The sequence below is a fragment of the Lemur catta genome, chromosome 6 (genome assembly GCF_020740605.2).
Source record: "Lemur catta isolate mLemCat1 chromosome 6, mLemCat1.pri, whole genome shotgun sequence".
In the NCBI taxonomy this organism is placed as follows: Eukaryota; Metazoa; Chordata; class Mammalia; order Primates; family Lemuridae; genus Lemur; species Lemur catta.
This window is the reverse complement of record NC_059133.1, coordinates 48651167-48939524: the sequence shown is the minus strand read 5'-3', so window position 1 is coordinate 48939524 and position 288358 is coordinate 48651167. Positions and strand designations below refer to the sequence as shown.

The 288358-nt window shown below is 34.2% G+C and overlaps 2 protein-coding genes across 11 annotated transcripts; both read left to right on the top strand.

Moving 5' to 3' along the window:
* The first annotated feature begins 12603 nt into the window (after positions 1-12603).
* On the top strand, positions 12604-141340 carry USP15 (ubiquitin specific peptidase 15). 8 transcript variants are annotated; one of them, XM_045553458.1, is made up of 22 exons: positions 12604-12762; positions 37803-37930; positions 47591-47721; positions 59012-59138; positions 68915-69060; positions 72866-72927; positions 87874-87960; positions 94829-94973; positions 117423-117596; positions 119841-119999; positions 120079-120303; positions 124757-124840; positions 124931-125025; positions 125124-125315; positions 126666-126781; positions 127474-127746; positions 128136-128206; positions 128600-128715; positions 129409-129558; positions 131620-131723; positions 136251-136339; positions 140892-141340. In XM_045553458.1, the coding sequence occupies exons 1-22, from the start codon at positions 12674-12676 to the stop codon at positions 141072-141074; spliced, it is 2946 nt and encodes a 981-aa protein (XP_045409414.1). In that variant the 5' UTR covers positions 12604-12673; the 3' UTR covers positions 141075-141340. The 8 variants fall into 8 exon arrangements, 7 of the variants coding, with proteins under 7 accessions (XP_045409414.1, XP_045409415.1, XP_045409420.1 ...); XM_045553459.1 differs by lacking the exon at positions 87874-87960; XM_045553460.1 differs by lacking the exons at positions 12604-12762; positions 37803-37930; positions 47591-47721 and adding exons at positions 49113-50899; positions 52003-52159.
* A 34362-nt stretch (positions 141341-175702) lies between these two features.
* MON2 (MON2 homolog, regulator of endosome-to-Golgi trafficking) lies at positions 175703-283263 on the top strand. 3 transcript variants are annotated; one of them, XM_045553455.1, is made up of 35 exons: positions 175703-176226; positions 189130-189193; positions 197695-197822; positions 198815-198946; positions 202494-202623; positions 204832-204929; positions 205616-205741; positions 210429-210623; positions 218952-219076; positions 219498-219634; positions 220727-220880; positions 224791-225023; positions 226789-226870; positions 227403-227587; positions 228499-228611; positions 228945-229049; positions 229421-229501; positions 229579-229652; positions 229742-229832; positions 238048-238149; positions 239234-239344; positions 241093-241268; positions 243487-243649; positions 248095-248388; positions 250155-250353; positions 253436-254064; positions 258596-258739; positions 259382-259399; positions 259685-259813; positions 264024-264214; positions 270311-270371; positions 271882-272005; positions 275045-275252; positions 277494-277576; positions 282574-283263. In XM_045553455.1, the coding sequence occupies exons 1-35, from the start codon at positions 176116-176118 to the stop codon at positions 282735-282737; spliced, it is 5160 nt and encodes a 1719-aa protein (XP_045409411.1). In that variant the 5' UTR covers positions 175703-176115; the 3' UTR covers positions 282738-283263. The 3 variants fall into 3 exon arrangements, with proteins under 3 accessions (XP_045409411.1, XP_045409413.1, XP_045409412.1); XM_045553457.1 differs by lacking the exon at positions 198815-198946; XM_045553456.1 differs by lacking the exon at positions 259382-259399.
* Positions 283264-288358: the final 5095 nt, after the last annotated feature.

Below are 288358 nucleotides of genomic sequence, written 5' to 3'. Positions count from 1 at the left end.
AAACAAGCAGGGATATGTGCAATTGCCCATAACACTTATATTAACACTTCAGGAGAAGTGGAAACTCAGAAAAAAATCACTCAAAAGGCTAAACAGCTACAAGATGTTAGAAAGACCATTTACAAGATTTATTTGATTGGTTACCTTCAGAAATAGGAACAGATTTTAGATCTGAATTTCAAATTATTTTATTAATAATTGTCTTTATTTGCTTCATATGTTTAAACTTAAATGGATTATGCTTTGTATTTCTAGATGTCTGAAGTCAACAAAAAAAACTAAAATCATGATAGCTAAACACTTAGAAATAACACAAAATGCCACAGCTCCTTTGTAAGTAGATGGCCTGATGACTGAGAGCCCATTGCTCTGTCCCTCAATCAACTCAGCCTTGAGACCTCACTAACTTCTTAAGCCATAGTACCTCTCCTCTTTCCCTCTCACGTGGGACAAGACTAGGAATGAGCCTTCCCAGTGACATGAGACAAACCTGTACTTAAAATGTTGATCATCAATGCTTTCAGAAGAGAAAGATCTTGATCAAACGGGGGAAATAAGAAAGAAAAGTGACTTAGAGCAGTCTGAGGTATGTAAGGTATGCAAAATTTACCAGGCTCAGAACATGAGCATGAAACTTCAGTCATGTCTCCCACCGCAGGGGTAATTGTTTAAAGGAATTTTGTTTTTCCTTTTCTTCCCTGTAGTTTCAGACTAGCTGATAAATTACCTAAAATGTTACTACAAGTTGCATAATGTGACCCTCATCCATCCATGTTCCTGGAACTTGTGATACAAAGAGCAATGTGTAGCCAGTTGATAGCTTATGCTATTTTAATGGACCAATGTAAGTTTTGTTAAACAACTTAGGAATTGTCCCCTAACTTCTTATTTTTCCTTCAAAAATTCACTTGTCACTGCTGCAGATTGGAGCATATACTCAGGAGAACTTGAAACTACAGACTCCCAAGCTTTAATCCTCAACCTTGGCCCAAATAAACTCTCTACTTATATTAATTTTGTCTCAAGTTTCTTCCTTTAGGCTGATACATTCTACTTTCTCTATGAATTGGACTACACTAGGTACCTCATATAAATGGAATCATACAGTACAGTAATGTGTCACTTAATGACAGGGATGTGCTTTAAGAAATGTGTCATTAGGTGATTTTGTTGTGCAAACATTATAAACTGTACTTGGACAAACCTAGATGGTACAGACTATTAAACATCTAGGCTATGGTATAGCCTATTGCTCCTAGGCTTTAGCATGTTACTATACTGAATACTGTAAGCAATTGTAACACAATGGTAAGTATCTGTGTAGCTAAACATAGAAAAAGTACAGTAAAAAATATTATAATCTTATAGGTCCACCATAGTATACGCAGTCGGATCCATCTGTTGACAGATGGCATATACTATGCCATCCAAAGGATCACCAGGATGGCTAAACAGTAGAAAGAAGAGCTTATTGGTGATATTAGTTTGCAAACCAAAAAGACACCATCTCCGTCAAGTACCAGAGGCGCTCTCTCTGCAAAGAGGGAAAGGGCGTGTTGGTTTTTATGTCTCAAAGGATCTGTACTACACAATGGAATCATACATATTCAGCAGTTTTGGGGGAAAAGTTATATATATTTATGAAAGAGGTCAGGCATATACATCCCATGTTCACTTTGGGGTGGGGTTCTAGCATTAAAATGAGGTGGAATTTGGCTCTTTACATCAAAAGGTGAACTATAGTACACAATAAGAGTTTGTGTGCAGTCTCTATAAACTGGCTGAAACTGGTATGAGGGCTACAATTGCTTATTAGGAAAGAATGTTTTTGAGGCCGGTCCTCCATCCAGTCAGACTTGTAGTGTGATCTGGGTTGTAAATCAGAGTTAGGAAAGATCTGGCAATTTGCCTGATAGCTCCTCTTTTTACAGAGTTTAGCAAGAGTGTGGATTTTCTTGTAGTCATAGGAATTTGGGAAGTTGCCATGCCACCCAAGCTCTGAACCCTTGAGTTGTAGGTGACTTTTGTTGACAAGGGGGCATCTATTTTGGCCTCTCAGATCACAACTATTGCTGATGAAAAGTTTTCTATCTGATGTTTCTATCTAAGTTTTCTATCTAAATGGCATTTTTAAAATAAAGAACCATCTTTTCTCTTTATAATTAAGATTTTTTCTGAGTATCATATTTTTATGTTCATGAGAATAGGTCTAGATATTTATAGGTATGCATGCATATGTATGACTTGTTTTGGTTTTATTATTTTTATCAAACTCTTTGTAATTTCTTGTACATACAAGGGTATGTGGAGGTGTGTGTGTGTGTGTGTGTGTGTGTGTGTGTGTGTGTGTATTTTGTTCTCATCAAATTCATTGTAATTTCTGAATCTAAAAACTAGGGTTTTTTTTCATTCTGGAAAAAAATTGTAGGCATTATCTCTTTGGCTACTACTTGGTTATTTTTTATTCTGGAACTCCCATTATAATAAAACATATGTCAGGTTTTGTCCAGTCTCTCTGAGTCTTAACTGTTCTTTCATATTTTCATACTTTAGCTCTTCGGCAAAGTAGTAGATTAGAGGATATTCTAGCAAATTATCATTCCCCTTCCATTGCCCACAGGAGAAATATTCTTCCCTGATATTAATATTAGTCTTGCACAGTTGGGCTTGTCTTTTGATATGCTTTTTGCCATGAGAACATAACTCAGTTAGCTTCTGGTTTAAGGAGGATAAGAGATATGTGAAGCAGACCAGGATCCAAACTAAAGCTTGGAGACCAGCTGAGTCCTGCTAAGATTAGCCAGACTTCAGCTCACCCACAAATGCATGAGTAAGAAATGCATGTGTATTGCTGTATGTCACTAGGACTTAGGGTAGTTTGAAAGACAGAACATTTAACTGATACAGAATCTGGTATTTAAAATGGAGTGCCACCATAACAAAAACCTAAAATATGTGGCATTGGCCTTGTGAATGTGCAATAGGTAGTGATGTAATTGTTATAGGAGGCTGGAAAAACAGCAAGCAGTGTTATGTAGTGGCAAAACATTTAGTAAAATTGTTACCTGCAATAACAAGAATATGTATCTAATAAACTTGTGAAGTTGGGTGAGGTGATTTCAAAAAAGAACGTTAAAAAGCTAGCTGCTGCTAGCTGGATTTGAAAAAGCACAAGAAAGGGGTGAGCTCAAAAAGAACTGCCTGTATTACAAACAGAATTGAGAGGGAATATAGACTAGAAATTCTGAAATTTATAGGGTTAAAAATGAAACTGTTCCTCACCAAATCCCAATCTCAAAGAAAAAGCAAATCTAGGCCACTGTCAGTAAAACATAACCTTAGGGTAAAGGCCAAATCAAGGATGGAGCTGCAACACCCTTTGTACAAACCTTGAGAGAGATTAATGTGGTTGTACTATGCAGGTGTCAGTGTCCTGAGAGCAGACTCTAGATGAAAGGTAGCCTGGAAAAATGCTTTCAGGATAAACACTTGTGGAAGAAAGGAAGCAAAAAAGACTGAGCAGAGAAAGAGAGGTATTATATAAAAATAACTCAATAAATCTACTGAAGTTAGACTGCTCCTCAAAGTTGTTCCAAACTAAGGCAAATAGGGCCGGGTCTTTATAACTCTACATCAATTAGGCATTGCATACTGGCTGCCCCCAAAGGAGAGCATTACCTATGAATGATGGCTCTTATCAGCTGAGAGCAATTCCCAAAGACTGACAGTTGAGGCCAGTAGGAATCCCAGCAGCTGGAAAAATAAATTCTGTAGCCTTGAAGGAAGATGTTAATGGCACAGTACGTTATCCAATTCAATTCACCTCATATACCACTCAGGACTCCTTATTTGGATAATGTTTGGGAGCAGCTCTAAAACTTGGAAAGAAAGTTAGTGAGATAAACAGCTTCCAGCACAAAGCCCTCAAATAATACTCAACATATCCTTCCTGATCTACCCATTTTAGATTCTCCTTGCCTTGACTAGCTCCTCTGCTGGTCTTGGTGGCTTACCTGGTGGGATGACCCAGTTACTCATCCTTAAGAGTCATCATACCTTTTTTAGGTCATGAATACCTTACTAGTCCACTTACTGTCAAAAGTGGGCAAAAGTGTACCAAGAGATGACAAATACATTCCTCTCTGCCATCATTGTATAAAAGCAGCCCAACTTCCAGCTAGTATTTATAATAGGATGGTGACCCCTCTCCTTACCTGGTCCTTTGGCACTAGAAGCCAAATGCCACTATGGCTACTCCATTCTTGTGACCATTGTTCCAGCTCTGAGGACAGTGATGGTAAACATGGCCACTTCTACTTCCACCCCTTGATTCCCATACCCATAAATTCTACTTATAGGGAACACTGCAACATACATTGGTCATTGATTCAGAGTTTATATTTCATAACGTATCATCACTAAAGTGGTGCTTCAGCTGATCCTTCAATAGGCCATTCCATTGCTCTATTAGGCCAGTAGCTGTTTATAGTTGTGGCTGGTGTGATATGTGAAAGAACCAGTGAATCACATACATGGTCAGGTGCTTACTCACTACCACATCTCTTCTGCTGTAAAATGAATCCATTTGTTGATGTGTTGTATAAAGATCCTGTGACATGAGATCAAACCCTCTGTAAGTGCTTAGATGGTAGAAATGGTTGAGGCACTATTGGCAGGGGGAAAAAATCCATACTTGTAATATGTGTCAATTCCAATCAAGATGAATCATTGCACCTTTCAGAATAGAAGGGATTCAATGTAATTAACTTGTCATTTGGTTCTCCTCTAGGGATGATTCCATATCAGGGGCTCAACATTGTTCTCTGTTCTTGGTAGGTTGGACCTTGGCAGCAGCAATAGCTAAATCACCGTTGGTTAATGGGAACCCATGCTGTGGGGCTCTTGTATCAAACTGCCATACCCGCCACTATAGCTACTCAATTCTTGTGCCCCCTGTTCAAGCTCTGGGGATGGAGGATAGTTGATGTCAACTATCAAAGTCATTCAGTCTGTTTATTCAGTACCTCTTCTATGGTTTTTGTTTCATCATTGGTGTTCACATGTAATACAAAAATCTTAACACTTTGTGCCCACTCCCATAGGTCTATTCACATACTTTTTCCTCAGACTTCCTAGTCTTCAATCTTCCAATATTCCCCTTTCAGGCCCTTGACCAAACTTCTCTTTCTACACAAAGTAGATGAGCAGGTATATCATCCAAATCTCTGCCCATTGGGAAGATTTCTCCTGACTGTTGTCTTTCATGGCCACCCATAAATGGGTCTATAGTGCAGAAACTATCCTGTTTTGGTTTGTACCCACATACCAAGCTGAACCATTCATACATAAACCTTAGCTTTTTTCCTTTATTGTGAAATGGTCATAAGAGATCCACCATGAAGTCATAGCTATAAGTTTTTGGTAGAAAGTGTCTACCACAGGTGGTATCTACTAGATCATTTAATCTGGATAAAAGGAATATATGAAATATTAAGAACATAGACCAACAGAAGCTTAATGTACCCAAAGTATCAGTAATTCATATTATAAAGTGAGATAACTGTATCTAACTATATCAGTCAGGGTTTTTCAGAGAAACAGAACCAATAGGAGATAGTTTATTTATTATAGGAATAGGCTGATGTGATTATGGAGGCCTAGAGTTCCCACAATCTGCCATCTACAAACTGGAGACCAAGGAAAGCCAGTAGTATAATTCAGTCTGACTCCAAAGGCCTGAGAACTAGGGGAGCCAATGGTGTAAGTCTCAGAGCAAGTTCAAAGACCTGAGAATCAGGGAGCTGATGGTATAGGTCCCAATCTGAGTTTGCCTTGTCTGAATATTGGTACCTCCCCCAAATTCATATGTTGGAACTCAATACCCAAAATGATAGTATTAAGAGGTGGGGCCTTTTAGGAAATGCTTAAGTCATGAGGGCTCTGCCCTCATGAATGGGATTAGTACCCTTATAAAAAAGGTTGAAGGGAGCTTCCTTGCCCATTCCACCATGTGAGGACACAGTGGTCTACTCTTTGCCATATAAGGACACAGAAACAAGGTACCATCTATGGGGCAGAGAGCAAGGCTTTACCAGATACCAAATCTGCTCTTGTCTCAATCTTGGACTTCCCAGCCTCCATAAATGTGAGCAGTAATTTATGTTGTTCATATATTACCCAGTCTATTGTATTTTGTTGTAGCAGCCCAGACTAAACCAGGGCCCAGGAGTAGCAATATCCATGGGCAGGAGAATCAATGGAATGGCCTGTCTTCATAATCACTGAAGACTTAAGGTATGGCTATTACTTTCTGTATTGTGCTAGTTTTAGAGCTCATTGATAAAAATACCTTAGATAATTTTGTCAACTAGTAGTCCAGAAATTATATCTTATTGAGTCCAATTTCTTATCATTGTTATCCATGATATAACATATATCTGTGTGGGGCTGTACTAGATGGACACGATCAATTTTAGGTCCAAATGTATTTTGCTTTGTCTTAATTTCCTTAAGGTAGACTGTTCTACTATCTATCTGTATTAGTTTTCTATTGCTGTTAGAACAAATGACCATACACTTAGTGATTTGAGACAACAGAAGTGAATTATCCTACATTTCTATAGGTTAGAAGTCTTCGATAAATCTCATTGTGCTAAAATCAAGATGTTGGCAAGACTTTCCTTTCTGGAGGCTTTAGTAGAGTAGTCACATCACTCTCCAACCAGAGCCAGGGAAAGTTCCTCTACTTTTAGGGATTCATGTGATTAGATTGGAGCCAACTAGACAATCCAACTAGATAATCTCCCCACATCAAGGTCCTTAACCTTAATCACATCTGCAAAGTCCCTTTTGCCATGCAGGGTAACATATTTACAGGTTCTGGGATTAGGACATCAACATCTTTGGGAGCCACTATTCTGCCTTCCAAGCCTGTCAGTCCACAGGTAAGATGATTCTAAAACATGTTTTTGATCTGTTATGTTTATAATTAGAGAACATCCATAAATGTATAAAAATATTTTTGTATTATATTCTACTATCAGCTTCCCAGTACATTATTTTATCCCTAAGAATACCTTCACAGAAAAGACTTTGAATAAAGATCAACTTTTAATATTGCTTTTAGTATTACCTTCTCAACTCCTTTAGTAACTGCGTTTCTTTGACATGGGGCACTACTAATTTTAACATAACTGTTTATACTATTGCATAGCATCTTTGTGATCTTAATGAATTTGCTTAGAAATTAAAATTTAGTAGCTGACATGGTCTAAACTGGACAAATATTTTGTAAATAATAATTGCTACTGTATGTTGAGCTCCATTATGAGTTTTGCATTTATTATTTCATTCATTTTTGAATGAATCATATAAAATAAGTCTATCATCACCTTTTTACAGATGAGGAAACTAGTTTCCAGTATCACAGAACTAGTAGTAGCAGAATGAGGCATTCCAGATATAGGTCTTTCTGACTCTAAAATGTAAAATTTTGCTATTATATCCTAATAAATCTCCATTACCATTAAATAAATTATCTGTAAGTGTGTACTATTATTTCCTGCACACCTCATAAATCTCTCATGCTGTAGAAATCATGTCCAATGTTTATGTTGCAGCTCAGGCCATTAATAATTTTAGAAATGCATAATTGAAATAGTTCAAGAGGGCCTAGACAGAAGCACACTGGCTACCAACAATATTTTTATAAAATCTCTAAACTTGTTTTTTCTTCATTGTTGGTGTCTCCTAATTTTACCTAAACCGACTGTGTGGTCTGTAGTATCCTGTTGCTTAGAGATACCAGGAAGACAACATCACAAAGAATGCCAAATTTAATGTTTCTATCAGTTCTGGAACATAAGATCTGCTATTATATTGTTCTAAAAGTCTTTGTAAGCAGTTTAAATCTTTTTTTTCTGTCTCAGCCAAAATGAAGAGAGGGATTTCCCAAACAGAAAATCATAATAATTCAGTCCTCTCTTGGGAGAAAACAAAGTTAATTCCTATGAATCTCTATAGCTGCAGAATCACATTGCACAACTCTCTACTTCACTTTGGTTGTGCAGATTTTCAAGATCCATGGGCATAAAAGAAAACATTTTTTAAGCTTTTGGATGAAACTGATTTAAAATAAAAATTATCAAGTATAAAATGTTAAGATCAATATTTTATTTAAATTATCCATTTAAAAGAAAAGATCAGCATATTTGAAGTGATATTTAGCTTTCAAATTCCATCATTATGAGGCTTGTGAAAGGACTCAAAGGCTGCTTAAACATTTCATGTACTAGCTCTTTATCAACCTTGAAATCTGTAAATAAATGTAAATAACAAATAAAGGAAATGTAAAACAGGCAGATTTTTTCCTACTATTAACTTTGATCTATATCACTCTTGGTTGAATGAGACAAATCATCTCTATCTTGGAAGTTTCTTACCATATACATACATTTAATTTTTAAATATATAAGACCCATATAATTATGCCTATTAAGGATTTCTTTTGCTATAATTCTAGACCTATTAGACTACTTGATTTGTTTACTGATCCAAATCAATTTAGTTCTATCACCATTTAGTGAGAAGCTTCTATAGGACAGACTTATACAAACCTTCATGGTAGTGTCAGCTTTTATAGCATGTTGTATGTGCTTCTCAAAAAGAGGATACAAATAGGAACCCAGATTAATCAATTGGTAGACTTTATGCCCATACTAAAATTAAACTTTCCAGATCCTATGGGGCAGGATATGTAGCTTTTTTTTTTCCTAATTTTTAAAAATTTAAATGTTTACTTGAGGCAGATAGTTCAATAACATCCTCACAACTCCCTACTATCTTACAAAAGATTTGCTTCACCCATTCATGTTAGCTTTATCGAACCCCTGCAAGAATTTGAGTTTTGGCCCCTGAAGTCTAATCACCTTATTTTGTAATGAGAAAACGAATGTTCACAGAGATTAAATAACTTGGCCAAGGTTACCCAGCTAGTAGTGGCGCTGAGCCAGAGTCAAAATCCAAGTATACTGGCTCTTCGTAAGAGGCACTATATTCATTTCACTACTTTTTCATTCTCTTTATCAGAACCTAACATTTTTCTGAAATAAGGAGCCCCTGTGTTTTTTTTTAAGCTTTAAAAATTTCATCGTGGCACTTACAATTTTTATTCATATCCCAAGTTTCAAAATATCATTAACAGATTAAGCACTTTACTACATGCTATTTTGGTGTTTGCACTACTCCCCCGCCTTTCCACTGCCTTTTAGCTGTTCATAGAGCTGGTAAAGGGATAAGGGAATTATAAAATTACATAAGAGAAAAGAATGAAGGGTTTAGAGAGATGAGTAAGAATGAGGAAGCGGTGGGGTTATCAGAGGGAAAACTGCAGAGGAAGGGCAGGGGAGAAGGAAAAACTGAGACAGTGGTTCCTGAAGATTAAAGATAGGAAGAGGCAAGAAATAAAGACAGCCAGGTTATCAAACATTGTTCTTTTAGGGGATGTGCTGATTCTGTATATATACATGTGATTTGCAAAAATCCACTTAGACTTTAGGCAGATTTTCCCTTGGGCTCACTTAGCTCATGTAGGCAGCCCCATACAAAATTGTGAAGTAGGCAAAGCTTATCTTGGAATTCTCCTTTGTACTTTCCTCCGTTCACCTCTATTAAAAACTCAATGATTTTTCTTCTTTCTCTGGTTCACCCCAGGCTGAAAACTGGCCCTCTTTGATACCTTTTTTTAAAGCCTTACTCTCTCCTGGAGTATTTATACTTGAAGTCCCATCTTTTAATTGTTGAGTACAAGAACCTTAAAGGGATTGTTTAAACATCAGTGAGCAGAGGGGGGAATTACTAGAAGGTCAAGGAATCCTTCCTAGAGTATCTCTAATTTCAAAACCAATTCTAACTTTACATAAGGTCCACATTGCTCATATTGAGCCTAATTCCTAAAATACTCAGCGTGCTCTTTTTCCGTATTCCAATCTCTCTAAATTAAGTTTTAAATGGACAAGAAAGGTATAGAGGTTCTGAGAAGGTAATAATCACTAAGCAAATAGTACATTCACAAACAGTTAACTAAGGAAAACATTGGTGAAAACACTCATTCTAAATAAGCAGATGTAACCCCTGATTTATACTCAATTATCTGTGATTCAAGGTGAAATAGCTTCTTTCATCAATTTATTTACTTATTCTGTAGGCATGTGGACCCTAACCTATTTAGTATTTATGAATAATATTTTATTTCTCTTTATAAGTGAGAAAGCATCAGTAACATATGCATAATTTCCATAAATTGATAAACTGAGGTCACTAAAAAGTTGATTGCTATAAACAAAATCATAAAGATCAGTAAAAAATAGAAATTTACCCAAACCTTCTAGATTTTGCAGCCAGACTTCCTGGTTCCAAATTTTGGTTCTGCTACTTACTTGCCTCAATTCCTCTTCTATAGATTCAAATAAAATACTATAACAATTATTTCTTTTCTGACTCTGATGGCAACTAGTTAGGACCATAAAATGAACTCATAAATCTGATGTATAATTCAAATTGACATTGAATTTACACATCTATATCCAGTTAACTCACTGCCTTGAACATGGTACAGTGAAGAAAAGATTATTTTACTTTGCTGTATGGTTATAGACTTCAACACTTCAAAAATGCATTTTCTTTGAAGGGAAACTGGACAACAAACTATTAATGAAGTATTGAAGTATTGGTTATGTTATGTTTATAAAATGATAGAGGGCACAGTTTTGCCTTCAAAGACTCTAACACTTTTTTTCAACAGCTTTATTGAACTATAATTCACATACTGTGCAATTCACCCTATCATCAGTAAACAATATTAGTGTTTATTGATTGGCTATCATGTCCTAGGCAATAAACACCTACTGTTTCATTTAATCTTCATAAAACTTCTTTAAGGTAGATATTATTGTGCTCAATTTTATGACTAAACTAAAGGCTAAGTAAGTCCTTTGCAGCTAGAGGTTGAAGTGAGGATTGAATTCATGTTCTTATAGCTCCAGCATATTTTTTCCGTATCATGCTTGCCTCTCTTTGGAAAATTACTTTGTGCTCTTTCAGAGAGTGGGTGGAAAAGGGAAAAAATGTGAGCCCTTTGAGGGTACCCATGGTTTGAGAAACTCTAATCTTTTAACCTGTCAGGAAAAAAATCCAAGTATTACAAGAAATAGCAGCAACTGGAAATTGTTTTAAAACTGTCAAATCAAGGTTGATGTGATAATGCAAAATAGTATTATTACATAGAAACAAGCAATCATAATGCTGATATACACAAATCATAATGCCAATATACACTGCTTTTACTTGGAAGGATTCAGCACTTCCTATTAGCGTAACTACACCCATCTTAACTGCACTCCCACCAAATAAGTTAGGGTAGGCATTAAAAATGAGGAAATAAGAGAAATTATGTGGGGATTCTTATCCATCTTTTAGACTTTTTTACATCATTATATTATCTTACAGTCAAATCTCTGGACATCTTCATCCTTGGAAATACTTAAGCAATTGTGCTACAATTCATTCATTAAACAAATATTTAGGTGGCTTTTACTTGTCAGGCAGCACTGTGCTAGACGCCAGGTGTACAAGGGTTTAAAAAAAAAAAAAAGATGAATCCAGTTCCAGTTCTTATGGAGCTTACATTTTAGTTCAGGTTTTCCTAAGAAGGGGTGGTGAACGTGCTATAGTGTATATAGCACGTGGGCTTTTGAACCTGCCTCTCCACTTGCTGACTGCGTGACCTTGGCATCTGATTTTTAAGAGACTCGATTTTCTCATTTGTAATATAATTGTTGACTTCAAATAAAGGTGGTATTATCTAGTTTCATTTCAGGTGTACGGCACCATGGGAAGATGAGGCTAAGTCTCTTATAAAGAGGACAAGTGTTTCTCGCACGTTTTCTTCCCCTTCAGTATCCAGCATTATTCAACACTGTCCACATTTTACTCCCTGTTCATCGAGGAACCGGGACATGTTTTTCACTGCGGCTCAGCGGTCTGGGTGTGCCTGGGGAGGCGTCACAAAGAGACTGTAAAAGGTCCCCACCTACAGCAGAAGTATGAGCGCTGGACGGAACCCAGGAAGGGCACTGCGGCCAAGCGTTCGCTTTCGGATCGTTCTTTGTGCCAGCCGAGCTTGGGCTCTGCGACTCGCAACGAAAAGCCCAGAGTCGCTGAGCCGCTGAATTTTCTGCCATAGCTTAGCCGTCCCCACGCCCCCCGCCACACCCCACCCTCAAGCGTGAGTGAATGCGCAAATAAGGGTTTTCGGCGTCTGTGGGAAAAAGGGAGCGAAAGGCAAAGTTGAGGAAGAACGGACGGGGCGGTGGCATCGCTCAAGCGACAGAGCGCCCGAGCCCGTGGCGAGGAGAGTTAAAGCCTGACGGTCCCGGCCCGGAGGCGGCCACGGCGAGATGCTGGACGGGCGGGAACCGATGGGGGGCAGCAGACTACGGTCGCGCACCCAGTTCGCCCCCGGGGCCGCCTCTCGTCCCGAGACACCACCCCTGCAACTTACGTCTCTTTTGGTTTCGACCTGCCGACTGGGAGGGGCCGTGGGACGCCATTCCCACAATGCTCTGGGGCGTGCCGCCGCCGTCGCTGCCGCCTCCGCTACCGCTAGTGGAAGAAGATGGCGGAAGGCGGAGCGGCGGATCTGGACACCCAGCGGGCTGACATCGCAACGCTGCTCAAAACCTCGCTCCGGAAAGGAGACACCTGGTGAGGGAAGAGGGTTGAAGTGGCCGCGATTGCTAGAGGATGGTGGGGGACTGGGCGGGAACTGCGGGCTTGTGTCTTTTCCCTGGTGACAGGTGCGAGCAGGTCCGGCGGCGGCCGCCTGGGCGGCAGCATTTTGGCCGCTCCCTAAACGTTAGGGCAAAGGTTGGACCCGAGATGAGGGCCGGGGTTCGTGGCTTGCCGAGGCATGCTGAGAGGTATGCGGGGAGCGCCGGCGGCGGCTCTGACTCGTGCGATTCTCTTCGTCCGCCTTCCTCCCGTAGTGCCGCTCCCACCTCGGGCCTTCCTGAATGGTAGGCTGTAGTCGTTCGGCGTGAGTCTTAGACTGTTTTGACAGGTCCCTGTCCCGCAGCTTGTTACGATCTCACCGGCTTTACTTCAGTCATTTCCTTTCCCGGAATTGTCGGCATCCAAGTTCCGTATTTATTCAGATTCTTGTGGTCTTCCGGAAGGCAGGCTGTAGAATGTTTGCGGTCTGTACTACACAGGTGGCATGTGTCAGGGCTCCGCATGGGAGAAAGAAACCCCAGTTTCCAGTTCCTTGTCAAAAGGAGGGAGAGGAGTAGGGAATCTTAGGCTTATGAGAGATACCACGTGGTCTTGTGCTTTAGTGGTGACTTGATAGAAGCCAGCAGCATTTCTGTTAAAAGTGCAGCCCTTCCCTTCTGTTTGAAGGATAACGTAGGCCTGCAAAAAGTAGATAAGTCCGCTTGAGGCTTTAGTAACTTGCTAATATTCAAACTTGTAAAATACCAAAGGATATACGCCTAAAATACTGAAGGAAGTATGTGGATATTTTCATACTTGTCAGCCATATCAAGGGGCATCCAGAATAACTTAAATATGTGAATATATAACATAAAAAGAAAATGCTGTTTTTTGGGAAGAATAGCGTGTCTCTTTATTATTTTAAAAATTATTTTCACTTCCTACTGCTAGCATAACAGTGGTGTATAATTTACAGAGTTTTTTTTTAATGTACTCCAGTGTGACTTAGTGGAAGGAGTATATGCAGTATGATTTTGAAGAAAGTTAATTTAATTTAAATCATTGCACCTCAGTATCGTCATCTATAAAGTGGACAATAATAATTTTATTATAGGAGTTTTATCTTGATCCAATTAAATATTTTAAGGATGTTATATTTATAAGATATTACGTTTTTATGTACGATAAAAGATAAATGCAGATTTCCATAAAATAGAAATCCATAAGTTAAAATATGGATATTCTCTTTAACGTTGTCATGTTTTTGGTGTACTGAGTTTTGTTGACATTGCAGGGTGATAGGAGCAATGTGTGTATTATGGGCATTAAACTTTTTAAAGTTTGTTATTTTTCCAATGAGTTTATTTTTGCTTTTTAACAAAGTTACTGCAAATAATTTTATAGATATATTTTAAGCACCATATACAGGAGGTACATAAATTTGAGTCATTTCAATGCTTTCATTTTACTTTCTTATCCCCATCATTTACTCCTGACAAAATGCTGTGATATTGTGATCATTTTCAAGTAAGCTAATAGGTGGCAGACTTGGGATTTTATTTAAGTACCTTGATCTAAGTCTTAGCACTTTTTTCCTACTTTGTTAGGCTAAGTACTGTGTTTCTATGATAAAGATCCTTAAGGGTATAAATAAATATTTGTGGCTTTACAGTAAAAATGGGACCTTCACATTACTTAATAATCGTTGTTCATATTGGAATGTTCCTAAAATGTTTGTTACTGTGGGGAAATTGGACATTTCGTAGGACACCTATGTTTAACTTGGCCTGTAGATTTTTAAAGATGAAACCAAACCCTACTCCCTATTGTAAGTTAGAAAACATTTAAAAATTTTTAATTTACCTTCCTATTACCACCTCATAAAAAGATAAATTCAGATTTCTATAAAATAGAAATCCATAAGTTAAAGTGTGGATATTATTGTCTCTCTTTAATGTTGTCATGTTTTTGGTATAGTGAGTTTTGTTGACATTACAGGATGATAGGAATAATATGTGTATTATGGGCATTAAACTTTTTTTATGGTTTGGTATTTTTCAAGTGAATATATTTTTGCTTTTTACCAAAGTTACTCTAGATAATTTTATAGAGATGTTTTGAAGACCAAATACAGGAGGTTCATAAATTTGAGTCATTTGAATGCTTTCATTTTAAAGAAAAGGAAACTGAGGGCCAGATATTTAGATAACAACAGAATGTACAAGTTTTATCCCCACATGCATTGCTTCTTTTATTTAAAGGAAAAAACTTACAGGAACAATATGCTACTGAGATTTGCAGAAACCAGTCTGATTTACAAGTGAACCAGTTTATTTGCAAATTAGCAGGTTGAAACCTGTCAAAAAAGCAAAAAGAAATAGTGTAAAGCAAAAGTTTGGTTCAGAGTTTGAAGGAAAATAATTTGATAAGTATAAATTTGATGATGAACTTGTGAGTACAAAACTGATAGGAATACGTAATAATTTAGTTATTAGGCTTATGTTTTTGAAACTAACTAGAAAGTTTTCTTTTGTTAATATTACATCATTTTTAGGAAATGAAACCAAAAGGGAGAGCTTTCTTTAATGTTGGCAAATTGGCGAAAATAAGGACAGGAATAGTGACATTAATGTGTATTTTTTTACATTTTAGTTGCTTAAAAATCTAAAAAAGCAAGTTTTCTTAATTTAAGTGTTTTTTGTAAATTTTTCAATCACTTCTAAATTGTTGTTAGTTTTTAATCTTTGGGTTAGTCTCTTTGGGGTATTTGGGCAAATCCTGTCTGTTATTTTATAGCTGAAACCAGCCATACGCAAATGGAACATTGTCTTGGCATAAGTATGTAACCATCTCAGAAAGACTGATTGGGCTACTGAGAAAAAATGGTGGGTTTACCATAAGTTTGTATGAAAGTTTAATACAGATGTTTGAAGTTGTAGTGAAAATGCATTAAAATGAATAAATTTCACTAATTAGCTCTTGAGCACTTTGCAGGTAAAGACTGTCTCATAGTATTAATAACTCAGTTAGCTAACTCTAATACTTAGGCAAGTATAAAGATTTATTTTATTCTCTATGAATACTACAGTTATCCTCTGTAAGCACTGAATGATTTTTTTTCTCTACAAACTGGTTTTTCAGAGATGAGAAGAAGTTATACAAGTCTGAGATGAAGAGAAACATACTTTATGATACACTTGGTACTAGACTTTATGCTGAGAAGTAAAAGTTGATGCAAGAGAGTTAGTTGTACCTCTTAAAAAGGTGAGATAGGAAAGTAACATTGTTCTGAATAAGGAGTAAAGCAGTAGTCTCATAATGATACTTGTTGATCTTTGTTTCAATTCCAGTAAGATATTTAGAAAACCATGAACAAGAGTAAGTTAGAAGTTAGGAGCTATAGAAAATGGATAAATGAACTAGAATTGTTTAGCTTATGATGAATTAAAGACAACTTTTAGATATATGGTGGTTTCTTCTGATGAAACAAAAAGAAAATTTGCTCAAAATACATTACATGTATTTTAGGAACCTATTTAAGGAATGGTAGTTAAATGAATGAATTACAAAGAAAATTATGGGCTGTGGAATGTTCTCTTTGGGGATTTCTTTTAAAATAGACCTATTACAAGTAAATAAACAGATAACTAGAAATCATCCAAATCACTGCTTCATTTTCTCCATTTTTATTAACCACTTTTTATCTACCAGTCATTTTCAGTAGTTTTTATATATGATTATGTTTGGTAATAATATCCAGCTAATTTTACAATTTAGCAAAATAATGCATTTCATTTTTGTATAAACTCTAATAACTCTAGTGGGTTTAAGGTAACTTCAAGAGTAACTAGTTTGTGTTTAGAGTCATTTAAAATGTCTGTGATGACATTTTCATTTCACTAAGTTGCTGAAGAATCAGATCAATGAAGTTCTAGGCAAGAGACATTGGTTTCAGTTTTTAGAGCTTTCCTTCCATTTTTACTTTTACTTAGAAATCTTTGAGGTTTTATTTTGTTTGGTCCCTTATCTTTGTGCAACTTTGACACTAACAGTAAATAACCGTCTTATAATCACAAATCAGTTAATAATGTAAAGGGACACTATTAATCAACATGAATTCCAAATTGTTTAATACATACATACTAAAGAAAGTTTCACATTATTATTATTGTTAAAATTAATTTTAGTTGTGCCAGGGTGTTTACTACCAGAATAGGGTATATGTTACATCATTTATAGGAAATGAAACCAAAAGAGAAAGCTTTTTTAATGTTGGCAAATTGGTGACGAAAATGGTGACATGAAAGCATATTTTTTACATTTTAATTGCTTAAAAAGTAAGTTTTCTTAAGCCTTTTTTGTAAATTTTCAATCACTTCTAAATTGTTAATGAATCCAGGATTAACGTGCACCAAGAAGATCCAGAGCCAGTCAATGATTTCGTATATCTGTTTAGTGAAATTTAGGCTTTATTTTTTCTAAATTATACCATTTTTCCATTAGCACATACAAGGTGTTAAATAAATGATCCATCTGCAAAATGGTCTTGTGACAGTTATTAATTTTGCTTGCACATAGTATAATAAGAAAAAAGTTTGTCATGCCATGACCTATAATGTTACACTTGAAAACAGTATGTGCCAGGTACTGTTCTAAGTGCATATTGACTTACTTACTTATTCATCACCACAATTGAAGGTACTGGTGCTTATTATTCACATTTGACAAAATGGGAATCCTGGACTCAGGGAGGTGTTTACACAGTGGTGTTTCTGGAATTTGAACCCAAGTAGTCTGGGTTCTTTAGTTAATGCCCTTAAATCTTAGTACCATACTGCCTCTTATTTTAAAGATTCATTTTAAAAGATGGTTTCACTTTAAAAGGGAGGGGGAAGCTTTTTTTCTTTTTAAATGGAATCTATTTTATATTTAGTAGCAGAATTCTACCATTTTATCCCACACTTGTCTCTTGTGACTGTTCAGTTTAGATATGATATAATATGTAGACAACCTTAACATCTTGCTTCTGGAAATTAAAACATGTTTAAAGATTTATAGATGAATAATTGAATGCACAGAACAAATGTCATTTTGATCCAAGAGTACAATCAAGCATAAGAATCTGGGATCATTTACTATTGAGCTTTTGAATTGTAATTGTTTAATCATAAGCTTTTATTGGAGGCAGTATGGCCCCTTTTCAAATAGTTTTGCAGAAATAACACATCAAGCAGGTAGTAAGATCTTATAGGATATTTCTTTTTAGTGCTTTGTCCAATATTTTAAAAGTTCAGTATTGGTTTACGGTAAGCCACAAACACATAAAGCTCTCTTAAGCCATAGGAATAGTCCAGCATAGAAAACACAAATATGAATGTTTGCAATTTTATATTCTATGTTTACCAACTTATTTTTTTCAGAAATAACTCTTTTAATGAACTTTTGAAGTCAACGAACATTTAAATTAAGACAGTGGAAGGTACAGGCATAATCATCTTGATATCTCTGTAGCGTTTTCTTGAAAAGTGATAGTTCCTGTAGCAGCATCACTGCTAATAGAACAATCAATTTTGCTATCTTTGTTATTGACTATATCTATTTTATTATGTGATTTTAGAGTGATTCTTCTTTCTCTCGCTTTGAGAATCATTTCATTAATAAGCCATGATTATTGCTGCAAGTAAATTGAAACTGTTGGGTATGTTGACAGAGAGATAAGGGAAAGGTTGAGAACAACTGATAAAGGTTGACTACATACCCTATCAGATTTGATCCTCAAAATAAAGACAAAATATGTATATTTCTTTTTCATAGATGAAGAATCTGAGAGAAATTAATTGGTTTGCCCGTAGTCCACAGGTGATAGTACCATATCAGTGAACATTTACTGAATGCTTAATCAGTGGCAGCCACAATTTTAAATGCTTTACACTTACGTAGCCTTTAAAGTGCGTTATTATGTGATGCATGACTATGGTATTCCATTGTATAGATATAACACAATTTATCCACTTATCAATTAATGGACATTCGAGTTTCCAGTTTTTGACTATCATGAATAATCTTGCTATGAACATCCATGTGCAAGTTTTCATTTCTCTTAGGTCTGTACTTAAAAGTAGAATTGCTAGGTCTCTATGATTAACTTTTTGAGGAACTACTAGACTATTTTCCAAAGCTCTGACACCATTTTACATTGCCACCAGCAGCGTATAAGGGGCTCCATTTTTTTCCACATTCTTGTCAGAACTTGTTAATTGTGTTTTTCATTATAGCCATCTTATTGGATGTGAAGTGATATCATTGTAGTTTTGATTTGCATTTCCCTGATAGCTAATGGTTTTGAGCCTCTTTTTATCTGTTTATTGGCCATTTGTATGTCTTATGAATGTCCTGCACCTTTCTCTGTTTTTAAAATTTGGTTGCTTTTTATTATTGAGTTGGAAGAGTTGTTCATATATTCTAGATACAGGTCCCTGACCAAATAGGTGGTTTGCAAAATTTTCTCCCGTTCCATGGGTTTTCTTTTCACTTTCTTGGTGATGTCCATTAAAGCACAGTTTTTTATTTTAATAAATTCAGTGTATCTATTTTTTGTGTGTTGTTACTTTTGCTTTTGGTATTATGTCTAAGAAGGCTTTTGTGTAACTTGCACGTCATGAAGATTTACTTCTATATTTTCTTCTGTAAGTTTTATAGGTTTAACTATCTTATTTAGGTCTGTCATCCAAAGGAGTTAATTTTTTGTGTATTTGGTGTGAGGAACCAGTCCAGTTTCGTTCTTTTGCACATGGATATCCAGTTGTCACAGCACAATTTATCAAAAAGACTGTTCTTTCCCTGTGGGATTGTCTTGGCACCCTACTTGAAAATCAATTGACTGTAAAAGTGAGGTTTATTTCTAGACTCTCTTCCATTGATATAGATGTCTATCCTTATGCTAGTACCTCACTGTCTTAATTAATACAGATGTATAGTAAATTTTGAAATCTGGAAATTTTCTTCCAAGAACTTTTTCAAGTTTGTTTTGGCCCTCTTCTCTCATTTATTAGTTTATAATATTTTGAAATGTTGTTTTCTAAATATTCTTAAATATGTGTCCATATTCCATTAGTCCTCACAAATGATACACTCTTTTGAGCAGCATGTCTCATCTTCTCTCATTGGAAATCTCCCCTATCCCTGTATTTCTTAGAGGTATGTGGTATAGTAGTATTTACATAGTGAATGCTGTGTGTCAGGTAACCTACAGATCTCTCTCCCACTCCTATCTTCAGGCCCCTAAAGCACAGTGTACTATCTTAAGAACATAGGTAAGTGTGGTAATTATCACAAAGACATTTACAGTATCTATGGAAAAGGTAGAACAACAACCGGAAATGACATGGCATTCTAAAAGGGGGCTAAACCCTCATTAATCCTTCAAGTGAAAAAATAGTCACTTCATACTATTTAAATAATGTTTAAAAACATTCAAAATAATATATATTTTTTATGAAAATACATTTATGTAGGAAAGTATGGAAGCATTCATGGAATGATAAATGCTAAATTCGGGATAAGGGTATGCAAAGAAAGGGGTCTGGAGTAATACTACATTAGTATTTGTAATATTTTTTAGGTACATGGTTTGATGGTATGTACATAGATGCTTGTTGTTATTCTCAGGATTTTAATGTATGCCTGCATATGATACAGAATTTTTTTTAAAAATAAAGTTGGTTATGAGAACTTTTTGTTTTGTGGAAGTCCCAGTTTTTCTTAGTTTTTGATTTATTTTTATTATTTTAATGCCAAACCCAGTTCTTCCAATGTAGAAAAGTTATAAAAAGTTAGCTCAGGAAATTTATACAGTGAAAGTCAAACATTTTTAATTATTGTTTCCTTCTTGCTTCATATATGATTATCAAAATTTACATGTCAGATATGGTTGCAGGATATCTTTAGTATGGAGAGGCATACATATTTAAGATATTGATTATGTGCATGTATTCTGAATGAATAGTTTAAAAAACCATATTACTTGGCCTCGTTCTTGAGTTCCTTATTTGTCTTAGTTTAGATCTAAAAGAGGTCATAAAAATTAGTTCTTGCTAACTGATGGATTTAATGTGCAGAGCAGAAAATTAGGTTAGAAATGCTTGAAATCTAAAAATTAAGCCATAAAGAGAAGGTAAACCAGGCCATTGGTTTATTTGAAAGAACTTCATAGTTTTCTTTGGTTAAGTTTTACTGAAACAATGAAATTCTGAGTTTTAGTTTGTGATACTTAAAAAGTCAATGAAATACCTTGCTGATAATGGTTTAAAATAGTAGATACTGTCTGTATCTCCTTAGTGTTAAAAATACGTTTATACTATCATTACTCAAATGTAATTTAAACATTTAATTTATTAAGGGAGTTAATCATAAAAGTGCATTAGCATCCAGAATTGTTTATGGCATTTTTTTTTTATACAAGATAGTTGTAAATATTTTTCTGAGATAAAGTGTGCTACATTGGATTAGGCTAAGAATTTTGTATATTTTCTTACTCGTAAAATAATGAGTTTCTGTGCCTACTCTGCAGAGGAAGATAGGATTTTTAAAAAATAAACAAGATTATATTTATATCAATATTAGGCAATTAAGCAGGAACATTTATTTGAAAGTTGTCAGCATAAGCATGTATCAATCCAAAAAAAACCAAACAGAACTATGCATTTACTGCCTCTCTGGTTTCCTAAATCCTGCTATTGGGATTTTCCCATACTGCTTTTTAAACTCTGTTATATCTGGGACTATTTCTGAATCATTTACTTGTTCTTATATATCTTTCTTAGATTTGCTTCTAATGTGTATAAAAACATCAAACAACTATCAAAATTCTTATATTCCTCCTGCTCTCCTCAAAATCTGGCCTTTTTAGTTCTTACAGTAGCTTTGCTACATTGGAAAACTATCTTAATATTGACTAAAAAGCCCACAGCTTCTCCAGAGCCATTGAAAATTATTCTGTCCCAACCACAATACGGATGTCTTTCTTGATGCCTTCAGAATATTTAGCACCATATAATTTAGACCTTTTTGAAGTACTCATAGTAACATTATGTAAGTTTTTGATTTACTAAGCATTTCACATGTATTTGATCCTCCCACTAATGTTGTGAGATATTCCCAGCGGTCTTCATGAAATGTAAACCAAATCGTCTTTCCCTTTTAAAAATCTTTCAGTGATTTCCAATGCACTTAAGATAAAATCCTTATCATTGCCTTAAAGGCACTATTTGTCTACTAATACTAGATAAGACTGGAGTATGTCAGCCTTCCCTCCAGTCTTACCTAGCATTTCTCCTCTCCTTATCATAAACTCCAACTTCGTTTAGTCAATTCCTCCAACACACAGAATTCCCAAAGTCCTTCTGGCCTTGGCATATGCTGTTTTATCTGTTTAGATAGTTTTTCTTCTTACTCTTCTTGGAGTAACTCCTATTCAGAGTTACTTTTTCAGAAAGATTTTCCTTTATTCTAAATATGGCCACCATTATATGCTTTCATAGCTCCCACCACAATATTTTGCTGTCTGTCTTGATTACTTAGTTGTTCTTCTCCACTGGACTCTAAATTCCATGAACATAGGGACTTTTGGCTATTTTGCTAACCACGTTATTCATATGGAATAGTACATACATAGTAGACCTCCAGTATTTTTTGAATGAGTGAATTCCCATTTCTAAGATGAACAATCTAAGTGTTTTATTGCTGAGTAACTTTTCTAAGACTTCACAGCAAGTAATGTTGGAAATAGAATTTTAATGTAATACTTTTTCTGTAGTAAATTTAGAATTCATATCTACTCAAGTTTGATTTAGGAGATAAGAAAATATATAATGAAACATGGAAACAAGTTGAGATTGGGTGTGAAAAATTCATCCACAATTCAGTGTTTACCCGTACATACTGTAGAAAACTTCTTAAAAGAAAGGTGGTGTTTTTGTGTATGTGCGATCTTGATTGATGTGAAAATATGACTCAGATAGGCATAGTGTGGGCACTAAGGCTTTTTTTGTATTAAGTTCCTGATAGGCAAAGATTTAACATTTACCAAAGCTGTCCCACTTTGAAAATACTCATTTTCTTAATAAATAAAATGGATATAAATTGTTCAAATTTGTCTTTTAAATAAGTGTTTCAGTTCTTGTAGCTTAGTAATAACATTATCTTATCCTCTGCTACCTCACTTTTAAAAAGGAACCCTTACTATTTCATAAAGAGGGAATGTGGTATATGATTTTACTAAGCATCTGTTATATATTTAGTTCTTTGTTAAATAAATGGAATTTAAAATAAAGTTTAATGTAGTGAAAAGAAGACTGAACTTCAGCATTTGAAAGCTAGAGAGTCCTGGGCTCTGCATCGCCACTGAGTACTGTTGTGTGACCTTGTTAAGTCATATAACCTCTCAGAGTTTTGGTTTCCTCCCTTCAATTAAATACAAAAGGAAGAAAAATAAAGGATTGCTCTAACAATAAATTAATGTAAAAACACTTTGTACAAAAACCTGATGTAAATCTAAAGCAGTTATATTCTGTTATGCAGGTATTAAGATTTTAATGTACACAGGAGTGATATCATATTTGTGTTTCTAAAATGTCTGACAGCAGAATTGAGGTCAAATTGTAAGCAAGCAAAACGTAAAGCAGAGAGACAAGTCAGGCAGCTATTACAGTAACCTAATGCCACTAAGAATGGTGGAGACGGGGAGGTACAGAGAAATAAAGTACTTTTCTGAGAATGAAGAGGAGAGGGACAGACTTAAATATTCTTAAGATACTTGGTTACTTAATATTCTGGAGGGAGGAATATAAGATAATATTCTGGTTTCTGGCTTGGGAAATTAAATTACTGATGAAGTCATTTATTACAGGAATACTAGAGAATAAATAAATATAGAGGTGAAGATGATAAATGACTCAAGGTTGAGGTATCTATGAAAAATCCAAGAAGACGTTGACTAGTTGGAACTGGAAATATGATTCAAGAACTTGAGGACTGGCACTAGGACGCAGATTTTGGAATTATTTGTATGAATTATATAATTATAGGAGAATACAAACAGTGAAAGAAGAAATCAGAGACCAGTTCTGTGTAATACTAACATTTAAAAAGAGGATTGTAAAAAAAAAATTAGAGCGCTGCCTCCCGCCCCCCCCCCCCCCGAAAAAAAGTAGAATCACAGAGACTATATTTTTAAAGGATTAATAAGTACATAAAATTTTGGATCTATTGGATTTGTTAAGGTGGTCATTGGTGACTTTGTGAGGGCCCATTGGGGTAGGGAAGACCTGTTGCACTAGGTTGGAGAGTAAATGAGAGTTGAAGAAGTAGAAGCTTGACTGTAAGGTCAAGTCAGAAAAATGGGAATAGAGGAGGGGAGAAAAGGAGAGGGGGAAAAAGACTGGTCTCTGTTTATATGCTGAGTGGAAAAAGCCAGAAGAGAGAGAAACAAGGGGGTAGTAGCTGTCCAGGGGGACAGTATTCAAGGAGGCAGAAGGAAATTAATTAGATCCAAAATTACTGGCTTGGGATGTAAGGTGGGTTACTTCCTCCACTGATGTATAAGAGAATCAGGTAAGGTTAAGGTATGGTGCAATAGAGTTGGACAGAAAGTTGAGGCTTCTAACCTCCTTGTAAAATAAGTATCAAGGTTGTCTTTTGAACCTAATGGAGATGGTGCAATAGAGTTGAACAGAAAGTTGAGGCTTCTAACCTCCTTGTAAAGTAGGTAGCAAGGTTGTCTGTTCAACCTAATGGGTTTAGAAACTTGGTGAGACTGGAACAAAGTTTTGAAATAATTACTGGGAATCGAGAAAGCTATGTTATAGACATGCTGGAGGATTGCAGGTCATATTTGAAGGGTTTGAGAGATTGAATACCACAGATCTTTAATCTTCATGAGATTTTCTTTAGTAATTTTAACCCAAATAATATTAATATTATGATAAAAATATTTTCATATTGATGTACTAGTGTGTCAACATCATGGGTAATGACCAAGTATGAGACACCTTCATAAAATCCTTTATAACTCACTGAAATGGGGAAATGATAGTGATTAAGCCCCAGGCAGAAGCTTCAATCATAAAGTGATCTTCTAGATCATAAATCGGTACATTTACTTAATAACTTTTCATATAGGAACACAGTCATATGTCTCAGTATTCAGAACTTTGTACAAGAAATTTAAATTTGTTCATCATAAAGCAATTATTTACTACTCTGTTCATTGGACTATTCTAGATGTTTGCACATTAGTATTTAGATCAATTTTAGATGTTTGCAAGCCTATAGCTTAATGTAGTATTTGGCACTAAAGTTTGATCATCTTCAAATTAGTAATATGTCAATTTTAGGATTTTTTAATTGTTTTGCTTATATTATCTTCCAAAATATCAAGGGTAATAATCTGTACTTTATGTGCTTTTCTTTTTGTCTGTCATCCTATCATTTTAATTTTTCTGGCTTATTTACTGATTACTCTAGGTACGAGAGGAAATAATTTCTCAAGAATGAATACATACTGTATATCAGAATCATATTTTGGTAAATTTAGAAATGATCACAAATAAATTATGCTGCTCCAAAGAAATTCTTCAAAGCTTATGTAGATTTTTTATTAAAATCTAATGTAAGTTCATCTGTTTGGAAAAACTAGAAATACAAAAGATAATATAAAATAAATTTCTTTTAAAAGCAAATAGTAGTCAACTAAAACTGTATGCATCCTGTGCATTTTGTGTATATGTTTTTATCCCAGTTAAAAAAACTAAACTGTATTTATAATTATTTTGGTTGACTATCATTTTAACACTCAGTTTTGATCAGGCACTATGGCTCATGCCTGTAATTCTAGCACTCTGGGAGGCCGAAGTGGGAGGATAGCTGGAGGTCAGGAGTTCGGGACCAGCCTGAGCAAGAGTGAGACCTTGTCTCTACTAAAAATGGAAAAAATTAGCTGGGCAACTAAAAATAAAAACAAAAAATTAGCCGGGCATGGTGGTGAGCGCCTATAGTCCCAGCTACTCAGGAGGCTGAGGCAGGAGGATTGCTTGAGCCCAGAAGTTTGAGCTTGCTGTGAGCTAGGCTGATGCCACGGCACTCACTCTAGCCAAGGCAACAAAGCGAGACTGTCTCAAAAAAAAAAACCAAAACAAACACTCAGTTTTGCTAGCCTCCACATTACTCTTTGTCTATTCTTTTGACTGTACTTCATTCTATGTGCATATATATGAAGAAGATGTATATATACATGAACCTGTTATTTTATATTAACAGAAAACATATACTCATATTTAATGTAATATTTCAAGAAGACAGAAGAGTATAAGAAAAAATAAAACAAAGTTGTTATCTTCTATGATAACAGTGCCTTCTGGAATAACTCCTGAAGGACCTGCCTGAGGCACTTTTACAGTTAACTTTTTTTTTATGTAAGTATAAGGAGTGCACTCTAAAATAACAGTAAAAAGTATAGCAAATATATACATAGTCATTTATTACTATTATTATTAAGTATTGTATGTGCTGTGCTACTGGCAGCACAGTAGGTTTGTTCACACCAGCATCACCATAAACACGAGTACTGCCTTCTACAATGTTACAGTGTTACAATGGCTATGACTTCACTAGGCAATACGAATTTTTCAGCTCTGTTTTAATCTTACGGGACCACCATTATATATATAGCCTGTTGTTGACCAAAGTATTCTTATGTGGTGCAACTTACAGTGGGGTTGTTAAAAAAATAAAGCATTACAAACACAGTTGAATCTCCCTGTATGTTTTCCTAATGCCATCCTCTTCTCTCCCTTGCTTAGGCAGCCACTATTCTGAAATTGAACTTTATAATTCTTTTTATACTTTTACTACATATGCATGGATCTGTAAATAATATAAAGTATCTGTGGCATGTTTTAAAATTTTCTGTAGTTACACTGTGTGTGCATATTCATGTTATCTTAATATACTTGTATTATATTGCATGCATGCTTTTGCAGCTTCCTTTTTTCATTCAGTGTAGTTTTGAGATTTATCCATGTTGATACATTTATTTTTAATTTCAATTTTTGCGTAGTATTTCATTGTATGAATAATATAGGAGATCTTTTCAATTTTCGTTCTTCCAAATTATGCTGCAGTAAATATTCTTATAGTTTTATTCTTGTGAAAATGTGCAAGAGTTTATGTAGGTTAGAACTTAAGAATGCCAATACATGATTATATGGTTTGCACATCTTCATCTTTAATAGACATTGCCAAATTATTTGCCAAAGTAAGGATTCTTGTGTACCCTACCCCAACCCTTTTGAAGTATGAGAATTCCTGTTACTACACATCTCCACATTTAATATTGTTGACACATGTGCATGTGCTTGTGTGTCCACCAGTTTTATGGGAATGATATGATATCTCTTTGTGGTATTTATTTGCATTTTCCTTGTTGCTAATGAGGTTAAGCATCTCCTCATGTATAGAGGCTATTCTGATTTCCTGTTCTGTCACTTGCGTGTTATTCTTTTGTTTCTTTAATTTAAGGGAGTTTTTCATGTATTCTAGTCCTTTGTTGATTATATGCAGTATAAGTATCTTCCCTGGTCTGTATCTTCTCTCTTGGTAGTTTTTGTTGAACAGAAGCTTTTAATTTTAATCTTGGCAAGTTTATCAACCGATTTCTTTAAGATTTGTTGCTTTTTGTCTTAACTCTTCCTACATTTTAAGGTAACAAAGATTTTCTTATGTATCTTTTTAAAAATTTGTACTTTTGCTTTTCACGTTTACTTTTAAATTCATCTTTAATTTATTTTTCTATAGTTAGGTCTGCCGTAACACAGCATGTGTTCTTAAAAATCACCATGCTATGCAAAAATGGCACAGTAAAAACCACAGGGCATATGGGAAAAAATGGGATTGGGGTACAACACTCAACAACTTTTCCAGTGACACATTTTTTAAAAAGATACCCCAAAAAATGGTAGCATGGTTTTACATGTTTTAAATGGTTAAGAAATATATAAGTGCCACAATAAATACAACATTTTATCTTGAAAAAGATGAAGTTTGCTTATGGAAGTGGGATTCAGGAGGGTTGCAGCTTGTGAGTTATTGTGAAGTAGTACATGGAGATTATCTGAAATCTGCCAGGAAGTTTTAACAGCAGATGTGGAGGGTGTGGCTCATAACATACATGGTGAATTTCGGTAGATGTCTGAATTGTGTGTGTCGTGCATTCCTATGCTGGTCACTTAGGTGGGTAGTTTTCTATGTTCACCTAGCGTTTCTTTCAGAGTTGGAACTAGGTAGGGTAAGGCACCTGAGGCATAAAATTTAAGCAAACATTGACTTTCAGGGTCCCTAAACATCTCACTTGTCTCACCTAGTTGTGGCCCTACTTGTGGAAGAAATGGTGCTTAAATATACACTGTAATTTATGTTATATTCAAATTGTTTCCTAATACAGTCACTTGTCACTTAATGACAGTGATGTGATCTGAGAAATGCATCATTAGGCAATTTCATTGTGCAAGCATCATAGAGTGTATTTAAACCTAGATGGTAGAGCCTACTACACACCTAGGCTGCATGATCTAGCCTATTGCTCCTAGGCTGCAAACCTGTACAGGATATTACTGTATTGTATACTGTAGGTGATTGTACCACAGTGGTAATTGTGTATCTAAACATGTCTAAACAGAAAAGGTACACTAAAAATATGGTATAAAAGATAAGTAATGGTATACCTGTATGGGACACTTACTTACCATAAATGGAGCTTCCAGGACTGGAAGTTGCTCCAGGTGAGTCAGTGAGTGAGGGGTGAGTGAAGGTGAGGGCTTAGGACATTACTATACTCTAATATAGACTTTATAAATACTGTATACTTAGGCTACACTAATTTTATTAAAAAATATTTTTCTTTATAATAAATTAACCTTAGCTTACTATAATGTTTTTACATTAGAAACTTACTAATTTTTTAAAACTTTTTGACTCTTTTGTGGAAACACGTGGTTTAAAATACAAACACATTGTACAACTGTACAAAAATATTTTCTTTACATCCTTATTTTGTAAGCTTTTTTCTATTTTTAAAGTTATTTATTTATTTATTTTTTGCTTTTTAAACTTTCTTGGTAAAAACTAAGATACGAGCCCATATATTAGCCTAGGAATACACAGGGTTAGGATCATCAATATCACTGTCTCACACCTCCACATCTCTCACTGGAAGGTCTTCAAGGACAATAACATGCATGGAGCTGTCATCTTCCATGATAACAGTGCCTTCTGGAATACCTCCTAAAGGACCTGCCTGAGGCTCTTTTACAGTAAACTTTTTGATATATAAGTAGAAGGGGTACACTCTAAAATAATGATAAAAAGTATAGTATAGCAAATATATGCATAATCATTTATTAAGTATTATATATACTGTATGGAATTGTGTGTATGCTATTGGCAGCTTAGTAGGTTTTTTTACACCATACCATAAACAGATGAGTACTGTATTATGCTATAATGTTACAGTGGCTATGATGTCATTAGGCAATAAGAATTTTTCAGCTCTATTATAATCTTATGGGACCACCATTTTATATATATATTTATTGTTGACCAAAATATTGTTACATGGCGCAAGAAGGTATACAGAAGCTCCTCCACTTACAATGGGGTTACAGCCTGATAAATCCATCAAAAGTTGAAAATATCATAAATCAAAAATGCGTTTAATGCACCTAACCTACCAAACATCATAGCCTAGCCTAGCCTACCTTAAACATGCTCGGAACACTTAACATTAGTCTACAGTTGGGCAAAATCGTCTAACACAAAGCCTGTTATATAATAAAGTGTTGAATATCTCATGTAATTTATGAATACGGTGCTGAAAGTAAAAAACAGAATCAATGTATGGGTACTTGAAGTACAGTTTTACCTAATGTGTATCATTTTGACACCATCATAAAGTTCAAAAATCATAAACCACACCATCCTAAGTTGGGACTATCTGTATCAGTTTTTTTTATTGTAGTAAGAACACTTAACACATGATCTGCCCTCTTAAATTCTTAAGTGCACACTATAATATTGTTAACTATAGGCACAATGTTGTACAAAATATCTCTAGAACTTATTCATGTTGCGTTATAGAAACTTTATAATCCACTGAACATCAACTCGTTATTTCTCCCCAACCCACCCAAACCCTGGCAACCACAATTCTACTTTCTATGAGTATGATTATTTTCGGTAGCTCATATAAGTGAAATCATGCAGTATTTGTCTTTCTGTGACTGGTTTATTTCATTTAGCATAATGTCCTCCAGGTTCATCCATGTTGCTGTGTATGACAGGATTTCCTCCTTTTTTTTTCAGGCTGAATAGTATTTGTGTATGTATACCATATTTTTTTATCAGTTCATCTATCAATGTACATTTAGGTTGTTTCTCCATCTTGACTATTGTGAATATTGTTAAAGTGAACATGAGAGTGCATGTATCTCTTCAAGATCTTGATTTCAATTCTTTTGGACATATACTCAGAGGTGGGATTGCTGGATGATATGGTAGTTTTATTTTTAATTTTTTGAGGAACCTCCATACTGTTTTCCATAGCTGATGTATCATTTTACATTCCTACCCAATAGTGTTGAGTTCTAATACAAGGGTTCCAATTTCTCCACATCATCACCAACACTTGTTATCTTTTGCTTTTTTAGTAATAGCCATCCTAACAGGTGTGAAGTGATATCTCATTGTGGCTTTGATTTGCCTCATACATCAGTTGTGTTGTAACACACATTCAAGTTTTCAAAACAAGCATTAGAGCAGAACTGACTGCGTATGTGAGGTAGAGCTGTAATTAATTTTTTCCCACATTCTTGGTCAGTTGTCCCAGTACTTTTGTAGAATAATCCATTTTCCCCCACTAGTTTGTGATGATGCTGTTGAACACATACCATATCTCTACATATATGTGAGTCTGGTTCTTATTTCTTTTCTGTTGTCTTTGTTTCTTTTCTTCCCTTTCTTTCCTTTCTTCCTTTCTTTCTTTTTTTTTTTTTTTTTGAGATGACATCTTGCTATGTTGCCCAGGCTGATCTTAAACTCCTGGGCTCAAGTGAGCCTTCTGCCTCAGTCTCCGGAGTAGCTAGGATTATAGGCACATGCCATTATGCCTAGCTTCATTTTGGTTTTTTGTTTGTTTGGGAGTTTTCTTGTGCTATTTCTATGCCAGTATCACATTTTCTTAATCACAGCTTTGGCACTTTGTAACCTTGTGCAAGTTAATTTCTGTGTGCCTATGAAATTATGATAATAGTACCTAGTTCATTGGGTAGCTGAAGGAGTAAATGAGCCAACATATTAGTGTTTAGAGGTATGCACCTGGCTCAAGAGTAAAAAACCCAGTGTTAGTAGTTTTGTTATTAAAAGTAATTTCTATAACTTAATTAAGAGTCTTGGCATCTAGGAGATTTGAGATTGCCATCATGTTTTTCTTCTTCCAGACTGTCTGGGAAGTGCCAGGGAGGAAGTAGGGAGAGGTTTATGGAAGGATTCCCTGAGACAGTGACATTTTGGCTGATACATGAAAGTTTATAGAAGTTAACTGCATGTCTTAGTCCATTTGAGCTACTGTAACAAAGTACCAGTAAGTGACTTTAAAACAACAAAAATTTATTTATCATAGTTCTGGAGGCTGGGAAGTCCAAGATGGCTAAGCACTGGCAGATTCTGTGTCTGGTGAGGGCCTGCTTTCTGGTTCATAGATGGCACCTTCTAGCTATGTCTTCCTATGGCGGAAGGCATGAGGTGTCTCTCGGGGTTTCTATTGTAAAGGCACAAATCCCATTCATGAGGGCTGTACCCTAATGACCTCCCAAATACCATCGCCTGAGGGGTTAGGACTTTAATATATGAATTTTGGGATGTGGGGGCATAAACATTCAGAGAATCGGAGAATATTGTAGGCAGTAGGGCCCATGAGGCAAGAAAATGATGTGTCAAGGAACTGAAAGAAGGCTCGTGTAACTGGATCTGAACCTAAAGAAAAATGATACCAGCTGAGACTAGAGAGGTAGATGGGGCAGATCATGCAAAACCATTTAGACAATGTTAAGGATTTTAGATGTCATCCTGGAATTGTAGTTATAACTATTCGTAAAGATTAATATTTCATGACTTTTAATCTTAGAGGTCTAAGAATAAAAGCCATGAAATAGTACTCTTTATGAATAGTCACAACTATTCAAAAAAGAAACTCAAAAGCTACAATTGGGCCCATCTGGACCCTAATAGTATACCAAGCATTGAGTGCTGTTCGGAATGTATAAATTCAGGTCTTTGTTCACTTATTTGTAGTTTTTGTGTTCTATTGATTCTGTCCTAGGCTTTTATCAATTCAAATTGAGGAACATTGGGGGATTTGGGCAGATTTCGTAGATTTAGGACTAGAGTTTTTAAAGTACAGCAGATCTACATAAATGTCTTGAAATAAAATCTTTTCATTTATCCACGTCATCTAATCTTGTCTTTCTTAGACATACCTACAAGACTGTACATTATTTCTGGAATAGATGCTCCTATTTTTCTATTTCCCTGATGATTCATTACCACAAATTCTATAAATTAGATATAGATGGCATATAATAGAAATATAATGCCCTTTTTCAACTGAAGGTAGTGTTGAAAGCATTAAATATCATCAAATGGGAAAGTCCCCTGTCATAATAGTGTCATTATATAGAAAGAAGACACTTCAAGATCTAGGAAAGAGAGATCTAGAAACATGTGACAGCTGATGAATACTACCAAGCACAAATCTTCATTCAGTACAGTAGTCCCCCCTTAATGGTGGGGGATATGTTCCAAGAACCCCAGGGGATTCCTGAAACTACAGATAGTACCAAACCTTATATATACTGTTTTTCCTATACATACACACCTGTGATAAAGCTTAACTTGTAAATTAGGCACAGAAAGCAATAACTAATAATAAAATAGAACAGTTATAAGAACACACTATAATAAAAGTTATAAAAATGCAGTGTCAATATTTTATTGTGCTGTACTCACACTTCTTTTGGTAATGATATAAAATGATAAAATGCCTGTGTGCTGAGATGAAGTGAGGTAAATGATGTAGGCATTGTGATGTAAATGGAAGATTTCAGAAATAAACAATTCATCAGTATTAAATTACATACTGTTCTGAGTAGCGTAATGAAATTTTGTGCTGTCCCATCCAGATTGTCTTTAGTCACTTAGTAGGCATTTTGGTTATCAGATCAACTGTCAAGGTATCACAGTGCATAAGTTCTAGTAACCTTTATTTTACTTAATGAAACTTTTCAAAAGAAGATAGACTAATGGCCTACAAACATATGAAAAAATGCTCAACATCTCTAATCATCAGGGAAATGCAAATCAAAACCGCAATGAGATTATCACTTAACTCCAGTGAGAATGGCTTTTAGCAAAAAGTTCCAAAACAGTAAATGTTGGCGTGGATGTAGAGAGATAGGAACACTCATACACTGCTGGTGGGACTGCAAACTGGTACAACCTCTATGGAAAGTAATATGGAGAACCCTCAAGGAACTAAAAGTAGAACTACCATTTGATCCAGCAATCTCACTACTGGGTATTTACCCAAAGGAATAAAAGACATTCTATAATAAAGATATCTGCACTCAAATGTTTATGGCAGCACAATTTGCAATTGCAAAGATGTAGAAACAACCCAAGTGCCCATCAATATATGAGTGGATTAATAAAATGTGGTATATGTATATTATGGAGTAGTAGTACTACTCAGCCAAAAAAAAAGGTGAACTACCTCTTGTATTATCCTAGACAGAGCTGGAGCCCATTCTTCGAAGTGAAGTATCATAAGAATGGAAAAACAAACACTACACATACTCACCATTAAATTGGTACTAATCGATCAACACATATGCACATACAGAAATTACATTCATCAGTGTCAAGCAGGTGGAGCAGGGAGGAGGGGATGGGTAAATTCACACCTAATGAGTGTGGTGCATGCTTTCTGCAGGGTGGGCACACTTGTAGCTCTGACTCGGGCGGTGCAAGGTCAATTTATGTAACCAAAGTGTTTGTACCCCTGTAATATTCTGAAATAAAAAAATAATACAATATCCCCAAAGCATAAGAGTAGTGATATAATATTTTGGGGCCACAGTTGACCATGGGTAACTGAACCCACAGATGACTGAACCCATGGAGAGCAAAACCATGAATAAACCACGAATACAGGGGGATTACTGTATAACTGTAAAGGAATTATTAAGCACTTTGGAAGATAAAATTCTATGTTTTAAAAATATCTCTTAAAAAAATAAAAATAAAAATATCTCTTAAGTAAATAAAAATAGAATTTAGATACTATTCCATAAACAGTTTTTAATGTAAGTTTTACAAATGACATATGTAATTATAGTGTTAATTTAATCTCAAGTCCATATTTCTATTTTTAATGCATATACCATTACTACTTAAGAAAACTAATTGAGAATTCTGCATTTTCATTTTAAAGGCAAAAGCCAGTAACTAAGAAAATTAACTGGAAATGAAAATCTACTCTCCCAAGTGATATTAGACTCCACAATAGTTTTTTTTTGTTTTTTTGTTTTGTTTTTTTTTTTTTTTGAGACAGAGTCTCACTCTGTTCCCCGGGCTAGAGTGCCCTGGCATCAGCCTAGCTCACAGCAACCTTAAACTCCTGGGCTCGGGTGATCCTTCTACCTCAGCCTCCCGAGTAGCTGGGACTACAGGCATGCACCACCATGCCCGGCTAATTTTTTTTGCATATATTTTAGTTGTTTGGCTAATTTCTTTCTATTTTTATTAGAGACGGGGTCTCGCTGTTGCTCAGGCTGGTCTCGAACTCCTGAGCTCAAACGATCCGCCCGCCTCGGCCTCCCAGAGTGCTAGGATTACAGGTGTGAGCCACCGCGCCCGGCCCATAATAGTTTTTCATACAGGTATTACCAAATCATCAAGGAATAGATAATCCCTGTCCTTACAAACTACTTTCTTGGAAAGTAGTAGAAGAAAAACTACCCTAGTTTTGTTCAGCATAGTACTAGAGAAACGTTTTGTAAGTGCAGAAAATTTTTGTCACTGTCAACACTTAGTCTTGATAGTCTAAAGAAATGTTGAATGAAAGGGAACCTCTCTAATAAGCAGTATTTATCAAAAACCTATAGCAAATTCATAAACAGTATTTATCAAAATCTACCTAATGGTGGAACTTTAGCTATTCCCATTAAAATCAAGACAAAAATGTTTGCTAACTCTTTATCTACATCATTTTAGAAGTCCTAGCAAGTGATTAGACAAGAAAAATAGGAATAGAATTATAAAGGAAAAGATAAAACACATTATTTGCAGCAACAATATGATTTTTTACATAGAAAAATCCAAGGGAATCTACAACCGAATAGAACTATTAAGAATTCGGGGGGTGGGGGGGGCGCGGTGGCTCGCACCTGTAATCCTAGCACTCTGGGAGGCCGAGGCGGGTGGATCGCTCAAGGTCAGGAGTTCGAGACCAGCCTGAGCAAGAGCGAGACCCCCGTCTCTACCAAAAATAGAAAGAAATTAGCTGGCCAACTAAAATATATATATAAAAAATTAGCCGGGCATGGTGGCGCATGCCTGTAGTCCCAGCTACTCGGGAAGCTGAGGCAGTAGGATCGCTTAAGCCCAAGAGTTTGAGGTTGCTGTGAGCTAGGCTGACGCCACGGCACTCACTCTAGCCAGGGCAACAAAGTGACACTCTGTCTCAAAAAAAAAAAAAAAAAAATTCAGGGGGCTAGTGAACGTAAGATTAATCACTTTAAAAAATTAATCATTTCTATGCATCAACTACAAAGTTATAAAATGTAATTGATTGGAAAAGATACAAAATTTCACATAGAAAAACTATGAAATTCCTAGTAATGACTCTAGCAAAATAAGTTTGATGTTTATGACAAAAAATGATAAAATTTATTGAAAGACTTTAACTTGACTAATGGAGACATATGCCATGGCTGTGGATGAGAAGACTTAGTTTTGTAAAGATGGCTATTTTCCCCAAATTAATTTGTAAGTTTAATGCAATTCCAATCAAAATCTTAATAGGCTTTTTTTTGTGGAAGCTGATAAACTGTTTCTAAAATGTATATCAAAAAGCAAATGGCCAAGGGTAGCTAAGACAATTTGTAAGAACAACAAGCTGGAGGAACTTGCCCTAAAAATATCAAGAATAAGGTAATCAAAACACTGTGAAATTAGAACAATAATAGACACTTAGATGAATGAGAATAGGAGAACTATATCTTAGTATGACATTTGTTTGCAAAGAAAGCAGTCTATATTTATTTTAAAAAACAAGGTTTTCTTAAGACTTAGTCCCTCAATTCTTCTTTTCTCACAAATCTTTGAACTCCACAGTGTGGAGGCTTTAAGTTGCATAACCCTGACAGTGGGTTTGGTGTACTGGTACATAGATAATTCTGCATACCCATTTTTAGAGAATTAAACTGCTCATGAATATTCTTTAAGAATTATGAGGTTTTGTTAGGTTGGTGCCTTTCCTTTGCTATTTTCAGACATAACTATGGGTTTTTATTCTTATAATGCTATATGTGGTATGCCGAGAAACATTAGAATGATGATTTCCTAAGAAAAATTTGCTACCTGTATCATTACACACATGAGCATTAAAGATCTTATTAACCTTTACTTTTCATTTTGTTTGTGATCGAACCTGATTAAATGTGTAAGAAATGTTTCTGGAAAAGAATTTAAAATAATTATGAGCCAGTGGCAAAGCATTATTTCATAGTAGGTATATTATAGTCAGAATAAATTTGTAATGTTTTTTAGGTTTATTTTTTTAATGCTTTCTTTACTAGTGACACTTATTTTACGTTTTCTGTCACTAATGATCAGAAGCTAATTCTAGGTAGTTGAAAATGAGATGAATGTAGTTTCTGTAATGCTTATAGTGCTCAGTGTATCACACTTCTGAAATCATTCAAAAACCAACCCTGCTTGCCCCAGCAGATTTCACTACCGTATGAGGAACAGAGATGGTATTGTTATTAACTTCTGTTGGTAAAGAAGCTTAGTTATTTTTAAGGTTTTTTTTTTTCAGTTTGATTATAATTATTATAATTAACCTTGCAAACCATTAATAACCAACTTCTCTTCCCTCAAAAAAAAAAAAACACCACACAAGTTAAGTACATAAAATTAATATACTGTTTTGCAAGTTTCTTGAAAAAGATAATTTTTAAATTTTTTTCTATTTTACCACCTTGCATTTTAAAATTTGTTTTGATTGATCCTTACAATTATTTGAATTTTGTTCAATTGAAAAGTATTTCCTTGGCCAGGCACAGTGGCTCACACCTGTAATCCTAGCACTTGTGAGGCCAAGGTGGGAGGATTGCTTGAGGCCAGGAGTTCGTGACTAGCCTGAGCAAGAGCGAGACTTGTCTCTACAAAAAAAATAGAAAAATTAGCCAGGTGTGGTGGCTTGCACTTGTAGTCCCAGCTGCTTGGGAGGCTGAGCAGGAAGATTGCTTGAGCCCAGGAATTTAAGGTTGCTGTGTGCTATGGTGATGCCAGTGCACTCTAGCCAGGGCAACAGAGCGAAACCCTGTCTCAAAAAAAAAAAGTAAAGAAAAGTATTTTCTTGAAGACCCATCACCTGCATGTTTTTAAAAGTGTTGTTGTGGATTTTTTTTTTTTAAATTACGTCAGTACTTGTCCTCAAGTAGTAGATATTTATAGAACCATAGAAAGAATACTTTATACAAATGAAGTATTTTTCTTTGAAATACTAAATGGCATTATAGTTCTTCTCAATAATCCTTTGAAGTAGATACGTGCTTTAATATAAAATGAAATATCAAAAATAGATAGCTCTTCTGCTGTTCCTGTATTTCCAGGTATTTTAAGTGATTTCTTTTCTTTTCTAGGTACCTAGTTGATAGTCGATGGTTCAAACAGTGGAAAAAATATGTTGGCTTTGACAGTTGGGACAAATACCAGATGGGAGATCAAAATGTATATCCTGGACCCATTGATAACTCTGGACTTCTCAAAGGTCATTATTTTCTTCCTTCAGTCAAATTGTAAATGTGTTAAATTTCAATATGTAAATGTCAATGGATTGAATGTGGAAAATGTTAATGTAAATAAATTGATAAATTAGAAATGTCTTTGCATTATTAGATTTGACCTAATGAACTTAGGTTATCCTATTATAACTAGTTATTCTATATCATGACAAATTTTGTTTTTTATTTATAATGTAATAAAGGTTTATTAAACAAGGGTTATTAAACATTTAAATGAAGATTATAAATTAGAAAGCACTCTCTTATTATTTTGAGGAAATACTGTTATCACATTGTTTTTCCTAATGGACACATCCTTTTTTTAAAGTTGAGGAACACTGATGTATGTTTATGTTATTGGATTTTTGCATTAACCTTCTACAACTTTCACTACTTGCCAGTCCTTCTATACCTTTCACTACATTTAAAGGGAATAAAACATAAGTACCAGAAAGTCCATTTCTGGCCAAGATGGAGTAACAGGGACTGGATTTACCCTCCCATCTGAACTAAATAAAACCCTGACAAAATATATGAAATAGCAGTTCTCAAAACACTGAATATCAGGCAACAAAAAACAGTGATCCCTGAGAGATGGGAAACAAATGAGGTAAGCCCTCTGATTGCCTTCAGCTTACTACACTGAAAGAGTTTCCAAGATACAGCACAGGAAGGAGAAACTCGTGCAGATCCTTGCACTCTCCCTTAGTTGAGAAGAAAGGATTTGAAGTCCGGAGAGACCAAGGCTGATAGAGTTTTCAGAGAGGAGCAGGCAGCTCTGAGAGAGAGACTTAAAGACCTCCAGAGGGTCTGTCTTAAGTTTTCAGTTGACTGTTGCTTAGCACATTGTATGTGAAGAAGCTACCCAAAGCCAGGGAAAGAACCATCCAAAAAAATTATAGGAAATAATCATCAAGGCTGATATAAAACTGGGAATAATTTATCTTCCCAGCAGCTAGAGTGGAAAACCTCATAATTCACTGAGAACATTTTTATCTCCATAATAGTGTGAAATTAATTTGTGACCCACTAATCTGAAAACATAAAACCATTTCCAAGTAGCTTAACTGCATTTCAGAACAAAACTCAAGAGTATTTTTAAGAATATAAAAATATCCAGAATCTAGCAACATAAATTTATAACATTTTAGATCTGACCATATAATACCTGTCATGCAAAGAAGCAGGAAAATATGACCCACAATGAGAAGAAATACTAATCTTCAAAGAAAGGTAGCTCCCTGAAAAGAGTGGAAAAAAGTTAACAAAAAAATACGAGACAAATACAAAATAAATAATAAGATGGTAGATTTAAACGCAGCACTGAATAATCACATTAAATATAAACACCCCAATTAAAACTATAGATTGGGTAAAAAAAGTAAGACCCAACTATTAACTGTCTATAAGAAACTCATTTTAAATGTAAAGACACAGATAGATTAAAAGTAAGAGATGGAAAAAAGATAATACCATGCTGTGGTAAGCAAAATTCTAAGACTGACCCCCAGTGACTCTAACTCTTGTATAATCCTGTCCCCTTTGAGTATGGGTGGAACCTGTAAATAGGATGAGATATCACTCTGATGGTTATGTTACATGGTAAAAGGAGATTATCCTGGTGAGCTTAATCTAATCACACCTGCCCTTTAAAAGCAAAGAGTTTTCTCTGACTAGTGGCAGAAGAAGTCAGAAATTTCAAAGCATGGAAAGGATTCATTGCATCATTACTAGTTTGGAGTTGGAAGGGATCACATGAGACCTAAGGCAGGCAGCCTCTAGGAAGAGAGAGAGAGGCCTTAGGCTGACAACCAGTAAAGAAATAGGGCCCTCAGCCACAACCCATGAGTAACTGAATTCTGCTAATAACATGAATGGGTTTGGAAGCATTTTGTTCCCCAGAGCCTTCGGATAAGAGCCCAGCACAGTTGACATGTTGACTTCAGCCTTGTGAAATCCTAAGCATAGAATCCACTTGAGCCCACTTGAACTGCTGACCCACAGAACTGTGAGATAATAAATGGGTGGTGTTTTAAGCCACTATGGTACTGTGGCATGTAGCAGTAAAAAACTGATACACATGCTAACACTATCATAGGAAAGCTGGAGTGGCTATATTAATGACAGACATTAAGTTTCGAATAAAATACAGTACCAGGGATAGAAAGTCGCTTCATAATGATTCATGGGATGGGACAGTTCATCAAGAGAACATAATAATCCTAAATTACATACCCATCTAATGGCATAACTTAAAAATATGTTCTGGAGTGACATCAGCAAAATTACAGAACAGGAAGTCCCAGCCCTCGTTCCCCCACAGAAACTGACTTAACAATGATATGTGGATCACCATATCTTTATGAGAAGCCCAGGATCCAGTTAAGTCTCTACTCTAGATGAGTAAAAAACAGAATAACTACATTGAAATGAATAAGAACAATTTCATTTTGCCCATATCAGTCCCTCCTCCAAGCTTGCATAACTTAGCACTGAGAGAGATTATCACAGCTCGGAACCTCTCCGTTTGAGATTAAGAGAGGAGAGCGTGTGTCTAACTGCCCAGCCTTTTAGTGTGTTGTTCAAAGGGTTGGTTTCCGTTTTGCCTCAGTGGGATGCTGATGAAACCAGCATAGTTCTGATGCCTGAAGGCAGTTAACAAAGGTTGATTGCTATAGCTGGAAGGCTCTGTGAATTTGAAAGAAATCTGAGAACCCAAGGCTTCTTTCATAGAAGAAAAGGAGAGGAGTGAGATAACATGGCCTTTTAGTGTGTTGCTTGAGGAGCAGATTTCTGTCTTGCCTCACTATACCTAATGGAACTTGCATAGTTCAGTTAAATTGGGGAAGTTAAAAACAAAGGAAAAGAGATTGGTGGCTTGCCGAAGCTGCCATAGCTCTGCAGTATTGGGACAAGGCACAGAACCTGAGGCTTTTCTCCTAGGAAGGAGGAAGAGAAGTAGAGTCTGCCTTCGATGTCTCAGTCTTTAAGTGTACTGCTCAAAGGGCTGATTTCTGTCCTGCCTCACTCGGTGCTAATAGAACTGGCATAGTTTGGTGAGGACAGTTAAGAATAAAGGAAAAGGGGCTGGCGATTTGCTACATTCAGCACAGCTCTGCAAAATTGGGAGAAGGTGCAGAACTCAAGGTTTCTTTACAGGGAGGAGGGAGAGGAGTGAAGCATGCCTCCAGTGTTCTGGTCCATGGTATAACAGTAAGGTACCAGAGGGAGGAAGAAATTATGGACTCCTGAAAACAAACAAACAAAAAAACCCCACAGAAACCAATAAATCCCTCTAAGTACCTACATGCACAAGTACAGAAAAGACACACCTATAGAAAAAGTTTGAGAGGCTTCCAGAATCTCTAGCCAGCCTGATTTGTGAAGGTATTTCCCTGTCAAAGCCAGTTCATAAAGACTGGGATAGGTGGTTGTTTCTTTAGTTGCACAGGCACCAATCAATGCAAAGCTACAGAAGCTTGAAGAATCAGGGAAACCTGACACAAAGAAACAAAATAGATTTTAAGAAACACCCTAAAGAAATGGAGATGAATTGCCTGACAGAGAATTTGAAATAATTGTCTTTAAAAAGTAGTACACTGAGTTTCAAGAAAACATAGCTAAACAAAATCAGGAAAATGAAAATCAAAAAAATGAAAATATCAGCAAGGAAGTAGAAATTTTAAAGAAAAACCAAATACATTTTGGAGCTGATAAATACAATGACTGAAAAATTTCAACAGTAGAGTTGGTCAAGTATAATTGGCATACTCAAAGACAGGTCATTTGAAATTATCCAGTCAGAGGAATAAAAAGCATGAAAAAGTCTAAAGGAAGTCCAAGGAACTTAATGGGACACCATCAAATGAACCAATGTGCACATTATGGGAGTTCCAGAAGGAGGAAAGAAAGAGGGGCAGAAAGCTTATTTAAAGAAATAATGGCCAAAACTTTCCAATCTGGGATGGCATTGGACATACAGATTCATGAAACCCAAGAAAGATTTGAACAACACTGTTAATCAACTCGACCTAATTGATATTTATAGAACATTCCACTGAAAAACAGCAGAATAAAAATTCACTTCAAGTGTACACATAGAACATTTACCAAGGTAGACCATATTCTGGCCCATAAAGCCTGTCTCAATAAAGTTAAAAGGATTCAAATCATAGAAAATATGTTCTCTTACCACAGTGGAATAAATCAGTAGTTAATAGCACAAAGATAGCTGGAAAGTCTTCAAATATGTGGAAAATAAATAACACATTTCTGCATAACCTATGGGTCAATGAAGAATCCACAAAGGAAATTAGAAAGTAAGTGAAAATGAAGACAGAAACTTCAAAGTTTGTGGAAGGCAGCCAAATACTATGTGATAGGGATTTATAGTACTAAACACAAAAGGAAGGTCTCATATCAGTGACCTTGGTTGCCATTTTAAGTATAAAACTAAGAACAAATTAAAGCTACTTTAGCAAAAGTTACTTTAAAGGGCAGAGCGTGGTGGCTCACGCCTGTAATCCTAGCACTTGGGAGGCTGAGGCGGGTGGATCATTTGAACTCAGGAGTTCGAGACCAGCCTGAGCAAGAGCGAGACCCCGTCTCTACTAAAAATAGAAAGAAATTATCTGGCCAACATAAAAATATAGAAAAAATTAGCCAGGCATAGTGGCGCATGCCTGTAGTCCCAGCTACTCGGGAGGCTGAGGCATTAGGATTGCTTGAGCCCAGGAGTTTGAAGTTGCTGTGAGCTAGGCTGACACCAGGGCACTCACTCTACCCCAGGCAACAAAGCGAGACTCTGTCTCAAAAAAAAAAAAGGTTACTTTAAAGTTACTTTAAGCAGAAGAAACAAAATAATAAATATCAGAAATTAAATAGAAAACAGAAAGATTGATAAAATCAATGAAACCAAAGGCTGTGTGCTTTTGACGACCAATAAAAGTGGTAAATGTCTAGGTTAACTCATCACAAGAAAATCAGGAACACAAGAAGGTAACATCAATACAGAATCTACACATACTGAAAGGACAGTGAAGAAATATGAACTTGATGCCAATAAATTCAGAAAATTATTAATATATCAAAAAGATAAATTTTTTGATAGATACAATAAAAGCTCATTCCAAAAGAATAGATTACCTTTATAGCCCTATATCAGTTTTAAAAAATGAATTTGTAGTTTAAAACTTTCCACAAGGAAAACTCCATACTCAGATGGTACCACTGCTAAGTCCTATCAAACATTTAAGGGAGAAATAATACCAATTTTATAAAAACTCTTCAGAAAATTGAGAGGGATTCAACTCATACTGTGAAACCATTATTAATTTGATACCATAATCTGACAGAGACATTTCAAGAGAAGAAAACTACACCAATATCCCTCATGAAAATAAATGTAAGAAGTAACAGAATTTTAGCAAACCAAAATTCTGATTATCTTATATATAATATAGAAATATATATAAAAAGGATACTATATCAAGTAAGACAAAAGAGTAAAATAGAAGAAAACTTCCTAAAACAGTAATGGGCATCTATAAGAAACCTACAGGTGACATACTCAATGTTAAAAGACTGGATGCTGTGAACATTAGGAAAAAAATAAAGAATGTTGCTTTCAGCTCTTAGGTCAACATTGTACTTGAGGTTCTAGCCAGTGCAATAAGGCAAGAAGAGCAAAAGGCATACAGATTGTACAGGAAGAAATAATAAAACTGTCTATTTATAGACAACTATCTATGTATATGTAGAAAATTCAGTGGAGTCCAGAAAAGCCAAAAAGCTACCAGAAGCAAAATGAGTTTAGTTCACAGGATACAAGATCATAAATCAGGATACAAGATCATAAATCAAAAATCTATTGTATTATATACACTAAAAATGAGCTATCAAACTGAAATTTTAAAAATACATTGTATGATAGCATCAAAAATATACATAAGGATAAATCTGACAAAATCAGTACAAGATCAGTACACTGAAAACTACAAACATCACTGATAGAAATTAAAGCCTCAATAAAGAGAGAAATCATATTGGTGGATCAGAAGACTCAATATTGTTAAATTGCCCTTTTCTCCCTAATTAATCTGTAGATTCAACACAATTTTAATTCAGATTCCTAATAGTCTTTCTAAATGTTGAGATTGAATTCATATGCCATAAATTCATCCTCTTACATTGTACAACTCAGTGGTTTTTAGTATATTCACAAAGTTGTGCAACCATCATCTAATTCCACATTTTCATCACTGAAGAAAGAAACTTTATTTTCATTTGCAATCATACCTTATTTTCTTTCCCTCCCACCAACTCCAGCCCTAGACAACACTAATCTACTTTCTGTCTCTATGGGTTTGCTTATTCTGGACATTTCATATAAATGGAATCACACAATATGTGTTCTTTTATATTTGGCTTCTTCCACTTAAGACAGAACAATGTATTCAGATTTCATCCATGTTGTAGCATGAATGAGTACTTCATTTCTTTTTATGGATGAATGATTTTCTATTGAATGGATATAGTACATTTATCCACTCATCAGTTGATGGAGTTATTTTCACATTTTGGCTCTTATGAATATTGCTGCTGTGAACATTCATGTACAAGTTTTTGTGTGGATGTATATTTTCATTTCTCATGGGTATACACCTAGCTGTGGTTGTTGGATCATATAGTAACTCCATTGTTTAACTATTTGGGGATCTGTGAGATCGTTTTCCAAAGTAGTTGCATCATTTTACATTGTTGCTAGCAATGTTATGAGGGTTTCAATTTTTCCACATGCGTGCTATCACTTGTTATTATCTGTCCTTTTTATTATTCCCATCTTGGTGTGGAGTGATATCTCATTGTGATTGTAACTCTCATTTCTCTGGTGATTAATGGTAAATATCTTTTTGTGTGCTTATATATCTTTTTTGGAGAAATGTCTATTCAGATCCCGTACCCATTTTTTTAGTTGGGTTATTTGCCCTTTTATTGTTATGTTTTAAGAGTTCTGTATGTATTCTGGATACTGGACACTTATCAGATACATGATTTGTGAAAATTGTCTCCCACTCTGTGGGTTGTCTTTTTACTTTCTTGATGCTATCCTCTGAAACACTAAAAGTTTTCAATTTTGATGAAATCCAGTGTACCTATTTTTTTTCTCATGCTTTTGGTGTCAGAAAGCACTGCTGTGAAACCAAGGTCACAGAGATTTACACCTGTGTTTCCTTCTAAGAGTTTTACAGTTTTGGTTGTTATATTTATGTCTTTGATCAATTTTAAATTGATTTTTATATATGACATGTGGTAGCAGTCTAATTTCATTCTTTTGCATGTGGATGGATATTCAGTGGTCTGGTAGGTTTTTTTAATAGAAATTGACAAGCTGATTCAAAAATTCATGTGGAAATGCAAATGATATAGAAAGCCAAAACAACTTTGAATGTTTTAAAAAAAAATTATAGAACTATCTGATTTCATAACTTATTTTAAATCTATAATAATCGGTATAGTATTGGCATAAAGACAAATAGATCAATTGATCAGATAAGAGAGTGCAGAAATAGATCTCTATATATGTTAATTTGATTTTATACAAAGATACAATAGGAATTCGGTAGCAAAAGGATAAACAAATACTGCTTTAGCATTTGGGTATTTATTTGCAAAAAAACTGAACTTTAAGGCACCCTATACAGTGGATGGATTATAGACCTAATTATAAAAACTAAAACAGGAAAAAAATAGGAAAAAATCTTTGTGATACTGTATTAGGCAAAGATTTCTTGGATCTGATACAAAAAGCACAATTAATAAAAGGAAAAAATTGATAAATTGTATTTCTTTTTTTGTTTTGGGGTTTTTTTTTTTTTACCCTGGCAACTGCAGCCTGATGATTTTTATTTATTTATTTGGTTTTTTTTTGATAAATTGTATTTCATCAGTAATAAAAGCTTCTTCAAATGACACTGTTAAGAAAATGAAAAGACAATCCACAGTGTGGGAGAAAATATTTACAAATCACATAATTAATAAAAAAATTGTATGCAGTATACACAGCTCATAAAACTCATTTTGAGGAAAACATAAAACCCAATGGAAAAAATAGGCAAAAGATTTGAACAGATGCTTCACCAAAAAAGACAGTTTTCATAAAGCATATACAAAGATGCTCAACATCGTTAGTATTAGAGAAATGAAGATTATAAAACCACAATGAGGTACCCCTATACATGTATTACAATGGTTAAAATTTAAAAGACTGATCTATACCAAACTCTCATACAGTTTCTGCAAATGTAATATAGTACAACACTTCAGAAAATGGTCTGGCAGTTTCTTAAAAAGTTTAACATACATTTACTATCAGACCCACTCATTCCACACCTAGGTATTTACTCAAGAGAAATGAAAGCACTTATCCATGTGAAAAGTTGTACACGAATGTTCATATGCTGTTATTTGTAATAGAAAAAATTGTGAACAACCCATGTGCCCATCGACACCCAAATGGATAAACAAATTGTGATATATCCATATAATGAAATCCTGCTCTGCAATTAAAAGGAACTATTGATACGTAAAACCGTAGATGGATCTCAAAATAATTATGTGACACGAATGAAAACGAACAGAAAACAGGACATACTATTTTTATATAAGAGTCTAAAAATGCAAATTCGTCTATAGTAATAGAAACCAGGTACTATCTTCATATAAGATTCTAGAAAATGCAAAATGCGATAGTTACAAAACACAGAATAAGTGACATTCTTCAAGTGCTTTCCTGCTTCTTGATTTACGTTGTTAAATCTTAATAGGAATGGTATGTTCTCATTATTGAAATCTTACCAAAAATAATTTTGTTTCCCCTGTTAAAACTAACTCAGAACAAGAAAAATCTCCTGTAAGTTGAATATAACTCAGTGAGCTGTTAACTGTTTCTGCACTTTGGAAATTCAAATAGCCAGATAACAAATAAGTCTCAGATTAGGTTTAGGTATGAATCCAGAAATTTCTTCTAAATCTTTGGCCTTCCCTGCACTAAATTTTTTAGTTTAACCAGAAATTTGAAAGTCGATCATAGAATTAGAACCACATTTGAACAATTACTTTCATTTTAGATCTTGGGAGGAATCCAGATTATGGGCCTTCTGAAATAATGAGATGGTTCACAAGATTTCCTTTTATGATTTCCATCATGGTTTCCCAGCTTATGTGTCTTGGAGTCGTTGTAAAAGGTTATTGATTTTCTTCCGAATTTTCTATCTCAGCTGACACTAGAGTGACCACTGCTGTTACCATGTGAGGGATCTGTGATAATCAAAATATTTGTGAGACACTCTTCTGTCAGGTCTGTTGGGTAATGATTACCCGTTAGTATTTTTTTTAGAGCCTAATAAAGAAAAATTATGTTTTTAAGCACTGCTTTTTGACTAATGGTACCAATTAAGTTTTTAAAGCAACAGGTTATTTTGAGATATGTGGGGATTTGATCCTCTTCAGAGCTTTTTTCAAAACTCATCATTTTAAATACTTGAAGAAGTCTTCATGAGTTTAATTTGTAATGTATACAACCAAAGTGTTTATTGGTATATATTATTGTTTCTTGTTATGTATTGAGTTTATTTTTCCTTTTGCAGATGGTGATGCCCAGTCACTTAAGGAACATCTTATTGATGAATTGGATTATATACTATTGCCAACTGAGGGCTGGAATAAACTTGTCAGCTGGTACACATTGATGGAAGGTCAGGAACCAATAGCACGAAAGGTACATTTTAATAATAATATAAGTATATTTTTCTTGAATAGTTCACATTTCATTGTTAATTCAATAGATTGTGAAGACTTGTCATGTATCTTGGAGAAAAAGGCCAGCAAAATGTCACTTTATACTATATTATAATAATAATAACAGCTAACACACAAAGAGGGTTTACTTATGCTAGTCACTGTTCTAAGGATATTACATATTATTAGCTAGTTTAATCCCCTCTGTAGAGAGAAAACTCTCTAAAGTAAGTATATTTATCCCCATTTTACAGGTGAGGAAATGAGGACAAAAGGTGAGAGAAGATCAAGGTCTTCTAAAAGTCACATCAGGATACAGACTTAGGCAACCTAACCCTGTTTTCTGTGTTGCACAGGTTTTTTGATAAAACAGTTAGAAAATTATAAAGAAACTAAACGTTGATGAAATATTTTTTGCAACATAAAAATTTTTTAAACTTGAAAGTGTAGATTTTTTTTTATTCCTTATTTTAAAGTTTTAAAATTATAGTCTAGAGACATTAAAAAATAACCAATTTTCCCTACTTTGGGGGACTGAAAAGGAGTAAGTGAGGGTGTTACTATAGTAGAATACCAAATACTCAAGGTGAATCAGCCAACCTTACACAAATATTTGATTATTTATTCAGGGTGGGATTGGGGAGAGAGGATGGGGAGGGATCAAAATTTCTTGGCATAATTAGTTATCTGGTTTGAGGTTTTTTTCCTACACAGAAACAATTAAAAAGTTGACTTAGGTAACACAAGGGTAAAAACCTCTAGTAGACCAAACCATATTTGGAGTTATTTGGAACTGATACTATAGAGTTGCCATATTAACAATTTGTAGTTGTATATCCATGGTTTAGGTATATTAGAAGCTGACCTTGGATCTTATATTCTAAATAGCTCTTGAATGTACCTTTTATTTAATTTAGTTTAGTTTAGTTTTGTTCCTTAATTTCACTCAGCCATTTCAAAATTAGAATTCCTGTCTTGTAGGAATGCTAGCCTTATAATATATATTAAATTACCTAGTTGTTTTATCTATAGTTGCTGGAGAAGCATGTTGGCCAATTGAAGGATAGCCTGTTTAGCTGTAAAACTGTCTAGAAGGATTTCATTTCTCAGATAAAAGAAAATCTGTGTCCAGAATATCTTAAAATGTGTTAAACTGTATTACTTTAATCTTATCTGATATACTTTTTTCTTATAAATGTAGCACATTATATACTACAAATGTATAACGTATGACATTATACATTAATCTATATGCAAACAGATCAACCAATAATTTCATTGCCATTGTTACTCTTTGAAAGACTCTGTTGAGATTTTTAAAACCTGTGTCTGATAAACAAAGTGAAAAAGAAAAAGAATCATGAAAACGTCACACAAATAGAAAGAAAAAAGTTGGAGAAGTCTATTAAGAGACTACACACTTATTTTTAATGAGGTGTATAGAATTTATTCAGCTTGTAAAATAGTTTTCATACTTTAATATGCATAAAATTGCCTGGAGTCCTTATTAAAGATGCACCTTCTTCCGAAATTAAATGAACAGGTCTGGGAATTTGCATTTGCATTTGTGCTATACCCTACGAGACTGATTCAGGTGGAATTCAAAGAAGTAAAGTGATCGGCCTTACACGGTCTGAAGCCTAACTTTGAATTTTACCAATATCTGATTGCATTAAGTAATCTAAGATTGGTGATGCCCATAGTTATAATGCAGAAAGAAAGTTAAACATCTTCTTGGGCCTCAAGACATCTCTAAAATGTTTCATTTATAGTGTGAGTGTTTAACTTAAAAAACTAACAAAAAGAAAACAGGCATTTAAGCAGGAAATATAAGAGCACCAAAATCCAAGAGAAACAATAGACAACAGAAATAGACTCATAAGAAATCCAGATAATGGAGTTATTAGACTTAAAATACTGTGCTTATTATACTAAAAAAAAAATACAAAATTGAAAAGTAGGGCAAAGCTATTAAATAAGAATCAAATATAATTCTAAAACTTATGATAAGAAAAATTCATGGACTTAGTGTTTAGGAATAATATTAGACTAAACAGAATTGAAATGAGAATTTATAAACTAAATGATTTGTCAATAGAAAAATATAGCATAAGGCTTACACAAAAGAATGGAAAATACTAAAAAAATCAAAGGCATATATTGAATGCGGTGAATAAGTTTAAAATATATACATATTATTGGAATCTTAGAAGGAGAGGAACGAAATTATAGGATAGAATACTTGAGGCAGTGATAGCTGAGAATTTTCCAGAGCTGAGAACGATATCAAGATTCAAGAAATGCTGTGCATCCCAAGCTGAAAAATATAAACAAAGCCATACTGAATGAAAATATTGAAAAGCAAAGGCAAAAATATATTTCTAATACTAGCCAGAGAAAATGATATATTATCTTCAAAGTAAGGATAAGACAAAGAAATGATTTCTCAAGAGAAATGATGGAAGCCAGAAAAACAATGTGCTATCTTCAACATGCCAAAAGAAAACAACTGCCAATATAGAATTCTTTGACCAAGGAAAGAATCCTTCAGATATGAAGGTGAAAAAAGTCATTTTCAGACAAATAAAAACTATAGAATTTGATACCACCTGACCTGCACAAGGAAATACAAAATAGTCTTTGGAACGGAAGGGTAATTATTCCAGATGAAAGCTTGAGGACACAGGGAAAAATGCAGACAGACAAAATGTGAATATTATGAGTAAATTTTAATATAGACTATTTAAAACAATAATATAATTTCTTACGGAGCTGAAGATATGTATAAAATTAAACTACACAACAATATTAGCATATAAATTAAGATACTAGCCTCCAAGATGTCTTTCAATGATCCCCAACTCCTCATATCCACATTCTTCAGTTGTCTCCTTCCATGTTGTACCAAGGTTGGTCTATGTGGCCAGTAGCATATAGCAGAACTCATGGTACATCTCTTTCTAGATTAGGTTATAAAACACACAGAGGCTTACATCTTGGGTGCACACACACTCTAGCTCTCTCTCTTTCTCATTTCTCACTCGGGGGAATTCAACTGCACATGGCGAGGACATTCAGGCAGCCTATGGAGAGGCCCACATGGTGAGGAACTGAGATCTCTGGCCAATAGAGAGGAACGGAGGCCTGCCAACAACCATGTGAGTGACCTTGGAAGTGAATCCTTTAGTTCTAGTTTAGTTTTCAGATGATTGAAGCCCTAGCCCATGCCTTAACAGCAATGAGAGACTCTAAGCCAGATCAGTGCAGCTCAGCTGCTCCCAGATTCTTTACCCTCAGAAATGATGTGAAATAATGTTTCTGTGTTAATCTACTAAGTTGTAGGGTAATTTATCAGGTAGCTGTAGATAACTAATATTGATGTTGGTACTTGGAAGTAGGATGCTAACATAACAATAACTTGAAATGTGGTAGTGGCTTTGGAGCCAGGCAGTGTGTAGAAGCTGTAAGAACTTTTAAGAGTATTTATGAAAGTCTAAAGGGCCTTGAACAAACTGTTAGTAGAATAGTACACTTTGAGGAGGCTTCCAGTGAGGACTTAAAGGAAAGTGAGGAAAATGTTATTGGAAAGTGGTCTTTGTTATGTAGTAGCAGAAAATTTAGCAACATGCTGCCTGCAGTAAACTGAAAGGTAAAAAAAAATTAATCTAATGAAATTGGGATCTGTCAAAGTGTTGAAAGTACTGCCTAGTTTCTTCTTGTGCTGCTTTTAGTCAGATATGAGATAAGAGAAAACTAAAGAAAGGACTGTTAAATAAAACAGAGCCAAGATTAGCTAGTTTTGCAGATTTGAAGCCCTTCCAGATGCCAAACAGTGCTAAAACTAAGAAATGTTTCTGAGCAAAGATCAAACTCAGGACATTTTCAGAGAGGCATGACCTAAAGTTGAAGCCAAGGACGTAACTGTAAAATTATCTCAGAAAAATCAAAGTTGGTGCCTCAGAGTGCTTTTCAGACAAAAGGCCATTTAAAGAATATAAGGGTGTGCTTAAAGATTGTTCTCTCAATAATATTAAGGGTGTCTTCTCAATGTGTGACTTCTAAAGATAGTCAGGCTTCTAAGAAGCTTAAGGGTAGTCCCTCAGCCTTCTCAGTATAAAGCCAAGGTAGAGAGGACTTATTCTAGAAGACATTTGAGGGTATGACTTTTGTCTAATGGAATGAATTCCAGTAAGATTCAGTGGAGATCTACATTGTTTTTGAGAGAATTACATCACAAAACCCCTGTCATCTTTGACTACAGAGACAGTATAAAATGAAAGAAACCTTTGACCTCCCAGACGTCTATAAGCAAGAATCAGGCTGAAAACTTACTCAACTGTAAACATGTGCTAACTCGTGAAAAAAGGATGACTCAGAGAGCAGAACCAAATGTTATGAAAAGTCATCTTCAGGCAAAGGTAGAGCTGCGTCCTAGTCAAGGAACTCCTAGTATTTGCCCAGGTAGATTTCATAATTGCTATGTCCCATTGACTCCTTTGTTACCTTCTATTTTCTCCCCTTTTAAAACAGAAATATCTAAAAAATTATGTTCTGCATGCTTCACCATTTTATTTTGGATGTATGTGGGGCAGAAAACTTGTCTCTTAGTTCACAGGACTACAGATCAAGAGGAACTACAGTAGTCCCATCCCCCTGATCGTCAATTTTGCTTTCAGTGGTTTCAGTTACCTGCAGTCAACTACAGTCTGAAACTACTAAATGAGAAATTCTAGAAATAAACAATTTATAAGTTTTCAATTGTGTATCATTCTGAGTAGCATGATGAAATCTTGTGCCATCCCTCTCTGTTCCCCTGCCCCCAGGACGTGAATCATCCCTTTGTCTAGTGTATGCACACTATACCCTACCCAACCTTTGGTCACTTAGTAGCCATCTAGATCATTAGATCAACTGTCATAGTGCTTGTCTCAAAGGTCAGGAGTAGCCTAATGGTGCATCACAATGCCTACATCATTCACTTCAGTTTATCTCATCACATGAACATTTTATCATCTCATATCATTACAAGAAGAAGGGTGAGTACATGAGTACAGTACAGTAAGATACTTTGAGAGAGGAGAGACCACATTCAGGTAACATTTAGTATAGTATATTGTTATAATTGTTCTATTTTTTAATGTTCTTCAATCCTCTGAAAATTATTTTATTTTATTATTAGTTATTGTTATTAATCTTACTGTGCATAATTTATAAATTAAAATTTATCATATGTATGTATACATTTGTAGGAAAAACAGTGTGTGTTTAGGGTTTGGTGTTATCCAAGGTTTCAGGCATCCACTGCGGGTCTTGGAATGTATTTCCCTCGGATAAGGGGGGACTACTGTACAATAGAGATGCTTACAGAACTGTACCCAAGTTCATCTGCACCTGAATCAGATATAGATGACAAATTTCTGAACTCCGAGTTGATGCTAAATGGGTTGAGACTAGTGGGGACCTTTGAAGGAGATGAGTCTAATTTGTATGTTGGAGGAAAGAGCTGAATCATCAAGGGCCAAAGGGTAGACTGGGGTAACCAGCCTCAAAGATGCTCCCCAGTGAACACACCCCCCTAGTATTCACACTCTTGTGTAATTTTTTCCCACAATGCACCAGAATTGGTCTGTATGACCAGTAGAATATGGCAGAAATGATGGAATGTCACTTCTGAGATTAGTACATAAAAGATACTGGTACTTGTATATTAGGGTTCTCCCTCCCTCTCAGATCACTCACTCTGGGTGAAGCCATATAAATGCACTGCAGGTAGCCTATGGAGAGACTCACATGATGAAGAATGGAGGCCTGCCAACAACCACATGAGTGAGCTTATAATCAAAAGATTTGAACCTGATTAACCACTATGACCTAATTGACATGTGCATTGCACTTAGTTATTAGAAAATACAAATACCTTCTAAGGAGAAATTTTTAGCAAAATTGACCACATGCTGGGCCATCAAAATCTCAGTAAACTTCTAGTGATAGAAATTATTCAGTGTATTTTCTGTCTCTCGTGGGATTAAGCTTGGAATCAGTAACAAAAAGATACTTGATTATCCTTCCACTACATTGAAATGGAACAATATACTTCTAAGTAATCCTTGAATCAAAGAGAAATAAAAATGAAAATTAGACATATTTTAAATGGAATGATAATGGAACTATAACTTAAAAGAATGGCTGAAGTCATTATTAGAAGGAACTTTATAGCTTAAATGCAAATAGTGGAAAAGAAGAAAGTCTGAAAATCTGTTGTTTCAAAAAATTAAGAAAAAGAAATTAAACTTACTCAAGATGAAATACTATAAAGTAAACATTTATAAAAGTAAACCTACACTAAATGAACAAAGTTCATTTACTATACTATAAAGAACAGTGGAATTAGATCAGTAAAATAAAGATTTGAGTCCTGGCAAGATTGACCAAGAAGAAAAAGAGAGTAGGCATAAATAACCTGTATTAGGAATGAAAAAGGGGACATCATAGCAGAGCCTAAAGAATTGTTTAAAAGACTATTTTTTGAACAACTTTATGTAATAAATTGAAATTTTAGATAAAGTGGAAAATTGCTAGCAAAATGCAACTTTTAAAAATTGATGCAGTAAGGCTGAGTGCAGCGGTTAATAGCTGTAATCCTAGCAATTTGGGAGGTCAAACCAGGAGGATCGCATGAGGCCAGGAGTTTGAGAGTAGCCTGAGCAACATAGCAAAACCCTTTCTCTACAAAAAATACAAAAATTAGCTAGGTGTGCTGGCATGTGCCTGTAGTCTCAGCTACTTGGGAGGCTGAGGCAGGAGGATCGCTTGAGCCCAGGAGTTTGAGTTTGCAGTGAGCTATGATGATGCCACTGCACTCTCCCCCAGGCAATAGAGTGAGACCCTGTCTCAAAAAAAAAAAAAAAAAAACCTTAAAAAATTGATGCAGTAAGAAATCTGAATTGACCTATACGATTAAAGAAATTGAATCATTAATTGAAAACTTCCCCGCAAAGAAAGCTCTAGGCCCAGAAAGCTTCACCAGTATATTCTACCAAATATTTAAAGAAGAAATATACCACTGCTTTACTAACTCTTCCAGACAATAGAAGGAGGAATATTTCCCAACTTACTGTATACGGCTAGCATGAACATGACACAAAACCTGGAAGAATAGTATAAGAAAGAGAAATTACAGCCTAGTCTTATGTTTAATTCCTAAATACAATATTAGCAAGACAAATCCAGCAATATGTAAAAAGGACAAAAATGACCAAGTTGAGTTTTTTCAAAGAGTGTAATTTTGATTTAGATTAGAAAATCACTCATCATAATTTTGGTATTAGCGGAATGAAGAAGAAAAATCATACCAATAGATGTAGAAAGAACATTTGGTAAAGCTCAACATCCATGTATGATCTTTTTTAAAAAACTCTTAAAAATAGAAAACTAGGAATAGAAACTTACTGCAAACATTGGTAAAATATTCAAAGCTCTCCTTCCTAGATCACAGGGACAAGATAAGGATAACTATATTAGAGATCTTAGTGTGATAAGAAAATGAAAAGAACTACAAGAGTAAGGGTTGTAAAATAAAACTGTCAGTATTCTTGTAAGACATGATTCTATAGGTTTAAAATTCCAAAAATATGTCCTGATAATTAGAATTAATAAGTGTAGCAAAGTAGTCTGGTATAAGGTCAATATACAGAAACCAGTTATTTATCAGCAACAAATAAAGTTGAATCTTAAAATAATGTGTACAGTAGATCAGAATACTTACGAATAAATCTAACAAGAATGTGCTTTTCTACACTGAAAATTACAAAGCATTAACGAGCAAAATTAAAGAAGACCCAATGGATTGTGGATCTAGGCTGGGGGCAGAGCCTAGATCCATAGTCACCAAACTTTTTGGTCACTAGACTTTTTTATAAAGGATCAAATGCTAAATACTTTCAGCTTTATGAGCCATTTGGTCTCTTTTGAAATTACTTAATTCTGCTGTTTTAGACTTAAAAGTAGCCATAGATAATTAGTAAATGGTCATGAAAGCAGCCATAGATATAAATGAATGGACCTGGCTATGTTTACAAAAAAGCACTATATACAAAAATAGATGGTAGGTAGAATTTGGCCTGTGGGTCATAGTTTGCCCATCACTGATCTAAGCGTTGGTTTTAATGTCTGCCAACATCACAAAAAGGGAACCAACTGAATATTATTTATATCTTACTTAGAGTGAACATATATCAGTCACCATCTATGAAGTAGTCAATTAAGAATTGCAAGACAATGAAAGATAAATGGGAAATTTTTAGGTTAAAAGACACTGAAGAAAAATATCAGACTGTTGCAATATGTGGGCTTTATTTGGATCTTGATTCAAAATGATATAAATGAGACAGGAAAAATTTGAATATTGACTGGATATTTGATATTAATGGATTAGTTTTAGTTTTTTAGGTGTGATAATGGTATTGTGGTTATGTTTGTGTCCTTGTTTCTGAAGAAATATACCCTGACATATTTGTGGATGAAATGTCACATGTAGGATTTATTTCTTATACATAAAGAACTGTGGTTATAGTTATTTACCTGTCTTTACCATTAGCTGTTTTCACCCTGACTCCAGGAAGTAGGTCAGATTTTTCTGCACTAAATGTAGGTGCTCAGTAAGTGCTTCTAAAATGAATATAGCTAGCTCCTCCAAAATATTAACTCTGTATTAAATTGTTTAGTACCAAATTTCTTTAGAAATTACTTTTGTTTCTCTTTCCATTGCAGTGCGGGGAGGCACTTGGAATGAAGTAAATTTTCTGTGAAACTTCCACACACAGATGTAAAGAGTAGACTGTGTTAGGTTTATCAAATATATTTATGGCTTTGTAAAAAAATGCCTATAATCACAGCAAAAAATGAACAAATAGGAATTATATTTAATTCTGCATAAACTTGTATTTCCCTCACACACTTAGTAAAGAGACTTTGCCTTCATTGTGGCCATGAATTGATGAGAATATTTTTATATATCCATAAGTCTTAATATTTACATATCCATAATTCTTAAATTTTGGACAAGAAGCTAGATTTCATTGTGTGCTCACTCTTTATTTATGGTAATGTAACAACATTATAATTCACTTAGAATAAACATTATAACTGTCATCAATAATTCTGAAATATAACTATCATTTCTGAATATTCCCATTCTAATCTTATTTCAAATATATATTTTAATGGTTATAATAAGTAAATATACTTTGTACCTTGTTTTTCATAAGCTTGTTTCTTTGTGTTACAGTCTTCATAACCATCATTTCCAATGTTTATTTTCAGTGTAAACATTTTTAATGAATGTAGACTTTATGTGAACAAATATAGAGAAGACTATATAAACAATCTACATATGAACATAATAACACTGACTTATAAATGTTAATTATTTTTCTGTTATGGTGTTATTGTTTTCAAGCTCTAATAATAAATGTGTAGTCCCTTCAAATAAAAATAGTTTGGGAACAAACTCAAAATTTTTTAAAAAAAGAGCAACTTGTTAATATACTACTTTTGAAGGTAGTAAGATAAATATCTTACAAATATAGGAATATTCTGAGTAGTGATGATGATTTTAGCAATATAAGATGTTGTTGGAGAGAAGAAAAAAATGAGAAAAATTCTAAATCCCAATAGTGTGGATTTTGAAATAATCTTGATATTTTGTTTTCATAGGTCTTACAGTGACTTTCTGACACATCAGCAGTTTCTTTCCTAATACTATTAATATTAGGAAAATTGATTGTCATTTTTAAGACTATTTTATTTAGAAAATGTTTACTTCAATATAAATCATAATGAGGGATTTTCTTGTTTTTTTAATTTTTTTCCCCTGTGAAAATGAGGCCTACAGGTTACCTCAGTTTTAGCAAACCTACCAGTGATTAATAGCTACCTTAATATAGTATTGTTTTAGGATTTTACTCAGATAGAGTCCTAAAACAGAAATTTCTGATTGATAAGAATATTCGATTCCTTATGTTTCTGCTTAAATATAACTACAAGTTACAAGTTATAAAATTAAATATTGCTACATTCTTAACCTCAAAGTAAATCAGCATAAGAGGTTTAAAACAAACCTTTGAAGTTAAGAGTTATAATTTATACATTCATTTTATAAAATAAGTTTATTAGCAGAAGGAGAGGTGTAGGCTGTTACCTGTTTTAGAAATTTGTAGCAAGCATAATTAAGAAAATATATATGACAGAGTATCATAAAAATTCATGTTGGATTAGACGCCAAATACTAGATAAACTACATTAGAATTTTTCAAGCTGAAATAATTTTCTGTGCAAGTGAAAGACAAGCTTGTAAGTCTCTTACTGAATTGATAAAAACTTGTGAGTACATCCAGCAGTCATTTGGAGCCTCCCTTTTGCCATATTTGTCTAATGTATCACATATCAGGCCTATTACTATTTTCAGAAACAGTATTCATGACTGAAATCCTACAGTTAACCTTTAGAAGATCAAAAGGAAATATACTTACTTAAAAGGTGACCCTAATATATACATATTTTCTCTTTTTATGTTTTATGGCTTGCATGTTTAAGAGCTTTTTTTTTTCATTTGTTTCATAGGATTACTAAGTATGGATTTAAATGTCAAACAAAGTCATTTTGGGATGAAACTAACATATCGGTTACAAGGCCATAGCTGAATAGATTAGTGGCAGTAATTTGGAGTTTATCATTTTAAAAGATTTATTTTAACATATAGAGTGGTAATGTAGCCATTGTTAGATGAAATTGTATAAAACTTAACTCTTTAAAGGTTTTCTACTTGGGGTCACTACTAAAAACTAGAAGTATGTCTAGCTTTAACGAGAGCTGTATTTATATTAGTAATACATAGAAAGGGAGAAAGAAAAAACAGATATAGTCATTTTGGGTAAACTTTTTGATCATAAATATGGAATGTATTCATTATTTATAGTGTACTGAACTATCTTCATAGATCAAGAGAATGTTTTTCCAACCTGTCAGTTTAATGTTTTTAAATCATGATTATTCCTCTTTTAAATATTAAAATTTCTAAAAATGGTTCTTGGTTTTGAATTTTCTGCTATCCAATATCTTCTGTTTTATATTGGCAGGTTTTAATTGTTAGTTATTGTTTTTCATTGGAGATCTGCAGGTTTTTCATAAAGCCTCTGAGAAATATATTACTGCTAGAGAGAGTGAAATATATTGAGATAACTGACACTGCTTTATTTTGTTTCACTTTTTAGGTGGTTGAACAGGGTATGTTTGTAAAGCACTGCAAAGTAGAGGTATATCTCACAGAATTGAAGCTCTGTGAAAATGGAAACATGAACAATGTTGTAACTCGAAGATTTAGCAAAGCTGACACAATAGGTAATACAAGATCCTATCTCTTCTTTAAACCATAGGAATTAGATATTTAGTTATAATTCTCTTTGTTATATGCTACTAGGATGGTAACCATTTTAAAAATGTATACATAAACATTACAGATTCCCAGCCTTAATGCAGTATGTCTTGGAGTTAAATTACTTATTGTTTCTTACTGTTTTTTAATTTATTATGTGAGTTTAACATTTGGTCCATTTGGGTTTTTTTTAAATCAAATATTTACTGTTTTAATTTAGCATTTTAAAAATGTATGTCAGGTTGTAACATAATATAAGTTAAAGTAGAGCTTTAAATAAAAACTTAAATAAAACTAGGCAAGGTAGCACAGAAAATGACAATTGGTTATTTCCTTTTTTCTCTGTTTATTGTTGTATACTCTAAATAGTTAAGTAGCTAAGGCAACAGTCTTAGCATTGACACATTGACTTTTTTTTTGTAATGTGGTTAAGAAGCCATAGAACCAAATACAAGTGGACCTAATTCTCTCTGTATATTTATACACCTATAGATATTAAAATATATATGATCTTTTTCTTTTTATTTAAAAGCCATATTTTATGATCAATACTGTATTGAACAAAGTGTTTTTAAAATAAATGATTATGAACTTAGTAAAAATTACAGTATTTTTTGTTTCATAATACACAACTCAAAGTAATTACAAAAGATAGTTATATTTAATTTCAAATAAAGTTGTTGTAAAACAAGATAAATGGTAATAACATTGATCTCGTTGGAAAATGCAAATGGACATTGGAGGACACATGTAGAATTCAGCATGGATGAGAGATTTGCAAATTTATATATTAAGAAACTGTAAGATTTCCTTGTTGGAACCAGTAATTCACTATACTTCAATTAAAAAGTAAATAAAAGTATTTCATAAGTACATTTGGCTTTCACCACTTACCAATTCACAGCAAGAAAATAGTATTAACTCACATTTTTAATGGAATAGTTTTCTTCAAGTACTCAATGCTTAATTAATACTGATGTTTTCAACAAGTAAAATATATTCTCTCTTCTTTATTTAGATCATTTATAAGCTCGAGATTCAATTTTAGTAAATACAGTCATCTTTCTAAAACGAATACTTAAAATATAAAGATTTTCATATATAAATGTCATTTCAATATAATTATCATTATGGATACATTTTTTAACATTTGAATTTCCAGATTTGTGGAATATATTCAGGAAAATAAAACATTTCTACATACTAAAAACTGAAAGTTTTCAATATGTGAGAATTATGTTAATCATATGAATATGTACACAATAAGAATCTATGTCTAAGAAGTATAGTCCTACTTGGGCAGTGCAAAGGCCATATATGTAACCTAAACATTTGTACCCCTGCAATATTCTGAAATAAAAAAATGTATATATAAGAAGTGTAGTCTGTTAAAATTAATTCAGACTAATCTCAGAAATTTACAGCCAATTGGAATATAAATGAGAAGCTATCTCTTAAAATATTTGATACAGATTTTTTCTAGTTATTTTAAAAATTTGGTGTTTTCTTCTCTCCTTACCTCATTTTAATAGGAAAATTACATATAAATACAAGATCATCAACAGTATTATTTTAGAACATTATTTTACTGGATATTTTAAAACTCATGAAAATCAGCAACTTGGTTTAATTCAAAACAAGCATTATCCAGTTCTCATGATAAGTACTATGTAGGAATTTGTCAAGGAGATACCTAATTTATAAAGGATCTTTGCTTTAAAAAGTTTATGATCTTGCATAGATTTTAACCAACATGGTTTAAATATACTAATACTTTAAAATACTAGATACATTGGATATATACCTTAAAATTGTATATGAACTGAATTTTTATATAGCTGCAGTTTCCTGTTATATTAGATCGATGTTTTTCAAGCTGGATTGTTGATACTTTAGTTGTTCATTAAATAGTTTGGGGAGTAAAGAGAATTGAATAGCAAATATCAGAATACAAAATATCAACAGATATGTATGTGTCCTGGATCACAGTTTATTAATATAGGTCTTAGTTAAAAAGTTTGAAAGTCTGCATTAGTCTTCTTTTTAAGAATTAAGCCAGGAATTTTAGAGACTTCATGGTTATAGTTATATAAGGTAATAGTTATTGAACATTTACTGTGTTTTAGGCACTTTACAGGAATTTTCTTTCTTGTATCTCAACAACCCTTTATCTTTATCTTATAGATGATGAAGCTGAGGTTTAGAACCTACCTCAGTTCACCCTGGTATCAAGTGGTAGAGCCAATACTTTAACTTCATAACCAGGGCTCTTCTACCAGAGTCTTATCTCTTAATTCCTGCCTGCAAACCAAATTACCAAATTAATAAAATGTTCTATTTTCAGCTACTACTACTTATATTGATATATAAGTATTTTACTATATTGGTATATAGTAAAAATGATAGTAACCATAGGCAAGATCTAAATGATTTACCATGTCAGGACCAAAATACTTTGCCTTTGCATATATTTCTCTCTAAATTGATATATTTGGGCATTGAACATGTTCTAGTAAGATAGATAATTTTTATTTTCCTTTAAGGGTAACCACTAAAATCATATTTTTTTATTAAACTTATTGAAAAATGCTTTATGCTTATAAAATTATTAATAGAATTGGTTGAAATTCTTATTAAATATTCCCGCTAGAAATGTTTTTCACAAGTTTTATTTCTATTATATGTATTAATATTTTCCTACCTCTGTATGCTTTTCATTAAATGGTTAATACAGTTGTATTAATATGTGTTAAAATAAACACATGTTCTCAGTCCCTTGACATTCTTGACTCCAATGATCTTGACCTACACCCAGCCTCAGCCACCAGTTTCCATAGTTATACTTCAGACTGTTATTATCTATAACTACACTAGCCAAGTCTCAGTTTCAGCATTCTACTTTCTGGCCACCACTTTCTCTGCTACCATTTTCTCTTGAGCCCACTACATTAGACATTCAAACCTACCACTCCTTTGATACTGCTTCTATGATAGTATCTCATAACCTCCCCATTGCCAAATCCAGGGGTAATTTAGAAATTTCCCATTTTCTTAACTTGTCAGCAAAATTTAACACAGTAAACTACTTTTCCATCTAGAAACACTCTCTCTTCAAATGGCTTCCAGGGCACTGGTTCTCACTGGTTGCATCTTCTCAGAGTCCTTTGTAAGATCCTTTTCATATTCCTATTCTCAAAACATTAGTGTGTGTCCATGCTCATTCCTCTTTTCCTTTGTGGTTTCATCTAGTCTCCTGGCTTTAAATATTTTCTGCATGTTGTTATCTTTTAAATTTATATGTCTTGCCCAAAACTCTCCCATAATTCCAGTTTCAGCCATTCCATATCTTCACTTGTGTGTCTGATAAGCATTTCAAGATGATTATCATGTATAAAACTAAATTCCTTTCTTTCCCTTCAAAACCCTGTCATTTTTCCTCATGTCAGTAATTGCCACTTGTGTTCTTCTATTATAATAGCTCAGGGCAAAAACCTTGGTATCATTCTAATCCCTTTATTTTTCACCCTGCATGTAATCTAAAACATATCTTCTTAGCAGTTCCTTCAGAATTTATTCTCAGTCTGACCACTTAACACTACCACCTTCGTCTGGATTGCTGCAGTAGCCTAGTCTCCCACCCTGGACTCCCTACAGTCTGTTCTTCACTAGCAGCAAAATTAAACATTTAAAGTGTCAGTCAAGTCGTCCCACTTTTCTTCTTCAAACTCCTCAGTGGCTTCCCTTCTTACTCAGAATAAAATAGAAATACTTTCATAGCTCACAATATTCTATATAATCCTAGAGAAATGCATTTATGGTTTGATTTACATCTTGTTCATTCTACTTCAGCCACATTGGTGGCTATTCTAAAACATGCCAAAGATATTCACACCTCAGGTCCTTTGCATTACTCTTTCTTCTGCCTGTAATGCTCTTCCCCCATGCATAAGTAGATTGTAAAATTTAATGAAGAGGAAACTTGCATATATGCTATGCTTCCATATAATATGCCATAGGTTTGTATATAGCATATTATGTACATAAATATCTACATGTGTATTAATAGAAAAATGTTTGGAAGAAGAAATATCAAAAGTTAACAGTAGTTATCTCTAGGTAGACATTTTATTTATATTTGTCAGTATTTTCTATATTTTTGACATTAGGAAAAATTTATTCATTTTTATAGAAAAACTAACACAACTCCCTTTCTTGGCTTCTCCCTCTACTTTCCTTCCTAGGTAATGTTCTGTTTCTTGATCTTAGTGCTATTTACATGGGTGTGTCTACTTTGGAAATTTACCACAATATATGGATGATTAGTGCATTGTTCTGTACGCATGTTCTACTTTAATAAAAGAACAAAAAGAAAAAAAATACAATCCCACCAAAATAAAAGGCAATATGGACAGTATATTTATGTAATTATTTAAATATTCTGGGTAATTTGCTGTAAGTTTTGAGATATGCTGTAAGATTTGTTACTGATTTACTGCCCTAATCAAAATCTCATTGACTACAAGACTATTTATTACAGAACATTGGCTGCCAAGTAGATCATCAACACTATTATTGGCCAAACTTAATTATGTAGGATAGGTATACATTTTTCTATTTCTTCAGAGAACACATATCATTAAGTTTAATATTTTATAAATAATGCTTTTTCTAAGACTAAACAACTGTTCTGAAATTTAAAAGTATTCTATATTATATCATAAAGTATTTTAATTACAGTTTTCTTGAGGTAAGTTATTGATGAGAATTAGATAGATATAGCAGTATTATCTAAGATTTCCTTCTACTATTTGAGACTTTTAAAGACTTAACTATAGGCACTGAAACTAAATTACATCTGTACCCTCAAATGTGTAGATAATCCTGTGTCTTATTTTATACAGGTTAAGCTGCTGATGTTTGCAAAAAAAAAAAACCACCTACTCATTAAGATAATTGATTTAGAAAGGAGGAAAGTACATAGTTTTACCTTGAAAATACGAAATTTTGAGTAATACAGACATCTCTTCAAACAAGGCACTTTCCTTTTTATTGTATCTATATATTCTAGTTAGCTATTCAAACTGTAAATTATATTATTTGATATAAATTATTCTTAAGTCTGCTATGTTATAATTAAAAACATTTTCCATCTGTTAAATCACTTAATCATACTTTCATTTTAACTCCTATGTATCTTCAGAAAATATATTGAAATATAATGTGTCAAAGGTTAAAGTTCATCGTGTATAGCATAAATTATATTTTTGTGTTAATTGATTGAACTCTTTTACCTTTTGAGGTTTTTTTGTTTGTTTTTTTAAAATTCTTTTCTATATTCCTTTTCATTATTATGGGTACATAATAGTTGTATATAGGGTACACGCGGTGTTTTGATACAGGCATTCAGTGTGAATTAGTCAAATCAGAGTAACTGGGGTATCCATCACCTCAGGCATTTATCATTTCTTTCTGTTAGGAACATTCCAATTCCATTCTTCTAGTTATTTTAAAGTCTACCCTAATTTTTTGTTGATTATAATCACTTTATTTTGTTATCAAATATTGTTCATTCTAACTATATTTTTGCACCCATTAAGCATCCCTACTTGATCCACTCCCCATCCCTGCTACCCATCTCAGCCTCTGATAACCATCATTCTACTCTGTGTCTCCATAAGATCAGTTGTTTTTAATATTTAGCTCCTGCATATGAGTGAGAAAATGTGAGATTTGTCTTTCTGTGCTTGACTTATTTCATCTAACAAAATGTTCTCCAGTTTTATCTATGTTTTTGCCAGTGGCAGGATTTCATTCTTTTCTGTGACTATATAATATTCCATTGTGTATATGTACCACAATTTCTTTATCCATTCATCCATTGATAGACACTTAAGTTGATTCCAAATCTTGGCTATTATAAATAGTGCTGCAATAAACATGGGAATGCAGATATCTTTTCGGTATTTTAAATTCCTTTCTTTTGGAGATATATACCAGCAGTGGGATTGCTGGGTCACAGATTGTTCTATTTTCAGTTTTTTGAGGAACCTCCATACTGTTCTCCATAGTGGTTGCACTAATTTACATTCCCACCAACAATGTACAAGGGTTCCCCTTTCTCCACATGCTCACCAGTATTTGTTATTGCCTTTTTAATAAAAGCCACTTTGAGAAGTTAGATGATATCTCATTGTAGTTTTCAGTTGCATTTCTCTGATGACTAATGATGTTGAACATTATTTTCATACACCTGTTGGGCATTTGTATCTTATTTTGAGAAATGTCTATTCATATCCGTTGGCCATTTTTAAATCAGATTATTGGACTTTTTCCTGTTGAGTTCTTATATATTCTAGTTATTAATTCTTTGTCAGATGAGTAGTTTGCAAATATATTCTCCCATCCTGTGGGTTGTCTTTTCACTTTTTTGATTGTTTTCTTTGCTGCTCAGAAGCTTTCTAATTTGCTGTGATCCCATTTTTCCAATTTTGTTTTTTGGTTGCCTGTATTTTGGGGGTATTACTCTAGAAGTCCTTGCCCAGACCAATGTCCTGAAGTGTTTCCCTAGTGTTTTGCTTTAGTAGTTTCATAGTTTCAGGTCTTAGATTTAAGTCTTTAATCCATTTGATTTTAATTTTGCATATGGCAAGAGATAAGTGTCTATTTTCATTCTTACACATACGGATATCCAATTTTCCCATCACCATTTATTGAAGAGACTGTCCTTCCCACCCACCCTCCCCATATGTTCCTAGCACCTTTGTTGAAGATGAGTTCACTGTAGATATGTGGATTTATTTCTGGATTTTCTATTCTGTTGCATTGGTGTATGTGTCTGTTTTTATGCCAGTACCATGCTGTTTCGGTTACTACAGCTCTATAGTATAATTTGAAGTCAGATAATGTGATTCTTCCAGTTTTGTTCTTTTTGCTCTGGATGGTTTTGTCTATTCTGGGTCTTTCGTGGTGGTTCCATGTAAATTTTAGGATTATTTTTTCTATTTCTGTGAAGAATGTCATTGGCATTTTGATGGGGATTGTATTGAATCTGTAGATTGCCTTTGGCAATATGGACATTTTAACAATATTGATTCTTCTAATCCATGAGCATGGAATATCTTTCCTCTTTATGTTGTCCTCTTCAATTTCTTTCATCAATATTTTGTAGTTTCCATTATAGAAATCTTTCACTTCTTTGGTTAAGTTTATTCCTACATATCTTATTTTATTTATAGCTATTGAAAATGGGATTACTTTCTTGGTTTCTTTTTCAGATTGTTTACCGTTGGCATAATTTGACTTCTTCCTTTCCGATATGGATGCCATTTATTTCTTTCTCTTATCTGATTGCTCTAGCTAGAGCTTCCAGTACTGTGTTGAATAATAATGGTGAAAGTAGGCATCCTTGTCTTGTTCCAGATCTTAGAGGAAAGTCTTTCAGTTTTTCCCTATTCAGTATGATACTAGCCGTGGATCTGTCATACATGGCTTTTATCATGTTGAGGTAAGTTCCTTCCATACCCAGTTTTTTGAGAGTTCTTATCATGGAGGGATGTTGAATTTTATCAAATGCTTTTTTAGCATCAGTTGAAATGATCATGTGGTTTTTGTCCTTCATTCTGTTGATATGATGTAATACATCGATTGATTTGTGTATGTTGAACCATCCTTGCATCCCTAGGATGAATCTCACTTGATCACGATGAACAAATTTTTAATTTGTTGTGGTATTCGGTTTGCTAGAATTTTGTTGAGGATTTTTGCATCTGTGTTCATCAGAGATATTGGCCTACAGTTTTCTTTTTTGTTGTGTCTTTTATGTGGTTTTGGTATCAGGGTGATACAGGCCTCATAGAATGAGTTTGGAAGTATTCCTTCCTCTTCAAAGTTTTGGAATAATTTAAGTAGGATTGGTATTAGTTCTTCTTTGAATGCTTGGTAGAATTCAGCAGTGAAGCCATTGGGTCCTGGGCTTCACTTTGATGGGAAACTTTTTATTACTGCTTCTGGCAGGTTTTAAATTTCTTCCTGGCACAATCTTGGTACATAGTATGTGTCTAGGAATTTATCCATTTCTTCTAGGTTTTCTAATTTGTTGGCTTATAGTTGCTCATAGTAGTCTCTAATAATCCTTGGGATTTCTGCAGGACCAGTTATAATGTCCCCTTTTTCATATCTGATTTTATTTATTTGGGTCTTTTCTTTTTTTCTTAGTCTGGCTAAAGGTTTATCTTTTCAGAAAAACCAACTTTTTGTTTTGTTGATCTTTTGGATTTTTTTCCTTTCAATTTCACTTATTTCTGCTTTGATCTTTATTGTGTCTCTTCTATTTTGGGTTTGGTTTGCTCTTGTTTTTCTAGTTCTTTGAGGTGCATCATTAGGTTGTTCATTTGAAGCTTTTCTACTTTTTTGATGTAGGCACTTGCTGCTGTAAACTTTCCTCTTATTGTGCTTTTGCTATGTCTCATAGGTTTTAATATGTTGTGTCTTTATTTTTATTTGTTTCAAGAAATTTTTACATTTTCTTTCTAATCTCCTCATTGACCTACTGGCCATTCAGGAGCATATTGTTTAATTTCCATGTGTTTGTATATTTTCCAATGTTCCTCTTGTTATGGATTTCTAGTTTTACTCCATTGTGGTCAGAGAAAATGCTTGGTATGATTTCAGTTTTTTTGATTTTTTTGAAGACTTGTTTTGTGACCTAACATATGATCTATCCTTGATAATGATCCATGAGCTGAGGAGAAGAGCATGTATTCTGCAGTTGTTGGATGAAACATTCTGTAAATATTAATATCTATTTGTTTCATAGTGCAGATTAAGTCCAATGTTTCTTTGTTGATTTTCTGTCTGGATGATCTGTCCATTGCTGAAAGTGGAGTGTTGGGTCTCCAACAATTATTATGTTAGGGTCTGTCCCTCTCTCTCTTTCTCTTTCTCTCTTTCTCTCTCTCTCTCTCTCAACTTCTGATAATATTTGTTTTACATATCTGGGTGTTCCAGTGTTGAGTGCATGTATATTTAGAATTGTTATATCTTCTTGTTGAATTGACTCCTTTATCATTATATAATGATCTTGTTGGTCTCCTTTTACAGTTTTTGTCTTGAAATCTGTTTTATCTGCTAGAAGTATAGCTACTCCTGCCCTTTTTTGGTTTCCATTTGCATGGAATATCTTTTTCTATCCTTTATTTTCAGTTTGTGTGTGTCTTTGTAGGTGAAGTGTATCTCTTGGAGACAACATATGGTTGGCTCTTTTTTAAAAATCCATTTAGCCACTCTGTGTCTTTAATTGGAGAGTTTGGTCAGTTCACATTTAATGTTACCATTGATAGGTAAGGACTTACTACTGCAATGTTATTATTTGATTTCTGGTTGTTTTGTGTTCTTCTCTTTCTTTCTTCATTCCTGTCTCTCTTTGTTAAAAGTCATTTTCTCTGGTAGTATGTTTTATAATTTCTTGCTTTTTTTTTTTGGTATCTGTTGTAGGTTTTTTGATTTGAGGTTACCATGGGGTTTTAAATTCCACAAGTAATCATCTGTCAGAATTACAAATACCGTTTTTTTCCTTAAAACATACTTGGTCTTAAAAACCTTTTTCTTTTTTTTAGTATGTATTTTTTTTTACATATTCTAACAGTATTTTAAATTTAGAATTTTATGCTGATAAGCATTTAACTGTATGTGGCATATTTTAAAATATTTAGTATATTTCCTTATCTTTCCTCCTTAAATCTAGATACAATTGAAAAAGAAATAAGGAAAATCTTCAATATTCCAGATGAAAAGGAGACCAGATTGTGGAACAAATACATGAGTAATACGTTTGAACCACTGAATAAACCAGACAGCACCATTCAGGATGCTGGTTTATACCAAGGACAGGTATTATGTAGTAATAATGTTTATTTTAAATATACTGTACATGAAGCTTTTTAGAGTCTCAAACTTTAACTAATATCCTGACAATATGTAATGGATTCTACTGTCTCTGGCTGGTTTCTTGTAAATTCATCTCTTTTCTATCCCTGCTGGTCACTAACTATAACTTTGATTCCCTCCTTGAGCTTGGGAATAATCTACTTGTTAAAAAGAAATGATTTTCATTTTTTTTTTAAAAGCTAATATATAAGATGGGTCAGCAAACTATCTGTAAAAGGCCAAGTAGTAAATATTTTCATTTCTGCAGGCCATACTGTCGCTGTTGAAACTATTACTCTGCCATTGTAGTAGCACGAAAGCAGCCATAGGCAATACATAAACAAATGGGTATGGCTGTTTTCTAACGAAACTATTTATAAAAGTGGGCAGCAGGCTAAGTGGACCATAATTTGCCAACCTTTATTAGATGGTATCAGCTCCTAATTTGGTTTTTCTATATTGTATAATCCAAAGAAATTAATGTATTGAGAAATGAAAATGTTCAGTCACAATCAGCAAGTCCTACTTATTCTAAGCATTTCTTGATTAATCTTTCTATTCAATTTTCTCAGCCCTTATCGTTCATATTGTCTCAACAAATCCCTCTACCTCCAGGCTCTTATGTGTCCACTCAATGTTATTTGTGCTAGAATACTCATTATAAATGTAAACCTTACTATTTTCCTTTCATAAATCTTTCCTGGCTCCATAATGATTGTAAAGTCCAGGCACTTGAACCCAACACACAAGTCATGGTTTAACCTATTGCCTAGTCTTCTAGCATCTTTATGTTATCCTTGTTTTGTGGTTTATTCTCTAGGAATACCAAACTGAACTGCTTATAATTCTCTATACTATTCCATACTCTTAACTTTCCAATATGTTATTCCATCTGTGTGATGTGTGCTTCTTCCCCTCTCTATGTCTATCCAGCAAAAAGTCCTTTTAACCTTCTAGATATTCAAATTAACCATCCCATCCCATCATGTAGAGTAACCATATCAGAGTATTCATCCTTCATATTCCAACTCAAATGTCACATCCTCTCTTCAGCCTTCCCTATTTTTCTCTGTATCCATTGAGGTATAGGATGTTTCTACTTTGGAGAAAAAATTGTTCCCTTAACTTCCATGATTTATGTATATGTGTTTTGTATCATTTATTGTATTTGTATATTAAGCTTCCCAATTAGACTATGAGGTCCTTGCTTTGGTTTGTTTGTATCCTACTTATTTTTATTTTTAATATCTAACACAGTGCTTGGTGCTGCAATATTGGGAAAATTTTGATACTATTTTATTTAAAAATTCCTATTGACATCAATGATACCGAGTTGTGAAAAAAATTCAGAGAAACTAAGGCAAATTAATTTTTAGTAAATACCTACTATATGTCAAGTATTATATTAGGCTATAAAAATATAGTGATTTTCAAATTTATTTTAGCCATTATATGCATAAGTGAAATCTTACAAAATCCAGTGTATTACAATTTAAAGTTATCTGACTGAAGCTAAAGTCAAGACCTTGAACTCTACTGATTAGCTAATGCTCCCTCCCTAGCTAGCTGACTCCCTCTTTCTATCTTCCAGTAGACATACACCTCTGTCTTTGGTTACCATCCATCAGGCCTTGAAGTAGCTCCAGAAGTACAATTTGAAATATGTAGAATTATTTCTTTAAATCTTAACAATGATCCTATGAAATGTTATGGATGTTATTTTTTCCATCATACACATTGGAAAACTGAAGCTTAGAGAAGTTAAATAATTTGATGTTCTTGATAGGTATGCATTTATCATATTTCTGATAAGAGTATAAATTAGTTTAATAAGATTAAATGCCCTTAAGGACTTTTGATCTTTGGGAATAGGAATTTTTCAAAGAATATCTATTAAATATCTTTTCTTTTCTAACTGATGATAAATGAACCAAATACTATGTTGGACTTTTTTTTTTTTTCTTTTTCTTTTTTTTTTTTACTAAATTGAAAGTATCCTCATTAGAAAGTGAAACTAAGATGTGTTATGGAAGAGTAAGCCTTCCAGAATGGGTGTTCTTTTTCTCCCTTCTGTGTGTGTGTTTAATTAAATTTTTAAATCTTTCTAAAAACATTTTCATCCTGAGTTAATGTTTTAACTATAAGCAAAATTTTATTTAGAAAATTATGCATTAGCAAATTTTAACATTTCTGATGACCTTCAACATTGATATCTATGATTGTAAAAACATGGAATTTTAAGTATAAATACTATTAGGAATTAAGGTATTAGAGTTAAACAATGATATTAAATGCTATTTTGAATATTATATAGCTAAAATCTCTTATATTATAACTGATTTAAGTCTTTCAAATGATTATAAAGTTTATATATAAGTTTTTAATACATAGTTTATATGTGAGTGTTGCTGTAGTTATGAATTACCGTAAAGAAAAACATTCTTCAGAAGTTAAAAATCAGTCACTAAATTCTGCTTTCTAAATCTTTAAAAAATATAAAACTATATCAAATCATAATTAGAAAATTAAGATAATGATTGTCTCTATAAGTAGGGAGAGGAAAGTGATCAGGAAAGGATCAGGATGGTAGGTACATAGTGTACTTATTCTTCATGTGGTACACATACATCATATGAGTTTTTTAATATATGAAATATTATAAAGATAAATCTAATGTTTTAATTAGCATGCTCTTTAAACAAGGGTCCATAAAATTTTTAAATCAATATTTTATTATTTGATATATATTCTGAAACAAGCTTATATTTTATATGCTTAGGATCCAAGTGCCAATTTATAAATGTCCTAGAAACATACAGTCCATAAAAATACATTACCAAGAATATGTAAAATAGGTTACAAAATTGCAAATTTAAGGAAAAGAATTAATGAAACAATATATTGAATGTATTCAAATTTGTAATGTCTTGAATTTACTTCAAGTGATATTTTCTGTTATAGTTTTCCATGGAAATTTTGATTAACTTCTTATTGGTATTATCACATATTTCTTTTGCTAATTTAATTATTTTTGATAGGTTTTTCTTCTTTGCCACAGACTCATCACATAGAAAAAAATAGATGAAAGAATTCTTTTTTAGTCAAGAAACGTGAGGAAGGATTTAGGGATGTTTTAGAATAAAGTATAGCTCTGCCTAAGCCTGTTCTTTTCATTTATGAGAAGTGATTTTTGTTTACCTCAACCATGCTGCAACAGAGAACTTCAGGCTGATTCTCAGATCTGACTGTCATTTGTATATTATTATAAAAGATTCTATAATTTACATAGTGATAATATAAATATGTACTAATTTCAAAGCCCCAAATAAATTTTATAAAATCTGTAATTTAGAATTATCTGTGTCACCGTTCCTCAATATTTGCATAATTATAGTTAGCTAAGATCCTGTGTCAGTATGTTTAACAACTACAACCATTTACTGAGCATCTGTTATTTTCACAGTTCTATGTTACAAGCTACAAATACAAATAGAAAACATACTCCCTAAACTCAATGAATTTATTTAAACTTCCTCATAGTTTACTTTCTTTCCTTCACACACTCATTGCTGATTCCTTATACTGGAGATCTTTTTGTCTCCCTTGCCCAGCTTTGGAATCAAAATGCGAATACCACTTCACCTTGTCTGCTGTGTCCTTTAAATAATCACAGAGTTGCTTGGTTTCTCAGTGTATTCAGCTAATCTTCTAAAGCTTTTTTAACTTCAGAATTATGGAAAAACACTCTTTTATTGTGTCATATTTGCAGGTGTTAGTAATAGAACAGAAAAATGAAGACGGAACATGGCCAAGGGGTCCTTCTACTCCTAAGTAAGTGCTCCCACTTGTATGGCTTATTACATGATTTAAACGCTTTGATTTCAGATAATGAAATCCAGAATGATAGAAGAACTTAATTGCATATTACAAAAATCCATACCTTCTTTATATTTTAATATTTTATTCTTAGTATAGAAGTTATCTAAATTTGCACCTAATGTTACTATTTAAAAAGCTTCCAATTCAAATATCTTAAAATAAGGTACAGTGTATTTTATAAATAAGAATGTTGCATTATTTAATGCAGTCACATCACTAAACATTTGTTTAATTTTTTTGAAGCTTCTTTTGTGATTTTTTAAAAGTATCTATTAAGAAAATGATTCTTTATCAAAATGAATCTGATGTGAAAGTAATATTTTTATTTATTTAAATATGTACTTTATAATAAAAAAGAACAAGTGGAAATAGAGAGTACATGAGATGCCTTTGAGGGTAAATGGGAGAAGAATTAGGAATCTTTTTAATTGTGTTAGAATTATCAGATCTACGTAGACTCCATTATCAGAAACACTTAAGACTGGTTATGTTTCAACATTTAGACTTCAAATCTTGAAGAAGTAATATGGTGCATGTCCTACCAATTATAATATTTCTATAAAGTCCAAGGGGATACTCTATAATCAAACATGTTAATATTCCTTCAGCAAATATTCATACTAAGTGGGATAAATAGGGACAATAGTCTCAGTTCAGGGTTAGGTTGCTGCCAAATGAATTGTGAAAAAATTTTTAAGTTTTCAGAGCTTTGGAATTTCAGGTTTTCTAATATGGGATTGTGAACCTATAATTACATGGAGATGATTTTTATTCTTACCCTACTTAGATGTTATACATGGGTAGAACTTAGCATAAAAGTAGAACTTTTAATTAGAAAATATTAAAAGCATGTGAATTAAGTCATTTTTATTTCATAACTGATGAAGATTTGGATGTTAGGAATATTTTCTTTGTGAATATTCACTTTTAGTCTTTAGAGCAGAACTACTGTTTTTTTTTCTGATTTATGTTTACATTGTTATGTACTTATTAAATCTTTACATAATTTTTGAAATTACAAAATTGCTTATGGATTCATATAAAACTTCCGTGAGTTCCAAAGATTGAGAAATGTTTTCTACTTGAAATTACTGATTTTCACCTGAAAGATAAGACTAATTTATATTTTGTTTTATCTTATTCCCTATCTGCTAGCACAATATCATTTTTATTTACTCAAACAACTGTAGTACTTGGTTTGTGTGAAAGCAAACACAATTTCTTATATAATATCTTACACACTGTACACATGCAATAAAGATTGGTCAATGAAGGTACTATACTGGAGATGCACAGAAGTACAATTAAGAGTCCCAGTCTTCACTGAATCCACCAGTTTAATAGGGATGCCAAATATTAAGGCATAGAAAAGTATCCATTCACTAGAAAATGTAAGAAATACTATGCAGCAGTATGTCATAAATTAGCAAATTATAGTCTATCAGAATACAGAAAAATGTTTTTGGTGATATTTGTACCTGTATATGAAAAGATTCTCAGAAAACTAAGAATAAAAGAGAGTTCTCCTAATTTGATAAAGTCTGTATACCCACAGTCTGTAGCACAAGTCATATTTCACTGAGAAGTTTTGAGCACAATCCAAATAAGACTAGAAGATAAGAAAAAAGAGATACAATTCACTGTTTGTATATGATACAACCATCTACATAAAATCCAAAACGATCAGCAGACTGCTAGAACTGAGAAAATCCAGCAAGATTTTCTAAAACAAGATTAATTTATAAAAACCAGTAAGTTTTTTTCTATACCCAGTGGTCAGCAATCTTTTTTATACAGAACCAGATAAATATTTTCATTTTGGGGGGCCATGTGGTCTCTGTCACAACCATATCTCTACCAGTGTAGCACAAAAGTAGTCTTAGACATTGTGTTAACAAATGGGCATAGCTGTGTTCTGATAAAACTTTATAAGCAGGTGGCAAGCTTGGATTTGGCCTGTGAGCCATGCATTTCCAACCCCTGCTGTATACAATGAATAACCCACTTAGGAAATAGTATAACAACAATTAAACTAGTTAAGAATGAGTAAAACCTTCATGGGAAAAAATTCTAAATTTATTAGAAGACAAAGACTGTCACGTGCTATGTGGCTTAACCTAGTAATGCCTGTTTTCTATAAGTCTGTCATGTCAGTGCCTCCTATTCAAAATTCTTTTCTGCGTTTTGTTTTTTTTTTTTTTTTAAGAAACTTGACAACTCATTCTTAAATTAGCATGGAACAGTAGAGGTTCAGGATTAGCTAAGTCAATTTTGACAAGAGGAAAGAAGGAGCACTCGACCTACTAGATACTGAGAATTACTACACAGATTTGTTTTATTAATAATGAAAACAATATGATGCTACCAAAAGCAAGGCAAATATGCTGGAATAAACTAGTAAGCTCAGTAAGATTCATATATGTTTAAGAACTCCATATATGATGTGGCACAACTAGGCAATGAGATTGCTTAAAGCAGACGAATACTTAGATTTTATTTGAACTAGCTATTTTGGAAAAGAAAGTTAGATCCTTACTTGATACTTTATATACAAATGCTGACTCCAGAAGAATTAAAGACCCAAGTAAGAAATGTAAATCGTTAAAGCTAATAGAAGAAATTTTAAAGAATATCTATATCATAGGGATCACAGAACATAATGTGAAAAATTAATGGGTTTGATTACATTCAAATTCTATTAAAGGAGCCTTACACAGTTAAAAGTCAAATGTCAGCTTTGGAACATCTAAAACCTACAAGAAATACCTGTAATATATAAAGAACTGCTACAAATTAACAAAAAGGAAAATAGCTTTTAAAAAATAAACAAAAGATATGAACAGATAGTTTAAGGGAAAGCTCAAGTGCTGACAGGTAGATGAGATGATAGATAAACATTAGTAATCAGAAAAAATGAAAGTAATGCATGAGATACAACCTTTCACTCATCCGAATGACAGATAATTTAAAGGTGATGCAAAGTTTTGGGTAGAATGTAGAAGTCTTTATGTACTGATGATGGACTTGTAAACTGGTACTGCTATTCCATAAATCAGCCAGTATTTAATTAAATCAGTAGGGTTTAATCCCTCTGATCCAACACTTTTATGCAGGTCTTTGAGGATATATATCTTTATAGCTGTGTTGTTTGTGGTAATAAGGAGTTGGAGACAGCCTAGTTAATATCCATCACTGGTAGAGAGAATTAAAAAAATGAGATGGTGGTAACAATGGTGAGATCTTGTAAACTAGATGAAGCTTTATAACATACAGTTGAAAGAAAGAAACAGAATGAGATTAATAATTCAGTTTCATTTATGAACAGAAAAAGCACTTACAATAGAAGGAAATAGGGATAGAGATTAGAGGAGGAAAAAAGTTTGAGGCAGTATCACTTACTTTTATTTATATTTATATATTGAAGCAAGGATGCAGATTCTTTTGCTCTGGATGAATGCCCTCTTTAAAAAACACACACACACAAATAGGAATATCTTTGTATTCATTGAAAGCACATTATAAGAACATTATGTAACTTACGCAAAGTCAACTCCAGGAAAAGACATGTAATTTTAGATCCTCAAGAAAAAAACTTCAAGATATTAAGATATGGAATAGCCGTTTATACTCCTCAAAGTTGTCATCATATCTCTCAAAAGATGACTCCTGGCCCTCTGCTAGTTCTAATAAATATCACTAATGTGGGAATCTGTCCAGCACTCATGCTGGATAGCATGTAACTAGTTCCTACCTAGGATATCAAAAGCCAAGGGAAAATAAAGTTGTAATACAATGATATAAAGAAGAATCACCTATACAACTTATTAAAACATAGTTTCCTGGACCCTATCCCCAGAATTTTTGATTTGGTAGATCTGGACGTGACTTATTTCTAATAAGCTCACAGGTGATGCCAATGCTGTTGGTCTAAGGACCACACTTTGAGAAATTCTGTAAGTAATATTTCTTGACATATGTATTATGTGGACCAGCATAGACAGCAGCTTCCACAGTTCTTACCCTCGACCAGCAAAATATAAATCTTTATGGTGAGCCCAGGAATTTATATTTTAACTGCTTCTTATGATAGGCATATGTGAAAGCATATTAGTATCTTACTTGTCTGACTGTTCTATACCACTGGAAACAGGAACTTAAGTGCTCTGGAGGTCCTAAAATTGTATTAGGCCCATTTTGATCAGAATTGAAACTATGTATCCTCAGCTGAAGTGTAAATTTTTGGGCTACCTGGGAAGAAATGCTAAGTATTCAAAAATGTTAAGGGTAAAATACCACTTTATTTAAAACATATAGTTCTGTAGTTACAAAAAAATGTCTATGTGTATACTTTTAATTAGCACCTAAAACAACTCAAAGTCTATATTAGAACTTACCTAAAAAATCTAAGAACTTACCTAAAAAATCTAAGAACTTACCTAAAAAATACTCACAAGTTTTCTAACTGGATTTTTGTTAGATATCGACATATAACTTGGAATTATCATCTTTATGTTCATGTTACATTTTTAAAGTACTTATTAGTATTTTTAGAATTTGCATTTCTAATCTAGTTTTTAAGAATCTGATTTGTAAGAAGTTCTCAAAAACATGATCTTCTCTAATGATACCTTAGAAATAAAGTTTTCTCCCCTCCAAGTTTTTTATTCTGTTAAGTTTGACTATTTATTTTCCAAGAATGTTAGCGTTGGGTAGGATAGTCTAATTATTCTATTGAAGACGTGTGGCCAGTTAAGTCTTGTATTTTTAAACAGTGATTTTATAGTAGAATAATTGTAGAAGCCTGAGGTTTCATAAAGAGAGGAGAAACTTACATCAATGGGTTAACCCTTACTTCACCAGAAAATTTAATGTTACCACCTTATTACTTAGCCATGGCTTCTGAGGTACAGCTTTACTCCATTTTGACTAAATTGTATATTAATTTTTTTTCCATACAGTTTGACTTAGGTACAGTTATTTCACTGAATGCCTTTGAAATTATTAAGAAAAAGATCTAAATTTTGCTGTTTTTCTGAAATAAGTAAAAATTCCCTCTTGTGAGGGTAGCATTAGAATTTAATTTATTCATTTTCATTAATTACTTAAAAAATATTGATAAAAGACATGTGATTAGATGTTTGGTCAAAAAATGTTAAGAGTCATTAATGATTCTGAAGAGGCAATTTCATGGAATAGAAAACATCTAGAGGAGAATTTACCATCCACCAGATAAAGCATGAGTGGCTGAAAAATATCAAATCGAAAACCATGCTAATAGTTCGTACTCATACACTGTCCCTCTACTATTTGTGGTGTTATGATTAACAGAATTCCAAATTGATGACGGAAACACTAAGTATAAACTTAAGCTAGTGCCATAACAGTATTTTTACAGCACTCTCTCCCTGAGTGCTCTGCTTAGAGAGAGGAAACACTATAAATAAAGTCATTGCATACTACTTTTTGGTTGGAACAGATAATAAGCATGTAGGTAACTCTGTAATATTCTATTTTTGTTTTCATTTTTTACACCATCTGTATCGGTATTGCACACGTAATACTTCTTTGGAATTTTTTAGAGAATAATTAAGCTCAGTTTGCATATATAATTGCAAAACTAAATGGATTCAGAATTGGTGCATAGACCTATTTGGTTAAAAATTACTAAAATAAATGTTAGGAAACTTATCTCATAAAGCAGTGGTCCCCAACTTTTTTGCACCAGGCACCGGTCATGGAAGATAATTTTTGCTTGGACTGGGGGTCGGGGTGGGGGTGGGAGGAGATTTGTGGGCAGAGTCCGTGATGCGCAGACCAGAAACCAGCTGTGGCCTGGGGGTTGGGGAGCATAGCCATAAAGTGTTGATTTCATTTTGACAATTAATAAATTGTATTGAGACTTTTTAAGTATTTATAAGCATGATAGGCTCTGATTATTTGAAACATTAGTAGATTTTGTTATGAACAGTTTTCTTTTTATACAAAAAGTAATATGGTTATTATAGGTCACAGAAAATAAACTTAAAATTTCTATGAAAGTTTACAAATTTGTTACCAATTTTAACTCTTTTCAAATACTGGAAGTGGAGAGTTGAGTGATTTTAGTTTGTGGGAGTCAAGAGGATAGCTCAAGAGCCATTCTTTCATTCCTTGTCATTCATTGAATTCATATGTTTTAAATTAATAACACCAGTCTTCAATTTGAAATGCAATATATGAGTGAAAAGGAGATTTAGAAAGATTCAAAATGTTTGTAAAAAGACAACAAATTGCAGATTGTGGAATATAGAATATTCACAAATCTGCTTTTTGTTTTTTTTTCCAAACATTTTGAATCTTTCTAAATCTCCTTTCATGCTTTATTTCATTTTATCTCATTAAGAAACAGATATGAAATGGTTTTTTTTGAGATTTTAAATTTTGAAATAATGGAACAGCCAAACAAAAATGCCTAAGATACAATTAAAGATAGGGAACCAAAGCTTGGAGAGTAATGAGAAGTGGGAAATAAAAGTATATATGAATTATCTAAATCAAAAATGTGGAGAACAATATACTAAAACCTTAAATGATATCCCAAGGTAATGATAAAGGATCAAATAAAATGGTCATGAAGGTTCAGGAAAATTTGGACCCTGTTTTGTCACAGAGGCCAAGGGAAAAGAGCTGCTAGAACTAAGAGATCATCAGCAATGCTAACTGTTTCAGAGATGGGAGAGATAGAGAACAGAAAGGGTTAATGTACTTGGCAAGTAGAAACCTTTGTTTAAACTAACCTGTGGTATTCAGGCAGCATGATGGGAAGGAGAAATAGATAACAGGGAAAGAGGGGATAAATATTCTAGTCAGAAAAGGGAACAACTGGTGTAGAGCGCTCATAAAGAAATGTACTGAAAGAAGAAAGATAAATAAGGTGAGACTTGGTTGGAGAGACAGGATTCCTGGAGAGGGAGAGAAACTACTTTATGAATCTGTTATTTAAATATACCCTAAGTATTTGTCACCTAAATATGTACCCTTTCTAGGTATGTGTCACTTAAAGAGAAAGGCATTATAATAATGTTTGAATAAAGTTCCTGTGTACTACTGTTAGGTTTGTTCCAGGTGGGAACCCCAAAAGTCTGTATAGGGTGGAATGCAGTTAATGGAAAACAGATTTGTAAAACAATAGTGGCAGGAGGCTGGAGAGTCCTCAAGACATTGTAAATCTAACAGACAGCTGCAGTCAGCATTCCTATTTCCTCCTGATAAGGATGATTATATGCCCCCCCATCTCTATAGGATGAGACTGAAGCAGGGGTCCCAGAAATTCGTTGTTTAAAAAAATTTATTGCAGCAGCTGTTCTGGCCCAGGTACTCACTACCCCCTGCGAAACCCTCTGTAAAACCCAAGGCTTTCCCCTCCCTCAGTATGGACGCTCTTTGCCTCCACTCATCTGCACCCAGATGCTCAAAATAAATGGCATTTTGCTACACATGAGGCTTTGTGTGTCTCTCTCTGGGCTCCGGACCTAACACTACTATTTACCAATAGACTGCTTTTATATTGTTATTTTAAAACATTGACTGCTATACTAGAAAAAAGAAATTTTTCCCTGGGGCCATGGTGTTTTATTACGAAAATAGAATAAAAACTTCGAAAGCAAAACGATCCTTTCTAATTTACTGAAAAATTTGTTATTTCTTATTGTTTTCTGTGCGTGAGTTATATGCAGTTAAGTTGTTGATATTAGTTGCAATAATAATAACATCAACAAGTAAGATTTTCACAAACCAACTGCCAGCCCCAGGCTCAAAACTAGCGTGAGTTAAATACAACTCACGTGGCAGTTCATGTGTTAAGTTGTCTAAACTCCAGATCCTTTCTGGAAATGCTTGTGTGTGTACATAAACACATTACCCTATAATTCTGTACTTACAGATTACTCAATTTAATATTCATTAAGATCTTAAATATGTATGCTAATTTTTCTTTGAATATGTACATAGATTAAACAGATCTTTTCTACATTTAAAACTTCTACCTACTTTGTGTTGTGTAAAGATAATATATAACCTAGTACCACCATGTCTCCAAGTTTTATCAGAGTGTGATTGTAGTCAAGATTAACTAGTGTTAGATTCAACATTTAAAAGCCATTATCTAAATTTAATTGAAGTTAGAAAATTTAGGCAATATATTATATGTCTAAATGAATTTAAGTGTAGAGTTCTCATACAGATACTTGATACTCACAGGTGCTCACAAATAATTATTGGATACTTTCTTCCTTTTCCCCTGATTTGTGCCAAAAGGGATATGAGCAATTTACAGTAGTAACACATATAAATCAAGGTTAACTATATAAATAGATACAGAAATGAGGACAAAAGGAAAATAAATGTTGTAGTCACAGTAAGATGAAATCAGAGGTGAAGTTAGCTGATAGGAGCAGTAAGGGCCTTTGCAGTTATTAAGATTGATCTACAAATGAATGGGCCTTTTTTGGATCCTGATTCAAACTAACCAACTAGGAGGGAAAAAAAATTTGAGATAGTTGGGCAAAAATTGAACAGAACTGGATATTGGATTGGAACTGATAATGATATGTGGTGATTAAAACAAAACAGATCCCTTATCTGTTAGGGATACATGCTGTAGTATTTATAGGTGAGATTATGGGTGTAGAATTTGCTTTAAACTAGTCCAACAAAAGAAGGAGCGGGGAGGTTGTGGGGATTATAGATAAAATAAGAATGATAGAATGTTAATTGTTTTGTTTTCTTTTTTTCTTTTTTTTTTAATCTAAAATTCTGACTTGGCTGGAAGAGTGTTAATTTTTGAAGCTGAGTGACTGATACTGAATACATGAGTATTTGTATGTTTCAAAATTTCTAAGTTTAAAATTAAAATGGGTTGCAATTTGGTACTGAGATTCATGGTGGCTGAAGAAAAGTGATTTCAATTTCATTTTTAAAAAGTGGAATGTTTTATATTATAAATACTATACATAAAATTAAGCAGTCAAAATAAGGAACAGAAATGAAGCTATAACATGCAATTTATATATAAATTCTTTAAACTCTCTTTTGTGTATTTTTAAGTACCTAATTTAACCAGCGTGGCACACAGCAAATGCTATTGAATTGAACTAATCTGTATCTCACAACAGGAAAAGTGTTTAAGTTTCATGGGATTTAAAATTTTCCTTTTCTCTAACAACTTGTCTTAGGATGATGGCTAGAAATGGAGTTTAAGGTTGGTCTTGTTTTTGTTAATAAGATAATTTTTGTTTTATAAAGTTAGTTTGTTATATAATGTTAGGTTTGAAAATAAATATAAAAGTCTTTAATTGGTTTGCTATGTTAACATTCAGACTTAAATTCTCTACATTTTGGTTGCTTAACATGCTATTAGATTTCCACGTATGTTAAATATTCAGTTAACTTACTAAGAGCAAGATGTGTTTTTCTTTTGAAGTAAGAAGCTCAACTTAGCCTTGAAACATACTGAGCATAGGGAAATCCACATGCTATAAACATTTATTTGTCAGGGGTAAGGTTGAACTTTCTCTGTTCATGAAACCACTTCAGCTATAATAAATGGATGTCTTTCCTTTTTCTGTCTTAAGAGAAAATACATTATACCTTGTGTTACACCTAGCCCAAACTGGCCAAAATTAGTTTAACTCTAGGTAAGTGTTATCCAGTCATTGTATAATATTCTAAGCATTTCTTCTTGCCTCTTTCTAGAAAGCCACTAAAGCAGAGTTGTTGGTGAACAGTGTAATTTCCAAATTACGTCACAGAAAGAGAGCTAAAGGGCTCTGGTTATCATCTGTACACTGACTAGTCAACCCCTAAATAATCTGACATTAACTCCACAAATATTAGCTAGATTGGGGCTGTGTGTAATCTCGGTCAGAAGTTGAAATCAGAATAGATACATGATCTGTTATCATTCATCAGTAGTGTCTATAACATCATTTAAAAATTGTTATAGTTCACCTTTACTGTGGACCACATCCATCCTTACCTCTCTGCTCTCCTTGCTATTTAAGGTTAGTCTGTCTATAGTATTTATTCTAATACTTCCTAGTCCTTGCTTTTCCATTATTTTCTTTCTCCTGTGCGTATAAATACCTAGCATACTGCCACACATATGGTACACACTAGTTCATTTTTTTTCCAGTGTCATCTTCCCTCTCATCCTATGAATATAAACAAGTTTCTCTCATCTTTAAAAACAAAAACCATACACTTTCTCTAAATACCATTCTTTAGCTTTTTTTTCCTTTGACATCTGACTCCTTTAAAAAGGCTGTACTTAGCTGTTGCTTATCACCCATTCAGAATTTAACAAAGTTCTTATTTGCTTTTTTTAACCTATTTGACTTGTCTTTAATACTTCCTTTGGATAACTGTTTCCTAAAGAAATTCTCTGAATTTGAATGCATGATACCACCTCTTTTTCAAGGACTCTTCTCACCTCTCTGACCAATCCTGTATCTGTCTAGCTCCCTGCTTCTTCATGGTTGCCACATTGGGTTATGTGGGTAGTGTACGGCTCTAGGGGGCATCTCACATTGTAATCTACGTGAAAGGCCCTGCCTGGCATGGTACTGTGTGCACAGCTTCACTGAATGTATGCAGCAATCCTGCTCAGACCTAAAATGCATTGATTAAGGAAGATTTCTGTCAGAAGACCTCTTTTTTCATGTCATAGTAGGTATCGAAGGTTACATGACACATTTCTATGCTCGTGCTCTCTGACAGCTCAAACTGACACCAATATGCCATTCTGTATTTCTAGCCTAGACCTCTGTACTTAATTCCAGATTTTTCCTAAATTTCCTGTAGGACTCCCCACGTCAGATTGAACAAAATCTTTTTTACCCCACCTACTCCCATCCCCTCAACCTAAACTGTATTCATTTCCTATATTCCCTATTTTACATACCATCTCAGAGCTAGCTTGAGTTCCTCCTTCATCCTCACCTCTCTCCTCTAATTACTCAGCAAGTCTTATAGATTGTACTTCATAAACTTGAAGTGTTCAAACATTTTCATCTCAGTACCCCAGTGTAGTCTTAAAAATCATTAAAGACTCAAAGAATTTCTGTTCATGTGGGTTGTATCTATTAATGATTTTCATATTAGAAATTGAAATAAAATTTTAAGATACTTATTTTTAAATAATAATACTAAACCACTATATTTGACAACATTTTTATGAAAAAATAACAGCTTTCCAAAAAAAATTTACCAAGAAGAGTAGCATTGTTTTACATTTTTGCAAATTTCTTTAATATCCGATTGAATAGAAGACAGCTAAATTCTCATATGTGCTTCTGCGTTTAATTTATTATGACATATTGTTTGGGTTGAAGTACATAAAGAAAATTCAACCTCACACAGATATAGTCGAAAAAGGGAGGAGTATTTTCAGTTAATTAATACTACATCAAAAATTCACCAGTGGTGGTTTAAGTCTTAAAGGTAATACTATCACATTAAAATCTTTAATATGTAACCTCACACATTTTGTTCATTTGTAAAATATTGATTGAGTTATGCAGATCTTCCAAATGTTGACACATTTTATTATATGACAATATTTTTCCATCACATATGTTAAAACATCATCAATCTTAAGAGCCTAAGTATTGGGAAGCACATGGTGGCAGAGTCATTTTCCAAGATGCTAATTTTTGTTTGAAAGCTTGAATTTCCTCATTAACAACACTTTGAGTTGTTTTCCTTAAAGTGACAGGCTGCCTTCATTCATTTTTGAGAAAATATCTGCTAGATGGCCAAGTCTGCATAATCACAGGCAATTATTTTTAACTGCAAAAGAGTAAAAAGAGTGGTGTCATGAAGAGTGACTAGTACCACTTGCAATTCAAATAACTGCACAAGTTTTTCTTCGTGGCAGCCATGATACTTCAGTATGCAGCAGATATGCTTTATGCAAACTTTCCAGTTTCTCAAAAAATACTTTAAAAAGGAGCAATTAAGGATTAAGATTTAACAAAGTCAATAATTTTTATTTTTCCAATGTGGATGTTCTTAAGTGGAACTTTGTTTTCTACGGTGGAATGGTGAAGTAGTTTAGTGCTACTGCTTTGATGCACACAAGTGCCAGCAGTTTTACCCACAATTGCTTTTGCACTATTAGTGCAAATCTCCATTCAGTGAAAGAGTTCATATAACATTTAAATAACAATTTGTTATTATTATGACAATAGTTTTACCTTACAAATGGACACCTTGAAAGGGTCTTGGATGCCCCCGGGGTCCACAGACTATGAGAACTGCTTCCTAAATATCCAAGATATGTTGTTCTTGCCCACTTCACTTTCTTAACTCCAAGCCTTATTAATTCTCACCTTTGTTATTTTTATAGTATCCTAACTGATCTCGCATTCTTCAGTCTTTTTCTCTTCTTCAAGAATTATCTTTCTAGAATATAAATCTGATTTTATTGATATTCTATTAAAATCTTTCAACATGCCTCAGCACAATTGGATGAAATCTAAACCCCTTCATAGAACATAATAGACATTTTATTATCATCATACCTACCTTACTAACTTCTATTTCTGTCACCACGTACTTCCTACTCTTTCAGTCTAGCTGGGTTTACTGAGCACTTCATAGTTTTTTCAGTCCCATATATTTGCATATGCTATTCTTTCCACCTAGGATACTCTCCCTGCTCCTTCCCACCTATCCCTTTAACTACACATCATTTTAAAATCACATCATGTTATTACCCACAAAATTTTATATTAAAATTTGTTATAGCAGTTATTGTTCTGTAGTTATTTTGCTTATATACCATTTTTTTTTAATTACATTGTGAGCTGTTTGAGGTCAGGAACTGTTTGTCATTGTATTCCCAGTACTTATCAAGGGTGAGGCATATAGTAATCATTTAATAAATGTTTGAGTGTTTGAATGAATTCCATACAAACTCTAAAACTACGAATTAACTGCATGATATTTCACTTTCTTTTCCTTTTAATACAATCCTTAGATAGAGTTGCTAATAAATAATCAAAAAGGGCATAGATGAGCAGAAAAAGAAATATATAAAATATACACTATATGTGTATGTATTTAATATACGCAGCCACTTTATTGGATAAAGTCATGAATATTTTGTAACTTTTACTATAGGTAAGATTCAAGGGAATGTTTTGGTTTATACGTGTGCTTCTGAAGAGTTATAATGGATTACATTTTGAAAAATTAACCTCTGAGTTATAATGGATTATAACTCAGTCTCTAACCAATTTAGACTGTTCCCCCTAGTTTAGAATTCTTAATATGGAGGCAAAAATGCCAGGATATTTCTATATTTTTATTATTTCAAAACTAGTACTGAGAAATATTAGGATTATTAAAATTACTTTTTTAAATGTGTTTTCCACATAATTTTGTATTAAAATTTGGGTGATCGTATTTTGTGTTTTAAGCTTAGTATAGTAAAATAAAATCTTGTTAAAGGGACTTCTGTGAGAAAGGCATCTAACTAGAAGTCCCACTTAATGTAATTCATCCCTTCATCAGCAAAAAGAACCTCTTTCAAGGGCTAGCCTTGGTGGCTCATGTCTGTAATACTAGTACTTTGGGACCTGAAGTGGGAGGATTGCATGAGGCCAGGAGTTCAAGACTAGCCTGAGCAAGAGCAAGACCCCTGTGTCTTCAAAAAATAGAAAAATTAGCCAGGCGTGATAGCCCCACCTACTGGGGAGGCTGAGGCAGGAGAAACACTTGAGCCCAGGAGTTAGGTTGCAATGAGCTGTGATGATACCGCTGTCTCCAAAAAAACGAACTTCCTTCAAAAGAAAGAAAATTTTTTCCAAGATTTCATAATGTATAAAACTTTGAAAGTTAAATTTTTCTTATATTTAAGAACTTTTGTTAACTACCATTTATTCTTCATAACACATTCTAAATACATATATTTAGATATATCCAAATTACCTAAAAGCAGATTTTACAGATTATACTTTCCTACCCATAGACCATTTCATTGTTTATTAGCACCTGGGTAGAGGAAAAAATTATTTTTTAAAAACTAATCACTTTGGGCCTCACTAATTTAGCATTTACTATGACTGAGTACTGGACTAACACTTAGCTTTTTACAGCCCATGACCTAGATGTTGCCTCGTAAAATAAAATTGCTTACAGAATTACAAGAGTAATTGAATCTTTCAGAGATCTTTAAGTCCTTTAATTATTTCTGTATAACAGATTTATCCTTTATAAGTAATGCCTTTAAAGCATATTTGTTGATTAAAAGCCAGTAGTAATTGAGATTTCTTCAGAAAGATTCTAAATTAGTGAGGTGTGTATAATATAATCAGACTTATGTCTTTCCCATTTTTCCAGAGAAAACTTTGTCCAAATATTACTTCTTGGGATTATGTTTGGGATTCTCTTATGCTATTCTATCCCCATTGCCTTAAATTTTTAAGAACTGAAAACATTCTCTTATCTCTGTGTCAGTGTTGTATTAATTAGAATGCCATGGCACCTACTAAGAAACAAAGTAAAATATTTGAATTCTATTGATTTATGGAAATTGATTGTAAAATGTTAGTAATGGTTACCTGGACTCAGAAATGGGTACATCGGGTTAGTAGATTTATAGGAGTAATAGCAGGTTGCATATTAAATTTGATAAATTTTATTAGAAAAGAGTTCCTTCTGTATCATTATATTTTATAAGGAAAAATACATTGGAAATTGAAAACCAAAGGATATATAGTGATTTTGCTCATAAATCTGTTTTCCAGCATTCATTTACTACAAACATTGTCATCTGTTAGTTCTTTTCTTTATTTCATAATTAATTTCAAAATTCTTCATTTTTTTATCTAATTTAACATTTTCATATTTTTAAAGGTCCCCAGGTGCATCCAATTTTTCAACTTTACCAAAGATCTCTCCTTCATCTCTATCAAATAATTATAACAACATCAACAACAGAAAGTAAGCACTGAATCTTAAAAACTCTTTGTTTAATTGATCGCCCTATTGTGGTTGCAAAAAATCTCTTGTATCTAAAATTTAGGATAAACGTCTTAATGCATTAAAATTGGTTTTCTTTCAAATTACTGATCAGTTCCTCCATGAGTAACTTAACATGAAAGAAAGCAGTTATAAACTACTTCTTGATTTAATACATATACTACAATAGTTTACTGAAAGAAATAAAGCACTTTCAGAATTTTACATACAAAACACTATTGAAATATAGAAATTTGTTAGAACTCAATTTTTTAGGGAGAATGTAAAGTTCAGATGTCATTTTAGGACTAGACATGTAGTCATCCATAATAATGTCTTTGTTTTGTTTTGTTTTTGTTTTTATTTAGAGACAGGGTTTTGCTCTTTCACCCAGGATGAAGTGCAGTTGGTGCAATCATAGTTCACTGCAGCCTCGAACTCCTGGGCTCAAGCAATCCTCCCTCTTCAGCCTCCTAGGTAGCTAGGACTATAGGTGTGCACCACCACACCCAACTAATTTTTTTTTTTTTTTTAGAACCAGGGTCTTGCTATGTTGCCCAGGCTGGTTTCCAACTCCTAGTCTCAAATAATCCTCCTGCCTCAGCCTCCCAAAGTGCTGGGATTACAGGCATGAGCCACCATTTTCCACCAATAAAGTATTTTTTTAAGGTGTATATTAGTGATTCTCAACTGGAAAGCACACACAAATTTTTATGTTTATGAAAAAGGCAATCACTTTTTCTTAAGTTCAGAGAAACAGTTCCCTTGAACCATGATAAATAAAATTCAGAATCTTGGAATTTATAGAAATTTTATGGTAGTGTGTGCTATATCACTGTAAGAGAAAAGGTTGAAAGTCATTTGGGCTTCACTGTAACATCTGAACTGGGTATGTTACCTTGAAAATTGCCATATTTATTTTATTGAAAAAGGTACATGGTGGCTCAAGCCTGTAATCCCAACACTTTGGGAAGCCAAAATGGGAGGATTGCTTGAGGCCAGGAGTTTCAGACCAGCCTGGGAAACATAGCAAGACCCCCATCTCTACAAAAAATTTAAAAGTTAGCCGAGCACTGTGGCTTGCGCCTGTAGTCCCAGCTACTTGGGAGGGTGAGGCAAGAGGATCCCTGGAGCCCAGGAGTTTGAGATGTTTCAGTAAGCTGTGATGCTATGATGACACCACTGTACTCTAGCCTGGGCAACAGAGTGAGACCCTGTCTCAAAAAATCAAGGTCAAAAGAAAGCCTTCACTATTTTTAATTAGCCCAAATTATGGGAAGAATTTTGATCTAGAGATAATTATCCTTTTATTTTTTGAATATATACAGTGTGGTTTATGTATTAGGTTAACAGTGTTTGTTTAGATAGTTTAATATTTGCACTATTTGTTCAGTTCATAAATGGCATCTGATTATCCTAATGAGTAAATTCAAAAAGACTGAAGCTATTTGTGAAATAACACCAATAATTGAATTTATAGTTTAATTCATTTTCCCTTAAAATTCATATTTTTGAGGGAAAACTTGACAAAATGATTCTAACATACATCTAAATTGCAAATGAAAATAGTTAAAATAATTTTGGGAAAAAATAATCTGAAAGTATTAGCCTTACTAAATCTCACATGTATTTTAAATAAAGGAAAATATTATGAAGATAGGAAAATTCAAACAGCATAGTACTGACTCAAGAATACACCTACAGATCAATGGAATCAAAAGACAGCCCAGAAACAGACCTTTGTATGTAAAAGATTTAATGTGATCAGAAAGCATTCTAGACTGATGGAATATGAACAGATTATGCCGGATATATTGTTGAGAAAATTGGGTCATTCTTGAGAATTTCTCTTTAGAATTTTAAATCCAAGATAATTGTTAGGCATTTAAAAAAGAGGCAAATAAATGAAAAAAAGTACTTGCTACAAGTGATAAAAGATAAATATTCTTAATATATCAAGCACATAAAGAATGAGTGGAAAATTTTCTAGGACAATTAGAAAAATGGGCAAATAACACACTGGGCAATGAAAATAAAGGAATTAAATGAGGCATAAACATTTTAAATATTCAGATTTACCACTAATTAGGGATATGTAAATTAAACCATAAAATATCCCATCTAATTTCCCCCACCTCAATCATATTTGGAAAAATTAAATAACAATATGTATTCTTAAAAGGATTTTTGTTGAGAGGTCAGAGTATTAGTACATTTCTAGAAAAGAGTTTGCCAGTAGGAATCAAGATTTAAAACAATCATGGCCTTATTTCACTAATTCATAAAAAGATATGTGCACCGTATGTAATAACATTACATTGTGGTGTATTAGTGAAATAATGAAGACACTATGAATATCCAAAATATCACCTATTATTCAGTTTGTATTTTATATATCTTCAAATTAAACTTATCAAAATTAATTTTTGTAGATAAAATATTACTTATGTTTCTACCAAGTACACATGGCTCTCACATTTACAATAAGAGAACTCCTTTACCAGGTACAAAATGTATTTATAGTCATTATTTGGAGAGATTTTCAACATTGTGTATAGACTGTACTGAATATAGACTACTTTGACCAGAGTCACAATATTAGTATATGTGGTCTGGTATGTTTCTGTTTTTGTCTTATTTCCCCTCCTATCATAAAATTATGACAGTATAACTAATCTCAAAACTTCTGACTGCAGAAACTATTGACAAGAATTGGGTCTTGAGTTTTAAAACATATTTAATGGTTCTACTCCTATGGTTAGATTATATTTTTAACTATATTTATCTAATTTAGACACTAAAAGAGTCTTTTCATATTAAAGAATTTTAATACCAAATAACTCCTGAGGTACCGCCATGCCGTGATCATTTTGAGCTTAAAAGTAAATTTTATGTATGGATTACCTTCCTTAGTAAGATACAGAACTTAAGCATTCATAAAGTGGAAAGTTTTTGTTTAACCTTAAAAAACTTGAATTAACACCATCTAATTTAAACAATTATTTTATATAAAATTTATTTCTTGAATTTCCATTCAACTGGTAAAGTAGCAGCTTAAGACTTCAAATAGAAATAGCATAGTTTCTTTAATTAAAAGTTTGTAAAATGGGCAATGATCCTTTTAGATTAAGTGCATTTTTGAAACTTCATGTATGTAGAAGTATTCTACAAATATAAATTACATATTAAAATCAATATTTATGATATAGAAGGTTATAAGAAATTTATTTACAAATTTAAGACTTCAGTAATCCTACACTGATAACATTGCTAAGTTATAAAATTTTCATTTCTAGAAATAAAAATATTGTTATAAAGGTAATAAAGTATACTTGGAATGATTTCATTTACAATTGAACAAAATTTTTATTAAAAACTAATATTATGAGGCCGGGCGCAGTGGCTCACGCCTGTAGTCCTAGCACTCTGGGAGGTCGAGGCGGGTGGATCACTCGAGGTCAGGAGTTCGAGACCAGCCTGAGCAAGAGTGAGACCCTGTCTCTACTAAAAATAGAAAGAAATTATCTGGCTAACTAAAAATATATATAGAAAAAAAAATTAGCCGGGCATGGTGGCGCATGCCTGTAGTCCCAGCTACTCGGGAGGCTGAGGCAGTAGGATCGCTTAAGCCCAGGAGTTTGAGGTTGCTGTGAGCTAGGCTGACGCCATGGCACTCACTCTAGCCTGGGCAACAGAGCGAGACTCTGTCTCAAAAAAAAAAGAAAAAACTAATATTATGAAGCGTCCATTACTGGAATATAGTTTGTTTACCCTGTGTTGTAATTTCACCTGTTAAGTCCATAGAGTATTTGTTTTGGCCTCAATTATAATTTAAGTATCTTTTTTAATATCTACCAAATTCTCTGGTAATAGTCATATTACCTGCATTTTTTTGCCCTGCTATATTTATTTTGATATGTTATTAACACTGCCTTTAGAAAAATATTTTTAATGTACTTACTGTCATAATTTGACATTTCATCTCAGAACACATTTCTATTTTTCTGTTTATTCATTTAAATCTTTTTTATTTGAAATGAAAATGATTTCCTGTATGAGATTAAGCCATGAACAGAAACTGTAAATTTTGGAGACCATTAGAGCTAGCCATTTAGCATTTGATAAGTTAATTAGCTGAGAGCATCATTCATTAACAGCAAAGTGGGCATAATTATAGTTATGAGGATTAACATATGTTTATAATGTTGAATGTCAGTGCTAATTGAAAAGTCAGTCTGAAAGTTTTAAAGAAAAAGTTCAATTTTACCAAAAAAATAATTTGTTGCATTTGTAATGTATCTTTATTAAAGAAGATAGACTTATAATCCAGAGTTAATCTAGTATAGTATTAAAATTTCCATTACTATTACTGTAAATGTATTTATTTTTGCAAAGTAACATAGCCTTAAAAGATGATGACTAGCAAGATCTTCAGAAAAAGATTAGTATAAATAGTCATGTAAGATAATAGAGGCTATCTTTAGGACTTAGATTTTCATGTACTTTTGTTGAATTGTGTAAACAGCTGTGGTTTTGGTATTTTCCATGATAAATTTTAATATTTGATTTAGAGTGTACATAATGTGGGTTATTAAATGACCAATCAAGATAATAGTATTTTTAATCTATTGGTTTTCTTTATCATCTTTGAGCATCTAGACTGTCTCAATCTTTGGGTGGTATATATACCTACCCTATCATTTACACTAAAATGTAGATATCATTTAAGGATTCAGATTTTTAAAAACAAAACAAAAAAACTGCTTTGTAAATAAGTTTTTTGTTCATTTCTCAGTAAATAGGAATACCTATCCCATCAAATTACATCATGTTGCCGCAAAGAAGAGTAGAACTTCCAGCATCCATTTGTGTTACATGTGGGGAGAGACAGATACCTGAATATATACTTATGGAATGAGCATGTAAATGTGCTTTTAGTGTTTTCACTTGCGTGTGTGTATAGGCATGGGCATGCATTTGGGCATACTTCCCCTGTGTGCTCTGGCTGCTTAAATTTTACTATAATTTTACAGCCAGAATATATGTTTTTTCTTCTGTAACGTGTAGAATGTGTAGAAAATGCAGGCCTTGCATTTTTTTAATATATATACACAAGACCTTGATTTTTGACGCCACTTACAGTAATAAAAGAAAAACAGGTTTTTTTGTATTTGAGCTTTTCTTGTGTTTACCCAAAATTAGATTCAATAATCCAATTATGAGTGAACATATATAGAATTGCTAGTAGGTGCTTTGCATTTTATTAGTTACTAGGAATATAAAATAAAATACGAATCATAAGGATAATGATCTGCAAAAAAAACTATTTGAATTCTAATTTTGGCTTTATTTTTTTTCTACTTTAAAACAAGTAAATAACTACAAGCCTAGCAATTCTGAATTTGAATTAATTAAGGTTACATTTCTTTGGGCCCTGCTATTTTTTGTTTAATTTCAGGACAGATTGATTTTTGAGAGTCAGGGAGTTGACCTTTTTTGTTTGTGGGAGAGGGAGTATTTTTTTTTTTAATGCAGAAATATTAGTAGGCTAGCACTGTGTATAATTTTTTGATGTGGTTTTATGTGTTTTACTTATTTGGTTGGGGGTGGGTGGTGGCATCTGTGTGTGTGTGTGTGTATTTACTAAAGGCTTTGTTGAAACAAGTCGCAGTATAGTTCACTTCAACTGTTATAATAATAAAATTGAAAGTATAGTATATAGGATAATAAAGTGAAGTATTTGAAATTATAAGGAAAAGCTATTTTTAAAAAATAATACCAGGAATAAATTGTAGCCATTTGAGATTATTGGAGTTACTGATTCATCATGTTTATTTGTAAAACTGTATTCTTTTATTTATATCATCTAGCAAATAGTCTTGATTTTTGTTCAGGTTTTTTATAGTGAATAAAAAAAGATTGAAAATATGCTTTTGAATTATATCCAAAGTACCTAGCATAAGTATTTTATAAGATAACCTATCAAAAAATAAGGACGAATCCATCCTTTTCCACAAAATTATTTATTATATGTGAATAAAAGAGGAATCGTTTAACTTATTTATTGACTTCTTAGTTCTTTCTGAAATTACCCCAATTTTCTAAATTTCAGAAGATTATATATAGAGTTTTTTAAAGATTGACATTTATTATAGTAAAAGTTACCTTGATGTTATAGTTATCTAAATAAATAAGCTGTATTATTCTGACAAATTAGAATAAACAAGAGATGAATAATATTGGGATTTATTTGCTTACAATCATTTTTGCACTTCTAATCACCTAGGATTTTTTCCACATTTGAACACTAGATTTTGGCTGATCTAGCATAGAAACTATAAATAGAATCTTCAGTACATCAGAACAGTGATGTCACAGTGGCCTTGGAAATCTCTGCTCTCACCTGTAACTAAAGCACAACTCTTCCTGTTTCTACTCTTCTTACTGTATTACAGTAGCAGGATGCAGAAGAGACATAAATGAGATGATTTATTGCTGTGGGTGGTGTTTAAAATCTGAATGTTTTAAATTTGATGGAGCAATGAAGAATGGAGCAGGCTGTGAAGCTGCTCCAGTTAATCAAGGGTAGAAAGATATAATAGTGGTTTGTATTGGTTGGTGTGGTATATTATGGAGTGATTTTGTTGATTGGATGAGGAGTATTTTAATTAAAGGGGGATTATATTGTTTGAGGTTCATGTCTTAAAAAGTACCTGAGTTGAGTGCTTTATAAAAAAAAAAATTAACAATTGACCACCTATCTTCATAAATAGGCTTAAAGTACTCTGTTTATTGTAACTACATTATAAAATAATTGGCTGCATTGTGAAAAATACTTTTTTTCTTCCAGTGTGAAAAACTCAAATTATTGTCTTCCATCATATACTGCTTATAAGAACTATGATTATTCAGAACCTGGAAGAAACAATGAACAACCAGGCCTCTGTGGCCTAAGTAACTTGGGAAATACATGTTTCATGAACTCAGCTATTCAGGTAGGTTTTTCCAAACAAAATGAAACTCATGTTCCGTGGAAATCTGTAATACAAGAAAAATAGAATTGGGTTTTTCATGTCAAAATATGAGTGTTTTATGTGTTTTGAGAGTTTATATTTTAATGGAAGATTTAAGCATATACATTTGACTCATTAATTCTACTACTTGTAGTAGAATATTAAGCTCCTCAGTTAGTTGACATGTGATTGATTACCATAATGTAGAAGATTAAATGTCACCTCATGCAAAAATGTGTTCCAAACAGAAAACTTAAGCTCTCTGAGAAAAAGAAAAAAAGCTAGTGAATTCCATCCTTTATTCAGTAGAAGTCTGTTGCTGTTTTGTTTGTTTGTTTGTTTGTTTGTTTTGCTTTAATGGGAAATTAGGATTTTATAAAAGAAAATTTTGTGAACCTCCCTTTGGATACATATTTTAACAAATCACTTTCCCTTAAAGGTCTTTTAATTTGGGGATATAATAGATCACTGCCTTTCCCTCCCCTTTTTTCTTTCCATGGAGCTTCCCCTTCCTTTCTGCTTTTGTTTATATCCTATTTCAATTTAAGTTGTTAAATATTTATGTCTTTGATTGATTCTGAAGTGATAAGAGCTATGTATTTTTTAATATCACTGTTAGTATGTATAAAATTAGGGTGGTCATTTTATTCATCTTAATTTTTACAGATAAAATTTCTTTGTTTATGAAAGCCCAAAATAATTGTAGACCATTTTTGATATTTGACTTTTAACCTTTTTTTGGTAAGTCTTTTTTGTGAATTCTGAATTTTTAATTTTAAGTCTTTAATTTTTCATTCTCTATTAATATTTTAATATTAAATCTTCTCTGCCCAGGAGGCAGCTTCCAAAGATACAGATTAAATACAGAGTATAGACTGATAAGGACATTATTATACATCTTTCTGACTATCTGGAAAAAGAATGACTCTTCACCATCTAGTATTCTAAGTGAACCTTTTTGTATACTGTCATTGATCCAGCTGTCTCCTAAATTAACTATTGTCTTTATAGCATTCTTAGAAGTTAGAATTTAACTGTCATACTCTATAGGCCAGGAATTAGCAATCTTTTAGACATGAGGGTGGAGGGTATATTTAGTCAGTTTCTGATTTCTTGGTTTAGAGTTAACCGCTTGGAAAATAGCCTATCTGTTCAGACAGAGACTATATAGGTTAATGAATTCTTCCTTTAAATCTTCTTTGAATGGGTAATACTGTTCATACTTTAATGTGAATTACTTCATTCAGAATTGGTTTTCAAGGGTCCTAGCCCTAGTTAAACATAAGAAAATTTAAATTTTTATCTTTATTTTTCTGGAAGGGGGAGAAAGGAAATATATCTGATAAGAACAACCCAAAATGTATTGTTATCCTTAGTTCTTTAGATAACCAAGTAAAGTACATGAGTGCTAAGCTTAACTCTTCATCTTTGCACTGCCAAAATTACTTTGGTTCCAGAAGCTTGATATTAGCTTGACTGGTGTTTTTAATATTCTAATGCAGAAAACCTATCTTGGTGCTTTTTCATAAAGATTAAGAAAATATTTTAACAGTATAGGCATTAGAAATTTGAATCTGTCAGAAGAGAACGAGAGTTCATGTTCATGCTAATCATTGATGGGAGGCTCTGGCTAGTATTCAGACTAAATTCTTTCTAAGGTGGTATTACATTCTAGTTTTCTGTGCCTTTGATATGTCTGTTTGGTATTGTTTCCTTATGGTTAACTGTAGTTTCTTAAAAGTGGGTATTAAAATTAAATCTTATAACCAGCTCTGTTGAACTAGATTTGGCATTGTTTAGCTTTCTCATGTTATGTTTACAGTATGAGAAACTTCATCTTATTCATTTTTGCTTCTGTTTAAAGCTATTTTATTACAATAAATTGGCAGATCTATTACTGACTCTCTCTTGTAATACATTTCACCATTTCATCTGAGACATAGCTATGAGGATGATGGTTTATAATTTTTTGGTAATAATTGTAAAATTTTTAATCAAAATTTCAGCAATGAGTATTTAAAGCAGTGGATATTATTTCATGTCTGTATGTTAATGTAGTTGGAAACTATACTCTCTCTAAAATAAAACTCTTTAGGCAAGTTGGAGAAGAAAAGTGAGTTTTTATTTTTGCTGCTTTTAACTTTTAATCCATGTAGAGAATTAGAAAATCTAGAATTTTAATTGGTTTACATGTCAGCTCTCAAGCTGAAAATTTACCTTAAGAAGGAATACAAAATGGTGGCAGTAGCCTTTCCTCCTGTTTCACAAACACTCATGTGACTTTGTAGGTCCACAGACAAAAAGGGTAATAGATAACTAATAGAATAGATTCTTTAAAAATTTTTTCAGACTTGTTTCTTCAGTTATGCTTCCTTTTCAAGTTTTCTTATAACTTCTTTGAAATTGAAGACCATTCATGAACTTGAGAAAATATTATAAAAATAACATTTCTACTGATAAATTGAATTTTAATGTAATCTCCTAAATTAATTTAATAATCCTAAAAAATATGAGTGATCATTTTAGTGCATCAGGTGGTATAATTATTGACATATGTAAAAAAATGAATGTGAAAACATACCTTTTTTTTATATGAAAGGGTTATGCTTAGCCCATCAGTAACCTTGAGATAGTGAAATCTTTTGATCACCCATGATGGAAAACTAAGTAGCACCAATGTGAGTGTGATTCAACATTATTATTGTTGTTTAATTTAATTATATTGATGCTCAAGATTTTCTCTGATGTAATGGCATAGATGAGATATTTTTGGACTTACAGTTGGCTCTCCATATCCACATGTTCTACATTCAAGGATTCAATTAACTGCGGATCGAAAATATTTTTTAAAAAATTTGAATAACGGTTTAAAAAACAAAAAATACAGTACAACAATTATTTATGTAGCATTTATATTGTATTAGATATTATGAGTATAATCTAGAGATGACTTCAAGAATATAGAATGATATATATATAGGTTGTATGGAAATACTACATCATTTTATATCAGGGACTTATACATCCATGGATTTTGTTATCCACAGGGTGGGGTCCTTCTATAACCAATCCCCTAAAGATACAGAGGATGACTGTATATCCTGATCTTAGAAAGATTATAGTCTAGGTATTGTGATTTTTAAACATTTTGCTTTTTAGCATCAAAACCTTGTTTAAGTTATTATGGAAAGTTTAATTGTATCCCCAATATTTAAACCAGTGTTGTAAAACTTCTTTGGTTGGATGGAGTTCCCAGAACTCAGTCTGCTTTCCTTAATGCCCCAGAAGCATTGTCATGGAATCTCAGGACTCTGAGGAACAGTTTGAAAACCAAAGTTGGGCTTTAAAAACAAAACCAAACAAAAAACATAAAAAAACTAATAGAGGTTAAGAGTGCAGTCTGTGGAAGTACACTACCAGATTTGAAAACATAGCTCTCCTGCTTATTGACTGTTACCCTAGACAAGTTAATCCCACAACTCCTTTTTCTCATCAGAAGACAAGAAAATAGTAGTACCCATATCTTAGGAGTTTTGTGAGCATTGAGCTGATGAATGTAACACTCTTAAAATAGTGACTGGCACATTGTAACTACTGTATAGATATTAGGTAGATATTATTTTTTGGTTTTTTGAATTCAAAGAGTTAAGCAGAATGACTCTGGAAAGATTCTATCTTCTATAACCCTTATATTTGTTCTCCTTTCCTGTGAGACTTATTCCACTTTGACTGGACCTAGTGGACAAAAAAGAAAGAATTTTTCACATGGTATTATTGCAGTAATGGTATTTATCATCTGCTCCATTTCTGAACTGTGCTGGTTTGTTTAGCTATCTCTAGGCAAACTGTTAGGCAGAGATATAATAATATAGAACTGTTTATGAATATTCAACCTACAGAGCATTCTGAAACTTAAAATTGTTGAGTTCCAAGTTACCCCTGCCCTGAGCCTCCTGATTAGGCATATACCACCATGTCCCGGTGGTACACACAATATAACAAAATAATTTTCTTGTGCCCTAAATCCTTTACTCCATCTAGAGAATGTTCAGGTTTTTAAACTTGCATTATTGGAAGTATTTTTAGTTAGTGTTAGTTCACTAGATTTACACCAACCTTTATTTTTCGTTGTCCAGGCCTACCTAGGAAGCTTATGATTGGCTTCCTGGATGAAGCAACTCTTGAGATGGATTTGAAGCAGGGAGTGATATGGTCTTTTCCAGTGTAAAGTAGCATGGTGTAAGATCATTGTTTTCAGTCTCTTTGCTTGGACATAATAGGGCTCCTTAAATAGATTCTAGGAAGTCATTGAAAAAAAATGATACTAATCAAGGATTTGTCATTCTTGTCACAAAGTTATATAAAATTAGTTGGGATTTCAAGCATTTTTAAAGTCAGCTTTTTTTCTGTGATCTGTTGAGTTAGGGAAAAAAAATTAGTAAATTTAGAAGAATGTTAATAGAGAAAGTTTAAAGCTTTTTTGAAGACTTAAGAGAATGAGTAATACATAGAAATAACATTCTTTTAAGAAACTAGATCTCCATTACGTTGTAAAACAATGAAAAAGTCATTACTGAAGATGTTATTTCTATGTTACATTATTTCCTAGCTTTGACTGTGATTAAATGTTAACAGTAGCCTGCTCTCACTTTGAGACTTTTTTTGCATTTATTGGAACACAGTTTCTCAGAAGCCCAGTTTAACATGCAGCTTTCTAATTTTATTCAAATTGCCAACCTTATATTTAAACAAATATAGTTTCCATCAAAAAAGAAAAACCTCACCCCTGAGACATAATTTAAAAAAATAGTTTAAGATCTTGAAGAAAATGACTTGTTCTTGTTCTAACTAAAAATCCAAAACACTTTTTTCTAGGGTGGGTTTTCATTCTAATGTAGAATATTAAGCTCAGTTATTTGAGTTCCTTTCACATTATTTGCCAAAAAATGCATAGCAAACTATCATCAAAAATATGTTTAACCCTCTATCAAATGACAGCTTAGGTCTTCTTTCCATTTTGACAAAAGCAAAAATAATGGAAACAACCTGACTTGCATTAGAACCGTTTGTTTTCTCAACATGGATATCAACGTTTTCATTTTTCCCTTGTTTGGACTGGAGTAGGGGAGGAGTGTCCCTTTTAGAAAGAGAGATGAGGGTGGGAAAGAGGGACCTACATTCTCAGGCAGATTATTTTAGGAAAGAGTATATATAGTATAGTTCTGCAAGAATTTAATATTCACTGTTATATAGCCACCAAAAAAAGAATGAAATCCTGCCATTTACAACAACATGAATAGAACTGGAGAACATTATGTTAAGTGAGATAAGCCAAGCACAGAAAGACAAATCTCACATGTTCTCACTCATGTGGGAGCTAAACATTAAAAACAAATGATCTCATGGAGACAGAGTTCGAATGTCAGAGGTTGGGAAGAGTAGGTGGGAGATGGAGATAAAGTGGGATTGGTTAATGGGTGCAAAAATATAATTAGATAGGATGAACAATATTTGATAACACAACAAAGTGACCATAATCAGCAATAAGTTAGGGTATACTTTAAAATAACTAAAAGAGTGGAATTGAAGTGTTCCTAACACAAGGAAATGATAAATGCGTGAGGTGATAGATACTCAATTACCCTGATATGATTAATTCACATTGTATGCCTATATGAAAACATCATATGTATCCTATAAAGATACACAATTATTATACACCCATAATGATGAAAATTTTTTAAAAAGAATATAGTATTCACAACCAGGGAAGAAGTGGTATCTCTAAAAGAATGCCTTGCACTTGTGTAACTTGGCTGGTAGTGATTTCTTGTCATGAAAACATGCCCTTCTTAATCTCAGATCAGGGGTATCTTGTTTGTCTGTTTTTTATATTCTCAGTTAATAAGTAAATTTCTCTAGTATTAATGCTTCTATTTCTGAATTAATATAGACTTTTAAGTGTTTTGTCTGTCACTCTTTCATAGGAAAATGACATGCATATAGATCACAGAGAAATAAAGAGATTCTTTTAAAGATTTATAATTTATTACATCTGATTCTAAAATACAAAATGGTTTTACACTACTCTGGCTAGAAAAAAATCAATTAATAATATACTTATTAGATAGTATTGCAGTGATTACATCTTATAATAGATGTTATTAATATAATTAGGCTGAAGTATCTTGTGTTGATTTTATAATTATTCCAAGGATCTTTGTTTGTAATTGAAAGGAATATATAAGAAATGTCAATCTGTGGTCTATAATGGGAACTACAGATTTGCCTCCTTCCCAAAAAAACCAAAAGGAATGAAAACTGGTTCCAAATTTACTAACAGCGCATTTTCTTGATCTCATAATCTTTCTAAGATATATTTTCCTCCTTTGCTAAATGTATACTAATATCATTGAATACTTTTTTGATGGGATGATCCTAAAGTGTTTCAGGCTTATATTTTAAAGTATAAATTAGTATTATTGAATAGTCTCTCGAAAATACAGGATATTGTACTGATCTTTGAAAAGGTCAAAGCCACACTAAATCCCCCTTAGAGTCTTGCTTTGTTGTCTTTTGTCTATTTCTTTTAAATGTATACATGTAAATTCTAATCAGCTAAGGTTACGCTTACTAAAAGGTTCTCACCTGTTGGATTTTTTTTCTTTTAATGTCACTATCTTTTTACCATCTTCTGTTTTATTTTATAAGTAGAAATAGTCTGTGATAGTATGTATTACACGTGATAACTTTGTTAGTGTCATTGTCACACAATAATTGATGTTTCAGTTCAATATTCTTTTACTACTATATGTATCGAAACCAGTTGCTAAATATTATCAATCACTTCTTTTTTTTAATTTCTGTCTTGTTGTATTGAAATCAATCACTTCTTTACATTGATTTATAAATTGTACTATTCTAGGGAGGGAGAGGGTCAGTGAGTTAGTGAAACCATTGTTAATTGTTAATAGTAATATCTAAAATAAATTACTAGTTCTCATATAAATCAATATTCAAACATTATTTGAACCTGCAACCTCTGATAATAACAACAGTACCATTCTTTGCATAATGCAGGTTGTTTCTTTAATTTCATTTTCACTTTCTTAATTTCTTCTTCACAGAAGTCTATGAGTTAGAACATTAGTATCCCTATTTTACTGATAAGGAAATTGGGGCAAGAAGAGTTTAAGTGATTTTCCAGTCACTAAGACAAGTTAATAAGTGAGTTAAAACTGGGTTGTTATTCAGAACATTCTGAGATAATATATTTTTTCAAAATTATTCTAATCAACTTAGAAGATATGCTTTAAATATATTTTATGTGATAAAATATAACAAAATTTACCATTTTAACCATTTTTTAGTTCAGTGGCATTATGTTCACATTGTTGTACAACCATTAAAAATATTTTTATATTTACACCAAGTGAATGGCCCCCATAACACACGATGCTCCCATAAAGTAGCATTATTATTTTGCCATTCAAAACAGTCTCCCTATGAGGCTATACACACACTTACTCACTTGATGGTCAGAATGTTCAAAACAGTTCAAGTATTCTTTTTGGAATTGTTTTCATTCTTCTAAATATCACTGGTGGATATTTTTCCTCCTTTGATGATGAAGTTGATTTTCAAAAACCGTAAGTTACTCCAAGCATTATCTTAAGAATATTGTAGTAAATGATCAAGCTGAGTAATTTTTTTGAGTAAGGTATACTTATGAGGTCATTCATTTATTTACTCAGAAAATATTTATTGAGGGCCTACTAAGTCTCTTTCACTCTGATAGGCAGTAATTCTACCATGATAAACAAAACAGATTTTGTTTCCTTGGAATTTACAACCTAGTAGGGGAGATAAACTTTAAATCAATCATGAATTATGATAAGCATCATGAAGAAAAAAAGTGCTGTGAGTAAATAACAGGGGCCTGGAGAGCACCTAGTTTAAGCTAGGTGTTAATACTCACCTGAAGTACCATCTGAGCTATGACCAAAGAATGGTAAGAGGTAGATAGGTGAGAGTTGAAGTGAGATAGAGCAAAAACTGTGCAAAGCCCCTAAGATGGGCAAGTTTGAGGAACCTAAAGAAGTAACCTGTGGAATAATGTATGAAGGGGAGTGGGACAAAATGAGTTTGAAGAAATAGACAAAAACTGGATCACATAGGGAGAATTTAGATTTTAATGTGTTACAAAGGTATTGAAGGTTCCAGGCCACCCTTATTTGTCTGGTTTATTGCATTTATCTCCTAGCTGGTTTCTTTGCTTCTACCCTTAACCCCTATAGTCTGTCCTTGAAAGAATAGCCAGAGAGATCTTTTTCAAACGTTTAAGGCATTTCCTGTTACTCTTACTGTGTAACACTAAATGCTTTCCCATTTCACTCAACAGAAGCCAAAGTCCTTAAAACAGACTATAAGGCCCTATGTTATCTGGCCCACTGGAAGTTTATTTCCTATCACATTCCTCCATGGTCACTTCCCTTGTTCGGCTCAGTCCTTACTGGACCCCTTGCACATGCCAAGAGTGTTTCCACTGTAGGGTCTCTGGACTTGCAGTTTCCTATACCTATAATGTTCTTCCTCTAAATATTTGCACTTTTGTTCTGTCACTTCCATTAGGTCTCGGTTATCAGTCAGATCCTTCCTCAGTCACCCTATATAAAACAGTAGTGGCCTCACATTTTGTACAGTACTCATGACCATCTGCTATGCTCATGTCTTACCTCCCATACTCTCAACATACATAAACACACACACACATACACACAAATAAAAGATCTATATGTACAGGGATTTTTTTAGTCACTGCTGTGGACACATTAATGACCTGAAATAATGTCTGGCATATAGAAGGCACTCAAATTAATGAAAGGTGAAGAAAATCACAAGTGTTTCTCTTGTTTCTGGCTTGTTCATCATAATGATAGATATAACCATTTAAGGAAATCAGAGTGGTTGGAGGAAGGTCAGTAGGAAAATTAGATTTGTGGTGGGGAGATTTATGCATTAATTTTAGGCATGTTCAATTGGTGATGTCCATGAAATATCCAAGCAGATAGATAATAGGCAATTGGATATTCTTGTATAGAATATAGAATCAGAGACCCAGGCTGGAAATAGAAATATGGCTGTTGTAGATGGTATTTAAAATCATGGAAATGGTTGCATCCCAGGACTAAGCCTTACAATGCAACATTTGAATGGAGAAAAGACACTTCTGTTACAGTATGAGAAAAGAAAAGGATTTTTGTGATGGCTTCCATTATCCCAAAATACAAGACCAGATCATTAGCTAAGAATGAAAGGGTAAGTTGCTTGGCAGTATTGAGTTCTCATTTGAGGTTGGAGATCAGCAATTTAGAATGATACAAATTTATTCACTTGAGATTTTCTCCAGCAGTGTTCAGTTACATTATGGGTAAAATAGATGATTAGGTTCATCTAGTGTTAGAGAGAGAACGAGGCAAAGGAGTTAAGAGCAACTAAACTAGTTTTCTTGTTTTTACTAGCTAATTTATTTAGCTGACCCAACAAACAACAATTGATTCTCTACTATGTGCCAAGTATTGGTCTAGACATTGGTGATACAGAGTTTAGATAGACAGTGCCTGTCCTCTAGAACTTCATGATCTAGTGAAGATAGACATTATAAATAAATAAGATATAATATGAAATATAGGCCAGGCATGGTGGCTCACACCTGTAATCCCACTTTGGGAAGCTGAGGAGGGAGGATTGTTTGAGGCCAGAAGTTAAAGACCAGCCTGGGCAATTAGCAAAACTGTGTATCTACAAATTTTTTATTTTTTTTTAATTAGCCAGGCATGGTGGGATGTCCCTATAGTCCTACCTACACAGGAGGCTAGGTCAGGGTTGTTACTTGAGACCAGAAGTTCGAGGTTACAGTGAACTGTGGTCATCTCACTGTACACCAGCCTGGGTGACAGAGTGTGACCCTGGCTCTAAAAAACATGTGATATAATGGAAAGCATGATCAGCAAAATGTCACGGAAACAAAGAAAAGAGAGTCATTGGGAAATAAGTGAGGCTTCACCAAGAAGGTGACATTTGAATTGGGTTTTGATTTCCTTTGGTAAAGTATATCAACAGTCCCCGACGTTTTTGGCACCAGAGACTTGTTTCATGGAAGACAATTTTTCCACGGACCAGAGGTGGGGAGCGAGGATGGTTTCAGGATAATTCAAGCACATTACATTTATTGTGCAGCCCGACCCCTCTGCTGATGATAACCTATATTTGCACCTGCTCCCCAGCACTAGCATCACCACCTAAGCTCCACGTCAGATCATCAGACATGAGATTCTCATAAGAAGCACACAACGTAGATCCCTGGCATGTGCAATTTACAGTAGTGTTTGCTCTCCTATGAGATTCTAATGCCCCTGCTGATCTGATAGGAGGCGGAGCTTATGCAGTGATGCAAGTGATGGGGAGTGGCTGTAAATACAGATGAAGCTTCTCTGGCTCACCTGCCACTCACCTCCTGCTGTGCTGCCCAGTTTCTAAAAGGCCACAGATTGGCACAGGTCCCCAGCCGAGGAGTTGGGGACTGCAGAAGTATATGACTTATATTTTGTTCATCTGGTCATAAAATAGCAGAGAATTACTAGAGGTACACACTGTAACATTATATATAGCTCATGCTTATTCCTATATTTTTCCACCACAGAAATCCCTGTATCAGAAATCTATTTTGCCACAGTGAAAAACACATTGTTTGTACACTCAATAAACACACATTGGAATCCTCTGTATGCTAACTATTGATGCTTTTTCACATGTGTGCCAGTTCTAAAAAGAGGATTACCTAAAATATTTTGAGCAATATATAATGTTTATTCTTAATGCCTCAATTATATACTAGATTTGGTATATATTAGATAATACTGTCTAGACATTATGAATAATTCCTAGCGCGTTTCTAAGTACTGTGTTTTATACTTTGCCAGGAGAAGGCTTTCAATAATGTTTTCAAAATGAAGCAAATTCGTGACAAAAATGTTACTGATTGTTTATAAGGAAATTCTTAATAGTATAATAAAACATACTTTGAGATTCCTCTTATACTTACAGTAGTTTCATTGAACACCATACCAAAAATGTATCTGCCATCATGATGATACCACCATCTTCCTGGAACCTGTGTTACCTTCCCTGAGGCTTGTTACATTGTTTTCTCTTTTCTATATTTTTTCACCTCATCTCTTCACTTTCTTCCTTTCAGCATATATACCGAGTCAGGTGTTTTCTTTTTTTAATGGAGAGTAGAGTAAGAGGGACCCATGACCTTGAAATGATGGTCTGTGCTTTCTCCCTAGTTTCTCATCTCCCATTCAGTCCTCATCTCACTGCAGTCTATCAGTTGCATAGCATGGTAGGTAAAAGCATGGATTTTGGAACTGGACTGCCTGGATTCAAATCCTAGCTCTGCCAATTATAAGCTATGTAACCTTGGATAAGAAACTTCTTAGATCCTTCATCTGCAAAATGAAGATAAAGTGCTTAAGAAGTGCTTGGCACATACTAGACAATATATAAGTATTGAATGCTTTTGATAAGGTCACTTTTGACTGCCTGTTTGCTAGGTTCATTGTAGCCCTTTTACCTTTGAGAATTTGACATCCAGTTACATACTGCCAAATCCCAAATTGTCTCAACCATAATTCTACCTTCTGAATTTCCCTCCAATATGTGACTGTTAAATGGGCATTCCTGCCAAGATAGACTACATATAATTCAAACTCAACATGTCTACTAACACTAATTTTGATTCTTTTATTTCTTATACTTCCTTATAAGTACAACCATCCATCCAGAAACCCAAGCCAAAAAACATATCCCAAGTCTTGTTCATTCTAATTCTTAAATATCACTTACATTTGTCATGTCCTCCCCTGCTAATACATCATTTCAATACGTCAGCATCATTTTTGTGAACTATCAAAATATCTCTCTTCCATCATTTGTCCTCTTCCAATCCACTTAGTACACTACTTTTAAATTTATTGTTTTAAAAAGCAAATATGATTATTTATGCAAATATGATTATGATAGGCCTAAAACATGTTTCCCATCACCTAAAGGATAAAATTCAAACTGGACCCTGCCTACCTCGTTAGCCAAAACTACTAATAATTCTTAGAATCATTATGTTTCAAACCTCTTTGTGTATACCATTACCTCTTCCTAGACAAATACGTATTATATGGTGAAAATTATGAAAGTGAAGGCTGTCTTTGGTTTTCTTTTATATCCGCAATGTTTAGTATAGTGCCAGATAATAGTAAGCACACTAGAAAAGTGTTTCTCATGATGGACAAGACAGTTCTGGTCAACAAATAAGTACCAAAATTGTAAGTGATCAAAAATCTCTATAATGGTTTTTTAGGGTAATTTTTATATCTATTAAACCTAATAATAAAAAATAGGGCTTGTTTTTTGTATGTTATTTTTAATTTCATTTATCTAGTGGTTCATTTTATTGTATTTTCTGTACCAGTCTGTGGCCATTTGGAAATTTTTTAAAAAATCATTTGTTCCACACAGGTGGTTTGAGAAACACTGCATTAGAAAAATTATTTACCAAGAACGTTTGGAAGTTGACCTGTAGTAGATTAATGATATTTCCAGAGCCATTTAAACTCCAAAAGAGCACAATAATTTTTAAAGGCATTATAGCACATAATATTATACTTATTTCTTGCAACTGAAGAGTCAAAGAGCTAGCAATATATGTAAGGTCCAAGAAATATTTTAGCTTATGTCCTGCAAATGTAAACAATTTCATAGCACTTGGATTAGGCTGCCATGTTAGTCACAGCTTGACAGATCATACCAGTGCTACTATGGAAATAGTTCTTGGAATGATTTCACAACAAGTAATATGCAAAAATCGTTTTAGAACATTATCTAGAGTCTACTTACAGAGACTCTTGAAATAATAAATGTCTCTTAATAAATATTCATTGAATGATTAAATATTTAGATAAATTTTAAAGTTTTTTGATTATGTAAATAATCAGAAACCTTTATAGTTCATACTGTCACATGGTGTTTAAGTTTCTGTTTCAGTTCAGCTTAATATTTGTTGCCAGTTATGTGCCTAGTGTAATGAAAAGATAGAAGTATGTGGCTTAGTTGTTTCTCTTTTTTTTTTTTAACTTCAGCTCATTATGGGGGTACAAAAGTTCAAGTTATATATATTGCCCATGCCCCCCCATGCCCCCTAGTCTGAGCTTCAAGCGTGTCCATTCCCTAGACAGTGCTCATCGCACTTATCACGTAGGTATGCACCCATCCCCTCCTCCCATACCCCCCAGTCAGAACTTCACTGTTTCTCTTAATGTAATAAATTAGTTAAATTTTTTACAAAAATTTCTTCTGTCCTTTCCTGTATACCTTTTCAGAAGAACTAAAAGATCAACAAATCACACAATTCTTAATACTCAATATTCAAAATTGTTTTTTTTACTGAATATTATATGCAAGGAACTGAATACAAAAGAAATTATAAAAAAACACTGTTTTTTCATAAATACTTTGACTATCTTGCTTGCCTAAAAAGTTAGTATTTACTTTTATTTCAGTGTAAGCTAGTTTTAAATTATTAATGGAGTAGGAGATAAAATAACTCAATTAAAATTGAATTCATAAACTTTAGTTCTTTAAAATAAATATAACTTACACTAACATTTCTTAATGTTATCAGAACCATTTGGTTTTAGCATGCTTCCCATAAAGTGAATACCTAAACATAAAATCACTCATGAGTAGCCTGTTACTAAAAATAAAAAATAAGGGCCAGGCGCGTTGGCTCACTCCTGTAATTCTAGCCCTCTGGGAGGCCGAGGCGGGTGGATCGCTCGATTTCAGGAGTTCGAGACCAGCCTGAGCGAGACCCCGTCTCTACTAAAAATAGAAATAAAAGTTATCTGGACAACTAAAAATATATATAGAAAAAATTAGCCGGGCTTGGTGGCGCATGCCTGTAGTCCCAGCTACTCGGGAGGCTGAGGCAGTAGGATCGCTTAAGCCCAGGAGTTTGAGGTTGCTGTGAGCTAGGCTGATGCCACGGCACTCACTCTAGCCCAGGCAACAAAGTGAGACTCTGTCTCATAAATAAATAAATAAACAAACAAACAAACAAACAAACAAACAGACAATTGCTGTCATAGTCTAATAGTTTTTAAACCTTATTTAAAACCACCTAAATAAATAAATAAATAAATAAATAAATAAATAAATAAATAAATAAATAAAAATAAAAATAAAATCAGACAATTGCTGTCATAGTCTAGTAGTTTTTAAACCTTATTTAAAAACACCTTACCTGAAGCCTATATAGCCTTGTTGGTGGTGTAATAATCATTGTCACAAAGACTTTTACAGTTACCTATATCACAAGTGAATCTTCTATACAATTTCTTTTAGCTTACCATATGAAAATCATTGGTCTTTACATAATCATGGATTTTTTAACATTGAGATTTCTAGTTATGGAATTTACTCACTACAAGTAACAGAGTAGTCTTTTTGACAAACATAGAATTCTCAGAACTTCCTTAATCCTATAGATGAGGGAAAAAAGCGTTGCCATTTCTTTGCTAGCCAACAAAATATTTTCCATTAGTTCTCATATGTTCCAGAACTGTGATGATAATTCTTCATTGAGTTGAAGTAGTGTTTGAAGAAGAAATACCATAGAATTTGAAGGAAAGGGCAAAGGGGCAATAGCAGGGACTTTAAGTGAAATTTAAGTTTATTCATGCCTTAAGCATAAGGACCAGATTAATGAAATATATTAAAGTGTTAGAACATCTTTGTCCAATTCAAAAACCTTGCCTTTAAAACTACATTTACTTTATGTAAAATTCCAATATTTTAAGTGGAGTATTCTAGTTCTCTTTTCACTAGTTGGGACGGGGGGAACCACAGTTAAAATAAAAGTTTTAAAAAATAAATAAATAAGAGGAAAGTTATGTCCATTTATAGTTTACTTACCTATATTTCTTCCTTTTTTTTTTTTTTTTTCTTTTGGGAGGCAGAGTCTCACTCTCTTGCCCGAACTAGAGTGCAGTATTGTGCCATCATAGTTCACTGCAACTTCAAACTTATGAGCTCAAGTAATCCTCCAGCCTCAGCTCCCAAGTAGCTGGGACTACAGGCACATGCTACCATGCTAGGCTAATTTTTTAATTTTTTATACAGACGGGGTCTTGCTATGTTGCTCAGGTGTCTCAAACTCCTGGCTTCAAGCCATCCTCCTGCCTTAGCCTCCCTAAGGGCTAGGATTGCTGGCATGAGCCACCATACCCAGCCAATTTGTTTTTTTTTAATGAAAATGTAAAACAAAACAAGTCTGTAGTTGCATTTGCTCCCACAGAATATGTGAAGATCTTCAGAATTGATCAAATTTAGTAAGATTTGCTTTTCTAGAAAAAAAGTAACAAAAATAAAAACATTAAGTGGCTTAAAATATCTCATTTTTTAAATCTGTTTGATAAAGGGACAGGCCTGTATTTATAGTTGTTCATTGTAAAAGTTTACAGCAGACTTTCCTGTATCATCTACTATGTCATTACATAACTAGAGCCAATATCCCAGTATTAATAGAATGCTTTAGAATTTTACAATACTGTACCTTTTCAAAATGCTTTTACTCTTATCATGATGAATTAGAAAACAAATGACATGGCAAATCTGAAAATGTAATCTTAAAATCCAGGAAAAAAACCTAAGGGTATTCTATGATGGCTTTAACCGTGGATTACTTCAGGCATTATTTTTTAAATCATAAGAAAATAAGAATGAATCCGTTAGTCTAGGTTGGGTTTTTATTTTTAGTATTGGTCAGTTAGTAGGTGTAGCTATTTTTTTAAAGGGTTGTGAGTGGCATTACATTTTAATCAGTTACAAAATGAGTTACACAATTCAAAAGCTTTAGGTAATCAAAAATTAAGTTTGTTTTCTTTCCTGTTCTAGTTACCGGTTTACTAAAATAGTGAGCATACATGATCACTTGAGAATTGGGCTTCTGGAGCACCTGAACAGAAAGGGAGTGGTTCATATTCAGCATTACAAAAGACAACTTTCTCTTTTTGAAGGGGATTACTTTGGCTATTTTCCAGGTACTGGGGAAATTCCAGATTCATTACAAGTTATTGGGATGGCTATTAATTATTCATTTCCTAAAATATGTTGATTACAGACTTGAGATTTGGTTATATAGTAGAACTTTGACTTCATCAATTTAAAAAAACCTATATAGAACTTTATAGCAAAATACAAAATTGAGACTCTTACATGCTTCACTTATAATTTGTCAGAGAACTCTAGAAACATCAGTCTTATTGATCAGAACCTACTTAGTGGAAGAACTTTCTAAAAGTAATGTAAGCGCAGTAAGATTTGTGCATGTGTTTCTAAAGAAAAGTTATGTGCAGTGCATTGCATCTTTCTAAGTAATTAAATTATGAAAGAAAATCATATTTCACATAATATTTAAGTTTTAAGATGTTAGATTCAGGGAAGATGTTTATGACTAGAGAGTTTTTCATAGAGAATAAATACTTTATACATTGACCCATATTGCAGAATGCCCATTGGATGAGACATTTGATTATTTAGAAGAATTCTCTTTAGAATTTTTATGTCTAGTTCCAAGTTGAAGATTTAGGGGAAACAGTCTTCATAAAAATATATTTCCAAATAAATTTCCTTCACATATCTTTTACTTATGGATTTATCTTGATAGTTGTTGGGGCATTCACAGTGGTTATATTCCTTCATTTGGAAAACCTCTTTAGGTGTTATTTGGACTTTTATTTTTGAACTTGTAAAACTTTTAGATGGGTTGGAGTTATAACGGAGTGCAATTCAGATCTCCTTTTTAGTCAAGTGCTTTCCCACTGCTCTAAGTCTCTGTAAGCACTGCTTCTAGTCTTTCTACAATACAAGTTTTCATTCATTCAGTGTATCTTTATTGAGCTATATGCCAGGCATAGTGCTAGATCCTGAGGAACAAAGGTGAATAAGGTATGGAGTCTGCTCTCAAGTGTAGTATAAGTGAATTCAAGATATGGAGTTAACACAGAGGAAGGAATATTAGTTTTTCCTTGAGGTACTGAAGAAGATGTAACATTTAGAAGAACTGCTAGAGTGTACGTTAATGAATAACTAGGAGTTTCTTATAGGGGAAGAATATTCTAAGAAGTGAAGGAATGCATGCAAAGGTTCAATCTTAATACTTAAACCAAGGAGTATGTCTTAAGGCTCCTAATTCAAATAGAAGAATATTCTTATTACTTGCAGTTTCCCATATAAAATTATATGCATATGCAAGCACAAGTAGAGAACCACAAACTACTTAGAGGAACAGATACTTACTTAGTAGTCACTTCTGCTCACTAAATGATTGGCTCACACATACACCAGCCATTCTTATCATTCCTCATGGATCAACAACTTTTCATAATAGCTTATGTCTTGAACTTTCCAACCAGTCATTATATCATTAAGATTAAATTAGTGAATGCCAAAAGTCTGCCATATACTAAATATGAAGTTTAGTTTTTTAATCTTTAAATCTTCAAGTGCTCTTGTCAATTTTGTACAGTATTAAACTTGCATAGGGATCATAAAAAATTTAAATATGAAAATATTTAACCTAGTTAACCAGTACATTTGCCTGTTCATTAATGCAATTTTTTTACATTAAAAATTGGAAGTTTTAATGTAAAATCTTTTACTTTAGTCTGATTATTGCTTAATTTTTAACATGATATTTGACAAAATTCTACCCAATTTTAGTACCAACTCTAGATACAATTATGTTATTTTAAAAAATGTGGTTTATGATCTGTGTCACGTTGCATCGTATTTGGACCTCATTTTATTGGTGATAAATCATAAGATCTAGTTCTCCTGAAACACTAAGGTTTTGACTTCTGTCACTGTCCAGCAGTTGAACTCCAGTAAATTAACAGAGACATAGCTCCAAATGGTATGAGACTGGTAGACATGTCACAAAACTTATAAGTAGCCATAAAAATAACACACTGTTTATATAATCCCTTCTGTTTTTTATGATACATTCATCTATATTCTCAGTTTTTGCTAAGAACAACCATGTATGTTAAGAAAAGATAAGGTTTGTTCTGTTTTAGTCCAGGAAGCATTGAGAGTAAGAGATGTTTCCACATAGGCACAACACATGTTATATGATTTTTAGTCCGTGTTATATCACTCAGTAAGGCATCTTACAGGTTAAAAGGGAAATCTTCTACTGCTACATATGTAAATCTTTTAAAATATACATGTATTTAAGAAAGGAATTGCTTTGGGACAGTCTTATCTGATAGGAAAAAGATATTTTACTATAGAAAAATCTTTGAGATAGATACTTCAGAACTATGGTTATGATAGCTATTAAAATAATGAAAATCATCTTTATTCTTTAAAACATTGTATTCAATGGTAGCCAGTCCAAGTATCCAATTTTCTTATAATTGCCAAGATGTTTGTGTTTTGTTTTTTTTTGAGACAGAGTCTCACTTTGTTGCCCGGGCTAGAGTGAGTGCCGTGGAGTCAGCCTAGCTCACAGCAACTTCAAACTCCTGGGCTTAAGTGATCCTACTGCCTCAGCCTCCCAAGTAGCCGGGACTATAGGCATGCGCCACCATGCCCGGCTAATTTTTTCTATATATATATTTTTAGTTGTCCAGATAATTTATTTCTATTTTCTTAGTAGAGATGGGGTCTCGCTCAGGCTGGTCTCAAACTCCTGACCTTGAGCGATCCACCCGCCTTGGCCTCCCAGAGGGCTAGGATTATAGGCGTGAGCCACCGCGCCCTGCCAATGTTCGTGTTTTTAAGATAGCCTATTGTGAAAAGGTTAAATAATGAATTGTATAAAGTCATCTTGAATCAACCTGCATTATGACCAACTTTAAGAAATTGGCTTCTGTCTTCTGCCAGAATGATGGCATTGAATACTAATATAACATCACCTGGGGCATTAAAATATTTTAGTTGTTTGACCTTTATGTCTTAAAGTTTATACCAAAAATTGTAAGAGAACTTTTAATATTTTAAACTGATCTTTATACTGTTATAAGAACATATTGTCTCCTAATATAATGGTATTTTCAAGATGAGGGAGAAAAGTATGTGTGGTATTTTCAAGATGAAGGAGAAACGTCTGACATCACCTTAGTCTTTTAACTACTGTGATTTGTGTATTAGTAGAACAATTATACTAGCTGTTGAATTTCTGTATTTATTTGTATTTGTAGAAGTTATTAGAAAAGTGTAGCTTGTGAGTTTCTTAAAACTTGTTCAACAAATAGAATGCTTGTTATGGCCCATTTAGGACTAAATACCTTAAATTTAAATATCGGTTATGATACCTTCACAGATAATACAGGCAGTTACTTACTATTAAAACTATTTGTGTTTCGTTGTTATTTAGTTTGTTAATCTTGAACTATAATCTTTTCAAACCAACATGTGTCACTGTGAAAATAAGTGCTGTTCTCTGTTTCAAGGAGTTTTAAAAAATCAAAGCAGTGGATCACTACAAAGCAGATAGTAGACTGAATGAAAAATCAATCGAAAGAGCACAAAATTTCTTAAATGGCACTGTCCTTCTTTTGGTTTAGTATTTAGGTAGATGTACTTGAAAGATACTTTTTATACTATTCATTACAATCAAATATATTTTTCCCTAATGTAGTAATATTTCATTCAACAAAAATTTATGGAGCACATGCCAAACATTGAAGGAAAGAAGTAAAAACCAAGAGGATAAATACATTAGTAAATATAGGCAAAAAACGTGTTTATTAATCATACATTTATTGTACACATGCTCAGTGCCAGGTGACATATGGTACTCAGTGCTAGAGAAGTAAATATAAAGGATATCATGGTACGTGCTCTCGTGGAGGTCTCAGTACATTTGGCAAGACAAAGAATTAAAGTTTGAGTATAAAATAATAAAAGTGAGCAGTAAGCATTTTGGAAACATACAGGAGAAAACACTATAAGGGAATATAAGGAGGCTTCCCAGACAGGATGAAAGAAGTTAGTAAAGCAAAAAAAGGTACCTTTTCAAGTAGATGGAGTAATATAAACTTACAGAGTGAGGGAAGGCGTGGAGGTCAAGGAATGACAAGTAATCAAATAAGGCTGGAACAGGATGGGAAAAAACATATTGGTAAAGGATGAGGCTACACAGGAGAGCAAAAGACAGATCCTTCCAAGGCTTTGGGATTCTAATCTCTAAGCAGAGAGAGCCATTAAAAGATTTATAGCAAGGAAGTGACATGATTAGATGTACATTTTAGGAAGATCACACTGGATGCTATTGGAAAGCTAAAAATTTTTCAATTTTACTTGTAAGCTTTTTCCAAGGTAAAGATACTTGTGAATAATTAAGTAATAACAAAGTTCAAGAATTATTTATGTTTGCACAACTTGGTTCTTTGAGATATTTGATAAAGCCATAAGTTATATCCTTTACATAACTGTGTTAACAAACAGTAATGGAATGTTATATTCTTAGCATAATCCTGAGGTGATCAAATATAAGGATTTAAAAACTAATTGATAATTGTTAGAAATTGCTATTTGACCTCCTGTTGCCTAATTGACTAGTTAATGTTGGTCCTATTTGCACTAAATCAGATGATACTAAGTGATGGCATTTATATTCTCAGTATAGCCATGATGTATTCTAGATTGCCTGGCCCTCTCTTCAAAGCTGGGCTTATAATTAAAAGAACATGTAATACAAAAGAAGAAGAGAAAATGAAACTCAAAAGGAGTATAATATTGTGAGAGATGTTGAGATATAAAAGGAGTTAGAAAAGGTAGGGAAGTATCCTTTCCCTTATTTGCCTTCTACACTGTAGCCTGTCTCTATCATTCTCTTGGTCACATAAATAAGTTTTTTTTACTGCTAAAAATGATATGTATTTTACTCTAAAGGCATCTATAGCCCACCCCAAACATTTTTAACTGATTATATCATTTCCATTTCCTAAGAATTTTATAATAATAAATTCTATGTTATCATAAGCAGTTCTCCCTTTTGCCTTTGAGGGAGACAATTTAGACAATATTATTTTTATTATATGAAAAGTTCCTAAATAGATATTATTATTTGAGTAAAAATAAGTTGATTTATAATTGAAACCACAAAATTGAGCTCCATAATCTATTTCAAAAAATTAAGTAAAAGTTGAATACCTTGTTTTGGAGTTTTAGCTAAATAATACATGATATGTAATTATAGTTTATAGCATCTGAGTTATCTGTGTGAATCCAGTAGGCTCAACCTTTCATGGCTACCAGACCTATCTAACTTAATACAAATGAGTAGAAGCAAGCTTTGAAAAAATTTTATTTCCATTAATATAAATCCAGGCTCTCATAAAAATGGGTTTCCACTATTTTACATGCTAGCAACTAGCTTTTCTTACAGCACTTTGCTACTTGACTTCAAGACAAATATCTTCACACAAGAAAAAACATTACTTATATGACCATATGTCTGTTTTAGCCATTGCATAGTCTAGCCATCTAATTGATAAAGTAATACTGGGTTCATACTGAGGTCAAATTACATGATATTATTAACTTAAAATTATTCCATCTTGAGATAAAATATTGTGGAAAAACTGTACTTCTCCCATCATTTTATTTTAAATACCAAATTCTTTAATTGAAAATGGGAAAGACTTGGAGAATTATTCATAGTTTTTATTTTGCCATAAAGGAAAATTAGATTATTATGATATTAAAGAAGAGCTGGAAGAAGTGAGAACACACTTACCCAGAGTTCACATAACTAAAATTTGTTTTCTCAGGCTCAGCTAATCTGTACTGTCCGTTCTAAAAATGGTTGACCAAATGAAAAATTTAAAGCCTGCTCTTTCACAATAAAGAATTGACAATGGAAGCAGTAAATACTTCTATTAAGTTAATTTCTTGCTTGCACTCTATCTCAGTTTTTACCTACTCAGGCTAATTTGCAGGTGCCTGGGATGAGTAGACAATCCATAATTTCTACCAATCAAGTAAAAGAAGGAAAGAAAACTCTGAGCTTCTCTCCCAGTTAACAGGTAGTTTGCTGTGGTTAAAATTAATACAGATTTTACAGCAACAAATATTAGAAATTTTATTTATTATAAGTAATTGATTTGAAATTTGGGAAATGAATAGTTGAGTGCATCATTTGAGTGTTTATTTGACCCGTTATTAGTGCAAGAGACCATCATTTAAATTTTTGTCTATATGTTATGGCAAATAAATTTGTTTCTCTCTTTATTTTAACATTTTTTAAGGAAAATGCATATATGGTTACTTATACTTGAAAATATATTTTATTCTTTGCAGTGTTTGAGCAATACACCTCCACTTACTGAATATTTCCTCAATGATAAGTATCAAGAAGAACTGAATTTTGACAATCCCTTAGGAATGAGAGGTGAAATAGCTAAATCTTACGCTGAACTGATCAAGCAAATGTGGTCTGGAAAGTTTAGCTACGTCACCCCAAGAGCCTTTAAGGTTAGTGTGGTAAATGGACTCTTAACAAGGGCTGTATTACCCCCAAGGGGTCAAAGTTGGTTCTTGGGAGGGGTTATAAAAAATAGTAGCTATTACAATGGTTTGTGACCCCTCCAAAGGAACACAATACATGAATAGATATATAGTATCTCCATGGTGTAAAATTTCAAGGTGGAGTATGGGACAGTTAATTAATTTTTAAAAAGGTATAAAAAGGATCTGGGACTAGGAGGGAGGGAATAATGAAAAAAAGATTGAGAAACCCTGGTATGGTACAAGAATGACTATAAAGACACAGCAGTGAGCATTTGCATGGTTGTTTTAGAATGCAGTATATCTCTGGAAAATTGGCATTAATAGTTTATATGAATATAAAGGACTAAATTTGGGCATGTCATTGAACACAAAGAACTCAATTTATTTTGAAAATCATTATAAGTTTGAAAAATTATTAAAATGAAACTAGTCTGCAAAACAAGCACTAAGTATTAATTAAATGTATTTTCAATATAATTCTTAGGCTTTTCAGTGTATTCATATTTGTGAATTGGTTACTTAGAATCAATAAAATCTCAAATAATTTAGTTTACCATTCAAATAAGAGCTGAAATTTAGCTTTATATTGTTAAAAAATTTTCTAATTACATAGGTAAGACTTCTGAAACATTTTAAACTTTTATAGAGAATAAGCAGAGTTAAACCATTATTTATACAAGTAACTTAAATGGAATTCATATATGACATATACTAGGCAACATTTTGTTAGCTATATAACAAAAAATGTTTTTAGAAAATGTTTTTAAAACAGCAAATCAAAATACCCCTTTGTTTATCTTTTTTTAACATTCTAAACTTTGGACAAACTAGTCTGGACAATCTCTGAACCCTTACCCATCATTCCAATTAGTTTCATTTTGTTAGATTTTTCTCTCTTAAAATTATGTGTAAATAGGCTGTTGATATCTGACTTTTTTTTATATTATTACATTTCTTTTTAGTCTCATCAATAAAATACTTAGTACTATAAGGACTAGGAAAGTTGCATGTGAACACAAATGTTTCTGTTATCTCTATGAGATTCACCCTTTTTACACACAGAAGCTGGGAACTTGGTAGTTTTTTTCTAGTGACCGAGAACAAAATGTTAAAACACTGAATTTTAAGTCTTCAGTGTTTCCCATTTTTTTGTACAAAACTTTTTACGATATTTGCTCCTGTTCTTTCCTCAAATCAACACTTCTTTTATATTTTATAGGGTAGTTATTTTTTAAATGCTTTTAGATAAGTAATTATATATTATATGTGGTAATATAGCAAAGACGAGAACCTGTCTCTTACTGTCTGCCTGCCAAACATTTTCAGGAGGAGGCAATAGGAAGACCTAGAGCTAAGAATTAAGAACATCTGGAAAATCCTTTGACAAATAGTGAAACAACAATTAATGACAATGAAATCTAAGACCAAACAGAGATTATGTGTTGGTCTATTTTGTCTCAGATAAACTTCACTGAGTGCTTACTGGGAATGCAAAATAAAATATAACTCATGTATTTCCTGTTGTCTATATATACAGTCAGTTCTCATTATTCACAGTAGTTATGTTCCATGAAGTTGCCACAAACACAAAAGTAACAAATAACGAAGCATTGGTCCTAGGGAAAATATAGGGTTTGATTCCTCCAAGCTTCTGGTCACAACATTTTCATCAGTCACTCAGTGCATAACTTTATTTTATGTGTGTTTCTGTTTAAAGACACCTGTTTAATATATATTGTTGAGTCTTTAACTTTGAACTCAAGGCCAATAGCAATATAACTCATGCCTTAATGAAGCTTATCTAACAGCATATATTTTTTCCCCATAAGGCACATCACAGCCTTCTTGTGTTTAGGAACACTACCTAACACTTCAGCACTGTGCTTGAGGGCCATTTTAAATACTGAAATCACTATCAAACAGCATAAAATGTGAAAAACACAGCGCTAAATAAACCACAAAAGGATACTTTTTTATAGTTAGGATAAAAGCTGAAACAAGAAGGCAGAGCATCACCTTATTCAACTCAGGCTGAGAACATGTACATCAGATGACTGAAATTTTTTCACCACTCTGAACATAGCCACAAATGACAAGTAGGCAAATTCACATATGTGGAATACATGAATAGTGAAGCTCAACTGTACATTTTTTAAAAAATCGATGCTGTTCCTAGTACTGCTTTTATAGTTTTTGCTTTTCTTACAGACACAGGTAGGACGTTTTGCACCTCAGTTCTCTGGATATCAGCAGCAAGACTGTCAAGAACTATTAGCTTTCCTATTAGATGGACTACATGAAGATTTGAATAGAATTAGGAAAAAACCATATATACAACTAAAAGATGCTGATGGAAGACCAGATAAGGTAAATTTCATGATATTATGGTCACCACTGCTGTAAGTTTGTAAAACCTCTTTGTAATTTGTGCCTGTTATCCTTGTAGGTGGTTGCAGAAGAAGCCTGGGAAAACCATTTAAAACGAAATGATTCTATCATAGTAGATATATTTCATGGCCTTTTCAAATCAACTTTAGTTTGTCCCGAGTGTGCTAAGATTTCAGTAACATTTGATCCTTTTTGTTACTTGACACTTCCATTGCCAATGAAAAAAGAACGTACGTTGGAAGTTTATTTAGTTAGAATGGATCCACTTACCAAACCTATGCAGGTAAGTAATGATTGTTTTCCTCGCATTGGTTATTTTTATAAAAAATTAGTGTTGAATCCTTATTATAAAAATTATTATTAAATCCTCAGTCATAATTTGATGATAGTACTTATTTTTGTAAGAGATTTTATAGGCTAAATACTTCAGAAATTAGTATAACTTTTTAGAATCTTGAAAGGTTAAAGGAAGTATATCATTATATGTTATATAAAAGCAAAATTCTCAAAAGGCTTTTCTCTCATCAAAGAAAAATGAGAGATTATTTGCTTTTACAATGTTGGATTGAATATTAGCTTACAAAGATTAATAACAGTATTATTTTTTATATTCACTAACTCTAACTTTCTTTAATGTTAATTATAATTTTTTTTCCTAGTGGTTGTTACAAGTTAATACTATACATTTTAATTCATGATGTGATAAAATAGTAGTATATTTAAATACCTATAATGTTTAGGCATTTTAAGAACTTAGACTAAATTTAGTTAAAGTAAAAATACTTGATTCAGGAATGTTCTCTAATTTTTAATATTTTGAAGTATCACATATTGCTTATTCTGTGCAAAAGCCCTGTGGTAGGCCTTAATGTTGATTGTCTGCCTGATTCCATGGCCTACTGGATAATTAATTGGATAATTTCACATTGTGTGGGCAAAACAGTATATTGTCTCCCTTCTTTTTTAATTAGTTAATCCTTTTACGACACTTGACCCATCCCAGCAAAAGTAGCTGCTGCTTCTACTTTCTGCTCCCCTAAATTTTAACACTTATCAAATTTTATTTGATCTTTGATTTAATCTTTTCTTCCTAAACCATAAGTTCTTTGAAGATAGGAGACCTCATAAATCTTTACATTTCCAACCTTTGTGGCTTGTAGATATTGATGCAGAAGAAATATTCAAAAATTTTATTTACTAAAATATTTATTGGGCACCTACTGAGTATAAAGTTCTGTTCATAAAACAAGTCCAATATGGTTCCTGCTTTAGAAGATTGTTTTCTATAAATCTTAGCCAAATAGCTCAGTTTGTTAGTGCATAATAATCATGAAATCTGTATGATAGTTGTGCTCAGAACAAAATTAGGATCATGCCATTCATTCAGGGAAGTGTTTAGGTCTACTGTCAACAAGAGCAGGGCATGCACAGTGTTTATAAAGTCCTTTCATTCAAAGTAATTAAAGTGTATTAGAGACTAGTCATGTACAAAGTTATGCAAATTGCAGCCATTTCTTGTGCTTTTTCTTTATGTTTCCTTCATGAACTCATTGAGCACAATGCCCTTATTAGTATTTATTTCATCAGGTAGTTACTGAATAACTAGCCCTTATGTGAGCAAGGCCAATAAAGACCTGTTTTTACTTTTGGCCAGGGGAATATGTGTTCACATTTCTAAAACTATATCCTTTAGGTACTCAATTATTCACTTGTTTATAAGTATAGAATTGCCAACATTCCTTTCAATGGAGAACAACTACAGCAGTGCTAAATTATCCTTTTACGTCTCTAGTTTGTAACTTTGCAAATATATGCCAATGAGTATAATGGAGCAAACAAGAGTATGTAAGCACAATGAATAAAAATTTACTGCAACAAAAATAAATGTAGATGCTGTATTTCTCTACAACACATTTGTTAAAGAAAATACTTTACCATGCCAATAATGTAAGGTAACTGTATTATATAGTGGCAGATTGCATTAAGTTACACGTTAGCCCATAAGGTAGGTAATGAATGTTCTCTAAATTGGGCTTTAAATTATTTTTCCAGCAATGTGAATTTTATTGATTTACTACTTTTCTCACTTGGTAACCAAGAATATAAATTTGTGGAGTTTAGAGCCATGGTCAGCACAGAGAAATTGGGTTGTTTTTGTGGGATTTTCCCCCTCACTTAGAGGCAGTAACAACTCAAGTACAAAATGATAGCCTCATTAATACTGTGCTTTAACCAGCAGGGAAGGAAAGTGAAATTAGCTGAGTTAGCCTGTTTGATGAGTTTTCTCATCATTGAAGTTGGTTTAGGTCATAGAAGTTTATTAGTAATTATTGAAAATGTAATATGTGTTCATTTCTCCTATTGTGCAAGATACTGGGAATATAATGGTGTTTCTAGTCCTTATTCTCAAGAAGCTGGTCATACAGTGTGAAAAAGTGCTTTTACAGGGTGCTATAGGAGAACACAGAAAGAGTAGAAAGACTAATCTACCCATAGTGGCTATGATGCCTTTGATGAATCCTGAATGATGATTAGGTTATAAGCAGGTGAAAACTGGAAATAAAAACATAGGCTTAAAAGCATGGCATGTACAAAGGGCTGAAAGCAAAAGAGAACATGGACCACTTTTGGAATCTACAAGTAGCTAATATGGTAAGGAGCTAGATCCCAAAGAACTTTGATGCCATGATAAGAAGTTGGAATTTCATCCTAAAGATTAGGGGAGTCATGAAAGGTTATTAAATATAGAGATTATTGTGTTTGAGAAAAAAGATTCTGCTTAGTGCATAGATTGGATAGGAAAGGCTTAGATCGTAAATACTAAGACAAGATAAAAGGCTTTTACAGTGACCAGATGACAAACAAATGACAAGGGCTTGAATTGTTAAGATTATTGTCAGAATGGCAGTTTGAAGAACCCGTTCAATGTGGGAAGTAAAAATGTATAAGCCTATTCAAAGATGATGCTAAGTTTCTTGGACTGGAGAACAGAGGACATAGTGTTGCTATTTGTTTTAATGTAATATATAGGAAGAACAGATTTAAGAAGAAACATATTTTAGTGTTGAGTATGATGACCTAACATAACTTTTAGTGTTGGACATGTTGACTTTGAGATGCATGAGAAACATTTAGGTGGAGATATCCAGTGTGCATTGAGTTTATGTATCTAGTCTAGAGGAGAGAAGCTGTGCTTGAGATGTAAATTGGGCAGTGAGCTCCATGAAGATAGTAATCAGTATTTTAGAAGGATAAGATCACTTAAGGCTAGGGTAACCCTGTGATTTATCATCTTAACAAGAACCCTTTTGAAAATAAAGGGACTGTGATTAATAATTATACTAGGACATCAGGCTAAACCAGGACAGGCCAAAGGAAATCAGGAGATATTGTTACCTTGTCTAAGGAGAGCATATAGAATCGAGAAGGGCAGAACTCTAAAGAACACTGTGAGTGTGATCACAACAATAGAAAAGAATTAAGAAGTAGTAGTGTTATGGGGAAAGGAAAATTTTAAAGGGGAGAGTGGTCAGCAGTCATGCTACAGAGAGGTCAATAAAATAAGGACTGATAAAGATTAAGTTGTTTAACAGAATTGGTAACCTTGGAAACAGGTTAAATTTAAAGAGGTGAAGATAAAAGCCAGGAAGTGGCTTGAGAAGTAAATGGGAGGTAAGGAAGTTATGATAGTATAGGTAACTGTTAACAAAGTTATTTGTGAAGCAGAGTAGAGAGAGAGATAATTGGAGGGGAATTATTAGAGCAATCAGGGACTATTTTGTTTCTATTTTGTTTTGTTTTTTGAGAGACTTGTATGTAGTCTAATGCTTATGCAAAAGAGTCAAGATAAAAATAGAAGAAAATAATTGCTGGGTTGTGACCCCAGAGAAAGCAGAATAAGATGGGATTCAGAACATAGATGCTAGGATCACCCTTGAATGGGAAGAGAAACACACCTGTCTTTCCATGTGTTATAAGAGACAGAGAAAAGAACCTGTATGGATTTAAGTATGTTTGTAGGGGCATAGGAAGTTGGAGATTTTTCCACCGGATAGCTTCTGTTTTCTTGGTGAAGTAGGTGTTCTGCTGACATGAAGGGAGAAGTAGTGAAATAGGAAACCTCAAAAATGTAGAGATTTTTAAATAGTTATTGAGAGAAATGAGAGAATAAGCAAGTATGTGATACACAGAGTTATTTTTGGGTAGTGTTGAAGGATCAGTTGAGATTGGGCACTGTGAATTTGTGGCACACCATCCTCTAAACTTGAGAAATTTTCTCCAGCATATCTGAACAGCTCTGAGAGAGTTTAGCAAGAGTAAATAGAACTCGGTAACAAAGACGTTAAAGGTTTTGCAATGGAATAGTTGAAGTGATAAAGCACATGCAGCCTGGATGGAAGGGCTAGAAGAGAGTAGCGACTGGAAATCTCAAAGCAAGCAAAGAACAGGTAAAAATGAATTTCCAGGAGAAGTAGGAAAGTCTTCCTGGAAAGGTCTAGGAAGTTAACGACAGTTGAATGCAAATATAGATCTTTGAATTGAGGAGCGAAGGAATAATAAGGCTAGGATAAGTCATCCATGTGGACATTGCCACCCAGGATGATGGCAAGATTGCAGACGCTGTGAGCCGAAAGCCAAAGGAATGTGAGGAAGCCAACATAAGGCCATTCTCGTCTATCTACTGAATATTTTTCAAAAGTAATAAATTTATTACTGTTTTTTTTGTTTTGTTTTAGTACAAAGTGGTTGTCCCTAAAATTGGAAACATACTAGATCTTTGTACAGCATTGTCTACTTTGTCAGCAGTACCTGCAGATAAGGTAAGATGTTTTGGGGGTTGAATTATATACATTGGTGTTTAGTTTTTCAGTGTTGTAAAACCAGCTTAATAGAAATTTATTTCCTTTTAGATGATAGTTACTGATATATACAATCATAGATTTCACAGAATATTCGCTATGGATGAAAACCTTAGTAGTATTATGGAACGGGATGATATTTATGTGTAAGTATAAAATTCATTGTGTAAAATATTACTTGAGAAAAAAATCAAAAGAAATAACATGAACTTTTGAGAGTTTATGTTCAGTTTTGTCCTTATAGGTTTGAAATTAACATCAATAGGACAGAAGATACAGAGCATGTGATTATTCCTGTTTGCCTAAGAGAAAAATTCAGGCACTCAAGTTACACCCACCATACTGGTTCTTCCCTTTTTGGTCAACCTTTTCTTATGGCTGTACCACGAAACAATACTGAAGATAAACTTTATAATCTCCTGCTTTTGAGAATGTGGTAAGTGCCAGATAATTCTACATTGACAAAATAAATATGGGAATAAAATATAAAATAGCTAATAAAAGTAAACATGCAGGGTAGTAGTATATTCTGCTAAACAAGTCTGTATTATCTCAACTTTGTTTAGATAAGTAGGAATTTTAAAAATCAGATTATACTCTAATCTACTTTCTTATTCAAGTAAAAAACACATACAGGGTAATTTCAAACCCAGGAAGCATAAAAGTCTTTAGCTATTTTATACCAAAAGTTTACAGTTGGAAGAAAATAAGAATTTATCAGTAATTAAAATATATGTACGAACTCCAAAATCATAACAAATGGCAAATGCTTCATTTCTTTACATATACTACTAGTTCACGATTGATTGCCATTATAAGGTAGCCCATTTTTAGCTTTCCTGTAAACCTTTATTTGAAGTATAATGTAATCAGGAATACCATTTAATCCTTTTTTTTTTGTTTATAGCTGACATATTTAGTATTCTTTCTTGCATACCTAATTATTATAATTCCTTAACCTATACATAAAAATCCCATACAAATATAAGTGTTCTTAGCAATAATATATATCATCTAAATGATCTTTTTATATAATGTTTCTTAACTTGAGAAATTATTTGCCACAGATTTTTAACATGTAAAAGAAAGACATAAACCCTAAAAATAACAAATTAATTATTTTTATAAAGAGAAGCAAAACAATTCACAGTTGTAAAGATGTGGAATCAACCTAAGTGCCCATCAATCCATGAGTGGATAAAGAAAATATGGTGTATATACAGACACATATATATACACACACACACACCATGGAGTACTACTCAATCATAAAAAGAAATGAAATAATGTTTTTTGCAGCACCTTGGGTGGAACTGGAAACCATTATCCTAAGTGAAGTATCTCAGGCATGGAAAAACACCATATGTTCTCACTATTAATTGAGAGCTAAACAGTGGGCACACATGGCCATAAAGAAATATCAAGAACATTGGAAACCAAGAAGCAGGGAGGTTGGGAAGCAGGGTGACAGGTAAAAACTTACCTATCAGGCACAGTGAACACTATTCTGGTGATGGGCACACTAAAAGCCACGACTTAAGCATTATACAAGTTATCCCTATAACAAAAGTATTTGTACTCCCTTAATATTTGGAAATAAAAAAAAGAAAAACAAAACAAATTACTAGTTACACTTATGGTACTATATCTTGAGTTTGAACTTATCCTTGAATCTACTGAAGGACCACTGTTATTGCATTAGAAAGTTTTGTTTTACTGACAGAGTGGAAGACTTTGTCTTTACCTTTGTGGAACTGAACTTGTTTGATTTCTGATTTTGTTTAAGCCGATATGTTAAAATATCTACTGGAACTGAAGAAACTGAAGGATCCCTACATTGCTGTAAGGACCAAAATATTAATGGGAATGGCCCAAATGGCATACATGAAGAAGGCTCACCAAGTAAGACTTTCTTTTTAAATTGTAAAAAACTTTTCACCAATTCATGAATGGATTAGTAAAATGTGGTATATGTATACCATGGAGTATTACTCAGCTATAAGAAATAACGGTGATATGGCATCTCTTTTGTTCTCCTGGAGAGAGTTGGAACCCATTCTATTAAGTATCCCAAGAATGGAAAAATAAGCACCACATGTACTCACCAGCAAATTGGTTTCCCCGATCATCACCTAAGTGCACATTTGGGAATAACACCAATTGTGTATCGGACAGAGGTGGGAGGTGGGGGGAGGGGACGGGTGTATACCTACTTGATGAGTGTGATGCGCACCAGGGAATGATCACGCTTGAATGTTCTGACGGGGGTGGGGGGGGGGGATGGGTATATACCTACATGATGAGTGCGATGTGCACTGTCTGGGGAATAGACATGCTTGAAGCTCAGACTTGGGGAGACGAGGGGGTGGGGCATGGGCAATATATATATAACCTGAACTTTTGTACCCCCATAATAAGCTGAAATTAAAAAAAAAAAAAAAACTTTTCCCTTAGATTATTGCCTCAGAGAAAAAGTTAAGAAGATGGGGATTAAAGAACTAAAAAGTAATCTGCAAACCTAAGAAAAATAATATTAATAATTTAAAAATGTAACATTTGGGTTTATTTAAAGATCTCTAACATCTAAAAATTAGGTGAAATGGAAACAGATGAGCCAGATGATGAATCCAGCCAGGATCAAGAACTTCCCTCAGAGAATGAGAACAGTCAGTCTGAAGATTCAGTTGGAGGAGATAATGATTCTGAAAATGGATTATGTACTGAGGAAACTTGCAAAGGTCAACTCATGGGACACAAAAAACGACTGTTTACATTCCAGTTCAACAACTTAGGCAACACTGATATCAACTACATCAAAGATGATACCAGGCATATAAGATTTGATGACAGGCAGCTTAGGCTAGATGGTAAGTATTTGTGAAAAATGGTTTGAACACTAAATGAGCAGAGCATGTTATTTTTTTAGGTGAAAACCACGATATTCAACCCTGTCATGAAAAATGACATTTACTTTTTTATTTCAAATCGTACATGAAAGGCCTTAATATCTAAGTGGACTAAGATGCATGTCAACATTTATTAAAAGGAGGTTGAACTCTTGCTTAAGTTTTATATCTTTTTTTTTTTAACTCAAATTATTTCAATGGCTTGGAAACAGCTATTTTCCCTGATCACCTAGTGCAAGTAGAAAAGATTGCTATTTCTTTATTCTGGTATATACCCTAACATTAAAATATATTAATTTTAACATGAAAGCATATTAAATTTTAAAGAAAAAATGTGTTTTCCACCTTAGAAAGATCTTTTCTTGCTTTGGATTGGGATCCTGAATTGAAAAAAAGATACTTTGATGAAAATGCCGCTGAGGTAAGTCATCACTCACTCACTCCTTTACCTTTTCTTGATTTACTTTGTTCCATTACCAGAGTTAATTATATTGTTACACTCTTTGCTTCTATCAAATATGTTTATTTTGCCAGTAAAATAATTGGTCATGAACTAGAAAAGAAAGTCTATGCGAAAATACCCTTTGTTTTAAAGGTCAGAGTTTGTTTTGAATATGATTTATGTTTACTTGTTATCCATATAGGTATATACAGGAGTTATTTAGAAGTATGGTATATAAATCTCAGCTGAAATAAGCTTTATGATTCTTTTGAGAAAGTTTAGGAGTTTTCATTATTATTCATAGTAAGATGGTATCACTAAAATGAGTTTTGTTTCATTTGTTTTCTTAACTCAAGAAATACTTCTCTTTAGGATTTTGAAAAACATGAAAGTGTGGAATATAAACCTCCTAAAAAACCCTTTGTGAAATTAAAAGATTGCATTGAGCTTTTTACAACAAAAGAAAAGCTAGGTGCTGAAGATCCCTGGTAAGAGACAAAGTTAAATAATTGTTTCTAATTATTTTCTTTAAGGATTTATTCTGAGGTATGTGCTATGTCAAGTTGAAAAAGTAATTACTAAATTCTCTTTATTTTAAATAATAATTAGCATTCTTTATATAATAAGTTATAGTCTATTAAGCGGGATGAGAATATCTTTAAAAGTATTATTACAGTATTAAGCTTTAATCTCATTGCTATATTTTCCATAATAGCTATTTTACTATTGATAATTAATTTCAGTTACTTTTTCCCCAAAATTTTTAGCTGTGCAACCATTTTGAGAGAAACTTTCTTAGAAAATTATAGTGATATATTTTGTGGTGTTATTCCATTAGAGCCCAGAAGTTTTGAGGTTTTCTAATACCTATCTTTCAGCACAGATTTGTGATCCATGTCTTTTTTAGCATACTAAAATATAAATAATCCAGCCCTCATCATTTCTTTGAATATTTATTTTCATATTAATTTACAATGGGAACCTACTGGGAAAATGTGTTGAAGATAAAAATAATAAGAGGAGTTGTTTTCAGCCTGGTACATACTAGACATACAATAATTGTTCACTGAATATGTGTGGAACTTCCCAAATGTGTTTTTTTTTTTTTGGTCTGTTATTTTCATTAATGAAGGCTGTTTGTATCTCTATCAAGCCTTAAATATTTTCTTTTTTATTTTTAGGTATTGTCCAAATTGTAAAGAACATCAGCAAGCCACAAAGAAATTGGATTTATGGTCCCTGCCTCCAGTACTTGTGGTACATCTCAAGCGATTTTCTTACAGTCGATACATGAGAGACAAGTTGGATACCTTAGTTGATTTTCCAATCAAGTGAGTTTTAATTGTACTTCATAAACATTGGGCAACTCTAACTTTTTTCAAATTTATTTGATGCTTTTTGTTATTATCTTTTAGTAAATAAATATCAGGTACCATTGGACACAATTTCAGATTTTGAGTTTATTTTTGGGTAGTTCTAACAGTTGATAAGGATTGGTATTTTGAGGTTTTTATTCTTTCTTAGAGATTTTCCAAAGACCAAAGAGAAAATACACTTTAAAAAAAAAAACAATAAAAGTCATTCTGTGTTAAATTAGCTTGTAGGCTCATTGGTCCTGTTTATAAATTTAAGATACTTTATAGTACTTGGTGATTTTGTTTTTTCTAGGAATAATTTATTCCTAAATATGCTCTTTTTAAAAAGACTAAAATAAAACAGGATAATGGAATTGCTTTGAAGGATGACACTGTAGTGAAATAAATTATCCTTCAGTTTTCTTATTGCCATTGAGTGACATCATATTTGTAAAAAAGTATAAGGAAGTCTGGAGAAAATATCTTTGTAGTATTTTTTTTATTAGCTTTCACTGCACACAATTGAGAAATCAGAAGGACAAAAAGGGAACATTGTATTCTCATTCACTTAGCCATTCAACAGGAAGGACTTCATTACACAATTATTTTGCAACAAGAACTTGGTATTATCCCATTTTGCAAAAAGAACATGTAACAGTATTCTTTCATACTGTTTATGATTTTATGATATTTGTGTACCATAATTTACTTGATACAGTTAATAAGTGGAGAAATGCTGAAAGCAAGTGTATATCTGTAGAGCTGACTAAAAGGAAATAAATGATATAAAATTGAAAATATTCATTGGATTGCTCATTCTAATTGGTGTTTATAAATTTAAAATTGAAAAGAATTTGTAGTTATTAAGCAAAAATAAAAAAGGTCATTTTATCTTTAACAAAATTGTGAGCCATTAAAAGTTTTCAAGAATATAATATTTGGTGAAGAAAGAAAAGAATCAGCAAAAAAAAGAATCAGAAGTAATGACAAGGTAGAATCTATTAGAGATGTATTTGAAATTTAGAATCATTATTGCTTTTTAATAATGCAAGTACAAGAAGAACAACCAGAAATAGTAATAAGCTATTTACAAGATAGTCATTTTCCAGGTTCATGCATAACAGGTTATGAACAGTTTCATTCAAAGGATGTTGCCCAAAGGTATGTAGGTCATCAAAACCAGGAAAATGTTGAATAAAAATTGGATTTTGATACATTTAAATGTTTTAAAATTTCTGAGAAAGTTGATATCACGATCCCTATATTTTTCTTTATATAAATGACTCCTTAAAATGACTTAAAAATAAAATGGAACCATTGGACCCAGATGGTAAATGGTGATGACTGTTTTTCTTGATATACTGAGGGTTAAATGTATTAGCATAAAAACATTAATCTGAATAACAACATTCAATTGGGCATTTTTTTTATATAATTTTTTTTTTTTTGAGACAGAGTCTCACTCTGTTGCCCGGGCTAGAGTGAGTGCCGTGGCGTCAGCCTAGCTCACAGCAACCTCAAACTCTTGGGCTCAAGCGATCCTCCTGCCTCAGCCTCCCGAGTAGCTGGGACTTACAGGCATGCGCCACAATGCCCGGCTAATTTTTTCTATATATATATTTTAGCTGTCCATATAATTTCTTTCTATTTTTTAGTAGAGACAGGGTCTCGCTCTTGCTCAGGCTGGTCTCGAACTCCTGAGCTCAAACGATCCGCCCACCTCGGCCTCCCAGAGTGTTAGGATTACAGACGTGAGCCACCATACCCAGCCTCAATTGGGCATTTTGAAATTCTTAGCTACTGAGCAAATTTTTGCCGAAACATTCAAATCTCAGGGGCACATGTATGATTTGTTTTTTAAGACTTATTTGGTTCTTAACTATTATGTACCCATAATAATTAAAATTTTTTTTAAAAACTATTTGGCTCTTGATAATTTTCTTTCATGAAATATATGTATCAAACAATGGCAGATAGGAATAGAATTCATTGCCTCTAGGGACAACATAAAATTAACTTGATTTGTTTTTTAAACAGTGACTTGGATATGTCGGAATTCTTAATTAATCCAAATGCAGGTCCTTGCCGCTATAATTTGATTGCTGTTTCCAACCACTATGGAGGGATGGGAGGAGGACATTGTAAGTTGACAATTTACCTTTTAAATCATGATGTTTTGAATAACTCCAGACTTTTTTTCTTAAAATAGTTATTACTACTTAAAGGTAAAATGTTAGATGTGTCTTACATATAGTAGTTCAATATGAATTAATGAATCAGCTTTTGAACCTTTTTTTTTAACATCAGGTATAGAGGATTGAATTAATCATACTCTTTATCTTTAGTTCAAGGCACATGAAGAAACATCATTGGTCCATTTGGGTTGCCTCTCCTTCCCCTTCTAATATGTTTGATACATATACTCTTAAAAATCATGCATATTTGTTCATTTATATAATTTGTACTGTACTATAGATTTCAATAGATCTTACTTTTTTCTCTTGACATTTTCCTTAAGACTTATCCATGTTACTTTGTGTCCATTTAGTCTGTTGCTTCTTACCACTCATAATTTACATCTACCGTATTTTATCTCTCCACTTACCTCATGATGGACATCCAAATTGTCTGTTACTTTCTACTACGATAAGACTGAGAAACATCATTCTTTATGGTTTCCTGTGTATTTCTTTGAGCTGTGTACCCAGAAGGGAGATTGCCGAGTTAGAGTGTTTATGTGTTGCCAAATTGCTCTCCAACCAAGATGGTTCTAACTGTCTGCACTCTCCAAGTGATAGATTTTTTGTTGAACAATCTTGGCATTCCTGGGATATATCCTACTTATCTTCATGTATTTTTTGATACACAGTGGATCTGGTTAAATTAATTTTATTTATGATTTTTATAATTTCATTCATAAGTGAAATGGTCAAGTAAGTTTTTTATATTGTTATTAGCTTACTTTGGAATCAAGATAACAGTCATAGAACAAGCTGAGAACTAGTGTAATTTAAGAATTAACTATTCATGAAAATGTAGAATTCTCCTGTAAAGCCATCTGGGCTTTTCAACTATAGATTTTTCTATTTATGTCATGTATATTGGTCTATTCAGTTTTGTTTTTCCATTTGTGTATATTTTGACATTTTCTATTTTTCTAAAAATACATCCATTTCATTTCAATTCCAATCTATTTGAGAATAGTTGTTTATAATACTCGTGTGCTATAATTTTGTCCTTTTTTTTATTCTTTTCTCTCCTTTATTTTTAAATCAGTGTTCCCAGAGGTCTGTCTTCTTAGTCTTTTCCAAGAATTAACTTTTCATTTTATTAAATTTTTCTTTTTGTTATTGTAGGTATTTATTTATTCTGTCTCATTGATTTCTTCCCTTTCCTTCAATATATTTTTCTAATTGTTACTTTGGGTTTGCTATGTTACTTTTTTTCCAACTTCTTGGGTTGAATGCTTAGCTTTTTGCTTTCCATTGTTTTTCCTATATTGAAAGTTATAATTAAAGTCTATAAATTTCCTGCTAAATACAACGTTAGCTCTAGCGCCCATGAATTTTTAAATGTATCATTTTCATTTTCTTTCAATTCTATGTATTTTTAAATTTCCTGTATGATTTCCTAATTACCCCAGAGTTATTTAATCATTTACTTAATTTCCAAGTATATGGAGTTTTTTTTTAAACTAACATTTTGTTTTTAATTTTATTATGTAATAGTTGGAGACACTGTCTATATTATATTAATCTTTAGAAGTTTGAAGCTTCCAAGGTGGCTTACTACACGCATGATCTGTTTCTTAAATGTTTGTGTGCTTGGGAAAAATATATAGTCCCCATTCGGATATAGAGTTCTATGTATCTCTAATAGTTTATCAGTTGTATTCAAACCATTACAATCTCTGGTTAATTTTTATGTTCATTCTGGTCCTGAAAGTAGTTTGTCAGGATTCCTACTTAAATATTGATTTATCTATTTCTCCCAACAGTTTTATTAGTTGTTATTTTGCATTATTAGTTATATTTATGTTTTTAATAGGTAGCTCTTCTTATTGTGTTGTTCCTTTTACCAGGATTTGACATTCTTCTTTGTCCCTTTTGTCTTTTTCTCATATATTGCAAGTGTTAATGTAACTTTCTTTTGATAATTTACAAACCCTCTGTGCTGTTTTGTAGGATTTATCTCTTATAGATCACATAGATCTTATCTTTTTATTCAGTCTGAGAATGTTTCTTTTACTTTCTAAGTTCAGTGTCTACTCCACAGTGACAGACTCACAACACAAAAGGTTTCACCCAGCACCAAGTTTACTCAGATTTAAGAAAGGATACAAAGTAAGAAACAACACAGCATGCACAGCAACAGCTTAGCAGAGGTGCTAGGTAGCTGGAAGGGGAGCAACACGGAAGGACATGCTCAAAGGAAGCTGTTCAGCCCACTGCTGTTTCTTCAAATCCTCACCAAGGCTGATTTTTAGCCAGAGTGCATGGGGTTTAGCCATACTAGTTGTCAATATTTTGTTAGCCAAACAGGACTTTTAAACAAGAATGTGACTCTGACTCGGGTAAGCTGAGTATTGCCAATTTCTGTGACAAAGAACCAGGCAATGATTGTCCCAGGAGTGAAATTTAAAAGCTTTCTTCTAACCTGTCTTCTCATTGCTGCCTCCAGCCACTGTGTCACAATCCTCAGCCATTTCACATGCACACACACACACATATCCACATGAGTTCACACTGATGTGCCTTTAGTCTTCTCAACAGGGTTTTCAGTTTTTTTGTTAGTTCCTTTGACCCTAGCTTTCCTCTGCTTCTGTCGTTTTTCTCCATGGTTGATTTTTGGGGAGAGGGAACCAATAGCAGGTAAAATATGAGACATTTCTTCCACCATGGTAGGTGCTAAGTAAAATTGTTAACTAAACAACTTAGAGTTTAAACCATTGTTTTCTGTTGGTTGGCTAGTTGGATTGTTTGTCTTTTAAATTATTTTCTGGCCACCAGTGGAGCTTCACCAAAGATAGGAGGGCTAATTCTTAAATACACACTTACCTTACTTTCAAAGTAATTTCATTTCCAAACAGGTAACTTAATAAAGAATGTTGCCCTTTTATTTCAACCATATCAAGGATGGTATCCCAATAACTTATTTATATCTGAAAGAGAAGAATAATTTTAGTTTTATAATGGGCAGAATTATTTAGAATCCATACCCTATAAAGGGTCACTTTTTAGAAGGTATGCCACAGATAATTGGGAACATTTTGTGGCTTTGTTTCTTCAGTTATTGGGTAGTTATACAAAGCATCAGACAGGAAAGGGGACTTTTTTTTTTTAACTTAAAGGTAAAGCAGATGTGTAAAAGTTCTGCAGATAAATTAATTACTTTTTACGTTTTTCTTGCTGTGTATATTCATCCCTTGGTATCAGTGGGGGATTGATTCCAGGATACCAAAATCTGCCTCCCTTCCACAGTGGATACCAAAATCTACAGATGCTCAAGTCCCTTGTATAAAATGGTGCAGTATTTGCATAAAACCCACTCATATCCTCCCATATACTTTAAATCAGTATAAATCACTTATAATATCTAATACAACGCCTGCACATCACTTCCTTCACAATGTTGTATTCAGAATGTGGCAAATTCAAGTTTTGCTTTTTGGAACTTTGTGGAATTTTTTTTCTGAATATTTTTGATCCCCAGTTGGTTAAATCCGGGATGTGGAACCCACAAATATGGAGGGCTGACTTTACTTTTGCTAAACACTGGGGCAGGGTAGTAGCTCACATCCTAGTACTTTGGGGAGGCCAAGGCAGGAGGATCACTTGAGGCCAGGAGTTTAAGACCAGCCTGGGCAACATAGTAAAACTTCATATCTACACAAAATTTAAAAATTAGCTGAGCATGGTGGTGCGAGCCTATTGTCCCAGCTACTTGGGAGGCTGAGGTGAGAGGATCACTTAAGCCCCAGGAGTTCAAGGTTACAGTGAGCTATGAACAGGCCACTCCACTCTATCCTGGGTGACAGAGTAAGACTCCTTCTCATAAATAAAGTAATTAAATAAAGGCTGAAAGAGATTGTGAAGTAAAAAACACTACAAATTAATGCGTAGTATTTTTAGAAAAGAAATTGTCATAGAAAATTTAAATAATAGTTGAAATTTCAAACTTTGGAGTCAGAGACAGGCCTGAGTTTAAATCCTAACTCTGCTACCTAACAGCTGTACTACCTTGAGCAAATTAACTTTCTTTGGATGCCTTAATTTCTCATGTCTAAAGTGGGAAGAATGATAGTGATGATACCTTTTTTATGAGATAATACATGTAAAGTACATAGCACTATGCCTGGCATACAATAAGCACTACATGAATGTGAATTACCATTTATTGTCATAGTGCCATTACTCTGTGACTTAAAAAATAATAAATCTGTTTTTCCTGGGATTAAAAAAAAGTTTCAACTTGTGTGAAAAGTATTTTAGGCATCTAGATTGTAGGAAATGATTCTAAAAATTTTAATTAATTGAATCACATGAATCAATAAATAGCTGTCATGTAATTTTAATAGATATTCCTTATATCGATGAGAATAGAGTTTTGAGGGTTCCCCAGAAAACAAAGATCATTTTAGTCATAGAAGTGATTGTTTTTTTCATTAGATACTGCTTTCGCAAAAAATAAAGATGATGGAAAATGGTACTATTTTGATGACAGTAGTGTCTCCACTGCATCTGAAGACCAAATTGTGGTGAGTATGTCTTATATTTCCTTAAAAAAATCACTGTTTTAAGGAGCAAATATAAATTAGTTAAAAAGGGCCCACAGAACACTGTAAGTCTATATTCTAGCAATTCTAGTAGCTAAGAGAGACTTGCTGTGATTAAAGACATGTAAAATTATCTCCTAAATGGAAATTTGTCTTCTGAATTTGCCCACTATCAAAAGCATAAATTACAAGGTGAAAATTTTTCTGGTAGTTTTCAGCATGAATGGAGTCTAATAAAAAATAAAGTTTTCCTCTAGGAAAGTAAGTTCAGTTCTTACCTTTCTAGGCATTGGCTACTTAACGTCAGACTGATAAAACAGGAAAAAATTCCTTAAAATGCCTCACTTATTAGATTGGTGCGAAAGTAATTGCGGTTTTGGACCTTGAATTTTAAATCATTATAACTAGGCTCAAACACATCTTTATTAATCAAAATAGGAACCATTACAATCAACACATTTTTGCCAATGAGAAATAAGTTTGTTTATTCCTGTAGCATAAAAATCCATGCTTCAGGATTCCACAAACTCTTGGACAGCATTTCCTTACATCCTGCTGGTTGTGGAAGTGTTTTCCCTGCAAAAAGTTGTCAAGATGCTTGAAGAAGTGGTAGTAGGTTGGCAAGAGGTCAGGTGAATATGGTGGATGAGGCAAAACTTCATAGCCCAATTCATTCAACTTTTGAAGTGTTGGTTGTGCGACGTGTGGTCGGGCGTTATCGTGGAGAAGAATTGGGCCCTTTCTGTTGACCAATCAATGCTGGCTGCAGGCATTGCAGTTTTGAGTGTATCTCATCAGTTTGCTGAGCGAACTTCACAGATGTAATGGTTTCGCCGGGATTCAGAAAGCTGTAGTGGATCATACCGGCAGCAGACAACCAAACAGTGACCATGACATTTTTTTGGTGCAAGTTTGTCTTTGTGAAGTGCTTTGGAGCTTCTTCCCGGTCCAACCACTGAGCTGGTCATGGCCAGTTGTTGTGTAAAATCCAGTTTTTGTCACACGTCACAATCCGATCAAGAAATAGTTCGTTGTTGTGTACAAAAAGAGAAGATGACACTTCAAAATGATTTTTTTGATTTTTGGTCAGCTCATGAGGCACTGACTTATCGAGCTTTTTCACCTTTCCAATTTGCTTCAAATGCTGAACAACCATAGAATGGTCAACATTGAGTTCTTCGGCAACTTCTCATGTAGTTTAAGAGGATCAGCTTTGATGATTGCTCTCAATTGGTCATTGTCAACTTCCAAAGGCCACTGCACTCCTCATCTTCAAGGCTCTTGTCTCCTTTGCAAAACTTCTTGAACCACCATGGCACTGTTCATTAGCAGTTCCTGGGTCAAATGCATTGTTTGATGTTATAAGTTGTCTCTGCTGCTTTACAACTATTTTGAACTCAAATAAGAAAATCGCTCAAATTTTCTTTTCGTCTAACATCACTTCTGTAGTCTAAAATAAATATAAAATAAACAGCAAGTCATTAACAAAAAAAATAAATTGAGAAATACACAAAAAAATGATATATAACATAATCACATTTATTTAAGAACGTATTCCAATATCAAACGGCAAATTTCAATGATGCTAAAAACCACAATTACTTTTGCACCAACCTATATAATCCTTAAAGTCTTATCCTGCCTTATGACAATTAAGCATTTAAGCTCAAAATTATATAATTAGATAAAAAGAATTATAGGTTTTTATAAGATTAACACGTACTTATTACTCTGATATTTTCTGAATAGGAAAAAAATGAGTAAGTTATATCTGTTCATACTTCTATCAGTTTATCGTCCACAGCTTGAGCCAAAATATTGGCCTTAGTTATGCTTCACATCAGAGCAAACTTTTATTTTCAGATAATGGTTGATGGAGAATGACTACAATGTGTTCTAAGAGGAAAACTAAGAATTGCTTGATAAGAGTGTATTTTCTATAAATTTTTTCATATCTATAAATTTTACTTCTTGATTACAATATTACAAAGAGTGAGAAATATAGTATTTACACATATAATATTTCCTACACAGAAGGTTTTCTGTTGATGTGAGGCACACTGAATGCTTTACTTTGTTTCCCAGATTAAATTATATATTCCTTGAGGGCAGAGACTAGCTTTTCAGTGTATAATGCTTTAAAGTCTTCAACTTATTTAATCAAATTAATAAACTTCTGAGCCCAATTATTGGTGTAGCTTTATTCTCTCATTATACGATTAGGTTTGAAATAATTTTGTATTGTTTTTCTTTCTCTCTCTCTCTTTCTCTGTGGGTAGGGCGTGGTATATACATACATATATATACTGTTGCTTGTCTCCCTGTGTCTATAACAAAAAGACTTAAACACTATAAATATTTTTAAATTGTATATATGCCTAAATTAACTACAGTTTCAGTTTATATTTAAACTCCTAATTGGTACAGTACTTTTCAATTCTGTTCTCCTCTTTAATCCCTCCCCCCAAACATCCTAAAATTGCCCACATCCTACTTCAAAGTCTCTTTAACAGCACTGCCCTAATCCAGCCTTCAAATAAACAATTCATCTCGTTCATATATAATATATGAATTTGATGTTACTATGCATTCTAACAATGATGATTCTTCATTTAGTCAACAAATATTTGAGTACCCTCTATATAGGGGTGTGTATATATGTCATATACATAGGACTCCATTCTAAATAAGGTTAAAAAGACAGCTACCTCTGATTTCAAGAGATTTACAATCTAAAGACAGATAAGTAACTTAACAATTATAGTATGATAAGTACTATTAACTATCTTGCTGTGGCTACATATAAAGTAAACTGCTGTCTCGACTCAGATTTAGGGGTCTGAGGGGACAAGACCACTGCAGGGAAGTTCACGTAGTAAAGGTGGTGTTTGGCCTGAGTCTGCTAGTTCAAATAAGAGTAAATTAGACAAAAGAAGCAAAGGTGTTTTAAGCAAAAGCAAGGAGGCATGACATTTTAAGGGAATAGGAAATAACTGGATATGACTAAAAGGAAAAGCTCTTGTGGGAATATAAAGAAAAATCAGTCTGAAGATAAATTTAGCTCTCAGATCAAGAAAAGTGACATCCTGGTTGTTTAGACATTTTCTTAAAGACTGAGAAGCCATTAGATAATTGTTAACCAATAGAATAACATTATTAAATTTGTATCTTAACATCTCTCTGAGAACACTGCAGAAGATAGATTTGAAGGCACTGAGTAAAGAAACAAAAAGACCATGCAGGAGACTGTCACAGTAATTAAGCAATTAAAGTAGTAATAGTAACAGTATAAACAAGGGGAGAATGGATTTATGAGATATTTACTGGCTAGAATTAATAGAACTAGATTAAAGTTAGGTATAAATGAGATGTAAATGTAGAAATGTAAAGGTCAGGATTTAGTGAGTCCACGGAGGAGTCTGAGGAGAAACTGAAGAGATAGTATTAATAGAAGATAAGGAGTAGTATTGTCACAGACAATTTAGGTTTTTTTGTTTGTTTGTTTTTTGTTTTGAGACAGAGTCTCGCTCTGTTGCCCGGGCTAGAGTGAGTGCTGTGGCGTCAGCCTAGCTCACAGCAACCTCAAACTCCTGAGCTCAAGCGATCCTACTGCCTCAGCCTCCCGAGTAGCTGGGACTACAGATATGCACCACCATGCCCAGCTAATTTTTTCTATATATATATATTTTTTTAGTTGGACAGATAATTTCTTTCTATTTTTAGTAGAGATAGGGTCTCGCTCTTGCTCAGGCTGGTCTCGAACTCCTGACCTCGAGCCATCCTCCCGCCTTGGCCTCCCAGAGTGCTAGGATTACAGGCGTGAGCCACCGCGCCCGGCCCATTTAAGTTTTTTATTAGGAGATTATTGACCGTAACAAAAGTTATTTCTTTAGAATGCTTTGGGCAAAAGTTAGATTCCTTTGAAGTGAGAAGTGTGCATGAGAGTGAATGATGAGGGCAGACTACTGTGTATCAACCTGGGCTGTGAGGAAGAAGAAGAGAGGTATATGGCAGCTAGAAGGGGAGAGGTAGAATGGAGAGGGATTATCATGGGAAAAGACTTAATTAAGTATTTTTAACACCAAAGAGAAAAGTCCAGTAGGTATTCATTATTGATGGAACAATATCCTTAAGATAGTAGGAAAAGTTGGACTCTACAGCAAAACGTGAGATGAAGTGACAAGTACTAGATAGAAAGTAGCTCACCTTTTCCTTAGAGATGATAGGAAAGAAGGCATAGAATTCTGTCTCATGTTAGAGTAACTAGGTTGATCTGTGATATAATTGCATTTATTTCTTGGTCCAAATAATTTAGAAAAGAATATAAAATTTTAATTCTAGTGACCATTCTTCCTTTATATTTAGAAACCATCTTAAATTTAATCAATTTTAATAACTTCCTTTTGGCCATGTCTGGTTTTTCTATTTGATTTTATGTCCTGTCACCAAAATTGGTTAGCTAAAAATTCATGCTATATTTAATGTGATCTTTGAGAATCATGACCGTTTTAACATCCTTTGTTTGTTTTGACAGTCCAAAGCAGCATATGTACTTTTCTACCAGAGACAAGATACTTTCAGTGGAACTGGCTTTTTTCCTCTTGACCGGGAAACTAAAGGTGCTTCAGCTGCCACTGGCATCCCATTAGAAAGTGATGAAGATAGCAATGATAATGACAATGATATAGAAAACGAAAACTGTATGCACACTAACTAATGAAAGTCCTAGAAGCCATAAGAGAGACTTTCCTGCTGGTGGTATCTATGGAAATGATGAAGTTACCCACCACATTAAAACAAAAGTCTGAGATGGGGAGTTTCAGATAACCGAATGTAAATCCTTTATCAGATTTTAACTTGTGCAGTACTTGAAGTGAAACACAATGAAAACTTTAACAGAAATTGTCTCTTAATACATTTACAGTCTTGTATTTACAAGCTAAATATATATAGGAAATCACAAATAAATCCCTTTTAAGTTTGCTGCTGTTCTGATGAATTATGTTTTCTTTAATTTTTTGGATGTGAGTTAATTGATGACAAATGTTAAATTTGTGGATGTTGGTCATTTATTTTGCTCTAATAATACTGCAAGAAAACTATGGCTGAACTTAGTTTTTGGATAATCTAGTTCATGTGCATTAGGCTGCCATACATACTACTAAGATATTTAGCTGCAGTATCAATGTGGCATAAATACTGCAGCAGTATTCTTGGAAAACCACATTTTCAAATATATCCCTGGTAATCAGTGTGGGCCTATTAAAAAACCAAATCATGATACAAGAAACAATCTTGAAAAGGTTATTTCCTTTTGTAGTATCACTAAAAATCCAGAAAATTATATTCATTTTACTGCCACTGTGGAAACAGTTTATAGATTTCACACTTCATCTAAAGTCATTTTTTAGTTACATGTAAGTATTACTGCTATTGGGATCTATTCTTTAGACATTCAAAATTTGTTTTACTTGCTTTAAAATGCATATCTTTAATCTGGTATTGGTCCAAAATTAAAATTTTTGCTGTCTGTTTTCTCTACCCCATTTTTTGGTAATTTGGCAACTTTAGCTCTCCCAATTATTGTAATATAAGGACAGACTTAATAGTATTCTGTATCCATAGTAATAATTGCATCAAGCTTAGATGAGAGATTTTTTTCATATACTGGCCTTTAAATCATTAATGGACAATTGGCTATAAAGGTAGGTCTGTTAACTTTCTTTGTGTGTTCCTGATGGAATTCACCATAGCCTTACAGCTTTTCTCAGAAGGTAACTTGTTATAAGAAAAATGGCATTTGCATGTTCCAGAGTCAGAATCTGTACAGTATATAAAGCATACACACCTTGAATTTGATTTTAGTTCACCACATTCAAGGATCCAGGATGCCAAAAATATGTGTGAACATTTGAAACATTTTTATTTGCTGCTTTATCCCTTTGATCTAGTTGAAAGAATGTATTGTCAATTGGCATACAATACTGCCTTTAATAGAAAATCTAAATGTTGGGGCACATTTCACATATCGACTACCTGAGAAATTGCTTTGTGTCCCACTGTTATTAAAGCAAAAAGTATAATGTTCTTCACTTGAACTAATCAAATACAATAGATTATAAATTGTGTATTGTAAATAAAAGTTCACTCTGTGAGTGCACATTTTGGTAAATTATTTATTTATGTTAGCATTTAAAAGTAAAAAGGAAAAAAAAATGCATTTGACCAGGATAAATGAGGTATGTTGATCATGGCTTTGCTTTATATCTTGACATTAAAGCTGGTTTTTCATCCTGGTATTTTAAAAGCTGCTTTGGGTTTTTTCTTTTTTTTTCTTCCTTTTTTTTTTTTTTTTTTTTTTTTTTAATGTAAACTAACCTCCTGCATGACAGAGGTTAAAATTTTGTCTGCACTTGAGTTCACTTGAGTTTACATTTGAAATGTGCATGTTTATTTATACAGATTTCAATAAAGCTATTCAAGGCCTTATATAGTCTTTTATTTCTTACTCTGAATCTTCTGATAAAAATCCTGTATTTTATGGGTAGATAACTGTATGTTAGACTTTTTAGTTATAATAGTTAATACTTGAAAGGAAAGCTTGACAGGGCAAAGTGAATCCTACTGTTAAGGACACGTTTTAAAGTTGATTTTTTTTAACTTTAATATTCATTAAGTGTTAGTGCACGAATCACTGTTCTAGAGTCTGGAGATACAGCAGTAAACAAATATCCCTACCCTCACAGAGCTTACATTCTTTCTGCCATCTACCAACTAGTAGACCATACTTCCATTTTCTGGTTTAAAGAAAAATCACAGCTAACTCTTTCTAAACCTAGATTGTAGTCTCCATCCTAATTCTCCATAGAGACCACTTCATTTTTATGCCTGTAATTAACTTCTTTTTCCACTAAAAGAAATTATGTTAATAATGCCATTGAATCTGTCAAACTCAAATGTCATTTTCAGCTGCAAAAAATAAAAATGGTGCAAAAGGATAATACCTACTCTAAAAGTAGATATTCATAGGTAAACAGGGTAGTAAGAATATATCCAAACTAGAATTTCTACTTCTAGCTTTGCCACTTAGTGATTGTCTATGACTTTGAACTTAATCTTTCTTAGTCTGTTTCTTCACCTATAAAGTAATAATAATAGCTAGCATTTATTGAGCACTTACTATGGACCAGGTACTATATTAAAATGTTTATATGCATTATCTCAGTTAATCCCACAACAGCTATGAGGTAGAGTCATCATCCCCATTTTTCATATGGAGAAACCAAGATACAAAGCATTTAAGTAATATTCCCAACTTCACACAATTGCTATGTGGTAGAGCCAGTATTCTATCCTCAGGTATATACTACCTCTCTCTATGTTATAGTGTCTGCCTCACAGGATTGTTGAGAGCTCAAATGAGAAACTATTTTATGGGAAAGGGCTTTGTAAACTCTGTGGTATACTCATTACTGATTTCTTCAGTCTAAACAGAAAGCCATCTTGAAGTCCAATGACTTTGTTTCCCAAAGTATCTTTAGCTCAATATTTGAGTTTTGAATACAAAAGACAACCAGCTGGAATATTAACTAAGTTTTCCCTTTTAAAAATAAACTGCATTCAATTTATATACATTCATTACTATTTTAATTGTAAATATAAAGTGGCTTTTTTTTAAACCTCGTTCATCGAACTTAAGCGTACCCTTTTTTCCATTTCCCCAAATGCAACCCTGAATTTCAGGACTTTTTTTTCCCCACATATAATTTAGTTTGAATTAATCTCCATGAAAAAGTTGTAGCCTGATGTTTTATTTAAATATCTTGCTTTCTCTCGTAATCTGTGTTCTTTTAGTAGTCCTATATTTATCCTTGCTTTCCCAAAAACTGGATATAAAACCACACAAAACATTGGGCATGAAGAAAATCAGTAAGTACCAAAATAGATACAGCATAAGGGCAGTGATTTTTTATGAACTAATTTCACTGAGGTGAGGATATCTTATAAAAAAATAAGCCAGGAGACTGTGAGAGAAAATGAAGGGAGTCTCTTTCATCTGGTATGCCAAAGGAGGGGTCGGGGGTGGTAGGAGCCTCCTACCCCAGAACGGAGGAATATATTATTATCACTGACATTGTTTAATACTGGTGCATGGTGACAAGAAAAAGCAGGCCAGTTTTTAGTTTTATTTAAGTTCTTTACAGACAATGCATTTCATTACTGCCTGCTTCCAACTTCCTGCCCTCTCTCTACTTAGTATGCTTCTGATCTCCTATGCTTGTGCAGTGTAGATGAGCACATTCTCGCCAGTTTACCCTCTAAGGTAGAAATGTGGAGAATTCTTATATACTAGGGGAAGGAACCACAGGTCCTCTAAAATCTCAGAAGAGTTAGAAGGAAAGGAAAATAAGTCTCATTTCTGGAGCCAGAGAATAAGAGTCAAAATCTTTGCATCTTTTATTTTATAACAAAATTTTTCTTTGAATAACAACCTGAGAAATTTTGAAACAACTTCTCTTGAAAATATATTGGTATTCCCAAATAATTCTATTAAGTACTACTTGACCAGAGGATAGGAAAAGAAAGAGAAAAGGAGTGTATTTATATCCTTGCTAATTTTTCTTATATATTCAGTTGCAGATCTGTATTATATGTTGTTTCGTTATCAGATTTTTCTAGTAAGAAATTATAGTTTTTTTTTAATAAGCATTCTAGGTTTGGGGGCATTTCAAGTCAGTAAGTATGTGCTTTATATGTTTGATTCATATTTACTATACATTAAGCAAAAGAATTTCCAAATAGGTTAGATAGCAAAACTTTTTTTAAAGCTGAGTTAAGTGTATTCAAATTTGTATAAGTCACATAGAATAGGTTTTAAAATATCAGATTGAGAAGATAAAGTGTAAATGGTTAAAATTCAAATACTGATCAAGCCTCATTTTCACTAATGATGGGGTAAAGAATTTTTAAATGGATAATATAAAACAGACAGTTCAAAAATTATTTTTGGAAAATGTATGCATCAGGAAACATACTCACCCCTCATCATAGCATGGTCTAATTATTCCCCAGCTCTGCTTTTGGGAACCTGTAACTTGCCAGGGTGGTGAAAGGAAAAGACTTTAGACTATTAAGGGAATCCAAAATGTGGCTAAGCCATTCAAGGAAGACTAAGAGTTGACGTCATGTTTTGGACTAGAGTCTCAAAGGATGGGGGAAAAATCAGTCAAATGGGTTTTGGTGGGTTTTTTCCTAGAAATGTATAGCAAATGTGATTCTACAAAGCAGCTGAAAGTACAGCTATCTCTTTGGAAATTGTTCTTTTAAATGGAATTGCTGTAAAATAAGAATACAGACTTTCAATATGCACAAAATCAAATATTTTAAATGTTTAAATTGTTTTGGTAATTGACTATATTCTGCTGTAGAAAATTATAGTTAAAGTTGGTGCTCATTTTGCTAAAACTTTTTCCCTCATGTCAGGAACTTGTAGCTTGTTCTTTATAGTTTGGTGAACGAAAAAAAATAGTTTTATTTGCTGTGACCTTCAGATTTGTTGCTAGCTGGAGTTAAGTCTACATACATAAAAGTAAAACAATAAATATGGAAACATCCCAACAATCTTTCCCATAATGTGTATTCTTACATTCTTCTCAGTAATGACAAATTCTTAACATTTCCCAAGCTGTTGTTTTAAACCTTAAATATCACTGCATTTTTAATTCTTATTTAAAATCTGTCAGAATTCTTAAACTTTGTAACATCGCAAACACAAGTCTCTCATTAAAATGGTTTTTTTAAACAGTATTTGCTTTTCTTTTAAACTCTATAAGGGAACATTCTACATTAACAGACATAACTATTCCTCTTCTGTTCATTGATTCTTAGATATGCCAGGTTTTAAATAATTTAGACTCGGGTATTAAAATGTTCTTGTCCATCTAGCCTTATATGTGTACCTACTCATCTTCCGACCTTGAGTCGTTTCTATAAGTGAAGCATTTTTATTTCTAGTCAGAACCATCTTTCCATTACATCAAGTGGATAATTTTAAAGTTCTCCCAAATTATGCCTATTTAATTCATTTCCCCTCCCTGAGCTCCCGTATAGAAACACCACAGGTTATCTTTTTCTAATCACATTGTAATGAATTATCAGTGTCCTAAAAATTACATAAGGCAAATATGAATTATTTTAGAATTGCCGTCATTTAAGAAAACAAAAAAATAAATTGTAAAGATGGAAAAATTATACTTACAATTTTTTTAATTTAAGAAAATTCCTGGAGGACTCCTGTAAATATAGAGTGACTCTAGTAAAGCTATTCAGTTTATAAAACTCAGAATTATATTCACTTTTGAGCCATGTGCCTATTGTATGAGTTGAAGTAATACTGCAGATTTGAACAGTAGCCGTCATTGATCACAGATATTTGGATAGTAATAGCTGTAGTGAGATATGATAGGAAACAGTCTAGAATATTTAGAACCATTTCACCCCAGCTAGCTCCAAACAAGTCATTAACCTCTGACTTACAGTTTTCACGATTAAAAAATTATTACAGTCTCCTGTGAGGATTGAGTTAATGGATGTGAAGGTGTAAAATACCAGGTTTTGTTAAATCAAGCAGTATTTCCTATTACGGACATCTAGAGTACCCTATCATCACTCATAAAAGACTTCTCTGGTAATGGAAGGCTCAAATTCCATTTTTGAAGCCCTCATTAAAGTATATGCTTATGTTTTTAGCAAATAATAACCAATAGGATGAGTGAAATTAATATAATACTTGTGGTATTTTTTATTTTGATCCTAGCTCTTATAAAAGACTTGGAGTAAAAGTCTTAGTGTGGTGGTAAACGTGAAAATTAACATTTCATCAGGGACATTAGAATCCAGTTATATACTAACGAATATGATTTTTAATGCTATTTGTGAGCATAACTTTACAACTTGTAAATTTAGAGCTTTTGCCTGCAGCAGACATGAATTATGTTGTCTTTTCCCCCCAGCTTCATTAATCATTTTCTAAAGTCACTTGAATTAAAGGTGATAATTTAAACTCCAAAGTATATGGCTTTTGTTTTGTTTGGATACTGTCTTAGTCTGCTCAGGCTGTCATAACAAAATACTATATATTGGGTGGCTTAAACAACAGAAATTTATATTCTCACAGTTCTGGAGGCTAGAAATCTGATACCAGAATGCCAGTGTGATTGCTCTCAAGGGAGGATGCTCTTCTGGCTTGGAGATGGCTGCCTTCTCACTGTGTTCTCACATGGTGGGGGACGAGAGCAAGCTTTTTGGTGTCTCTTTTTATAAGGGCATAGGTCAAGCAGAGTGGCTCACTCCTGTAATCCCAACACTTTGGGAGCCGAGATGGGAGGATCACTTGAGGCCAGGAGTTGGAGACCAGCCTGAGCAACAGAGTGAGACTCCTATATCTACAAAAAACATTTTTTTTAACTACCCAGGGGTGTTGGCAGGTGGCTGTAGTCCTGACTACTCAAGAAGCTGAGGCAAAAGGATCACTTGAGCCCAGGAGTTTCAGGTTACAGTGAGCTATGATCAGGCCACTGCCCTCCAGCCTGGATAACAGAGCAAAACCCTGTCTCTAAAAAATAATAATAAATTAAACAAAGACACTAATCCCATCATGAAACCCCCACCCTCCTTACCTCATCTAAACATAATTATCTTCCAGAGACCCCATCTCCAAATACTATCACTCTGGGGTTAGGGCTTCAACATGAATTTGGGGGTGACACAGTTCAGTACATAGCAGATGCATTTAGTAATAATTAAGGGTGCAGGCATGCCTCAAATATTGTGGGTTTGGTTCCAGATAAAATAGTGCAATAAAGCAAGTCACAAATTTTTTGGTTTCCCAGTGCATATAAAAGTTATATTTACACTATAGTCTATTAAAGTGTCCAATAGCATTATGCCAAAAAAATGTATATACCTTAATCTAAGAATATTTTATTGCCAAAAAATGCTCATCTGAACAGTGAGTGGTAATCATTTTGCTGGTGGACAGTCTTGCCTCAATGTTAATGGCTGCTGACTAGTCAAGGCAGTGATGGCTGAAGGTTTTGGCAATTTCTTAAAGTAAGACAACAGTGAAATTTGCTGCATTGTTGCTGCAATGACTCTTCCTTTCACAAAATATTTCTCTGTAATAAGCAGTGCTGTTTGATAGCATTTTACCCACAGTAGAACTTCTTTCAAAATCAGAGACAATTCTCTCAAACCCTGTTGCTGCTTTATCAACTAAAAGTTTATGGAATATTTTAAATCCTTTGTTGTCATCTGAACCATGTTCACAGCATCTTCACCAAGAGAAGATTCCGTCTCAAGAAACCACTTTCTGTGCTCTTCCATAAGAAGCAAAGAAACTCTTCATCCATTCAAGTTTTATCATGAGATTGCAGCAAATTCAGTCACATCTGCAGGCTCCACTTCTCATTCAAGTTTTCTTGCTATTTCCACCACATCTGGAGTTACTTCCTCCACTGAAGTCTTGAACTTCTTAAAGTCATTCGTGAGGGTTGGAATCGACTTCTTCCAAACTCTTGGTAATGTTGATATTTTGACCTCCTCCCATGAACCATGAATGATCTGAATGGTGTGTAGAATGGTGACTCCAGAAGGTTGTCAATTTACTTTGCCCAGATACATCAGAAGAATCACTATCTATGGCATCGATAGCCTTACAAAATGTATTTCTTAAATAATAAGACTTGGAAGTTAGAATTACTCCTTGATCCATGGGCTGCAGAATAGATATTGTTAGCAGGCATGAAAGCAATATTAATCTTATAGATCTCCATCAGAGCCCTTGGGTGTCCAGGTGCATTTGTCAATGTACAGTAATATCTTGAAAGAAATCTTTTTCTGAACAGTATGTCTCAAAAGCGGGCTTACCAATATTCAATAAACCATGCTGTGAACAGATAGGTTGTCATCCAGGCTTTGTTTTTCCATTTATAGAGCACACACAGAGTAGATTTAGCATTTTAAGGGCCCTGGAATTTTTGGAATGGTAAATGAATATTGACTTCATCTTAAAGTCACAAGTTGCATTAGCCCCTACCAAGAGAGTCAGCCTCTACTTTGAAGTTTTGAAGCCAGACATTGACCTCTCACTATGAAACTCCGAGATGGCATCTTCCAATATAAGGCTATTTCATCTACATTGAAAATCTGTTGTTTAATGTAGCCACTGTCATCAATTATCTTAGCTAGATCTTCTGGATAACTTGGTGCAGCTTCTCCAACAGCACTTGCTGTTTGTCTTGCACTTGGTATGTTATGGAGATGGCTTCTTTCCTTAAACCTCATGAAGCAACCTCTGCTTCATAGAATTGAAAAGAGCTGGGGCCTTGTTCTGGATTAGGCTTTGGCTGAAGCGGAATATTGTGGCTGGTTTGATTTTCTGTCCAGACCACTCAAACTTTCTCCATATCAGCAATAAAGCTGTCTTGCTTTCTTACCATTTGTGTGTTCATTACTGTAACACTGTTTCCTTCAAGAACTTTTCCTTTGCATTCATAACTTGGCTAACTGGAACAAGAGGTCTAGCTTTTGACCTATCTCAGCTTTCAATGTACTACCTCACTAAGATGAATCATTTCTAGTTGTTTATTTAAAGTGAGAGACATGTGACCGTTCCTTTTACTTGACACATAGAGGCCACTGAAGGATTATTAATGGGCCTCACTGCAATATTGCTGTGTCTCAGAGACTAGGGAGGCCCAAGGAGAGGGAGAGGAGATGGGGAACAGCTGGTCGACGGATCAGTCAGAACATTCATTTATCAATTGTTCACTGTCTTATATGGGTGCCTTTTGTGGTGCCCCAAAACAATTACAATAGTAACATCAAAGATCACTGGTCACAGATCACCATAACAGATAAAATAATAATGAAAAAGTCTGAAATATTGCCATAATTACCAAAATGTGACACAGCCACAAAGCACATGCTGCTGAGAAAATGGCATCTATGGACTTGGTTAACACAGGGTCGCCACAAACCTTCAATGTGTAAAAAATGCAATATCTGCAAAGCATAATAAAGTTATACAGAATAAAACAAGGTATGCTGGTTTTATAAAACAAGGTATGGTTTTAGTTTAACCACTATGAAATAACTGCATACCTTCAGCAGCCCATTTTTGAAAATATAAATGTGCATTCAGAGCCACTCCCCATGATTACATCTTCTGGCCACCAGTCCCTTCCTATTCCAGTATATTCTCTATTCTGCTACCAGAATTATCTCCATGTTTTAAAAAAATCAGATCCTATTTCTCTCTATATCTTGAAGTTGTCTTCTAAGCCCTTGTGTTAATCAGAATTCTCCAGACAACCAAAACTAATAGCGTGTGTGTGTGTGTGTGTGTGTGTGTGTGTGTGTGTGTGTGTGGAGAAGAAGAGGGAGAGAGGGAGAGAGAGCAAATTAGATTTATAAGGAATTGGTTCTTGCAATTACAGAGGCTGAGAAGTCTCAAGATCTGCAGTCAGCATGCTGGAGATGCAGGAATGCTGATGGTATAGTTCCAGTCCAAGTCCAAAGGCATGAACCCAGGAGAACTGATGGTATAAATTCAAGTCCATCATTTGGCTATTACAATGCAATAAGGTGGAGGGAGGGGAGGGGAAGGCAGAAATACAAGTCTCTCTCTCTCTGTCTCTGTCTCTCTCTGACAATAAGAAATTTACCAAAGTATAGGAAGAACTGGCTATCCTTTATTTAAAAAGCTGAGGGTTTCCAAGTGTTGTTACTACAGATCTAGCTGTAGCTAATTCTAGTCAGCAGGGGGCAGGAGTGTCCAGCTGTATTAAGTCTGGCAGTTACTCTGCTCTTTTTCAGACTTCATTAAAGGAAAGTGTTTCTAACTTGATATGTGGGAGTTTCAAATTCTTAAACTGTACAATTGGTGTGTAGAATAATGATTAGCAGGCATTAGCAGGTTAAAACTGGTAAACTGGAATATGTTTCTACTGATTTTGACTGTCCATTTTGTTTTGCCACGACAATATGGTCTTTCTTCAGACCTCTTGGTAACAAAAATTTCTGCCTTTATATTCAGCAGATAATCTCAGTCTCAAGGATGGAGGGAAAACATGTATTCTCAAGACATCAAGCCTCCCCAGCTGGGCAACCTTGGCTTGTTAAAAGGGGCTGAAGAGGAAAAGTACATTAGGTATCCATGTACTCGGATAAATAAATGGTTACAATATGCGGTTACAATATGTGTTTGATCAAAGTAACAGTAACTACCTACTGTTATCGCTGAGAACAGACAGATCTGGTACTGAATGTGCTGAAGCGTAGGAGATCCAGGTAGAGACGCCAACAGGTATGAGACATACTGATGAAGATAATCAGGGTCACACACAGTTGGCCTCCTGGTATCTATCTGTTCAGGGCTTGGGCAGTGGTAGGGAAGAAGTTCATAGAAATAAAAATACAGACTGCATAATTGACCAGTGTATGGTTACCACTTGTGCTGGATATTTTCCTATATGCTCTTCCAAATCCACTTTCTACCCTTTTCCTCCCTTCTCTGTTCTCTAGGAAACTGAACCTAATCAACTATCGACAGACTCCCTTCTCCTCGGGCTTCCTATTGAGTTTGGCCAAGGGAAGACACTGGCAAGAGGGCAGAGGGAGAGAAGGAAGTGAGGGCAAGGAAGAACTTCCCCAGCTCCCTGCCTGAACATTTGCTGTGGCTTAGCTTTGTTTATAGGAAAAGCCACGACAGCTATAATTACAACTTCTTTCTCAAGCTTCCAGCATCTGGGTCCTCTCCTTGTCCTTTCAGGGGAGGTAGGAATGATAACTCCTTAGGGTTTTTAGTCCAGAGTGTTTTACCTTTCCTAAGAATTCTTTTAAGCTTGCCCAAACCTTTGTAAATAGCCCCTTTATTAAGCTCTTCTCAAATACTCCCTTTTAGAGTTAGGGACTGAATTCCACGTTCAATTCATATGTTGAAGCCCTAATTCCTTCCCTGCCCCCAGTGTGGCTGTATTTAGGCTATAAGAAGGTAATTAAGGTTAAATGAGGTCATAAAGGTGAGGCCTTAATCTACTAGGCCTGGTGTTCTTATAAGAAGAGGAAGAGATACCAGAGATCTCTCTCTCCACATTCACAAACAGAAAAGAGGCCATGTGAGAACAGTGAGAAGTCGGCTTTCTACAAAACGAGTGGCTTCAACAGAAACCAACCCTGCTGGCACCCTGATCTTAAAGTTCCAGTCTCTAGACCTGTAAGAAAATAAATTTCTGTTGTTTAAGCCACCCAGACTATGGTATTCTGTTATAACAGCCTGAACTAACGAATATATCCCCCAATGATACAGTATTCCAACTGTAGAATAGATCCTCCACCAAGGGAATTCCCTCTGAGCCTGGGGAGTTCAGGGGTAGTTTGGGGCATTGGGAAGTATTTCTGAATAATACAATTTAGTTTTTGACTTATAGGAATGTAGCAACCCTTGACATGGGGAGATGTCTACGTAACACCTTGGAATTCATTTGTTCAATAAATATTTATTGAGCATATGCTAATGTGCAGTCACTGGAGATACAACAGTGAGGAAACAGTCCAACACTGCAGTACTGGTGGATCTATATTCCAGTGAAGGAGAAGAGGAGATGTGGCTATGCCTGGCATCTTGAATGTTAGGCTACAAAATCATCTTCTTCCTTTCCAAACCTCAGAGCTAATTTATCATAGTGCAAGGAATTTGTCTTCTCCCCACACTGCTTCTTTTAAAGAAGTGAAAAGAATCTCTAAAGAGTTGCTTACAAGAATGGCAAGAAAAGGATGTGGACAACAGCCTGGGACCTTCTGCCCTGGGGGCTCATCCCTTTCTCTCCCCACCTCCCCAGCCTAAACTCACCCAGAAGAACAAAAATTAAAGTGCAATATACCATATCAGACCAGGTAACTGATATCTCACGGAATATGAGCTCATAGGCTTGAATAACAGGATACCTGGATCAGTTACAAATTGTGTTCAGTTGCTGCTGGTATTGGAGACCCATCCACAGAGATACATAAAGGCTAATTTTCCCATTTAACAGAAATCCAGAGAAATAGGCTATCCAGGGCTAATAAAGCAGCTCCACAAAATCATAAAGGAAACAAGCTTCCTTCTCCACCATTCTTAGCTCGTGGCTTCCAGCCTTAAGATTACAACATGGCTGCTGAGAAGTTCAACAGTCATACCCACTTTCCATCTTTGAATAACATAAAAAATATTTTTATGCAGGGGATCCTCAACTTATTTTTCCTCTGTTGAAAAGGCACAGGATCTCATTCCTGCAGGTTCATGTATGCTCCATCTGATAGGATGCTGCTCCCTGAGGACAAAGTTGGACTAGAGGCTCAGCATTGCTCTCCATATCAGCCTAACACAAAGGAAAGGCTTGTCCCAGAGATACATGTTTAGTCTGAGAAACATTAGTGCCCCATGGGACTATGGGAAAGGGGCTAGTGAAGAAGTGTTGAGGGACTCTCTTTGTCTGTGGGCACCCTGAATCCCTAAATATTACAATCCATAGCCACTAAATTACTGTGTTTGAGATTTTACTCTGCAGCCCTTTGCCACACCCAGATGCATGGTCTGCGAGTTTGTTTTTTTTTTTTTTTTTTTGAGACAGAGTCTCACTTTGTTGCCCAGGCTAGAGTGAGTGCCGTGGCGTCAGCCTAGCTCACAGCAACCTCACACTCCTGGGCTTAAGCGATCCTACTGCCTCAGCCTCCCGAGTAGCTGGGACTACAGGCATGTGCCACCATGCCCGGCTAATTTTTTTTGCTATATATATTTTTAGTTGGCCAGATAATTTCTTTCTATTTTTAGTAGAGACGGGGTCTCACTCAGGCTGGTCTCGAACTCCTGACCTCGAGCGATCCACCCGCCTCGGCCTCCCAGAGTGCTAGGATTACAGGCGTGAGCCACCGCGCCCGGCCGTGGTCTGCGAGTTTGGATTGAAATAGTAGTCCCTACTCTAATATCTTTGCTGCCTAACCTGTTCCCTTAGATGCTAATCTCTTCTTGAGAGTTTTGTTCTAAGGTGTCCATCTGGGCCAGCAGAATTGAGTTAGAAAAGTGGGAAGTGGAACAGGACAATAAAGAGTGAATCTCGGCCGGGCGTGGTGGCTCACGCCTGTAATCCTAGCACTCTGGGAGGCCGAGGTGGGTGGATCTCTAGAGGTCAGAAGTTTGAGACCAACCTGAGCAAGAGCGAGACCCCGTCTCTACTAAAAATAGCAAGAAAATTATCTGGACAACTAAAAATATATACAGAAAAAATTAGCTGGGCATGGTGGCGCATGCCTGTAGTCCCAGCTACTCGGGAGGCTGAGGCAGTAGGATGGCTTAAGCCCAGGAGTTTGAGGTTGCTGTGAGCTAGGCTGACGCCATGGCACTCACTCTAGCCCGGGCAACAAAGCGAGACTCTGTCTCAAAAAAAAAAAAAAAAAAAAAGAATGAATCTCTACTGTGAGCTGGTCCTAGGGGTCCCTTACCTCACTGATGTCCTGATGTTTCACTAATATGGGAAGAATTTGATCCTTTTGTTGGTAGTGAATCCACTACCAGAAGGAAGAGCCCCACCACACACAAGAGGAAACAAGGAAACAGAGCCGTATGCAGAAGAGCTTGAGCTCAGCCATGGGGCACTAATGTTTCTCAGACTAGAGAGATATTTTCCATCAGTTGAGGCACAGTGCCGCTTCAGGCAACAGAGCACTGAGACAGCACACTCCAGCCACCCGCAACAAAGCTCCTGCCAGTCCTGCTTGCCCTTCCCTATAAAAAAGCCGTTTCCTGTTTGATTTTTAGATGCTTTTAGATTTTATGTCCAAAGCATTCTCCTATTGCTGTAGTCTGTTTTAAACAGTTTCTACTTATTCAAGTCCAGATTTGTTGTTTATTTGACAGTTTATGGTGCCATGACTTGATTGAGCGCTGTCTGCCCTCCGAATCCACTGTCTTCATCCAGGCACTCCTGCTGGCTTCTCATATCTTTTGTGTCCTCCTTCCTGGCTGGGGAGATCAAGATCCATTGTGTATTAGTTTGTCAGAGCTGCCCTAACAAAACACCACAGACTGGGTGGCTTAAACAACAGAAATTTATTTTCTCACAAGTCTGGAGGCTGAGAAGGCCAAGATCAAGGTTATCAGCAGGTTTGGTTTCTTCTGAGGCCTCTCTCCTAGGCTTGCAGATTGCCATCTTCTTGCTGTGTCCTCCCACAGTAGTCCCCCTGTCGGGTCAGTGTCCTAATCTCTTCTAAGAACACTACTCATATCAGATTAGGGCTCACCCATATGACTTCATTTTACCTTAATCACATCTCTTTAAAGGCCCTGTCTCCAAATACAGTCACATTCTGAGGTACTGGGGGTTAGGACATCAACTATGAATTTGGGGGGCAGAAGTGATCCTATAGAACACCGTAATGAGTCACAACTCCTAATCCAGTGATTTAGAAATCTGTCTGTTGTAACATAGTAAGGAATTACACTGATTCTATTGAATGGGGGTCCTGGTTTTTTTCTATTTCAACAAGAATCTTCCTGGACCAAGCCCCATCTTGGCTTATTTACTTTTAATTTGTTTTTAATTGGGGTAAAAGACACATACCAAAATTTATCTTAACCATTTTAAGTGTTACAGTTCAGTAGTGTTAAATATATATACATTGTTGTGTAACCAATCTCCAGAACTCTCTCATCTTGAAAAATGGAAATTCTAGAAGCATTAAATAACAACTCCCATTTACCCTCCTTCCTAGCCCCTGGCTACTACTATTCAACTTTCTGTTTCTATGAGCTTTAACTACTATGGATACCTCGTATAAGTGGAATCATTCAGTATTTGTCTTTTTGTGACTGGTTTATTTTACTTAACGTAATGTCCTTAAGATTCATCCATGTGACAGCATGCATCAGAATTTCCTCCCTTTTTAAGGCTGAAGAATATTCATCATATGTATATATCATATTTTGTTTATCCATTTATCCATCAATGAACATCTAGATTGCTTCCATCTTTTAGGCTCTCATGAATAATACTGCTATAAACATGACTGTGCAATTATCTCTTTGAGACCATGTTTTCAATTCTTTCGGATATATGCCCAGAAGTGAAATTGTTAGATAGATCACATGTAATTCTATTTTTAATATTTTGAGGAACTGTCATACTATTTTCCATAGTATCATCTTGGCTCTTTTTGAGTGGGTACTTCATCTTTGACTCTTTCTATTGAAAGAGATTCTTCCTGGCTCTTTTCTGTTTGAGTGAGAATTTTCTTGGATGGAAGTCTTCTCGGCTCTTTTTGAGTGACTATTGAATCCCTCACCCTTTCTGTTGAGTGGAATTCTCCGTAGCTCTTTTCTGTTGAATGGGAATCCTCCTGGATCTTTTGTGAGATCTCTTTTATTTATTTGAATACTAGCCTAATGCCATTAATAATTATAATTCCACCAGGCATCCATCCTCCTTCTCCTTTCCTGACTATATGCTCCACCACTATGGCACTATTTCAGTCCAATATCTCCAAAAGTGGCAAAATTTTATAAAGAATAATTTGAAGCTACAATGGCCTCTCTCTGAGGTTTTTGAGATCTCACCCAGGTTGATTCACCTACAGGTGGCCTTTGCATCCTGGAGATTCAAATCTCCACTAAACAATGGCCTGCTTACTTCTCTTGTTATGAAGAAGCTGAAAAATGGTTTTCTCAGTCTAACCTTAATCAGGCCACTAAGTAATCACAATCTACTTTATCTGAAGCTATTCAATTTCTCAAGGACCACTTGTCCTCCTCAACTACTCCAACCTCTCATCCACTCCGACTTCAAAGATACTTACTCCTGTCTCCGTTTCCTCTCCTTATCCATCTGCTCCTCCAAACTCCTTCCTGTCTCCCTCTCCACTATGGACTGGCCCTCCTTATATGTACTTGCCCCTCCTCAAACCCACCCCTACTTTTCTGATCCCCAGTTTCCCATAGTTGTTTGAGACCTTGGCCCTACTCTTCCTGTTCTTGGTCCTCAAGACCTCAAGGAAGGAAAGCTGAAGGACTTTAATTGCCCATCCTCAAAAAGTCATTTTTAACCATTGGTCTCTATCTGCCTTATATGATATAATAAATAACTTCCCTGGCCCATAAGAAAACAATAGTTTTCTATATAACTCAGATTAGTTTTAGAAGCATATTCTCAAGGACTTCCATGCCTTTACCAATTAGTCAAACTTCTTGTGGGTCCGGGAGATGTTTCCTTAAGGTTTGAAAAGGCTAAATGGTCACACCTGTTCTGTTAGGCTAAGAAAGAGGAAAAAAAGAAAAAAGAAAAAAAAAAAGGCTAACTGGGACAGAATCAATGAAGACTTACAATTAAATCAAAATACACTCAATATCTATCAAAAAGCTAAGGAGAACGGAGATTCCTTCCTATGGTCCTCCTATCTAAAATAGACTGGTCAAGGATTCAAGAATGTAGATAACAAAGAGACAAATCAGTCTCTAATTATAGGCACTGCTTAGAAAACATCTGGAAGGATTATTCAGGCCTAACCTTGGTGACTTCATGGACTTCATGGTGTCTGATTTAGTTACTAGATTTGTTAATGGGCTCTGATTAAAACTGAGAGAGGCTACCCCCAAAACATCATATAAATTCGTAAGATGCCCCTCTCTCTGAAATCTGTGAACAAGCTGCTAAAATTAAATCCACATAATGAAAGCTCATGGCTCTTCAACTTAAACAATTTGAGGAAAATTGAAAACTAGAAAGGATTAACAGAAAGCACAAACCCTAAGATAAAGCAATGATTAGAAAAAACAATGAAGATTTCTGTCCCAGGACCTGGATAAAGTATGACTTTATAAAATTAAGAATTTCTTTTCAATAAAGGACATTAGGAACAAACTTAAACACATAGCAAATTAGGAAAAATCATTTATACTATCTAATACTGAAGAGGTATGGATGTGTGGAATATATGAGAAATGCCTCCGAGTCGACAACAAAGAAACCCAACAGAAATATGAGCAAATGATATTAATAGGCAATTCACAGAAGAAACCCAAATGTCTAACATGCACATGAAGACAGGCACAAAATCATTAGTAATTAGATAAATACAAATTAAAATAGTGATATTTTATACCCATTAGATTGGCAAAAAGTAGAAAGTCTATGAATTCCCAAACACTGGGAATATACAGATACAGGTACCCTCATGTGCTGCTGGTTCCCCCATTCTGCAAAGCAATCTCACAGTTCATTGTCTCAATATGTATATTATATACGCTGCAGAGAAGGATTCCTAAGCTTGTGTCCTCCCATAGCCACTTTCTGCCCTGAAAGAGTTCTGAGTTAAGTGAAATAAAGGCAATTCTGCTGTGTCAGTCCTTCAGGGAACCCCCAGACATATTATAGCTGACAAACACAATTCCTTGGGAACAAGGCCTACTTTACTCCTCCAGAACCATGTGTCCACAATAGGAACGTGGACTGCGGTCTAGAAGACCCTCTGCCTCACTAGGAAGGTGAGTGGGGTAAGGCTAAGTTAAAACACTGCAAAGCTCTCCTACTGGTTTAAGTCACTTTTTTTCTTAATTCAGTGTTCACTTCGTTGCTGTAAACCTTCAGCTATTTTCCAGAGTTCTGAAAAAGTTAATTCTGACTTTTTTTTTTTTTTTTCGGTGTTTCTGTGAAGGTTAATGGGCCCTAGGAGCTCCCTACTCCACCATTTTGACTGAGGTCTGGTCTTGCCAATAATTTTTTAAAATGAAAATATACAATATTCAGTACATAAATGTAGTGAAAGAAAACCGTCACTGGCTGCCTTGGACCAGTGTTAAGAGGATAAGGAGTTAATACTGACACTTTCTGAGTGCCAGTCATGTTCCAGCCACTATTCTGGGACTTTTACATTGATTTCACTGATCTCAAGAAGAATTCTTGTTGTGGCTCAAGCTTTATTCCAAAGATTGGGGACATTTACTTCTGGCGCACACCATATGACACACACAGCTGTTTTCACAATGACTTGGCATTTTTACAGTTAAGGTCTTAAAACCTGAAGACAGAAATCTCATCTTATATGTGGTAGTCACTCACTCAACAAATATTTCCTTAGGGAAGGAAGCAGCTATCTGGGAAAACATGCATGGCAGATATATGGTGGCCCTCACTTCTATAAGATTTATCCCAGTGCTCTCTGAGGAAGCAAGTTGCCCAATGTCTATACCCCAGTCCCTTATTTTGTTTTCCTTTGCTTAAATTCTTGACTGATAACCTTCTCAGTACTTGTGTTCCTCTATGATTGAGGACAAGAACCCATGTAACTAAAACAAATGTTTATTGCAGCCTCAATATATACGCATACCTCCCAGCTGCCAAGAGTATAACTATGAATGATGACACAAGGGCCTTTCCACTGAGGAACTTGTAGTGTTGTGGGAAGACAGACAAATAACATTGAAGGGCAGAAGGGGGAGCAGGAGTGACTCCATGACAGGCTGAATCTCCTGACACAGGCCTAAGTTTCGGTTTCCCCAAGATGGGTGGGCCTAAGTCACGAGTTCCTGGGATGGGTCCTCTTCCCGCCCAATGACTCTGCAAAACAGCTGGAAAAGTACTGGGACGTGGAGCACCTTGGAGCCAACCAATCAGGAGACAACTCAATCAAGCCACCTTTGAAGGAGCAAATGAACTAAGGGGGGAGTGGGAATGGCATGCACAGCGTATGTAACCTACTGAAAAGCATAAAAGCTTAGCTTTTACCCCAGGGCGGGGTCCTAGTTCGTAAAGAGACCACTGCGTTGGTGCTCTGGGACTTGGACCCTGGCTCGAGCCAGCCAATAAACTCCTTTGCCTTTTGCAGCCTTGGACTCTGCCATTCTGTTCCTGGGGCCGAACGGGGAACCGGTTCTAACAACATCACAATTAAATGAAATATGTGTTATATAGGGAAATGTACTGAGTGCTATGACAAACCTAAAATTCTCTCTTTCCAGATAAATAACCTATCTGAAAGGAAGGTTCCAATCAATAAGATGTTCAGGAAATCAATTAAGGGAGGAGACAGGCCTCAAGCTTTACCAGACTTTTTTCATGGGACAACTTTCTTTTACTTTTTTTTTTTTTTTTTTGAGACCAGGTCTCACTCTGTCACCCTAGGTAGAGTTCCGTGGCGTCATCATAGCTCACTGCAACCTCAAACTCCTGTACTCAAGCAATTCTCTTGCCTCAGGATCCCAAGTAGCTGGGACTACAGCTGTGCACCACGACCTCTGGCTGATTTTTCTATTTTTAGTAGAGACAGGGTCTTGCTCTTGCTCAGGCTGGTCTCAAACTCTTGAGCTCAAGCAATCCTCCCACCTCGGCCTCCCAGAGTGCTAGGATTATAGGCGTGAGGCACCACACCCGACCCATGGGACATCTTTCATTTCTGAAATACAAATGAGGCAGGAGTACAAGTTTTGGAGTCAAAAAACCTGACTTGGAATCCTGATTTACCACTTGCTACCTAGAGGTTATTTTGCAAGTGAATTAATCTCTTTGAGTTCCAGTTTCCTCATCTGTAAAACAGAAATAGTAATTCTTAATTCATAGGATTTTTTGGTGAAGATTAAGTAAAATGAAAGTAAACATGTTTAGTACAGAGCTTCCCACACAGTTGCCTCAGAAATGGTAACTCTTATCTCTCTTCAGACTTAGAGGAAGGATTATAAGATAAAACTTTGTCTCGCTGCTGCTTTGCATGGACCATCTCTGTGATTTTTCCAGTTAGGAAATATTAAGCTAAACCACTGTGATTTCCTACCTCTATGACTGGCTTCATGGGACGTGTCTAATGGCTCTAAAGCACATGTTGAAGTATCTAGTCAAGAAGCTGGACATAGACATGTGAATTCCAATGAGATCAGGCCATCTAGGAAGGATGACAGTATGAAACTATATGTGTCCATCTGGTGAAAGAGCAGTAGGTTGAGAAATGGAATGAAAAGGCCAGAAGAGAACAGCTTATACTGAGGCCATAGGAAGAAGTCTAGACATGAAGGCAGCACATAATATTCAAGAACAGATTAAGAGGCAACAAATGACATTAATATTCAGAGCAGATAACTGACTTCGAGAAGACCCAGGTAGAGGAACTTGTTGTTCAGCCATGTGGGCAAGGCTCCTAGATACAGGGGACCTACGAGCAGGCAATATTCTGATATCTAGGTAGGTCACCATGACATGGGGCCTGGTCTCTGCCTGAGGAGGGGTCTGGGGATTAATAAGAATAATCCTAGAAAATTAGAGTACCAGACAGGTTACAAGCCAGGGTTTCAAACACAGGAGAACAAAGCAGTGACTTAACTACTACAACTCATGCTTGAAAAAGGGTTTCTCAATGTCAGAACTATTGACACTTTGGATTGGATAATTCTTTGTGGTGGGGGAGGAGGGTCCTCTATAGATGCCGTTAGCATTCATCCCCCAAGTAGTGACAATCAAAAGTATCTCCAAATGTCCTAGTGCAGGGAGAGTGGGGAGATGGGAAGGGGTAAACCTGCCCCCAGTTGAGAACCACTGGACTACAGTATACCTGAAGTGCACTGCTCCAGTGGTGGAGGCTGGACTAAGAAAGTCTCAGGAATGAATTGATCTAGAAGAGGCCAGTGACTGGCCTTCATTTCAATGACTGAAGGTAGCTCAGTAAGACCAGTATAATGAGCCTTCTGCCTTGATCGCTGTCCCTTTTATCATTCCTGTGTACCCTCTCCTGGCCTTCTCTGCTCCCCTCCTTTCAGTATGCTTTTCCTCCAAGTGGTGGCCTTGGGCTTCTCTAGCTTCTTTGCCCTACATCCACAGAGAACCAAATGGCCTGAGGGAGCCCTTAGCCAATGGCCAATTTGTGTGAGATAGCTCCTTTGCCTAGAGGGCTCCCTAAAACTCTTCTGCCCTCTCTGAGGCTTTGCTTGATTGGCCTCTTCATCTTCCCTGCTTCTCCCACTGTCTTATTGGTATCTCCTGGGAACACTCCTAATAAATTACTTGTGTACAAATCTCTCCTTAGGGTCTGCTTCCAGGAAACCCCTCTAATAACATCCAGTAAGGCCAAAGTCAAAGGACAGAGTCAGGTGTGAGAAACAAGTCCAGGAGAGCAGTTCAGAATGAGGACTACAAATAAATCTGGCCCGAAGCCTCCATTAATGTGGTTTCCAGTGTGAGATGTGACGATGACAGAGGTAGTTTAAAGGAGCTGAAGATGTCTAGACAATGTGGTCTTGGTCTCAAGAACGAGGCTGAAAGCAAGCTAAGAGAGTAAAGCACAAGGTCTGAAGGTGGTGTTCAGATGACAGAACTACTTGAAGAAGTATTTCTTTTCAATGAACATCGTTTGTTGTTAACATTAAATATCACCAGAGAATTCCTCACAACCACAGAACTAAAGGGTCTGGGAAAATCCTCTGGAATATGAAAAAGCTGCTGTGGAGCATCTGAATTCAGATTCCTCTGGAATCTGAAAAAGCTACCTCCACCTCTGCAACACAGAAAGAACCGTGCAAATCTGCATACTGCCCCCCCTCCCTTTGCTGTTTAAAACATTCTGAGAGCTGCCAGGAGTGGAGGATGTCTATCAGGGGTAACTGTTTCCTCTGCTTTTTCATAGCAAAACTATTTGTGTACCATTTGTACTACAGTAGTTGACTGATACAATTGTTTTGGGAAGGACCAGCTAAAAGAGGTTTTGTAGGAAAGATAGCCATCTTGTTAAAAACCTGTTCCTTTATTGCTACTTCACTATTACTGCCATTCCATACAACAGGGACCAAACTTGATGGACCCCATATAAAAACTATTTTTATGTTCTTAAAGCAGTTGCAATAATGACAGAGAATATTTAAAAAATAATTTTGAGAGTAACCAAAAGAAACATATAAGCAATTTAGTGTTATATCTAGGAAACATACTATTTGAAATAGTAAATTATAGGTTCTCTACTCATAATTTGTCTTTGTAATCATTTCTTTATTCTATAAAGAAATCATCTGCATTCTTCAGCAAGCATGTAATTTAGACCAGTTGCAAGTTACAATTTTTAATTCTGAGAATTAAAGGTTTGAGAACACGTCTTAAGAAATACATGGACAGCAAGTACCAGTTGGCATTAAAGACTAATCATTCCTGGACTAAGTAAACTTTTTTGAGAAAGAAAACTGCAGAAATAAATTAATTTCAGGGAGATCAGAAGATGGCGGAGTGGAGGTGACCTCCTGGAATTGTGCTCCCAGAGAGGAAGGCGTGGATCTCCACCTGCCACAACGCTAGAGGATTGCTTCTCCACAGGAACGGCGGTGTGAACCCACGGAGAATCACCGTGGGACACGGGGAACAGGAAAAAACAGAGGCGAGTGAGAAATCAGACCGAGATAATTTGGAGAGTGCGGGACGGAAAACAGACAGCGGAGTGCGGGACGGCCGTGCCTGCCTCACCGGCGAGTGGGGCGGGTGCAGCCCCACAGCAAAGCGGCTTGGTCTCCCCACTGACCCCCACATCCACTCGGTCAGGGATCTGGCTGAAATTGGTGCAGAATCACCGCGGGAGACGTGGAGCTCCGAGGACAGGTGACATAGGCGGGAGAGAGCTTGGACTCGGGCGGGTCTCCGTGGTGCCCTATCTCTGAAAGGGACAGACGCGGACCTGCACCGAGGCGAGGGGCCGCGAGTGTGAAATATTAAAGCGGGACTTTTTTGCTTTTTTTTTTTTTTTTTCCCGTATGGCAGCTCTCCGGCTGGGGAGCCGCTGCGGGCCCTGGCGCCTGCCGAGCTCTGAACGCTCTCGCGTGGTCGCCATCTCGGTTCCCACAGCTAAGCGGAAAGGACCTTGGACTCTGGCAGGCCTCTGCGGTGCCAGTGCCCTATCTCTTAAAGGGACAGACGCGGACCTGCACCGAGGCGAGGGGCCGCGAGCGTGAAATATTAAAGAGGGACTTTTTTGCTTTTCTCTTCCCGTACGGCAGCTCTCTGGCTGGGGAGCCGCTGTGGGCCCTGGCGCCTGCCGAGCTCTGAACGCTTTCCCCTGGCGCCTGCGACCGACGGACGCGCAGTGGCCATCTCGGTTCCCACAGCTAAGCGGAAAGGACCTTGAACTCTGGCAGGCCTCCGCGGTGCCGGAGCCCTATCTCTTAAAGGGACAGACGCGGACCTGCACCGAGGCGAGGGGCCGCGAGCGTGAAATATTAAAGGGGGACATTTTTGCTTTTCTCTTCCCGTACGGCAGCTCTCTGGCTGGGGAGCCGCTGTGGGCCCTGGCGCCTGCCGAGCTCTGAACGCTTTCCCCTGGCGCCTGCGACCGACAGACGCGCGGTGGCCATCTCGGTTCCCACAGCTAAGCGGAAAGGACCTTGAACTCTGGCAGGCCTCTGCGGTGCCGGAGCCCTATCTCTTAAAGGGACAGACGCGGACCTGCACCGAGGCGAGGGGCCCCGAGCCTGAAATATTAAAGTGGGATTTTTTTTTTCTTTTTTTTCTTTTTATCTCTCTCTTTCTTTCTTTCTTTCTTTCTCTTTTCTTTCTTGTTTTCTCTTTCTTCTTCTTGTTATTCATATTGTTTCTCTCCTTTTTTTTTTTTCTTTTCTTTTTTCCTTTCTTTTTCTTTTCTCCTTTCCGGTGTCCCTCCAGCCCAGGAGCTACTGTAAACTCCTGAGTGCTCCAGACCCCCAGCTGTGATTCCTATCGGACCCTGAAAATTACCCCCCAGTGCCAGTGATCTGCGGGTGGGCAGGAACAATTGTGCGGGCCAAGGTCTAATTGCTGCAGAGCCATAGGGTGCCAGGCGGCTCCCCAGGAGGCTCCATCCCCTGATCCATAGACCCTCTCCAGGTCCCCTTCCCAGGTGTGAACACTGAGTGCTTCCCCAGACGCAAGAGTGTGGAGCCCGGACCTTGGGAACACTGGGACAGTGTAGACCTTTGCCCGTGGGAGCTGCAGCAGCTGGGGCACTGAGGGAGTGAGGGCACTGCCTCCTCGGCCTAGCCAGTGTCTTTCCTGCTGAAGGAGACAGAAACCACACATCCAGAGGAAGAACCAAAAAGCCAGGGGGAGGGAAAAAAAAAAAAAAAAGAGAGGGAGAAGAGGCTTTCTGCTTGCAAATCGTGTGAATCCTGCCTACTAACTGAAAGTCCGCAACACAATGATTTAACTTGCCAAACTGGTCTTAGGTCAAGCCAACCCTCTGGGGGTGGACCCATCAGAAGCAGTCCCCCAACTGAGATAGAAAAAAGAAACTCTAAACAGCACACAACAGTCTCCCCCTATAGATAAAGGAAGCAACATTCCTAGACTGTTCCATAGCCTAAGAACAGAGTACAAGACGTGCTGTTAACTAGACTAAAGCTGTGAGAAAAGATCTAACGATAGAGCCAGATGGGAAGGGCTCAGCGGAAAAATATGGGGAGCACAAAAAACCAAACGGAAACCTCGCCCCCAAAGAGAAATACCAACTCTCCTCCAATTGGCACAAGCCAGTTTCAGAATACCAATATGTTACCAGAAGAATTTCAGTCTTGGGTTATAAATAAGCTGAATGATATACAAGAAAAAATTGATATCCACCGCAAAGAAACCGCAAAAAAATTCCAGGATTTGGAAGAAAAATTCACTAAAGAAATAGACGTATTGAAAAAAAACCAAACTGAACTCCTAGAAATGAGGGATTTATTCAGGGAGCTACAAAACACAGTGGAAAGTCTCAAGAACAGGGTAGATCAAATAGAAGACAGAATCTCAGAAATCGAAGATAACTCTTTCCAATTAAATAAGACAGTCACAGAGATAGAGCAAAGAAATAAGAAAAAAGACCAGAGTCTTCAAGAAATGTGGGATTATGTGAAGAAACCTAACGTGAGAGTTATAGGCATCCCTGAAGGTGAAGAAGATAATAAGCAAGGGCTGGATAAACTATTTGAAGACATAATAGAAGAAAATTTCCCAGGCCTTGCTAAAACTTTAGATATACAGGTTCAAGAAGCTCAAAGAACCCCTGGTAGATTCATAGCAAATAGGAAAACACCACGCCACGTAGTCGTCAGACTGACCAAAATATCCACTAAAGAGACCCTTCTTCGAGCTGTAAGGAGAAAGAAACAAGTAACATACAAAGGGAGGCCCATTAGAATTACGCCAGATTTCTCAACTGAAACTTTACAAGCAAGAAGAAGTTGGGGCCCCATTCTCACTCTTCTGAAACAGAATAATGCCCAGCCTAGAATCTTGTACCCAGCTAAGCTAAGCTTTCTATATGAAGGAGAAATTAAGACATTCTCGGATAAACAAGGACTGAGGGAATTCACCAAGACAAGGCCACCCCTCCAAGAAGTACTCAAAAGAGAGTTACACATGGATCATCACAACAAAGACCCACGAATGTAAAACCACCCAAGAGCTAAAGATCAAATTCTAGCCACCACAATGGCTCAAGAGAGAAAACATAGCAATGAAGTTCTACCCAATAAGATAAACAGAAATCTATCCCAATTATCAGTTCTCTCACTAAATGTCAATGGCCTGAATTCCCCACTCAAGAGACATAGACTGGGCCAATGGATAAAAAAACACAAACCAAGTGTCTGCTGCCTTCAGGAAACTCACTTAACCGGCAAAGATGCATTTAGACTGAAAATAAAAGGATGGAACCTGATATTTCAAGCAAATGGTAGCCAAAAGAAAGCTGGTGTGGCAGTTTTAATTTCCAATAACTTAGTCTTCAAACCAACAAAAGTAATAAAAGACAAAGACGGTTACTACATACTGGTGAAAGGCACAATTCAACAAGAAGACATAACCATATTTAATATATATGCACCCAATCTAGGTGCACCCAGATTCATAAAGCAAATCCTACTCGATCTAAACCAAATCATAGGCAACAACACTTTAATAGTTGGAGATTTTAATACCCCACTGACAGCACAGGACAGATCCTCCAAGCAGAAAATAAGTAAAGACATAGTAGACTTAAACAGAATGCTAGAACAAATGGGCCTGACTGACATCTACAGGACATGCTACCCGAAAACCACTGAATATACATTCTTCTCATCAGCTCACGGGACATTCTCTAAGATTGACCATATCCTAGGTCATAAAGCAAGTCTTAAAAAAATTAAAAAAATAGAAATCATACCCTGCATCTTCTCAGATCACAATGGAATAAAAATAATAATGAACCTTAACAGGAACTCTCATTCCTACGCAAAGTCATGGAAGCTAAACAACCTTCTCCTGAATAACAATTTTGTAAAGGAAGAAATTAAGTCAGAAATCAAAACATTCTTTGAATTAAATGACAAAGGTGACACAACTTATCAAAATCTATGGGATGCAGCTAAAGCAGTCCTGAGAGGAAAATTCATTTCCATAAATGCCTATTTCAAAAAGACAGACAATTTACAACTAGACAACTTAATGAATAGACTCAAAGAGCTGGAGAAAGAAGAACAGACTGACCCCAAACCCAGCAGAAGGCGAGAAATTATTAAGATCAAATCAGAATTAAATGAAAAAGACAACAAAAATACTATAAGGGAAATTAATAAAACAAAAAGTTGGTTCTTTGAAAAGATAAATAAAATAGACACACCACTGGCTAGACTAACCAAGAGCAGAAAAGAAAAATCTTTAATAACTTCCATCAGGAACATGAAAGGAGAAATCACAACCGAAGCCACAGAGATACGTGACATTATCTATGAATATTACAAAAATCTTTATGCACACAAATTGGAGAATGAGGAGGAAATGGACAAATTTTTAGAATCACACAGCCTTCCCAAGCTCAATCAGGAAGAAATAGAATTCCTGAATAGACCAATATCAACAACTGAAATTGAAACAGCAATAAAAAACCTTCCCAAAAAGAAAAGCCTTGGTCCAGATGGGTTCACACCTGAATTTTACCATACATACAAAGATGAACTGGTGCCCATCCTACATAAACTATTCTTCAATATTGAGAAGGATGGAATTCTCCCCAACACATTCTACCACGCCAATATTACATTAATACCAAAACCAGGAAAGGATGCAACAAAAAAAGAAAACTACAGACCAATTTCTCTCATGAACGTAGACGCAAAAATTCTCAATAAAATCCTAGAAAATCGTATCCAAGTGCTGATTAAAAAAATAATTCATCATGACCAAGTAGGCTTCATCCCAGAGATGCAGGGGTGGTTTAACATACGAAAATCTATAAATGTAATTAACCACGTAAATAGAAGCAAAAATAAAGACCATATGATCCTCTCAATAGATGCAGAAAAAGCATTTGACAAAATTCAACACCCTTTTATGATAAAAACACTTAACAACATAGGCATAAATGGGACCTACCTAAAAATAATACAAGCCATATATGACAAACCCACAGCCAACATCATACTGAATGGGGAAAAACTGAAAGCATTCCCACTCAGAACTGGAACCAGACAAGGCTGCCCACTGTCCCCATTACTTTTCAACATAGTATTGGAAGTCCTTGCGAGAGCTATCAGACAAGAGAGCAGAATCAAAGGTGTCCAAATAGGGACAGAAGAGATCAAACTCTCACTCTTTGCTGATGACATGATGTTGTATCTGGAAAACCCCAAGGACTCAACCAAGAGACTCCTGGAATTAATTAACGAATTCAGTAATGTCTCAGGTTACAAAGTCAATACACACAAATCAGAGGCATTCATATATGCCAATACCATTCAATCGGAGAACCAAATTAAGGACTCAATACCTTTCAAAATAGCAACAAAGAAAATAAAATATCTAGGAATATATTTAACTAAAGAGGTAAAGGACCTCTATAAAGAGAACTATGAAACGCTAAGGAAGGAAATTGCAGAACACGTAAATAAGTGGAAATCCATACCATGCTCATGGATTGGAAGAATTAACATCGTTAAAATGTCTATACTACCCAAAGTAATCTATAGATTCAATGCAATTCCTATTAAAATACCAACATCATTTTTCACAGATTTAGAAAAAATAATTATACACTTTGTATGGAATCAGAGAAGACCCCGTATAGCAAAAGCAATCTTAAGCAATAAAAACAAAATGGGAGGTATTGATTTGCCAGACTTCAAACTATACTACAAAGCTGTGGTTCTTAAAACTGCTTGGTATTGGCACAAGGGCAGGGACACAGACCAGTGGAACAGAACAGAAAACCCAAATATAAAATCATCCTCATATAACTATCTAATCTTTGACAAAATAGACAAAAACATACTCTGGGGACAAGAGTCCCTATTCAATAAATGGTGCTGGGAAAACTGGATAGCCACATGTAGAAGACTGAAACAGGACCCACAGATTTCACCTCTCACAAAAATTAAATCACGGTGGATAACAGATTTAAACCTTAAATGGGAAACAATTAGAATTCTAGAAGAAAATGTAGGAAAGACTCTTACAGACATTGGTCTAGGCAAAGAATTTATGAAGAAAACCCCTAAGGCAATCGCAGCAACAACAAAAATAAACGACTGGGACCTGATTAAATTAAAAAGCTTCTGCACAGCCAAAGAAATAGTCATGAAAATAAACAGACAGCCTACAGAATGGGAAAAAATTTTCGCATACTACACATCAGATAAAAGACTGATAACAAGAATCTATTTAGAACTCAGGAAAATCAGCAGGAAAAAATCAAACAATCCTATCAAAAAATGGGCAAAGGACATGAATAGAAATTTTTCAAAAGAAGACATAAGAATGGCCAAAAAACATATCAAAAAATGCTCAACATCCCTAATCATCAGGGAAATGCAAATCAAAACCACAATGAGATACCACTTAACTCCGGTGAGAATGGCCTTTATCAAAAAATCCCAAAACAACACATGTTGGCGTGGATGCGGAGAGACAGGAACACTCATACACTGCTGGTGGGAATGCAAACTAGTGCAACCCCTATGGAAAGCAATATGGAGATACCTTAAACAGATTCAAGTAGACCTACCATTTGATCCAGCAATCCCATTATTGGGCATATACCCAGAAGAACAAAAGTCATTCTTTAACAAAAACACCTGTACCCGAATGTTTATAGCAGCACAATTTACAATCGCAAGGATGTGGAAACAACCCAAGTGCCCATCAATCCACGAATGGATTAGTAAACTGTGGTATATGTATACCATGGAGTACTACTCAGCTATAAGAAATAACAATGATACGACATCTCTTTGGTTCTCCTGGAGAGAGCTGGAACCCATTATACTAAGTGAAGTATCCAAAGAATGGAAAAACAAGCATCACATGTACTCACCAGAAAACTGGTTTCCCTGATCATCACCTAAATGTACATCGGGGAAGGATACCAATTGGATATCAGACTGGGATGGGGGGTGGGGGGAGGGGATGGGTGTATGCCTACATGATGAGTGCGTTGCACACCCTCTGGGGAATGGTCATGCTTGAAGGTGCAGACCCGGGGAGGTGGGGGGGGGAGGGGATGGAGGTATGACTACATGATGAGTGCCAGGTGCACTGTCGGGAGAATGAGAACGGACGCGCTTGGGACTCTGACTCGGGGGGATGGGTGGGACATGGAAAATGTATATAACCTAAACTTATGTACCCCCATGATGAGCTGAAATAAAAAAATATATATATATAAAAAAAAAAAAAAAAAGAAAACAAAAAAAAAATAAATAAATAAATTAATTTCAGGAAAAGTAATTCAGAGATAGACAATTAATGATGATAGGAAAAACAATAGGGTTAGACTAATTAAAAATAAATTTAAAATAAATTAATAGCTAACTAAAAATAAATTTAAAATAAATTAATTATGAGTTTAACACAGTTTTGATCTGCAATATAAAAACTTTAAATTGTAACTATTTAAAGTATGATTACTGATAAAAAGTAGGAAAGAAAGCATTTATGAACACATTTACAAATAAAATTATTAATTCATTCAATAAACAGGTCTCTGATGCATTTTCCTCAGCACAGATGCCAATATTCTATACTACATGAACTCAGCTTTCTCAGGTTCCAGATGACAGGGAATTGGGTGTGAGAAGATTGATTGGTTGGTAGAAACAGAAGTATAGAGTGGATGTGTCTTGGTAATAATTAATAGGAGGAGAGAGAGAGAATCAAAATACTTCTGATACTGATTAATCAGGAAGTTATGGATGCCAAAAGACTTTCCAGTTCCCAAACAACATTCTGACTCTGTGAAGCCTACCTCTTCCTATATTTCCTTAGGTCCTGGCTTTGTGGTTGGAATTTCTTTCTCTGTTATTTTCACATGAATTATTCCTTTGAACCCCTATGGCTTCAGGTATCTGAAAGAACCTAACTAATCTAGTATACCATATATAGGAGTTGGACTTTATTCTGAAAACCATAGAAAAATCATAAAAGGGCTTCAGATTTGAATTTTACAAAGAGGAATCTGGGAACGGCATAGGAAATAAATTGGAAATGGGCAAGAGGCAGGGATTATGTTTTGATAACTTATTTTAAACCAGGTGAGACATGTTGATGCTTGAACTAAGTTAGTGAGAATAGAGAAAAGTGAATGAATTAGAAAGTTATGAAGGAAGATGAATCAGAATCTGATTCATCCAAGATGTAGAGGATGAGAGAACAGGAAGAGTTAAGTCTGGCTCTTAGTTTCCTGATTTGGGCAACCAGATGGACAGTGGTAACTCTCACTGAGAAAGGCAATGTTTGAAGAAGACCAGCTCCTTTCTGGGGAGGAATACAAGGTGCCAATGAGACTGACGGTAAAGACATCCAATAGGCAGTTGAATATTCATGTCTGGATCTCAAACAAGAGCTCTGGAGTTATAAATTTGTGTATAGGGCTTGATATTATGACTTTCAGGAATATCTAGGCAACAGTTTCTTGTTTTATTCCCATAGTGCTAAATTCAGGAATACTCTTAGACTAGGTTTCATTAGCCTAGGGAAGTTGAGAATAATTTGTTCGTGTCTACATATATACATATGTTCATGTCTAAATATGCATATAAAAATATCCTCTACACTGTACCCTAGCTATCATATTGTGTATCGTATAACTCTATGATTGATGAACTACCCTGCCTAGGTGAAATGATCTCTAGAGAAGGCTACGTATAGGACCAGTCCAGCTTTATGGATATAAGCCTAGGACCAGAAGAGAAAGTTATGTTTCCAGAAGGTCTGAGTATTTGAAAAGTTTAGAAGTTTGTACTTTCATCTCATAGCTGATATTGCAATTAATTCCTTTGCATACCCTTCGATAAGTAAACCCAAGTGGTGTCTGTGTTGTGGTAATTCTGTTAATCTGGACCTTCTATTGATATTTGTCAATGTGGATGTCATACAGGGTGATATCAGTAGATTTGTAGTAATCGAAACCATTGGTATGAATAAGATCACTCAGAGAGAATAAATTGAGAAGAAAGGAAAGCTGAGAACAGAATTCCAGGAAACACTAAAATCTAAGGAGTAGGTGAAGAAAAGTCTAAGAGGAGAATACATAAATGATGACAATAACCAAGAGATTGAACAACTAGAAAGGTAGATTGAGTAATATTTGTATTTCATCATTAAATGGAGACAGGTATTTCATAATGACATTAGACAAATTTTCTTGCTATCCATAGATACATGCTCATTGTTAAACAGATAAATTTTCTAAAGGGTTTATAACAAGGGCTCAGAAAAAGATATGGATTTTTTAATTTCCATTTAGAAGGTTAAACACCAGGAACAAAACTTGCTGATAATTACGTGTATTTGGAAGTTAATAAGACATCTTGAGTGATGACCACAAAAAGAGTTCCCTTTTTTTAAAACCATCTATTTAAAACATTTACTCAAAACTTAACGTGTGCCAGGCCTTAAGTTTTACCTGCAATATCTCATTTAACCTCACAACCACCCCATGAGGAAGGCACTTTTATTTTCTTCTTTTAATTATGTGGAGAGTTTAAGCAGGAACGATTAGTGAAGATTACAGAAGTTAAATAACTTGCTAGAGTCACCCAGGTAGTAACCAACAGAGCTGAGATTCAAATTTAGGGCTTTTTTGACCTCAAAGCCTGAGGCTTAACTACTACGTGACAATGCTGTGAAAGCCTTATTTATGGTAGTAAAAGGTTAAATTGATCAGGCATTTATTAATGCAATTTTCAGTGAAGACAGAATTTGTAGGCACAGAGGACAGTTTTATACCCATACCAACATTTATAGGTGTGCTACAATTTTGAAAGTGTTTCTTGAGACACTGAACACAAAAATATATATTTGAATATTTGTCTTTGCTACTAAAAGAGAAATTATTCTGTTTTTTGGAATGCTAACTCCAAAGTTTAGCTGATTTTTTAACTTGTAGAGTAAAAAATTATTTTTACCTCTGATAACTTGCTTGGATTTTATGGGTAATTGTTATACGTTAATAAAAAATTTGACTTTTCAGGGTGGGGCATAGTGACTCACGCCTGTAATCGTAGTACTCTAGGAGGCCAAGGCAGGAGGATCCCTTGAGTTCAGGAGTTCAAGACCAGCCTGAGCAAGAGTGAGACTCCATCTCTACTGAAAAAAGAAAAGAAAAGAAAAGAAAAACATTAGCTGGGTGTGGGGGCTCATGCCTGTAGTTCCAGCTACTTGGGAGGCTCAGGCAGGAGCATCTCTTGAACCCACGAGTTTGAGGTTGCAGTGGGCTACAATGACATCACTATACTCTAGCTGGGGCAACAGAGAGAGACTTAGAAAAAAAATTGGTTTTTCAAATCATTATAAATATTATTTCAAATTAATGAATTCCAATTGCATTTCCTCAACTCCATATAATTGAGATGTAAAAGACTAAAGATGATTTTGAGTCAATCATGCTTAAGTTACCAATAATAAAAAATTCAAAAGAAAAGTTGGCTACACAATGAAAGACACTGAGTGAGAACTTGATCCTAGATTACTGGGCCAATTAGTAAAGGATCATTTTTTAAAGCTCCCTGGGACCTCAAGAATAATATCTGTCATATATCCCATCTGAGTTTTTTTGCCAAATTCACAGGTTTTCACACATAAAGCTTATGCCATAGGAGCTGTAAAGTTTCCCAAAAGTTGTGTAATAGGCACAAATGATCCAAATTACTGTTCTAGGAGCTCACTATTACTTCATCTGCCACCTTTATCCATCCTTGCTTTGCATATTACCAGAAGGGAAAAAATGAAATTATATAGCTTACAAAGTACCTGTTAAACAACATCGTCTCATTTTACAGCTAAACAGCGCCGCCCACTGACAATCTCATGGTTTAATACCTTCCATCCTGTCAAGGTGTCATCAGTTTAGCTGTCTAAAAGTGTTGGTTTCTTCATCGCCTACCTCTACCCTATTTTCCTCTCTACCTTTCTCTGCTTCCTGCTCAGCAGTTGCAAAATGTCTTGGGCAAAAGCAGACTAACCTGGGTCTTCAGAGAAGCACAGATGAAGATTTTTCTGTTTGGCTTTCATTTCACATCTATTTGGCACTTTGGCCCTAATGAAAACTTTTACATCTGTTCCTTATTTGAGCCTCAAAACCCTCTGATTTTTAGTAGGGTATTCATTCATTCAACAAATATTTATTGATTAGCTGCTACATGCCAGGCACTGTTCTAGGCGCTGGAGATACAGCAGGGGACAAAATAGGGGTAGGGGGGAGAAGTAGCCCAACTCTTCTGAAACTTTCCTTTTAGCAGAGAGAGTCAGGCGGTAAAGAGGGCGGGACAGATAGCACCGCCTGGTAGGTGATGGGAGGAAATTTGGCTTTTACTTTGAGATGGGAATCCAGCGGGAGGGTTTGGGGCAGAGGGCAGTTCCATTTTACAGATTAGTAAAATAAGGGACTATGACGCAGTATGTGCACCAGTTGAGCTTTAAAAAAAAAATTAAGAGGTAGGCTTTGACTTGGGGCCACAAGTGCGGAGATTCGAGGAGGCAGAAATAAAAAGGGTCAAGACAAATTAAGATGAATCTCAAAGGAAGCAAATTGTTTACACTGAAATACAATTTAACAGAGCCAAGGGCTCTGTTCAAGCACTTGTCACTAAAAAAGGGGCGAATCTTGACAGCGCAAACTCTGCCCCTAGCCTACTAGGACGCCGCGGCTGAGGCGGGGGAAACGCTCCCCGCCCGGAACCGGGCCTGCCCCGAGCGCGGCTACGTCTCCGGCCACGCCCCGTCGGATGCTCGCGTCGGGGTTGGCCGCGGCGGGGGCGGTGGCCACGGTGCCCGGAAGTGCGGCTGACGTGTCCCGGCCGCGCTCGGAATTGTGGGCGACTTGGCTAATGGCGTCGGCGAGGCTGGGGGCCCTGGGGAGCCGAAGCTGACGCTTCTTGCCAGGTTGGCTGGTGACACCCGTTGTGGCCGGGCCCCGCGGTAGCGGGAGGGACCTGCCCGCCTTGTGGGCTCCTCGGCCAGAACCGGAGGAGCCTGGCGAGGCGGGGCGACTGCGGGATTGCCTCCGAGGGGAGCCGGAGGGTTTGCGAGGAGGCTGCGGGGGGCGCTCGGACACGCTCCGAGTTCGCAGCCCAGGCCGGGCAGAACCCCTGAGGAGCCCAAGAAGCGGGCTACGTAAGGGCCAGAAGCGCGGAGAGGGAACTGCCTGCCGTCCCGAGCAGCTGACAGTGCCGGAGCTTGTTTGTGCCTCTCAGAAATTGGCTCGGACCTTGGAGGATCATGTCTGGCACCAACAGCCCCGAGGCAGTGAAGAAGCTGCTGGAGAATATGCAGAGCGACTTGAGGGCCTTGTCACTAGAGTGTAAGAAGAAATTCCCACCTGTCAAGGAGGTAAGCTTCAGGCGACGTCAGAAGAAGGCACCGTGAGCATGCCAGGTCCGGTTAGACCCAACCCTTCAACCCCAGCCTCCAGTCTTGTCTAATTTTCATTCGGCCCTTACCTTTCCAGACTTGCGAGTCGGTGGGTTGTTTCCACAAGCGCTTTTTATTTCTGTTGGGGAGGGCTGAGGCGCTTTTATTTTCTCCACTCTGCTGTCCTCCCAGTTTAGGAATGAAGTTCGTGGAGTGAACCGATTCAGTTAATTCAGCGAGGTGTACTTTATACTCACCTTTTCTGGCCTTTTTCAGACTCGAAACTGGCCAAGCCAGAATTGAAAAACTTAAACGTCTATTTGTTGCTCCTAAAAATTAATATCCACCCGTTGTGGTGAAATCTACGCTCCTCACTTTTATAGTATGTCACTCAATTGGAAACAGCGTTCCTTCTTAGCAGGTGTCATTTATTTAGCTTAATTCTGTTACCAGTCCCATGAAGTATTAACCAACTATCCAGAACCACCTAATTTATGACAAATATTGAAGCCCCACAGTAGCCATGTTAAACTTTGTTATGAGCAATACTGTAGTGGGAAGTTTGGGATTGGACTCAAAGGAAATAATTTGAGTTCTAGCAATACATATCTTAATGTCTTTGCGCTTCAGTTTTCTTTTAGCTGTAAAATAGGGTTAAACAGTGGTTTTATTATGTATGGAAAAGTCATCAGAACAAAAGGTTATTAGTAGAGGCTGAAGTTAATAATATATACAAATTAAATACTCCAAATAGTTCCTGAGTTGAAATTTCAAAAGTCTAGTTACTATTGGCTTTTTCTTTTAAGATGCCATTTTAATTCTATTAAATTTTTTTAAAAAACTTTGCTTAATTTTTTCCTCATTTTTGAAATAAGACATTTTGGTGATATTGTAAAAGTAATTATTTTTATTCCTATTTAATGTAATTTGGTTTACCTGAAATTTTATTTACTATTTGCCCTAAAAATTCACCAAGGAATTTCATATTTATACTGATTTAAATGGTTTACCTTTATTATTTTGAAGATTCTGTAATTAGAACTTGACCAATACAGTTTGGATTTTAGGCTTGTGAGGAATCTTAAATTTCTTTAAGTGTTTTGGTTCCTTGGTTCTATCAGTCTTCAACAAGTTTCACCTATTAATAAAGTAACAATCATTACCCCATGATGGAAACCAGATGTGCTACTTCTGGAAAGATGGCCATTATGATATATTTTATTTCAGATAGTCAATTTATTTTGATATTGATTTCATTATTTTTCTTTATATTATCTGTTGAAAGTTATAACAAGTAAATTTAAAGAATTAGGCTGTTTTAGAGAATTTTAAAGATTAAGGTCATTTTAACAGTAAAAGAAATGCTCTCATTTAGAAAATATCAAACCCTATTTTTAATTTCAATAGTAATTTATAGGACAAACCATTCGGGGTTCTAAGAATTCATACAAAAACTGTGGTTCCTCTATATTATATGCCTTTGTGGTGTATGTTGGAAATTTAATTACCATTTATTACATTATTTCTATTGGAAAATACATTTGGAGTTCCAAACAGGTAGCTTACAAAGTTTTGGAACTCAAACCATTCCTAATCTGAGAACTTTAATAAATGCTTATTTGCTTTTACTTGAACACTGTGTAGAGAGAGATTTAGTAATTGCACCTAGTCTGTGGGGTAGTGGCAAAAGTAATTCTTGTTGTGATTATCTCTGATACATAATTTTGTATATAGTACATTCTCTATAAGAATTTGTTAAATGAAAGAATCTAGATTCTTTATACAATGACATTTGCTTAGGGCTGTACTTTAGGAATTGAAAAATGATCTTGACTGTGTCGTAGGTTTAAAACAAGGATGAAGTAATTAGCCTAATAGTGATGAGAGGAGGAAGCTTTGACTTTCAAGATATATTTTGGTTGAATTAAGTTTTCCATGGTAAATTAATAGCAATGCCAAATTTGGACTTTTGCTCTTGAAGGAAATGATTTTTGGTTTTTTCTCTTTGGGTGTTTAGGTAGACCTTAAGGCAAAGCCTTTCTAAGTATAAGAAGCTTTTCCATCTGTAAATTGGTTTGCTAGTTAACACTCTTCCAGTATCTTCACAGGCATTAGCTGAAAAATACTCATTCTGAACTATTTATAAGGCTACTCAATAACTTAATATAATATAGTTCTAATTGGATATGTGCTTTGGAAGGGATATCTCCTCCAATACTTTTTAAATAAGCTAGAATGAACTATTACATTTTATATTTAGTCTTTATTTCAAGTTTTTAGTAATTTGTGCTTTTTATGGCTGTAGTGCTTGGCTATAAATTTTTGTTGTAGTGGCCATAATTTCATTCTGTCATTTTATAATAAAGGCAGTGATTAAGTAATACCAGCAGTAAGCTTGCCCTTTTTTTTCCTGTTCATTTTTCTTAGTCTTTAAACATAAATCTTCATGCTTTAGCAGCATAACTTTTTTTAGTATAACTGTACTAGCTAATTTGTTTGGGAATATGTATGTGAAATTTTTTTTTCTTTGCCTTAAAAGTTACTTTCAAACCTTCTGTAAATCACGTTTTTATAATTGCTATTCAGGGACCTTCAGAGGCAGTGACCTCTGAAGCTTTATGTATTTCATGAATAAGAACTTTTTGATCATTTCTTAGTTACAGGCACAGATGAGGGGGAGCAAACTGAAATGTGATCAGAGAAAGTTCTTAATTCTCAAGTTGAGTTTTATAGAATGAGTAGAAGCTAGCCAGCAGAAGTTGGGAAAGGGGCAGTCATTCCTAGCAGAGGAAGCAATACATGTTGTTTATATTCCATGTAAAATAAATTTCATGCTGAAGATTATTGGGAGTCAGAACTTTTAAGAGAGGGAGTAATGTGATCAAATTCATATTAGTAACATTGCCTTGACATTATTGATAGGGAGAATTAATTAGAGGGTATTGAGATTGAGGCAAAGAGAACAAATTTTAAAAAGTGATAATTGCCTGTATTGAGGTGGTAGCAGACATAGCCATGAGGTTACTTGCATTGATTTAGACAGTAGTGAAAGAAAGAGTGTGGATTGAAAAATTTAGCAGGTAAAATTATCAGGGTATGGCAACCTTTTATATAAAGAGGAGAGAGAAATATGTGTAGCCTCCTAGGTTTCTGGCTGGGTAACTAGGTAGGTCACTAAGGGAAGGAATACAGGAGGAAGAAATGTTTTGGGGGAAAATGAATAGACATGAATGTTACGTTTAAGATTTATGTGTGACATCCAAGTGTAACTGACCAGTAGGTGTTTGAAAATGATAGTTTGAAACTTAAAATGGAGGTCTAGAAATTCAGATTTAGGAGTATCAATTTATACATGACGTTAGAAACCATAGGAATGGGTGAGATGGGCCAGAATGTATGTATAGAGTGAGAATATAAAGACTGAAGAAGGAACTTTGGGAAACAACAGCATTAAAGGAAAAGAGGCAGTTGGGCAGACTTAAGGTTAAGACAGGAGAGAAGGGGAGAACTTGTTAGAGCAGGATCCCTGAGAAAGCTGGATTTTCAAGGACATAAGTGTGTGAATGGGATTTCAATTTGATAAGGGACACCTCATCTTCTGACAGGAAGGACAATGGAAAAAAATGGGTTTGAATGTGATAAATTTGAATGAGGGTAATAGTGGAGAGTTGGGAAGTTCTGGGCAGTTTTCTGTGGCCTCTGTTTTCTTGGTAAGATATTAAACAAGCTTGTTGCTAGGCGTAATTGGTAATGAAAGAAGAGTAGGATGGGAAGTTTGAGAAGAGCAGTGGATCACTTTGGAGAAGTGGAGGGAAATTGACTTGGAACACTTAAGAGTCTTGGCAGGAAAAGTGGTCAAAATGATGGTGGATTGTGATATCTAGGTTGGATTCCCAAAGAAGGAAAGCCAGTAGTTTTCATTGATTGGAAGAAGATGGAAGGGCTAAGACCTAGCAGCACTAATTTAATCAAAGAGCAGTGGGGTTGGGGTGTGAGAGAGCTAGAAAGATAGGAGTTGGGAGAATAGTGGGGATGTTGCATTGCAAATTGCCAAGTAGATATGTACTAGAGGATGATGAAGTCCAGGGAAGACATTACTCTAGTAGAAGAGTAAAGGGCATGAAGGTCCTTTGAGTTTAGGTGGTCAGAATGGGGGTTTTGCATGGATTTTTTTCTCTAGTTTTAATGATGCACAAACGTAAGGGTATAAATCATTAAAAATTGCAAGTAGTCTTTCCAGGCTACGTAGTTAAGTTTTCTGTTGCCCATTCAGGCTTGATAGAGGTTGCTACGTAGTTAAGTTTTCTGTTGCCCATTCAGGCTTGATAGAGGTTGCTTAGCAGACATTTTTGCCTTAAAAAGCAGAGGTTTCCTGTGGTTGAGTTTCTCAGTATCCAGTGTTTTTCCATGTTAACTGGCTGAGGGAGACTTACGCCTTCTACTTACTGAGACAGTTTTTTCCATTTAACCAGATATTTGGGGACTGTGGCTCAAGTCATTGGCTCTCCTGGTAGGGTTAAGACCTCATTTTTAGGACATTAGTGAAGAATGGGGGCTGGATGATCTTTACACACTTATTTGGGAGCTGTTTTGGTTTAGTATTTTATAATGTACTATAGTTATTTTTCTCTTGAATTGTGTTCTTTCTCCTGTAAGCATAATAGAATAAATCCTTGTTTTATATGTTAAAATCTATGAACTGAAATAATATATTGATTATCTTCTTAGCACTGTGCTTTGGTGACATAGAAGAAATAAAAGACATGATCTCTGACTTAAAAACCAAAAAGGAAGATATACTTCAAAAATTGAATTATTTTCCTTTTTTCTTTTATATAAATATACAGTTTATTTTTCAACCATATACACAGTAGAGGGTTTTGCTGTTACTATTATAATACAATAGAAGTTTATTTGTCTAAGTGTAAAGCGTAGTAGGAAATACAAAAATAAATGAGAAATTGCTTTTATTTTCATGAAGTTAAGGTTGAGTAAAATATTGTCTTTCCACTAGGCTGGGAACTTTACATCCTATATTCTAAGGCAACATGCCATATTAAATATTTTGTTTTACAGATGATGAAACTGGTTTAGAGAGGTTCACTAATTTGGGTATGGTTGCAGAGGTGGAACTGGGATGTGAATCCATGTGCATCCATCTCTAAAACCTCTCCTTTTTTCCATTATATCATGCTGCAAATGCCTTTAAAGCATGCTTAACCTGTTTTTACTATTTTTCCCATTTGTCTACCTTGCTTCATTTTTTATTACTATTTCCATCTTGAAATTCTCTTGTTTTGACTTTTATAACACTTTTCTGTTCTTCCTCTCTCTGTGTGTTTCACTTCCTTGTCTTTACATGTGTCTCCCAAGTTTTGTCTTCAAATTTCTCCTTTCTCCATGCTCAGCCCCTTGAAACTGTCATCCACTCCTATCGCTTCTGGCCTTACTATAATGCTGACAGGTCTTAAATCTACTTCACTCACTCTGCTCTCTTTACTGTGTTTCCAAGCTGTCTGTTGAACACATCTACCACAGTACCTTTCACATTCTTCAGATAGAACTTCTTGTAATTGAGCTTACCTTTTCCTCAAAACACCCATTCCCTTTGTTTCATTTGTTTTGTTAATGGTATCTAGCACTGTTGCTTACTTTAATTATATTTGTCTGTCTTCTCTCCCTCAGCTCTCTTTATTCACTGTCAGTTGTTTCTTCCAGCCCTGTGATTTCTAGCATACCTTTCCTTTTTTTGTAGTTTATCTGCTATAATCCTAGTTCCAGGTATTAATATTATGCCTGGCCTTTGATGTGCGTTAATGGCATACATGACTCCAAACCATTAGATATGTCACCACCAGATTAATATGCTTAAAATCGCTTGGAAACTCTCAATGGCTACTATGTACAAATAGAACTCTTAATAGTATTTAATTTAAGACCCTCTTGATGTTCCCAACCTTCCTCTCTAGCTTCACCACCCTTAACTCTTCCCCATATGCTTTTATACTTCAGCCAAACTGGATTGCCTGCCAGTCTCCAAGTATGTTCTATTGCTCCCACTTCCATGGTATGGCTTCTTAGGTTCTTTTGCTGGTTTGGAATTGCCTCCCCTCATCATCTTTTTCCTTTTTTCTTTTTAAATTAAAATCCTGCCTTTCATTGAATCCCACTTTTTTTTTTTTTTTTTTTTTTTTGAGACAGAGTCTCACTCTGTTGCCCAGGCTAGAGTGCCATGGCGTCAGCCCAGCTCACAGCAACCTCAAACTCCTGGGCTCAGCCTCCCCTGTAGCTGGGACTACAGGCATGTGCCACTATGCCCGGCTAATTTTCTCTCTATATATTTTTAGCCGTCCAAATCACTTCTTTCTATTTTTTAGTAGAGACGGGTCTCGCTCTTGCTCAGGCTGGTCTCGAACTCTTGACCTCGAGCTATCCTCCCGCCTCGGCCTCCCAGAGTGCTTGAATCCCACTTTAAGTGCTGCTTATCCATTTGTTGCATGAATGAGTCAACTTTACAGATAATTTTCTGATTTCTTTCCTTGTTCACTCATTCATTCATTTATTTGTTCATGAAATAATTTTTGGACACCAGCTATGTGCCGAATGCTAGCTAGTTGCTAGAGCAAAGACAGTTGCAGCCCCTGCCCAGGCTTGTCAGTCTAGTATGTTTTCCTCTGCTTTCTTAACTTTCACTTAAACCATAAGTTATTTCCTTGTAACTCTTAAATTTTACTTTGTGTTATAGTTTTTAAATATTTTTTCTTTTCTGCATAACTCCTTAAGGGTCAGTATTTGATCTTGTTTATTTTTCTATCCACTGTAATGTAAAGCATTTGTATATGTAGGAGGTGCTAACTAAATACTTGTCGAAGATTAAAGTTTTAAGAAAAGGAAGGAAAAGGCATAGCATCTATATAGGCATATCTTGTGTATATTTTTAGCATCTTCCTGGTAATCTGCATTCCAGTCTTTCATTTGTTATGTTAAAGAAAATTACTTTGTTTGTTTTCCAGAAGCCAGGGGTTCTGAATAGAATGTCACCTAGGTGTATATTTTTAGGAGCTTTTAGGGTTATAGAATAATAGAATGTTACAGAAGAAAATCTTACTGGTTTCGTTGTTGTAATTGTTTTATGAGCATATTGTTGTGTAGGAAGTGTTCTAGATCTATGAAGCACTTCCAAGTTTGGCCTTGACTTTAGGTCTTTTTATTTTACCTGACATCCAAAATCATATGTCTTCAGACAGCTCTATGCCTCCTTTCTGTCTCATGAGTACATTATTTTATGTAAGTTGCCATTAATTTGAATTTCACATTTCTTCTTTAGCTTTTGTTTTATGCTGTGTCGTGTGAATAATTTGGACCTTTGTGTAAATTCGTTTACATTTTGAGGCTTTATTCTCATAGAAGTTGTGAAAAATACGTTATTAAAAAAACAGAACAGGAACTTTTGTGAAGGGAAGCAGCATTTAAATTTTTTTTTTTTTTTTGGTAAATATGTATGTAGTTCTAGTAGTGAACATTTATTAATTCCTTCCCTACAATCCATTCCCTTTTGCTTCTTTCAGTGGTAGGCTACACTCTTCCCTCATTTTCAACCCTGTGGATTCTCACTCCTAATGCCAGGGTACCTTGATTAGCTTACTCTACTTTAAACTATCCCCACCTCACACCCCATCCCCCCCTGTATTCCTGCCTAAGTTACATAATGCCAGTGAGTGCTCCTGGAAAAGAAAACCTTCCTCTTTCTTCCTCAAGAGCTGCTGAAGGAGACCCTTTCTCTCCTTCTAGATAGTGTCATATGAAATGGCGAGGTATGGAATGGCTACAGCCATTTTTGTTGCCAAGCTTGGAAGCAGCCTGCAGATGAACCAACCCTGGGAACCAGGCAGAACCAAGACAATGGCAGAGAAGTGAAGCTGCAGTCCTGGTGGCATTGTGAATCTCTGAATCAAACTTCCTCTAGAATTTTCAATTAGTGAGACAATGAAGTCCCTCCGTTTCCCTCACCCTTTTTAAGTGAATTTGAATTGGCACTTATACATATTATAAATACTAATAAGTCTTTTTAATACTATTTAGAACTTTTCATTTGTTCCTTTAGAAAAATTTATTATGTAGCTACTGTATGGAAGGCACTGGGATAGGCATTAGTAATACAGAGGGATGAATGAGATACGTTTCTTATCCTCATGGGGCTTATAGCTAGAATGGAGACACAGACATAATGAAATGAATGGGATAAAGTGTTACAGGTATAAGCCATAGACGGTACTAAAGGTAGACAGGCTTTGTAATATTTGTCATAGAAAAAAGTGATGGAAGAAATGATTTCTGTCACTGCTTATGATATTAGAAGGGTGACAAAATCAAGAACCTGTACCATAAGTCTACAGCTGTCTTCATGTTGTTAGCAATGGTTTAATTTCAGCAAAGCATTATTTGTCACATTATATTAGTGCTAATTTGGGTTTGTATTTTATTTGCTAATTGTTAATTTATTGTCTTTATAACTTAAGAGCTATAAAGCGTATATTCCTGATTGTATTTACACATACATTTCAATTTGTCAATGACTGGGTAGGTTCATAAGAGTTTTTTCTTTTTTCCTTTTAAAAGATGTCCTTACACTACTCAATTTTGAGAAACACTAGTAGGGGTGGATGCTAGGGAAGTGTTGAAAAATTGAGACAGTGGATGGATGGAAGACAAGATTGCAGGTAGAGACATCTCTTCATTTAGGTTGACAATGAGAGTTTGAATGAAAGTGGGAAGTGGAATTTGAGAAGAAAAAGAGTACCAGATATGTTAACTAAATAGACTTTGTGGCTGATTAGATTTGTGAGATGAAGGAGAAAGCCCAGATATCTGATCAGTGACTGGATAGATGATGCTGCTATTCAGAAAAATAAAGATTGTAGGAAGAGGAAACAGTTTTTTTTGGCTGCAGTAGGAGTTGGGAGTTGAGGGAAATGATAACATCTGTTTTGAACATGTTGTTCAAAAAAATTGTTAACCTTAATTGTTTTGAACAATTTAAGGTGCCTTTTAAACATTTAGGTTAATAAGTCCTCTAGTTTAGGAGACAGGTCAGGAATAGGAACATAATTTAGGAGTCTTCAGCATTTAGAAAGTAATCAAAACCTTGTAATTATAGTTATCCTTCAGTATCTGCAGGGGATTGGTTCCAGTGCTCCTGGCCTGGAGGATACCAAAACCTGTGGATGCTCAGGTCCCTGGTATAAAATGCTGTTGTATTTGCATATAACCTGTACACATCTTCCCATATCCTTCAGTCATCTCTAGATTATTTATAATACCCAATACAATGTAATGCTGTGTAATTTGTTGTTACACTGCATTGCTATATTTTTAAATTGTTGTAATGTTATTTTTGATTATTCCCCTCCACCCTGAATATTTTTGATCTGCATTTGATTGAATCTGCAAATGCAGAACCCATTGATACAGAGGGCCAACTATGTGGGATTACCCAGGAATAATTTATTGAATGAGAAATGAGGCCAAGGATATTCTAAGTGGTCTTGGAAGAGGAGTCAGGAAAGGATGTTGAGAAAAAGAAGAAATTGTTTCATGAAACAGATTAGTTTTAAGTGTATTTAAGACGTTGGCTTTCTTTTCCAACTCATAGATGCCCTCAGGAATGTATTAGACTATTTACCTTAACCTATATTATCTCTAAGTCTGCAGAACTGGCCAATTTTTTTTCTCCTTTTATTTATTTATTTATTGCATGAGGGCCTATTCAGGAAAAAACTGTTTACAAAGGAGTCTTCAGCATTTAGAAAGTAATCAAAACCATGGAATTATAGTATTCCTACAAATACACATGGTATCTGATCAGAATAGGGGATACTTTTAAAACAAGATGTTAAAGACTCTTCTTCACTCCTACAATCCTTGGTAAATGAAAGGGAATCTGGCTCTGAAGACCTCTGTTTGTACAGGATACCCTTAAAGATGTAGGCTAGGCCTAGGTATGAAGTAAGAATACAGTGGTTAGGGGTACCCTGATAATACAAGTGTGTCAATAAACATTGATAGTGAAACTTTCCTGCAACACAGGGTGCCTGTGAGAATAAGATGTTATAGTTACAAAGTATTTTGACAATAGAAACTTGGATGTGAAAAATGAGGAACTATGAGATAGGTATAATTACATCCAAGGCAAGAAACAGTCCTCTTGGTGATTCTTTGAGTTGAGGAGTGAAAATACTGGTTATGCATCTTTTAAAACACCACTTTAGAACTACTTAAATACTCCTTGTCCCTTCTCCTTATTGTATGTATGTATAAAAATATTTGTTAGATGTGCACACATTCAGGGTTCAATTCTTAGGAAATCAAAACAATGTCTGGCAAATTTGAAATCCTTTACTGATAGCTGGCATGCTACAGGATAGATTTTGGAAACTATTAAGAAGGTTTTGCCTTTGGATTCTAAGACAAGGAAAAAAATTTTTAAAAAAAGTATGATTAGAATTCAGAAAGTCTGGATGAATTGTATTAATATTTATGACAGTTCAATTTAATCAATCTCTGTTGACACTGAAGCAAAATCACATATTGAATTTGGACATATGCAAGGTATATAGGGCCATAGTGAGAAGGGGGAGAAGTTAAACTTGAAAATGATAGTGGAAGAAATTTCAGTGACCACAGACTAATTTCTTTAATTTAATTTTTACAGTAGTAAATTTGCTATGGTTTATATGTCTTCAAAGTATATCCAGAATCTAACCATTTCCTACCACCTCAATCATTACCATCTTGGGCCTATCTACCATCGTCTCTTGCTTGTATTATTTTTAATAGTCTCCTAATTTTACTGTATATTGGAATCACCTGAGGATTTTTTTTTTTTTTTTTAACTACTGATTCCTGGCTTTCACCAGCAGTCATTCTAATTTAATTGGTTTGCAATCTGGGCATCGGGATTTTTTTTAAAACTTCTGGTGTTTCTAATATGCACTGCCTCAAATAATCAGAAAACTAAATCTTTCCATGAAGTAATTGATTTTGACTGTGTTTTTTGCTAGTAGCCACGTTAATTTAATTTGGGACATTTCCATTTCTTAAAGTTTTAGAAGTAAGTGTTTCAATTAGGCTTCTTAGTTGTGGGCAATGAAAGCTGACTCTGGCTGATTTAAGCAGAAATAAAAGTTGCTGGTGGGATATTGAGTGGTTTTCACAGAGCTGGTGGAAGGCTGGATGCATCCAGCCCTAAAATAGGTACATGAACAAAGAGAAGTTGAACAACTAGAATACTCATGCCAGTGAGATTATTATTGCTGTCTGCTGAATAGTAACTGGATACCACAGATTGCACTATGGTTGCACTGGTCACTTCAGGCCACCACTAGTTCTGCGGCCCTCAAAAAGTGGATATTGCCTCTGCTATTGTCATCAGAATTTTCTTTTGTCTCTTCTTTTCTTTGTTACTAGGCTCCACATTCAGCATCCCTAGTGGGTGCCTGTATATGGGTAAGCAAAGGCTGCCAGGGCATGTAGGAAAGCAGGTATCTGGCATTTTCAGTTTGATTAGTGGAATATAGGCTCTGTCTTGTACCAAAATTAATGAAGGTGGGAATTCTTCACATATAAGCAAGGGCTTCACATGCTTGGAGGCAACAAAATGACGAAGGTCTACTACACATGGTACAGTGTACAATGTGTTCTTTATTTTATGCACTAATCCACTGGTCACCAAACTAGGAGTCCATAACAAACTGGTGTTCTTTTATAATTATTTTTAAATCTTTAGAGCCTGCTACCACTTGTTCCTTAGCAAGCAGCAAGAGATAACAAATGAGCAAGTAGTGAGCAAATAGGAAAACTTGGACATATAACTTTTTATGATCATATATGTATTATCTTTGAAGGTGTAGATACCAGTATAAGTATAAAATAGCCATGTTTCCAGATAGTAAAAATCTGAGTTTCTATGATGGAAATAGTATACCAATATTATATGTCAGCACTGTCCAATAAAAGTATAATGTGAGGCCACAAATGAAGTGCATATATGTAATTTTGAATTTCATTTAAAAAGTAAAAAGAAAGACATTTAATTTTAGTAATATTTAACCCAGTAAATTCAAAATACTATTTCAACTTGTAACAGATATAAATATTTAGTGGATAGTTTACATTCTTTTTTTATACTAAGTCTTCAAAACCTGTTATGTTATTTTATACTTATAGCACAGCTTAATTCAGACTAGCTACATGTTAAGTCACATGTAGCCAATGTGGACAGTTGGACAGTGCAGTTCTGTGGCATTCTGTAAAATGCTATATGATCTGCAGGTACTGCTAGCTAAACATACTCTGATGAAGTGTTTTAGACACATTATGAAAACTTAACTGTTTAAAAAATATAACTGAAAAGTAATAACAAAGTGGTTGATTATTCATTCTCAAAAGAGAAACTGGTTCTTTTAATCCAAAACAGTAGTTTTACTTAATGTTGCCATGGTTTTGCAATTTTTTTGTAGTGGGGGGAAGGGGAGGGGTGAAATTGGGAAGAGGAGCTTAATTATTGTCATCAGGTTTTGGTTTTATTTATTATTTTTATTTTCTGAACATTTAAATTTGTAGGGAATTGAGGTATTCCAGATATGCCTTAAGGCAGAGGAAGGCAGCATACTATAGGGCTGAGTTTGCATGTGAATATCAAATTAATCATATTTTATTACATTTAATGTCTATGTCACTACTGAGCTTAGTATCTGATGTTTTGAAAATTATAAAGGTGATAGTGACTGACTCTGTGTGCTTATCTATCGTGTGTGACTTCTTTTCCATGGATTATTCATGTTGATAATAAGTTTTATGCTCTAATTATGTTTATTCTTACAGGCTGCTGAATCAGGAATAATAAAAGTTAAAACAATAGCTGCACGAAACACCGAAATTTTGGCAGGTAATTTTTTGCATTAAAAATTTAACAATTAACAAAAATTTGATTAGTAGTAAAAGAGTCTTTTAAAAAGAAGCCATCAGTTTTCTGTAACATCTCTTCCTAATGCCCTAACATGTGCTATTCATGATACAGAACAGGTAAAAGTCCCTGACTTGTGAACTGACTCTGTTTCCCCAAGATCAATGCTATAAAATTCTCTGAAATCGGAAATCATAAACTACTGACTTCTTAAAGGCAAGGATTTTTTTCTTACTCATCTTTGCATTCTCCTCCACCTCTTGTTGATCACCTAAGACACACCCATAAAAGGCATTCAGTTAATATTTATATTTGTTGCATTGAATTGAATGAAAGATTGGTTCTCAGTCCACCTTCCAAGATCAGTCTTATCTTTAATATAATATAAACAGTTCATAATGTAGTTTTGTATATTTAGTTGTACCATATCAGGTTTGAGTCCTGGCAATATGGTCATGAAGAAAGAATGGGAGTTGGGTGAAGTAAAGAAAACAGAAGTGTGTTCTTTTTTTTTTTCTAATATAACAAACGTTTCTTTCTTTCTTTTTTTTATTTCAGCTTATTATGGGGGTACAAAAGTTCAGGTTATGTATATTGCCCATGGGCCCCCCCCCCAAGTGTTTTCTTACCGTCTCTTGATTGAACTTAGTTTTCAAGAAGAAATTTTCAAGAGTTTCTCTTTGGCATTCTTTCTTTACTCAGTCTACTCCTTTTTCTTCTCTGGTGCTTTCTGTTCTTGCCTCAATAATAAACATGGCAAAGAGGGAAACTGGCTTTTTTTTTTTTTTTTTTTTTTGAGAATCTATTATATGTGAGGCACTTGTGCCACTCTGTCTTACATAAAACAACCTTGTGGGGAACTATTATGTTATAGTAGAGCAAATTGAGATACAAAGAGATTAAATTACCTGCCCAAGGATGTGATAAGAGGCAGAAGCAAATTCAAATCCAGATGTGTTCAGAGTCCATGTTCTTCCTGCTGCAGTGTGCTACTATGGTTATGGTATTGCAGGGTTTCCACCCTAGCCACTCCGTCTCAAGTGTTTCATATGTAACTGTTGTTCATATGTAACTTACTTCGTTGATCCTTTGATCTGCACTTCCAGTTCCAATAGTGCTATTGATCTCAGCTAGTATATGAGAAAAGTAGTCTAATTAAGTTATTTTATACAGAGTGCAAATAGTAAAGAATCTAACTCTCATAAACTTTACATTTTTTAAGAAGGATATCAATAAATTCCCAACTGGTGGGATTTCAGAGTGTTACAAAATGAATGAAGATTTTTGGGGGCAGTTTAAGGGTGGGTTGGAGGCAAGAGTGGATTTCACTTAGAGTATCCAGCTTTGCTGGGAATTTGCCCTTAGGGTTAACTCTCCTAAGTTGCATCTGTTTCTTATAGCTTCTTCCCTGATTTTGAACAGTCTGTCAAAATACCAAATAGTTTTATAACATTATCCACAGATATGAATAATGCTGTATGCATATTATATGAGAAAGGGTAGTGAAAGTGGTGGATAAAGGCAAACGTGTGTATGGTTGTATTGGGAGGATGGGCAAGTGGGTTTTAATGGGAGATGCATGTTGGATGGATTAGCCACTGTGGAAAAATTGGTGTTTAAAGATAAATTCTGACCTGGATATTTTTATGTTGGAGACTTGTCATAGGCCAACCATATTAGAATTATCATTGTAAATATTTACCTTTGCTAATATTATTGCTGATATGGTAAGTCCTTAATTATTCTCCCATAGTAGAAATTTTCATTGGTACTATAGTTGGGGGAAGATCAAAAAAAAAGACTGATTTCTTCAGAGGATCACTGTTTATTCCAGACCAAGTAAAATGTTCCATACCAAGTAAAATGTCTAATTAGTTAATCTTAAGGAAGACTAAGAAATATTTTGACTCAGTTGGTATGAGTTTAATATATAGACAAGCTATTAATTTCATTTTAATTCAGTTAGTTTTATTCAAATCAAATTAGAACAGATCTTTATGCAAATGCAGTTAATAGTTCATGCTATAATCTTCAAAGTATCTAGAGCCATGTACTTGAGGAGGTATATTAGCACTTTATCCTAATATTTTTCCAAGTATTTATAGCAATTGATACCTAAAACTTACAGGTTTATAGACCACTGTCATTTTGAAAATCAAAGACTCTTAAAAACAAAGTTTAAGTTAGTGTATAGCTTCTAAACTACATAGTTAATACTGAGAAAAATTTTTGGCTAACTTTTTTTATTTCCTGAGAAGTATTTACTTCGTTATAGTACTGGAGACTATAGGACACTAGTTTTGTGCTGTAATGGATGTCAAAGACACCAAACAATTGAGGAGTCTCAAATGAGATGGGATATTGAATTCTCATACGTCTTTGTATATTCAGAAAATGTGAAGGGTTGCTGTAAAAATCAGAACCCTTAATTAGGATCAACTTGTCTAGTTAATGATACTCAGCATAGATTTCTAGCCAACTTCAGTTTTCTTAGATTTATTTCCCAAGGGAAGATTATTTACATTGCAGAATAAATCCTTGCTTTACTTCTCCCCTTCTTTTAAGCATCCTCCTTTAATGTTCATTTTTCTTTGTTTTCACTGCTGTCATGAATGCTGACATAAGTGGGAATGCTATGCCAGGTAATGTCAGCATTGATTCAGATGTACAGATCCTTATCTCAAAATTTCCTTTTTCTTTAAAGATAAAACTTTGTAAATCAGCGATAGCAACATAAAGTTTTTCATTTACGAGGCCCAATGCCTTAAGCTTACATTTGACTATTATATATTACAAGTTGTGTTTATTATCTTAGCATACAACATACTAGAAATTGAGACAGCATGTATTGTACAAAAATTATGTAATTTGCTTTTTGAATATATATCTGTAACAAGGAAATCAATGAAATTGTGATATCTTTTAAAACTGTCTAACTCCTATCCAAAACCAGAATGGTTACATCTACCTATGGCTGCTTTTGGCTACTGTCAGTATACATATAGAATTTTTACATAAATAATCACTATGTATGATTTGTGTTTTTCATTTCTCACATGATATATCCTCATCTTTTTCATATCTATGCAGTCTTATAACTAAAAGATCTCTAAGTAGCAATGAGTAAATATACTTTAATTTTTTTGACATTTAAAGGTAATTTATCTACTTATTTAATATATTTTATCATATCAGTACATGTACTTGTAATATTTTACAAACATACATAGAATATATCATGCAACATATTATTAATAAGTAAATAATTCTGTAGGAATCAGTAGGGAAGATACAAAGATGGGTAATGTAATTCACCTACAATCTATATGGAAATGCAACAAAAATAACTTGAAAGGTATGTTTATGCCATTCGTTCTGTTTAGTTTACCTGCTCCTTCATTAAACTTTTGAAGCTTTTGCCAGGAACTTTCCTTTCCAGATGATATACTCTGTGAGGTCAGGGTCAACGTCTTATTCTTCTTTATGTTGCCAGTATTTAGCACTCTACATGGGAAATAGCAAGCACTCATTAAATGTAGGCTAATAAGTGAATCACATCAAGATGCAACTAAATCTCTTAATGTTGCCTCTATTATGTTTTTTCTACTAGTTTTACATGTTATAATTGTTTGAATACATGAGTTTTGTTACTTTTAGTTCGTGTCAACTACATAACAGAGTAATGAAGGAGACAGACTCTAAACAGAATTCTAATACTATGTGGTAAATGCCAAGATGGAAGTAGAGACGGTTGTTATGGGAACATAGGGAAGGCACTTATCCCAGCCTAGGAATCTGAAGCTGTTTAAAGGCCTAAAGAGGAGTTAGCCAGGCAAATAAAGTACAGAAATGGAAAGGGGACTACTTAAACAAATACATGAGGTTTGTGTATACAGCTTGCTGTATCTGGATACACTATTCAAGTATTGCCTGACCGTAAAGTATGAAGGGGGAATAGGTGTCAGGGAGACGATAAGGGCCATTTACGTGCTATTCTGAGCAGTTCGATGGGAAGAGTTTGAATCAGGGAAGTGACACTTTGATTTACATTTTTAAGTAAATTTACTCTGACAGCAGTGTGGAGTAATATTTCAGTGTACTGTCACTGAGGCAGAGACCTGTTAAAAGGCTATTTCTGTAATCTGGGCTAGAAGACATGGGGCTTGTAAATAATGCCGTGTTCACAAGTTGACCTGTTGGGCCAGAGAGATTACATAGTTTGTCTACAGTATAATGTGTTTTTATTTATAGTTTTTTCCTTCCTGTTTTTTTCTTTTTTAAATTTTAATTTACATCTTTTTATTATATCACATAATTTGTATCTTTCATTGTATCATGAGGATTTTTCTTTCATGCCATCCTTTTAAATGTTTTTAATTGCTGTACAGTGTTTCAGCAAGTGGATTGTGGTTTAACCATTCCTTTATGTTAGATGTGTTGTGATATTTAGAATTATTTCTTTTTGATAAATTTCTAGAAATAAGATTATAAATTTAAAGGGTGTGAATATGTTTAAAGTTCTTGGAATGTGTTACCACATTGCTTTCTGAAAAGGTTAAAGTTTATACCTTTACCAACAATATGTAAATATATTTTTATAACATTCTTGCAGGGTTATTATTTTTTAAAAATCCTTCTGGTAATAGAGCAGGCAGATGACTTCTCATTTTAATTGGTGTTTCTTTTTGATGTTGAACATTTTTCTCTGTATTAAATTATTTGTTTCCTTTTTACATTTTATATTCATTTGAATTTTTGTGTTTTCCTTATCAAATTGTTTGAGCTGTTTATATAGCAAAAATACTTCCTATCATGTTTACATTATATTTTCCCCATTTTGATTTTTGTATCTAGATGCTTTTCATTTTTATGTCATCTAATTTTTCTGGGTTTTTTTGTAGCTGTACACTTAGGATGCCCCTCTCCTTCCACATAGTTAACAGTCATTTTTATTCTATGGTTTGATTTTTTTCTTAACTAATGTGTACGGTGATGTGAGGATTTAATTTTTTTCTTTTGCAAAATTTTTAACCAGTTGGACGAACATTATTTGTTGAATAGTCCTTCCCTTTCCTATAATGTGCTTTTAATATGGAATTGCTTATACTTTCGTTCTTATTCTTGAATCATTTAAATATATTTTCAGACCTTTTGAACCCACTAAAATTTTTTTCACATTGTTAGGAATATCAGTCTTTTCTGGAACTAGATTTTTAGCATTTTGAGGATAGAAAAAATGTCTAAGTCACATTTTATTTCTTTCACAAGAATTAAACTTTGTTACTTAATGGCTGTTTAAATTTATCACAGTAAAACTTTTATTAACCCCTGTTAATGTGATTCATAGTGGGGTATCCTAGTTTAATTCTTTTTTTTCAGGATAAAACTACACTAATGCAGTGAAACTGCTCAGAGCAAGGAAACCCCTAGGATATGGGGACCTGCTGGACCTCTTTCAGGTGTGTGAAAGTGCGTCATTTGGTCTCATGGTTATATATTTTGGAAATACAATATTTATTTGAGATACATTGTTACTCTGTTAAAGAGTTATGCTTATTAAGGGACCTAGGTGGAAAATAAACTTTTTTTTTTTCCCTCTCCAAAACCTATTTTTATATTTTAATGGAAACTGAGATAGTTTTGATGACAAAGAATCAACCTTTCTGTTTGTTTTTTTTTTCCTGGAACGACTTACAAAATGGTTAAAGCAAGATGTTTTTATATTGCTTTTCCTCAATGTGATTTCTAAACTCTAAAACCATGAAGATATTTATATAAAGTTGTACTTAATTAGCACATCATTAAAGTCATTGTAAAGAGTGGATATCTCTCAGTGCTTCTTAGGACCACTTTCACTTCTGAAAGAAGAAAAAAAAATCAGTAACTTTTTCTTATGATTTTTCTTACTGAGTTGTGATTTAGATATGGTGGGTATATTTTTGTTTTTCAAACTGTGCTTCAAAAGACTTACAGTAGATAAATAAATTTTCTTCTTTTGTTGATCATCTATTCTGGATAACGTAAAAACTTTTTGACCATTATATTTTCATATAAATTGGGAGGAAAAAAAGTGGAAAGAGATGAGAGATAGGTGTTTGATTTCTTTGAGTTATATTAAAATAAATTTTAAATTATTTTTATTACTACCTTGTTTATTTCAGCTTGATAGACCTTGCTGTAACTGATATATATACAACATTTCACTATGACTCACCTTATTTTATTGATTTTAATGTGCTTTTTTCACTTTTTTACATCACCCAAATTAGTATGCATCTTGCAGTTGATGGCATCTTAGAATCACTATGGGACAGGTGATGTTGTAGTTTTCTTTTCTAGTGTGTGTATGAACTTGTTCATAGTTCTCCATATTATTATCACATCAGTTTAGTTTAGTGCCTTGTTGATACCACATATGTTGAGTTTAATTGCTATTTAAAATGTCACCCTAGTTGTCAAAAACTTTCTGTTAACATCTTATGGTAAGATCAAAACACCAGCATCAAAACATGCAGAATAGGTGCCATTGACTTAGCAGAAAATCTCAGAGACAGTAGTGAAATGAGGACTCTCAGAGACAATAGTGAATTATCCAAGAAGTGGGGCATCCCAGTGCTCTTGATGACCGAGAGGATGAAGTTGTGAAGAGAAATTCTAAGTGATTAGAAAACATTGGTGTCATAGTTTAATTGGCACTGATTTTCTTTCTTTGTGATATTACAGGTATGTTTTAAAATCATTAGCATCTTGGACGCTATGATGAAGTACATTTTGTTTTGTTTTTTATGAAGACAATTTCCTTTAATTTTTCTGAAGACTTCAGGCAGATAACTTTAAAGTGCAGATCATTGGTTTGTCTTTTAACTTCCATCATCATCAGGGTACTGTTTACCATCAAGAGTGCCAGCATAATGTTGTAGGAAGAATAGTGAACCAGGAATAGAAGATATATATGGTATTATTAAATTCTGGCTTTACCACTTACTTACTACGTCTCTTGGGCCAAATCATGCCCTGTAAACTCTATAATATTGTGATGCTCAAAAGAAAAACACATGTTAACATCATAAAAATTATAAATACAACTTGTTACTATTGGAAACTTTTAATTTGCCTGAGTAACATTTAATAATAAGGAGTGTTAAGCAGAGATAGGGGTAGCCTCATACATCATTGATTCTGGTGGGACCAATATTTAATCACTTTATTAAAGCTTTATAGTGAGTTTTATGATCATCTTTTAATCTCATATTAATGTTTTGAGACATTGTTATGGAAAATTTACGTCTCCAAGTTTGAATCAAAACCTTTATGCACAGAAAAGCAAGGGAATTAGGAGGGGAAGCCGTTTTGGAAACACCATTCTTTGCCAGTCACATTTGACATCTTACCTGTGCCAAATCAGTAATTTGTGCATGCATACTGAGGGACTTTGCAGAGCATGCTGTAGGAAATTGTAGTCTTAATTTAACATACCATAAAGAGAGCTTTGGGAGAAGAAAGGTAAGGATTTAAATGATAAAATTAATGTTAGCACACTGGTTTTACGCTTTTAATGGTGATTCTGGATGACTTTCAGTTTCTTTGGAAAATATTTTAAAACTTACATTTATATGTCTTTATTGCATGTCTTCAAAAAATAACTAATGGAGTTAGTACCTTTGAAAACACATATCACTCAGAAGTTAAGGGTCTCTTAATTTGGAATTTCATATTATTTATTCAAATTCCCTGAGGATGATTAACCTGTCTTATTCATCTTTGTGTAACCTTTCAGTGTGTGTTGACTTAATTTCATTTTGTAAGTTTAATTATAAATAATTTAATTCGTGCATTTTCTAACCTCTTACATTTTAGTTGGCGCTTTCAACTTTTGAGAGAGTTGGCTTGGTAGAAAGAGTTAAAGTTTGGAATTTATAGCATGTGCATCCAATTAATGTAAAGTACCATTTCAGTAATAACAGGAGTAATGTTATTGTTTTTAATGAGATGTGTTTATTTCTTGGAGAAGAAATTAGGACTGTATAAATTCAAGGCATATAATAAAATTCTAGGGAGTTTCTAAATATTCATTTACAAGTGTGATGGCAATGGTGGGCACACTATTTTTAATGACTCTGCTCTAGAGTATGAATTTTTATTTATGTTTTCCCTCCTGTACTATATGAAGAAATAGAGTGCTTCTCTGAGGTGGGATAAAACTTCTGAGAATCCATATATATACTAAAAGAATTTACAACAGAAGATGAAAGAGAACCAAAGGACAGTGTTAGGAGAAAGGCACAGGAAAGCAGTAGTTAAGGGGTATAGTTTAGATATAGAGTCTGCAGTGTTTATCTGACACCTGATTTTTATTTTGGTGTTTATTTTACATAAAGTGGTTTTTATTAAGATTGTCATTACTGGTTGTAATTATATAACAGAAAGTATTCCTAACTATAAATTAGATTTAATAATTTATTTTGTATGTGTTCTAAATAAAGCATTGAAAGACAACAGCTCAGAGGTTGTACAGCCTTTTCTAATGGGTTGTGGAACCAAGGAACCGAAGATCACTCAGCTCTGTTTGGCTGCTATTCAGAGACTCATGTCACATGAAGTTGTGTCTGAGGTAATATGACAATTTTATTTGAACTGCACCTGGGAGTCTAATTAGTAGTTTTTATGAGGGGAGAATGAAACATACATGATGTTTAACATAAGACAATTTTATGAATGACAATGTGCTTAGAGAAAAGGGCTTAATTTTTAAATATTGCCAAGTTGTCTCCTCTTTAAACACTCATAAATAATGAGTAAAGATGAAATGCATTTTGTCAAGTCATTTGTAATCTAAGAAGTCACAGTTCAGTAATATAGGTGACAATTTTGAGAATCAAGCAAATTTTCAATATCATCGAATAGTTATTTAATGTAATTCATACACTTTTTTTTAGAAAGGAGGGAAAATCATGACTGTTTCTTAGATTATCTAAAGTGATGATTTGTTCATTAAGTGTATTTTTTTTCTAACCTTATGGTAAAACAAAAAATATTTCATAATTGTGAATGTGCATCTTGCTCTCAAATGTAATGGTGTTATCTTAATTTTGTACTCTATAAGGATAGAAATGGTATTTGCCCTTAGTATAGCTTCCTAAACAATATCAGATTAAATTGAGTGTACAAATGTGTTGTTAATTTGCATTGCATTTTGTTTTTTCTGTAATGTACTATAGATAAAGTAATGTATAAGAAATGGAGGACTCATAATTTATGTATGTCCATATTATTCATGTCCAAATGAAATATATCCATATTATTGTGGAAATGAGCTTTGATTTTGACTAGGTCTTTCAGAACTGCATGTTGCTATTTGCTTATATTCAACTGGGATATTACATTTTAAAGAAATTTACTTTTGTGAGGAGAAAATTAATTGATTGTTAAGTCCCAAATTAGTTGAGAGATGTGTTTGGATCTATAGATCTAAAAATATGGTTTTTGTTATTGTGATCAAGAAATCCTGTCCAAGTGAGGTAAAGTTTGTATATCTTTTCTTATTTAGGGACATAAACACCTATATTTTATTTGTTGGTAATAATTAAAATAATTATTTTACAGACTGCAGCTGGAAATATAATTAACATGCTTTGGCAGTTAATGGAAAATAGTCTTGAAGAACTTAAGCTACTTCAGACAGTTCTAGTTCTTTTAACAACCAATACAGTAGTTCATGACGAGGCACTTTCTAAGGTAGGAAACCTATTTGCCAGAGTTCATAAATTGTTTGAAACAGTATTTGAATAAGCTGGCTGAAAGAGAAAGGCCTGGTGCAGTTTGAATTTCCCTGTAGCTATAGTGATAATCGACATTGCATGTTAATAACCATCAGTGCTTTATTTTCTCCAGATTAGGAGAAAATCAGGTTAGGGTGCTTAAGAAAAGCCCCTTGGGTAAAACTAACAGGCTTAGTTATGAATAGGAAATGGAAAAAAGGAGAGAAAAGTAGTGGAAGAATAGGAATAGAGAAAGATGGAAGTAAGGGGAAAAATGTGAGATATTGCCTTGGGTATTTTAGACTCCCTGTGATAGTGTGTAATAGCTTTCCCTACCCCCCCCCCCCTTTTTTTTTTTTTTTTGAGACAGAGTCTTGCTTTGTTGCCCGGGTTAGAGTGAGTGCCGTGGCGTCAGCCTAGCTCACAGCAACCTCAAACTCCTGGGCTTAAGCGATCCTACTGCCTCAGCCTCCCGAGTAGCTGGGACTACAGGCATGTGCCACCATGCCCGGCTAATTTTTTCTACATATATTTTAGTTGGCCATATAATTTCTTTCTATTTTTAGTAGAGACGGGGTCTCGCTCTTGCTCAGGCTGGTCTCGAACTCCTGACCTCGAGCGATCCACCCGCCTCGGCCTCCCAGAGTGCTAGGATTACAGGCGTGAGCCACCGCGCCCAGCCTCCTACCCCCCCTTTTAAAAATAATTTCACATGTATATGATATATAAACCAGGCAGTTCAAATTTGTCTCCTAAATGCTCTGTTTCTGCTGCGACCATGGGGTCTAGTCATCATTTGTGGTGTATGTTTCATGCTCTATAAACCTATGTCTTGCTCTTGCTCTATAATCCTATCTTACTCCCCCTCAATAAACTTCACATCATGCTTGCCTTACTTTGGTGCGTCTGACCATTCTTCAGTCATAAGCACACTAAGAACTGACATTCCAGACTAAAACCTGACGCCTACACTCCAGAAATATTCAACTCGACTCCTTTCTGTTTAGGGGCCTTCACATATTCTCTTCCCTCTGCCTATAATCATCTAACCCCATCTCCACCCACTTCACCAGACTAACTCCTGCTCCTCTGCCCAATATCAACTCCCACATCACTTCCTGTAGGAGGCCTTCCCTGACCCCCTAAATCAGAGATAGGAGCCCTTCCTGTGTGCTCCCAGAAAACCTGGCACTGCCCATTTCAGAGTCCCTATCACTCTAGAATGCATTTTCCTATTATATTGGCTCTTTCTCCATCAGTCCATAAACCCCATTAGGGGAGAGGCCCATGGCTGTATCTTCAGTATCTAAAGCATGCCTGGCCCATACTGCTCAATAAACATTTGCTAAATGAAAGATGATGAAAAAAAAAAAAAACCCAAAAAACAAATTTGTCTCTTAAGTAGCTAGAATCAAGCAAATATCCTTTCAGCATTTATACTGGATAAGGTTGCATGTATGATAGCTATTTCTCATTTCTTCTCCAGTCCCATTCTCTTTGGAACATATAACCATTGTTATGTGATATTTATTTCACTTTTTATAAAGTGTTTTTATAATAAAATTTCTAAAGAACAAAGTACAGGTAATGTAAAAACAGTCTTCAATTAATGATTTATTATCTAAGGAATTTTTTGGACTTTCAATAGTAGTTTTATTGTAATTTGCATGCCTTTAAGGATGGATGGCCTATAAAGTCGAGAAGTACAGTATACTGTCACATTAAGCTATGTATACTTTCTCAAGTGATGTTCTTAGATCATAATGAGATTTTACTTAATTGTAAATAGTTTATTCTGTTAAGCTTATACCTGCTATATAAAATGTTTTATGTATTTTTACATATACTTTTGTTGTATATATTAATAATTCCTCTTGGTTTCTAGCTATCAAATTATTCTGATACTTAAAACTTTATAAAAGGTTATCATTTGACCTAAAAAAATAAAAACTGATTATAGGATTTATTTTAGTATGTTAGTTAATTTAGAAATGAAATATTTTGGGATGAAAAATTAAGATAATAAGGGATAGGATCTAAATTACCATTATGTTTTTTTCCCCAAGAATGACTTTTTTTAAAACTACAAAACTTTTAAAAGAACACATAGGAGAAAATCTTCATGATATTGGGGTAGGCAAAGATTTCTTAGGGCACAAAATTCATGAATCATAAAAGAAGCCACAAGATGGGGAGAAATAGTCAAAAATATATGACAAAAGACTTTAGACTATATAGTGAACTCTTACAATTCATTCATAACACAGTCAACTCAATAAAAAATGGACAGATGATTTCAACAGACTCTGTACAAAATAAGATATTCAAATGGGTGACAAACACATGAAAAGAGGCTCAGTATTATCAGGGAAATGCAAATTAAAACCACAAGAAGATATCATTACACATCCATTAGATAGTTAAAATTTAAAAAGACTGACCATATCAAATGTTGTTGAGGATGTGGGATAGCCCTGAACTCACACATACTTGCTGGCAGGAATATAAAATTGTAAAACTGCTTTGAGAAACTGGCAGTTTCTTAAAAAGTTAAACCTGTTCTTACCACATGACCCAGCCATTTCACTCATAGTTATTTATCCAAGGTAAATGAAAGCATATGTCCTCACAGAGACTTGTGTATAAATGTTCACAGCAGCTTTTTTTAACAATAGCCAAAAACTGGAAACTACCCAAATGTCTATCAGCAGGTGCGTGGACAAGCAGAATGTGGCTTACTGGAATACTATTCAATAATAAAAAAGGTACAGACCACTGATTCACAGAACAACATGGTGAATCTCACAAATAGTATTCTAGATGAAAGAAGCCAGACACAAAAGAGCTCATACTGAATGAATCCATTTATGTAAAATCCATAGAAAATGCCAGCTAATCCGTAGTGAAAAAAACAGGTTGTTGCCTGGGGCCAAGGATGGAGGGAGAGATTGGATGGCAACAGAGCACAAGGGAAATATTGGGTGATGGAAATGTTCTGTATCTCATTTGTGGCCATAGTTTCACAGGCCTGTGTAACTGTCAGAACTCATCAAATTATTTATATACTTTTCAGAAATACAATTTATTGCATATGAATTGTATAATTGACCCTAAATGACCCCTTTTAAAAGCATTGTAATTTTACTTATGTGCTTAGCAAATTTATAAAGTATTTCTCCAAATGATTTACTGATACAAGCTTTCAGTACTTTTTGCAAAGCAAGTCATTCTGGGGAAATAAAAACATGACACATTTTTATGTACATGTTTAAAGAACCAAATTTTAAAAGGTATATTTCACATTACCTTAGCTAATCTTGTGTGGTTGTATATTTACTGAGAGCTTGTTATTTCAGAATCTGAGGATTTTTATGGCTTTATTGTATAAAAGGGTGAGACTTTTAATATCTGTGATTGAAACAACCAAACATAAATTATTGAATTTGGGGTTACATCTGATAAAATAAAGATAATGGCCTTGATCTTCAATCTTATTTCACACTAAATGAAAATCGTTTCTTTAGGCAATTGTTCTTTGTTTTCGACTACACTTCACAAAAGATAATATTACAAATAATACAGCTGCTGCTACAGTGCGACAAGTTGTTACTGTTGTTTTTGAGAGGATGGTTGCTGAAGATGAACGACACAGAGGTAAAGTGATAAAGTTTCCCTTTGATTGTGGGTGTTTCTTATATGCGTAATTCCATTTTTATTAATTTTCACTCTTTGCTCTGAATTTAGGATACCTAAAAACTAGAATACTTTAAAATATATTTTAACATTATTATATCAATAATGGCAATTTAAGAAATAAATCCCTCACAATTTTATCACCTCACAATTTTATCACAATTTTATCTTTTAAGGAATAGACTTTTCATTCTCCATGTTTATTTCTAATGTATGCATAATTTCATATTGAAGATGATAATTTCACATTTTAAACCAAATATTGCATTATGTGTGTTTTTAGCCAAACATTACATTCTATGAGTTCATCTTGTTATTTAATCTTCATAATTTAAATTTTAATGGTTGAATTTTGTGTCTAGTCTGTAATTTAATGAACTAGTCTCCTATTGGACACTTACATTGTCATTGATACTTTAGAACTGTTGTGTCTTCCTACATATATTTTTTCCACCATTTGAATTATTTCTTTAGGATAAATTTTCAAGAGTGGGCTTTCCTCATGTGAATTTTTGTCTATGTCTATTAACGTGTTAATCAAGAATACTTACATAACATATAAGTATTTTAATATATTTATATATAATCTTTATATAACAAAGATTAATTCTTAAATGTTTTTATCAAATACCTTTGTTATAATTTTTAAAATCTTTTTCTTTGTGATTTTAAGACACATCCTAAAAACAGAAACATATCCTTCCAGAGGGCTGACAGATACTCCCTGTTTGTTATAGTTTCTACAATTTGATAACTTTTAACTATAGAAATTATGAGTTTTTTCATTTGTTATTATTAATGGGTGAAAAGTAAAATTTTCGGCATGATCTGTTGAAAAGATCACAAGGTCCTGTAGTTATAAGCAGCCTATCTGCTTTATGTAGTCAAGAAACAAAAGATTAAACTATTTTTCCCCTTGCATAGTTTATCTTTTTTACTTAACCCCTGATATTACAAAATCTTTCATTTAATGTTCTTATGGCAATATTGGTTAAAAAATGGCAATACTAATAAGTAATAGTAATTTTGCCTCTCTAATAATTATTTCATGTTCTTGAAATCAACCATTGGTCAGGTTTTTCTCATTCAGTTTCAGGCATTCTTAACCTGTTGATTTTTTTAGAATATTTCTACCAACTTTGGTATATTGATTTTTCTGTATTTTTCTTTGGGGAAAAATGCAGGTAGAATTCTAGTAGTTTTAAATGTTAAGAAATTAATATTATAGTGTACTACATTTAGTTAAAATATTCAAAGTCGTATTACGTATTAAAAAAAGGGCAATTCTCCAGTTTGGATGTTTATACATTCACAACGTAATTCACAGTATAACTCCCATACTGGTGGTTTTAGCTGTGTGTCTCTGGAAACTAATATGCCATTTAATACTTTTAATAGGGTAGAAATACTTAAAACTTCTTTCTTTTCAAGTAGTCATTAAGTCAACATTTATTCAAAACAGGCTGCCATAACTTACAGAGAATGATATATTTTTATTAGTAGTTAAAGAAATGCAGAGGTTGTACGTGATGACTCACACCTGTAATCCCAGTGCTTTGGAAGGCTGAGGCGGGGAGATCACTTGAACCTAGGAGTTCGAGGCTGCAGTGAGCTATGATTGCGCCACTGCACTCCAGCCTGGGTGACAGAGGGAGACGCTGTCTCAAAAAAAATTAAAAATTAAAAAAAAAATGCTGAATTAGGAAATGCCATTCTAGCTGACTCTTAGCTAGTGCATACCTGAAACTGACATAGTAATAGTGGCAGATCAGGCAGTTAATTCTCTTGATGATAGTGAGATGGAATAGGAATTAACCATATGGTAAACTTTTATAAGTTTGTTTGATATTTAAAGGTACATTGAAAGATCATGTGAATTTCAAATCCATGAAATAAAGCGGCTGAAGAATGGGAGACTGGGAAAATGAAATGCATGGACAAAGATAGTAACCTTATAGTGAATGTAAAATAGTGAAGAGTGATTTTTATGGCATTTTGTATAAAAATGTATCCGTGTATTTTTTCATTTTGGAGGCATAGTTCTGAAATTATAATTAAAGTTTATTATTATGTAAATAAGTATTTTAAACATACCCTTTAAATGGAATATATGACTTATTAAATAAAGGCCATTATGAACTCATAAAACCCATCCTATTTTGACTGCAGATATTATAGAACAACCCGTACTGGTCCAAGGAAATAGTAACAGAAGATCTGTCAGTACCCTCAAACCTTGTGCTAAGGATGCATATATGCTTTTTCAGGTATTTCAGTCGATAAAAGTAATTTTTATTATAGAATACGGTTTTTTGTGCATTTTTGATTTTGGAATTTTATGTCTGATTTAATTTTTTTATATGAAATTTTATGTCCAAAGTAGTAGTAAAATAGTTCTAATACATTAAAGAGCAACGTCCACGTTTACTATAGAGGTAATTAACGTAATAAAATGTTATGACTCACTTTAAGGAAATAAAATGAATTAAACCTAGAACTAGAAAACATGTATATTAGGGATGACAAATTATAAAAATTTTTTTTAACAAGGAAAATTTAATAAGCTTGTGGTTTACATAATATAATTTGATACACAACCTGATTAGTACATTACTTGTCATGAATAAATCATTTTAATTAAGATTAATCTGTACTGAAAATTTTATCAATTCGGATTAAAAGGTTATTTTTTTCAGTAAGAGAATGTTTAATCATTTATCTGTCTACTATTTTATATTGTCAAGTTATATGATTGTTTAAAAGTTTACTTTTATTAATGTATCAAGTACACAATTTGTCAAAATTTAATTTACCCGTGCTTGGTTTCTAAGGAGCAAAAACAACTATTATATGAGAAGAGAGAGGTTTTTCATTTTTTTAAGTTTCATGAACTATGAATTTTGAAAAGCACACTTAATTCTAGCACGTGAAATTGTTTGATTTGTTTTCCCAGGACCTGTGTCAGTTGGTTAATGCTGATGCCCCTTACTGGCTAGTAGGCATGACAGAAATGACTCGAACATTTGGCCTCGAATTACTTGAATCAGTCTTGAATGATTTTCCACAAGTCTTTTTACAAGTAAGCCATTTATAGTATCTTGTGCAAAGTTAGTCTTTAATTTTCTTTACAGATTTTTTTAAAGCAACATGCATTTTTTCCCGCATTATAAGATGCAAAGAGTGATAGCCTCAGACGTTAGACATATAACAATTTAGGGTTATTTTACTTCTTTTAGTGCCCTAGCATTTTAAAATTTTAACATTAGAAGGAATCCCTAGACACTATTTAGTCAGACATTTCCCAGCCTATGAGTCTATGAAAGAAATGTGGTATGTGAGCTATTTTTATGATATTTAAAAGCTTGAAGAAAGTATTGATTTTTACTTATTTATGTATAGCTTGTTTTTACTTGTTTATATATAGTGTTTTTAGATAACTTAAATGAAAAAAAAAAACTAAGGTCCAAAATTGATTTCAGTGACTTCTACAGGATTCTTTAGATATCAGCAGTTCTTGAACTATAATTTAGGTCTTTTAACTACTCATCTAGCTTCTTCCCTACTTTGCTGCCTTCCTAGGTAATCCATTTTATCCTTTGCTCTTACCTACAAAATGAGTGAATAAGTATATATTCACTCATTCACAATAGTATAAGATCTTTTATCCTAGGATTTGGAAATGAAATTATTTTTATATGGTCTGTAATTTTTGCTATATATTAGGCAATTGTTAAATGCTTTTGGTGATAATGAACAATATCTACTCATGATTCCCTTTCTTATAGTATAATATGAATAAGCAGTATTTAGCTATAACTTGTCCAACAGTCTTGTATAAAATGACAGTCACAATAGCTACCACTTTTGACTGTCTTCTTCAAGCTATGTGCCAGATTCCTTACATATTATATTCTCTGTAATAGTCCCAAATGCCTGAGAAGTACCAGTTATTCCTATTTTACACATGAAGGAACTGTGACTTACAGAGGGTTAAGTAATTTGCTCAAGGTTTCATGGGTTGTAAGTGGTAGAGTTGGGGTTTAAATTCATGTTGATCCGAATTCCAAATTAGTCTCTCCTTTTTGCCTCTTTTTCCTTCACATCCCACATCCCAACCCTCACCTCAAGATATACCGAGGGTCCAATCACTTCTTACCACTCTACCACATTTATCCTAGTCTAAGCCATCATCACCTCATACCTGAATTATTGTTTTAGTTTCCTAACTAGTCTCCATGCATATACATTTGCCCCATCCTGGTATAGTTACTTGTCACACCACATCTAGAGTAGTCTTTTAACACAAGTCATATCTTTTCAGTCCTTTGTGAAAGTGCTTCAGTTGGTATCCTTTTTACCCGAATAAAAGATGAAGTCCTTATTATGGTCTGTGGAACTTTTCATGACTTAGTCCCCAGTATTCCTTGATTTTGTTTCTTTTCACTCTTCCCTTTGCCCTCACCCTTTAGGTACACTGTCTTTCTTGTTTCTTAAATGCCCCAAGCAGATTCCTGCCTCAGGGTTTTTGTATTAATACTTACTATTTCCTGGGCCTGGAGTAGTTTTCTCTCATATGATATGGTGTCTTACTTTGAGGTCTTTGCTTAATGGCCAATTTATCAGACAAATCTTCCCCAACCACTTTGTGCAAAATGGCAACCTTTTTTTATGCCAGCACCCTTACCTTTCTTACCCCTGTTTATTGATTGATTGATTTTTTAAAAAACCATCAAGTCCTGGAGATTCTACCTCTTTCTTCCTTTCTTCCTTCCCTTCTCTCCCTCCCTCTCTCTCTCCATCCCTTCCCTTTTTTCTTCCTTTCCCTTCCCCTCCCCTTTGTTTCTTTTTTCTTTCTCTTTCTTTTCTTTCTTTTTCTTCATTTTTAAATTTTTTTGCAGAGGTGACATTTCACTATGTTGCCCAGCCTGGTTTCAAACTCCTGTCCTCAAGCAGTCCTCTCACTTCAGCCTCCCAAAGTGCTGGGATTACAAGTGTGAGCCACCATGTTCAGCCACCCCTCTCTATTTTTCTTTATAGCACTCATCACCTCCTGACACACACACACACACACACACAGACACACACACACACACGCACGCACGCGTGCGCACATATCTCTAATTTTATTTTTTCTCTTCCTCTTCAGGAAGATAAGTTCTATGAGGCAGGGACTTAGTTCACTACTGTACAGGTACCTTTAGTAATAGTATAGTGCCTAGCAGATAGCAGGTGTTTGTTTGAATGAATGAATGAATTGGTTAATGAATTTGAATTAAAAATTTCTATATTTGGATTGTGTTTTCTGATTTTGTAGGAAAAGATTTGAAAAAGTTTTTCCAGATTTATTGTAATCACAAAATTCCTAGTTTATTCTTCCTGCTGTATTGTAATGGGGGGGGCAAGGAAGAATTATTCTGTGTAAGATCCTAGAATATAGTCCTGCAAAATTTTCTTCCAGTGATAAATATATTTTTTTAACACATTCAACCAAAATTTACCAGTCACTCTCAATATTCCGGTCTATGTGTTTCATGCCAAGTATACAGAACTTAAATAAGTCTATAAAATCATTGCTTTTATAGCACTTACAAGTGGGAGAAAGATAATAACTGAATTGATCAGACATGTTGAGTGCTGTGAAGGAAAAGTTAAAATGTGCTATGAAAATGAATAACGTGGGTACCAAATCTGGTGGAGTGCTGGTGATAAATCAGGGATATGCTTTAGCTTATACATGAAGGGTAAAGAGTACTTAGGAGATACAGGTAGAATAGAAAAAGAATACTCCACACACAGGGAATTCCAAGAGCAGTGACCCTGAGAAAGGATCAGTGCCTGGCACATATTATAAGCAGTCAACAAATAATTGCTGAATAAATCAATGATTTATCGTAGTGAGTGATGAAAAGGCAGTCCCAAAGGTGACTTCTAGCTTTCTGGCTTGAGCAGTGAACCATTTGCTAAGATGGGATACTTTATGCTAGAATTTTTATTACACAGGATAGATTATTCAGTTTCATAATACTCATTTTGAGGTATCTGTGAGACACAGAATGTTAGTGGGACTTATACATCTTGAGGTTTTGGGCTGAAGTTATAAATTTAAATGTTCCTGGCATATGGTTTTTAATTAAAGATATGGGAGTGAGTGAAATCACCTATGGTGAAAGCATAGAGTGAAAAGCAAGGGCCTGGTCTTCTGGAACTCTGGGGAACTTCAGGATTAGAATGGTTGAGCATGAGAGGATGAGCATACACAAAAGACTGAGAACACAAAGCCAGAAAGGCAGGAACAAAGGGAGAGAGTGTGTCATAATAAGAGACAAAAGCAAAGAAAGTTTCAAGATGAACTAAGTAATCATTTATGTCAAGTGCTTCAAAGAGATCTGTCACAACGAATACTAGAAAGGCAAAGTTTGCTTTGGCCACAGAGATTATGATGACTATAATGAGAATTGGAGTTGCGGTGGTGGTGGTGGAGGAAAGCCAACTGTAGTGGAATGGAGTAGTGAGGGAGAAACAGTGAATAGATAAAACTTTTCAGAGTTTTTTATATATTTATGTATTAACCAATATATAAAATAATTATTTTTATAAAGTGTGAAAATGGATTTAACTATACTTTTCACTTTAGCAGTCAAAGAAATTAATTGTAGATGAGAGAGTAGAATTTCAAATCACTTAACTCTTTAAGATCTCATTTTGGGGGGAAGAATTTAAAAGTACATTAAAACACATAGAAAAACATGGAAGGGTATACATCTGGGAAGCTAACAGTGACAAACCAGCTTATCTTCAGGTAAGATGAGGCAAGACTTATTTTTATCTTTTTATTTATCTGTATTTTCTGATTTTTTTCTTGAATGAATCTGATTTGATTAAAGATACTTTAAAAAATTTTTGTAATTCTGAGCTGCTAAACTGCTCTGTGCCTTAGTTTCCTTTCCTGTAAGATTAAAGGATTAGATTGGATGATTTTTATGATTCTTTATTTATAGCATCAATGAAATTTGGATGATTAAAACAACAAAATAAAATATATTTGAGCTTAGTCATTAAATACAGAGTAGGCATAAAGTAGGGCTACTCTTGGCTTATGTAGGCAGGGAATTAACAGGTTAAAGAAGGTTTTTGCATAATATGCCGTGACTATAAGTAAAATTTAAGAATTCTTTGCAAGATTTCCTAGACTTGTAAAATAATTATGTTTGTTTTTCATTGCATGTTTTATCAGCTCACTGTGTTCTGTTCAAGCAATTAAAATAGAACAAAATTTTAAGTTATTTATTAAGTTTTCTGTGTATGAATGGAATTGTTCTTTGCAAAATAAAATCAGTGAATTATATAACTTATTCTTTATTAATCAAGTGTTATTAGCTGCCTATTTTAAATTCTTTATTTGCTTGAATTTGTGTAATCTATTTTCTTTCTTCTGTTCTTTATGTTTTTAATTATCATTGTCCAGCTTAAAGTTCCTAGTAATAAGCACCAATTACTGCATTCTAAAATCATTAAATGTTCCTTTTAAATTTATATCCTTTTAAAAACTTCTTGAAATATTGGTTATTTTGGTCTGAGATCCTCTGAGCACAATGCAAATTACAAAATCATGTGTAAACTATAAAATAATAAAATATATAAACTTATAATAACTAAATTATTGATTCTAATTATTAATAAGTTTTTTTTAGTAATACTGTGTTTTAGATGTATTAAGTACAAACTAAGTTAATTATTTTTTTCCTTTTCCTTTTCTCTGCAAATAGCACCAGGAATTTAGTTTCCTCCTCAAAGAAAGGGTATGTCCTCTTGTGATAAAGCTCTTTTCTCCAAATATAAAATTCAGACAAGGTTCCAGCACTTCATCTTCTCCAGCACCAGTTGAAAAACCATATTTTCCTATCTGCATGCGCTTGCTGAGAGTAGTATCTGTTCTGATTAAGCAGTTTTACAGTCTTTTGGTAAGTGCTGTTTCCCACACATTTGTGTCTATGATTGCATGTTGTACTCTTTTTAGAAAGTGATCTATTATAGTGTGTTTAGTTTTTTCAATTCAGTTCAGAATTTTTTGATTACCTACCTACCTTTACCTTTAGATACTCTAAAGGTTCATTCTGTCCTTTAATCTTGCTTATGTTTATAGTATTTATAATGTAATTTCAAGGAGAGTTATAGCCTGTTATCTGAAGCAGCATAGAAATTATGATTTAGGAATTGAGTTTCTTAGCTAATTATCCATATTTCACTTGAAGGGTAATTAAAATTATAGTATCTTCAGTTTATGCTGCTGTCGTTTATAATATTTCATATGTCTTAACAAATTAAAGCAAAGACATTAAAGATTTGGTGAAATCTAGGATTAGAAATTAATTCTTTTGACTTCCAGTCCAATGTTATATCTATTTTATATACATTTAGGAATGTGGAATAGGTTGTGATATACCTGATCGTAATTTTAATATAATGGTTTACTCTTAAACATTCAAATAATATTTCTCAGAGAAAATAGTGCATTATATTTCTTTTAATTTTGTGTTAAGTCAGATTCAGCATTGTATAATTTTTTTAGCATTTATAACCTTATTTATAATTAACACAAATAGACAATAATAGTAGGGGACTTCAATATTCCACTTTCAATAATGAGTAGAATAACCAGACATAAGATCAATAAGGAAACAGGACTTGAACAACACCAATTGGACCTAATAGACATGCAGAACACTCCACTCAACATCAGCAGAATACATATTCTTTTAAAGTGCACATGAAACAATTTCCAGGATAGACCACATGTTAGGCCACAAAACAAGTCTTAACAAATTTAAAAAGATTAAAATCATCCCAATCATATTTTCTGACCACAGTGGAATGAAACCAGAAATCAGTAGCAGAAGGAAAATGGGAAAAGTCATAATCTGTGGAAATTAAACAATACACTCATAACCAGTGGATCAAAGAAGAAATCACAATGGAAATTAGAGGAAGATATGTTGAGACAAATGAAAACAAAAACACAACATACCAAAACATGTGGGCTGCAGCAAAAGCAGTAGTAAGAGGAAAGGTTATGGTGATAAATACCTATATTAAAAAGTAAGAAAAAAGGTCTGAAGTCAACAACATAATTTTACACCTCAAGGAACTAGAAAAAGATGAACAAACTAAACCCAAAAGTGGCAGAAGGAAGGAAATAATAAAGATTACAGTATAAATAAGTGTAATAGAGAATAGGAAAACAATAAAGTCAATAAAACTGAGTTGGTTTTTTGAAAAGATTAACAAAATTCAAAAACCCTAACCTAGACTAAAAAGGGAGAAGGATTAGATTGAATGATTTTTATGATTCTTTCTTTGTTTATAGCTTCAATGAAATTTGGATGATTAAAACTACAAAATAAAATATATTTGAGCTTAGTTATTAAATACTGAATAGGCTGCAAAGTGGGACTACTCTTGACTTATATAGGCAGGCAACAACTATTGCCACAGAAATAAAAAGGGTGATAAAAGACTACTAGGAACAATTATATACCAACAAATTAGATAACCTGGAAGAAATGAATAAATTCCTAGAAACATACAACTTACCAAGACTGAATCACAATAAAAAATTTTAACAGATCTATAACTAGTAAGGAGATTGAATCAATAATCCAAAACCTTCCAACAAAGAAAAGCCCAGGACCAGATGTCTTCACTGGGCAATTCTACAAAACATTGAAAGAAGAATTAACATCAGTCCTTCTCAAACTCCAAAGATTTGAAGAGGAGAGAACACTTCCAAACTCATTTTATGAAGTCAGCATTACCCTGATACCAAAGCCAGACAAAGATACTACAGGAAAACTACAGATCAATATCCCTGATGAATATTAATGCAAAAAATTTCAAGGAAGGCCGGGCGCGGTGGCTCACGCCTGTAATCCTAGCACTCTGGGAGGCCAAGGCGGGTGGATCGCTCGAGGTCAGGAGTTCGAGACCAGCCTGAGCAAGAGCGAGACCCCATCTCTACTAAAAATAGAAAGAAATTATCTGGCCAACTAAAATATATATAGAAAAAATTAGCCGGGCATGGTGGCGCATGCCTGTAGTCCCAGCTACTCGGGAGGCTGAGGCAGTAGGATTGCTTAAGCTCAGGAGTTTGAGGTTGCTGTGAGCTAGGCTGACGCCATGGCACTCACTCTAGCCTGGGCAACAAAGTGACACTCTGTCTCAAAAAAAAAAAAAAAAAAAAAAATTTCAAGGAAATACAAGGTAAGTGAATTCAACAACACATTAAAAGGATTGTATACCATGACCAAGTGGGATAGATCCCTGGACCGAAAGGATGTTTCAACATATGAAAATCAATCAATATAATACACCACATTAACAAAATGAGGAACAAAAACCACATGATCATCTCAGCAGTTGCAGAAAAAGCAGTTGACAAAATTCATCACTATTTTATGATGAAAACTTTCAACAAACTAGAAATAGAAGTAAACTACCTCAGCCTAATAAATGCTGTCTGTGTGAAAAGTCAATAATATCACATTCACTGGTGAAAACCTGAAAGCTTTCCCACTAAGATCAGGAACAAGGTAACATTGCCCACTTTTGCCACTTTTATTCAACATACTACTGGAAATCCTATCCATAGTGATTAGGAATGAAAAAGAAATAAAAGGCATCCAAATTGGAAAGGAAGAAGTAAAATTATCTCTGTTTGCAGATGTAATGTTATATGGTAAGAAACTCTAAAGATTCCACACCAGAAAAACATATAGAATCTCAAGGGACCCCAAATTGCCAAACTGTCTTGAGAAAAAAGAACAAATTTGGAGGCCTTATATTTCCTGATTTTAAAATATAAAGCTTCTGTAATCAAAACAGTGTAGTATTGGCATAAAGACATACACAAAGACCTGTGGAAGAGAATAGAGAGCTCAGAAATAAACCCTGACATATATGGTTAAATGATCTTTGAGAAAGGGTGCCAAGACCACTTGTTGAGGGAAAGGCAGTCTCTTCAATAGTTGTGCTAGGAAAACTGGATGTCCACATGCAAAACAATGAAGTTGGACCCTTATGCTTTATACAAAACATAACTCAAAATGGATTCATGACCTAAATATGACTTAAAACTATAAAATTTCTAAAAGAAAATGCAGGGGAAAATCTTCATGACATTGAATTTGGCAACAATTTCTTGACTATAACACCAAAAGCACAGGCAACAAAAGCAAAAATAGACAAATGGGACATCAAAGTTAAAACTTATGTACCTCAAAGAAAACAATTAGCAGAGCGAAAAGGCAACCTTTGGAATGGGAGAAAATATTTACAAATCACATTTCTGATAAGGGCTTAATACTCAGAATATATATACAACTCCTACAACTCAACAACAAAAAGCCCAAATAACTTGATTTAAAAAATTGGCAAAGGACATGAATAGACATTTCTCCAAAGAAGATATACAGATGTCCAACAGGCACATGAAAAGATGCTCAGCACTTCCAATCATTAGAGAAATGCAAAGCAAAACTACAATAAGATATTGTCTAACACCCATGAGGATGGCTACTATCAAAAAACAAACAAACAAATAAAAAAACCCAAACCCCAGAAAACAAATGTTGGCAAGGATGTGAAGAAATCAGAACCCTTGTGCACTGTTGGTGGGAATGTAAACTGGTGCAGCCACATTGGAAAACAGTGGAGATTCCTCAAAAAACTAAAAATGGAACTACCATATGATTCAGCAATCCCACTTCTGAGTATATATTCAAAAGAATTGAAAGCATGCTTTGAAAGAAATATTTACACAACCATGTTTATTGCAGCATTTTCACAATAGCCAAGAAATGGAAGCAGCTCAAATGTCCATTGACAGAGATAATGGATAAAGAAAATATGGTATATGCATACATACGTTGGAATATCATTAAGCTTTAAAGAAGAAGGATGTCCTGTCCATGGAGCTTTTGAGGACATTATTGCTTTCCAAGGCTGCCAGTGCCAAGTTTCTTGCCCTGCTTCTGTGCCATTCTCCATATTTTGACCTTTGTCTCTTTTTAGTTTGGGGGGACAAAGGGAAACAAATAACAGTACAGCTGGCTACAGAAAAGATTGAATGTTCCTGCCTAAAGGAAGAGGAAGGCCTGCCTCCCTACTTCACTCGTTAATTGGGAGTGCTGATCAACTGCTAAAATGTCCCTTCTCAATAAGGAATTCTAGGGCTATGTTTGCATAGATGAGTTCTTCAGATATGTTTAAGATATTCATTCCTCAGTGTTATAATTGGTTACCTTGGGCCTTTCTGACTATGTTAGTTTGGAAAAATTCAGACATTCCACAGTATCTCCAAGGGCAAAAGTTAGGGGTCTATTTGTTGTGGAATTAGATATGTGGTTGATATGTTATTAGCTCTTATTTCTCTTTCTGTTTTCTTTTTTTTTTTTTTTTTTTTTTTTTTGAGACAGAGTGTCACTTTGTTGCCCTGGATAGAGTGAGTGCCGTGGCGTCAGCCTAGCTCACAGCAACCTCAAACTCCTGGGCTCAAGCAATCCCACTGTCTCAGCCTCCCGAGTAGCTGGGACTACAGGCATGCGCCACCATGCCCGGCTAATTTTTTCTATATATATTTTAGTTGGCCAGATAATTTCTTTCTATTTTTAGTAGAGACGGGGTCTCGCTCTTGCTCAGGCTGGTCTTGAACTCCTGACTTCGAGCGATCCACCTGCCTCGGCCTCCCAGAGTGCTAGGATTACAGGCGTGAGTGAGCCACCGCGCCCAGCCTTTCTCTTTCTGTTTTCTTAAGTTAAACCTGGAAATGGTACATTCCTAAAGGACATACTAAAATAGTAATTCTTGCACTTTTAGTCTCAGGACCCATTTATTCTCCCTCCCTCCCTCCCTCTCTCTCTCTCTCTCTCTCTCTCTCTCTCTTTTTTTTGTAAGAGGAAATAATCATTTAATAAATAGCCATGGGTAGTGAGGAAGGGTACTGTCATTCAGAACACCCTGACAGGTCACCCACCCTCCTGCATAGAACTGTTCTAGAGCAGGAAGTGGCTGGGGACATCTTGGCTACTTTCTACCTCTGGAAGAGCACCATTGTTCTAGCCACTTGGCTCTTTGTTTCCCTGCTGGTCCCTGAAAGCTCCTCAGCTGGGGGTAGGGAGAAGACAGCAGGAGTGACACCCAGGGACCCAAGGTGGAAGGACCATGACCCAAAATAAATAAACCACATGGAATGCTCGGTGAAATCAGTAGACCCCTTTATACTCCTTAAAAATATTTAGGAGCTTTCGTTTATGTGAGTTATTTCTATCATTATTTACTTTATTAAGAAATAAAGCTGAGATGATGCTAAGCCTACTACATTTTAACATTAAAACTTATGAAAAATAACTATCTTCCAGAGGGAAAAAAGGCATTGTTTTTACATTTTTGCAAATCTTTTGAATGTCTGGCTTAATAGAAAACAGCTGGATTCTCATATCTTTTTGTGTCTTTATTGTGTTGTGGTATGTTTTTTGGGTTGAAACATATAAAGGTGTGGAATCCAAAATGTTTTCATACCGTTATGTTAAAATTCATTGATTCATTTTATACTTTGAATCAATCTTTTAGTCATGCATGATTTTGTAACATCATGTATTTCAGTTCTGTAGGTATTCCCAATGTTATCTGTTTTATACAGTACCAAAAATCACATTTGCTAATATCACCTCCCATTAATCAGAAAAGTCTTTGGTTATGCAGAAGCTGTCAAGCCACAGTGGCAAATGTAAGTTTTCTAAAATTCTCAAATTTTATTATTGGCAACAAATCCTATCAGTTGCTTCCCTAAAGGACAGGCCTACTTTGTTCATTTTTGAGAAACTATCTGTATAACATATGCAAGTGTAAATAATCATGATTTGCAGTTTGCTTTTTCAGTTAAGATGGTATTCCAACAATGTATATAACCTAAGCTTTTGTACCCCCATGAAGAGCTGAAATAAAAAAAAAAAATTGGTATTCCATAGGGAAAAAAGACAACTAGTAAAGTTCACAACCATGCTTTTTTCAGACAATCATCGTACTTTGATACACAGCAAAAGTACTTCCCATTTTGTCACACAGAATATTAAAAAGACACGTACTTATCAGTCAGATTTAATCAATGATTTATATTTTATTGTTTTTAATATTTTTGTAGTTCTTAAGTGACACTAACCTTTTTTTTTTATCATGTATTGTACTGAAGAATATGAAACTCATACAGTTTGGTGTTACTGCCTTGATCCTGCTATGGCACCAGCTGTTTTACCCACCATTGCTTTTGCACCATCATTACAAAGAGGCTAGTATATTTCTCTTCTGCCCATGACCTACTGTTTTTAGAAAGGAATAAATGAGGTTAAATTGACTTGTCCAAAGTAATTTTCTACTTCTTCACAGACATTTCTCTAACAAAAGATCCTTATCACTAACAAATCCATTAGCTGTAAGATTAACAGTAACCAGTCCCTGACAGATAGACTCCTGCTTTTGAATGTTCTGCCAGACTTTCTTTGCTGTCTTCCAAGCCAGCACTTATCTTATGATTCTTTTTATCAGACATCTATGTGATACTGTGATTAGAATTTCTACCTATTTAACTTTCGATTCATCTAAAGCCATCAGATGTCTCTTGATTATAATCTAGTACCAAAGGACTATGGGAATCCAAAAGCATTCGTCACCCTTTTTATTGGTATAGTGTAGTTTACTTGATATCTTTGGGTCCACAAGAATTGGACTTAGGCCATAGATTACTGTTTCCCGGTAGGTGCAACCTCTTGGGGGAATGACTTAACAGATTCACAGTAGACCTCTGCATTTGCATGGTGCTTTATCATGTTTAGGATGTTTTTATTCTTATATTTTTCTCATTCGATTTCTCAGGAAGGTGTAGGTACTTTTATCCTTTATTTATTAAAAAAAAAAAAGGCTGCGTAGCTGTTCTCATCCACAGAGTTGCTGGATGAAGAGGCTGAGCCATCTGATTTTTGACCTAGTTCTTTTAAACTGAACAATATCATGTTAAGGACAGTGACAGATTTCTGCCTTATGACTTTCCCAATCATAAGCAGTCTTAAGGATAAGATTGTTTTTAGTTCTCTCTCCTTCCTTGAAAGCTACTTTTAAGCATCCAGTTAAAGATAATGAAAGGCATTAGAAAATACCAACAGGTAAGCCTTTGGGCTAAAATCCTGAGGGCTACTATATTTCCCAAATTCTTTGTCCCACATTATGGCTCACTCATTTTGAGGCACCCCCAGCTAAAACATCCAATAACCTGCTGCATCTCCTGTGGATGCAAGGATCAATTTGGCTTAGTAATCATGAAATCAGCTTAATTCTTACCTCCCAGAGGTCCTGCTTTGTCCTCAACTAATAAAGAAACAATTCACTTACCTTTGAATAAACTGGTTAGTTTTTGTTTGTTAATTTAGTCATCAGACACGTTATGAATTATGCCTTGAATGTGCTTTAAACATTATTTATAAAGAGCTTCCTGAGAAAATGGTCTATTAACAACACTGGCAATAACTAGCATGTAATTAGCAGTACCAGGCCCTGTCTCTTATGTATCTTACACCTATCAACTGCTTAGGTTCCTTCTCGTTTTGCTACTACAAAATTTATACTGTATCCTTTGGCTTATTGTTTCTTTGTTTCTTAAGCAACAAAAAAAGCAGAGAAAAACTGTGGTATTTACTGAAGGGTAGAACATGCATCCTATCAACAGTTTACATTGTATATGCTACCTGACAATTTGCTGGAATGGAGATGGCATGATGGTGCACTGTGCTTTCTAAAGAGTAAGGGTAAAGGGTTAACCATGTTAGCAGATCACTAGCATTTTTAGGGATGTATTTAGAAAAATACTGTGATTTTTACTGTTAACTTTTTCTTATATAACTGATTTTCACTTCTTTATTTCTCCACTCTCCATTAAGAATTTTATTTCAAATCAAGGGCAGGTGCAGTGGCTTATGCCTGTAATCCCAGCACTGTGTGAGGTTGAGGTAGGAGGATTGCTTGAGACCAGGAGTTCGAGGCTGCGGTGAGCTGTGATCACACCACTGTACTCCAGCCTAGTTGACAGAATGAGACCTTGTCTCAAAAAAAAAAAAAAAAAAAAATTATTTCCAATCTAAAAGACTTTATTGTTTTATCCACAGCACTAAGTTTAAAACAAGAATGTGATTTATAATTCTTCTTTTTGATTAAAAGTAATATTATAGAAAATCATGTATACTTTTTAGGTAACTGAATGTGAGATATTTCTGTCACTTCTGGTGAAATTTCTGGATGCAGATAAACCACAGTGGCTACGAGCTGTTGCAGTGGAATCAATACACAGACTCTGTGTGCAGCCTCAGCTATTAAGGTAAAACCTCAGCGATATTTTGTTAAATGGATAGATTAATGCTTATTAACCAATAGTAGGTTAATAAATTAGTAGGAAAGATTTAAGTATTCTCAAATATTAGTGATATCTAAACAAAGAAAATAGAGTATTGTATATGGAAGGGCAGGGATGTAGGTGTGGAAAAGAACTAGGAGGTGGACAAAATGTGGGGTTAATGATTGACATCAATCTGAATTTACTGAGTTAGTATAGCCCAAGGTAATTTTTTTAGAACCTTAACCTCAATCTGAACCTTTTTTCTAAATTAGTAAAATAAGGTGTAATGAAGAGTTTTTGAGTATAGCATTGAAATTATAGCAGTATCACTAGTTATAAATTTCTTAAAAATCTTTAATACATTCAAATGTTTTTCCCAGAAACATTTAAAATTATTTTACAGGTCATTTTGTCAGTCCTATGATATGAAACAGCATTCTACCAAGGTTTTTCGTGATATTGTGAATGCACTGGGATCTTTTATCCAGTCCTTGTTTCTTGTCCCTCCTACTGGAAATCCTGCTACAACCAACCAAGCTGGTAAAGGCATATTCATATTTTGTTTTTTATATTCTGCCATAATTTGCAATATCCACTATTCTGAGAGGACATTTTATAGAAATCCTGTGACTAGAGAAATGTGGATTACCTAAATATATTGATAGTAAAGATTTATACTTAAAGAATAATTGATCTCACTGAAGCAACTGTGTTTACTTCTTTCCAGAGTAGGTTCTCCTCTCTGATATATTAATACTTTCAGTTCCTTTAATCACATAAGAACAAAAGTTTAGATACTGCCGGGCACGGTGGCTCACGCCTGTAATCCTAGCACTCTGGGAGGCTGAGGCGGGTGAATTGCTCGTGGTCAGGAGTTCGAGGCTGGCCTGAGCAAGAGCGAGACCCCATCTCTACTAAAAACAGAAAGAAATGATTTGGACAGCTAAAAATATATAGAGAAAAAATTAGCCGGGCATGGTGGCACATGCCTGTAGTCCCAGCTACTTGGGAGGCTGAGACAGAAGGATTGCTTAAGCCCAGGAGTTTGAGGTTGCTGTGAGCTAGGCTGATGCCATGACACTCTAGCCAGGGCAACAGAGCGAGACTCTGTCTCAAAAAAAAAAAAAAAAAAAGTTTAGATACTAATACTCATTTAAGAAGAATATTCATTTGATGCCTCTCTTGAAAGAATATAAACAATTACTACCTTAGGAGATCTATTAGTCCCTTTTTAACAAAAGGGGTTAACATGGTTTAAGTTTGTTTGGTAATCAATATATGGCTTATTGTTTCCCTCTACCTTTTTTCTCTTCTACTTTGTATTATTATCCGATTGATGGTTTTTTAATTCTTTATTCTCACCTCTGATAAAAAGTGGTCTAACGGGGTATACTAATAAATTTGTCAGTGTTTTTACTTACTTTAGTAACTTTTATATAAAAAAGGAAATGTCATTTTGGGGAAATAGGGAGACTCTCTAATAGAAAAAATAGTATTGATAAATATATTTGTGCAATACCCATTCTGATAGTACAGAAAATTTTTTTAAAGATTGGCAAGGTGTTTGAATATTATTGATTTGTAATCAAGTAATAAATTGGTATCTTTGCTTTTCTCCCCCTTCCCTAACAGGAAACAATAATTCAGGTGGCTCAGTCTCAGCACCAGCTAACTCAGGAATGGTGGGGATTGGTGGAGGTGTTACTTTGCTACCAGCATTTGAATATCGAGGAACTTGGATACCTATTCTGACTATAACAATTCAAGGCAGCGCTAAAGCAACCTAGTAAGTAGTAGTGGCATTGTTTTACAAGGGATGCTATTGTTGGGGATGGTATTTAATTCTAAAGTGCTTTTCTCTGCATTATATTTTAAATTTTGGACCCAGTGTTTCTAATGCACTTTAGAACTCATTTTCTTTTATCATATTTTGAAAATTTTACCTAGTACTGAATTTTGTTTTCTTTTATGTTATTTATAGATTGTTAAGAACATAATAAAACAAAATTTATTCAGCTCTTCTACATAGCTTTTTGATTTAAGTATGTGGCTTGGTTTCAGACCCCTTAGATTTTGGTCTTCTAATATTAAGTGAATATTAGAATTAGAATATTCTAATATTCAGTAAATTAATCTTTTTCTTTTTAGACTTCATTTCTTTTATCTCTATATGTAAGAAAAGTTATTTTAAGTGTTTAGCTAATGTCATTGATAGGGTTTTTGATACATGAAAATTTTAGTTTATAATTAATTGTTTAATGGATTCCATATCTGTTATTTTTTCATTGTCATTAGCCATTTCAGTTTAACAAATACATATTCAGTAAATATTACTGATTTTTCTTAAGTCTAGTAAAATGCAGTGGTTAGAGAAATAAAGGAATCAATACTACATGGGTTTAACATTGCTATGGTTACTATGGTACAATTACAGGTGTATTTTGAATAATTGGTATGCATAATTAAAATGCTATTCTGGTAACAGTAAATCAAGACTTAAAATATAAAACAGACTTGGGAGGCTGAGGCGAGAGGATCACTTAAGCCTAGGAGCTTGAGTTCAGCCTGGGCAACATACATAGCAAGACCCTATCTCAAAAAAATAAATGTGAAACAGAATCTCTGACTTGTTTAGATCATAAATTTCTATGGTATGTCAGCCTACATTGTATCATCATGGTGATATTTTACCATGCAGCCTTATTTTGCCTAAAATTGTGAAAAATAGAGTTATAGAGAACTGAAATACTTTAACTAAAATTTACTATTGTTCTTAGTCATTTATGAGATACTGAAGTTACCTAGTCTCATATAGGCTTTGCCTTGGTACAGAAGGTAATGACTTGAGTATACTAACGAATCAAGTGGTACAGGAATCAGGTTTCCAGCACTAAAGGAGACATTATCTAGTTCACGTTTCCACCTCATTTTACAACCTGAAAAAAACACAACACAACAAAATTCCTGCCTTCGTGGAGCTTAGATTTTATTTATAGTGACTGATATAATCAATAAATAAAGACACACAAAAAATGTAACCTTGAGTAGTGGTTAATTCTTTGAAGAAAAAGCAAATTAAAGGGCATAAAGAGTGACCAAGGTGAAGATGGGGACAGAAAGGGTCTCTTTGAGGAGATAATACTGAGCAAAAACATAATTAAAGGGAGAGAGTGAAGATGTGTGCTTGAGGAAGGAAAATAAAAATAAACCATGAAAGGGCAAATACTTGCCCAGATTGTAGCACTGCTTTTTTTATTAACATAAGTCTAAAAACAAATTGTTTATTGATAAGTTAAATCCTTATCACTTAAGAGAGTTGGATTTTAACTCGTGTTGCTACTAAATACTATCATTTTGAGTATAGCACTTTATGTCACTTGATCTTAATTTTCTCATCTTTAAGATAAGGTTAGGACTAAATCTTTAAAGAAATGTATGAATAGTTTTTTTTAGTGCTATACACTAAAATTACTTCTGAAATCATAAATATTCAGAAAATATTGGGTGTTCTTTTTGTACATGGGTTAGTGTGTTCACATGGGAGCTTACCTGTTGAATTGGCATCTTTCAGTCATTCATCGTGAGGCTCAATATAAAATGATTTTCGTTTCTTTGAAGACATACATACAGTCTTATTTTCTTTTTTTTTTTTCTTCTTAAGTATATAAGAACTTGAAAACTTCAGTGCTTTATAGAGAGTAGTTTTGACATAAATATTGGTTGCATTATATTCTTTAATATTTATTACACCATAGATCCCTTCAAAGTTGGGCTAATGACAGTTTTTACAATTTGACCATAAGTTTAAAATGTTTAAATAAGTGAGTTACATTTTATCTAAAAGTGGAATTTATGCAATAATTCTAATAAAATATTAGTGAAACAATGGGGTAAGAAAGTATGTGTTTTGTTTTAGGTTCGTGGTATAAAATATAAATTACCTTTTTTTCTTAACTATTGAAGTGCTTAAAGTTTGTACCATAGAATTTGGGAATTAGAGTTTCTGATGTTTCAGATTATTTTACCTGTTTTAGATACATTATTTTCCCACTAGATCACATGTTGTTTGAGCACAGGAATTTAACAGGTGTTTTAAGCACTGATTTATTTGCTGTGTGGCTCTCTAACACTAATTTGCCTGTTAAAGATTAAACCCATAAACTTTATCATTCTATTTGAGCTTAAATTTCTTGATCAATAATATAAATATATTTCTAATAATTACATACATTTTAAAATGCTCAGTTTTGACACATATTAGTGGTTAAATGGGTAGACTTTAAAGTCAGACTTAAGAACTGCATATTAATAATTGTATCACCTTAGTCCTTAGTTTCATTTTCTCTGTGTCTTACAGTTTTTGTGAGGACTTAGATGATATATGTTAAAAAAAAAAAAAAAAAAAGTGTCGAGTCCCAGGCTGAGAGTATTTCTCAAAAATTATCACTATATATGTATTCTTATTGTTTATTTTGAGTTTTGCATTTTTTAATACATTACCTACTTTATCCAGTCTAATGATTTAAGGACTTTTAGAATTTGAGGTAGGAAATTACTTTTATTACCTTTTCTATTGTAATCTTTAGTAATTTCAATTTTGTTTTGAGATAATTCACATACCATAAAATTCACCCTTTTACAGTATACAAGTTGTAGTTTCAGTATATTCAAAAGTTGTGTGACCATTACCACTACCTAATTCCAGAATATTTTCATCACCCCAAGAAGATACTCTACCTATTAGCAGTCATTCCTTAATCCTCCTCCTTCCAGCCCCTAGCAACTACTAATTTACTTTCTGTCTTTATTGATTTGCCTATTCTGGATATTTCACATAAATGGAATCATACAATAAATGTCCTTTTGTGTCAGTCTTCTTTGTCTCAGAATAATTTTTTTTATTGCTACCTAATAGATATACATGCTTTTAGGGTACATGTGATATTTTTGATACATTCATATAATGTGTAGTGATCAAATCAGGGCAATTGGGTTATCTATCACCTCAAATATTTTTCTTTATGCTGGGAACATTTGAATTCTTGTCTTGTAGCTATTTTGAAATATACAATAGATTATTGTTAACTGTAGTCACCCTACTGAACTATCAGACACTATAATAGATCTTGTTCCTTCTGTCTAACTGTAGAAACTGCTCTGCAATTTAAACTTGAAACACTCATGCTCTAAGTATTCTTCTCACCCTGTTGGCAGATTGTATCTGAGAGGATAGGTGAGCTGGGGATCTTACAGATAAATGGTAAACTTTTCCCCAGTATGAAAGCACTTCCTCTTTTTAGAATAGATTTGATTTGATAGCACCTTATTTTAAAATCATCTAAGTTAGAGTTTGAGAAGTTTTATAATCTAGGTCTTACTATAATATGTTTTGTATATAAGTCTTTGTTTTTCTAATATCAACAATTAATGAAAATATTGATACAACTTAGAAAAGTAAGAAGTAAATTATTAAAATAATTAGTTATGGCAGTGGTCAGGCCTTAATTTTTCTAATTAGTTTTTATTAATAGAATACCATTAAGGGATCCCTTCTCCAAATGAAACAAACTAGGTAATGTCCCTTTATCTTTTGCTATTCGGTTCATCTTAATTTCTTTAGCCTACAAATTATGGAAATAGTTATATTTTCATTATTGTGGTTGCTCATTAGTATTCTAATTTTTTCATAATTTCAGCCTAGAAATGTTGGACAAAGTTGAGCCCCCAACTATACCAGAAGGTTATGCCATGTCTGTGGCATTCCATTGTTTGCTAGACCTTGTTCGTGGAATCACTAGTATGATTGAAGGAGAGTTAGGAGAGATTGAAACAGAATGTCAGACTACCACTGAAGAAGCTTCTTCACCAACGCAGTCTTCAGAACAGCAAGATTTGCAGTCAACATCAGACCAAATGGATAAGGAAATAGGTATAATATTATGGATTCTGTATTTTTAATTTTTATTTTGAAATTTACAGAGAATTTGCAAAAATAAGAGTTCCCATGTATCCTTTACCCTGATTTCTCAATTGTTAACCCTTTACCACTTTTACCTACCATACCATTCTATTTATATGCATATGACTATACTTTTTTCTGACTTATTTGAGAATAAGTTGTAGATATGGTACCCCTTAAAACTTTAATGTGTATTTTCTCAAAATAAGGACAGTTCCTATGTACTACAGTACAATCACCATCAGAAATTTAATATCAGTCCAATATTATCACCTAATTCCAGATCTCATTCAGATTTTGCCAGTTGCGTCAGTGATGTCCGTTATGATCCAGGATCATGTGTTGAATTTAGTTACCATGTCTCTATACTTTCCTTCAATCTGGAACAGTTCCTTAGTTTTTCCTTGTTTTATATGACCTTGACATTTTTGAAGAGTACAGGCTAGTCAATGTGAGTTTCTCTTATCTTCCTTCAAAATTAAATTCAATTTATTCATTTTTGGCAGGACTAGAGCAGAAATGTTGCTGTGTTGTATTTATTGTATCAATACATTAGGAAGCATACAATATCAATTTGTCTCATTCACTTTTATCATTTGTTTGATACACTGTCAGCCTAGTTTCTTCAGTGTAAAGCTAATTATTACCTTTTTGTGGAGAAATACTTCCAGACATGTGCTACAAAAGAATGATTTTGCTTCTCCATTTTTTTTTTATTTTTTAAAATTTATTCATTTATTTATCTACATTACCAGGTTAAAAAAATTTATTCATTTATATTCATTTAGATTTATGGGTTCCTATTTTATTCAAAGGATTACAGTCTTTGACTATCATTGTTTGGTTTGATGCTCAGATTGTCCCTGACATGGCCAGTGGGACCCCTTTCAAGCTGGCTCCGGTGTCCTTTTGACATTTTTTAAATACTTCCTTACTGTTTGATAGAACAAGATGTTCCAAGCTGATCTTGGATGTTCCTTGTCCAGCCTGGGTGTAATTCATTTTTCCAAGGAGCTCTGGTTCCTTTTAGCAAAGAATAGTATTAAAACTACCACATGAGTACTAGGTATGCTTCTTGCTACTTGGATAAGTAATATACACACACATGCACACACACAAGCACATATCTCTCTACATTTTAAAAATATCTCTTTCTGTATTTATATTGGACACTGTGACATCACACCAATTTCTCCAGTTCCAGCTCAATACTGCAAGGTTTATTTTAACTTTCCGTATTAGTAATTCCCTTCTCCAACACTGAGGAACCTGATCCCATTTTGCTAAATGTATTTACTTACTTCCTTTATTTTCAATGTGTGTAACTAATCTCCTGGCTTAACTAGCTTTGTTACGCTGCACCCTACCCGACCCTCACTCCCACCTGGTCACACAGGCTGAAAGTTTGGCCTGATGTAGGGGAAGGAAATAGGAACTGATACTATATGTTTTTCAAAAAAAGATATCAGTTAATTTGTGTACAGAAAGATATTACCATAGATATTTTAAAACAGCATAGTTTTAAAACTTCTTAAAGTCTGAATCTACAGTATGGCTTCTCAGTTTTCATTTTTTCAGATATATTCTGAATATTGAGCTTAGTATGTAATAAATGAGTTGTTGATGAAATATTTGACATATTGTCAAGTGGCTGAGGAGATTTTAGAATTTGACATATTGATAAATATTTGACATCTGTACTTATCATTAAGTATTATGTTTTTTTTCTATTAAGTTAGTAGAGCTGTTTGGGAAGAAATGGTGAATGCCTGCTGGTGTGGTCTTCTTGCTGCACTCTCACTCCTTCTGGATGCCAGGTATTAAGTCTTTGTAAGTTTTATATTGTGTCAGTTAAAAAAAAAACCAAACAGACATTAAAATGGTTTACTTAAATTTGTCCCAAAAATTATTTCATCACATTAGTTTTTATATGTGTGAAACGTTATTTTTTTTCTGCGATCTCCCTCCCTCATCCTGTCCTTGTCCTGCCCCCTTGCCAGAATTGTTATCTCGGTATTTTAATGGAAAATACAGTCTTAAAATTATAGAATGCCTGATGTTTTTCTTTAGGATTGAAGGATTTACTGATTTTAAAATGTTTTATATATTAAGTTAAATCTTTGTGTTCTTGATCATTTTCTTCAATAATAAATATATGTGTTGTACATTGCTTTTACCCAGTTCAAATTTTTAGATATTACGTTAATTAGTTAAAATTACTTCTTAAGTATACTGATAATATTTTGACAATAATTTTATGTAGATTTTCTTAAAGCTTCACTGAATACTTTGTTTTACAATATAATTAAAAATAAGTTAATCAGATTAAATAAAATACTTTCTTTTCAGCACAGATGAAGCTGCCACTGAGAATATTTTAAAAGCTGAACTGACTATGGCTGCTCTTTGTGGAAGACTGGGCCTCGTAACTTCAAGAGATGCCTTTATAACTGCAATATGCAAAGGTTCCCTACCTCCCCACTATGCTCTTACTGTATTGAATACCACTACTGCAGCTGCACTTTCCAACAAATGTAAGACTTAAGCTTACTCAAAGTTCTCTTCATCTGGTGGGGTCACATGGTATAGAGAAAAGATGATAGACATTCTTTAATGTTTAAGACATTCTTTAATGTTTAAGCCTCTGCTGTTGCAGTCATTAACTCTGTGACACTGGGGAAGTTAATGTCCCTGAGCTTTAATTTCTTCCATCTCTTTAAAACAAGGGGAGTGAGGGAATAATATCTTAATAGGTTGAGTATCTCTAATCTGAAATCCAAAATCCAAAAATTTTTTGAGTGTGCACATGGATGCTCAGGGAAGTGTTCATTAAATATTGTATAATGCAAATATAAGTATTTACAAATGTATTATGCAAATACATGCATAAATGTTAATGCATATATTCCAAAATCCTGAAAAATTTGAAATCTGAAACACTTCTGGTCTTTAGCATTTCAGATAAGGGATAATCAACCTCCTGTAATACCAATTTAAACAATAATTGTGAGGATAAAGTAAAATAAATCTGTCACAATGTGTGCAACCTCTTAGGGTAAGCTTACATTCAAAAGCACTCCAGTTTGTAATATATTAATACATTTCAATGTAATATTCAGTTTTTAAACTGAAAATGTGTTATCTCTAACTAGAAAAGTGTATCAGGAATGCATGTTTAAGGTACTTAATTGTCTTTATTTTGCTTATGAAGAAATCTAAAGTTTAAAAATTTTGTAAGTCATATAGAAAATTATTTAATATCTACTTGTCTTGATTTTTACAACTCATGAGTTTTAAAACTGCATATGGGTAATAGGTATTACTGATATTTAAGTAAGTGTTATGGCTGAACTTGTTTTAAGCAAGTTATTTTAAAATATAACATTACTTTGAATACAATGTAAACAGTGTTATTTAATTATTTAGGCTTTCCTTTGTCTTCTAGCGTATTCCATTCAGGGCCAAAGTGTTATGATGATAAGTCCATCAAGTGAGTCTCACCAGCAAGTTGTGGCAGTGGGTCAACCTCTGGCAGTCCAGCCTCAAGGGACAGTAATGGTAATGTACTTGTTTTTTTCATGGTTAACAGTTAACTATCAAGGAACCTGTTATACCCTTTCTCTGTGTTTGCCAAAATACACTTATTTACTTTCTATTACCTGGGTGTATTTAGAAGAAACTAGTTTATGCATTTGACATATTGTAAACTATATGATAACACAACTTTCAATCAAATAACTTTGTTCCTTACAAAACCATCCAAACCTATTTTCTTAAATTTTTGTTTTTTATTTTAAAATATCCTTTAATACATTAATGCTGGTTTACAAGCTTTTAATTTTCAAGAATGCATAATAGTTCTTGAAAATATATCCTTTTTTTTAACTATAGCTAACTTCCAAAAATATCCAGTGTATGAGGACTTTACTTAACTTGGCGCACTGCCATGGGGCTGTTCTTGGAACATCATGGCAACTTGTCTTGGCAACTCTTCAGGTATGTTATAGTGTCTGGGTCAGAAGTCAGTGTTGCTTTTATATGTAATTGCTGTCAGTTAACCTAAGTAGTGCCTATTAGTGCTTTGGGCAGGCCTAAGGAATAGATAGTAAGTATGAAAAAAGGAAAGTTGGAAAGGAAAAAAAGGCATGACTCATAGGAAGTGATAGAGTGCATAATGGCCTAAGTTCTATTGCCTGTGTTTGCTAAAATTTTATATGAATGTTAATTACTATTTTAATTTTAGTTATTAGAAACCTACTGATTTCAATTTTAGTTACTAGAAATTGCTACTGATTTTAATTTTAGTTACTAGAATTTTTATAGTTTTGTAAAGTTTTTTGTTTTGATTTTTTTTTTTAATTTTATAGCATCTTGTATGGATTCTGGGATTAAAACCTAGTAGTGGTGGTGCCTTGAAACCTGGCCGAGCTGTAGAAGGACCCAGTACAGTAAGTTCTAGTCCTCCTTACCCAATTAGTGCTTCCTAAAATGTCATATGTTACATTTAATTTTATTCTTCTCTTAGGTTCTAACAACAGCAGTGATGACAGATTTACCAGTGATTTCCAATATACTTTCAAGATTGTTTGAAAGCTCACAGTAAGAGTCAGTTTTTTAAATTGATAAAAACATTGTTATTAGCTGTATATTTAAGATCACAATATCATATGTCTTCATTTTCATTTTAGGTACCTTGATGATGTATCATTGCATCATTTAATAAATGCACTTTGCTCCTTATCTCTAGAAGCAATGGATATGGCCTATGGAAATAATAAGGTGTGATATTCTACCTTTCTGTTTAAATTGGTACATCAGTTACATAAGGCGTACATCCGTTGTGATCTTAGCTTTTTTACTAGGAGTACCAATACTCAGCTTGTGTGCTAACCATACTCTGTTGGGTCTTTACCATTTATAATTGTAGTTTGTTGAAGGGGGAATAAAGAGGACTTACTAAATAAAATAATTTAGTAATTTAGCTTGTGATATGTCTAAATATGCAATATGATTTTAAATTGTGCCCATTTCTCTTATATACTGTACATCTAAAAATATTTTTATAAAATAATATAATACAGTTTTTATAAATAGGTTCTATAAAATGTCACAATAATACTTGTAATTACAATTTATGATTGGGGTAATACAAGATTTAAATTAAGGAATATATGTCTCAGTTTCTCTTGCCTTCATTGGGATGGAAAATAAGGAGCCAATCATTTCTTTCTGAAGGTAATGATTCTCCTTACCTTAAAAATTAAAATTTTTCTTTGTTAATTGGTTAAATGAGTAGAATAGTACTTTTGAATATTGACATTCAAGAACATTTCTTGGCCAGTCATGGTGGCATGCACCTTAGTCCCAGCTACTTGGGAGGTTGAGGTGGAAGTATCACTTGGGTCCAGGAGTTTGAGACCAGACTGGGCAACATAGCAAGACCTTATCTCTAAGAACAAAAGGGAAAATAAAAAATTTATTTTAAAAATTCTGTGCTACCAAAAATATCATTTTCTATTATATTTGGCAAGCACAGGGAAATTTGGGTTTATTTATCTTAGAAATAATTACTTAAAAATGCTTCTACATTTTAAAATGAATAAATGTTGTTTGACCATTTACAAATATGAACAATAACCCAGAATATGATTAAAAAGTTGTAAATTGTTTAACATCTTATGGTAGGGTCCAAAATTGTGTTTCTGCCTAGTCCTTAATTATAATTCTGTGTACCGTGGCTTGTCATCTTGGCTTATGTGACTTATTTAAAGATTGGTGAGAAAGGTCTTATTAGAGCATAGTTTTATATATTATAGTACATAGATAATTAAATAAACATACAGGTGTTTGAAAATATGTATTATAGTTTGCTGTAAATCAAGGCAAGGATGATATAAAACACATTGAAGCAATCAATTTCTTGATATCTTGAATAATACTACATCTTTGAGATAGTTCTTAACACAAGACCATATTTTTAATAGTGTGTCTTTTTTTTTTTTTTTTTTGAGACAGTCTCACTCTGTTGCCTGGGCTAGAGTGCCGTGGCGTCAGCCTAGCTCACAGCAACCTCAAACTCCTGGGCTCAAGCGATCTTCCTGCCTCAGCCTCCTGAGTAGCTGGGACTACAGGCACATGCCATCATGCCCTGCTAATTTTTTCTATATATTTTTAGTTGTCCAGCTAATTTCTTTCTATTTTTAGTAGAGACAGAGTCTTGCTCTTGCTCAGGCTGGTCTCGAACTCCTGACCTCGAGGCATCCTCCCACCTCGACCACCCAGAGTGCTAGGATTACAGGCATGAGCCACCGTGCCCAGCCTTAATAGTTTTCTTAATGAAATCTAAGCAAGCTTATATAGTAATGTCTTGAGAATTTATGTATTATACTCATTCAGCAAGCAGCGTATGCTTACTATGTACATGACACTCTGCTAGGAGATATAAAGGAAATAGGAGTTTTCTACTTTCAAAGAGCATATAAACTACTTGGCTCATAGTTAATTGACAGTTAAGATGGCATGAGCATCTAAATAAATAGTATAGGTATCAAGTAATATGAGACTTATTTTCTGAATTTTTGGTTTCTTATTACATAAGATGTTTTTAGTACATATTTCTAAGATAAATTAAGATTAATCAAGATGAAATAGCATGATTAAAGCTGGATATTGAAGGAATGGTAGGAATTTGATAGGTAGGAAAGGGCAGCTTCATGGAAATCAAAAGGGAAATGTGTTATAAGAAATAATGATAAAAAATAGATTTGGTGATTAATAGTTTATTGTTAATCTTGAAGAATATAGTTTCATGAGAATGGTAGGAGGAAGTGTGATATTGAAGGAAGTTTTGAAAGGAACAAATGTTGAGAAAATGGATATACTGAATGAAACAGATAATTTCTTTGAGAATGAATTCACATATCTCCATTTTAGGATTTAATTTTGTAAAGTGAAGTGGTAAATATGGAATTGGAATAAAAGTTTGTATAAATATTCAAGTATAAACTTTATAAAAGTATTCGATATAAGCTTTATAAAGATATTTTAGATTGAAGCTATAAAAGTTTTATTATTCAGTTGTGCCCTTATAAAAATTATTATAAATATTCAAATATTAAAATAAGTAGAAATTTTTCTACATTATTGAAAAAACAAATTTATCAATGTCAGCTATTCTAAGTGAGTTAAGTATTCCAGGGATTAAAGATGTATATATTAATGTTCTTTGGGTTTGTCTTTAAAGTCACCAGTACTTTATTTTTGATCCTTATTTCAAACATTTGTGCTAATGTATTGAGGAAGTAACTTATGGTAAAGCTTGCCAACTCTTTCTTAGAAGAGGGTGATGCTGATGATACTTGTGCAGGCATATTACCAAGCTCAGTATAACAACAAAAATATTAAAGCAGTTATTATTCATTGAGTGTATGCCAAGCACTAACTTACATTATTTTATAATTTAAAATAACTCTCTAAGGTTTAATGGTAGTATTCCCTCTTTACGGACAAAAATATGAAAATGGCTTAAGCAACCTGCCTGAGGTCACCTACTTAGTAACTGGTAGAGCTTGGGTTTGTTCTTAAACACTTTGCTAACTTTTGGTGTACATCAAAGTCAGCTATGGAGTTTTTTGGTTTTTTTTCTTTTTACTGTAAATACCAGGGCCACATTCTAGGCTTCCTGAATAACAATCTTCAGGTGTGAGACCTGGACCATCTCTACATTCTTTTAAATGCTACATGATTTCTGTCTTTACCCTGATAAAATAAGAAGGAAGAAGCGGAGGAAAAAGTAGTAGTAGGCAACATTTTTGGGGGACTTATTATGTGCTGGGTACTTTCTTTTTTTCTTTTTTTCTTTTTTTTATTTTTTATTTTTTATTTCAGCTCTTCATGGGGGTACAAAAGCTCAGGTTATATACATTGTCCGTGTCCCGCCCATCCCCCTGAGTCAGAGCCTCGGGCGTGTCCATTCTCCAGACAGTGCGCCTGGCATTCACCATGTAGTCATACCTCCATCCCCTCCCCCCACCTCCCCAAGTCAGCACCTTCAAGCATGACCATTCCTCAGACGGTGCGCAACGCACTCATCATGTAGGCATACATCCATCCCCTCCCCCCATTCCCCCCACCCCCGTCTCAGTCTGATATCCAATTGGTATCCTTCCCCAATGTGCATTTAGGTGATGATCAGGGAAACCAGTTTTCTGGTGAGTACATGTGATGCTTGTTTTTCCGTTCTTTGGATACTTCACTTAATATAATGGGTTCCAACATGTGCTGGGTACTTTCTAACATGTGGTAGTTTCTATATTATCATTATCTCCATTTCATAAATGTAAAAAATAAAAGCATTCAGTAGAGGTAGTAACTTACCCAGGGTTACCTAGCTATTAAGTGGTAGGGTACAGATGAGATCCCAGTTAAACTTACAGACATATTGTTTCTAGAAACATGGATTTTTTTTACCTACAGAATTTGTAGGGTGCCTACAACATTAGTGCATGCAGGAACAGTCAACCTGGCCATATTTGTCTTAAAACCCCAATGTACTTGGTTCACTGGCTTCTACTAGGAAAGGAAGATACTAGTAAATATTTCAATATTAGATTTTCATCAGCACTGTAAAAATGCTAAGAATATAGAATCATAAAAAATCTTTTCCTTTAAAAATTATCGAATTATTCTCACAATTTTCTCTTTTTTTTTTTTCTTCTGTGGCCCGGGCTAGAGTGCAGTGGCTCAAATTCCTGGGCTTAAGTAGTCCTCCTGCCTCAGCCTCCCAAGTAGCGGGGACTACAGGCATGCATGTCACCGGCTAATTTTTTTATTTTTCATTTTTTGTAAAGGTGGGGTCTCACTGTTGTTCAAGCTGGTCTCAAACCCTTGGCCTCAAGCAATCCTCCCACCTTGCCCTCCCAAAGTACTAGGACTACAGGCGACCTTGTTTGTTTTTTAATGCAATTCTGTTTGAAATACCATAGCCACCTATTAAAAAATACTTATGGCTTTCTTCAGCTGAATTTCCATTTCAATATGTTTTACTACCTTCACTGATACTAGATTAGAGATCATTGCCCTTTGATCTTTTCTGAAACCATTCTTATGATACATGGACCAAGTACTCTAATTTAGCCATCTATAATGTATGCTGATTCCCTTTCTGGTGATCAATATGCCAGCAACTGTAGAGAACTATTTTGTCTTCTCTCGCTTCACCTTGTCTTTTAGTGTCTGAAACTGGTAGCCCTAATCTTTGCCATGCTCTTGACTTCATATTTCTTTTCCCAGGTCTCTGTTATCTCCTTTCCATTTTGTTTTGTTTTGTTTTTTAATTTCAAAATATTACAGGGTACAAATGTTTTTGGTTACATGGATTGCTTTTGTAATGATTGAGTCAGGGTTATAAGTGTGCCTGTCACCCAGGTAGTGTTCATTGTACCTGATAGGTGGGTTTTCACCATCCCCTTCACCTCCCTTTACCCTGCTTGATTTCCACTGAGTTTTACTTCCCTCTGTGCACATGTGCTCATCGGTTAGTTCCAACTTAAGAGCAAGTACACATGTGTTGTTTGTATTTTCATTCTTTAGATATGTCACTTGGGATAATGGACTCCAGTTCCATCCAAATTGTTGCAAAAGGCATTAACTCATCCTTCGTCAAGGCTAAGTAGTATTCCATGATATATCACATTTTGTTAATCCACTCATGAATTGATGGGCACTTGGGTTGATTCCATATCTTTGCAATTATGAATTATGCTGCAGTAAATATTCAAGTGCTATTGTCTTCTTGATAAAATGACTTTTTTTCTTTTGGGTGGATACCCAGTAGTGGGCATTGCTGGATCAAATGGTAGGTCTACTTTTAGTTCTTTGAGGAATCTCCACACTGTTTTCCCCAAAGGTTGTACTAATTTGCAGTCCCACCAACAGTGTATAAGTGTTCCTTTCTTTCTGCATCCACACCAGAATCTATTGATTTTGGACTTCTTAATAGAAGCCATTCTAACTGGGATAAGGTGATATCTCATTGTGGTTTTGATTTGCAATTCTCTGATAATTAGTGACATTGAGCATTTTTTCATATGTTTATTGGCCATTTGTCTATCATCTTTTGAAAAGCTTCTGTTCATGTCTTTTGCCCACTTTTTAATGTGGTTGTTTGTTTTTTTCTTGGTGATTTGCTTGAGTTCTTTGTAGATTCTGGTCATTAGCCCTTTATTGGATGTATGGCTTGTGAATATTTTCTCCCATTCTTTAGGTTGTCTGTTTGTTCTGTTGATTATTTCCTTTGCTGTGCAGAAGCTTTTTAATTTAATAAAGTCCTGTTTATTTTTGCTGTTGCTGTAATTGCCATTGGGGTCTTTTTCAGAAATTCTCTGCCTAAGCCAATATCTAGGAGAGTTTTTCCTACATTTTCTTCTAGAATTCTTATGGTTTCATGGCTAATATTTAAGTCCTTTATATATCTCGAATTAATTGTGAGTGGATATGGATCCTGTTTCAATCTTCTGCGAGGGGCTATCCAATTTTCCTAGCACCATTTACTGAATAGGGCTTCTTTTCTCCAGTGTATATTGTTGTCTGCTTTGTCAAAGATCAGGTGGCTGTGTGTGGATGGTATTGTATCTGGGTTTTCTGTTCTGTTCCATTAGTCTATGTCTCTATTTTTATGCCCCAATACCATGCTGTTCTGGTTATTAGAGACTTGTAGTATAGTTTGAAGTCTGGTGATATGATGCCTCCAGATTGGTTCTTTTTGCTTAAGATTGCTTTGGTTATTCAGGTTTTCTGGTTCCAAACAAAGTGTAGAATTATTTTTCCTAAATCTGTGAACTATTACGTTGGTATTTTGATATGGATTGCATAGAATCTGTAAATCACTTTGGGCAGTATGGACATTTTAACAATGTTGATTCTACCAATCCATGAACCTGGTATATTTTTCCATTTGTTTATGTCCTCTGAGATTTCTTTTCTCAGTGTTTCATAGTTCTCCTTGTAGAGATGTTTCACCTCCTTTGTTAAGTGTATTCCTGGGTATTTTATTTTCTTTGTAGCTATTGTGAATCGTATTGAGTCCTTGAATTGACTCTCAGCTTTACTGTTATTGATGTATAGAAATGCTTCTGATTTGTGTACATTAATTGTGTAATCTGAGACTTTACTAACTTTATCAATTCCAGGAGTCTCTTAGTGGAGTGGAGTCTTTGAGGTTTTCTAGATATAAGATCAAATCATCAGCAAAAAGCAATAATTTGGCCACCTCTTTCCTGATTTGGATACCCTTTATTTCCTTTTCTTGCCTGAGTGCCCTGGCCAGGACTTCCAGCACTATGTTGAATAGAAGTGGTGGCAGTGGGCACCCTTGTCTTCTTCCATTTTATAGGGGGAATGCTTTCAATGTTTCACTATTCAGTATGGTGTTGGCTGTGGATTTGTCATATATGGCTGTAATAATTTTGAGATATATTCCTTCTATGCCTGGCTTGTTGAAGGGTACTGAATTTTGAATTTTGTCAAATGCTTTTTCTGCATCTATTGAGATGATCATATAGTCTTTGTTTTTGCTTCTGTATGTGGAGAATCACATTTATTGATTTATGTATGTCGAACCATCCTTGCATCACTGGGATGAAGCCCACTTGGTCATGGTGGATTATTTTTTGATGTGCTGTTGAATTTGGTTTGCTAGTATTTTATTGAGGATTTTTGCATCTATATTCATAAGAAATATCGGTCTATAGTTTTCTTTTTCTTGTTGTGTCCTTTCCTGGCTTTGGTATGAACGTGATACTGGCTTCATAGAATGAGTTGAGTAGGATTCCCTCCTTCTCGATGTAATGGAATAATTTCTGCCGTATGGATACTAGCTCTTGTTTGTAGGTCTGGTAAAATTCAGCTGTGAATCCATCTGGTCCAGGGCTTATTTTGTTGTTGTTGGAAGATTCTTTATTGCTGCTTCAGTCTTGCTGCTTGTTATTGCTCTGTTCAGGATTTCTATTTCTTCCTGATTGAGTCTTGGGAGTTTGTTTGCAGGAATTTGTCCATTTCTCTGTGTTTTTGAGTTTATGTACATAAGAGATTTTCATAGTATTCACACATGATGTTTTGCATTTCTGCGGTATCAGGTGTAATATCTCTTTTTTCATTTCTGAACGAGCTTATTTGGATCCATTCTCTTCTATTCCTGATTAATCAAGCAAAAGGTTTGTCAATTTTGTTTATCTTTTCAGAGAACCGATATTTTGTTTCATTAATCCTTTGTATTGTTTTGTTTGTTTGTTTGTTTTCTATTTCATTTAGTTCTGCTCTGAGTTTTGTTATTTCTTTTTTTCTGCTGGCTTTGGTTTGATTTGCTCTTCCTTTTCTAGTTCCTTGAGATGTGTTGTTAGATTGTTAATTTGTGTTCTTTCTTTTTGATATAGGCAGTTAAGGCTATGAATTTTCCCCTTAGGACTGCTTTTGCTGAATCCCATAGATTTTGATAGCTTGTGTCCTTTTTGTCATTCAGTTCGAGGAATCTTTTGATTTCCATCTTAATTTCATTATTGACCCAATAATCATTCAGCAGCAGGTTGTTTAATTTTCATGACTTTGTGTAGAATTGATCCTTTCTGTTTTTTTAATACCTAGTTGACATTCTCACATAAAGCCTGGACATTTCATAACTTTGCTGATAAGAATACTTCTTTTCTTCTGGTTGGAAGACTAGCCATTCTGTGTGTCTAGTATAATTTTTGGATTTGCACCCTTTCCCTGTTAAAGCATTCTCTTCCTAACTAAGTTTTCCAGTTAGGAGCTATTCTGGATACTTAGGGTGGCAGGAAGACTTGTTTCATGATAACTGAGGTTTTGTCGTATTTATTGCTAACTTTATACTAATGGTATTTTATTTTCATTCCTGCTTTTTAGAATAATTGTTTTATTTTCAGTGAAAGTACTCAGTATTCTCTTTATAATATCAAAATGCAATATGTTTTCTCCCTAGGAACCGTCTCTTTTTGCTGTTGCCAAATTGTTAGAAACTGGTCTAGTTAATATGCATCGAATAGAAATTTTATGGAGACCTCTAACTGGCCATCTACTTGAGGTAAACTCTCTTTCTTAAAATTATATTTGATTTTTTAATAAAGACAGGCACATTTAACTAATGATTCCGGATAACCATTAAAAAAATAAGCATTAACTGTTTTTCCTTTCCCTGACCCTCTTCTTAAGTCTGTATATTTTATTAATTATTAAAGTTGTATAGTAATTGGTTTGGTGAATGTGTAGATTGCTTTTATTGGCTGAAAATGGATGAAATTTTAAAGTGAGAAATTCACTGAAATCAGCTGTTGGTTTGGGCCCCCTTTCTTTTACTATACAATCTCTTGGTCCACCTCAGTTTCAGGTAGTTCTTCAGACTGAAAGTTAGTAGTAAATACTACTCATTTATGGCCTTTACTATGATTATGAAATAGCTTTCTACAAAGGGGAAAACATATTTGGTATCACTAATTATAGACAGTGCTGTGGAATTTTATTGGGATTTACATTCTCCTGTATTCAAGTTGGGGTGATTCTTAATAATTAGCTGCTACTTAATAACTAATTGCTTCTGTCAGTACATATGTTTGTGTACAGTTTAGGTTACTATGGTTGTTTTATGTTATTTTAGAAACTTAAGAAAGGCATTATTCTTAGTAAGAAAAACTGGTGTATGTGAGCTTTTTTTCTATTTTATTGGGATTATTTTTATGAATGACTAAAGGATATATGCAGATTTCATTATTGGACAGTGTCATCAAATGGCAACAAATAGTTTTTTTTTTAAATTTTAATACATTATTTGATTATGAGGGTAAATTTAATGAAGAACTTCATCAGCTTGCGTTTTTACTCTGATGACATACTTTTATGAAATCCTTTCTTTTCTGTAACTTGTTTTGGTTTCATCTGTTTTCTTCTGTCTTTCTATTGCTTCCTTTTGCCCTTATTCAGAAGGTAAGCTTACATACATTTTAGATATAATTTTTCTTCCAACCCTTATTGAACATTTGATATAATTTTTAAAATGTGAAAAGAACAGAAAACATAGTGTTTTACTGTTTCTTTTCTCAAATTGATATGTGAATCATAGCTTAACTATACAAATTAAATATTTAATTTTTGTTAAATGTATGCACCTTCAGGTATGCCAGCATCCAAACTCTCGAATGAGAGAATGGGGAGCAGAAGCTTTAACTTCACTTATTAAAGCAGGATTAACATTTAACCATGATCCTCCACTTTCACAAAACCAGGTAAAAAAAAAAGCCCTTATCTTGTTATTTTAGAAGAATGCTTAATATAAAATTATCCTCCCCCATATGTAATTTTTTTCTTAATTTATCAAGTAGATGATATTCTAATAGTGGGTTTTTTAAATTAATATTCTATTTTATATGTAGGTCCTGGATCTCTTACAGAAGGTATCAGATTGTCTTCATAAAAAATTTTAAACACCTTGTAAATGGCACTGAACTAAGTTAAATTACCTAAAATTGGTCTCGCAGTCTACAAGTTTCTTTCTTCATACAGTGCTAAGGCATTGTTCTGAGGCCTCTTTTGCATTGTTCCTTACCTGTGTCTGATTTTTTTTTTTCCTCTCACTACCCTTACATGGGGAGAAAACAAGTGGTGAAAGAAGCAAGCACAAGGAAATAGATTTTTGTTTTTAAATAATTTTAAGTTATTTTATACTTCCAGAGTTTACTTTTGTCATGCATTCTTTGTCGTATCTTTGTCATTCACATATATCTTACACAGTTTTTTAAAAAGTCTACCAAAATTTTATTGTTTTAAGACTGAGTAGAAATGAGGCATTTAATAACTATTCTCATTACCCTCTTCATCTTACTGTATTGTAATTGTATTCTGCAGGTTTAGTTAACATATAATTATTGAGTATAGCTCCTGGAATAGAATGATGAACAAGACAGAAAAGATCTTATAGCGCTTACATTTTAGTGATTTCATATTTTTTCCTACTCTATTTTGAGGTTTTTAAAGAAAAACCCTTTTCCATTTATTTTAATATACTCAGTGTCCAGCTTAATACCTGGCATATAATGAGAGCCTAATAAATGTTTGTTCAGTCAGTGAACCAAATAAACGAATCCTGGGAGAGAAAGTTTAAAATGAAGAAAGTGCTTTCAGATGCTGAAAGGGATAGAACAGAGTGCTTTTTTTTTTTTTTTTTTAAGAGACAGATCTTGCTCTGTCACCCAGGCTGGAATGCAGGTGCATGATCATAGCTCACTGCATCCATAAACTCCAGGGCTCAAGTGATCCTCCTGTGTCAGCCTCCTGAGTAGCTAGGACTACAGGGGCATGCTACCATACCTGGCTAATTTTTTAATTTATTTGTAGAGACAGGGTCTTGCTCTGTTGCCCAGGCTGGTCTCGAACTCCTGGCCTTAAGCAATCCTCACGCCTTGGACTCCCAAAGCACTGGGATTATAGGTGTGAGCCACCACGCCTGGCCAGAGTGCTTTTCTTTTATTCCCCAACAAATTTTGTGATTTTATGTCATCTTTGTTAATATCTACTATGCTTATTTATATTTAGGAATATTATAGCTTCTATTATTATATCACACTTGAGAATTTTAAATTTAAATACATGTGATATACATTAAAAGTAATTTTAGAAATTGGGAATTGTTTTTCTCTCTAAATATGGCTAGATATATATTTCCTTTAGTGAGATTCATTTCTCTATGGGTCTATAATTAATGTCTTTTAAACTAAGGTAATTACTTTACCCATTTACTCCAAAATCTAACATCTTGAAGATTAATTTTTTTCTCGTATTTGAAAATAGAGGTAGGTGACAAAATAAACCTTTAATGATTACTGTTAGAGAAATCATATTCACTGTTTATTTTAGTAGAAAATTTTCTATTTACCATATTAGTCTGCGTGAGTAAATTTAAACTGAAAAAGCAATAGCAACACATTCCTGTCTTTTTGGGCTTCTCTTCCTAATTAGTTTCTTGCCTCCTTTTCAGAGGCTGCAGTTGCTTTTATTGAACCCATTAAAGGAGATGTCCAATATTAACCATCCAGATATTCGACTCAAGCAACTAGAATGTGTGCTGCAGATACTGCAGAGTCAGGGAGACAGTCTTGGGCCTGGATGGCCACTAGTGCTTGGTGTCATGGGAGCAATTAGAAATGATCAAGGGTAAGTGTTTAAAAATTAACGTTAAAAAATGAGAGCAGTAGAAAGAGAATCAGACCATCCTCAAGTCTTACAGTAGTGGTAATTTTTTATGTATGCCCTTCCTGCTTAAGTGCAAGACCTATAATAGTTTTTCTTAACTCTACCCTCAAGTGGCTATAGGGAATTTTTAGGAATCACCTTTGTTTTGGAAGGATGGAATAATTGCTCTTTGACATTTATACAAAAATGCAAAGTTCTTACTCATAAGGAGATAAATGAATCAATCTAACAAATTTTATGACATGTCCAGAAATTGGGTTTGGTTTCATTTTGTTAAAATAAATACAGTATTTGATAAGATATGAAATAGCGTTTAGAGCTTTACCTTCCTATATATATTGGGAAATCTAAGAAATAGCTTAAAGCAACTTTTTCATTAATTTTTTTAGTAAACATTTCTTCTGTGCTTAGTGTATTCCAAATACTATGCTTGCTAGTTATTCTGATTACACAGCTAAGTACCTATTGCCCTAGCAGTATAATCCATGTAAGAAAGTTCAGTCATGTACTGCAATGATGTTTCAGTCAGTGACAGACCACATATATGACAGTGTCTTATAGATTATGATATTTTTACTGTACCATATTTATATATATTTCAGTACATAAATACTTACTGTCGTGTTACAGTTGCCTACAGTATTCAGTACGGTAACATGCTGCGCAGGTTTGCAGTCAGGAGCAATATGCTATACCGTATAGCTAGATGTGTAGTACCTATATACCATCTTTGAGTAAGTACACTCTATGATGTTCACACAGTGATGCATTTCTCAGGACATATCCCCATCGTTAAATGATGCATAACTGTAGATTGTTATGCCACAGAAGAAGAGGGCTTCAGTGTTAGGGGGCAGAGCCAAAATTATGAAGGACCCTATCTATATGCTTTTAAGCTATTTGGGTTTATCCTGAATACATTTGGGAGACATTTTAGAATTTTAAGCAGAGGAATGAGGTGATCAGATATGCATTTGACAGATATCATGGTGACAGCAGTGTGGAGAGGAGGCCGAGAAATGAGAGAGCCTACACGTGCTCTCTAGAAATAAGGAGATGGGTTTGAGCTAGTTAACAGATTGACTATAGAAGCAAAGGGAGAAATAGCAATCGGAAATGACGCCCAGATTTCTGATTTAGGCAGTTTAGTGAATGGTGGTATCATTAGCTAAATAGGGAATACAGAAAAAAGAGCATATTTGGAAGGAATGTATGGACTTGTTTAATTTAGGGTAGAATATTGCAGTGGAGAGATTTAACAGACATTGGATAATTTGTTTGTAAGTCTACAGCAAGACTCACACTATCTTGTTTTGACGACTAGAAGTTTTAGATGATCGAGGTGCTTGAGACTATCATGGAGAATTAATTGTTCTTAAATATTTGTAGTAATAAATTTCCTTAAGTACTATAAAATACTGAGATGATTAAAGTGAAAAGAGATCAGCTTAGATCAAGCTTACGTTTCTTCTCCCTACCTAAAATGCGATGTATAAAATAGGGTATTGTTGTAAAGATGAAATGAATTAATACATTTAATATACTTAAAAGCATATGACATACTAGGCACTCAATAAGTGTTAGCTATTATAATTGTCATTTTCACTATTATTTTTTATAACCAGAACTTTTCTACAAAACCAAATACTCACTATTCTCTTCATTTGAAATTCAAATTTTACTCTGGTCTCACAGACAAGATATAGAATTTTATATTCCTTTGGAGATTTAAATAAGGTATAGTATAAATATATCCTATAGGGGAGCTATAGTTTTCATTTACTGAGCAAAGAATAAAAGAGCTCATTTTCATTCATTGAATAAATCGTGTGTATTTACATATGCTAGGCACCATGCTGGATATTAGGGATATAGTGGGGAAAAAGTAACTGTAGCCAATTTCCTTTTCTCATTCATTGGCTAAGTTTTCTTTGGTTAGTTGTGCAAAATACAAATAGAAATAATATGGTATTAATATTTATTTTCTATTCCTTTTTTAATCTTTTTTATTTTTAATACCTCTTTTATATTTATATAAATGTTGAAGTACTGTCTTATTTATATTAGAGAAGATTTTCTTCAAATTCTAAACATGTTGCTTGATTCAAATGATTGTAAGATATGGATTTTTGTATATTTATTTTAAATACATCAGTATATATTTCTTCTATGTTTTCAGAGAATCCTTGATAAGAACTGCATTCCAGTGTCTTCAGTTGGTTGTGACAGATTTTCTACCAACAATGCCTTGCACTTGCCTGCAAATAGTTGTAGATGTTGCAGGTAGCTTTGGTCTTCATAACCAAGAACTTAATATTAGTTTAACTTCAATAGGTTTATTGGTAAGTATCATTGCCTGCCTTTCTTATCATAATGTGATTTAAAAATCACTGTTATGCAGTTGGGAATGAAAGTTAAGCAAACATGCATTTAGCTCTTTGGGAATTGTTTAAATGACTTTTAAGTACCAAACTTATATCTTGTATGAAGAACTAAATAACATCACTTAAGAAATCATTTATTAATAGCAGGATATTTGAAATAATTTTCATATATTGAGCCAAGGTTTAGCTTTTTACGAAGTTTGTTATGAGAGGATTTAATAAACCAATAATAGTGCACACAAGGGAAATATTCTGCTGACTTTAGTGTGAAGGTTAATTGATTTGCAATATTACTTTAGATACCAGCATTTTCGTGTACTACTATTTAGTGAATAAAGCCGCAATAAAAGGCTTTACTGTTTGTGTAGTCCTGTAGTCTGTCAGTACTGCTCTATTAACTATTAGGAGATGTCATATGATAGTGGAAGAGCCTAGGTTCTGGACACAGGTTATACATGTATTTTAGTTCTGCTTGATTTTTGTTAATTGTTAAGTTATTGACCTATTGAACCTTGTTTTATACATTTAGAATATAGAAATACAGGCATACCTTGGAGATACTGTGGATTTGGTTCCAGACCACCACAATAAAGCAAATATTACAATAAGTCACACAAATTTTTTGGTTTCCCAGTACATAGAAAAGGTATACTATACTGTAGTCTATTAAGTGTCCTATAGTATTGTGTCTAAAAAGTATGTACATACCTTAATCAAAAAATAATTTATTGTCCAAAATGCTTATCTGAACATTCATTGAGTTGTATTGTTTTGCTGGTGGATGGGCTTGCCTCAATGTTAATGGCATCTGACTGATCAGGGTAGTAGGTTGCTGAAGGTTGGGGTGGCTGTGGCAATTTCTTAAAATAAGACAATGACATTTGCTGCATAGATTGACTCTTCCTTTCACAAAAGATTTCTCCGTAGCAGGCAATACTATTTGATAGCATTTACCCACAGTGTAACTTTTTTCAAAATTGGAGTCAGTTCTCTGAAATCCTGTTGCTGCTTTATCAACTAGGTTTATGGAATATTCTAAACCCTTTGTTGTCATTTCAACAATGTTCATAGCATCTTCACCTAGAGAAGATTCTATCTCAAGAAACCACTTTTTTTGCTCATTCATAAGGAGCAACTCCTCCATTCAAGTTTTATTATGAGATTACAGCAGTTCAGTCACATCTTCAGGCTCTACTTCTCATTCTAGTTCTCTTGCTGTTTCTACCACATCTTTAGTTACTTCCTCCACTGAAGTCTTAAACCTCTGTAAGTCATCCATGAGGGTTGGAATCAACTTCTTCCAAAGAACTGTTAATGTTGATATTTTGACCTTCCATGAATAACGAATGTTCTGTGTGACATCTAAAATGGTGAATCCTTTCCGGAAGTTTTTCAATTTTGCCAGATCCATCAGAGGAATCACTATGTATGGCAACTGTAACCTTACAGAATGTATTTCTTAAATAAGAAGACTTGAAAGCTGAAATTACTCCTTGATCCATGGGCTGCAGAATGGATGTTTTGTTAGCAGGCATGAAAACAACATTAATGTCCTTGTACATCTCCATCAGAACTCTTGGATGACTAGGTGTAATGTCAATACACAGTAATATTTTGAAAGGAATCTTTTTCTGAGCAGTAAGTCTCAACAGTGGGCTTAAAATAGTCAGCAAATCATGCTATAAACAGGGGTGCTGTCATCTAGGCTTTGTTTTTCCATTTATATAACATAGGCAGAGTAGATTTAGTGTAATTCTTAAGGGCCCTAGGATTTTCAGCATAGCAAGTGAGTATGGGTTTCAACTTAAAGTCACAAGTTGCATTAGCCACTAACAAGAGAGTCAGCCTGTTCTTTGAAGCCAGATATTGATTTCTCTTCTCTAGCTATGAAAGTCCTAGATGGTATCTTCTTCTAATAGAAGGCTGTTTTGTCTGCGTTGAAAATCTGGTCTTTAGTGTAGCCGCCTTCACCAATGATCTTAGCTATTAATAGATCTTCTGGATAACTTGCCGCAGCTTCTACATTAGCACTTGCTGCTTCACCTTCCACTTGTATGTTATGGAGACAGTTTCTTTCCTTAAAACTCATGAACCAACATCAGCTAGCTTCAGACTTTTCTTCTGCAGCTTCCGCACCTCTCTCAGCCTTCATAGAATTGAAGAGGGTTAGGTCCTTGCTCTGATTAGGCTTTGGCTGAAGGGAATATTGTGGCTGGTTTGATCTATCCAGACCACTCAAACTTTCTCCATATAAACAATAAGGCTGTTTCACTTTCTTACCATTTGTGTGTTCACTGGAGTAGCACTTTTAATTTCCCTCAAGAACTTTGCCTTTGCATTCACAAATTAGCTAACTGTTTGGCACAAGAAACCTAGCTTTTGACCTGTCGGCTTTTGATGTGCTTTTTTTACTTAGCTTAGTCATTTCTAGCTTTTGTTTTAAAGACAGAGGCATATGACTCTTCCTTTCACTTGAACACTTAGAGGCCATTGTGGGGTTATTAATTGGCCTGATTTCAATATTGCTGTATCTCAGAGATTAGGGAGGCCCGAGGAAAGGGAGAAAGATAGGGGAATGGCCTGTCAATAGAATAGTCAGAAGACATATATTTATTAAGTTCACCATCTTATATGGGTGTGGTTTGTCTGCCCCAAAACAGTTATGATGGTAACATTAAAGATCATTGATCACAGACCATCATAACAGATAAAATAATAACGAAGAAGTTTGAAACATTGTGAGAATTACCAAAATGTGAGACATGAAGTGAGCACTTGCCATTGGAAAAATGGTGCTGATGCAATAGACTTGCTCAACACAGAGTTGGCACAAACTTTCAATTTGTAAAAAATGCAGTATCTGTGAAGTGCAATAAAGTGAAGCACAGACCAGGTGCAGTGGCTCATGCTTGTAATCCTAGCACTTTAGGGGAGGCCAAGGTGGGAAGATCGCTTGAGGCCAGGAGTTCAAGACCAGCCTGAACAGGAGTGAGACCCCATCTTTACAAAAAATAGAAATTAGCAGGTGTTGTAGCATGTGCCTATAGTCCCAGATACTTGGGAGGCTGTGGAAGGAGAATTGTTGGAGCCCAGGAGTTAGAGGTTTCAGTGAGCTATTATGACACCACTGCACTCTAGCCTGGGAGAACAGAGGAAGACCCTGTCTCAAAAAAAAAAGTGAAGTACAATAAAAGGAGGTATGCCTGTAATAAAATCTTAGTTAAGGTATTATTATATGAAATAAAATGCAGAGAGCTATTCCCAATATATATTTTTTAAAGGCAATTCTTTAGAATCTTTTAAATGTATATTTTAACTCAGAAGTTTTGTAAAGTCAATCTTAAGTTTCTCTAGCAAGCTGGATAAGTTAATACATTTGGCCATTTGTATCCATCGGTTCTCCATCTGTGGATTCAACCAACCATGGATGGAAAATATTTTTTAAAAAGATGGTTGCATTTGTACTGAACATGTATAGACTTATTTTTCTTGTTAATATTACCTAAATAATACAGTACAACAATTATTTACATAGCATTTACATTCTATTAGGTATTATAAATAATCTAAATAGTATTTAAAGTATATGGAAGGGTGTGTGGAGGTTATATGCACATACTACATGATTGTATATAAGGAACATGAACATCCATGGATTTTGGTATTTGTGGGCAGTCCTGGAATCAATTCCCCACAGATACCAAGGGACCACAGATATTTTAGTATTAAAAATATAATTATGGAGAAAAACGTAAGCATGTTGTATGTATAATTGCTCCCAAAGAGTGGTTGGTTAATTCAGTGTTGCTTAAATTATTGCTAGATAGCACCTCCTTTATTTTACATTTATGTTCACACTACTGGATCTTCTATATTTTTACCATTGGCAAAATTATCATTAATTTGCATATTGTACCCTGGTTGAGAATGAAATCGTAAGATATGTTTGGAGACAGTAATTGCTCTTTTCATATATGAAATTATAAATTTATTATTAAATGATATTAAGGAATTGTTAACAATTATGTTAGTATGGTAACAATTATGGTTATGTTTTTTACAGTTAACAATTGTTATATCTAGGTGGTGGGTATAGTATTATAATATATTGAAGCTCATTATACTATTTTTGTTTTTTCTGTGTGTTCTTCAATTTTTCATGTTAAAAAGCTTATAAAAAAATTAATGTTAGCACAGGATTGTTCCCCCACATTCTCATGAAGTCATGTAGAGACATTGACAGAGGAAGAAATGTTTTCATTTAATTTCTTCTACTAGAACAGAGATTTTTGAAGTAATCTTTTACGGGTTTTACTCTGAAAGGTAAAATAACCACGTTTCATATTTATGTGTTTAAAACAAAATCTGTGAATAAAGCGATATTTTTCTACCTTGCCTTTTAGTGGAATATTTCAGATTATTTTTTCCAAAGAGGGGAAACTATTGAAAAAGAATTGAATAAGGAAGAGGCAGCACAGCAAAAGCAGGCAGAAGAGAAAGGAGTGGTTTTAAATCGGCCGTTTCATCCTGCACCACCGTTTGATTGCTTGTGGTTATGTCTTTATGCAAAATTGGGTGAACTATGTGTGGATCCCCGTCCTGCTGTCAGGAAGAGTGCAGGGCAAACTCTGTTTTCTACAATTGGTGCACATGGAACTTTATTACAGCATTCAACCTGGCATACTGTTATTTGGAAGGTACTATAAAATAGCTGAGGCTATCAACTTTAAATTGAGACATACTTGTGTACTTTTTCAATTAAACTTGTTCCTACTGATTTTTAAAAGAGAATTCCCATACATTTGTATATTTGATAAAACAGAAAACATCCCATATTTTAAATTGGACTTCACACAGAATAAATTAAATATCTCTCTGTTTCAGTCTTCATCTCTTATCTCCGCCTCAATTTCTGCCTTTGCCCTTCTTTCTCTGTTTTTTTTTCTGCTTTCCAGGAAATGCTAAAACCAGGAGTTGCTGAACCACAGAGGGTAATCAGTCCCTTACAATAGAGTGGAAAGCTTTTTTTTTTTTTAAATTTTGAGGTCTACATGTAATTAAAATGTAATCAAAAGAGAATTTTTATAATTAAAAGAATATCAGCAACAATAAAATTCATTTATAGACTCACCAAACAAATGTAACCTCCAAATGGTAAATTGTACATGTATAAACTATACAGTTTCATCTTTTTTTTCTTTTTTTTCCTCTTTTAAAACTTTCTTATAAAATTAACACTTATTAGTGACATTCTCCCTTTGTTAAAAGTCTTTTTTGTTCCACCTGTTTCATTTTAATAAAATTCTATATATAATCCTTTCACTTGCTTTTGTAAAGTTTTCAATTTAATAGATCCCAAAAATATCTTCTTAAAAAATTAATATATATCCCCTAATAAAATAATTAAAAGCACTGTTGTTTATGCTTTCATTTTTATTTTTTGAGACATAAAAATTATGTATATTTGTAGTAAAAGCCTTGTTTCCTTTTGTCTTTTATTTCAGCTTCATCCCCTAGCTCCTCCTCAGGTTACAGACATGTCTTCCTTATGTTTGTTTTAAATGTAATATTTTTCTGATTCTTATTTTTCTTTTAAACCTCATTTGTAATCTTTTTGCTGTTCAATTCTCAATGATTTTTTCCCCTCACCTCCCCTGTATTCCCATATCCTTTCTAATTTGATTTCCAGATTATTCTACTTTACAGTCTTTAAAACTGGAATGTAACAGAATCACCTAGAAGACTTGTTAAAGCACCCTCCCCACCCCAGTTCCTGATTATGTTAACCTGAGAATGTGCATTTCTGTTAAGTTCATGGGTGATGCTTGATGCTACTGGTTCAGAGACCACACTTTGAGAAACACAAAAATTATTCACAGTCTACAGGTGGTCTTTTAATTGCCAAGTCATTTGGCCTATGCTTAATCTCATCCTGTTCATTTTTAACACTGTTGATCATTTCTTCTTGAAATTTGGCTTCTGTTTCATTGAATGCTTCTACTTCTCTGTTTAATTTTTATTTTATTTTTTGCTCTTATTTCTTCCTCTGAATTAAAACATTCCCCAAGTCCCAGTCACTTCTTGCTTGTTGATTTTTTTTTCAAGCATCCATCACATAACCCTGGGGCTTCAGTTATCCAGTTAACTCCCATAATTTTTTGCCTGGACCCGTCTCCTTAGCTTTTGTTCTTTTTTTCATACATTACCCCATAGATGCTCCATTGATACCTCAATTCAACAAGTCTTAGTTTATATTCTGTCCAATTTATTTTAATTTTTCATATTCCATGACCTTAAAAATAAACTTAAGAATGTGTGGTTACCTCTATCGATCAATTTCCTCTAATATATGGGGATTGATAAGACCCTCAAGTATATTTTTTGTAATAATTTTTAGATTCCTATGCTATTTCTTAAGCTTTATTACCAATACATTTTATATGACATTTTTATAAATATTTAGGTACTCTTTCATCTACTGGACCGAGTTCGAGAGTCCTCTACCACTGCAGACAAAGAAAAGATTGAGTCTGGAGGTGGCAATATTCTCATTCATCATTCAAGGGACACAGCAGAGAAGCAATGGGCTGAGACATGGGTATTAACATTGGCTGGAGTAGCAAGAATCTTCAACACTAGAAGATATTTACTGCAACCTTTAGGTATATATACATTTTTCTTCTCATTTTACAAGTAATTCATGTTAAAGGAAATTTGGAAAATATAGAAGATTCTTTTAAAATTTATATAATGCTTCTACCCAAGAATAATTCTTCTTAGCTTACAGTCTTTATGTGTGGTGTGTGCACGAGCATGTGCATTTTCATTCATTTCATTGAGAAAATGTTTAATGTGTACCTACTATGGGCAAGCCTCTTGGGGATACAATGGTAAGCAAAATACACATCATCCTTGCTATCATCTACGTGAGGGAGGAACCGTAATTACATATATAAAGGCAAAATTGCTACAATGATAAATGCTACAAAGGAATGGTGCATTGTGAGCTTATAGGTATTTGACTTGGCCCGTGAAGTCCAGATAGGTTTCTCAGAGACAGTAGTAGTTTTCCTGAGGTCTGAAAAGTAGAAGTTCATTAGGCAGTGGTAAAATGAGGTGTGGAGAATGTTATAGGCAGAGAGAACATGTAAAAGAGACAGAAAATTGAGGGGAAGAGGGATGGTATGGACTGTAGCATGTTTGAAGGTCTGGAATGAAGAAAGTAAGGCAAAGCGTGATTCCCAATGAGGTTGAGAGGTAGGAAGAGGCCACATCATGTAGAATGTGTTAAAAAGTTAGTACTATGTCATAAGAGCATCGAACAAAAACCACTGAAAGATTTTAATCTGTGGTGTGACATGATCAGATAGGCATTTAGAAATATCCCTTTGGTATGTGTAAAATGGAATGGCAGCAAGGAAGGATGACGGGATATTGTTACTGGTTAGGAAGCTGTCAGATCAGTGGTTCTCAAAGAGGGCTAATTTTATACCATATGGGACATTTACCAATTCTGGAGACATTTTTGGTTTTCAAAAATAGAGAGGGGTGAGTTACTGCTATCTAGCAGGTAGAGACAAGGGATGATGCTACACATCTCACAATACACAGGACAGCCCCCCACAGCAATGTATTATCCAACCAAAAATGTCAGTGGTACTGAGATTGAGAAACCTAGATGCTAATTATAATACTTTAGATTCTGGTGGCAGTAATGGGGGATGATAGAGAAAAGTGACAGAGATGTTTTTGTACATAGGTGTGAGTGTGCTGTATATATTATTTTATTTGTTTCATTTATTATTTTATGTTTGGCTTCTTTTTAACCTCCTTAAGTTAAAGTATAAGCATATTTACTCATTCCATAGGCATTTTTGCATGTTGTTCTTCATGTGCACTTTTTTCCAAAACCAAATAATTGATGGTATCTGATCCATTTTACACTTTAGAACTTGATATGTATATTATTTTTAATTTCAGTTTTTTCTTTTTATGTGAAATTTACATGCAGTGAAATGTATAAGTTTTCATTGTATATTTGCTGAGTTTTGACAAAATGAGCATTATTTTAATACCTCCGTGATACATACTTTATCTTAAAAGCTAAGATCTTATAGAGATTTAAATTTTCAAAAATGAAGACATAAGACATTTCATATGTCTTTCATAATTTTTTTATAACTTGAAGACTAGGAAGTAATATTTATTATTTTGAATAAGGTTTGTATTTTAACATAATCATGTGCGATATATAATTATACCTAGTTTTTTAGAAAGAGGGCTTCTTCCTAGACAAAAAATATGTTAATAAAAGAATAGCGGGGCTTTTTCTTCCTAAATGGCACAGAATATTTTAAATCTGAGATTAGGTCACCACTCTGGTTGGCAAATGTAATGTTTCATCTGACTTTTTAACTGGGATGGCAGCAAGCAGAAGTGTTTTAACTGTTTGATAGTTTTAAAATGTAATTTGTGAAAACTCTTTGAACAGTTTACTTTTAAATCTGTGTTTTTTAATTCTATGTAAATTATCCCTCAATTTTTAATAAAAAGAGTATAGAGAGGAAGATACATGTAACTGTCCAGATGTTACAGTTTGTTCAGAATAGACAAGTAGTACCTATTGTTTTATACCAGACTTACTTCCAGTTTTCCTATTAACTGAATGCTTCCTCAGGCATTTGGGTTTATCCCTTTTCAAAAAAACAAAATCTAGTCAATATATAGCCTTTGCAAAATAAAAGTCTTTAAACCTTGATTATTTATGTACTTTATAGCCTACTTATGTTATACTCCTTTAGAAAATATCAATTTCTCTGACTTTTGCATTATTTTAATGCAAGTTATGTGGATAATCCATGTTATTAACAAAACGATTGGGTTTGATTGTGCTAGAAAAAAAGTTTTGTTTTTGTTTTTTTAAGCCTCATGGAAATAAATTACACCAAGCCATAGACAGCTTCATTGTAAATGTATTTAGCCAGTCATAAGAGTAAAGCGATTTATTTGATCAGTGGGAACCAGCAGCTACCGTTCAGCTTATGCTCTGCTGATGGTGAATCAGTAGACTCAGTTTCACATGAGAGGAACAAATTTGTTGTAAAAGGACGGTTTATTCTTTATAGTACATTTTCTCCTGGTAACTCACTAACTTATGAAAAAAGAAAGTTTAAGAAAATTCTGCAGCTATAAAATTATTTAAATATGAAAACTAAAATATAAAGTTTAAACTTATGGGATATGACATATAGTTTATTTTAAATCTTTAGACCTATAAAAACATGTATCATTCTGTTAAAACTTACAGCTTTTCCAATGATTAAGACTGAGAATATCTTACATAATGAAGTTATTAATAGATGGATAGATTGAAGATGTTATTGAAAAGCTTTTGTTTCACCTTCAAAGGTTTTTATTCTCTTCTCCTTAAGCAGAAGTACTAGAAAATGGTGTAAACATGTATACATACATATCTAGAATTTTGTTTTTAAGACCAAAATATTATTTAATATACCCATTATCCTATTCTTGGTGCCCTTTGTTCCTACATCGGAAAATTTTTACTGGATTTCTGAGTTGTGATGATTTTCATTCATATTGGTAATACTTTAGTACCTAATTATGTTTTTTCTAGTTATGTGGGAATTTAAGCAGAAAAATAAGGCAAATATGCTTTGAAGTCTCTAATATTAAGAGAAAATTTGATCACTTTGATAATTTTTTTTTTTTCTCTTCCTAACACAGGAGATTTTTCAAGAGCTTGGGATGTTCTTCTTGACCATATACAGTCAGCAGCACTCAGCAAAAACAATGAAGTATCTCTGGCTGCTCTGAAAAGCTTCCAGGAAATTTTACAAATTGTATCCCCTGTCAGAGACTCAGATAAGCCTGAGACACCACCTGTAGTTAATGTACCTGTGCCTGTGCTTATAGGCTCCATATCAGGTCCTGGCCTGAGCAGACCATTTGTAAGAACAGACTCAATTGGAGAAAGACTTGGAAGATATAGCAGCTCTGAGCCACCAGTAGTTACTGATGAGCTTGAAGATTTAAATCTCTGGTGGGCTGCATGGAATACTTGGTATAGAATTGGATCTGAAAGCACAAAGCCTCCAATTACTTTTGATAAACTAACTTTCATTCCTAGCCAACCTTTTCTTACAGCTTTAATTCAGATATTTCCAGCTCTCTACCAACACATAAAAACTGGTTTCAACATGGATGACTTGCAAAAGTTGGGAGTCATATTACACAGTGCTATTTCAGTCCCAATAAGTTCAGATGCATCCCCTTTTATTCTTCCATCTTATACTGAAGCAGTTTTGACAAGTTTACAGGAGGCTGTACTTACAGCTTTAGATGTTCTCCAAAAGGTAACATAATTTTAGTGGCTGTCTAAGCAATGATGCGTATGGTTCTCTGGAATTTTTTTACTTTGCTATATTTTTGGGAGTTAAATTCTAGATCATCAAGATTGTCATGCATGTATACTTTGGGATAAATTGAGGGTTGCCAAGATCTAGTTCTTTTAAAAACTGTGGTTTTCTGATATATTTATTTAATAAAAAGGTAATTTCAGGTCTGTTTTGAGTCTTTAAGAAGCTGCCTGCATCTTCGTGTTTCAGTTCACCAGCATTTTTGGTTGTCCATATAAGTCTTCACAAGAAGATATAATATTTGGAATAGTAGTTTTAGTAAAGTAATTTAATGATTAGAAAATTAATAAGCAATGGGATTATATTTTGATATTTTTCATCTGTATTTAAATTTTGCTCAAAATTGTCAGAGGCCTATATTTAAAAAGAACAAAATTATAAAATATTTTTCTCACAGAAATTTTAAAAAGAGATATATTTTTAGCTATTTGTGTTTTGTAATTGCAAATAAAACTTATTAAAACAAATAGTCCTAAAATCATCACGCAAATTCAGATTAACAAGCAAGACCAGATCAAAATCGGTGTTCTTTAGTCTGTCAAGAAAATTAATAGCACAATTCACAACAATCAAAATGCTAAGCAAAAAAATGCCAACTGAATAGTCAGCCATTCTAAGAAAGTAGCTAAGACCTTCTAACAAAATTAAAGTGGAACTAGATTCTGATCACACATGTTGTCGGTAGCCATTTGTGTAATGCAAATCATGTTTTCTAATTAACTGATTCCATTCTGTCCAACTGGAATAATGAAAACTTTCACAGTAAAAAATGGTGATATTTCCATTAATACTATACCATGATACCTCTTAATTAGCTCTGGAGGAAGTCTAGCTGAACAGTAATTCTTGATCTATTTAACCCTAGGTGCATCATGCAGGGAAACAAATTGTGGAGAAACTTAAAATTTAAAAGAATCTGACATTTAAAAAAATTTATTGTAGGGATATCAATTATCCACAATTGAAATCAAAATACCTGTTTTTATTTTCAGTGGGAAAAAGGTAGCCTGTCAATAATTACTTTCTCTCCCAGATTGGGCATGCAAATAAGTTGCTTATGGATTGCTCTAGAGAGAATGGAAAAGTTTTCCTATCAGAAAAGAAAAGAAAATTACAAGCTTTTCGGGATGCTCATAATCTAGTATTCTCATTCAGATCTTTTATTATGTGTAGAGGATAATAAACAAAAATGAAATAACACTCCCCAAATTTTTTTCAAGGAAAAAGAATATCATTTTATTTTTTTTAAACTCTGCTTTTGGCTGGGCGTGGTGGTTCCACACCTGTAATCCTAGCACTCTGGGAGGCTGAGTCAGGAGAATCACTTGAGCTCAGGACTTCGAGACCAGCCTGAGTAAGAGTGAGACCCCTTCTCTACTGAAAAAACAGAAAAAATTAGCCGGGGATGGTGGTGCAATGCTGGTGGTGCCTCCAGGCTGAGGCAGGAGGATTGCTTGAGCCCAGGAGTTTGAGATCTCAGTGAGCTGTGATGATGCCACTGCACTCTAGCCAGGGTGACAGAGCAAGACTCTGTCTCAAAAAAAAAAAAAAAAACCAAAAAACACAAAGCTCTGCTTTAGCAATGAGAAAACAAGCGGAATTATTTATCCCAACTATTAGGAATTTGTTCTTAGCTTTTAATAGCTTTGAAAACAAACATTCAGTCTGAAATTTAGGAAGCTTTATTGTTTATTTATATTAATAATGTCTTTGCATTATTTTCACACTAGCCATTGTTTTAGTACTTGTGTGATTATCTAAATGATGTTTCCTAAACCTTGAATGTGAGATTTTTAATGGTTCTCTAATATTTCCGAACAGAAGAATTAATATTTTATCAGTTAGAATGTTTTTCTATTTTCTTCCACAGGTGTCAGAAAATTTTTGCACCAACAAAATTTACTTGCTTTGGGACTTTATCCTTAAACTAATAGCTATCCAGCAAAAACATTTTATTGATGAAAAGCTATTTTCCTTCCTAAAGGAAAAACTCATTTCTGATTTCATGTTTTCTTTCTAAAGAGGAGTGTCTATGTTGTTCTTCCTCAGTGCTCTTACATTGTTTAGGGCTTCATGGTCACAGTCTTCTCTTGGTTCCCAAATGGCTAGTTCCCAGCCAAGTTGGCTTAGTTTTGTGTGCTAATTGATTTTTTTTCCAAGTTATTTTAGCATACATGGGGGAACTGGGAATTATTTTTTTAATTTCAAAATATTAGGGGCATACAAGTATTTTTGTTACATGAATGAATTGAATAATGCTGAAGTCAGGGCTTTTAGTCTGCCTGTCACCAGAGTAGTGTAGAGTGTCCCTGATAGGTATGTTTTTATCCCTCAGAACTGGGAATTTGATTATCTCTTTCTGTACGTGCTGTACTGTAGTTCGGAAGTGAAGGGACTGCATCTGTCTTTCATATTGCTAAACTTCCTAAAGTCAGATGGCTGGATACCCTGTCTGTCTTCATCACCAGGGTTGCTGAAGTTGTACTCCATGAGACACCCTCACATTGTATGTGAATGATGCCCTTGGAGTTGTGTAATAAGCTCTGTACTCTAATAATATGGGCAAGTTTCTCCATCTCAGCTTCCTTATCTATAAAATAAAAATAATAAATCTATAACTTTGACTATTAAATGGGATATTTGTAAGGCATTTAGTGCCTGGCACAAGTTAAGTGTTCAGTAAATGTTAGCTGTTGTTTTCATCAAGTTCTCTAGCAAGGGCCTTAGTACATGGTAGGCACTGAATGGATTATTGTTAAATGAGTTAACAAGCAAAACCTTGAACTATGTCAGAAATTAGATGTCCAATTTCATCTCTTGTTTTCACATACACAGTTTTCAAGGACTGCAGATTGCTTATTGGTTCTCAGCTTTTGGACTAAAATTTCTTATCAGGCTCATCCTATAGATTTTTCTGATACACAAATTTCAGAATACTGAAGAAAAACCAATAAAAACTTTTTCTTAGATGGAGTTTGATGTGAAAAAGAAAACGTGGGTTCCATATTATGTATTTTAAGATCCCAGAATTGCTCTATAAATAAGCTATAACATTATTAGTATGTTTTATTTTTAGAAAGGACGATTGAAAATCAAAATACATAGCCATAACTTTGTGCTAAGATACTTTCAAAGAAAATTGTGATAGTTTCTCAGTTATCTACGTGAACTTTCTCCTTTTTTAAGTCATCTTTTTCATAGTAATTACTCTCTGGTTTTTTATACTCAGTAAAGAGAATTCTTTTAGGTTGTATAAATTTTGCCATTCAAGTTCTCCAAACTTTCTGAGAAAAATAACCAAATATTGAGAAATTATATTAGATGTCTATTCTACTTTTTTACATTGTAATTATAGGATGCTCTAACTTAGGTATGGGCAGCACTTGCTTATCTACTCCATATCTCAGGGTGATGTGATCTAAACTTCAGTTACAGCACAATGGCTACATTTCAGAGGGAAAAGAAAACTATTATCTGATAAGAGAAAGCCATGGATTGCATAAAAATAAATTTTGTATGTATCTTTTTAAAGAAATTCCTTAAAGATTTTAAATGCTTTGAATTTTGGTTTAGTATTTTGAGAATACTGTCCAGTGTAAAGTGATCATAATTTTTGTTTTGTAAAGCACAAGTATATTTTAGATACTCCATAAATAATATCATTAAATATTTTTACCACAGAAAGAAATGAACACTAAAACATGAAAATATGAAAGGGAAGGATGAGAAAATACATTTGTGGCTAGGAAAAAAACCCAGATGAGATTTATTTTAAGTACTTTCAACACATTTGAAATAATTAAAATCTGTAATATCAAATTGTTTGGAGTAATAAATCTAGAGAAACTACTATTGATTAAAATGTTATTAATTCATATTAAAATATTTAATTTTCTTATTTTACATCAAATCTATTTATTCAGATACATTAGACATTAAATGCACACAGCCCTGTTAAAAATTTAAAATATACATTTCTTTTAGAAACAAATTTTTGCAGATGATTTATCTTCCCAACTACAGTGCTCATGATTATTTGTTAATGTCTGTGGACCAGGGATGGTGCAGAAATCAGCCATCATTTCAATGAACTGATATACTTAAATGGAGGCCAGTGTTGTCTTGGTCAGTGAAGCATTCTTAATGGGCTAATGGCTGTATTACTGAACAAATTATCAGATTGTAGAACCTGAGGACTACCTGGGACTTCTCTTTAAGTGCTTGCCCTTTTTCTACTCTGTGAAGGAATAAATAAAACTTTTTATTAAAGAACTTTAGCTGATTAACACTTTAGCCTATACTTTCTTTCATAATAGTTTAAAATGGTTGTCCTCCAGGGTTTATAAAAGTGGTGTAATACTTATATATAATAGGACAGTCTTTAAGAGTCTTTGGTTAGACAAATGCATATGTAGTACTTAATGGAGTTCAGATTATCCACTCTAATGTTCATATTTTGCTTTTATAGGCCATCTGTGTAGGACCAGAAAACATGCAGATAATGTATCCAGCTATATTTGACCAGTTGCTGGCATTTGTAGAATTCTCCTGTAAACCTCCACAGTATGGACAGCTGGAAACAAAGCACATAGCAAATGCAAAATATAATCAGGTAATTTACTAAAAGTTATGTTTACTCTGTAAGATTTCATGGCTTATAAATACAGTAAGTTCCACTTAAGATGGACTTCGATTATCTCAGAAGAAGAAACTTTTCACTCACAGTCTTACATATGTTGGTTAACAATTTAAGCTCAACAGAAATATTATTTGGGAAACCATTTCTGTGTTCCTTTTCTCTTTGTTTATGACTTTCCTTTTCCAACTGGTTCTTCAGAGAGTTTGGCCTTTTATGTTACTCTACAGTATATCTTTCTTGAAAAATATGAGTTCTTTTGTACCTCTTTCTTGGTTGCCCCAGCCCACTACAAAATGGCTTTTGAATCCCTAAGTCTAATCTTATTTAAAATAGATACCTGCAATGCGAGATGAAGACATCTGTGTGTATTAAATTAGAAGTTGTCCACTACTGGTGTGAAATTAAGTTGGATTTTACATAAAAGATTTTTATAGCCATAGTTGGCAAACTTTAAGTTTGTTTTGGCTTAGGGGAAAAGTAAATTTCTGATGCATGCACGTGCTAATTTTGTTAACTCAACATAAAATTATAATTTTATATCATCCAAAAAGTAGTTTTAATATGTATTAACTTTTCTCATTCTATTTGTCTTCCGACACAATGGAATCACAATAGATCCAACTATTTGCACCGGTGAGTTAAATTTCCTAAAATTGTCCTTACCTATTGGCAACAAATAAAATACATCTTTCCCAGTACTTGATAGAATGCTCTATGTGCTTTTTCCAATCATTTTAACTTTTGCCTGGCTGAAAATTATTTTTTCATGAAGTATATACTCTTTGAAAACTTTGCATGTAATATAATTTGACCTAAAACCGAGGCCTGAACTTTAAGACAGACGCTTTCTCATTGAAAATAATGTGATTCGTTTACTCCCATTTATTTTTAACTCCATATGAAAATATTAATTTCTAGGCAGAATGGGTAGCCTTGAACTATGTACCGTTTGCTGAAAGGTCTTTAGAAGTCGTTGTGGATTTGTACCAAAAAACAGCCTGTCACAAAGCAGTGGTGAATGAGAAAGTGCTCCAGAATATTATTAAGGTATCTTTTTTTATTATTTCTATACTTTCATTAGATGATAACAATATTATTGAAATTATTCTGTATGTAATATGTTATCATTATATTGGGATAAATGGAAAATATAATTTGTATTATTTATAGTGACTTTTCCCCTGATGAGCATTCAAGGAGAAATTCACAATGCACCCCATCGATTTAACTGATCATGCATATTGTCTTTTTAAGCCAATTCCTTAGTGTATGGAGAACCATTCTTTAAATTCATGTCTTGTTGACTGTGTCCTATTCCTCTAAGACTTACTTCATGTTTTTCCCTCTATTCTGAAGGACAAAACCTAAACTTTGCTCTTCCCCTAGCATGTGGATGTACCTTCTCTTTACTGAATAATCAGACCTCTGTGAACGTTCTTCCCTCAAGGAAGAAGGCCTTTCTCTGTTCCAAGACTCATCCTTTTCTCTGTGTTTATCCTTTCCTCTTTCCACCTTTCTTTATTGGTGATTCTTTCATTTTCCTTTTAGCATCTTACCCTTTATCCTACAAAAATGATTAAGCATTTAATATTACAAGAACTTTCTTTTAACTCTACTTCCTATTCAAATTGCCATCCTCTTTCATCTTTCCTTTACTTCCACATTCCTTTAAGCAGGTTAAGCAGCTCGTGGCCTTCACCTAGCCACTACTCACTCTTTGAGTGTTGGCCTGTGTCCATCCACATTGCTCTGAAGAAACTGATTTCTCAAAGTTACAGAAGACCAAATCTTCAAATCCTGGTCCTTTTTAAATTTTTTGTCTCCCCTTTAACATGGTACTGCCCTTTTCTTCTTAAAGATCTTTCTTCCCTTGACTTTTGTAATACTTATTTCTACCCCTCACTACTTACCTCACCAAACTATCCCCTCTCTTTTCATTTATTGAACATATTTTTTAAACATCTCTATTACCAGGTACTAACTAAATACTAGAGACTTTAAAATGCACAAGACAATTCTTACATTTAATAACTCAATATAGGGAATAGAGAAAGACAAATAAATAATAATACAGTATGTTAAATACTAGGTGAACACCACAGAGTGGAGGCAGCTTTGCATTCAGATTGACCTGACTTAGAATAGTCCGTTGCTGTTTACTTACTGCTCTATGATTTTGGACAAACTGAACTGTCTGAGGGTGTTTCTCATGTGTAAAAGAAGGGTAATACCAATCCTACTTATATGTCTTAACTATAATAAAGAAACTCCATTGAGATACAGCATTTAATGATGCTTGCTTGCCAAGTAGTCAGTGCTGAATAAGAAGTTAGTATGCCCCACAGACAAAGAAGTGACTAAACTAGGGGATTTTGGCAAGAATTAATAGAAGTGAAACTTGAAGGAATAACAGTTTGATAGGTAAAAAGGAAGAGGAAAGCATTACAGGTAAATTAAGCAGTATAAAAGATCATAGTATATTTTCAAGAAATATTGAGAAATTCAGTTTAGGGACATCACAGGGCCCGGATAAGTCTGAAAGGATAGCTGTAGTTCTTATAAGCCATCATATCAGACTTAAACCATGAAAGTTTGAACACTAAGAGTGACGTGAATCAGTTTGTATTTTTAAAGGAATTAAAAGAACTCTTTGTGTAGTCCCAGTTTGTTGATGCCACTTACCAAATCATATTGTGGTAATTTGGACAAGACTCTTCCTTTCTCAAAAATTGTGAGCCTGAAATGAATTTCCAAGTTCAACATGCATTTACTGAGCGGTCCCTGTATTAGTTTCTTAAATGTTTTCAAAATATATATAAATTGAATAGATCAGCTGTGGTTAATGTTTCTTTGATTTCAGTAAAATATTAAAGGTAGTAGTAAACTATACTTTTCTTTTACCTTAACTTGAGTTATAAAATGTAAACTCAAAATGGCCCATGCCTCATTTAGTATTCTTTTGGTTGCAAATGACATATATTTAGGCACTGACTAGTTTTAACAATAAATGGAATTTTTTGGTGTGCTTAATTGGAAAATTCAAAGATAGAGGGAAGGCTGTAGGATTGATTGATCCAGTGATTCAGCAGTATCATCAAAAACCAAATTTCTGGGCCGGGTGCGGTGGCTCACGCCTGTAATCCTAGCCCTCTGGGAGGCCGAGGCGGGTGGATCGCTCGAGGTCAGGAATTCGAGACCAGCCTGAGCGAGACCCCGTCTCTACTAAAAATAGAAAGAAATTATCTGGCCAACTAAAAATATATATAGAAAAAATTAGCCGGGCATGGTGGCGCATGCCTGTAGTCCCAGCTATTCGGGAGGCTGAGGCAGTAGGATCGCTTAAGCCCAGGAGTTTGAGGTTGCTGTGAGCTAGGCTGATGTCACGGCACTCACTCTAGCCCGGGAAACAAAGCGAGACTCTGTCTCAAAAAAAAAAAAAACAAAAAAAAACAACCAAATTTCTTTCTCTCTGTTCTGTTTTCTAAAAAGTGACTGTATCCTATGTTTTTCTTCATTAGTTGTAGTCCAGTAACAGGATTATGTGTCCAATGGGAGATGTGTGCATGTGCACATGTGGGAACTTCCATCACATTATTCTTCCTTAAGTTCCTAAAATTAATCTTAAGTGGACCATCTTTGGACCCATATCCACTCAAACCAGTGATTGTGGCCAGGGAAATGGAATGGATTTGACTGGCTTAATAAACTAATCATTTCCTTGCCCAAATTCCCAAACTAGAAGTGGGGACATTTTCTTCCAAAGCACATGGGTTGTGTGGATGTGGAGGGAGGGAAAAGGGATAACTAGATTCTGGGTAGGCTAAAAATCTGTTAGTGGAGGCCCATATCATGCTGATACTTAATGGTTCATATATTCTCTATGTGAGTACTCAGTAATTCCTGTGCAGGATGATGATACTAGGTTTTGTATCCTTGAAATGTGAAAATTATCTTTTCTACTCTTTTTTTTCCTCAGAACAGAATTTTTATATAAAAGCAGAATTTTTACTCTAATGCAAATTGTCTGACAGTATGCCAAAACTATTTACTGATGGTGCTCTGGGTTGTTCACTGGGGTATTTTGGTCAGTCTAGTGTTCTAGTTGCCAGATAGAACTATGACCAGAGAAGTCCATTCTGAACCACTAAATGTGTTCTTTTAATGAATAGAAGCCACTTGTCTCAAAAGTTGATCCATTAAAAAGATGAGTCACTGTACATAGTCACCATACATCTGGTCACTGTACACATCTGGTCACTATACATAACTTAGATACTCTGCTCCTATACTCTCAGTGGTCAAAGATAAAATAATCTTCTTAAATTATCAAATTTACTAAAATATTTGGAAAAGGAAAATGTATATTGAAATATTAAGAGTGGAATATAAAATTCAAAGAATTTTAGAGATAAAACTTAAGACTTGAAAGTGATACTTTTGGTTTGTACTTATCCTTCCCTAACCATTAGTGGAAAAATAGTCATATATCACTTACTGACAAGACTGCATTCTGAGAAATGTGTTGTTAGGCAATTTTGTCATTGTGTGAACATCATAGAGTATACTTACCCAAAGCTAGATGTTATACCCTACTGCACACCTAGGCTATATAGTATAACCCATTGCTGCTAGGCTACAAACCTGTACACAGCATGTTACTGTACTGAACATTGTAGGCCATTATAACACAATGGTAAGTATTTGTGTACCTAAACATAAAAAAGGTACAATATTTTTTACTGTATTATTATCTTATGGGACCATGGTTGTATATGTGGTCTATCATTGACCGAAACGTCATTATGTACCACATGCCACATGCCTGTGTAAGCAGTATTGACTTCTTTGGATGGGAGATCCATCTCAGCCAAATTATTTTTTGTTAGGAGAACTATGGCAGAATTTTCTAATTCCATAACATCAGGTTGAGAAGTGCTGAAGAATTGTCAGTTTCCTACTCTTACACTTAACTTTTCAGATATATCTATATTTTTCATGATGAAAAACTGAGGTTCAAAAAAGTTGCTATTTATTCAGGGTTATTATTTATAAGATGGAGACAGGATTTAAAGTATATCATTCTAGGCAGTAGGATTTGAGGGGACCATGTCTAAGAATTGGTGTTTCTAGAAAATAATATCCTTTTTTAAATGTGAAAATACCTATGGTATTTTTCTCTGCCATAGTTTTTTTTTTTTTTTAAGTAAAGTTGTGTATGTTTTAATTACTACTTACCTTAAACTGTCTTTATTTTCAGACTCTTAGGGTTCCTCTCAGTTTGAAGTATTCCTGCCCTTCTGAAAGCACATGGAAACTAGCAGTATCTTCTCTCCTCAAAGTTCTTTCTATTGGGCTGCCTGTTGCCCGGCAGCATGCTTCTTCTGGAAAATTTGACAGTATGTGGCCAGAACTAGCCAATACTTTTGAAGACTTTCTCTTTACTAAAAGGTCAGCTTATCCATTTTTTAAATTAAGACAATCTTTCAAGAAGTGGCACATTATATCTACAATTTCTCTAAAAACAGTTTTTATTCATTTAGAAAGTAATTGATTAAAGTTGCTAGATTATATACAAAACACAACTGGATTAGGCATTTATTCCGTGAGTACATTATCTGTGAACATTGGAGATTTTTGCTTTTTGGAATATTTTTGGTTGTAAGATAGGAATCTTATATATAAGACCACATGAATGCATCATAAGGATTTTAACTTAATGAAACTAAGATACCTTTTTTTTTTTCCAAGACAGAGTCTCGCTTTGTCACCGGGGCTAGAGTGCAGTGGGTCACCACCCCCCACCCCAGACTAGAGTACAGTACTCACTTCAACCTCAAACTCCTGAACTCAAGCGATTCTCATGCCTCAGCCTCCCAAGTAGCTGGGACTACAGGCGCACACCACAACACGGGGCTAATTTCTCTATTTTTTATAGAGACAGGGTCTCAGCTGGTCTCAAACTCCTTGCCTCAAGCAATCCTTCCATCTCAGCCTTCCAGAGTGGTAGGATTACAGGTGTGAGCCACCTCACCAGGCAGAAGATCCATTTTTTAATCTCATCCCCATTTGGCATTACAATAGGCAAACAATTTTAGAAAATCAGTGTATATCAAGAATAAATAGGATCAGTGGCAATGTAATAATCAGCTCTTTAAGATGTTTAAGTTTGTTGAAGAAGAGTGGAATTTTCATTGTATGATGTCCAATTGAAATCTCATGTCAAGGATGCAATTTTGACTCTCCCTCATGGATGAACTAGAATAGGATGACTGGAATACAGAGTAAATTTTTTGAGGAATTTGCTGAGGTCCATCTAGAGCTGCACTGTCCAATGCAGTAGTTACAAATGACTAATTAAAATCAAACTTAAATAAAATTTAAATTCCTTTGTCTCACTAGGCACATACTAAGTACTCACTGCCATGTGTGACTACTGACTGCTTCATCAGACAGGGCAGATTATTGGACATTTCCATCAGCACAGAAAGTTTTGTTGGGCAATGCTGATCTAAAGTGTGTCCTTTTACTAAACATGGACTTACCTGTAATAGCTGTGATAGCCAGGCAATCTTCAGTCCTTCTAGCACAAGTAATTTTCCTTTGTGCTACAATAGTGAAATTCCAACAAAGATTTTAAAAATTTTTTATTGATCAATCATTTTTTTAAAACTATATAGTTACAAACATACCAGGTACTGCTATATAACCATTTCAAATTATTAGTTTAAAACCATTTATCAATTTGATATATTTGTAGGAAAAAAATTACATTGTCACATTGATAATGATCAGGTGAGTCTACAACAGAATGATTTAACTGAGGAGATACTCTGTATCATTCTAATATGGTTTAGTTGTTCAGTAAAGAAAATTTGTAGTATGCAGAAGGATTAACTTACATTTTTCTCTGTAAAAGCATATCTGATATTTCAGAATTGGAAACAATAACAAGTGATCCTAATTTCTGTTTCTGCAAATGTTCAGACTTTTTTTTGCTTTCTTATATACTTCTCAATTCTAGAAATTTTCTTGATACCAATGCAAGCATACTCTTTGTATTTGAAAGAAAAATTATAGGTACTCACAAACTGTATTCAAACAAGGTTTGCTCTCCATCTTTAAAGTAACCCTGAAAATTTTAGCTCCTTTGTGTGGACTTCAGGACTCAAATCACTGTTAATTTGTATCAGATATTAAGAAATTTAAACTATTCCTTTTCTTTCCTAATTATCTGTCTGTATATGCATGATGCCCCTATTAAATTGAATAAGCTGTTGAAGATCAGTTTGTTTATTTTTTTGCCATGAGTGAAACTTCTTTAAGAATTTCTTTTCCTATGCCTGAGCCTTTGTGCCATCTTCTTTATTCTCTAGTTTCTTATTGACCATTCATCATTTCCCAAGCTTTGTCTTACTTTATTAAATTCAGATTTCTGGCATGCTTTTTTATGCAGTAAAGTAGATACTGGAACCAAAGGCCAAATAGTAGTATTTTACATTTTATATGATTTTGTATTACTGCAGCTGTAGTATAATTTCATTGAAAATTTTTTGCCCATTTCAAAGGCTTGAATATGTTGGGTGTATTGAAAAATATATTGCTTAAGAAGCAGCTAGCGTAGTGGATAAGAGCACTCAGGAAACAGACTACCTATATTCCAATCCCAACTGTACTGCTCTCTAACTGGTATTGTAGACAAATTATTTAACTTTTCAGTGACTCAGTACCTTCATCTGTTAAATAATAGTAATAATGTTCCCCAACTCATAGGGTTATTGTGAGGATTAAATCACTTAAAATAAGTGAATGATTAGAATAGTGCCTGGCATGTAAGTACTTTAAAAATACTTGCTATTATTTCTTTCCCTTAAGAGAAAGTCAAACCAGCTATATTTTAAACCAAAATCTTAACTGTATTTTAAACCAAAATTCTACATAACTAGGACTAGGAAATTTACCTCTAAATTTCGAGGTTTTTTTTTTTGAGACAGAGTCTTGCTCTGTCACCCTGGCCAGAGTGCCGTGGCGTCAGCCTAGCTCACAGCAACCTCAAACTCCTGGGCTCAAGCAATCCTTCTGCCTCAGCCTCCCGAGTAGCTGGGACTACAGGCATGTGCCACCGTGCCCGGCTAATTTTTTTTTCTATATATATTTTTAGATGTCCATATAACTTCTTTCTATTTTTAGTAGAGACGGGGTCTCGCTCTTGCTCAGGCTGGTCTCGAACTCCTGAACACGAGTGATCCACCCGCCTCGGCCTCCCAGAGTGCTAGGATTACAGGCGTGAGCCACCACGCCCGGCCTTGGAGTTATTTTTAATGATTAAAAAATAATAAAGGTTCTAAATTCTGCTGTGAAGTAACACAGTATCAGTGTTCTAAGTTGTGGTTATTCTGGTTACAGATTTAAGCTTTCTACTACATGGAGTAGTAGAATCTTACCCTAGATTGAGAGTCAGGAAAAAGAAAAAAAAGAAAGCCTCTGGACATTATTGAGGGCTATCATAAGTCAATACTTAGAGATAAGAGAAAGAAAAACACAAAGTTGAAAAACATAAGGACTATAATCTAGTTGACAGACATTTGAGGTCTGTTAGAAATTCATTCAGCCAGCCTTTGAGTTCCAAAACATGGTAGTTGTCCTCTAGGTCTAGGAAACACATTGGTCTAGTGGGAAGTCATAAAACTAAGAGTCTGTGGACCTTACATTAAAAATCACTAAGTACTACCCCAAAGAATTGAAAGCACATGTTCGCACAAAACTTGTATACTAATTTCATTGCAGCATTATTCATAATAGCCAAAAAGTAGAAACAACCCAAATGTCCATCGGCTGATGAATAGATAAATTAAATTTAGTATATCTATACAGTGGAATATTATTCAGTCATAAAAAAGAATGATATACTGATGCATGCTCTGCCGTGGATGAACATTCAAAACATTATGCAAAGTGAAAGAAACAAGACACAAAAGGGCAGGTATTGTACGATCTCATTTATGTGATATATCCAGAATAGACACATCTGTAGAGACAGAAAGTAGATTTACAGTTCCCAGGGGTGAGGAAAGGGGGAAAATGGGGAGGAACTGCTAATGGGTACATACTTTCTTTTGGGGGTGATAAAAATATTCTGAAATTAGAAATGGTGATGGTTGTACAACTTTATGAATATTCTAAAGTGCACTAAATTGTATACTTTAAAAGAGTGAATTTATAGTATGAATTATATCACATTACAAACATTTTTAATATACTATAGAGAACTGACAAAAAAATACTAATAACACTTTGTCAGTTTGAAGGCTCTTTTTAATTTTTTTTAAATAAATGTCATGAAAAGAATTTTTTAAAAGTTACTTTTACACTTTTCAAACTTAGAGAATTTAAGGATCTTATGTGGCCCATTTGTACATATTGACCATCTCCCCTTATAATTTATAGGTAAATTCTGTTAATCATCACCATTTTCTAAAGCTCAACCAGTATTTTTTGATATGCTCCAGTAAGAATGCTAATTATAAATTAAAATAAATAGGCCAGGTGCAGTGATTTATGCCTGTAATCCCAGCGCTTTGGGAGGCCAAGGTGGGAGGTTTACTTGAGCCCACGAGTTCAAGACCAGCCTGGACAACATAGTGAAACCCCATCTCTACAGTCAGTCAATCAATCAATCAGTCAGCCAGATCTGGTGCACCTGCAGTCCCAGCTCCTGAGCAAGCTGAGGCAAAAAGATTGCTCAAGCCTAGGAATTTGAGGTTGCAGTGAGCCATGATCATGCCACTGCACTCAAGCCTGGGCAACAGAGTGAGACCTGTCAATAAAATAATAAAAATATAAAACATAAATACATAAAATATAGTAAAATATCATTAGTTTTGGTTCTGGAATCAGGATACTCAGCCTGTACACAATCAAATAATTTCCTGATTTTGTGGCTCATTGGCATTGAAAGGAGTGAACCTTTCAGTTTTTAGTTTTGTGTATTATTTTCTTCCCTCGTTATAAGATATTTTAACAATCCAGTTCAGTGTTTCTGATACCTGATCCAAATAATATTAGTGTATGTTCCTAATAAGATTTTCATTTGTTTCTTTTTTACTGATAATCAGCCCATTACCTCTACCATCATCACAAATCTTTTAGTGTCACTAAACACTTAGATTCCTTGGTTGTAAATTAAAATTAAACACAACTTTTATCTATAGAGATGCGGATATATCTGTGAAGCTGTTTTGATGGTATTGGTTATAAAATATCTACCATTGGTTCAGGTTTGGGTACATGTCTTTAAATTTTTTCCTCTATTTCCTATTACCAGATTATAAAGTTAGTCTAAGACTTGGCCACCAGCATGTAAGTTCTGTAAAACATGGACTGAGTCCATCTTGTTCACAGCTGGATCTTGAACACCAAAATATCGTACCTGATGCAAAGTAGCTGGTACTCAGGAGATATTTGGTTTTTTTAATTTTTTTTCTTTTTCTTTCTTTTTTTTTTTTTTTTAATTTGAGGACATATTTGTTGAATGAAAAATGTCTAAAGCAAACCATGGTCTGGTGCCCATATAGCCCTGGATACAAAATTGTGTATTATAACTCTAAACCTAAATGTGCTAATATTTTTTTTTATCTCTGCGACATAAAAGAATGATGTAGGTTCAAATATCAGATAAATCTAGGTTCAAATTGTGGTAGTGCATTTACTTGCAGTGAGTTCTTGGGCATATTAGCCATTCTACACTTCAATGTACTCTTCTGTCGACTACATGATAATTACTACATGGGGTTGCTGTGGGAACATATGAGATTAATACAAATAAAGCTCTTACTACAGTGGCCAGCTCTCTAACTTTAGCTGTCATTATTGTAGAAATTATTACCATCCTATTCTCAGCTATTTTAAAATAATTAATATTTTACTGCTTTGTAAGTTAATGATCATTTTACTCTTCATTCTTATTATGAGCCACAGAGTCTGGAATCCACCTTGGTTCTCTCAGAACTATTGATTTCCTTGATTCTTGCTGGGCCAATTTTTGCTTTAGAAAATCTGAATCAATCCTCTTCTTTGCAGACGCCCTCTATCTTTATTGTAAAGATCTTAAATGCATTGTATTTATTAAAAATTAATGATTAATGGGCCCTCTCCAAGTGAATAATTCAGCAGCTTGACTTAGGCTGTCTTAAATCACTGCCAACATAAATGAATTCAGGTTATCATCACAATGATAATTTTTACCACAGCCACATGATACCTTTCCTTGTTTTTTTCATTCACAGTACTAAAAGAAGTTTAGTTCTCAGATTTTATTCAGTTCAGGATTAGACCAAGTATTTTTGTAATTGGAGTATCATGTTTATAATTAGCTTAGTCATTTAAACTAATTTAATTGAAAATATCCTTTTAAATAAACAATAATATCCCAACCTGGGTAAGAAAATAAAATTTTTTTATATTTGAGTACTGTTTATTTTTTGTTTGTATTTTCAGGGAATATTTCACCTTTAAAAACCAAATGTCTTCTTTATTTTTTTTTTTTAGCATACCTCCAGATAATCTCTCTATTCAAGAGTTTCAAAGAAATGAAAGTATTGATGTTGAGGTGAGGAAGCTATTTAAAACATTTTCTTTTGACCATTTTTGAAAACCAAATAGTAAAAATGTTAAAACTATAAAACAGCTAAAAGAATATATTAATGGGTTAAGATTGAACCTGAATGTGTTAAAATTTTTATAAGTTAAAGGTTGATTTTTAAAGAACTGACATTTTTAAAATGACTTCCATAGATTTGTTATAGTCTTGTACCATGTGCATATTGTCTAGATACTTCATTGTGTCCATTTAATAAGTTTAAAAAGCAGTGAAATAAATCCACTCAGGGAGCATGTATTTGAGCGTTTGCTCTGCAGTGTGGCAAACCAGGTGTTTGTGGTTCAAACTAATCAGTAAGTTACTTGGAATTTTCCATTCTTAATCAGCTGTACATAAAGCCCGTGAAATTCTTTTTTTATTTTTTATTTTACTTTTATTTATTTATTTATTGATTGATTGATTGGTTGATTGATTGACAGACAGAGTCTTGCTCTGTTGCCCAGGCTAGAGTGAGTGCCGTGGCATCAGCCTAGCTCACAGCAACCTCAAACTCCTGGGCTTAAGCGATCCTACTGCCTCAGCCTCCCAAGTAGCTGGGACTACAGGCATGCGCCACCATGCCCAGCTAATTTTTTCTTAGTTGGCCAGATCATTTCTTTCTATTTTTTTTTTAGTAGAGACGGGGTCTCGATCTTGCTCAGGCTGGTCTCAAACTCCTGACCTCGAGCTATCTACCTGCCTCGGCCTCCCAGAGTGCTGGGATTACAGGCATGAGCCACCACGCCTGGCCCCAAGAAATTCTAAAACAGTATTTTTTAAAGAATATATTTTGAGGATTATAAATGGAATTTAAAGAAATAATTTTTTGGTTATGGATTTTGGTGTGGTGGTGGAGTTTTGGTTTTTTAAGTGTGATAGGGGAACTTTTAAGTAAACCCAATCAAATAAATTAAAGTATACATTTAAAAAGCATAGGGCAGTGTCATATAGATACTTCGGTGCTGTTACTGTATTAAAACTCTTGTGAAATTTTCTTTTTCTTTGGAGGGCAAAATAACACATTATGTGTTAGAAATAAGCTATTTGACAAAAATGAATATATTAGTAACTTTAATTTCTCTTATAGCTTATAATTTCTGGTATAAAAAATTATTTAAATCTTATTCTTAATCCCACATTGGAGATTTTATTCTAACATGGGTAAATTTCATGTGCTGTTTTTCTCTAGAGCACTGTATGGAGTTATCATGCTGAAGATCAACATTTGTCAAAATGGTTGCAGAGTGAACAGTTATAGTATTGACTGTTTTCTAATAAAGTTACTAAGACAGATGAGGGAAGCAGACTAGTAGTCATCCTGTATATTAACATTAAAATATTTGTGTACTTCTTTCAAGGAGAATTCTTTAACTGATTTTCTCTTAAAATCAAATTTTAATTTTACTCTAGAAATTATGATTCGAGTCAGTCAGTCTCTTTCAAGAAAAAAAAAGTGTCTGAATTTGCCCTTTTGTTTTAGGTAGTTCAACTTATCAGCACTGAGATACTGCCTTATGCCAATTTTATTCCTAAAGAATTTGTTGGTCAGATAATGACTATGCTTAACAAGGGCTCAATACATTCTCAGTCATCTTCATTTACAGGTATGTTATTTTAATGATTTTTTTAAAAAGTATTAGTATTGAAGTACTTTTAAAGAAATTGACAGTAAAAGTATTTAATCCTATGATTGCGATAGGTGTAAAACTGGAGAATTGTAAGGAAATTTTTAGGAACGTAATATAGAACATTAAGCTTTATGAGGGGGAAATGTGAATATTCTGTGGGTATAGGCAGCCATATTTACAAACTGTGATGAATTAAATAGAAAAGCACTTTATGGAATCCATGAAGTCATTACAGGCTGACACAAGTTACCAGTTTTTGAAGTCATAGATTTTTGGAAGGCAACATAGTATAAAAAACAGTGAATGTGTATTCTGCCACTTAATAGTTGGTTAGCTTCTCTGAATCTCAGTTTTGTAATCTTTAAAATGTAGATATTAATAACAACCTCTCAGGGCTATAAATTGCAGAGTTAGTCTATTAAAAAAAATAAGGTGCCTTAACATTTGTTAAGGGAACTAACATTTAGTGAATAGCAACTATGTACAAGATGTTATCTCATTCCTCACAACATTTCTATAAGGATAGGTACCGCCATATTACAGAAAGAGAAATGGATTTAGAAAGGTTGAAAAAACTGCTCACAATCTTCAGGCTGGAGGCCAGATTCATACTTAAAAAGAGCTACATGCTTCTTTTTATCATATTATGCTGCCTTAATTGGGAACTGATATATAAATTGCTTTTTGCTATTAGTTCTCTTTTCTAAACCTGACCTCAAGTCTTAAATGAAATTGCGGCACTATAATGTGATATTTTTCTGTGAGATGATTAAAAAATTATTAATTCATGCGATGCATATCCTTAATCCTCAGGATTTACTAGAGCTTTGACTAGCTTCTACTATTTTGTGCTGAGCAATTTAAAGAGCATTTATGTACATAGTTTGACCACTAGATGTCTCTCATACTTACTTCATAAACTATTTTTTCTAGCCCAATTTTAAAAACTGGCCTGGTAAAGTGCAGGTTTAATAAACATGAGAACCTCAGAGAAAAAAATGTTAAAGCCTATTTATCTTAATGTAGTCAACTTTTTAGTATTAAGGGTGTAAAAATTTCTAGATAATTTTTATAAAATACACATTAAGAATAATATTCAAAATCAAATATGAATATCCTGAGCTGAATAAGGGCTACTGAATTATCAGTTATACTTTTCTGGTAGTTTTCTGATAATCTCTCTTGCTATTTATAGTATTGCATGTACCAGGACAAGAAAGGTGCATGGACATTCTTCCAGTGACTTTGCCATAGGTCACAAATGGCTTCTCAGCATTAACTAGGAGTTTTCTTTAAACATACACATACAAAGTCATGGCTTGCTAAACAAGGCTATGAACACAGAGATTCCAGTGATCACTGGTTCTCTACTCTTAAGTATGATCTGGCAGCCAAAGCTCACAGACATTTAAGGAAATCCTCCAACACAAAGGAAAAAGTCCAAAAAATAAAATAAATAGAGTAAAAAGTCCAAAAAATAAAATAAATAGAGTAAAAGAAACTGGAAGAAAACAGATAAAATGCAGAGTCATGGAAAACATAAAACCACAAATATAATTAGAATGGTCAAAAAGATAAAAGATTTTACACCCATGAAACTAGAAAAAATGCTATAAAAACAGAATAATAAGAACAAGAAAGAACTCATAGAAAACTAAAAACGTGATGGCTGAAATAACAATTTTAATGAAGGGTTGGAAGAAACATTGAGGAAACAATTTGGAAGGCAGAGCAAAAACAAAAATGTGGACAATATGAGAAGAGAGAAATAAAATGAATCCAGGGAGTCTAACATTTGACAAAAGCCTTCCAGAAAGAGAGAATGAAGAAAATTGAGAGAAAATTATCAAAGCAATAAACTGAAGAACTTAAGAAATGAAACTCCAAATTAAAAATGTTCACTCAGTACCCAAAGCAGTAAAAGAAAAAAGACCTACATATCATCAAGAAATATCAGCATACCTGGGATAATGAGAAGATCCTAAAAGATTTCAGAAAGAAAACAAAAAATTCAACATGAAAGAACTGTATCAAAATGGCATTGGAATTCTCAGTAGCAGTATTGGATGCTGAAAGACATTGAAGCAATAGTTTTAGAGTTATAAATGGAAAGGATTTTTAACATGGAGCTTCATACCCAGGCACACTATTGACTGAGTATGAGTGTAGAACAGTAATTCTCAAGTTTCAGCATGCATCATAATCAACTAGGGAACAAGTGATTGCTGAGCTGTACCCCCAGAGTTTCTAATTCAATAAGACTAGGGCGGGGCATGAGAATTCAGATTACTAACAAGTTCTCTGGTGGTGATTATGCTGCTGGGAACCATACGTTGAGTATCAGAGTAGAATAAGGACATTTTCAGAAGTACAAGTTCTCAGAAATTTTACTTCCCATTCGTTCCTTCTTAGGAAGCTATTAATACTTCAGAATATGCTTCATGAAAACAAAGAAATTAACCAAGAAAAGAGAAGGCATGAGATCTAGGAAATAGGATCTAACACAAGAGAAAATGGAAACAGTTGGTAAAGACTAGTTCCAGGATATAGCTGAACAGAGAGCAACTAGTTCAGACTGGAGCAGAGGTCATGTTCCAGGAAAGAAGTTAATAGGAGAGGGGAAAAAAGAGAGTGAGAGAGATTATTGCAAGTTTGACCATGTGGAAAACCATTGTGAAGTATATTTTATAGTGCTGTTGATGGGAAAGACCAAGACAAGAAAAATGTTGAAATGATAAGGGTATACAGAGTCTTGCCTTGTTTTTGATTTTGTGTGGAAGAAAAATTGTATCTCTCTTTCTCTTTTTATACACACACACACGTGTGTGTGTGTGTGTGTGTGTGTGTATAAAATTTCACTGTATATATGCTACTAGTTATAGGTTATTCATAGGTACCTTTCATTAGATTGAGGAATTTCCTTCGTAGTTTTGTTCATAGTTTGCTACTAAGAATTATCATTTAAGCCACATTGATTTAACTTTTATTAACCATCAAAAATTGTTAATTTTGCAGAAGCAGAGATTGATATTCGTTTGAGAGAGGAATTTTCTAAAATGTGTTTTGAAACATTGCTTCAGTTTTCCTTCAGTAATAAAGTCACAACACCTCAAGAAGGCTACATCTCACGAATGGCACTCTCAGTGCTTTTAAAGAGGTCCCAAGATGTACTACATCGCTATATTGAAGATGAAAGATTAAGTGGTAAATGCCCTCTTCCAAGGTATATATTTTATTAAAGAAGGAAATGTACTGATGTCATAATTATTAATAACAAGGAAAGCTCTGAAAAGCAAGTGTTTTCATAAGTGATCTGAACTAACCTGAGTTTGTTTGTAATTTTATTTATCCCATACATTATAAATATTCATAGGTTTTGCTGCAGATATATTAATGTGTTTATTATGGGGTGCTTTTTCAGACCCCTCATGGAGGTTAAGTAATAACCTCTCTCAAATGAATAGATACACCAAATTAACTTTCTGAATCTGAAAAAATAATTAAATTCCAAAATATGTTTTCTCCCAAAGATTTTGGGATAAAGACTTGTGGATCTGTATGAGCACATGATATTATTTCTCTAGAGTGAACATCATAGATAAACCATATTCTAGGAACATCTTTGTTTTGTAGTCCTTTCTAGGTATCTCTCTACATTGGCTAGCTGTATCTTAGGTCTTCTTTTCATATAATCAGCTTAATTAAGCCCTTGGACCCAAACTGATTTGTTTCTTACCTATCCAAGCTGTGTCAGTGGAAGGGGCTCTAGGCCTTTTTGATAAGCCAAGGCTAATCACAGTTGGAGCATAAACCAGAATCCATCAAAAGATGCAGTCATAAACTAGGATAAGGTTGCCACTCTGTTTTTTAAATGTGGAAATTAGAGTTTAAGGCAAAGCAAATGAAGCAAACAGAAAATAACATGGGAAGACAAAGTTATCAAAGTCAGGAAACAGGAAAATCATTTTGGTTCCCATCTCATAAGGTAGTATTGGAGAGGCAAATTACTTGGCTTAAGTATTTGTGCACATTCTTATTTACTTATAATAAATTTCTGGAGTTGGAATTGACCTGTCAGAACATACAGACATTTTACAGCTTTTGATATATGTTACCAAATTGCCTACCAGAGATTTATTTGTACCTATTTACATTCTCCCAGGAGTATATGAATGCCCCTTTCCTTAATTTTTAGCACTTTTAAATTATTTGCCAGTATATCATTTATTTTATCTTTTTCTAATTTGATGAATGAAAAATAGTCTGCCTTTATTTTTTTAATTACCAATGCTTATTAGCCATTTGTATTTCATCTTTTAGGATCCAGTGTATTCTGAATTTCTGGAACATAAATTATAATTCCTCATATTCAAATTTATATACAAAAACATTCCAAAGACGTATTAGTAATTTGGTTTTATGAGCATGATTGAAAATTCATTAATCAAAATTGAATTCTGAAGTATACTTGGAAATGCAGTAATAAAGCTGCTTTGAATGGAATATTATTTATTAAATTATTTATTATAACATTGACTTCAGAAAGCAACTTTCTCTTCTTTTTTTATGTTTTAAGTATTTTCTTTTTAACTACTGCCTTTAAATTGAGCCCTATTTATAATTGTCCTCTGAAGTTATATTGTATCATTGTTTGTTGCAGTATCATTAAATTCTAAAGCTACATTGTGACACAATAAAATACTTTCATGCTTACAAATGGAAGGTTGAAATAGAACCCTGTCGTAGTATTAGAAAAATTCTATCTGTAGAACTCTATCTGGTGTAATACAGATTCATACCAGGAATAGGGTGAGGTGAGAGAGGACTGAAGAGCAGAAGAGTTTTATTTCTGCGAGAGAAGGAAGGGAATCAAGCTACTCTTATTGATCCTTTATTCCAAGTTCATTCTTCATTGCTGATGTCTCCAAGTAGTATCACCCTAGGACTGGTTTTGAGCATGTTTCTTGTTTGTAGTATTAGAAAGTTAAATAAGTACCATTGTAATTTTTAATGTACCTGTAACAGCATGGTAAAATATGTGCCAGGTGGTATTAGTAGTCTTTGTTTCCATTTAAGCTTTGGCAAATCTCTTTTAGTATAATTAGTGGGAAAAAAAACTTTTGTATAAAAAATTTGTAAGTATATATTATAAAATATTTTAATTTTAAGTAGTTATGTGAAATATCTTCCAAATCAATTTAGATTTGTATGAGTAGATCGCCTCCCTCCTTTTTAATTGATAACTTATGGTAGGAACAATTACAAATCTGATTGTACACTGAAATACATATTAGTAAAATGTTTTTTACTTTTATAAGAATTTAAAGCTAACATTAACTTTGCATTGTATTCTGTTCACTATTTTTCCAAAGTATGTCTGTTTGTACAAGCCTAGTTTAAAAAAGACACATACATGGCATATTTGAAAATCTTAATGGAAATAATTTCCCATCTCTTTTTTTAGGCAACAAGTAACAGAAATCATATTTGTTTTAAAAGCAGTCAGTACTCTGATTGATTCCCTTAAGAAAACTCAGCCTGAGAATGGTAAGTGCTTAGAAACTCATTTATTCTAAACTCGTAATGTTTATGTTCTATTTGTGATGGATGTTTGTATTACTATTAAATGAACTTAATTTTAGAAACACAGCAGCCAGCAGACATTCTTTTCTCCAGTTCTCATGACAGAAAACCATCAAGTCCATTAAAATGTCAATTAAGTAAAATTAATTTGTAATGTTTTAATTTTTTATGTAACAGTTTAGCTGATTTTTTTCACTAAATTGGTCTGAATTCAGGGTATTGCATGAACAATTCATATCTCATATTTTTAATGTAGAAGATCATTGACTCATCCTGGGCTGGAGGAAGGCATTTATCTTCTATTTGTACTGATTTACTGTCTAGATACAAACTATGTAAATAACTTTGAATCATTTTTATAGATCTTTCTCATTTGTTTTCCCTTTCTGTTACTCATTCTTGTCAAATCCATTTTTTACATTATTGCCAGAAATAATTTTTTCAAAGCACAGCTTTTCTTATTTATTTTTTTCATCCCCTCAAAACAAGAAAATTTTTCATTTGCTTACCAGATTGCAAAGAGTACTACAATCTGACTTCATTCTATTCGTGCTTTATTTCCCACTAGATTTCATTTAACCTACTCTCCTACTAAACTAAAATTCTCCATCTTCCCAAAATTTCCAACCTTTTGCTTATTTCATTTTTCTGCCTATATCCACCTGGTTGGAATACCACACCACTTTTAAGCTCTGTTTTTAATCTCTTAAAGGCAAATCATTTCTCTTTTCATTGAACTCATAGCACTTTTATGTATACCTTTGTCTTGAAGTATTCTATTTGTATTACAATTATATGTATACATGACTTATCTCCCCTTACATTGTAAGATTCTTGAGAGGTTTTTTTGGACCCTGTTTGGTTCTATTTTAAATCCCTTGCTTTTTAAAATGTGGTTTGTTGGACCAACCACTGGTCTTAAGAGTTTGTTACTGGTCCAGGACAAGATAAAGAGCTGACACCATGATATAAATCAGTTGTGTCACTAAACTCACTGTTTGATTCAGCTGACTTTTTTTTATACACTTAGACTTTGTTGAAGAAGAAAGCAGTGTGTTGATTTACATTCTGGCACAAGCTTCTTATTTTGTAGCAGACTGGCACTTCAAGCAGCATTACTTTTAATACCCAAGAAAAAAGGAGATTCAAGGCAAATGACTAATAAATGAGTTTCAGGATATTTGTTTCTTTCAACTATTACATAAGTAAAGTAAATACATACTTTTCTGGTTTTAAAATTCACCCATTTGTACTTTGGCCTAAAAAGGGTGAGTGTTATACTAAATCTTAAGAAGGTAGTACACTTGTCATTTATTCAACCCAAAGGGAAGGATGGGATTTCTAGGAAAAAGCCTGGGGCAGTGTCCTGAATTCATTCCATCAGAGTGCAGATTTGGATTTTCTTTAAAAAATGTTCTGGTTGGCCAGGCATGGTGGCTCACGCCTGTAATCGTAGCACTCTGGGAGGCTGAGGCAGGTGGATCACTCGAAGTCAGGAGTTCGAGACCAGCCTGAGTAAGAGCGAGACCCCATCTCTACTAAAAAAATAGAAAGAAATTATCTGGCCAACTAAAAATATATATGGAAAAAATTAGCCGGGCATGGTGGTGCATGCCTGTAGTCCCAGCTACTTGGGAGGCTGAGGCAGTAGGATCACTTAAGCTGAGGAATTTGAGGTTGCTGTGAGCTAGGCTGATGCCATGGCACTCACTCTAGCCTGGGCAACAAAGCAAGACTCTGTCTCAAAAAAAAAAAAAAAAAAAAAAGGATGTTCTGGTTGATTTTTCAGAGAGGCAACCCATGCATTGACTTCCTTAAGACCAGTAAAGTCTGTATTAAATCACAGGATAAAATTTGATTCTTATTATAAAAACATATACTTAAGACATAAACAGGAAATTCTCTATTTTCCATGTTATTACCATAGATATACTACATGTATATTTAAATGGATAGTACTTGCATGATTTTGTATGATCTTTAGACAGCTGTCAAGAATTTAACCAGAAGCTGGGCAAGGCGGCATGTGCTTATAGTTCCAGCTACTTGGGAGTCTAAGGCAGGAGGATGGCTTTGAGCTCAGGAGTTTGAGACCAACCTGAACAACACAGTGAGACCTTGACTCTTTAAAAAAAAAAAAAAAAAAAAAAAAAAAAAGAATTTAACCAGAATATGTACAAAGGGAGAAAAAGAAAGGAAAAAAGAAAAACTCACAAAGCCCATGGGCCATGGATAGGGCAGTGTAGTCATTATATTAATAGGTGATCTAACTAAATTAATGTTAAAAATTGTTTAAGAGAGTTTGAATTATGGCTCTGGACATATGAAATGAAAATTTAAATTGAGTGCAATCATACAAGATGATGGTGATACTGTAACCTATTAGAAAGGTACAATAAGCTTCATTAAAAAAACAAGATAACTTAAGAATGCCTGGCTTTCCTAGCAAAAATATGTTGGATTGCTCATAGCCATTCCAAGCCTAATTCAGGAGGTTGGCTACAAGGTGTAGAGCCAATATACTCAAAATCTATTTAGAACTTTTGTTATTTGTTTTAGGGTGTTTTAGTGGAAGAGGAAGCATTTGTTGGACTTATTTTTTATTTGGAGGATTTTGTTTTTATCATTTTACTTGATTTTTATTTAAAATCTTAAATAGATAGTATACATATACATGATTCAAAAATCCAGAAATAAGGCCAGGCACAATGGCTTACACCTGTAATCCTAGCACTTTGGAAGGCTGAGGCAGGAGGATTACTTGAGCCCAAGCTAAGCAACACAGTGAGAACCCCCGTCTCTACAAATCATTTTTTAAAATTAGCTTGGCATGGTGGCATGCACCTGTAGTCCCAGCTACTTGGAAAGCTAAGGCATGAGGATCACTTGAGCCCCGGCATTGGAGGTTGCAGTGAGCTATGATGATGCCACTGCACTCTAGCCCAGGCAGCAGAGCGAGACCCTGTCTCAAAAAAAAAAAAAAAAAAAAATATATATATGTATATATACACACATATATATATAAAGACATATAGGGAAAATTTTTAATATGATCTTTCCCCTATTCTCTATCTGCCCAGTTCTTACCTCAACATTGGCAACCATTTTTATTAGTTTGTAGATGCGTCCAGTTTATTGTGTAAATACAAAATACATATTCTAATAACCCCTCAGTATACACAAATGATGCCTAATAGCCCTATATCATATCTACTGTTCTGAATCTCTTTTTTTCCCACTTAACAGAATATCATGGAGATTTTTCTATGTCAATTCATACAGCTTTTTAATTTTTTTATATAGTTAAGCCCAAAGTCCTCACAAAGATATATGGTGGGTTTTTTAAAAATATTTTGGTTTAAGAAATTGGAATAGGAATAGCTTCCTTTGAGTTTTATCTAAGATGTTGTTTTAATATATTTTTATGTTTTCCCATGATAAACCAAAAATTCATTTGGTCAGTTGACTTTCTATCTGGGACAGTCTACATAGGTTTCAATCTGTATAATCTTGTGTTAAATGATTAGTGTAAAGTTTCACAGAAGATAACTGGAGCAGACTGTTTTAAACTCTTAAACCAGTGTTTTTTAGACGTATTTTTTTGTTTTCTGTTAAGCAGCAAAATTCTTTTACAAATGAAATGTGATGTGAATTCTTAACATACAAAACAGCTCCTTTTCTTCTTCCCAAGCCCACCCCAAGAAAGAGATATCCCTGTTTGGGAAAAGAGGTTAAATGAACAACAGTTCAGCATTTTCAAGATATATATACTAAGGAATGAACATTAACGATGAGTGATGTCAGTAGATATTGGATGGAAAAAAAATTCTATAATCAAATTATTTTGGAAACCCTTGGTTAGATATACTTAAATCTGTTCTTTGATTGCAAACACATAATAAATTAATATGAACTATTATTCCCCAAAAAGAGAGATATGCAATATCTGCCATGAACTTTTTCTTAAGAAGTAAATTGAGGAACACTAGTTTAAGAAACTCATTCCTTTACTGTACTGTGAAAAAAGTTGAGATAAAGAGAAATCAAATGACTTGACCAGGGACACCAAGCACTGCCTTTATTCAGAAAGAATTTTAGGCACTTGACACCCAATAAATTGGAGTGAAAAATAAAAACTCCTTACACCGAGAATAGATTCTTTCTTTCATACTATACTGCCTCCCAGATTTGAGACTTATTCCAGAAAATGTTTACTGTCTAACAAAAATCTATCAGCAGGTTTTGTTGTGTATTGGGTGCTCAACACTATTTTACTTATAGGAAAATAGAATATAATATGTGATCTCAGAGTATAAGAAGATTACTAATTGGGATATAACACTTTTGTGCATTCAAAAAATAGCATTCAGCTGTGTACTAGTTGTTCATGATAGTGGTGAGGAAGGTAGACATGGTCCCTCCCCATTAGAGTCTACATCTAGTGGTATATGTTAAAGGTTAGCAAACAGTGCAATAGAAGAATGGATCTATAAAATCAGTATTAAGGACATTAGTAGAAAAATCATTGAATATTTTATATTTCAAATGATTTATGGTTTTGCCGGACAACTAAATAAAAAATTGAATTATTTCTATGGTTCTTGAGATGTACACTACATTCTCTGGCAGTTATACTGAAAATGACAAAGATTTGGATTATTCTATATTACTTTGTTACCTTCTACAGCTTTCACAAATTGAAGTACCATTTAAAATGTGCTTTATCAAATTTTTTAGTATTGATGACTTTGCACACTCATCATATATTTTTCCCATACCTTATTAAATATAGCAGATAATCTTCCAAAGATAAAAAAAATGAAAAGATATGAGCTTATAGAATCTTCATATTTCAGAATTTTTTCTTTACATTGCATTTAAAGGATTGTGTTTATGTTGATTGGATAATCTCTGCTATTTAAATCTACCCTTTTTTGAGGTTTTATACTTTTGCATTACAGTTGATGGAAATACCTGGGCACAAGTAATTGCCTTATACCCAACTTTAGTAGAATGCATCACCTGCTCTTCTTCAGAAGTCTGTTCTGCACTTAAAGAGGCACTAGTTCCCTTTAAGGATTTCATGCAACCACCAGCATCCAGAGTTCAAAATGGAGAATCTTGACCAGCTACAATATATTTGAAGGAAGCAAGATATCCTAAAGAATGTTTGCTCCTAAGTGAGTCTTCTGTGAGAAGGACATTTCTTACTACAAATAATTCTTGGCAGCTGTTGTTGGCCTCCTTTAAATTGTACTTACCTGGGTTCAGTAATTCATATTACAAGCTTACACATCAACAAAGGCTCTTGAATGAGTAGCAGTGCAAGCTTTTAATAAATTAAACTGGTGGGAGGGATAGTTAATACTACAGTACACCTGCTACTATGTCTTCAGTTGGTGATTTAAAAGTGAGCTTATGTACAGTTTGTGGTGTATGTGTCAATGATGTACTTTTTAAAAAGAAAGAGAAGATATTTCCATTCAGTCAGATTTATTAGGCTGGTGTTTTTGCACCCTTTTTCAAGTACAAAAATTGTACTAGAATTTTATGCAAGATGGTACTGTAACATTCCATATTATCTATAACCAGCCTTTGTAAACAAAGGGAACTGATATACTTGTGTGTATAATAAATGGTACAGTTCTGTATAAAATAGTTGCATTTATTTAAATTTTTAAAATATGGATAATGTTAAATGCCTGAAGCTGTATTTATTATTAATACAACATTGTTTGCTTACATTTTTACTTATAATTTGCCTTCTTATGCGGCAGATAAGCTCACCATATGATCATGCATTTAGCTTCATGCTTATTTTAAATGTATCAGTGACAATTAAACATCCAACTGCAAAGATCATGTGAACACAGCAGCAAATAGTTTATGATTTGTTGATTTTGCAACTTTAAAATATAGGTTATGAACTTAATACATTGAGATATATTGTAGCACTATGACTCCATCATACCTCATTTCTTTAAATATCTCTGCAAGCTTTCACTTAGGTCTGTTTTTATATTTGCTGTCTGGATTTTAAAGACTTTTCATATTTTATATTTCTACTGATTTTTCTTCCCTAACATTTGTCACTGTCTTTGAATTATGACCCAGGCAAGATGATTTCAGATTTCCTAAAATTTTGCCTGTGAGGTTTTGTTCATTTCAGTGCTTCATTTTGTAATGTCTTCTCAAAAAGAAAAATTACTATGCTTACTCACAAGTATAAAATGTGTGTGTATTATAAAACAAGAATTGTATTTTTGGAGATAGTCAAACATTTAGAAGTGCAGTAAACTTGCTGTCATGGAGTAAAATACTAATTTTGTTTCACTTTCCTATCCTAGTGAACAAGAAAAGTGCTCTTGAGTACATTACCGTAATTGTTTCTTAAAATACTGACTTTGACCTAGCTCACTGTACTTTTTATTTAATGGATTATGGTATTATAATATTTTTCTTCTGAGTTAAATTTTCATAATTTATGTGAAGACAAAGATGTTTAAAACAATAATTATTCATAAAAAAATCATAATGGTCTCAGTATTATTTTAATGTACTGGAAGGCCTTCGATTTTAATAGAATTCATAAATTTCAGCCTCACCAGAATAATCATAAAACTGCAAGAAGATAATAGAATTGAGTAATGAAATGAGATACAATTTTGAGGCTATTGTAATTGTGTAATTATTAATTTGCACTATTATCTGTAAAAATGTGATAAGATCTTTTTTTGAGGGGATATTATTTTTATTTACATGAATTAATGAATTTCTATTTTATTATTTCATCTAGAATTAAGGTAAAATATGGCATTTTATAGATTCTGCTTTCAGCATTTTCCTTAAAGAAAGTTGTAAAAAACAAAATTCGAGCTGTGTATTTAGTTTATTTTCAGTATTTGGAAATGTTAAATTGGGGATTAGAAAAATCCACAAATCACTGATTAAGTATTGAAATATAATAACAAAGGTACCATACCATTTCAGTAACATGTTAAAAATATTGCCATGAATTTATATGAAGTAAAAATGTCTATTCTTGAGAAATAACAGATTAATTACAATTAGAATAATCTCCAATGAAAGTTACATGTGAGTCAAGGTTATGCAACATACATGTATGTAAACTGAGTAGTTTGAGCTAATACTATATTAGCGTTCAATACCAGGACCATGCTGTGTAGTTCAAAATATATAAATGTGTTAATACGATGTAATATGATAATCAGTGCCAATTTTAGTGTCAAGCAAGTGGGCTGCCCCCTTGACAGTATAATTTGACAGGCTTTTCCACCCAGAATATCTCCTACCACCCTCCAGGAGTCACTACCAGCAATTCATTCCCTTGAGTCAAGCATTCCTGTAGGTTGCATTTTCTATAATATCATGAGCCATGGAGAGGTTAACACATTGCCCTTGTTAGTATGAATTGGGTTCTTCAGTGACCAGAAGAACTGGGCTATGTGAAATTATTAGATGCTTATGAGCCTGTAATCTTAGTCCTCTGGGAGGCCGAGGCGGGTGGATAGCTCGAGGTCAGGAGTTCGAGACCAGCCTGAGCAAGATCGAGACCCCGTCTCTACTAAAAATAGGAAGCAATTAATTATCTAGCCAACTAAAAATATATATAGAAAAAAAAAATTAGCTGGGCATGGTGGCGCATGCCTGTAGTCTCAGCTACTCGGGAGGCTGAGGCAGTAGGATGGCTTAAGCCCAGGAATTTGAGGTTGCTGTGAGCTAGGCTGACGCCACGGCACTCACTCTAGCCCCAGCAACAAAGCGAGACTCTGTCTCAAGGGAAAGAAAAAAAAAAAAAGAAATTATTAGATGCCAAGAGATTCAAAAAGGAAGCTCTCAAAGCTAAGATCCTTTTATAGTACAACTGAATTCTATAGCCCTTGAAACAATAGTAAAAAAATGTTCTTTGTGATACACATTAGAGATACAATGATTTTAAGCCTCACATCATCGCTTGTCACTGACAGTTCCTGTCTTATATAGATTGCTGGACAACAGGCATATGCCAACAATTGGATGATTAATGAAGTCCTTTTCTGTTTTGTCCATTATAAAGGAAACAGGTTGGTAACTTACATAGATTACTTCTTAATTTCCTATAATGCTACTACTGCCAAGAAAAAGGTCATTTTGTAATGTCTTATTTAGTATTTCTTTATAACTAGTGTTAGAGTTTTATTAGTTTTATTGTATACAATTGTGAGTAACATTTGTTTATTAGGAGCCAAAATAAACAAAATGCATAAAAATCTGACTTAGAGAGAACCACTTTTCACTTGCTTTCATTTTAAATTTTATTAGATTAACAGCTAACATTTGTGTTGTTTCTTACTTGTTTTTTCTTTATATGATTATCGATTCAACTCTTGCTACAGTCCTTAAATTGCATGTAGCATAAGAAGGAAGAGATGAACAATTCAGTATATATATTTCATTCTGGAGAATACCATTAACTTAATTCTGCAGCAGGCCAATAACAGCTAAGTTATTTGTCTTTTCTCAGTATATATAACATTGAGTATTTTGTTTATTGTCACAATTTGGTACCATTAGTCCTAGGTAACCATTGGGCCAAAAGATCAGTTAGGAAACTGAGGATGAATCAGCATAAATTAATGAACAATGTTAGAAAACTCAAAAGTATATTCCCTGCTAATGGGGTGGTCATTATTACATTCATGACAATGAAGGGCAGTATAGTTATTATATAACGACTAATTTATTCTCCCTAAATGTAGAATAATTCAGATGGGCAACCAAGTCCTCAAGAGACTACTGTAGGTAAAGTCTGTCTAGCCAGGGCAGAACACTTTCAGGAGCCCCCTACCTGTGATTGCCACAGAAATTAACTGGAGGTTCAGAAGCCCCTGGAATGTATAAACGTCCAGGCCCAAAATACTGTGGATTACAGTTTTTTATAGAAAACTACAGATCTAGACAAAAATGGTCTCTATGAAAGCATTGCCAGCAGCCTAGTATATTCCTTAGATTTCCACTTGGTTTAGCATTTTGGCAGACAAACTGATCTTAGTATTGCTGGGTTGTATTTATCTACATTATTAGAGTGAATTTTCTTTTTTTTAATAATCATTCATGAAAAGAACAGTTCGTACCACATGGTGTGCTGCCAGTTTATAAACAGTGGGAAAAGTTTTTAATGCTTCATGATCATTTGAATTAAAATTTTTGTGTTTCTGGAAAGTAGAGTAGTGCTTTCATTTTGAATGAAAAGTTTTTATAGATTCAGAAAGAAAGATAATGTCTTTGTACCTCGATTTATATACAAACCATTTCAGAGGAGTTAGATAAACATAAATTTCTTATAAATCCAATTTTGAATTTGCTCACAGTGTTGGCTCTTTAAAAGAGCATGTGGCAAATCCTTTTGTGAACATGAATACTCTAGTAATCTCTGATTGAGAGGCAATGATAAGCTGAGACTGCCTCTTATTTAACTTTAGGCATGTTAGAGAAAAAATAGTTTGAGTTTGGAGTATATTTCACAATGACATTCTTAGGGTAATTATTCAGGTTGCTTGATAAACTTGTTACTATATCCTAAGAGAGATCTTTGTTTTTTCCCATTCTTGGGCATCGCTTTCTTCCCTCCTCCTCCCCTCTTTTATGTGTGTGGGTTTTTTATTTTATGTTTACCTTACCCTCTTCCTTACATTATACTTTCCCCTGATTTTTCTCCTTTCATTCTTTGCTGCTTCTCTTTCGGCTATTTCTCTCATTTCACCTATTTCTTGTAAGAAGCAGAGCTGTTAGTGGTAGAACCACTGCTGACTACCATGAGATTCTGGAAATGCTTTCCAGTTAGACCATGGTTGCCTTTTTGCAAAGGTGAAGTTCCTCTGCCATTTTGAAATAGCTGAACAAGTTAAAGTAAATTTGTGACTATAGCTCCTACTGTCTTTCCAAATACACAGGATTCAGCAGCCAAGATGCTCACAGAATGGGATTGCTATAAATATGATAGATTCAGCAGCTAAACTTGGAATAATCATGTCTTTTCTGTTATGTGGATAGAAAGATTATACTATTCTCAAAGGGAAGTATTTAAAATCTATTTAAATCAGGTTTTTTGTTTGTTTTGTGGGCTTTTGGGAGGTTTTTGTTTTAGAAGGCACATGCTTTAAAATATTTTAGATTTATGCTATCTAAATATTATTTATTGATTTATAATGTTGACACTGCCTACTTTCAAGAAGGATTTGAGGCAGCATATTGCCCATGTATTTCAGCTATTTCTGTTTGTCTATTGCAAAGCAGTATTCTTTGACAGAAGACCTAGAATGTTATAATTCTCATCTCTGAGTCTTTCTAGGATGTATTTAGTATCCATGTGCTTGGTGCTTATGGTGACCCAGAGGTCAATTGAAACATTCCTAATTATACTATGGGATTGATTCTAGTTACTTGGGTAAGAAAAAGAAAATTATTGAATTTCAAGACCATTTTCAGTTGCTGCAAATGTAGTTAACATTAAGTTTTATTTTAAACTAAAATTCAGTAAATGGTGCAGCCAGTGAAGATCTGCTAAAACATGCTATTATTTGGAAAATTATGGCAATATAATAACTGCTTTGTATGAAGTTTTACTAGACAGGAGAAAAATTCTGAAGCTATAATATTGCAATCTTATTTTTATCTAGAAAAATAAAATATTAGGCTTCAGACCCAACTGTGCAAATTCCGTTTGCTTTCCAACTTTTACTACCT

Coding starts and splice junctions, on each gene's coding strand:
- USP15 (XM_045553458.1), top strand. CDS start 12,674: ATGGCGGAAGGCGGAGCGGCGGATCTGGACACCCAGCGGGCTGACATC. Junction 47,722..59,011: donor AGGAACCAATAGCACGAAAG/GTACATTTTAAT, acceptor TTCACTTTTTAG/GTGGTTGAACAGGGTATGTT. Junction 131,724..136,250: donor AGGGATGGGAGGAGGACATT/GTAAGTTGACAA, acceptor TTTTTTCATTAG/ATACTGCTTTCGCAAAAAAT.
- MON2 (XM_045553455.1), top strand. CDS start 176,116: ATGTCTGGCACCAACAGCCCCGAGGCAGTGAAGAAGCTGCTGGAGAAT. Junction 229,653..229,741: donor AGATTGTTTGAAAGCTCACA/GTAAGAGTCAGT, acceptor TTTTCATTTTAG/GTACCTTGATGATGTATCAT. Junction 275,253..277,493: donor GGTAAATGCCCTCTTCCAAG/GTATATATTTTA, acceptor CTCTTTTTTTAG/GCAACAAGTAACAGAAATCA.